Genomic DNA, 288,358 nt, shown 5'->3' with positions numbered 1-288,358 from the left:
TTTCCTTCTTAAATACCTTGTCAGGGGGGTGTTACAACCATCTCTAATCTGCCCAGCCTTGGTCAGTAGCACATGCATCTTGGAGCTGGCTGTCTCTGGCTCTACCAGACATGGGGGAAGTCATTCTGGCAGTTTCTCACAGAAGCCACTCATGTAGCCTGCCAGCTAACAAAACCTGGCTGTGCAAAACCAATACACCGTTTTAGACCAGAACATTTCTTCATTGCTAGCAAAATACCACTGATTTTATATTTACTTGACAGTGTTATGATTGCTTTGTACTAAGATTATTTTCACTTTTTTCAGCTGTGATTAAAATTGTATAGTGGCTAAATAACCACTTTCTTGTGTTATTTATGTTTTTGTTTATAAGAATCACATCATAGTAGAATCAGACTCAATTGTCTGCAGCTCTAGAATAAAAGGGGACCTGGAAGAGTGCAGACAGCATGATACAGTGAAGGCAACCTTGTGAATGAGGTGAAATGGGTTTAGTGATAACGAAGAAAAGCAGAAAATTGAATGACTGTGAACTGGTGAAAAGAAAGAGCAGGTAAGCAAGGTGTGTTAAATTGTACAAAGATAACCCTGGATGGACTCCAAGATCCAAATGGAAGACAAGCTCACTGTTAATATCCAGGAATGTTATTGCAATTACTTAGTTTCGAGGCCTTGTTTCTCTTGATTTGGAGACTTGGTTTTTCCTTGAAATGCTTTGCACCCTGATTTTTCTTTTGGTTAGGAAGGAAATTATGCTGTACAATTATTTTCTCTGGGATAATGGAGAAGTGTATAAAGTGGCACCTTCACCAGCCAGTTATCCAGATCCTCAAAGGTTTTTCTTCTTGCATTGCTTCTGCTCTCTCTACCCCAGCCACACGTAATCCCTATCATCTCTCTTTTTATAAAGAATTTTTGATGGTCAAGAGTTTGTGATAAACTCAGAAAGCTCCTATGTGAAGATGTTTAACTAGAATAGTGACTGTGATATCTTCATTGACTTTAACTGTGATGCTCAGGAAAACATGAACAATCCTGAGGCTCATCTGTAAACTTTTAAACTCAAAATTCTGTTAACTCCTATAAAGACACAAGAAGGAATATCTATATCAAAGGGTAGATAATTTAAACATTCATCAGTTGTAATAAGCCAAAAACACACCTTTCCTATGTCCAGCAAAACATTGCTTCTGAGTTTCTCTGAATATAAACCTAGGGATCACCAGTCACATTCAACTATATAAGAGGTATTTTTTGACCTCTTTTTATTACAGATGTTTAAGCAAAATGGAATGAAATTTTATGTTATATTGTCTCTGCATGATATAGATTTAGCATCTATTAAAGGCTAAATATGTAATTCCATCAGTTCTTTGCCATTAAAATAGTATCATCTTATGGTTTAGGTACTCCAGATGAAATACTGCCATGTTTTAAACATGACTCAAACTTGATTTTCTACTGTTTCCACTTGTCCAGATTAGGTGAACACTACTGGAACAAAAATATTTCTAACATCCAAGCATTCAATGTTCCTGATAGGATGATTTTTTTTTTCCAGAGGAAATATAGCTTTCTTGGAGATATTTACACGAGCAAAACATTGTGGGTTTTCTGAAATAATACCTTGTCATTACTAATACTGGTATGTAAGGCCCTCCTATATCATTGTAAAATATGTTCAGAAGATATCCCTGAGCTGACTGGTAAAATGACTTCAACAAGCATTCTTTTCTAACAAGGATGCATGTTAAAAGAAATAGAAATTATCTTCTGGCTAGCACAATTCCTCTGCCAGTAAATTATCTGTAGCCAAAGCAGAGGCTTCTGACAACTGTAGACCCTAAATGTCCTAATCAGCATGTCATTAATATTAGCTTGCCTTGATCCTGAATTTAAGTGTGTTGAAATAATGCAACTAACAACATATAAACTCTTTGTAACACTGTGATTTTATAGCCTGGCATATATTTACTATATGAATAGTGACCGATGTGACCACCGAAAGATCAGAGGTGTAATTTTATACAGGAGGCTCCAAAGTAAACAAAAATTGCCATACTAAGAACAAGAGAAGTAGAAGGAACTGCAAATAGGCAGGGACATCCTAATGAATGTGCAAGAGGAATGACTACCAAGAAAAAAACAAACATGATAAGCAGTACTGGGAACAGATGAGACATCACCTCCACTCCCCCTTTGGGGATCGAAGACAATAGCATGCAAGCATTTGACATAAACAAGGGGAACTGGAGAAGAAACAAGACAAACCCACCTTGGCTTTGACATCTCTCATCAGTTTTTAAGTCTGAACACTGAGACCTTAATGACTAAAAATCATTAAGAGCTGCAATGATCAGTGCTAACTATATGGTATCAACTTTGTAGTGTTGCATATGAGAAGTAAGTTAGAAAAGTATTCATACAAACTAAGATCCATAATTTTTCATGGCTCCGCACAAGCAAAACAGTGGTGTCAGGTTCTTGGTCTCTTTGTGTCCTATAGTAGACAAGATCTTAAACCTTCCCTAAGGGTATAGAAATTTGGCAGAAAAATAAACTCTCTTACATTTCAGTTGGTGCTTTGAAATCTGAGTCTCTGGGTGCAGCTGGGCTTAATTTCTGATTATAACGAATTCAGCTCTATAAATCTAGTGCTCATTAAGAATTTTCATGAGCACAGATTCACAAATGATTTGATTTGGCAATGCAGTTTTTAAGTTCTGGTTGAATTCAATATGAACTTGCATGACACAGATTAATGAATAGTATGTTTGGGGGTTTTTTTGAAAAATAGGAAAGCAGTTTCAGAACTGATGGTAATAATTGAGCTAACAGAGTGGTAATGTGTGTTGCAACAGTAAGTATAGTTACAGATCTATTAGCATTAAATATGGATCGATACAGACATATAGAGGGTATAGATATCAATGATATAGATGCAGATAAATATTCCTGGGTCCAATGCAGTTGGAGGCACAAAGCTCACCTAAACACTAAATTATAGTACAATTTCTCATCTTCTTCTGCCATATTGTCCATTTCCATCCACCCAGATGTTATGTGTACCTGATAAATCATTACCTGGATTATCACTGAGTGCATGCATAATAATACACCGAGTACAAAAATTAACAACATCCCTCTCTCAGCAAACAAGAAAGTGCAAGACAGTGATTAGAAAAATTTGAAAGAAAGGAGAAATATAGGGGAGGATTTCTTATGAGAGGTAGAAAGATGCAGGGAAGAAAGAAAGTGTTCACTGAAAGTATGTCACATACACTGATTCTCACTCACTGTGAAATTTGCTTATATGATCCCTTCTTCATATTCTCTCAGAATTCTGGCATCATCATTTCTGAGAGTAAGTTGCTTCACAGACCACAAAATGGGAGGTTCCCCAACTAGTGATCAGGTGTATGGTCCCAGGAGCAGCAGAGGCACTGTGAAGTAGTCCCTCTCAGCAAAGCATTGAAAGAGGATTCATGCTAATCCAGAGTACTACAACACTGGGACTCAAGTTCAAGGTAACCTAAGAATAGACCAATGATTATCCATACAGGAGACATGCAAAAAGGCCTATCCCATTACAGGGGTTATCTCATAATATGGTGCATATATAAATTTATATAATATATATATATGACTTTGACAAGACAGGAACTCATATAAGTTGCAGTAAGCAAAACAAATTTCTCGTAATGAACCTTTCATTGAGAGAGGAAGGAAGTAATTTCAGCAGTCTTAAAATATGTTCTATGTTTTAACTAATGACTTGAACTTTTAAACTTGAAAGATGTTAGTTAATGAATCAAATCAGTAAAGGCTCATCTTACATTTAAGCCTTCAACAACATTACAATTGATAAAGAACAATAAAAAGAGTGCAGGTCTAAGTGATGATCAAGACATAATGATTATTTTTTTCCAGTCACAGTTGCAGTAAAGCTGTATCCCACATAAATTAATGAAAATCAAAATTTAAAATAAATAAATGAATAAAGAAATATTTCAGGAAATGACAGACTGGAAGGTGGAAGGCAAAAAAGGGAGCAAATCAACAAAATACTGAGCAATATTGGAAAAAGAGGGTTTAAAATACCAGGAGACAACACATGTTGGTACTTGATCCTCAGTCTGTGTTTCTTTTTTTCCAATAATGTATTTACTCATTCCAAAAGTATTTAAATTTTTGAAGAATAAGGAAGAATATAAAAAAAACCCCATTAGTTAACTTAAGGAAAGAACCCCAAAGTCAGCCTTGCTGTATAGTGCTTCATTATTATTTAACTCTTCCAAAATGGAGAGAAAAATCAGGAATTATAAAGCCTAGTTTACTCTTCATAAGTTGTGATATGCCAGCACATTTTCCACTCATATTCAGAGATGATGTGAGATGTTATGTTGCTCAAAGTTTTAGTGACTCAAGAAAGCATCAACATGATTGCAATGTAGAGATATATTTCCTATTAATGCTGATATATTGTAGCACACAAATCCACTAAAGAAGTCAGATTGACTAATTAAAACTTTATTCTATGTAAAACTTGAACAATTAAATTGCTAGTTAGCCTTTTATGTTATTTTCTGACAGTCAGCAGACAATTTCAGAGACTAGCTTGAACTGTCAAAATAATTTATATATATTAAATGTCAATGCAACTCAGGAAGAAGATAAAATTTGCTTTCAATATGACATTTATATGCCAGAGCTTGATTTAGATATGCAGAGGTAGCAAGACATGTTAGCTAAAAGTAGTTATGCAGCATATTTCTAAACGTGATGTCCCATTTATGTTCAAAATGATGTGGACTGAATCAATTAGGAGAAACAAGTGAGTTCCAAGAAGTACTTTTAAAAAGCTGTGGAGTTGCTTAGTAACCTGGTGTTATACTTCACTTCCCAACAGAACTATAAAGCTGTCAGACTCGTAATGGGGAGCTCCCCAAGATAAATGGTGCCTCATGCGTTTTGCCAAAAAAACATGATTCTATTAAATATGTTATACCTAACTTTTGGGAGTTATGCATATGCATATCAGTAATTTATGCAACGGGGCAGTTATCAAAGAAATTACTTTTAGTTGCACTTTGTCATAAAAATGCAATATTTCCCCTCCTTTAATGCATTATCTTGTCAGACAGGAGGCTCTGGATCCAATACGCCTAAGGGGAAAATTTTAATCCGGCTCTTTCTTAGTGCTATATTTACCTGACATCAGCTTTGTTCTTCACTGACAGTAATCTAGCATAAGTTACTGTATGCATCCAAGACTTGGAAATGTAGCTTTTTCTGCCTGAAACTTCTTTGAGAATCCAGAAGTCATGATGTAGTCTTCTATCATAGGAGTTTGCTTTCACAGTGTATCAGAATAGATGTGTCTTAAATTTCAGTGAAAATTAAATGTTGGAGACTATGTCAAGCCCATTTAATTAATAATAGAAACATTCTGAAGGAAGGATATCAGCCTTGCTTTCTCAATAACAGAGATATCAGTTCCTAAGTCTACTTTCTTTTTAGGAATATAAGCAATTTCTGAAACTGAGAAAATTAAATCAGATAATTAAGGTAAAATCTAATCTAAAAATCAGCCACAAGAATTCTGCCAGAGTCTGATATGAATGTCATTTAGTGATTTCAGAATATTTTATAAATAGGGGCGAAAAAATAGATATATGATAGGGTCAGATCATCAGTTGAGGTGAAATGGACGGATGAACTCAGTACAGCTGTGTTGATAATATTTACTCCACAGTTCAGGCATAAAATATAACAATGACACATTTATAAAGAAAAACTACTAATTTGATCAGAAGGTAGTTTATTTTCTTTTTAAAAAGTACTTTCTTGAATTCAAGCCAAGTAATTTCCACACTGTCTTCTCCAGCAGCTTAAGTGCTCCTGAAAAATCTCCTTTAAGACCACAGTTTGTTGTTCACTTCTCTAAATGGCAGAACCGGGACAAGATAGTTCACAGTGCTGAAAATTGTAACAGCCCTGAAATATGTAGCAAAATGTTCAATGAGTTCTATTTTGTTTGTGGCTTTTTTGGTTTTTTTTTTAAGTGTTTGTAGATAGAAATATCAGGTAAAATAGCAGCAGTCACATTAAGGAGCAAGGAATTTGTGGAATGTTTAAAATTATATTTAGATTCTAATTGAATTAAGCAAATGTGATAGGGTAGAGCACCAGAATTTAATAAAGGCTTTTAACAAACCTGTATAACTCACAAGACCAAAGGAAACTAAGCCCCTAAGAAGAAAACTGATCGGACCCAGAAAGGTTAGAAATATACCCAAAAAACATGATTAAAACCCAACAGGGTTAGATGTTAGAGACAAAAAATGGACATATTTTATTTAATAGGGACAGAAGAGAGAGAGAGAGAAAGAAAGAAAGAAAGAAAGAAAGAAAGAAAGAAAGAAAGAAAGAAAGAAAGAAAGAAAGAAAGAAAGAAAGAAAGAAAAAAGAAAGAAAAAAGAAAAGAAGGAAAGAAGGAAGGAAGGAAGGAAGGAAGGAAGGAAGGAAGGAAGGAAGGAAGGAAGGAAGGAAGGAAGGAAGGAAGGAAGGAAGGAAGGAAGGAAGGAAGGAAGGAAGGAAGGAAGGAAGGAAGGAAGGAAGAGGTGCATGGGCGGTAGGAGGACAGAGAGAGAGTGACAGGGATTAGGCAGAAGCAAAAATCACCCATCCAAGGGTCCTAATGATGTCTTGTTGCTCCCCTCCACCTGGTCTTCGTGGTGGCGAGGGTTCCCCGCTGCCACAGCACATCAGAGTGTGTAGAGTCCAGTGGATTAATAATATCCATGTTGGGCCAGGTGGGAACGCCCAGGTGCCTCCTGAGGGGCCAGGTTTGCACTGTCCCTTGCAGCACTGTGGCTCTGTTGTATCATGGTCTGGTGCAGGGTCTAGGGACCCCCTGGGGGCCTTGGATGGGCCATGTCACCCCCTCTGCTGTCCTTCACGTGCATGTGGCTGTTCCCTGGGAGAAGGGATTTCACAGCTGGGCTCTTCTGGGTGTTCACTGCCTCTGACCAGAGGCTTTTTCACCGCACACCCAAAACCTCTCCTCCCCCACGCTTGGGTGTGAGGCTCTGCTCGAGCCTGAGAGCTGACAGCCCAGGGGCTGTGGTCTCCATCCCAAAGGTGCTAAGCCTGACCCCTCTGTGAGGGTATTTCTGTCCCCCAGCCCAGACCTGAGTCACTGTCTCATCTCCATCAGAGAGCAGTTCAGGGCCTCAGTCAGAAAGCCTGTTCAGGGCATGGTGGTCTTCTCTGCAGCTTTTGTAATACAGTTTTGCTATAACAGGAAAAGGTCCTTCATGAAGATGTTTAAGCCACAAATTACAGCATTCAGTCTTCAACAGGGCTACAGTAAAAAAAGACAATTTCACATCTTCCTATATCTTTACTCACATCAATGAGCTTTTTTAGCAAAACTTTTAAAACAATATTTTTATATTGTTTAGTTTTTAACCAGAAGAAATAAAAGAATAATTAAGAAATTAAGGACTAATTAAAGGATTCAATGAGATTCAAACAGAAAATATTGAAATTATATACATTTATATCTTTTTCCTGAATTCGTTCCTTAATTTTGTCAGCACCCTTAGTCCCATAGATTAAAACTAGATTAAAATTTTCAGAGTACTTGGATTGTTAATGTCACAAAATATTTTTCCTACCAGTTTACTCATGTCTTTGTATAAAAGCAGCAAACTATAAATTTTAAAATATATTATCTTGGCTTGTAGTGAGTTTAGTAGTTGATATGTGTATCTGTAAGATAGATACTTTTAGAATCATTGGCAAATTCCTTTTCATAGTGTAATAAAATTTTCTGACTTATTTTTAAGTACTTTGACAAGACTTTCCATGTCTTATTTTGGAAAGTTTTCTGAGATAAAATGTTTATGCATTATTTGTCAAGTGCAGTAGTTTTCAACAAACCAAAAACATTTAAAAATATTTGTGTCAATGATTTACTATGATATAGGTCTGCTTGATGTATTTTAAGAAAAAGCATGATGGAAATTTCAGAATTTAAAATTAAAATACCAAATAACTACCTATAACACTATATAAGTCTATAACTTTTCCAGATCTTTTTTCATATATGGACATATGGATTCAGAGGGAGATCTATGCAACTCACAGAACAAATTAAGTTTCTATAAATAGAACCATGGACCTATCTGCTAGTGGCATATCATGGTCCTCATACTGATTAGTCCACAGTCCTGCAGTCCATCCGTCCATCTGAGTCCAGGGTCCATTTTGAGTAAGTGATCAATGAGTCAGTGGTCACTATCCCCCACTTCAGGAATTACTTCTCAACCAGACACTGGTGGTGCTCAGTTCTTCCAACTTCACTCCTGGTGACTACTGTCCAGACAGCCCATTTATCTTGGGGTTGTCTTCTCTTTTCCTAAAAAAAAAAGGTTAGTCAAGCATGAAACATTTGCAATGTAATTGCTTAATCATAACTGTCCAGCTCCAGCTGCTTTTTAACATCTAAAAAAACCTGTAGAGTTTGATTCGAATCTTGAAGGTTTAAATCTTGAGGGGCTTGTTATTAAGACTGGTCAAATAAGGAAAGAGAATCTCAAAAAGGTATGAAGGTATAAAAGTTTCCATCCTTGAGGTATTCATACCTTGACTGGTAAAGGTATTGACCACCCTTATTTAATTTAAGTTGAAGCATGGGCTTCAACTAAATGGCCTTCAGAAGTCCTTTCCAACCCAAACTGTTCTGTGATTCTATATTCAGGTATAACTGTTGAGTTTTTCTGAATGCCATTCAAAACTTTAGGCACAAGAATTGTTCTTAAACTATTTGTTTCATTTTCAGAGATTACCATGTACTTTTAATTAAATATTATGCCTTCTGTAAGCACAAAGAGTTGGGTTTTGATAGGAAAAAGCACAACGTTCCTACTTATGCATATTTTGCAATGGGATCCAAGATAATTTTTACGTCACGGCAAATTCTTTGCACAGCTAACTCAGTGTAAGAAGTCATTTTGTCATCTAAAACTGATGGCAGATTTGTATTTGTGAAATATTTGAATTAAGTGAAGGAAATGGTGCCTAAAGTGTGGCAACTGTTTAATCAGTGAGTAATTTACTCTTGATGTGTGAAGTATTTTTTATGGGCTCATTTATGATAACAGACATTCATGGCTCAATCAATGTAAGCAACAGATTTATGGTATATTTAGTCACAACATAATCCGATGTAAGTACTCTTATTTATTACTATTCACACACAGTTTAATTCTCTTTTTTTTTTTCCTTCATGCCACTTACAGCATGCAACCTAAATTATATACAGCACTTATGAGAACTTTTCAAACAACATTTATTCACATCTGTCTTATCATATTTTTACATTAAGATGTTGAACTTCAAAATACAATACAATAATGTCATTTGCATAATTGCATGGATAAAAGGATGTCAATCTTTTCCCATATCTAAGAAACAATAAACAAAAACAGTAAGTGGCAATTGATCATTCCTCTGAAATGTCTTTCTTTTTGTCAAAATATTGGGATCTATTTTTCAGTTTATGTATTTCTGATTTTTCCCTCATAAGCTTATAGTTTCCCTTCTGTTCCTTCAGATGCCATGCCAAAGAATTAGCACTGGAAATTATGATCCTACAACTACTAACAGATTCAAATGATCTATAGATGTTTGGATATACAACTTTACATATTCCAGAATTTTCCACAATTAAGATGTGTAGTCTACAAGAGTGTTTTATAGATGCACAAGGAATGCTATTGTTACCTAACGTGATATATATCTGTCTTGGTTTGAAAGACTGGTGTCTGCTAAGGAAGGCAGGAGCCTTTCTTGAAATGGAAACTGCAAACCCCCTCCCTCCAAATTATTATAATTTTGAAATTAAGGAACTCCCAGGCAAGGATATGGGAATAGGAATAACAATTTTTTACAAGGAAAGTTAAAATAAATATACAGAAATACAAAAAACCAAAACCCTGACAGTCAGAATACAAACCTGACACCCATGAGTCAGGGTGTTGGTAACAGCACCATTAAATGGTGGCTGCAGTCCTCCTGCAGTGACAGATGTGGTTCTGTTGGAGCACTGGTCCTGTAGAAGGGTGCAGTTTTCCTCTGAAGGTCTAAGGGTGATATAGAAAGATCTGGTTTTCCTCTGGAAACCAGTGGAAAAAAAGCTGCTCTGATGTTCCAAATCTCAGTTTTTATCTAGGCAGGAAATTTTGGGCTCCTATCAGTCATGCAGTGGGACTCAATGGCCCATTGACAGAAGATACCCCCCTGGAGGAAGTATGGGTTGTGGAAAAGATAAAGAACACTGCCCCACCTGGTTTTAACAAATGGTGAAAAAAATACATAATTTTGGTTACATCCTGCATTGCAACCCAACACAATATCCTACAGTCTTTATTTGTAATTATGCCACTGTGAACTGGGATTCTTACCAGTGATAAAAAGATTATGATATTTTCTTATATTATTTACTTGAATTTTCTGAATTATCTAGGAAAAATTGCTACAAGAAGTAAGCACAAATTGTTTCATATGACATGTTGTATGATGTCTAAAAGATCTATATTGTAATACATAGAGGTTAAAGACTTCTGCTTCACTAGCAGAGAATTATCAGTTAATCAAATATTGTCTGGATATAAAAGTATTGCTTATTATTCTAGACTGTGAAGTTATTTGTAGCATCTGAAGGATCTGTAAAAGAACAGACAGCCTGACAATCCTCTGAAGCCCTGAAGAGTTTAACTACAAAGACTAGGAAAATTTCTGGGGTGGAATATTTGATGTTGCATGGCTATAAGAATGTGCAGAATTAAAAATTCTACCATCATTATAAAATTCTGTATTTAGGCAATTAACAAAAGATTAAATATACAAAATTACCTGAGTAATTTGATCTGAAAGGTAGAGAAAAAGTTCCAAATTTCATTTGCGATGCTTTCTGCATCGCACTTAAATGAACGTTTAGTAGGGAATTGTGAGGTGTTTTTATTTGAGACTGTGTAGGGACTTCCAAATTCACCTGGTTGGCCATAATTATGAATTATGGTGGATCAGAAACAAAAGTCCCTACCAACTAAAACTGAAAACATGATTTTCCAGTGTTTTGATTTTTAATTTTATTATTTTTTTGTTTTATATTGAGACATTCAAATATAGTCAACAGCCTAGCAGAGGAAAAGCCCTAATATTTTGCTTTATTTAACATACTAAGGCCTCCCCATCCAGACCTGCAAATTTTTAAATCCTTTTTGAACATTCTTTCTTTTCCACTCTTATTCTTATTCTTATTCTTATTCTTATTCTTATTCTTATTCTTATTCTTATTCTTATTCTTATTCTTATTCTTATTCTTATTCTTTCTTATTCTTATTCTTATTCTTATTCTTATTCTTATTCTTATTCTTATTCTTATTCTTATTCTTATTCTTATTCTTATTCTTATTCTTATTCTTCCTTCCTCATTCTCTTGTTTTTATTTATACTTTTCTCACTTATTTGTTCAGTCATTTTATTCGTTCTTTTTCTCTCTTCCTCATTCTGTCGTTCTTTAATTAGTTCTTTTTCTCTCTTATTCGTTCTGTCATTCTTTTAGTCATTCTTTTCCCCTCTTCCTGGTTCTGTCATTCATTTTTTCTTTCTTTTTTGCCTTTACTCATTCAGTCGTTCATTTTTATTCCTCCTTTTTCTCTCTTACTCATTCTGTCATAGCTTTTCTTGTTCTTTTTCTCTCTTACATGTTCTGTCATTCTTTTAGTCGTTCTTTTTCTTTCTTACTTGTTCTGTCAGTCTTTTATTTGTTCTTTTTCTCTCTTATTTCTGCTGTAGTTCTTTTATTCATTCCTTTTTCTCCCTTCCACTTTCTGTCATTCTTTTATTCATTCTTTTTCTCCATTACTTGTTCTGTTGTTTTTTTAATTTGTTCTTTTTCTCTCTCTTTCTGTTGTTCTTTTATTCGATCTTTTTCTTTCCTTCTCATTCTTTCTTTTATTCATTCTTTCTTTTTCTTTTCCTTGTTCTGTCCTTTTATTTGTTCTCTTTCTCCTTTCCTTGTCCTCTTGCTCTTTTATTTGTTCTTTTCTCCCTTACTCATTTTGTCAATCTTTTTATTCGTTATCTTTATATCTTATTTGTTCTGTCATTCTTTTATCCTTTCTTTTCCTCTCTTTCTCATTCTGTTGTTCTTGTCATTCATTCTTTTTCTCTCTTTCTTGTCATTCTACTTATTCCTTCTTTTTCTCTCTTTCTTTTTCTACTGTTCGTTTTTATTCCTCCTTTTTCTCTTTTTCTAATTATGGCATTCATTTTTATTTCTGCTTTTCCTCTCTTTCTCATTCTGTCATTCCACTTTGTTCTTTTTCTCTCTTTCTCATTCTTTCATTTTATTCATTCTTCTTCTCTCTTTCTCCTTCTGTCATTCAATTTTATTCCTCCTTTTTCTATTTTTCTTCTGTCATTCTTTTTATTCCTTCATTTTCATTTTCTTATTCCATTGTACTTTTATTCCTTCTTTTTCTCACTGTCAAGTTATGTTGTTCATTTTCATTCCTCCTTTTCTCTCTCCCTCTCATTCTTTCATTCCTTTTATTCCTCCTTTTTATCTCTTTCTCATTCTGTTGTTTATTTTTATTCCTCCATTTCCCCTCTTTCTCATTCTGCCATTCTTTTCATTCATTCTTTTTCTCTCTTTCTCATTCTGTCATACATTTTTATTCCTCCTTTTCCACACTTACTCATCCTTTTTTTTCTCCATTTCCTCTTATTCATTCTGTCGTTCTTTTTATTCTTTCTATCATTTATTCCGTTCTTTTTTCTTTCTTTTTCTCTTTTGTTCTGTTGTTCTTTTATTCTTTTTTTTTCTCTTTTAGTCATTCTGTCATTCTTTCTATATTTTTCTTTCATTCTGTCCTTCATTTTTTCTGTTCCTTCCGCTCTCTTGTTCCTTCTTTTTCTCTTTCTTTCATTATGTCATACTTTTATTCTTTTTTCTCCGTCATTCTTTCATTCTTTCCTTCTTTCTTTTTCGGTCTGTCATTCTTTCTTTTGCTTTCTTTCTTTTTCTCTTTCTTTCATTCTGTCTTTTTTTCTTTTTCTTTTTCTGTTTTCTTTTTTTTCTTTCTTTTTCTTTTTCTTTTTCTTTTCCTTTTCCTTTTTCTTTTTCTTTTTCTTTTCCTTTTTCTTTTTCTTTTTCTTTTTCTTTTTCTTTTTCTTTTTCTTTTTCTTTTTCTTTTTCTTTTTCTTTTTCTTTTTCTTTTTCTTTCTTTTTCTTTTTCTTTTTCTTTTTCTTTTTCTTTTTCTTTTTCCTGTTCTTTTTCCTGTTCTTTTGTTCTTTCATTCTGTCATTCTATTTCCCTTTCTTTCTCTTTTTCTTTCGCTTTCTGTTTTTTCCTTTTGTTCTGCTGTTCTTTCATTGTGTCATTCTTTTATTGTTTTCTCTTTCTTTCTTTCATTCTTTTATTCTTTTTCTTTTATTCATTCTGTCATTTTTTCCTCTTTTATTTGCTCTCTCATTCAATATTTTTTTCATTTTGTTGTTCTTTCTTTTTCTCTTTCATTCCGTCATTCTTTTAATATTTTTCTCTTTCTGTTATTGTCATTCTTTTTCTCTTTTATTCATTCAGTTGTTTTTTCTTTCTTATTATTTCTGTTGTTATTTTATTATCTTTTTTGTCTTTCTTTTGTTCATTCATTCTTTTTCTCTTTTGTTCTGTTGTTCTTTTATTCTTTCATTCTTTTTTTCTTTAGTTGTCTTTCTTTTTCTTTTTCTTTCTTTCTTTCTTTCTCTCTTTCTTTCTTTCTTTCTCTCTTTTTCTTTCATTCTTTCTCTTTCTCTCTACTCAAGTCTGTGACACATTAAGATTTCTGCGGTTTTGAGTAAAAATGAGCGACACTTATGTTTCATTATTTTTTATTCTAAATGTGTCTTGAAGGGAATTTTGAAACCATGAATATGATCTTGAATAAGAGCATTAGTTTTGTTAGCAGTAAGACAATTGAAAAGTTAGTTGCTGCCAGACAGAAAGATGTGTTAGAATGCCTGTCTAAAACTGGATTTATTTTTTTTACAGATTAGCAGTAAAAAATTCCAGAATCAAAACCTGAATTTTTTTAACTTTTTGAATAGTTAATGTTATCATATGAAACTGTATCCTCCTACATTAGTGCCAGCAGATATCATCTAAACAGTACTTCTTTCTTCCTCTGGAGTTATCCTTAGTCATTTGATGTACAGATTAAATTTGATTTTTTACTATTCAAACCAGTTTTCAGGGAGGAAGTGATACCTAAATGAGTTAGCTGGTCATTCTAATGAGATATCATAATATTCCAGAACACATGAATTCAAGAACTGTCAGTCCGCACATTAAATTGATGTCATAATGAATAAAGACCAGATTTTTTGGTATCACCTAAGTATTCTTTACATCCAAAGGATCATTTTTGTTAATTAATATATTTAAAAGCGCTGAGAAAAAAAATTAATGCTCACCAAGTATATATTAGGATTCCATGGTAAAGTACTTTCATAAAGAGCAAATCTTTACTTGTCTACAACAGTGATGCAATATAATGTCATGTGAGCCTACTTTTGAAGTAACCTATGTAAAACGTGTGCTTCAAAATGTCTTACAGGTCATCCAGGATCCTCGGTTCATAGAAACTCTAACAAATGTATCAAATCTAATATCAGTAATTCCTATCAGAGGATAAAGCTCTTTGGATACTGCTCAGTGTTACAAAGTTTTTAGTCACTTTTGAAGGCATAAATACTTCTCTCCATGTTTTAATATGCTCAAGTACATAGTTTTTTTCCTATTTCCATTGCAAATATTACATGCCTTTATTTACAGTGGATTCAAAATACTGGGTTTAGTATAAACTGAAATAGCTGAAAATCTTTCCATTGATTTCAATTTGTTTAGTCAGGTTTCCATTGAGGAGAGATCAAAAATTTGGGAATGTCTTGGTCATATAGTTAAAATAAAACTCTCTTTATCAATATTATTCGAATCATGTGCATTAAATAATCTGTTTATTTTGCACTTTCCACATAAAGAGAGGACATTTATTGAAAAGTAATAACAACATTTGAATTCTATTTATCAATTCAAAATTGGGAAGTCTAGTCCAAAACTTACTCTCCAAGATAATAAAATTCTTGGTAAAACTTTACAGTTTCTGGATGACAACAGGAAGGGAAAATGTTGTACAATTTTTTTTGAGATAACAGTCAACAAAGTAAACAGGATTTTTTTCTGAAAAATTAAACTATCCAGTAGAAATTATATATATATATATATGGATGCCATGTGTATGAATATACATTTTGTGCATCTAGATGTGCATCTTGATGTTCTTAAAGTTGTAGGGAGCAATTAAAAAAGTGAAATCGTATGATCTAGATGTAACTTTTACTGCTGATGGGGCTTTCTTAAAGGATTTCTTATTTTCCTGCAAATTGTGGTTACCTTTCTGCATTACCTTATCATATTATTACATAATGAAGCAAAGAAAAACAATTTCCTAAAACTATTTTTTAATCAAATATAATAATAATTAGTTATCAGAATTTGAATTGAATTGTATTCAATACAGACGTTTCTCTAATTTTTATATATTTCATCTGTGCTTTATAGCTAGGCAAGAGATGGTGACTATTATGATTGTTAGGTGACAATCATAATACTGCAATCTTCATCATGAAGTTAGGGGATTTACAACTACTCCTATACAGGATCTCCACTTTTCCAAGGAAAACAACTTTTGTTTCCAGATGAACTGTTTTGCTCTGCTGGTGGAAAGATATAGTGTTTATTCTGATAAACCACCAGCCTATGGAACCTCACCATGTTCATTCTGCAAGACTCTGTTAAAGATCAACCAAGAAGAGGATGCAAAATAATGAACCAGTCTAATAATATCAACTCACTTCCACAAGTTGTCAGGTAAAACTTTGGGGCTGACAATCAAGGACTACCTGAGGGACACCCAGGAGAGGGGTTGCATTCATCAATGGGAAGGAAAATATGTTAATGAATTTGGGGGAATGAATATCAACTGTATGTGTTCTCCAGGAAAAAATGTGAATACGTATATAAAATATAATACATGTACACAACCTTTTCTGTACTTGGTATGCACAAAAGGCTTGAAAATATTCCCACGCGTCCATCACAGAATGAGATTGCCTGCTTCTTAATGTTACACTGATGTTAAGGAATTTTATTTTGCCTTGTTTGGTAATATGTGACTGACATTCAAATATCTATGAGGTAAGAAGTTATTCAGAAGACACTTCACACTATTGTTGGTATTGCTAATATTGAACATTAGAATACTTACTGTTAATTTCGCTGAAGTACAATAAATAAAGGGTATTGGTGAGTTTAATTTCTTCAATATAAAGTGCTACAAAACATGTCTTAAAATCTTGCACAGAAGCATATGAAATAAGTATTTTATTCTCTTTTGACATCAGGCAAACCCAACTGCGAAATTCTTTTGAAAGTGTCCTGGTTCTGGCCAGAAGAGGGTTAATTTTTGCAGTAGCTGGAAAGCCACCTTTCAGCATTGCCTGGAGCAGGGGAAGGGAATCCCTTCTCATTTATAGTGGCATAGGGAGCCTTGGGTACTGCTGTTTTTGTGTGAATTATTTGCCTCTTTCTTATAGGCTGTGTCACTGGTATTGATACTGTTACTGTTTGTTTTCTTATCCCACTGCTCTTTCCAGTAAATTGTTCTATCTCACCCTTTGATCTTTGCCTTTTTTCTCCAATTTCTCTTCTCCAGGGAGAGGGAGAGAGGAAGAGGAGGGAGTGAGCAAGCAGCACATGGATTCAGTGAGAGCACTGAACTGGAGAATACCATTCCTAAACCACAATACAGACATCTGTTTTCTTCAGTTAAGTGGCTAAACTCAGTATATTGAAGGGAGTTTTTAATTTCCCTTGCAAAAAAAAAAAAAAAAAAAGCAAAAAAAAGGGATAGATTTTTTTTTTCCCTTCACAACATTATGACAAGCCATTGAGAAAAATTCTTCATTGCTTTTGTTTGGTGGTGTTGTGTTTTGGGGTTTTTTTGAGGAGGGGAACACACTACAGAATTAAAAAACATATTTTTTCTTAGGTCTGAAGCTGAAGTACCAACAGAGTGACAAATGGGAACTTTTTTTGTTTACATATTGTACTTTATTTATAACTAGTATTGAAGCTCTGATATGCATAGATTTTAGAAATCTGGAAGATCTTGACCAGAGTGGGTAATTAGCACTCTAAAAATATTAAATCATTAAATCCAGAACTGATTGCTGCCAGTTATAAGGACATTATTTAGGAGAAAAATTAAAATAGAAAAGTGGAACTGTATATGCTCTTGGGTGGTTGTATTAGCTGGGTCATATAGAGAGAAATATAATGAGTAATCACTGTCAACATTCGAAGTCATTATGGAAATTATTATAAATGAAGACATTTATTCAGCCCATACCAGGCCAAGGAAAGAGATTTCCAGAAGGTAGACCAGATGGTTAAGTATGTTTAACTGCAGATCTATGCTGACCCATTCCCAGTGCTCCAAAAGTCTCCGCCATGTTCTGGGACACTGAAATCAACAGTAATGTCAGCTGAAGTTCACTGTGCAGAAGTACAGATTGTCAGAGGGAACACAAATCTTTGGTACCTAATTCTCAGGATTCTTTACAAGCTTTGAGGAATTTTCTTAGCTCTCTGGGTAAATGTGTGAATTGAGGTCAATCAGAAGCTGTCCATTTCACAAGGTTTGTTTTTATTTTTAAATATTGCACTTCCACATCTTTTAGTGTACTCTATGACTAAAAGATTTTCTCAGCACCCAGAATCATTTGTTTTGATTCTCTTTTTTGAACAGGCAACTTTTTATTTTGATAGCCTTCAACTGTGTTAATAGCTGAACATCTTGTCCTTTTAAAAATATTTATAAACTTTTGAGAAAAAAACAGTTAAAAACTAAGCAATATCAGGTTTGCCAGACATAAAGGAACACTGTAACATGCTGATACTGTAGCAGTGTAATAGCAGACTAAACTAGTACCCACAATAAATTCCATCTCTTTTTTGAAAATTTTTCTTTATGAGTTACTTTCCCCCCGTAGAGAACCATCTTAAGAGTATTATTCCCAGAATATCTCTTCTGATAATGCCCTTAAATATTACCTTGAAGGGTAAGATATCTGTGACCCTAGTCAGAACACTTTTTAATTGAGCCATTTTGTGGGGGCTTTGAAAAATGCCCTTTGAAAAATGAAGAAGCATTTCTTTCACTGATGCTGTATTATCATAATCCTCTTTACTTTAAAAAATAAAAAAATTGTTTACAAGACATTAACCTATATTCTCCAGGGTATTAAGCAGAAAAAAGCTGAGGCAAGAGGAAAGTGAACTAGTCACTTTACTTATGCAGCCAGTTCCCAACAGAAAGGTTTATTTAGAAGAAGACTGACCAGGATTACTCAATTTCCTGCTTCATTGAGGATCATGCCATCTTGGTTCCCTTGGCTCTGTGTATAAGGAGCTTAATGAAGAGAGAAATTAATTCTTAGTGGCAACCAACTGTAGCTACTAACTTATTCACTCATGCTCTCAGTCCTCCCCGGCCCCATCTGACAAATGTGAAAGCATTTGTCACTCATTTTAATCCCATTTTCTGGGCACCTTATGATGCTGCTTGGGTTTCTATTATATGACTGGTGTGTAGTATAAATAAGCTACAGATGCTTGTGTAATCTTTTACATCAGGAATAGATCACAGTTATTTGAATACAGTCCCTCTGGTCAACAAGTCTAGGAATTTTGCTGGCTGTCCTCTCTGGGGACTACTGGACTTCCAGTCACTGCTGGTAACAGATTCTTACTAGAACTTCAAAAACTAAATATTATACTGCAGTCCAAAGAGAAGTTCTGAATTAAGACATGCTTAAACTTAAGCACTTGGCAATCTGATTTTAGATTCTTGTGGTTGTGTTCCATATGGTTCTGGGGGTTGTCCAGTCTGATATTTTGCTCATTACAACTCATACAGGAGTATATCATCAATAAATCTCAGAAGTCTTGATTTTGAAGATAAGATAACTGAATGCATGCTGACATGTTTTCAATCCCTAAGAAATCTAATTTTCCAACATTTAGAAGTTTTTCTTCCAGGTTTTCCTGTTTTGTGTTTGGTTCATTGTCATTTTTGTTGTTGTTGTTGTTTTTTATTTTTGTTTGCTTTTTTCTTTTACCTATTGGGATAGAATAGTTAGTTTGTTGGGTTTGCATGGCACGATTTTGGTAGAGGTGTGTGAAGGGTGGCTACAGGGGTCAGACTTATCCCATGAACAACAAAGCCAGTGCCAGACAATTCCATGATAGAACTACAGCTGGCCTGGGCAAAGCCCGTCAGTGATAGAGGAAGTGCCATCTGGTATAACAATCTTGAGAGGGAAAAAAATTGATTATTTCAGCTGGAGAGTGGAGTGTGAATATGCCAGATAAACAGATGCCAAGGTCAATGAAAAAGGAGGAGGAGTTGCTGCAGGTGTTGAAGGGATTCTCCTGCAGCCTGTGGTGAGGGTCACAGTAGGGCAGGCTGTCCCCCGACCTCCCAAGACAGGTTCACCACAGAGCAAAAAACCACCTGAAGCCTTGGAGGACCCCACAGAGGAACAGGTGGATGCCCAAAGGAGGCTGTGGCCCACTGGGATGCCCATGCTGGAGCAGGTTTGCTAACAGGATTTGTGACCCTGCAGGGGATTCATGCTGGAGCACCCTGTTTCTGAAGGACTGCACCTCATGGGAGGAATCTCACGCTGGAGCAGGGAGGAGAGCAGGGACCCAAGAGTGGCAGAAACCACATGCAATTATCTGACTGGAAGTTCACCTCCCTGAGCCTCTGCAGGGGAATAGGTAGGCAAATCTGGAATGAAGTTGAACCTAGGAGGAAGGGAGGGGTGGTGAAGAAGGTTTAAGTTTTAGTTTTTATTTAACATCACCCTACTTCAATTTCATCCTTAATAAATTGAATTAATTTCACCAAGATGAATTTGTTTTGTCCATGATGGTAATCAGTGAGTGATGTCTCCCTGTCCTTACCTCAACCCACGAGCCTTTCATTATATTTTCTCTCCCACATCCGTCTGGGAAGGGAAGTGATAGAGCAGCTTTGGTGGGCTCCTGGCATACAGCCAGGGTCAACCCCACCCATCATCACACACCGCTGAAGTCTGCATTAAATACTAGCTGCAACCAGAGAACCAGAAGTCTCTAGGTGCTTTGAATCAAACACAGAAATGTACATATGGCTAGTTAACATGTTGCATGAAATAAGAATTTGCATGTTTTTCTCAGAGTAACAGAATCATTAGTATACAGCCTGAAGACAGATGCCTGCAATCATTGCTGGCCATCATATCTCCCACTTACAGACAATTTAGGTTCCTTTGCATGACATTAAGAAGTGAAAAATCACTTCCTTTTTCTTGCCATAAGGTATTTATCTTATTCCATACATAAGTTTTCAGACTACAGGAGGAGTCTTTCTGGATTAAAGCTTCTCTTATCTCCATGCTAAAAGTGAATGCCTGAACTATTTCCATATTTTATAAATAATGTTGATAACAGTGACTGATCTCAGGACTTTTCTCCCTTAACAAGCACACTAACACACTGTTTTATACCTTCCCCTCTCAGTATGACTAGTCAAATAGTTCACTAATTTGTGGGAAGTAGTCTGTAAACTATTTAACTAGATAGTTAGACCAGTATTTTGGGAGATAAATTATGAGCTGGATATTTTTAGACACAGAAAAAAATAACTTGCATTTCCTGAAAGTCTACTAATTAAATAAACTTGTTAAGACAAGCAACTTTTCTTTCATTAAGCACTTTCCCCTCCCCCCCCCCCCCCACCCCCAAATGGAGAAAGGCTTTCATGCTGACTAAATAAGGTTTCTTGGAATGTAGAATGAATGATTCATTTGTTGATAATACTTTACTAGGTAAGAACATGAAGAAGAGAGTTGAAAAAAAACCAGTGTCTTTATTTTTTTTCCTACAGAAAGATATAGTAAACACCTTGCTTTAAAAAGCAGATTATTTTAGATGAACTATAAACAAGTTAGTGTATTGTTATGTTTTCTGAAGCAAGATTTGAGAATTGTTAAATACAAATATTATCCTGACTGTTTAACTCAGAATATCAGTGGAATCCAGCTGCCTGCATTCATTGCAATATTCACTGGACTAACCTTTAGGTGTTCCCTTAGAGAAAGGGAACAAGAAAATAGACTTCTGTTCTGTGGTTGAAACATTTATCTGGGTAAAAATTTGTTCTTTCCTGAGGATTTGGTTTATGAGGAAGTGAGATGATTAGCCCAAAATAACTCATTTTACAGGAAAATTCTAACCATGTTAAAGAACGTGCATACTCCTTGTGGAAAGGTGCTCCCTAGAGCATTTGTAGCCTGCCTCTGAAAGACAAAATACCTTTAAAGAATACTGAAACCATAACTTTTGTAAAGGTGTATAATTGTAAAGATATGCTCATATATATATTTTAGCCATTCAAGCTCAATTCTAGTCTTGTCCACTGTTTGGAAGTATTTTGATGGGAAAATATTCCATTGCGTAAGATGTGCACTGTAAGCTTGTAAAGAAAATTGTGAGGAAGGAGACGATCCTGTGGTTGCCACCTTGCTTACACAAGGAATATTAAAAATCCTATAATCTATATTAATACAAGGTTGCATTTTGAATTAGTTTCTCCCCAAGCTTACTAAGAACTACTGTGATAAAGTAGTTCTTCCTGCTTGTTACGACAGAGTTAAAAGAAACAGGGATCCATGTTACTGTTCCTGAAGTTTCATTGCAAATATGAAGACAAGTATTTTGTATAATCCATTAAAATAAAATAGAAGAAAAGCTGAAAATCCTACCACCCATATCAGTGCCACTACACATTTCAACACCTACCTGATTAAATATAGTATTAATAAGAACAGCCATAGGATCATAGAATATGCTGAGTTGGAAGGAACCCAGTTCAGGATCAGGATTGAGTCCGACTCCTGTGCCTGCACAGGACACCTCAAAGATCACACTTTGTGCCTGAGAGCATTGTCCAAATGCTTTTGGAGCTCTGTGGTCAGGCTGGTACTGTGACCACTGCCCTGAGGAGCCTGTCCCAGTGTTCAGCCACTCTGAGTGAAAAATCCTTTCTTGATATCCATCCTTAACTTGCCCTGATTCAGCTTCAGCCCATTGCCTTGGGTCCTGTCACTGATCATGAGAGTGAAGAGATCAGTGCCTGCCCCTCCACTTCCCCTCATCAGAATGTTGAAGACTGCAATCGGGTCTCGCCTGTCAAATTTATAAATTCATATAAAAAAACCCACAAAGGTGGTTATATGCAGAAATTATATGCAGAAACTACTCTCTTCTGTTTAGAAGAGAGTAAATCAGATTAACTGCCATTAACATTTTCTTTTATTTAATTTCTTCTCTTACAAAGCTTGCAGAATAATTTTAACCACAATACTCTTGAAACAGATCTTAGGTCATTCATTTTCCCTCTAGCATTTGGAATTCTGTAAATATCTGTAAGTATGCCATCAAAAGAAACATTCAAAACAGGAAAAAAATCCATATATATACATATATATATATATATATACATATGTATGTATATAGCAGAGTAACAGTGGTGTCAATGAGATTGCTTCAGCTGGGGTGCAGATGCCCTAATAATTTTCATAAACAATCATTATAAGTTTTTCCAATAAATCTTCTGTTTAAAAACTGCTAATTCCAAGTAGGAAGGAATGTGAATGGACAGGGGTTTGTTTTTTTATTTTTATTTTTATTTTTTTTCTTTTTTTGGTTTTTTTTTTTTTTCATTTTGTGTGTGCTTTTGAAGCGTTGTAATTAACTTTTTAACAGGAACATTTTTTTTTTGTACGCAGATTTTTACTGCAAATGGATGGTGCCAAAGAAAGTTCTGTAGAGTAAAATAGAGAATATGTAGTGATTGAGAAAAACAGATTGTAAAGTATATTCTTCCACACTGTGAAATCCTAATGATGACAGATTGCTGTCATCATTAGAGACCGAGCTCTGCTATTTGCCAAAATGATTACACAGCTCTGACAAATAATCTGGAAACATTTTAGCATAGAATATTTGAGACAGTAATATATTTCACAACAAAAATATTTGTGCGTATATTAGAACGTATAAAGCATGTCAGGCTACATAGCTCCACATAAGTTTTCAGTTGTGCCAATCTGTCAATTTTCTTTAACTCCACAGGAAACTATTAAAATCTCCCTCCAGCAAACTTCCCTTTTCCCACTGATACTGCTTTTACCAAGAATCATGCATCCTGATCTTGTTCAGCATCAGCTCTTCCTTTTCTATTTTCTCACCACCCACTTACCTTCTTACTTTCAGACATCCATCTTATAACTTTGCTACTGTAGGTGTATGGCTGTATCCTATGGAAAAGTGAGTTATTTTTAACCCGTTGTCTACACATTTGTGCCCTGTTTAATTGTGAATCTGTGGTGGTTTAAAAACAGCAATCATCTTTATAAAATTGAAAAAGATAAGGACCACTGCAAGTATTTGTGTTTATTCAACCTTACTGACGAGATCTTAATTTTTCTTCCCTCTGATTTCCTTCTCCCTTCATGCCATCTGTTTTCAGTTTTAAAATATTTTTTCACATGTTTTAATTAGTTATGATTTTATTTCTTTTATTTGAATTTTTCTACCAACACTTGATCCAGTAATACTGGTTCTGTTACGACTTGAAATATTTTTTCTTATTCTTTATTATGAAAAAACTACTGTCACTATTTCGCTGCTATGACTATTTCCTAGATATTATTTCACACAACTTACAAAAGTTAATGAAAAACATTTTTTTAAATGTTCCAAATTTCTAATGACAATAACAATTTTATTTGACGTATTGAATTTTGTAGCATTATTCATCTATCCTTTGTTTTCTCTGAATCAAACCCAGACATTTAGTTTTGCATTTTCTTTGGCACCTTGCAGTAAGAATGGAACTTTCATGGGGTAGTGTAAACTAAATAGGATTTTTTTTTTTTAGTATTTTTCAACTATACACATGTGAATGCAGAAAAAGAGGATCAGAAAATGTCTAACCAAAAATAAAACTCCCTCATCTTATACACTGGGGACAATAATCTGTGTTATGGAATTCCCCTTTGTGGGTCAGCTGTCCTGGCCATGCTCCCTCCCAGCTTTTTGTGCATCTCCTCACTGGCAGACACTAAGCACTGCCTAGCAACAGCTAAACCATCACTGTGTTATCTCCATCATTCTTATACTGAATCCAAAACATGGCCCTGTAACAGCTACTAAGAAGACAATGAAAATTGTCCCATCTGAAAGCAGGATATTTTTATTAGTGTATACAATGTAAGTCTTAAAACTTATGGTTTCATTCTAAATACTAACTTTCTTTTTTTTTTTTCTGGGGTTATTTCAGTAGTTTATATATCATCTAAATATCTGCAATACCTGAAAAAATTAGGTTTATACATAGCTATATGCTTTAAATCAATTCTCTGGTATTCCTAAGAGGAAATTCCTAAATCTGCATTGCCAATATGCATTGTCTCTCATGTTTCAATAGCAATTATATTAATTCTAAAGTGAACATAATAAGGTCTTGAATGTCCTGTTTATGGTTTTATAGAACTAAACCTGTGTTGATACAAATTCTGGTTTTTATCTTCCCAAGCTTTATTTATTCTTTGAGGGTCTTGACTTCCTTAAATTTTAAATTTATTGTTCAATTAATTATTATTTAAAGCAGGACAGTGAAAATTATTGGGATGCTCTAAGTGCAAATTAATAGTTGCAATAGGAAGAATACAATTTTATTGTCATGGCCATCAAAGCTCTGGCTGCGTTGGAAAATCCAGATGTTAGTGTTATTCACATGATAACATTTACAAATGTGATTGTCCACACAAACAAGGATTACAATGACTAAATGACTGTTTAATGAGTTTCATAAGAACAAAAATAAGGACTATGTATTGCCTAGACACAAAACGTATAATTATATAGATACTCATAAAGAATATAAAACAAAAATGTAGATTAGAGACACAGGAATTAAGTAAAAAAAAAAAATTGAACATGTATTAAACAGTGATTGTCTAAGTTTATGCAACAAAATGTTACAAATACAAATTTTTGGGTATTTTTTTATGAGGTCTTCCTTAGATCACTGATAGTTTTATTATTCTGTAAGGATTCAGAAGTTAGAGACAAAATAACGTAAACTGAATAAAAAGTTAAATACATTTGACACAGAAGATTGTAATTACTTAAATAGATATCTGAGACAGCCTTTCTTCAAAAGAATAATAGTAATTGAGAGAATTATCTGTATTTAAAAGTTTTACTGCCTTGTGTGAAATTTCTTTCTTGTGTAAGCAAAAAGTACCGCTAAAATATGTACATCTATATATTCATGCATCTTTCCAAACATTACTAATCAATTGCTTTATTTAGTTTAGTAGTTATGCATTTGAAAATATCAGTGAATGAATGAAAAACAGATTAAACCTATTAAAGAAAAGGGGTGGAAATGAATATTTCACTAAATAGAAACTACAAATTCTTTTGTTATTATTAAAACAAAAGACAGAATAGAATTTAATTGCTAATTCCCAGCTGAGGTCTGTTTGTGTAGGTTACAATGGTCTGTCAGAGACTGTAGTAAAAAGTTTGTTTTTCCTCTCTTTTCTCTGCATTGGATGACAAAATTCCATCTGGCAATTAAAAAATAAAGAGGACACCATGGGTCTGGTTCTTGGAGTGGAACATAAAAAGTCATTTAGTGGCTGTGATTGTTATGGTATTATTCAAATCACTACAACTCAGGATTATGTTTTACTCATTTATCCCAGTATTCCATGCAGTGCTTAAACAATCAAACACCTCAATCAGTCATCACAAAGTTTAAAACATTCACACCTTAGATATTATGTTTCCTGTTTGTTCCTGAGACAGTTGTGCTTCTGGTTAGGCTTCCTTTGGAATTATGGTATTTATACACTCAACAGGACAATCAGGAACAACAAAAGCAGAAACTCATGAGGAAACATAGGATAAGAAGGTATGGGATGCAGTACAAGCACTGAGCAGTCTGCATTGGCTGCTCTGCATGAGACTTTAGAACAATTGATGCACCAGTAACTGCTTGTCTCTGCTATAGTCTGCAGAGACTTGGCATGTTGACTCTTGCTGGCTTCTGCTTATTTTTCTGTCTAAAAAGGGAAAACTGCACAAATAACTGAAGAATAAGAAGTGAGCCTAAAGACCCCAAATCTCTGAACTAAGGAACACTAAGATTTCAGGAGTGCAGTTTGCTCTTCATGCCAAGCATTGTTAGATTTTAAAATATATTTCTCCTGTCAATATGTCTGTGCAATACAATGACTCCCATCAGATTCTGATATAGTATTTATATAGAGCAGTTTATTTTATCTGTTGTTCCAAGTACTAACAAAAGTGTTTCTATGTCATGCATAGTTGTACACAATGTAATCTCACTAAAATCTGCAGTTATACCAGCATCTTGATCTGTAGAAAATGCCACTTGGTCTTCTGGCAAAATAAATCATTCACAGACAATAATACAAACGGTAAGATGATAAAACATGATCACTGAGACAAAATCAGTTTTATTTAGATGAGAAAAGACTGGGAAGAAGACAATAGCTTTGCAATATATCCAGTGTCTTCATAAAGCCAACAGTGAACACTTGCTCTTCTTGTGTGCTGTGTACTCTTCACTGAAGTAGTTTTAATTTGAGAGACATTACTTCTCTGTTTTCAGAAGTCTAAATCAAGTGAATCCTGATGTAGCTGGGCAACAAAATCATGATTTTAACTCTTTCACTATGCCTAGTTACTTGACACCAAAAATGGTTTAAAATTACCATGTGACAAAATAACACCAATAAAATGTTAATGAACATGATTGACAATAACAAAAAACCATCGTACTCATATTTATTCATCCTCAACGTAACTTGGATGACCATCAAACATAAGAATTGTAAACAATTTAGAAATAAGCAAATAGGCCAGGTTCCTCTTATGCAAAAAGAGTAGATAACTACTATGAAGAATAGATAATAATATTAGTCAACTTGATTATACATTTGTAGTTGCTACATCTATCTATCTATCTATCTATCTATCTATCTATCTATCTATCTATATCATCTATATCTAACTCTATCTATAGATATCCATAATATATACATTTCAAGACAATTTTAAAAGCATCAGCCATTTTATATTTGTGATACACATGAAAAATAATGTAAAAAGAATTTAAATGCATTCCAGTAGAGAGCTTGCGTTCATTTCAGGATTTTAATCTTTTTTCTTCTAAACACTATCTCTCACTGTCTCTCAGCTTAAGTTTGATGAGTGTAATTTTATTCCTAACAAATTTAGTAACATACTTTGAAATGAAATATAAATTTAAACACAGGAGTTTTTTCTTTTTCTTTTACCCAAATAATATTATATTTCATATTAACATAGTTTCCCTTTAGTTCTTATTCTGATTGTGTGGTTCCTACCAATTTTATTGTGTGATTACAGTTTTAAGCAGGATATTTACCTCTTAAATTTATAACTGAAATATGTTACTTTGAGATCTAAATTGCTCTGGTTTCTATTGCTTCCCAGCTGAGATCTAGGGAGGCAGACTGTGATGCTTGTAAAATGAAGAGTTTTATCACTGTGCTGCTTTCATATTCCCACTGTTTATGGCACTTCTAGGTCAAAATAAATTTGATGGTAACAATACAAATGCATGTAAGTCCAGTTCTGCTTGATTCACAGGGTTTCATGCCTGGACCTCAGGTATCATTCTGTGTCTACCCTTCTGCAACAGTTTTTAATTAGGAATTATCAACAGTTCAGTATACACATTCTTCTTTTCATTACTATAAACTAAAGTACAACTAAAACAATTTTAGGCAATAGCTACTTGTGTTGGACAAATTAGCACAGCTATCAAAGTCAGGTCAGACCAATAAAAAGTCAACAGCTGTTTGCTAGTATTGACAGAAATAATATTTCGCATGCTGTATGATGCCAGAACAGGAGATTAAATAGAACAAAATTTTCATGCTACATTCCTTGGTATTCACAGTTTTTCAAATTACTCATATATACTTCTTATCTGCATAAATTGGGTGAAGAAAAATATTTGATAAAATTTGGACTTGAGAGCCTTGAAAAACTGAAAGGAGACTGAGAAATGAAAGAATATGATAGAGAAAGATATATCCTTTTTTTTTTTTAAGACAAACACTATAATCAAATCAGAAATTAATTACTAAGCCTTGGCACCAAATTGATGCTGTATTGTTTCTAGGAAGCAGGAATAGCTATATTTTGAATTATCTATAATCCCCAGTTTTGTCCTTTAATATTCTGTATACTTCCAAAAGCCTTAATATTTATCTTTTTTTCTGATTTATTTTGAATTTTCTATTATTAATAATGACAACCAAAGTTTTATAAAATACACTTAAGTTGTTTGCAAAATGTATGTTTAATTTTCCTCTCTCTTAAATATTCAGGTATATCTGTAGAGAATGAATGCAAGCATAACTGAGAGCATGTAATAGGAAAGTAATTATTTTCAGTATTTTAATTATTTTTTAGACAAAAGCTCTAATTGTGAGTTTGTGCTGGGAACAAAATATAATTTGTATGCATTTTGGCAATCAATTTTCCATCTGAAAATCAGTCAATAGCTACTTTAAGTTACTGATTTTTTTATGATGCCATGCAATATCAACGAACATGATGTTTCTTGTTTCACATCAATCACTTTGGAAATTCATAAGCAATTTAGCTATATTTCTATATGGGCTACAGTTTCTTACAGATACTTACAGTTTAATTGTCATTAAACAATTAAAATTACAGAATTTAACATACGAGGGAAGAGAACATCAACATTGTTATGGGCAGTGGTGGCTTCAATAACATTAACAAAGGATCAAAATTAGTAATGTTTCTTCCTTACCCCAAGACAAAATAAACATATTTAGTTTACTTTTATAATGTTTGGTGTCTGAGGTAGACTTGATATTAAGGAAAAGAGAAATGGCATGGAAGAATTATTAAGTTGAATAGCTGCTACATCAAACGCAGAATCAGTAACTTTCCCAGTGACAGAATATCACAAAAGCAAAACTGGGGGAAAAAAATAATCAAGATTCCATTTCCATGCCTTACTTTCTTTTGTGTACCTTCCAAATTCCCTTCTCCCACCACACCTTTTTTTTTTTAATTATTCAATGTGTTAGAAAGAAAGGGATGGAAGAGAATCCTAATCACAAAGTAAAAATTAAACCATACTATTTCACAATGGTGTGTCATAACAGCATAATCATACTATAGCTGTGCACATACTATTATAATTTCAATGCTATGTTTAAGTATTAAGCCCAAAGAACAAATAATAAAACAAGATTTGAACTGATTTATTGAAGTAAATGCATACCCTAGTTCATGAGGTCAACATCAGATATTTTTGCTTCAAATTTGGATGCAATGCTATTCTGATCCTTACTCACCTTTCACTGAGAATGGGAGATTTTCTGACCTGACTCTAGTAAAATTAGATAAGATTCAGTCTGTGATAGAATAGGGAAACAAAAATATATATAATGTTGTAATATGTGTTAAATAAATTGGAAAGATTTAGTTGTATTGAATATTTCTGATTTATTAGGGAAAAATATTTCTTAATTTCTTAAACCTTTAGAACATTTCAGAAAACAATTAGATTTATTTTATTAATCTTATTTGTCTATTTTTCTGTCTTACAAGAACAGATAGTACAGACACAAGTATGTCCCACATGTTTAATTTTCTATATTTTATGCTCTTTAAATGTAGCTACAATACAAGCTGTTCTATAGCACCACCATGTTAAAATCATAGTAATTTACATGGAGCAAGTTATTGAAGGTAATTATTTTCCTGACATTCATCAAGAAAGAAGTAAGCTAGTTACCCGTTGCTACATGTTTGTGGATTATTTAATTTTTGCACCTGAATTTTCAATGGTGAGCTTTTTGAGATGTAGAATGGAATTTCTGCTTACAAGCACTGTAAGACTAATGGCAATAGAAGCACATATTATGTGTCAGCAGTGTCAAATCTTCAACTCCTATGTTCTAAGGAACCTCACCTCTACTGGAGATTGCTCAGTGAAGTGAGATCATTTTATGTTCATAACCATTCCTGTTTAGGGTCTTCTTGTGTTGTTGATCATTGTTCTAAATCATCTCTCTTGTAAAACAGTAGTGCTACACATTAGGAGGGCAGTGGATCACAGCTGCCCATTGAGGAGAATTGTGATCCTTCCTTGAAATGATAAAAACACCATAAAGTTATGAGGCAATTGTATGTGAACTGATAGCATGAATAATAAAAAGAAAAATCATAGCTAATTCTTCTATCCAAACTGTTTAATATGCTGCTTATTAAAACAGAAACTACAGAATTACACAAAGAATTTCATAATATACCTTAGTACCAAATTTAAGATTATACAGTTATATTAACAGAGAAAATATAGGAACTAGAAATAAAGAAATTTTCACTGTATTTTTCTAAAATGTTTCTGGTTTCATATGCAGATGTAGACAGGCATAAACAACTCTAGAATTTCACTGAGTCATACAGAAAATTATATCAGGAAAAGATTTTAAAATTTACTATACTTTGAAGATTTATAGTGTTGATGCTTTAGCCAGCAGCTAGTAGATTGTCAGTATCCCAAACCAAAGTTCTACTACTCTGCTGGCACCAGAAAAGGAGCAGGAATGGTTTAGTTTCTAAAACCAGACAGAGGAAAGAAGCCATAATGAAGAGGTCAAATACACCATTAAATCAATATACACCTGGGCAAATATAAAACTCTTCCCCCTGCTCGCTCCCCCTCCTACTAAATACCCATCTTTTAAGGAAAGGGAAAACAAAAGAAGTAGGTCATTGTTGACTGCCACTTGGTTCAGGTGAGCTAAAATAACCAATTAAATATTCCTGAGTTAAGGTTTAAAGAATAAGGAAAAAGCTTAGCAAAATGCAAAGGTGGTGCAGTAGAATTGGACATATAACTCTGTATGGAATTTTTAAAGAGTCTGTGTAAAGAAGTCTATACAGTTTGATCCACTTCATTAAAAAAAAAAAATCACTGATATTACAGGTTGGTTCATTAGGGAAATAACATAGAATGCGAAGTTTGCCGTAGACACAGAGAGCAGAAGAAGCTTGATTTAATAATGTAGTAAAAACTGGTAAGCAAAAAGCTTAGATGTGTAGAGATGTGTACTGGTTTGAAAAGCAAAACCAGTGAGACTTCAAGTCAGTAATGCAATTTTTAATAGGGAAGAGAAAAAGGAAAAACAAAATACATGCAATAATAAAAAATAAACCCACTGTCAGAGTCAGAATACAACCTGATACCCTGTCAGTCAGGGTGCTGGTGCAGTTTCCCTCCAAAGGGTCCAGCCATGATGTGGATAAAAACCTGGTTCTTCCTCTGGAATCCAGTGGAAAAAGGCTGCCTTTGGCGTTCTAAACCTCAGTTTTTATCTAGGTAGGAAAGGCTTGGCTCATCCTCCTGGCTGGAGCATCTCCCAATGGGATGATGTAATCTTATCAGTTATACAGTAGGACTCAATGGCCCATTAACAGAAGATACTTCCCACAGAGATAAGGATGATCACCCTTCTCAGTGATGGCCCATCAACAGAAGACATTTCCCACAGAGATAAGGATGATCACCCTTCTCAGATGGTAATAGAATATGTATGTTGCATTGTAAACCAGGACAAGATGGCTTATATGTACTTGACGTGTGAAAAGTCTAGGAGGGATAGTAACACTTATGCTTCAATGCATACACTAGTCATTAAGTACTTGGAGAAAGACAGTTCTTCTATTAACAGATTATTTTATGATTATGTTTTTTATAAGGACTGAAAAATGGCAGATATCAGAAAGAAAAAGGAATGATGGATAAAACTGATCTGACATAATGGGACTCTATTTAATCTTTTGATAGGCAATGTTGATAAAATTGAAAGTGCTTTTTGATAAATAAATTACTGTATAAAATTTAGTCATTAAAAAAAAAAAAAAGCATTTTTCGTTCTCTTATTTCACCCTAGAGAGATGCTTTAACATGGTAGTAGCAAGTTTGGTAAATACATTTATCTAATGTTGAAAAAGAGACTGTGCAAGAATCACAGTAATTGTTTTCTAGAATATCCTCTGAGTCAGGTAAAGATATAGAAAATTCCATTCAACTAAGTCTTCTCCAGGTCACAGATGTTAGATCTTAATAGACAAAAAAATCCCTAGAATAGACACAGCATATAAGCAATGGGCTTCTCCTCAGGAAACTGATTTGCAATACTGAAAAGCAGCTATTAAGGAAAAAGACATAGATGTATAATGGAGGAACATGTCTTTGAAAATGTCTTCACTCAGTAACCCACTTCCTGCTCTCATTTGTTAGTAAAATATCCAGGACCACTGAGTAGCTTAATCCATAAGCCTTGAACTCCCCACTGGTATTTAAAAATTCTGATATTTATTGTTAATCTACAGCAAGTTTCATCTAACGCACATAATTTTTAGCAAAACAAGTAAACAAATATGTAATTAAAATCATCAATCAGAAAAATTTCAATCAAAAATATGTCCAATGTGCATCACAGGTTTGTTATAATATCAGACATATGTTCAATTATAAAAAAAATAAATATACATAATATGGTGGAAGTTTTGTAATATTGGCAGAACCGAGTTTCTGTTGAGACAGCTATAGCTTTTTTCCCCTATCAAGCAATCTCCAAAGCGTAACTTCTACTTAAATGAAAACCATAGCAAACTCTCTTGGTTAATGAGATTCCATGTTAATCCCCCATGCTGCAAATCAATTATTTAAAGCCCTTCACAGCTAATGAATCATATAGTACTTTCTGATTAATGCCAACAGGCTAGTTGTAATGCAGTGAAGCAATCAACAGTCTGAACTACTCTGTTTTAAGAATACATCTCTGTGGCTAAAGAAGAAACGATGCAAAATATTTTAAAATAAAATATTTTTGCTTAAGAAAAACACAGAACTCAAACTGAAGCAGAAAATATATTGTCATACTTACTAGTAAAACACTAAGAACTGTTATATGTTAATTGCAAATTTTGCAATGCAATAGTCAAATAATGCTTAGCATTTTTCAGGAAAACTTTTTTTTTTTTTTTTCACAGAAGCATATATTATACTTACTGCTTCTCACTAGATATTGGTGAAATACTGGTACTATATTAGAAACACTAAGTGTTCTGGATATTTTATTAATTTAAGTAATGTAAGTATGTGTTTTTCTCAACTCATCTGTGGTGCATTGTGATCGATTGTCTGCAGTGGCACTGAGTGAGATGTTCTCAATAAATATGTGTAACAATGGTATGTTATAGAGGAAAGAATTTTGGGATAATAAGGAAAAAAGATAACATGGTAAATTACTAGAATCCAGCCAAAAAAAAAAAAAGAAAGAAAAAAAAAAAAAGATAAAATTTGTCATTTACAAGAAAAGTGTTTAACTACTGTGCTGGTTTTGGCTAGGGAAGAAGTTAATTTCTTCAGTGTGTCCTTTATGAGACTATGTTTTGGGTTTGAGACCAAAACAGTGCTTATAACATAGAGTGCAGACCACTTTGTGGGGTGTCTGGTACATCTGGAAGCAGTTGCCCTAGATGTGGTATCAGAACCCCACCAATTGCTATGGACTGATACAGAGCTCATTGGAACAGGATGAAGGTCCTGAACACCTGCAATATATTGTGACATTATTCTGGGGGGTTTCATCCTGAGCCTGAGAAGCTGTTTGCTTGCTTCCCCACCAAAAGGATCAAGGAAAAAAATTGTAAAAGCTAGGGAACTCATGGATTGAGAGAAAGAGTTTATTTAATAGGGAAAACAAAGGCAAACAAAGAAAACCAAGGAATTAATTCACTGCTTCCCATGGGTAGACAGGTGTTCAGCCATCTCCAGGAAAACAGGGCCTCATCACACACAATGGTTATTTGGGAGGACCAATGAAATTTGGACCCTCCAAATTTCCCCCTCTTTGTCCTTCTTCCCCCCACTTTATACACTGAACATGATGTCACATGGTCTGGAATATCCCTTGGGTCAGTTTGGGTCACCTGTCCTGGCTTTGTCTCCTCCCAACATCACATGCACCCCAACTTCCTTGCCAGCACAGCAGTACAGAAAGCAGAAAAGGCTTTGGATCTCTGTACGCCCTGCTCAGCAAGAACAAAATTATCACTATGTTATCAACCCTGTGTTTAGAACAAATAAAAAACACAGCCCCATACCAGCCAACATGAAGAAAATTAACTCCACTCCCATCAAAACCAGAACATAAGGCAATGCAGGTATGTTTGTGAAAAGTAAAAGAATACTTCAGATTTTTCTGCAAGCTAGTTTTGCCATAAAATAATTGCAAGCCAGAGGCCTTGGACTCTAGAAGATCTAACTTTGACCTCCTTATGGACCTACACAGAAGGATCTCATGGGAATGTACCGTAGAGGGAAGAGGGGTCCAGGAGAGTTTGTCAATATTTCAGGACCACTTCCTTCTGGTTCAAGTGCATCCCTCGAGGCACTGATGTGCTTGAGCAGGAAGGTTAAAATAGATGACTTCCACTAATCCACTCCAATATTGCCCAATTGGTGATTCTGTCACCTGTACAGAGATCAGTGTTTATAAATAAAACGACAAGATGAGCATCATTACATTGTAGGGGACGTAATCAGTATAATAACAGCTGTGTCTCTACTAAATTACAAAAAGGAAACACATCACCGGGAACTTGACAGTTCCAGGGTGTCCCTTCCCGCTGTAAAAGGCGAGTCCGTGAGGATTCTTTCTCATAGATTTATTGGGATAAAACAAAGCTCAAGTGCGGCAATATTGTATCTAAGAACGGTTTATTGATAAAGGAAGGTAAGTGTTCCTAAGGAAGGGAGACTAGAGAAAGGAGCAAAGGAGAGAACAGACAGACGGAGAGAGAACAGAACACCAGGACGCCGCTGTCCCGGGGCGCTGTCGGTGCCCGCTCGGTGCCATTTGCGAGCAGCAGCCGCTGTCCCTTGTGCCGGCCAAGAACAGGCTGCCGTGGGCACGGCCACCGCCGGAGCGGCTGCGGCTCCGGGGGAACGGCGGAGCCCCGGGGGGCCCTGGGGTCGAGCTGCCTCGGGGAAGGGCGAAGCAGGGCAGGACGGCGGCGGACAGGGAAGGCGGCCGGGGGAGAAGCGGGAGCGCAGGGAGAGAAAGGCGAGGGGGGAAGGGGGGGAACCGAGCCGAGCCTCCGGGCGAGCCCCCGCTCCCTCCAAGGAACCCCAACAAAACCACCCCGGGCTGCGACGGGCAGGTCGCTGTTTCCACGTGCTAAAGCCCCTCCCGTAGCCCAATTTCCTGGGCGTTTCGTCCCGGGCACGGGGGATCTGTCCCGCCGGCAAGGGGGGCCGCTCGCAGCCCGCTGGCCGCAGCTTTGTCTGCCCTGCTCGGCTGCGGGCGAAGGCTCCCCGGGGAAAGGGCTCCAGCACGGGCACAGCCCCTGGAGCAGCTTCTCACCTCGTGTGCAACACATGATGGGGCGTAAACAAATACCTGATTGGTCCCACTCAAAGGGGTGTGTTAATAAAAGTTCACAAAATCTAAGTGACCAACCAGCATTCACTTGAATTCATTCTTGAAGTATTGATTTTTATCCCCTCCCCCCCCCTCCCCCCCAGGGAATGCGTATTGAAGATGAAGAAACGATATAATAAATCAAAGCAGTTCCTGAAAGTCACATAGAAAAGAAGCTTCATGTGCCCCTTGAATTCAGTGAAACATGATATAACACATAATAGTCTAAGAAAACAAGCTAATTAATTAATTAATTAAAAAAAAAAAAAAAAACGCTAAACCCCAACCAAAATAAAACTACACACACACAAATCAACAAACCAACCAACCAACCAACTAAAAACCAAAACAGAATAAAAGGGAACCGGGAGAAAGTCTAGAGATTCATGTAATGTTGGAGACTTGGAGTTATCAGTGTGTGAATTTTGTCTTTTTTTTTTGGATTTTGGATAAATGAGAAATCAAGTTACTAGACATACATAAATCACAGCATAGGCAGCAATAATGATTTATTTATGATGAATACTCAACTGAGAAAAAGTATGAAGAATATGAAACTATGAAAATAAACTATTGATTGCAAGGCATTTTCATTTTCTAAAAAATATGTTTCTACTTTTGCACGATTATAGGAAATTTTCATTTTTTAATATTAAATACTTTTATATTTTTAAACAAACAAATACAAATATATACAGAAATTGAATATCTTTCAGTGATAATTATGAATAGAGAATCTTGTACCTAATTTAAAAATATTTAAGAGATTTTTTAAATTTTGTGCAACTTTATCTTTGTTTAGAGAAGGACCTAAAAAAAGAAGTATAATACATGAAAACTCTTCCTAAAATGTGTCTCAGGCAGATAGCTAATAAATAGTCAATTAATTCCTTTGAAAGGATCTCCCAGATAGCTCAGTTCTAGATATTCACTAATTCATTATTTCCTGTGACTGTTCAGGAGTAAGGCAAGAAAGATCATTATGCACTTAGAAAATTTGGAGTTGTTTTGTGCATGCATGTCACTAGTAGGTATTTGAACCTTATTGCTTTTTTCCTTAGTAAAGCAGGATTAATAAAACCTGCAGTGGTTCCATCATCTTTTGCACAATTGGTAATGTTGAGGCAAAAGTCAAAGCAGATCTGAGTAAACTTAACCACCAGAGCACAAAGGAATAAATCTCCCATGTCACCTATGAGGATAAGGTCTGTGGGACATTCAGTCTGGGGGTAATTCTGTCTCTGGAGCCAGCAACTCTGTAACTGTGGGGTGCGAAGAATGCTAAGGGAGGTGGAGGAGCATCAGTCTGGTGTCTAGTACCACTCACATATGGAAGTTAACAGCTTGGCTGTGATATCTGCACTAAAGGGTTATTTTTGTCTTTCAACAAATTGTTCTGGAGATTCAAAAAGAGAAACAGTGAAGGAAAATGCAGGAAAGATAGTCTGTAAGAGGTCTACACATTAGCTATGTCACTTACTCTTGAGAAGAGCACAGTACTATCTCCTAGATAGCCTAAAGACTGCAACAGGAAAAAAAAAAGTACAAATAACATATTATGAAAAACATTAAGCATTTTAATTAAAATCAAAAACAAAAACAAAAACAAAAAAAAAAAGGGAAAGCACATTTTTTCAGTGATACTTGTCCTCACTATTTTACTGGTATTTAAAGTTTTTTATCTAAATTATAACAGCCTTTGGGGGAAAAAAAGACTATATTTAATTACTTATTTTGAAAGATATCTCTCTTTTTCATGTAATCAGAAAAATCTTATAAATCAACTATTTTAATATTATCAAAAATTAATCACAGTTATTTTTTGGATTTTTTCACAAAGGGACTTAAAATGAACTGAGTTATAAGTATGCTATAATTGATGAGTTAATGTAAAAAAGAATTCCTTCCATCCCCTTTAAAATCACTTATTGTGCATTTGACCTAAATAAGACTATTATTACAGAACCAATATTAGTGTGAGGATAACGACTGCCAGTGCAGTTGGGGTAGCTCAGCAAGATAGCAAATAATTGAAACTTCAGTAGTGTGTAAAATAAAATGAGATTGATTTATTCTATGACTGTACAAAACCAAGGTGTTTTCTTCTCTGCAGTGAATATGTTATACATAAAACCATACCACAGATGCAACATTTTAGAGGATTCTGACTTTTTTCCCTGACAAATTTTTTATAGCTCTGAAGATCCTAGCATTTTTAAAAATTAGTTTTTCCTATGAGAGAGAACATTTTAACATGTATCTAGATGGCAATGGTGTGGGAGGCTTGACATTTTGAAGTTTTTACTGACCAGGCATAATTTTCAAATACCTTATTAAAAGAATTTGAACTACTAGGTTGAAGGAGTGAGAAGGAACCCACCAAAAACGTTACTGAAAAGTAAGCTCAAATGGGGTGAACATAGGGATAGAAACTCTTCAAGAGCTGTTATCCCCTAGGATTTAACACTGACTTGCCATATGGTATAAAAGATGTGATAGGTCTGCACTTATAAGGAACAGTTCCTACAAGGGTGACTTTTCTGGAACTGTCAAGATCTGTGTTTTGATGAATATAACTGGGACAGCTTCTTAACATCACGTGAAGGTTTAATGTAATCCATGGTTTTGCTTTACTTCCTCTATTTTATTAAATTTATCTGACTGGCAGAAGAGACAGATCATAAAACAAGTGAAATCAAAACAGTCATACGACTACTTTGTGTGAATGATAAATTATTTCCAGACAATTCAAATGTTCTTCCTGCTATTTTTTGCTCAATATTCATTTATGAGCATTCAGATGAAGGAGTGAAATAAACTAAAACTATTCCTTGCATATATGGAATAGTGTACCTCTGTGTGTGTGAGCCATAAAGGAGTGGAAGGCTTAAACAATGCAATTGTTTGCACATTCTTGTGATGCTTTTTAGTAATTAAGTACTGCACTCCTACTAATAGATATGCTAATAAAAATTCTCATTACCTCTAGAAGGTATTGTTACACTCTTTTTTTTTAAGTATGGAATTGATGCCAGTTAGCCTATTTTTGCTCTAAAAAGTCTTGAAACGTTTCTTGAGGTTTGCCCTGAAATAAAAATATTGTCTAGCAGCTTTTAAGAAAATTGGCTTTTGGTGGAAGTTGCCCAACAATGAGCATCAGCGTGTATATTTGCAAGCTAGGTACAACAGTGTTTAATCACATATGTGGTGTGATTAGAGAAACCTATGTTAACTTGATAAACTCTGTTAATTGATCATATTCTGAAGAACTAGTGATTCCATTTTGATTTTATTATGCAAAAATTAGAATATACTCAAGTTCAAATTAAAAGGGGCATTTACAATGCAGGAAAGCCTAGCATACATCTAAAAGTGCAGTCAGGTAGCATCACTTGACAAAGATAAAATACACTAGGGCATATGCACTTGTGACTGAGTGATTGAGACACATTGGAGTAACATATTTGTTAAGATTTGCAGATGGAAAATGAGGCCATAAATAAAACCTCTGAAGAAACATTTGCTGTTAATAAGAGCTAATGTCAATAGCATAGAGGTAGTAGTTAGAGGGTGTGTGTCCATGTCCCTTACCCTGCAACTAAAAGAGCGATTGAACTATCAAATGCATGTCATGAAATTATTTTTAAGGACAGCGTTAGTATTGTAGAGCCCCAAGTACAACTACTATAAAGCCATGTGCACCTTATCAAAAAGAAAAAAATTACCAAGGGAGCTATTGCATATGTATTTGCTGTTTTCATAGAATAATACCCATTTTCATAATTGAATTTGTCTTTTAAAATTCATTTATTCAAAAGAATGCTATGGAAAGTTAAGAATTATTTTAGCACCCCTGCACAATATTTCTTTTGTGAGCTGATCTGTAAAAGCTCCACTGAACTCTGCATACTGTAAGAGTAGGCAGAGTAGACATCCTTGCCTAGAAATGACAGAACTGGTTTTACCAGTACATTCTACATTCTAAGTTTAGATTTCACAATTCAAAATGCCTACCATCTATATCTGCAAGAAAGTTTAGAGGAAATCAAGAAGGAAGAGAGGCTTTCCTGTTGCAATCAGTGCAGAAATCCAGATCTGCTGAAACACTGAGTGGAATTACATGTTCTTATATCAGTACGTAGTTTTGTTTCTTAAAATTAATTGGATTCAACTGTTCAAGTCAGAGTATATCTGAGCATTAAGGATAGAAACTGAAATTCATTATGTTAATGTATGAGTGGTATGTTCACCCTGCTCAGTGCTGTTCCATGCCAGATATGCTGATTGTAAGTAGCAGTATTTTCATGTTTTGACAAAATTATCTTTGTCTAACACACCACTTTCCCACTCATATGCTTTCTTGCTTCTCCTGAGACAGACAGGATACCTTTTTGCAGCCTCACTTTGCACCATAAAGACTTAACAAAAAAAATGGACCTTTAGTATGGTATAAGCCAGCAGTGTTGATCACAGGATAGTTTCTTTTGCTAAAGGACTTTTGTTTTCCTCTGTAAAACAGACTCTATTCTGTAAATCAGAATATGCCAAATATGGATGACTAGATATATACCAGAGATATACCTTTTCACTGAGAGCTTCATTGATTTCAACTGAGTTACTCTCAGATTAATTTGACTCTTTAAATCAAAACTAAGTTCCCACTAAATTAGTTGTAGCCCTCCTGCTTGTCTGAGGATCCTTAAATACCTAAACTACTATTAGATCAGATAAATTAATACTCTTAAAAAAGCATCAGTCAAAACATGAAGAATATTTCATATTTCCAACTTTCTGGCTGATTACAATAGCTCCAGCTGAGCATGATTATCTCTAGATTTAAAAAGCAACAGCTAAACGGAATGACAGAATTACAGAATCACTTAAGTTGGAAAAGACCTTCAAGATCATCAAATCCAACTGTACGTTTAATGACAATGAATATTAAGGACTCCTTGACAAGACGATGCAACAGAATATTTTTCCTCAGTATTTTGTAGAGTGGTACAAACCTAACTGTGTATTGTTGTTTTGTGATCCAAAACTATTTTTCTTTGGGTTTTAAAAGAGGTGAAAAGCATCTAATCAAATTTAATAAAGACAAGAACGTTAAGAGAAGCACAAATCAAAGATGCCTTAAGCACTGAGATAACATGGTTATTATTATTATTATTATTATTATTATTATTATGGCGTTATTTCATTATTAAAGTACTCTGCAGAGCAGTAGAAGACTTAGAAATTATATCCACGTGACCATTGAAGTTAGCATATGAGTAATTTGTGAGGACAGTCTGGATGAGAAATTGGACAGAAAGCAATTCTATAGAGTTCACATGTATTCCAAATTTGTGCTGTCACTTAAATGCACGTTCTTTAAAGCCAACTTATAACACTTCTCCTGAGTATAATAAGTAGATATGTGTTTATTGGCATATACATATATACCTATATACATATATACATACATATAGATGTCTTCATTAGAAATAGGTTTTTAAAGGAAGGCAGTATCTTCTATTGACTAGAAGGATCTAAGCTTTTTGTATCACAGTGTTTTTTTCCTATTATTCATTGCAACAAAATCTGGCTAGCACAAATTTTGTTGATTTGGACCTATTAAATCACAGGCAAGCTGAGGCATTTTCATTAGAATCCCTCTGTGAAATGCAAACTTCTCCTCTCAATTTAAACTTTTAATCCTTTAGATCCTGAGCAGTCATATTGCTTGCTGCAAGTCTTAGTGAGTGAATGTTAGGGAGCATGATGGATATTTATTTGACAGTCATATTTTATTCATGACACGTAACAGAATGTACGTGGCTAATGGCCAGGAAATAATCACTCTTTTCCTGAATGCATGCATTTAGGTGTTTTATGAAGCTGCTTGAAATCAGATAATTCCCAAAAGAAAACTGCTAGCTCTGTTGCTGAAATACATTACCTAGTTCCAGAGGATAATTAAAATTTTTGCCCATTACTAGCTATGATGCTAAGAACTTTGTAAGAAATTTTCATCTGATAGTCTGCTTTTCTGAGTTACCTGGCAAAAAATTTGGAAAGTTTTATAGTTGGTTTAAAAACAACTCACTTGCTTTCAGAAAAGCTTGTTCTGTAGTCACACAAATTATGAATTATAAATTGAGACCAAGTTCTTAACAGTGGATCAAACGATGTGTGAAATTACTGAAACTGTTTATACTCATATATTGTTTCATAAATTAGCATTTGAATAGAGGAAAATACTCATTCATATACCATTAGTAGAGCATTAGACAACGTTTTGTGGTGAGAAGTGTAACTGTATTTGACTGAGTTAAAGAAAATCAAGAGTAAAAATCTTTAATTGGGTTTTACAAAAAAAGTTATTGAAATTTCATAAAACACATTTTCTAGATGTCTGGTTAATATTGCTATTATCCTGTTCTAATAATGAAATAATAATGAGACTAGTTTAATTATTTTATTATACTGATTTAAATTTTAATTAATTTCAAAGTAATCATTGCCTTTATTGTATTTTGCTATTTAAAAAGTGAAGTATTGAAATATTTGTCTTCTTTTTTAGATACTTGTATTTTCTTAATCATATTTCTACAAAAGAAGAACCCTCTGAAAACAAGGTAAATCATCAATAACTGTATTTAAAGCCTTACGTTGTGATTAATCTTTAGGTCTCTAAAACAAGACAGTTCTAACATTCCAGGGGAAAAAGCAAGTACTTTAAATAAATGATACACAAAAGCACACACATAAACAAACAAATGCTTAAGGATTACAAAGTGTACTTTTCAGTAATTACACACTCAAAGCTATTTAGTCGTCTTCCCTTAAGCACTGGGTAATTGGTTTTGAGGAAGGTTAAGACACAGGTTCTGGTAACAGCTAGATAAAGGAAAGTCATATTAGAATATGAAAATTCCTTAAAAAGCTTCTTACAAAAGATTGTCAAGGACCTCGCTGTAAAGGAAATGTCAATGAAGCCCATGCAGCCTGACTCTGAAAGACATAACTTAGAGAGCAAAGCAAAGCAAGGAGCACATTTCTGCAGCTGAAGCAAAAGTAACAAAGGATAAAGAATTTTGAATTAAAAAATTACACTCAAATAGATTTCTTAAATTGAGAGAGTAAGACTGGACAAATACAAGTGTGTGTTACATAAGTGTTTGAGAAAGTAAAAGAGTTATTTGTTTACATATAAATAAATTACTACTATGTGCAACTGTGATCTTCACTTAAGACCATGAAATTGTGGGCCACACATACTAGATGGTCTTTGATTATCAGCCATCTTTCAAACTTATACATTAAAAACTTTTCTTCAAAAATCACAAACACTGTTACAACTGGAAGCAAGAGATTGATTTGGCTACTTCTCAGTTTTATTTTTCTCTGAAAAATAAGGTTGGGAACTTTTTTTCCCCTGATGCTTAAATAGGATATTTTAAAACCAAATAAATAACATTTCAAAATTTTTTTAATCTAAAATTGATCCAGGTAGAAGAGGATATATTAAGAGTTACAGAGAGGTGAAGGAGAATAAAGGAGATGAAAATAAAATGAACAAATTACCAGTAGTTTCAAGTGATATTTTTAGTCACTTTTCTGGGTTTTCTGTAATATTATGAAAAAACCTTCAAAATAAAAGTTAATCCTTACTTTTTTTCCTTCTTCTTTTTTTTTTTTAATTGAAACTGTAATTTTGCAATTAGATATTGTGATCCAAAGTTTTCTATGAGCTTTTACTGAAGATGTGCAGGATCTTTGAATATCAGGGCAAAGTCTGGAACTCATCACTTCACAACTAAGACAGTTGTGTCTTAGTTGTCAAAATCCTTTTTCAAAAATGTGAAACTAGGGTACAAAATTTTCTTGGTAGTCTCAATAGTAATAAAAAGAAACAATTGGCATTTGCAAGATAGTATTCAGAAAAGTTCAAAGTTACCTTGAATTTAGATTTTATTATTTTTTAGGAAGTTCAATAGAGATGCATTTTAAAAAGTAACTTTTCATTTAAAGAAACTCCCATGTTTTGAAAGAAAATTCCAACCTCTTCTATAGAGTTCTCAGAGTGATACTGGAAGAAGACTGCTTTTGTTGCTGTGTATTTTACTTTATTACAAGCTTAATGCTGTAGAGACCAATGAATGTATTGAACATATGAACCTATTTCCTTGATTTTAACGATGTTTGCTACTAGTTCAGTTTTACACTTCCTTTTTATTTTTTTTTTTTCTGTCTGCTATGGTCCTATTTGTCTTTTCTGTCCAAAAATAAGGAAGACATTACTGGACTTTGCTCCTCCATTCACTGAGACTGTGCAAATTTTAATGGATTATACTGTGTCTCCCAATATGTTTTCATCCTTTTCCAATATCTTACTTGCTGGCCTCAGCAACAGGAAATAACACACCAATTAAACAGGACTAGAGTGGGGGAACAGGAAGTACATCATTAAGCAGATGTAAACTAGAGTTTGAATGAATCAAATAAAAAGAGGTAATGAAATTCAACTCTGTATTCCAGGAGGTTCCAGTTATATGCTCCTGGACTCCTGCATCTACAGGAGGAGGGTGTTACAAAATTTGAGTGCAGTTTGAAAACATTTATCAAGTCTGAAGACTCAGTAAATGAAGTGGAGGAATGAAGACTGGAATCCAAATTTCTCAAAACACTTATTTTACATTTCTTGCTTGTTTTTGATATTTCTCATGTTCAAGTTTATCTGAGAACCGGAAGGGTGAAGATCCACGTACTGTCTTTCTGAGTAGTGTGAACGCCACTGACCATTCTATGAAGATCTCTCAGAAGTGTAGATGGCAAATGATTCAAAACCTGCACTAGTAGCAAGGTATGGCAGTGTGAGACACGACTGCATGATTCCTCTGGGGGGGTCAGGGAAGAAGAACTTTTTATTTATATTAACCACATTCCATGGTTGCTAAGATGTCATAAGGACTGTTAGCTGATTTTCTTTGCAGAAAGATATTTGCTATGGCCCACATTTCAGACAGTTGTTAACAAGTAGATTAAATTCTTGAAGTGGTTAATTGTTCTTATTTTAATTTGCTTAAGTATGTTCTTCTTTAGAAATAATGTATTCATATAGATTAACTTCAGTACTCCCTGCTTTTTCACTGTGTTACTGAAAGGAAACTTTCTACAGAACCAGGCTAAACCAGATGATGTAGAATCTTCATCCTGTAATTAGGGATGAATGAAGCTCAGAAAACTTTGGGGTTTGGATAATCTTTCCAAAAGTAAGATGCTTAGCATGTGTTTTTATGAAGTTATCTGGCTGAGGTGATGTTTTTGCAAGGAACATATAGCTTCTATCAGTATTCAAATACTTGGTATACATTAATTTGTTACTCTTTTATAATGAAAAGATTCCTTAAAGTAAAAAAAAAAAATTAAAAAGGTATATGAGGAAAAATTCAAACATCAAAAACAGTTTGGAAAGGAATTCAGCAAGGTAGTATTTCCTGGGGTATGTGTTCCTACCATTTCACTGATTAACATCTGATCTTCTCTTTTCCCCATCTTGAGAACTGAAACAGATATGTATTTGCACTACCCTTCTGCACAAGGTGTACTTTAATATTTGTCCTAAAATGACAAGTCTCTTTCCTTCTTCTTCCAGAAATTGGAAAGATATAAGTGAATGTGAATGTTTTGTGGCAAATAGAAACTTACCTCATCACCTAAGTTATCCAACCATTTTAATCCTTTTAGGTCAGACATATTACTGTGCATATGACTTTGAAGCTCTAGCTATTAACTTCTGGTGTAATAAGACAGGACCCAGTATTTGCAATTTCATCTCGTCTAGAGCTCCTTCTGACAAGAGAAAATAACTGAGGTGCTTAACAGTCCTTCTAATACACTATACCTGCAATTCATGTTACATTGAAACAGAGCTCTCTGACAATCTCTTGAAGGCTTTATTTTGCTTGCCATTTTCTTTAAAGTATATTTCAAGTTCATTGAATTTGCATACATTATAAATTTGAAAAATAATAGTGTCTCCTTGTCCATAGTGTCAAAATTTCGAGTTGTAATAAAACTCAATTGCTTTGAATATAACACTTAGGCTATATCTGATTTATGGACATAAGCACTCTAGCATGAGAAGCACATTTATTGGGTACATTTAGGTCTCATGGGTATTTCTTGTCTCATGCTAATTCATCTGCTTGTACTGCAGCATGCTGTCATGAAAGTCTTTTCTCAGTCTTACAAGAAGATTCAGTGTTATATATATATATTTTTTTTTTTTTCTGCCATACAGTTAGCAAAGTAACAGTATGAATATATATTTTCTCTCATTTTTGTTTCTGGTAAAAATAAATTTTTCAGGGCTATTCATGATTAAAAAACCCAAGTGGACTTTCTCAAAACTGAATCAAAGTGTTTGGTTTGGAGGTTTTTTTGGTGAGGGTTGGAGGTTTTTTTTTTTTTAGGAAAGTCCACATTTTGTTTTTTTTTGCTCTTGAAACATTCTAAGTACTTTGCTTTATGACCATGGTTTCAAAGGACAAAAAAAAATAGTGAAAATTTTGAAAGTCAGGTGTTATGGACAGTATTTCTGTGTGTCTTTGTGTGTCTGTGTGTGTTATGGCTTTCTTTTAATATACTTTATTTTAAGTAGAAGAAAATGTATGCATAAGAAATTGATGTATAATTACTAACTACTAACTACACCTAATATAAACTTGTGATTCATAACATTCTGTACATAATATCTGGACAAACTTCTTAAATTCCACATTGTCTTGTAAGTTCTCAGGTTCTGGTGAACCTGAGAATGAAAAGGACCACCCTCCTGATTCCCATATGATTTCTTTACTATTGTAAATCAGAACCTTCCAGTAAAGTTACAACATTTTACAATATATTGTAAATATAATTTAAAATATTACAATATTTTTTCTACTCTATATTATACTTGTTTTTTTAATCAATTGTGTAACTCAATATATACTTACGCAGATACTTTTGAACTGCTATTTTTTAATTAATAAAGATCTCAATTATATCCAAATGATGGCTCACTTTTACACATTTTTGACAATTTCATTTAAAAATAATTGTAGTTCAACTATAAACATATTGTAAATTTTTATTTAAGAGAATACTTTTCTTATTAAAGATGCCATAACTATTTGATATATATGAAATATCTGAATACTGATAGAAGCTATATGTTTCTCATAATAACATCACCCCAGCCAGATAACTTCATAAAAACACAACTGTAAATAGGCAAAAGAGAAGTTTGATGAATTTGGAATGATAAAATGAAAGCAGGATGTAGTTTAATATCTCAGAGATAGAATATGCTTTAACAATGCCACATGCAGTTAAAAAACATCAATATAAATATCTGCCAACTTAAAGATTCTTTACTGATTAAAAGTGAATATAAAATGTTTGATGGAAATTGGGCAAAGAAGGGTAATCTGTTTTCCTTAGAGAGATTAAAAAATAGTACCAGAGGCAGAATGGAGGAAAAAATATCTGAGACCATGCCCACATGCAATTAGAAAGAAGACAAGTCAGGAGAGACCTGAAAATGAATATTGAATGCAGCACACATGCACATCATCATCATAGTGATAATAGAAAAACAATAAATGAAACAAATAGAAAGAACCAACAAGGTTATTATGATTAGATAGTTACTTAGCTTTATATAAAACTTCTGAATTTAAGACCATTTTTCCTAAGAATTTGTGCCAATATTTTCTTTCCTGTGGAATCTTTGACATTTCACCCAAGAAAAGCAAAGTTTTGAAATAAAATGCACTATAGAATTAAATACTGAAGCAGCCACAGAAAAATTTTAATCAGTGGAAGCTTTAATTTGAGAGCAACTTGATACGAGAGAGTTCGATGTAGATCCTTAAAGATGATTTAAAGTTAAAAAAATGACACAGAAGAAAAACACATATGGCTTTGAAGAAAAATATGTATGACGTTTAAGTTTATAATTTCCTTTGTGATGTTCACAGAATGTTGCGGTATATCTGTTTGCTTATCGAGTGTTTTGTCTTTTCATTCTTATTTTTAATTTAAGGAAAGTTAGTATGAAGTGAGTGGAACTGCAGAAGTAAGGTGAAAGATCAAGAGAACAGGATCATGTATACCATCATGCCTCTTAGATTCTAATTGTGTAATAGCTGAACTATCTCTATGTAACAGTTAAAACATTATGATATTCTATACTTCCTTTGCCTACTTATCCTCATCCTTATTATTTTTTTAATATGTGGCCATATTTTTATAAAAATATTTTCAACCTGCAAATTACATCTTTCTTTTAGAATTTTGTGTGCCCCTGCTTCCTTTGAGATGAAAGGCACAGCCAGCCACAGAAGAATAGCAGTCTCTTTAAGAAAGAATTGAGGAGAGAAGGTCACGGGTCACATTTTATCCTGTGTTATATGATGTAGGATTCAGCACCTGAGCAGTACAGACCTAAATAGACACTAAATAGACAGTCTAAGTAAACTCAGTACTTTTTTATACTTTTCAATATATAAAAATAATTATGTATATAAATTATATGCATGTTCTTTATAGATCTTTCTTTACATATAAATATTTCCTTAATATATTAAAATAACAGACATTTGAAAAAGCATAATTTAATAATACATTATTCATTAATAGCAAAGCATATTTGCCTTATCCATATCTTCTGCTAAAGATTAACACCTGTTTTGTAACACATCACTTTTTAGTTTGCCTGTCAATACTACAGGTTTATTGCACAAGGTAAACTCAGCAGTCAGACCCTGTCTAGAATGTGAGTAATACCAGGAAATCCTTAAAAGCCTCACCTAATCTTTCATACATATTTAAATACTATGTTATGTCTGGGGCTTTAACTTGCATTCACTTCAGTAGATTACAAAGTGTCTGGCCATATAAAAGCCTGAAATCTATTTTAATGTAAAATAAATTATTTTCATTTCAATTAGCAGCTGTAATTCAATTAATTAGTATTAGCAAACTATGTAAAATTATTCTAATTTAGGCATAGACATGTGTAAGCATAAAATATAATTATTTTACTGATTTCTTACCATAATCTTTTTTTTTTTCCTGAGCTGACCAATTTTTTCCTTCAATAACTTTATAGAAGCCCCCTTGAGAGACATTAGATGTTTAAATAGGATATTACCTGACAACCAACCTGAAAAGTAGAAGACATGATTCCTAATCAGCAGAAAGCCTGGTGATTTATTGCTGTTGATTAGTTTGAGATTCTCATTTGTCTTCAAGGACCTGGAAAGCCAGTCAAAGGCTTCTGGGAAGTGATAGACTTTTAAGAACTTCAGTAGCTGCTAATCAAGAGCTTACCAATTGATCACTAAACCACAGATTCATGAGATCATATGTGATATTTCAACTGCTTTACAATTGAAATACTCTGGACAAGTGCAGTAAAATTGTGCTTTAAAAACTGCTATGAAGTACAAAGAATGGACCACCACTCCTATGAGAAAATGATGAAAATTGGGTTTGTTCAGCCTAGAAAAAAGAAGGCTTAAGGGTGACCTAAGTGTGGACTTTCCATACCCGAAGGGAACTTTCAGAAAAGAGGAGGCAGGACTATTTACAAGTACATGTAGTGACAAGACAAGAGGAAATTGGTTCAAATTGAAAGAGAGTAGATTTAGATTAGATATTAGGGAAAAATTTCATTACTGTTGAGTGTGGTGAGGCACTGGAACAGGTTGTTGAGGAAGTGAATGCTCCATCACCAGAAATGTTCAAGGCCAGGTTGGGTGGAGCTCTGAGCAAGTTGGTCTAATGGAGTATGTCCCTGTCCGCATCTGGGGGCTTGGAACTAGATGATCTTTAAGTTCCCTTCCAACCCAAGCCATTCCATGGCTCTATGATTCTATAGACTGTAGTGGGCTCATGTGACAGTACAAAATGTTACCCCTCATCAAATTAATAGGTTACCTCTAAATGAGGGGGAGAAAACAGTGGGGCAGTGACAAGTGCTGAATACTGTAACAGCAACTGCTTATGTGTCTCCCAAAGCAAACTATTTGATTGGAAGATTTGGATGATTTTTGGTTTGTTCCCTGCCCCCCATTCCCCCCTCCTCCCCTGCTTCCCACCCCCACCCCCCCCCCCCCCCCCCAAGGAAAGAACAAAAAAAAATCTATCTCTTTCAGGTATGGAAGTCAAAAAACCCTTAAGTAAAACCGTGGTCATGCAGTTGGGTCATAGGTAGTTCCCACTATATTTCTCATTCTCCCACTATATTTCTCATTTCTAGTTACTTTTGGTATGGCTTTCCAGCTATCCAGAAAACAGCTTTCGTTCTTCATTATAAAATATCCTAGGCCTTAGAACATAGGAGCATCTTTCTTAACCTGAACCTTTTGCATGCATATTTTAAAATAGGAATTATGTATTTCACTTCATGGTTCTTAATTAAAATGCCTATATAATCAGAGACATTGAGTTGGATATGAAATTTAGCCCAATCTATAATAAGGAGACACCTCAAATACCAAAACACTTGGGTCATTTTCAAATAGTACCTTTGGTGTTGTACCCCCAACAGCAATGGCAGGTGTGTAATAGAATATCCACAGATCAGTTCAGTGCCAGATGTAAAGGAGCGTTTTCTATTTCATCTGTGAGAGAATTTCATGTGAGTTTTGGATTCTAGGTTGTGTAGGAGGTTAGCAGTTATTTTAATGTGCATTTGTAAATGAAAATTCACTAAATATGTATGTTATCAGATTTTTTTATTTATTAAACAAGGCAGAGAGAGTTATAGATTAATTGTTATCTTTCAGCTCGAGGTTGAAGTGACAGGGATTGTTGAGTCAGTCTCCTATCAAAGAAGTGGTTTTGATCTCTATGCTATCTTACCTTCTACTCCTCCTCCTTCCTTTCTGTTGCCCTAGTTCTGACAGTACATTTTCTTTCTCTTCTTTATACCGTTATTGGTTAACTCATCATCTCAGAAGAATGATGTTCATTGTGAAGGGAGAGGGAGGAGAAAGGTGTTAGTTTGAACTAGTTCATGGAAGAGATGTTCCAGTTTTACAACGTAAATGATTGTTATAATGGCACAGGAAAGTTAGAGGCATAACATGGAGGAAAAGGCTGATTTGTTCAATGAAAATGTAACATTAGAACAGCATAGCCTAGCATATAACCAGCTTTTCAGATTATACTCCATCAAAAACACTACTTTTAGTTCTAAATACTCACCTTGTGTATATATCCAAAAAAAGGAAATTAATTCTAAAGCACAAATTTGTGAAAAATGCCTGAGTAAGCAGGAGTTCTCTTGCCTGGAGAATAGGAGGCTGAAGGAAAAACCTTATGACGCTCTGCAACTACCTGAAAGGTGGATGTGGTCTCTTCTCCCAAATAACAGTTGATAGTACAAGAGCAAATGGCCTCAAGCAATGTTTGAATTGGATATTGAGAAAAAATCCAATGACTCCTTCCCTCACTGGAAGGGTCATCAGGCATTGGAAGAGCTGCCCAGGGAAGTGGTGGAGTCATGCCTGAGGGTATTTAAAAGATGTGTAGATGTGGTACTTAAGGACATGTTTTAGTGTTGTGGTTGTAGTAGTTAGACTCAATGGTCTTAGAGACCTTTTCCAACCAAAATAATTCTATGTTTCTATTATCAAATGGTGTGTTTGGACAATATTGAATGCAGTGTATTATGGAGTGTATTAGCCAGTGCAAAAATGGAATGACTGCATTGAATTAAATCTTTGCTGACATAGATCTGATGGAATGTAATATGATTAATCAACTTGTTAAATACCTTTTGTCCTAAGGGACAGAGGACAAGTAGTTCCCAGAATATTATTTTATCATTTTTATTGCGAAACAGGTTGCCACATTTGAGGAGAAAAATATTGTCAAGTTATATTTATGCTGCAGAACAACCCAGAACAGGGGAGTAAATTGGTCATGGTTTCCTCCACAGGGGAAAGCTCTGAATGGACTCACCATTTGGTAGATTTTAAAGTTCTGAGTTTTGTGTCGTTATGAAGACGCATTTCACTACTGCAGTTTCTCACTAAACTACTAAGAGAAATATTGTAATGTTATCATTTGTTATTTAATGTCTTAAACATATAGCTTCTCTATAAAGTCTATCAGTTTCACATAATGACAACATGAATGAATAGCTTCAAGAATGAGGGAAATCTAAGGTTGCTTTGAATCTATAATGTGAGATTTTTTTTATTTTTGAGGCTGTATGTGGACTTTATTCAGCCTTAAGTGTTAATTGGTAATACCAGCAATCTGTAAAAGTAAATGGAAATGACTAAAGTAAAACTGAAAGAAATTATATTTATTTATTGAAAAAGAACATGTTTTGCAGCAAACTATTCAGGTTGCTATTATATGGTCTCCTACAGATGCGAAATCTCCATAAGTGAGACAGAATTCTGAGAAAGCATATAGTTTGTCACCAGATGAAAAAGGGCATATAAACAGAGGCTTTGGACAAATATATTACTGGAGACTGGGTGCAAGCAGAAATACATAAACACTGTAAACATAGAAACTGTTTCCTTGTTCCTGTGGTGATACACTTTACAAAGCGCCTTCATTATTGTACTGCAATTCTGTATGACATTTCCTTCTGGAATGCTTTCTCCTGTTCTGCTGATGCTTTTCCCTACCTGTTTATTTTTTCCTTGTAAATAGCAAAATTGAGAATACTGACATAATTCTGGGAACAAAGAATTATGCTTACTTTCAGTTTATGGTCAAAGCTAGTATTGGAAATAAAAATCCCATTTGATAATATGCAGCCTTTTGCTAGACAGATTCATGTTAAATGTCTATTGCTTGAATGCATTGCACTGTGGTGAAACTAAAAAGCTTCTTCCATAAGAAATAGGGTAGTCATTCCCCTTATCATAAGAGGTTCAGTGACTTCAGATTGTGGCTAGAATACATTATATAACCCTGTATGTAAAGAAATCCTGTAAATGTAATACTGCATGTACCAAATTAGTATTAAAACACAACTAATTGGCATATTTCCTGCTCATATTTTATGGAAATCACAACACACCTATGCACACAGATATTAAGAGGTTATGTTGTTCAGTTTATTCCAGAACCGACTATAGATTTGAGCTAATATGCAATATTTATATAAGTTAATTTTATATAAAAATATATGCATTTATACATATATAAATAGATATAATATAAAATATATTTTTATATAAAATATATATATATAGTATATAAAATTTTATATAAGCTAATACGCAATAGTTAAGGTCTATGATTTCAATCAGGACTTTACCAAATCATCAGCAAGTGTGCACTTCTAATAGATCAGGTTTTTGGACATGTGAGTCTAACTACTGTTCAAACACTCTTCTGATTCATGCAGGACCTAGATCTCTAGTTGCTGCAAAGGCATGAGCACCACAAATAATTTCAAGGGTTCAGGGAATTCCCTGGCCAAAAGCTACTGGATTGGATGACTGCAAAACAAATACTTTGAATCACAGCCATGTATTTAAGTATCCAAAGATCTTTTTATTCTGTCCCGTCCCAATCAGGAACTTAGACTGTGCTTCTTAAGTAACTGCCACACACATTGCTATTAGTAAATAGCATTTGGAAAATATAAATATGTGTAGATGTATCAGAGGCCACCTGCACCTGGAAAAATATAATTACTTTAAGAAGCTTTTGACACCAGATTTTTTTTTAACTTAAACATTAGAGCACCAATCTATTATAACTCTCTAAGCATTTTTTTTGCCCAGTGTCCCTGTAAAAATAGAATTTCCACTCTTTGTTTTACATAACAGAGGGTTCATGCTAACTGAATCCTTTGTGCAAGGCCCTACTCATGACCTATTAGACTTGTTGTTAACTGCTTCTGAGAGCTCACAGTGTGAACCAGTTTGATATCTGCTTCCTTTTCTGATGATGCACAATTTTATATTTGGATAAAACCAAAGGTCTTGAAAATATGAGAATAGGTTGAAAGAAGAAGCCCTAGATCAATAAAAATTCACTGGAAGATGATTAGTGATCACTGAAAAAACATGGAGTTGAGAGCTGGCTGAAGACAGGTTTTGCTTTAAGAAAAGGAGCAGCAGCTGAGCAAAGTTTTAAAAGTGCAAAGCAGTCACATGCCATGGGCTGGGAAAACAATCCTGCCTTGGTGCTGCAGAGTACAAAGTCTAGAGGAAGGGGAAGCCATGGGTTAGCAATTCTCTAGGAACATGACTGTCTTACAAAAGGAAAAGACACCAGATTTGAGGACCTGGGTGAGAGAAAAAAAATCCAGCTACTGCATATCTGTCTTCTCTTATCAACAAGCTCTATAAGCTGACTTGCATGATAGCTAAGATTTTATAAAGGACTAGGTCTGCAAATTGTTGCACGCTCAGAGCTAATATAGGATTGTATAAAAGTGGTACCCCCAGAAGAACAAATCTGACACCCCCACCACTGACAAGCTCTGGGTGTAGAAGGAGCAGTGGGCTGCCAGTGGATCCACAGGTGTTTATGATCTTCTGCTCAATATCACTCTCTCCCTGTCCCACCTACCCTTTTTCTACTTGTTTCTATCTCTCTGCTTCACATTTACTGTTAAAAAATATCTGTATTATTGATTTCAGCATATGGTCTCATCTGCAGCACAATTCAGGCAGAAGCATCTCTTACTAATCTGATCACAAAAACATGTCACTTTGAAAAAGTTATCACCTTCATAGCTCTATAGAATTTCATTCCGTTTTCTGAGGTAATTTTCACAAATTAATCTGTTGATTCTAATCCACCAGGAACTGCATATTGTGGACATTATTACCTGCTTAATATCTTAATGTTTGGGTGTAATATCCATATTAACTTTGGCTAACCTTCACTAAATTTGTATTCCTAAATACATTGAACTTCGTAACACCTATCTTTATGTGTGTCACTTCAGTAAGGAACTGGTTTTGCTTTCAGTGATTAGTGAAAACAATATCAAAACCATTAATCATTTTTTTTTTGTTCTAGCTGTCCTTATTCTGTGGCAAACTATGTTATTGTGATAATTTTATAACACATTATATAGTAGACCTCAGTTGAATCTATTCTGAAGGATAAAATGTGAAATAAATAACACAATCACAGATATTTCTTTATATAGTATTACCTAGGATGAATTCAAAAGAAAAAGTTTTAGTGCATTAATTTGCCACCAATTTGTAGTTAAAAGCAAGAAAAATATGCTATCTTGCTAACTTGTATTACCATGTATGCTTTATAATGCACTGAAGGAAAATGTAGTCCAGCTAAATATATTAAAATGAAAATGCCTATTAAAAAAGAAAGCCTATTCTGCATCATGCAAGTTGCAATAACAGCTTCTTTTCAAGTACTTTCTTTGTTAAAAAGGATACATTAACCACTTGCCAAAGTTGAATTTACTCACACAATTCCTGAGTCTTTTTAAAATAAATGTTTTTTAAAATAATTCGGTTGGCAAGAAAACAAACAGATATATGGTGTACCAGGGAAAGAGGACATTGCCAGCTTTTACTGTACTGAAAAACTGTACTAGGTACTTTATATTAACAAAGATAGCCTTTTAGCAATCTAGCAAGTAAGAATAAATTCCCCCCTTTCTTGAGAAATACAGAAACACCATATTAAAAAAGCTTTAATCTTTATTTCTGTGTTCCTTATTTTCTAAAGCTCATTGCCTTTATTGGTAGGAACTTAATTTTTCTTCATTTGTTAAGCAGTTAAATTGTGTTTCTTTTCAGTGCAAGAATAACCTTAAAAAGTTGTCTGAGTTATTCTGGAAATATGTTCTACAGTAAGCTCAAAGTTAGTAATATAAATATATTATTATATAAAACACTCTATAATATACTTTTCACCAGCCCTGTTATATATGAGGCAGATTTACATGTCTTATTTTATCTAATGAACATACTGAATATAGGTAGGTTTCCACCTGGAGTGCTGGACATACAGAAAAGACAAATACATCCAGGTGCAGGGGGTGAGGGTAGATTTTTTTGATCTGTATAATTTTTCCAGCATGGGATTATTCATTCTTTTGGAGGAAAAAAAAACCCAAAACAACAAAACAAAACCAAAGAAGCAAACAAATAAATAAACAAAACAAATAAAACAAAAACCAAAGAGCTCTGATAAAACTCTGGAAAAAGAATGAGGGTTATTTTGAGATGATGGTGGATTGCTGCTATTGAACTGAATCAGAGAAAAAAGCTTCTTTAAGCATATATATAAAATAAACTTAAAGAGTCATCTCTTGAGCTGTATACAATATAGACCCAGCTTGTGCAGAGGGAGGGTACATACTTGGGTCTGTTCATTTCACTCCTAATAATCTTATATTATGACCTTTCCTCTTTATGTACTGCATTAGTATAAAGAAATCTGTCTGGGTGATGGAAACCTAGCATTTTGAAGTCAGCAAGGCAAAATTCAATGGAATTGGTCTTTGGGATGCCTGTCTTGTCTTTTTTTTTCAGTGAGCAACTTCATTAAAACAAGCAGTTGGTGAGGAAAATCTTTATTCATAACTTTTTGTGATCATTCACATAAATTAAGATATGGGCATCTTTTGTTCATTTGGAACAAGATCTGCCCACAAAAAAAAAAAAAAATTCTCAGATCAGGGATTACACATTTGTAGAGACATCTACTATTGCATGTTGGAAAGGAAAAAGTTGATATTAAAAGGGTATGAACTAATAACACTGAAGATGGTTCAGGAAGCTGTGACTTGCTAACCACTGCTGTGTAAGGGTCCACAGCATTTCACAGGAAAGAAGATGCACTGTCACATCACACATCTCCTGTCTTCAGTAAGGCTAGACACAGTCGTGTGGGATTGACAAATGATAGAACTGAGAGATAAAAATAACTAAAATGACTGTCTAAGAGCAGTCAAATAATGGATGAATGCATGAGATATGCTTGTCTAATAGAGTACCTAAATTGCTTAAATTTCTAACAGCAATTATTCCAAAGCACTAGAATAGTAGAGGTGAGGAAGGCTGACTGCTTACAGACTGTAAGCAGACTGCTTACAGGAGATTTCACAGAATAGAGAAGAGTAAGTGAAATAATTCGGTGTTTTTATTTATTTATTGCTGTTCTAAGATGTTATCTGTGCTGCTCTTAAGTGAAAATGCAACCCTAATTACTTTCACTTACTTTTAGTGGCAATCTCACCATGTCTTAATAGCGGGAAATATCACTGTACTAAGTCATAGTAGCCAGTCCGGTAGCAGCTGTACTGAATAAAGTACTTAAAAAGTAATCTGCAATCAATTACTTCCATATAATCAGCATTATATACCTGTAACATTACTTTCCAGATCCGGCAACCAGAAGCTGGTAGTGGATTGGTTTCTTAGGAGAACTTTTGACAACCCTATAGATCAGCTTTTAGTCTCTGTTAAGCCAGTGTGAATTTTTATCTATATTTATTGAGCTGTACAATTCATAAAATCAAGACATATGAGAACCAGATCTGTATTTTAATTATGAATGCTGAAAAATTCTGCTGCTGTTAACAAAGTTTCAAACTTAAAAGAATGTGACAATTCAATATTTAATAATGATTGTAAAATGCTTTGAAAACCACTAGGAACAAATTGTTATAACTGTTGGTTATAAATATTTATGATGAAAAGAAATTTCTCTCAGAAATTTAGTTTAACCTCAATCAAAATAGTTAATGAAAATTCCATATATTAAGGGAAAATGTAAAAACTGATGTAAAATTTAGTAACAAAACAGAATCCACCAAAAATATAAAATATCATCTTATGTCAACTAATTTATGTTCTTCACTTTGATACAATTTCATTTCAAACCACTTTATGTATTGACTTGTCCAGCAATATTGTCTATATCGTCTGTTATTGAGAGAGGTTGTCTGTAGGGCTAATTTGGCTGCTTTGATTATGAGATCACTGATGAGACAGAACTGAGTGATATCAATCTGTATGACTTACCAGAGTCAGAAAGGTTGAAACCAGGGCTGTGATTGCACAGCTGTGAACTGGCCTTATTAGCAAAATGGAACAAAAGAACAATGAAGAAAATTGAGTCACTCTATCTCCTTCTAGCTCTTCTGCATCTGCTAAAATCTGAAGACATTAATATAGATCTCAGAAGCTATCTATAATTACTTTTGTAGTATTCACATAAAAGTAGCACTGCATTATTGCTCACTTCTTCTCTACTGAATATAATCTAGCTTCCCCTTTCTCCAACCCCCCCATATATCTCTCCCTTCCCACAGCAGGCAGAGTCCAGCTGGGTATATGCTCTCTGGAACTATTTGCCCGTGATTCTGTAAGGTAAGAGCAGCAATGTGTTCATCTCATGAGGCAACTACAGCAAAGTTCATACCAAGGCTAAACATGAATTAAATGTATCAATGCAATAAAGCAGATAATGCACTTATTGGTGTAAGGAAAGGGGAAAGGATCCAACGGGTCCTTGGTGGCTTTTTTCCTCACCTGCTTTACTCCCCTCCCATAGTTCAAAATGGGACTAGGTGGCACATATAATAATTGTTATTCCACATCCTTTTAGCACTGGGATGTGTCCACACTGTGGTCTCAAAGTATTGAATGACATGACATTCTGAGCATCACAAAAACACATGTATGTTTTAATAAGACAGACAGTGCAGACATGAAGACATGACGAGCTTGTGTATATGTCCACAGAAAGAAGAAATTGTCATCCAGGTACTGTCTTGATAAAAACAAGGAACACAAAAGCTTGCTGAGCAGTAATGAGATTGTATTTGGACTACAACTACTGACCAAAATCATCTGTCTTTCCTTTTTTAACATAATAATATAATTCAGATTGTTTGGTTGTGTTTGTGACACCGGGGATTATGCTGAACCCTTGCCAATACATTCATAATAACTGGCTGCTCTGATTCAGAAGGGACATAAATTATTCCTGTAACTGTCTATCCCCAAGGATCACCCATTTCAATATATCTTCTTCAAACAGTTTCCTTTTGTTACACAACTTGTAGAAATTTCTTTTATTTAAGACCTTTACCCTCTACATCGTTGAAACACCCTGACAATGAGAGCATATCTTAGACACATAGGGGCAGACTGTTGTCACATTTTCCCAGGAAATATAATTTAAAATAAATATTCTTCTATGGTTTCACCTCTGTCAGTAATTAAAAAAAGAAAAAAAACAGGGTTTTTTAAGCTTTGTTCTTTTTCCAGAAGAAAATTGTCCCACGTGCAATCCCAGCCCCTTTCTAAAGTTACAAACCTGTGAACTATCAGGGTGATGGGGAAAAGCTGTTAGAGGTGGGAAGTCGGGATCATAAAGCAGGTAATGTTACAGAAACACTGTCATTCCTGAGGTGCTGCACTACCATGCGTGCTCCGAGGGTGTTGTAAGTTGATTGAGGCCACGAGATCAAGAACATCTCCATGACAACCTCTGTCCTTAGTGTATGTGAACACTTGTTTCACAGTCATGGAGCCGGGTATGGCTTCAGTCATAAGTACTGGAGTATTTCTTCCTCTTTATTTTTCTTTTTTCTCAGTTCTGTTTATTGCTCCTGCCATTCCTGTCTCATCCATTAATAAAGTACAGTTTATTAACTAACAATTTTTCTTCTGTGTTCTTTACCCTTTTGCACCTATACTGGCTAAAACTCAAAAGTCCTAATACCTTTACTTTTAGATCAAAGTGGAGAGGAAAGCTCTTTACATTTATTAATTGCAAAATCATTCTCCTTTTTGAGATTACTCTGATTATTTTCTAAATCAAAATATTGCTTGGATCAAAAATAAATAGTGAAATTTCATTTTCCAATGAAGAAGTTTTTGGTTTCCAAACAGTTCAAGTTTCAACACAATATATTTTTGTTCTCAGTTACATGCTGAGCAACTTTTTGGAAGCAGAGGCAACATTTTTAAGAGCAGGTTAATTTTTCTAAAATATTGTATGCATCTTATATAGGGTAGACCTTGCCATAAATCCACTGTTTTCAGTGCAACATGGAATTTACAGATTTTGCATTTATTATTTACAGAATAATATACTCTGTAGTCATTTGTTATTCACACATATATGGCTCTTGTTTCCATTTAAAATTATTTTTATAACAAAGTATTTATTATCTACTTGTTTCACATTTCAGTAATTTTTTTAAAGTGAAATTTTAAAAAATGAAATTTCTTCACCTGCTAAGTGTTGTAAGCTAATTAATATTTTCAAATTCACCAAAATAATGTATGTATTGGATAAACTGCAGAGAATGGCATGTTGATATTGCTTTTTGGTTTACAGGCCAAATACCACCTATTTTAACAATGGCAGAACTAAAAAGTAAGTAGAAAACTGCCACTGTGAATTCTCTTTGTAATATCACTTTCATCACTTTTAGGACCATGGTTGGTCTACTGGTTTCTTCCACATATTGTAATCAGTATTACTCCCACCAATAACTTCAGTTACAGACTTTCAGTGCTTTGTACCTTTGGCTGAGGAAGCCTGGTAGTTAAGCAAACTCAAATAGTCAGCTAGACTGCCATGTGAGAATTGTTTCAGTAAAAGCAGTAATTACAGGAGCAAACAGTGCTCTTCATGTAGAATCTCTTATTTTCCCTGACATTGCTGCTGCTGCTGCTATTTTGAGGGAAACTTCCATATTCAAACTTCTTATTGCTATGAGAGAGTTTCCTTGAACAAAAAGAAACATTAAGGTAGTTATAATCAAATATTTGCCTAGTCACCAAATGAATTGCTATTTTTGATTCAAATTTTGTAAATCTATAAAACACTTAAAATGAAACATTTTGCTATACTTTCTTTACACCTTTATATAAAGCCATATTTGAAACTTCACGTATACAAGAATGAGTCTTTCTTTGGACCTACAGTAAAAATTTTAATAAAAACCCACATTTTCTGATGAATATACACAAAAAAGATGCAATCACAGATTAATAGTGTTCCCTCCAAAACTAAAACCAAAACCACCAACTACACAGAAAGTGATGAGTAGTGTTCTGTTTACAGCTGCTCACTGCATTTCTAGTAGCAGTCTATCAGAAACACTCTTATCATTATTATAAACCTGTAGTGTACATAATTAGACTCTTAATCAGTCCTTAGTGATACAATATGCAGTGTCCACCATTTACAGCTCTGTGCTCATATGCCAGAAAGAAATATCTCTGTAACTACTATATGCTCTGATGGAGGCCATAATTGGTTTGGAATCCTCCAACTTCATTTCATTAACAGTCTTTCACTAGATTTTACTTAATCCTAAGGATACTAGAAGCATGCTGAATTTATAACTTCTCTGACATAAAAAAATAACCATTTGTCAGTCTAATATTGGGAATTCAACCATGATTCATTAAAGGTAAATGAGAAAGCTTATTTCTATATTTAAGTTCTTCTGTTATGAATTCTGCAACAGGTAGGGTTGTGAAGAAGATTCAGAGCTGAGCAAATATCAGCTGGTTGCATGTTCTGCATGCCCACTATGCAGTCAGTGCTAAAGGTTCAGTCTGATTAACACTGGCCTGCTGTTTGGCTCCTGACAGTCAAAGAAACAAGGTGGCACAATAAGAAGAAATGGATGTACAAATGTTCCTTTAAAACATTCTAGGTCTTACTCCTCTGAAGTCACTGGGAAATTCTTATCAACTCAGAAAAGTGAAAAATCCTGAGTGCTTCCAGCCTGCACATGTTGTACCGCTTACTACATAAAATTTTCCCAAATCAGCTGAATGTGCACTCCTTAGAGGCTGTGGAGCATCTGCAGAGCAGCACTGTACAGATTTGAATACTAGATGCACAATTTGCCTTGAAGGTCCACATACTTCCCCAGAGCATCTGTGTAATGCAGAATGTGATTAGGCCCTAATTTACATTATTCTCTTCATTTGATGTATTGTATTTCAGGAACTCATTATTCTTTATCCTCTTCCTTTCTTCCCTGAATGCATTCCATTTCATCTTCTGGTGAGACATCTGTGCTTAATTAATTACTGCAGACCTAATAAAAAGAGTCTGTAGACAATTTAATATTTTTCTGTTCAATAGATCCAATGTACACCAAGATAATTTGCCTCAGCGAAAGCAAGACTTTCACTGCTTAGGCCCTAAATATATATTTCAGCATTTTATATTCAGTTGCATAATGTTAATGTGCACTGACATGTGGAGGAACTCCAGAGAAGCAATACTTGGTAGTAACAACTAATGACATTTGGGCTTCAGGGTTTTTTTTGTTTGGTTTCTCCCTTTCCCTTCCTCTGACAAATAGAGTAGTCTTTTTTGATCAATTTGCAATTAGTAACAATATTAACTGCAGTACTCAGGATTTATTAAATGGAGTTTCACAAACATGGACTTTTCAGTGAAATTCGGAAGCAAGTATAAACTATTTTATTTTTACATATTTTTAACTATTTAAATAGGAGCAGTGGTTCCCCCCCCCCCTTGTCTCCTCCAAGTGTAAAATTGCAATAAATAATATATTTATTTATAACATATCCTTTTTTAATATGGCATTTACTTGTTTCTTCTCAGTCAGTTTTGCCATCCAAAAAAAAAAAAAGATTTTTTCTGGCACCCATGCAGCCAAAAAACAAGAAGAAAAAATGAAAAGCAAGAAAACCTAAGAAGTTTTATGCTAAAACTCTTTGACCACCAGTCAAAAAGTGAAGTTTTGATTTTCAACCACTTTTGCATAGGACTTGTGTTTGGCCTCAGACATAAGGGCAGACTGAAAGATAAAATTTAAAAGACAAAGAAAGAATTTGGGATTTAATACATGTATTAGGTATAAATAGACAGTAAATGGCCATGTTAATCAGACAATCTGGAATCCTAAAATCACATAAATGTCCTCTAGATGGGATATCTCATGGTTCCTTTGTCATAGGTTTTGTGGATGTCTCAGATAAAAATAAAATGTAGATGTCTCAGGTAACGACATCTCAAATGTCACTAAGAATTTAAAATTAAGCAACTAAACTTCAGCCCAGACATTTAATCACAAGACTGATACTGAAAAACTTTGTGAAAGATTATAGAACTTGTTTATTACTTAAATGGCTTAATATAATATAAAGCTTTTCCATTTGTGTTATTTACTGTCTGTTTATAATTATTCTCATTTCTAAGCCCATAAAGATTATTGAATAAAGATACTTTTTCACCTAAATTTTGACAAATTTAATCAGATCACATTTATCTAACATGCTGGTATTCAGCCAGATCTATTGTTCTGTGCAAAAATAGAACCATTACCATGGCTATTATTTAAAATACAAGTGGAGAAGATGAAACCTTTTATGTGTGGCTGCAATAAAAGGTTAAATTAATTCCTTTGCATTCAACTCTCCAGAATATTTACATACTCTCCCAATTACCAAGAATTAAAGCACAGGACTCTGTCCTCTGGTATAATTATATTTATTATGAGCTAGCTGTTCTTTCTCTCACGAACATATATTGACATGCACACACATGACAATCCCTTCCTCTAAGAACTCCCTTAAATGTAATCTGTTCTTACATATTGGTAACAGGTTCTGTGTCCATGTTTCAAAATTAAAGACTGCTCCTTTTCAATTTTTGAGTGAAATGAAGAAGTTGTTTGCCTTCGAGGCAAGATTCTCAGATTCTAAGCAGAATAAGGCAGCTTCTTTAAGGACTAATCAAAATACTTCACCAAAGATCTAAAGCACAGACCACTATATTTCCACATTTCTGCCTGTAAGACTTGGAACAAAATGCTTTTCAAAATTTTCTTCTGTTAGTGTGCCTTTCCTGTTTACTTTTTAAGCTGTTTGAATACTGTTTATCAAGAAGGTGCTGTTTATCTAGAAGGTGCAATATACAGCAATTTTGTACTTACTTTGGACTGCGAGGCACTTCTTTAATATAAATGCAAATAATAATATTAGAACTAAGAATCCCAAGAAGGTAGTGTGCAATTCAATGCTTTAAAGTCAAGTAGCGCTTCTCAAAGTCTTTTCTGAACAGAATGCTATTCGATTTTAAATGTGCAGCTTGCCTTTATTGAATTCTAATTTTCATCCAAGAATTCTTTGTAAAAACTGAGAAACCTTAGAATGTACAAGGCAAGAATTAACCACTTCCCAAAGGAAAAAAAAAAAAAAGCCCAAACAACTGCCCACACAAAAAATCAATCAAAAAAAAAAAAAAGAAAACAAAATCATGTAAGCATTTTGAATGATATATTGCTGTCTGTATAGGCAAATACTTTAGAGCAAGCTCAAAAAAAAAAAATTATCACTAAAGAAATTTGAACAAAGGAGCATCCAGCTACTTAGGTAACCACAGTAAGAAAAATCCTTGCCTCAGTCCACAGTACAGTCCACATCCTTGTACAGTCCACAGAAAGAGAACTTCTCTTTCAATACTTATAGGAAGAGAGAAAAAACTATCCAGTTTGATGATGAGACATGAAGAGACATTTTTCTGCACTGCCAAACATTAATCACCTTCAATCACTTCAGACAAGTTGTCTCTTTCTTAGGAAGCTTCAGAGATCTGGAATCTCGTACCTCAATACTTCAAAAGCTTGACCTGCCAATCTGAGAAACTCAACTCACCGCATCTCAGCAGAGGATCCAAAGAGGTAAAGGAAGAAAACTGAGAACTGTATCCAGTGATGGAGTGAGTATTACATGCATTAGAATTGGACAGCTATCATGCTTCTGAAATGAAGGCACTAAAAGAAGTTAGGCACTGGACACAAATAAAAAAAAAAATGTTTGTAGACATTCTCCACACTTCAATAACCACAAAACCCCTGGCAATAAAGATAGGACCCTGTGAATTTTTACATGTGATTATTTTAGTCTTTAAAGTTACTTAAAGTAAAAGTACAGAAAAATTATGGCAAATAATGTAATACAAATTCTATCTATTTAAATAATCTTTTCCTAGTTAACCTGGTGTTTCAACTCCCATTAGCATTCATAACAGACTCAAGCTAATACAATTCCTAAATAATATTACCTGAAGTTCAAAAGCTGATAACCTTGGACATTACTTCAGGACATGATTAATAAAACAGCTGAATTACTCCAAAACTAAGGCATTTTACAATTGATGTTACAAGAGTTAGGCTTAAAATTTGTCATTAGAAATATTGTCCTTTTTGTTAAACATTTCATTAAGAATTCCTTTTTAAATGCCATGACATTGTGACATCCCAAAAACTGCAATAATTTGCTATTTTAAAAAGTCCAAGAGGCAAGAATAAAATATCTTTCAATGTTCCTGCAAGGCAGAGATGATAAGGATCCATTTTTATATGAATTTAAGAAAAGGAGTTTCTTCAGGATCCCTAAAAATATTAATAGGAGAAGAATGAAAATCAGTTGTTCCTGAATTTTCCCTTTACAGTTCATCTGCACAAAACCATTTTCTCAGATGTTATAGGGCAATGCCAAATAACATGGAGATATCACAGTGTCAATACAGCCCCCAGATTTTTTATATACTTGGAAAAAAATATGAAAGTAATATGTACAATTTTACAATTCAATAATTTAACAAGAAAGCACACTATTAATAGAAATCTGCGTTTTGACAGTCAGTAGAAATAAAATACCATAAACTTAAAGACAGAGCTGTTCTTTCCAACCTTACCATCAACAGCTATAACTCATCATTAATCTTATTTTTACTGTACAGAATGAATTGACTTGTTGTTTCAGTTGTTTATCTGAACAGGTATGTAAACCAACAACCTACAGTTCATAACACCATCTGCATATAATCATGGTGCCTTAGATTGCTAGAAACTCTTCTAATGAATCACCTAACCTTCCTCCATCTCATTTAAGCCCTTTAGTCCCCTCAGAAAATGTTTTTCACAAGGAAACAGTAGTTACTAAGAATAATTGCAACATCTCCAGCAAATGCTTTCTGTAGCCTCAGGAAGAAGGGAGTAGCCATGGAAATAAAGGGTCAGTCTTTGCACGCCACTTAAGCTCCTCAGAAGGGGGCATGAAGACAGTAGAAAAATTTTGTTTTTTAGTTGAAGATGAAATTTAGGACTTCTCCACTGTCTCTTCTCTCACTGCCCTCTCTTTCTAACACATGTTCAGGAAGTTTCTATGCTGTCATCTGCAGGATGTAGCATTTGTTGATTTTCTGGCTACTCTCTAAGATGGAAGAAAATTACAAGAGAGAGAACAAGTAACATCGTGGATTTGAGTCAGGATTTTCTTAAAATAGTAATCAAATTCAATCATTTTTTAAATGCAAAATGAAGCAGTTTAGTATATTTTTAAAATTATTTTGTTTTATAATTTTCAAAGTATTGTATTCTTCTCCCATTACCTTATGCAATGTAGTGCAGATAAATAAGATAGATTACTTTAAAGACCATTTCTTATAAGTAATGTGCCTTAAGTGTTTCTTAACTAAATAGTGTGTTTTAATCCAACAAAATCTGTCCAAATGTAATTCCAAATGTAATTCCAAATGCTTCTGTGCCGGAATAAATTTTCCTTAATCAGAAAAATAATCACATATGAAAAGGAGATTAGTGATAAATCTTTAATTTTCTCTGTCCAGTCTTTCTTTATGAACCATATTTTTTAAAGTTGGTTTCCCTACATCCATATTGATATGACTAAGAATTTTTGCATATGCTGTTTCCAAGAATATTTTTCAAACTATGTTACTATATTCTAACCAGTAGAGGCTGGGAATGACCTGGAAACATCATACATATTTTAAGACTGGAATGGGTGAGTATTAGCTTTCAAAATGATCAGAAGTCAGGAATAGTAGAACTCGGTTTTGCCTCTCTCAGTTCTCACCATGTCAGACTGTTTAGGCTAAACTATAAAACAGTGTGATTTAAAATCTTGCTGTCTCACAGGTGGAACCGTCAAACCTGAACTGAATCAATGGTCAGACACAATAGATATTACATGTGATTTTTAAAGCATAACAGGAGAGATTATATTAAAGGTCAAAGAAGAACATCAGAAACCAAGCCAAACAGGGAATAGTGCTCAGAAACAGACATGGAACAGTGTTCTACCAAACAAACTTGCAGCCGTAGGATGGACTGAGATTGTACACACAGGGAGTTGTTGCCTCTAAATTGACAGGCAGAACTAATGTCATGTCTAAATGTTGTGAGACAGTAAATATTTTAAGATTTTAAATTAACTCCATGCCAAAAAGCATTTTCATTGAAAAGAGTGGATAACAAACAGGTTCAAGTTTTAAAAGAATTCTTGTTCTGAATTTCTACTTCTTTGTTGACCATCGTGTAACAATTTAATGAAACTCTGTGGTTTACATTCCAGGTAATTACATTCTGAACTTCATATACCACTACCAATTTTTCGCGTTCACTTAGTAAACAAAGTCAGAATTTTTTTGTGAAGAAAAGGGTGGGCATTTTCCCTAACACTCCTGAAAGTAATACATACATACGTACATACATACGTACATACATACGTAGAGAGAACTATTTTAAACAAAACAAAGCAAAACAAAACAAAACAAAACAAAAACAAAAAACAAACAAACAAAAAAAAAAACAAACAAAAACCAAAACTCCTGAAGAGCTTTTATTCAAAAAATCATTCTAACAAAGTTTACTTTCAAGCAGAAACCAAGTTAAGGATATGCCAGTCACAGGCATGAATATTTGAGGTAGTTATAAGAAAATAAAAGAAGGCCATAATAAGTATTTTTCAGTATTAAGCATATATCTCTAAACAGTTGCAAAAAAGTTAATGATATGTAAAGAGATTTAGTTTCCTTAGATTAAAAGAAGTTTTCTTCCCTTAAGGATTATAAATTTAGAAGTTAAATTATATAATAAACTTCTATAGTTCTTTAATTCTGGACAAGCATGCTCTATTGAGAATTTGTTATTGCATTCTCTGATCAAAATATTTTATTATTGATGCCAAAAAGGGAAAGTCTAATAATGAAATAGGGTTGATGTAAAATGAGCATCATAATTTTAATTTGCTTCATTCATGTGGGAGGTGTTCAAATAGTAGGATGGAGAGATCTGCATAATCATCTTAGTATATCAAAATATGGTATGTTGAAGAACTAGGACAATTATGAAGAACTAGGACAATATCAAGAGGAAAAAAACAAAGCTTTACCAGACCATTTTAATTTTTAAAAGAACATGTTATAGCAAGTCCTGTCTACTTATTGAATTATTTTATGTAAGTTAATAGAATTTTAGTTTCAAAATTTTAAAGTTTCTCTCCTTCTTAGAGAGAATCTGGACAACAAATTCAACAAAAATATTAATATTAATATTCCTTCCACTGTAATGAATTTTTGTTCATTTAGATCTAATGCTTATAAATCTACATCAATATCTCTCAGATGCAAACCTCACTAATATCATACCTTCTTTAACTGGTAGGAAACAGGCCATTTCATGCTTCACCAATTTATGGAAACACCACACACAAATAGAAAATTAATACAGAGGTAACAAAAAATTTCTGGAATATCACATCATAACTCACCACACCGTACCAAAATTCCTCTTATTCCTCTTTCTTTCTTTCTTTCTTTCTTTCTTTCTTTCTTTCTTTCTTTCTTTCTTTCTTTCTTTCTTTCTTTCTTTCTTTCTTTTTTTCTTTCTTTCTTTCTTTCTTTCTTTCTTTCTTTCTTTCTTTCTTTCTTTCTTTCTTTCTTTCTTTCTTTTTCTTTCTTTCTTTCTTTCTTTCTCTCTTTCTCTCTTTCTCTCTTTCTCTCTTTCTTTCTTCTTTCTCTCTTTCTTTCTCTCTTTCTTCCCCCTCAGTTTCAAACTTACTGGCATCTTCAAAACAATTAATTAGGCCTAAGTATCTCAGAACTTAATTTCATGCCATTCATTCAAAAGTGTAGCACTTTTGAGTATTAGGACAAAATCAGTGACATTACCTATTTCTGAATTGGACTCCTTCCTTTAAAATAGACTGACATTAGTGTCAAGATATACTCCCAAGAAAATTTTAAGGAACAGCAGACCCCTTCTAATCTTGCGGAAATAATGATTAAATTTTGCAACTAATTCCAAGAAAGTAATAAAAAATTTCTTTCTGTGACAGTTTTTTTTTCTTTCTTTTTTTTTTTTTGATCAGACAGAAGAAAAGGGTTTTACTTCTCTTCTTCAGACATAAATATTCTTCAGATTGCCTGCAAATGATCTATATGAGCTGTGCCACCAAAGAATGGTTCAGCCTGCAGCATTCTTAATGCATTATTCATATGAAGATTTTAAATTTTTAGGGATACACATCTCCTTCAGCATGTTACACTGCAGCATTACAGTCAGCTTCAGAAAGAAGTGTTACTGAGCTCAATTGCTTTTAGTGTTTTAGGTAATCCAAATTTCTTATCACAATTGACTCTAGGTCTCAATCATACCTTGCAATGAAATGTCAGCATTTAATCTATACAACACAAGAAGTCATTTATTTTCTGTCTTCATGTGTAATATTTTCTGCTTGTTCTTACCTAAGAGTTTTTTCGATTAGAAAAGAACATGGAGTGGCATCCATTCAAGTAACACCCACAGAAGTTACAAAATACTTCTTGCGGGTTTTGGTAATTATGTGATTTGAGAGCATGTGCAAGGACCACTTAAATCTGAACTGAAAGAAAACTTGACAAATTGTGCAGAATTATGTATATTTTTCATAGGAAAAATTACTCTTAAGTAGCCACTGATAATTTTGATCTGCTTTGCTAGCAATTTTAAATGTACATTTCTGTATGCTTTCTACAAAATAAAGTAGATCTTGAACTAGTAATGGAGAGATTTGACTAAATCACAGTGATATTTGCAAACCCCCACTAAGATCAAGACTATTCTGTTAGGTCCTTGTACAAAAGCACCTTTTAAAAGACTAAGCTAGAAGGATAAGAAGGGTGAAAAATGTGAATAAATGCAATGACTTGTCCAAAAACACACTTACAAAGCTTAAAATGGGTATACAGCCTTAATACTACACCCCACAGTTAGATTTTCCTAATCTGTTCTTTGCCTCAGGCAAAGAAGCAGTACTACACAAGGCACATTCTAAGCTTGTTCTCTTTCACACCCTTTTTGCAAATGCCTAACACTCCTAGCCACAGATCACTTAGCTAAATGGACCTTTGATCTGGCCCATTATGGCCATTTGATGATTAATGATACATAGTTAATTTTCTTCAAAAGGCAAACTATGAAATTGACCAAGTTTCTGCAGTTTGCACCAAAATCTATTTTCTACTTGTTTCTTACTGTGGAGACTTGGCCTGTGGTAGGTAGAGAATCCCTTTCCCTATGGACTGCTAATCTCTCCATACAGTATCAATATTGATTAATTTAATTTAAAGTGTGATACATGCTTACCTTACAGAAACAGCAACAATTATGTGTGAAAATATCATCTGTATTTGCTAGTCTCACAGTCATAATGAAAAAATAAGCAAAAGAAATATATACTAGAGGCTTTGTTACGTACAGAAACCTCTCCAGCGGCAAATCTTGCCGTGAAGTTTTCCTAGCAATACTATATACCAGCTAGTCCGGTTTGGGAGGCATTTGCCACAGACACTGTTCACTCATGGTGTAGTTCATCTGACTGGAAATCTATGCTGCACACAGTTTCAGTTTTTAACCTAGACTACGGTACTTCCTAGATATACATAACCAACCCCACAGAGCTTAAATATTCAGCATGGATAGCTGAGAGATCCCTAGGAATGTCAGATAAAACTAGAGACTAGCCAAGATTTTTCTCCTTATCAGAGCAGAGGGATATTCACCAGTATTCATATCCCAAATACAAACTCAGCAACTTGCTAATGCTTTCTGCCTCTTTGTGTCTGAAACCTCACAAGTTTGTGTCTCAAACCTCACTCTGAGACAATAGTCACAAAGCCAGTGAAGTCAAACCTGGGTTAATTATGCAATGGTTTTCCTATTCCTCATCTCTTGGAGAATTATGTTGCCTAATATAGAAATCATTTTCATGTTATCTTGCATACTTTAACTTAACGCCTCTCTAGTGTAGAGATATGAATCTGCATCACCTCTTATTTAAAGCTATGAGCAAACCCTACCATCTGTCTCAATGAAGGAATATAGCAGTCACTCTCCAAATGTTAGTATAGAAAACAAAAAATACAAAAATACAAAAAAAGGCTCAATATTGATGATTAATAATTCTTCCTACAGTGAGAGCAGGAATATTTAGTTAAAGTTGTATCAACCTAGAAAGCATTCCTGTTATTTTTTGTTAACTGCTTCTTTAACACCATGTAGCCAATAAACATGAGATTTTAAAAAACTTGCACAATTCAATAAATGCTGAACTTCTAAACAGTGAAAAGATCAAACACCAGTAACCAAAATAATTGCATATTATATCTTTTGGTGATAGTTCATTAGGTGCTCTGTAGCTTTCAGCATACTCCTGTAAAGTGTCTGACAGACTCAATGAGAACTTTTGAACTAAAGAAACACCACATTTTAACAAAATAATGAGCTCAGTTATGTAAGATTTTTTTCTTCTTTTTTTTCTGGAAAGAGTTGGCTCAATGGATACACTACGTATGACACCACTGGGGAAAAATGTTGCTAAAATGTAGGCAGCTCTCTTTGTGTTCAGACCTTAATCTAAACACCTGGAACAAATGTGAAATATTTGAATGTCTGAATCAATTAGGATCCAGTCTAAACAGATAATATGGCAACTTTTATTTATTCTATTGCAATGACAAACTCTATGAGTTCAACCAGATTCCTCTGAGGTAAAGTTTGCCTGTCTTTCTGAATGATGCTCTTTCATTGGATAGAGTTTTTTATTACATATACATTTTACAGATCATCTCGAATCCAAACTGTTATTAGTTTCTGGTATTTTTGACAACAGCTTTCCTTCTTTCATACGATCTTCTCACACACTTATTAATTTTTTCTTGCATTAGTTTGGTATATGGAGAAGTTCCATTTCTGTCATGAAAAGTTTTATCTACCAAGAAAAACGAGGAGGTATGTCAGCTCTTTTTTATATGTCCCATTATTTGTATTGAGATGAAATGTAATTTAAACCATCAGTGAAGATAACATTTAAAATGGCTTCCACAGATGACATGACTACTCAGCTAACTGGTTTTAATTAGTAAATTCCTTTAAGAGGAAGAAAAATCCCTCAGGTGAATTTTCAGAATTAATTTTAATCCATTTAAAGATATAGCACAGATTTTCACATATCCCCTTCTGTGTATAAACTAGTAACTATTGAGTCATATGCTAAACATGAAGTTTGATGATTCTGCTAAAAAATAATTAGAGGAAAAGGGATAAGTAAGATTATTAGACTGAACTCATCCCCTGCACATCCTCATGATCATTAATGCTGGCATGAAGGGAAGACAATTAATTTTGTGGGTGAGAAGGGAACAAAAGGTCAGTAGCATCCTTTTTGATATCCAGGAATCAAATTCTGACAGTTCCTTGTAGTCACTTCTATATCTGTTGCAGTTCCTTGTTTCTGCTTTTCCATTCCCTGATTCTTTTTGCTTAATACTTGACACTTCTGGGTTTAAAAAGCAAGCAAACAAGTAACCTTTCTACATCAATGGATATTTCAGCATCTTAGCTGCTACATGAACTGAGGATGTGCAAATTTTGAAATAATGGTTTCTGGTGTTCAAGAAAATTCAGATAAATTTACTAGTATAAAGTAGCTTTTAATAAACTACTTGTGCCTGTAGAATCTCTCTAGTGTGGAAGAGCTTCCATAGGACTGCTTTGTAACAGCACCTATGGTATCATCTTTGGGTGGTTGTTATAGAAAAACTGATGGAGAAAATAACGTGGAACTGGATGTATATTGGATTTCATTCACATAGCATTGATTTTTGCCAGAAGGTTAACACTACTGTCTGCATAACAATAACTTTAAACATTAGTTTGTAGTTTTAAGATGCTAGAGACACTATTAGAAACTAAAAGGTATATCACCCAACCTCGGTGATTCTATTTGTAGTACCTTGCACAGGAACGAAATACGTAGTGTGACTTTTAGATTATTCTTCTCAACTATGTATCAGTCACATAAGTCTACAATACAGCTTTAAAATTTTAATTTTGATCTGCAGTTTTATGATTAAATAAAAAATTCCGTTAAAAGCTTTTACAATATCAGCTGCTGTTCCAATGCATTACTCCTGGTATAACTACCACATCTATGAAAGTTGCACTGCAGTAGTCACACTGTAAGCACGATCTTTTTGGCATGTGAGTTTTCATTGATGTGTATGTGTATCTGTGCAACCATATCAAAATCCTTGTTCCAAAAATTTCCCTCTAATTCATATCAATTATTTTCTACATTTGAGGCCAATGCAGTATTCCCTTTTTGACAAACCCATTTATTTTGCCCTTCTCAAATTTCATGAGAAAATAACTTGCATTAATAAAAATGTCTACTATTTTCCCTGCTATGCATTATATATATGTGAAAATATCTTTATATGAAATTGCACTATGGTCTTTCCTGAAGTTTATCCAAATCATATTTTGATCAATTTGGATATACTGAAAAAAAAATAGTGTGGGTTTTTTTTTGTTGTTGTTTTCTTTTCTTTTTTTTTTTTTAATTTACAGGTTCAGAGAAAAAAAAATAAATCATATAAGATAAAAATAATAAATATGTCTTGTCTAAATCTCCTTTTACTTCTTTAGATTAAAACATATGGTTTATTAAATTTTTATGAGTGCCTTGCTTAGCCTTTTAGAAAATATGTACTGTTCCATACAACTGCTTCTTTTTCAAAATTTTGTAATAAACTAGAATAGCTTCCAACATCACAATGCATTTGTAGAAAATCAACCTTTTTAATAAAGAAATATGACTTTTCACACTAATCTGATAATCAGTGAAGCAGAGTACATAACTACTGAAATAAAGGAAGTAAAACAAAAATCTAATTTGATGTTCCCTCTTACAGTAAAATCAGAGTTAATTCTCTCATTTTAGCAAACATTTTATCTTCCTACAATATATCAGATCTTATTAAAGACCTCATTATTATACTTAAATGTACAAATACATGAAACAAAAATTCAGTAGTTAAAAAAATAGTTTTTATCTCTTCCAGAATAATTCTGTTTGTAAGAACTGCATTTTGACACACTTGAATTAGTATGACCAATCTTTCTTCATCAATAGTCCTTACCTCTTGTTAACTAGGCTGGAAAAGAGGTAAAATGCCAGCTTTCAGCTCCGAAAAATGGAAGACCTTGCTGAGCTATTGGGAATTCATTCATTGTAAAGGTGAGGGTCAGACTTTTCTTTTTGATAATCTTTGTTTCTATTTAATTGCATAAGGAAAGTCTCTGTATTGTCTCCAAAAAATGGAAAGACATTAATGCAAAAATACACATCTTTTTTTTCTCAACTATTGTTAAAAAATACTTAAATAAGTAGAAAGGACAGATGTGATTCAAGTCCTTGAAATAAATCAGGTATTTTGTTCCTATTCTTGGTATTTTGAATGGGTTAATACATACAGGAACATTAATTCACATTTAATGACAACAAACAATGAAATAAATATAATTGTTGAATAATAATGAACACAAATGTGAGCAAGCTTGTCTTTAAACAAGCTATTCAACTGACAAAAGAGTCAATGAAGGTGCACAAGAAAGCTCTACACAACTACCATATTGTGCTTGTGCTTTAACAGAAAATTTTAACACATTTTAGATCAATGGAACATACAGCATCACAGTATTCTAAGTTTCCAAGACGCAGAATTTTGAAATGTATTATTGACAACAAAAGTATTTTGTGGCTTCCCCTTTTTTTGGTGATGCAGCAATTGAACAGTGCCATTCATGGCACCACCTCAGCCATGGCCAAAGGATTTATTTACAGCCCCATGTTTTAACGTTTTTCATTTTCCATGTACTCTGTTTTCTGCTTTGCCACTGAAACAGTTAACTACCATTTCAAAAGTAGTACAGAGTAATTTGGCTCTTGCCAACCCCAGCTGGTGACTAAGCACCACGTAGCTACTCAGTCACTCCACCACCCTTTCACTTAGAGTATTTCTCTTGGATCTTCCCAGGAATATGTACAACTCTGCTTCTGTTCCCTTGTCTCCAGCAGGTACTTGTGGCTGCCAAACAGGTTACATTTCAGTCAGAGCAGGACATTCATTTGTGTGACTTAAATGTTGCTGGAGATGCCTCTACATAGCAGAAAATATATTTACATATGATCATGTAAGGACCAGTAATTTTCCAGTCACTCGAATTTTTACCAAGTTTCTGCAGCTACTGCCATTTGTATTAAGAAAGGGAGTCTGACTGTCTCACTGATTATTGGTTTTTTTAACCATAAAAGGCCTTTGTACTTTTTACCATAATACAAATATTCTTCAACATTTTTGCATTAATGTCCTTAATTTTCACTCTCTATATCCTGTAGGCAATAAAACAATTTTTCCTTGTGCTGCAAAACAAAAACAGCTCAGAGAATAATCTAATGTTTACCCTTCTGAGCATGAGACCTTCACATCTGCTGTCAATCTGGAAGATCTTTTAACATTTATATGTTGGGTTATCAATTTATTATGGAAAGAAAATATTTATTTTTAAATATCCATGTTGTTTATTGACATAGTTAGGATTAAAAGTTCATGAGTATAATAAATGTGGTCCACACACTGAGAAACTTCCACATCTGCTTTAATATACTTTACTGCCAAAATAATAAAAATATCTTTTCATACAGGACTGTTCATGATGTCTGATACTAGCACTATTCAGTCATTTTTCTATAGTATGAACTGGGCTTTTTGTCCCTTATTTCAGTTATTGTGCTTAGTGGGCAAAATCTGTAGCATCACAAAAAAACCAAACAACATTCATGTACATGTTTTTAATCAGTATTTTAATTATGAGTAATGGAATTTTTCTTTCTTACTATACAGGTGTTTTATAGACTCCAGACTAAATTCAGCTGTCTTACCTCATACTAAGCAAGAGAAGAAAGAAAAAAATACTTAGTCTTTCAATATGAGATTCATCTGGAAATAAAATTATCCTGTTCTTTATGAAGAAACATTGACTGATTTATATGCAGTTTCTAGTGCATATGGGCTATGAAGTGGTATGAACCCTCAAAGGTTCATGTAAGATGAATGGGCCAACAGAGTTTCTATCTGTAGAACAAAAGTTCATTTAGAGCTGTCACTGATTCATATCTAATGCAGCAAGTGAAGACCATCAGAAGAGTCTCCTATCATTATCACTGAAGTGTCATAGGGATGGGTCCATTTTTCTCTTCTGATGGCAGGTGAATCAAATGCAGATAAATGCAGATAAATCAAACTTTTTCTGCTCACATGCTCCAAAACCACTTTTAAGCAGCGTATTTAAATGTGCTTCTGACCTGCATATTGTTCAGCTAATCCTAAGAGAAAAGACTGATATGTAGCACTTGATCTTAAGTTTAAACTCGAGTAGTGTGTTTCAAATTATATTCCAAACAAAACTTTTCTTGGAGTCTGTCACTACTTTTTTCATTTGTCTGTGGTGTTAATTTGTGATTTAGAGTGTGTTAGTTCCACTGTAGAAAGATATTTCTTGGATATTACTGATCTTTTGCATGTATTATCATGTTCATTGTAACCTGGAAATCACTATTTTACTAAAACAATACACGTTATTCTTTGAAGTGCAGGGAGACCCTGTCAGTTTCAGCTAAGCTTGGGAAAAAATCCAATCAAGGAAATGCAAAAATTTAAACTCCATTCATTCGTACTGATCCAAAATAAAGTACTCTGCAGCCTGACCCTGAGGCCTCTGGAGAACTTCAGACCTGGGATTACAGGACTCCTTGCTTTGGTTCAAGGATTTTATTGAAGTGATTTTCTGAATCAGACTTGAGCCAGAGTGTAAATGGATCTATACGCATCCCTGGAATCAACCCAACACCATAATAATGGAAAGTAAACTGGCTCAAAATGTGGACATTTTACATGCATTCTTACAATTACTATCTCCCAGTAGGTACATTTTGATTTCTTTGCTATTATTTTCTCAATCAGATAAATGACCTTCACATTTTTATGCACATATAACCATATTTTCTGCTTTGTTCTTGAAGTAGTTTAACTTCCTTAGTAGAGGGGGAAAAAAAAAAGCGTGATGTAGAGAAATACAGTGATATTTAAGCCAGCACAGCCTGTGCTAACTCCAGCATCAGGTGCAACACGGTTCATCAGAGTTGGCATAGCATTAAATTAACTATACTGGTTGTAGGAACAAATGTGGAAAATGCTATATTCTAGTATATAATCATACTAATTCCATTTTACTGTATCTTAGAGAAATTAATTTTCACTATCGTGCTGAAGCACATGTCTTCTAGATGTCTTTAAGTGTAGCTTTGACTTGTTTATTCATAATGCAGACAATTAAGGATTCTTGCTTCTCCTGCTTTGTTCTGAATTTCACTAATTTCTAGTCTATTTTTTAGAATTATTTTATTTTTAGTGAATGTGTGTTGCACTCAACACAATAAAAAATATTTCCATATTTCTTTTAATTTTTCCCTTTTTATGTTTTTTTAATTTAAATAACTTCAGTCAGGTGTTCAGGAAACTGTTTCCATTAAGAAAGAAGGTGGCAAAAAGATTTATTTAATAACTGTGTATTAATTAATAAAATAAATAAATAAATAAATTAATAATGTCACAATTTTCAGTGTTCTAAATGATTCAAGTAATTTTTTCAAAATTAGTAAATTCTTTATCTTTTGTAGTAATGAGAGATTTTAAGCTGTGCAATGTCTGCCTAAATTAAAAACAAGAAAACAAACAAATAATTAGTTGTAAGTGGGATACCAGTTACTTTGTTTTCAAAAGAAGCCTGACCAGGTTCTCCTGGAAGTAAACACATAAAGACATGTTAAAAAGAAATACAGAAAATGAGAGAAGTGCAGCAACAGCATAACAATCTTCTGCCAGTGGTACTAGTTCTCGCTTGCACCTTTGCTCCTGGAAACAAGAGCAGTGTGCATTGTAATAGCAGTCACTCCAAGACATGGAATGGGTGTAGTAATGTCAGGCTCTTAAATACTTTTTTCCCTCTGCACTTTTAGATACAGAATCACAACAGTGTATGTAGTGAGCTGACCTTGACAGGCTGCCAGTTACCCACACAGTTGTTTCTCCTTTTCTTCAACTGCACAGGATAGAAACAAGATAGAGAAGATTGTGCGTCAAGCTGAAGACTAAACTATGGTGAGATTGGTCTAATTTATTGCCAATTAAAATCAGATTTGATTGGTGAGAGGGAAAAGACAAAGCCAAAAACCTACTTCCCCCTCCCTGCCTTCTTCCCAGACTGAACTTCACTCCTGTGTCTTCTACCTCCTTCCTCTTAAATGGTGTAGGGGGATGGGGAATTCGGTTTGTAGCCACTTTTAAAAATGAATCTTTGTTACTGCTGCTCATCCTTCTCACATTTTTTTCCTGTTGCATTACAGGGTCTCTCGCATGGGATACAGTCCTTCCAGAACTGCTCCAGTGTGGGTTTTTTCCACAGTCTATCAGAAACAGACTGATTTATCTCAGGTCCTCTACAGGCTCCAGTGCCTGCAAAAGCATGTGAGCTATCCATTGCCTGCAGCTTCCTTCAGGGCACATCTATCTGTCCCACTGTGGCTCCCTCCATAGCATGAGTATCTGCTCCAGCGTAGTCCTTCTTGGACTGCAGCAGCAGCATCTTCCCTTACCATGATCTTCATCGAGGACTTTGGGGAGAATACCTGCTCAGGCGTCTGGAGCACCTCCTCCCCCTCCTTCCTCTCTGATTGAGGTGTTTGTTACCTCTGCTGCATTTCCTTCTTTCTCTTTCACCTGGTTCTGGCATTATTTTTTGCCCCTTTTTAAACCTGTGTTTACCTAGGTGCCACCAGTTCAACTGAGGGGCTCAGCTGCATCTTGCAGTGGGTTTTCTGGAGCTGGCTGGAAGATGCCTGGGACCAGGGCAATCTCTGGCCTCTCCTCAAGGAGGCTGCCCTGAAGCACAATGCACACCAACAGCCTCTTCCCCACCACCCACCCCTTACACCCAATACAGAAATAGTGAGCAGTAAAAAGAACTCTGGGACAACTAACACTAACACTTCTGAAGTCACCAGAAAATAGACAAAGAGAGAAAAATAGCAAAGAGAAAAAAAAAAAGAAGCATGGAAAAAGAAAGGAAACACTAGGAAAGTTTTGTTTTTCAGTTATTTTTGAAAACTTCAGAAAACTGCTAAGGGTAGCAGTTAGAAGTGAAATTAAAAATTAAATTGAAATATAACAGCAGGCTGTGTTGAGATATATTGCAGAAGAAAAGGCAAAGAGAAAGATTTTCCTACCCTTGGGCTAAGGCTACAGCATGTGCTGGGCATGCTGGCTCCAGCCATGTTACTGCTGCTTACAAGAGCTGGGATTTGGTGCTGCAGCAAGAAGTCGTGCAGAAAGGAGAAAGGGAAGGTGAAAAATCTCACATCTCAGGAAGCCATTTAGCAAAATGACAATTGTCACGGTTTAATTTAGGTTTTTATCTTTTTTTCCTAAGTGTCTTATATGGAAGCTGTTATACGGTCGTTTAGGCAGAGATGGGAAAGGCAGCTGTGATAGCAGAGCTGCTGTTACTACGTGTATTGGTTCTGTTCTTCTGAAGGGTGAAAAAGACATATTCTGTTGCTGAATTGGGCTTGCTTTCAAAATGATTTCAGTTCCTCATTCCTGATTATTACAATCTATTTTAGATACAACATGACGCAAAGCAATGGGGGAAGTTTCTTTCTTCCCCCACAAGTGTCACAAATGTGGGACTGAGAGACCCACACATACATATGACTACACTTTCACATTGTTTCAACTTTTTGAACATCTACCAAATACCTTAGAAGAATTTGTGCATCCAATTAAAATGAAATGGAAATAAAGAATAAGAAAAGCCAGAATTTTGGCACATGCAGTTTGGAGGGTAGACTTCCATTCCCTGCCTTCAGTTCAGTGAGGCAGGGTTGCTGCAGGGTGGCATAAAGGCAAATTATTTGTTAGCTTTCCTGAGAAAATGTTTATTAAGACATGTTTGGCTCACACTGGCTGAATGATGCTTAGATATATATAATTATAAAAAAGTTAATGAGGCTGCGATATAATTAAACTACAATAAGATAAAATAATCCTTCTATGCTGGGTTTGGATGAATGGGGTTTTGATTAGAAAAATCGTCTGGTTTTAGACTGTCATGCTTCAATTCTGTTTTCATTGTGTGTCTTAAGTTACTTAACAGACTCTCAAAATAGATTTCAGATTTTAGCTACAAGTGATTTCTCATGACTTTATTGCTGGGTTCCCAGAACTCTAAGGATATGTCAGGTGAAAGTGGAGTAACAAGAGTTTCAGTATCCTTTTTTAGTACTTATCTGTATTTAGCTACAACACAGTGACTTGGGTCACTCACATCACAAGCAAGACTGGATGTTCCATTGGACTGCAATAGGCTTAAGGTTAACAAATGTGATAAAAATCCTCAGCAGCATATAACTCTAATTGGATTGTTGGTGTTGTGGTACAAACGCAATATAAACAAAACAATTTTGCTTGGAAACAATGCAGGGAAATTCAATCTCTTTTTGAAGATTATGATAATTTTTCAATCCAGACATCTAATTAAAATATGATTGATATTTCATAGGAAGGAAAAAAGAAAGGGAATTATCACCTAAGTGATCTAACTTTTTTTTTCCCCCTTTACTCTAGCACCTAAACCTTTTTTTTCAAAACAAAATTGAACCAGAATGCTGATTTAAATTTGGGTAATAATTTTCCTTTTTAATAAATAAAACATTGTCCGCAGAATACAATGATGCTGGCTCTTTTGCATCTCATAGGTTAAAAGAATAATATAGCAGAACATAATTTTTAAGAAAAAGAAACAAGCTACTTTTTGCGAAAATTATAAGAAAGGAATGGACATTCTCAGGATCCTCATTATTAATAGAGACATATTTATGATGTGACAGTTGGTCTTTTTTTAATACAGGCCAACACACTACAGTGGCAGATAATACCATGTTTAGCAGCTTTGCCTCTGGTTTGCTTTTGGAACAATGCTTGACAATTCCATTGGAGACAATAAAATAGTTGTTGGCACATTTTAATTACTATATAAGGGCACACTCATTTCATGGCACTTCAGGGGGTAAAGAAGCCATCAATTACTCTGCTCAGCTTGAGTTTGTTTAAACGAATGATTTTCTATTTCTGGCTATATAAACTATACACTTTCAGTACTTTGTGCTATTTGTTTCTGAGAGCTTTTCATTTGGGTTATAAAATATCCTGACCTAGTCATATATATTAAAAATCAATGTTACAAAGGACAAGGTGATTATAGGCACCCTACAAGTGCTTTGGAAACAAACTCACATTTGTAGATATCTCTGTGCCACTATTCATTGAGCAGAGCAATATGTTTAACACTGAAGCCCTCAGGCATGTTAAGTGTTTAGTGGCCGAACAAAAATACAATTTTGGCTCGCGGGTCTTAAAGCTCCCCCTACTGATTCAGTTCAGTTTCAATATGGTACAATGATAAATAAATATATAAGCTAACAATGAAAATAATGAAAATAGAAGATGCACATACCAGGATGTAAGTATGACACAGAGTTCTTCAAACTGACTATTTGCAACACCACACTTTTAATTTTTTTCCAGATTCATGAAACTCAGAGATTATGCTTAACTAAGTCACAAATGTTGCACAGATCTCTTACTCATGCTGAAAATACAGTTTGTCAGTTATGACAGAATAATGAGGAAGAAGTTGCCTGGTATTAAGAAGCAGTTCACTGGTAGATATTTTTTGCAACTTCTTTAGAATCTCCCTCTCTAGTTTAGATTAATGGTTTAAAATTAATATCGACTGTACTATTAACATGTATATATGAAATTATTTATAATCAGTGCTTGTGAAGATTAAATTATATCATCTTTTGTGGCCAGAATTATTTGTTCTGGATATTGCAATGCTCACCTTACATTTATGATTATGTGTTTCATTGAAAGAACTCCATCATGTGTTTTATGGAATGCTACTTTGATCTTTAGAAGGGACAATATTGCTCACTTGACAACTACTCTACTTGTGAATATTAAATGTATAGGCCCTAGAAAATTCAAGGCTTGTAAAGAAAGTACTTTAATTACTTTGTATCCGTACACCATCCTGCCCCAACACCCCACCCTACATCCCCCCCCCCCAAAAAAAAAAAAGAAGAAAAAAAAAAGAAAACCCATAATCTAAATGTAAAATGCACATAAAACTTCTGGGCTAATAGACTGAGATATGAAAAGTCTTAATATGAAGTGGAGGAGTTAAGAGTAAATTCATACCAAAGTAAAGGTATGTAATGTTCACTAGGAGTAATTAATTAAACACTCAACATAATGACAGTGCTTGACTGAATTGTTTCTCTAGCTTTCCACTCAGCTCCTAGTCTACCTGCTAAACAGACATCATATTTTAATAAAATTTAAATATACTAGAAGATTAATCATGGAAGGCCCAATTTTCTGTTGAGAAAAGAATGGTTGAATTTGACTTTTCTCTTTGGCTGTTCAAATACAAGAATGATGGATACAGAAATATTATTGTCAGAATACATTGAGTTCCTGTCTGGGATCAAGTAGATCACAACATGGGACTATGTTTGGTCTGTACACACAAACCCCCTTTCATCATGATTGTTTCATCTCTGCTGGTACTCACTGGGACATGTCAATTCTTCTTCACTTATTCTAATTCCCCAATCTGTGCAGATTTTTTGCTGACTAACCCTTGATTATTTTTCTGCCATGACTTCTATATCTGTTCATACTATCTATTTTCCTTTTTTTTTTTATTCATTCACTTTCCTTTGTCTCTTAAATGCACTTCTCATACATAGCTGATTATTTCAATCACATATTGATTAGTATTCAACACAGAGTGATTGTTGTATCTCTCAGGCACTGCTAACTCTAGGGTGCCATTCTGGGAAAAAACTGCAAAACAAAACACCACAAAAAAACTGGTGACTTTAATGGGCATAAAGCCCCTAAAATATTATTAAAATAGTGCAAATAGATTGTAGTAAGGAATCAGACATGGTCTGCAGGTGGAAACTGGCTTTTTCTTGTAATGAGCAGAAGAATTACAGAACTTGTTTTGAATTATTTTCAGCAAAAGAAAACAGTTGCAGTTCATGTGGGGGAAGGACAGTATCATATACTGGCTAAATAACTAGGCAAATTTGTTGTTTGATAAACTCCTGAATAATTTCAGATGTCTTTGCTGGTATTTCTGAATTTAATTGTTCTTTCTGGAATATTTATTATGCTTCTTACAATATTTTATGATGCTGTTGGTGAGAAGTGCTATATAATAGTGTAAAAGTGCCTGATTTACAGAATATGAGCTGAGGCCTACAGACCATGGTCTTGTTCAGAATCCCTAGGGAGACTGGTAGCAATGACAGGAAATTGTAAATTGTATATCCTTTTCTACGTTCTATTCCCAGGACTTAAACATAGAAAAAATAGGGGGTGATAAATATGTCCAGAGTTAGTAAAAATCTGAATTGACTCATGAGGCCCCTGACCTCTGTCACATCTCTATCCAGTGTAGTTACTTTTATCATTTTCTGGTGTTAGTCCCGCTGTATTTGCTGTCTTGTTCAGTCTCTCTATGATCCTGTCCTTTCTTTATGTATTCATTCTTTACCAAAAACTCTCAAAACTCCAAGCTAAAAAAACCTCACATCTAATTTTGTTTAAATTCTTCATTTTCTGTTCTTATTTACAAATAGAATTTGAAACCATTTTTTTCATCCTTGAAAAATTTTGAGGAGACAATCAGTCATTTTTAATCATGCAGACATTTACACTCTTTGCTCCTGTACACTTTAAAGGTTTTAGGTTCTTCAGAATTTCTTTTATTCCTAAAATGATCTCAAAAAATATTGCATATATGTTGAGACAAGATTTACCTATATGCTAAAACAGGCAAGATAAAAGGCTCACAAAAAGATCCCAACACCCGTAATAGTTCAGACATTACAGCCTTGAGAGATGAGCCTGAGCATCAAAAAGATCCAGTCAACAAGACTGATGACTAAATTTCTAACTCTAGTTACTAAATCTAGCAGAGGATCAAGCTGTCAATAAATATTCTGTTGGATCCTTGGATACAAGTCCTGGATTGTATTTTTGTCTTTTCATTCTGCCTTAAGGAAGGATTGAAATTAAATTAATAAAATCTCTGTAAGGCAAGTGTTTTGCTTTGATTTCTCTCTACAAGTGAACTGTATGCTTTGTGCTGTATGCAGTACCCTTAAAAGAAAGGCAGTAAATGATCAGTCACAACAAGCACATTGACAACTTTAAATGGTTTAAATCTCAAATAAGGCTTATTAGAGATCAAAACGTATTTTATTCAGCTTTTTATTAGACATTTAGGAAATGTACAAACTAATAGAGAAAGCAAGATTTAGTAGAGGACGTGTTTCATACTGACAGACACATTATGAGGATAAGCTTTAACATCTTCAGCCAAACCTAATCAGAGTTCCCTTGGTCCTGCTTCAACACTGACATTTGTTCCAGTTACAGTGACTACATTTGTCCCTCCCTTACACCAGCATTTCTACACATGTGTAGCAGTTTAGTTCAGAGACAGCTGAGCTGCCTGAAAACAGACCTATAAGGAAAGGGATTAGTTTTCAGCCAGAAGAGCTGAACAAAACATCCCTCTGAATGTTTATATGAGTGTCACAGCTAGCACTAATAACAGAACTATGCAGCCTTCAGCTCAAAAGGGTCGAACAGCTAGAGTGTGTAATTGTGTCTGAGCCACTAAAGACAGACTTTGTTTTTTTCCTTGAGTCAAATAGTTATTAATTGGACAGTCAAGTCCAAGGATTGATATTTAGTATTAAAAAAGAGACAAATCCATCTTCACAGACATTAAGACGCGCATACTTCAGTGAAAAATAGTGACCATCTAGTAAAAAATAATCATGTTCAGTAGGATTTTAACTGTCCAGACCCTCTGAAGGACTTCAAAAGCAATATATGTAAAATCTAAATGCTAAAATAAAAGCGTTCTCACATGAGATGTAAGCTCAGAAACAAGGAATGTATAAAGACAAAGAATCCTGTCATAATAATATCAAATATACAAAAGTGGTCTGATGGACAAAGGAATTGGGGACTTTTGACAATTCTATCTTAATACTACTTTACTTTTATTTCTTAAACTGTAACTTTTATTAAAACAAGCAAACAACAGTGATTTGTGTTGGCTGCTCTGAATAAACACTTATTTTTACTAAATTCTAAGCTATCTTTAGCTCAGGATGACTTTTCAAATGCCAACAAGGTTTTCCTAACTAAAGACACTAAAAAATGCACACAGTGAGAAATTGGATACATCAGCCAATGACAGCTGTCACAAGAGAGAATAACGTGTTTCCTAGACAGAGACTGTCTGGACCAAGTGAAGGGCTGCAGTGACAAAAGTCAGAAAACTAAAAACTCCATTATAGTAATCAGAAGTGACCAGGGTGAATTTCTGCATGCAACAAGAGAAACAGAAACGTACTTAAACTCAGAGGTTTCTCTGATATTCTTGCAAAACTTTGGTAATTTACTGTATCTTTTCTTTAAGCAGTGGCAGTTTTGCATAACCATCCACAAAAATTTTCTGGAATGCGTGAGTTTACGTAGTATACATGTGATTGTGACGGATTGCACTACATGTATATTAGCTTATGGGCTTGGTCTGTGTATTCGCTTATGGCTTTAGAGAATTTTTTTAATATTAATGAAATAAATCCAACATGAATTATCAGCTTTTCAGAACTGCATGGTGGCAGCTTAAAAAATTAAGTTATCTTCTTCAGAGGTAGTATACAATTTGTTAACCACTATGTGTTCTAAAAGTTATTAATGGAATAACTACTTATCGTCAGTCTTGAATTAAAATTTTATTGTGTTTCAGTGCTGAAAATAGTGTTCCATAGCTGCTAGGAGTTTACACATTTTAACCCATCAACTGTAAAACGTATATAAATGAGACATGATTTATGAGATTGTGCCAGCCCAGTGTCCTATACCTTGATCTGACTTAAATTATAGGAAAGAAGCCCAGGGTTGGTAATATAAAACTGTAAACAGAAAATCCTAAATCTTCCTTTCAGGCAATATTTTTTTCTCTCCTTAGACCATTTATTTTGAGAAGAAAAACAAGCACAGAACATGGATTAACTACAGAATTATATGGGTAAAATAATTTATTTTGCTATACATTTCAAAATTTTCCCGCTTTCTTCAACTGAATGTATTCTGGCAGCAAACTTAAATAAAGGGATCCTGCTGTTTACCACCATTTGTAAAAAGTTACACCTGGGGTAGTTTAAGTTAGATTTACTTAAGGTCCATGACAAACATACATAATCCTAAAACTTGTGAGATATAAAATGTAACATTTTATTACATCAGAGAAAGGGAAGTATCTACTACTATCTCCACAAGGAATTAGTAATTAAGAATATTTAGTAATTAATTCAACAGTGTCTTCTTAGGACTCCAAGTCAGAAGAAGTAAAAAGAGGAAAATCACTTACAGCTGATAGTGAAGTCTAAAGATGTCAAATTTTTATATAGAAGCAAAAAATCTGCTAAGCTTTACAGGTATCTTCCACTAAGCTTTACAGGTATTTTCTGTTAACTATGATGGGCTAAACTGTTTCAATTTCATGGTGTTGAAACCCCGCATCCTAACTCCTTGAGTCTGGAATTTTGGCCCTGCAGAAATCTCAAGTTTTTAATATCCCTTAGAATCAATTATTTACTGTTTCTTGGAAAAAGGAAAAAAAAATCAAAACAAAAAGAAAAAAAAATCAAAACAAAAATCAAAACAAATCAAAACAAAAGAAAGAAACAATAAACATACAAAAAACCCACATCAAATTAAAATCAAATCAGAATATTCCCCACTCCCCCCAAAAAAAACCAAAACATCACAACAAAGAGACTCAAAAAAACACCAAAGAAACGAAGTGCAGTTGTTTAGGCTGCAAAGTAGTAAGCTTATAAACATTCACATTTAATCCCATTGACTTTAATTATATGAAGAATATTAAGTTAGAATTATTTTTATTGCTGTCAGTGATTTAAGGAGTAGACATACAGTTGAGGGTCTTCAAAGGAGCAGAGGTACATCTTGTTTGTGACAAAACTGCCTTTTTTAAGAGCTGCAAAAGAAATGCACTGGGAGAGGCAACTTGCAATTGAATGGGAGAAGTATGAGGAAAAGTCTGGAGGCAAGGGGAACAGGTATGAAAATTGTATGGCACTTACATAAGGGGGTCAGAATTCTCTGCACATCTGAGAATCACATAACCAAGTGAGATGTCAGTACTTGTCTCACATGTCTCCTCTGTAGTATCCTAAGGGTAAACCCTGTGGTCCACACAAACAATTGCTAGTGTACATCTCCATCACCACTAAGTTTCTAAGGGGGAAAACTCTACTCCCAGGGGATCTTAGCTGTCGTGTTTTAAATTCTAGGAGAACACTGCCAGCCTATCAAAGTGAAAAATTTTGTTCTTGCGCATTTTAAACACCTTTTAAAATCTTTAAATTAGAGTGAAGGGGCTTAGGGGGTAGTAACAAAGCTAATCTCTGCATTTATACTCTTGTTCTGTGTTTCAAAGGTATCTGTAATGAACTGCTTCAAGCAAACATTACAGGTTGTTTTTCTGCTGAGAGAAGTCAAATGAAATGACCTTTTTTTATCTGCTATTCTTTTCAGCTTTTGAAGTTACTTCTTTTTGAAGATCCATTTATCAGTCATATCTGTGAAAAAGTCATAAATTTATCTAATAAAACTTTCAGTAATTTGCTTTGAGGTGAACTATGCAGGCCGCAGCCACAGTTTGTTTTTAAATAAATTAATGAACACCTCAAAAAGTAAAAGGCTTAGAAAAGTTATACAAATTAGTATATATAGCCAAAAGCAGATTTTAAGAGAGGGTATATTTTAAAATTTATATGTTTTTCCCCAACATTGGTTATTGTTCTTGACTAGATTGCTCTAATTTATGTTAAATGTAAATCATTAAACTGAATTGCTGGGCAATCCAGAGCAAGACAGAAAAGGTGATGGCAACTGCTGAAGCAAGATTATTGCCTAAAGGTTTTTCTAGCAATAAGAGTCATATGCATGTGAGCATGTGTAAGCATATCATATCAATAGTGGAGCTGATAAAGTCCATCTATTTTTAAATATATACATAATAGGAATTAATGCAACCCACTAGTATGAATTATATGCTCTTCTTCCTGTAGAAGAACTGTTGCTTAATATGTAATTCAAAATTAATAATGCAGCAGGAATGGATTCATTATCTCTTGTGTCAAAATCATTCGTAATAAGTAAGATAAGGGGAGAGAAAAAGCCTGAATAAAAAAGAAGAGTTTCAGTGACCAAATTACTCCTGCCCTCATCAATCTCAGAGAATAAAATTTTTATCTTCTTTAGCAACTGATTTGTAAGGTAGCTTAGGAAGAATATGTGGAAAAGTACCTAAATCTGCCTCATCAGTATATTCTTAAAGTAGATATGTAGTGGAGGAAGAAATATTGTGTAAGATTAAATAAAGCAAATTCTAATATACCTTTTTTTTTTGCATTGGCATTAGGAACATGTTAGAAAAATTTTATTCTTCAGTTACTCGTATTATCAGTGTATCATAGAATAATTTGGGTTAAAAGGAACAAGCTCACATTGCTGTGCTATGTCAACCCCCAAGTCCTTTTCCTCAGGTCTGCTCTCAATCTATTCTCTGCCCAGCTCATATTTGTGCTTGGGTTTGCTCTGACTCAGCTGCAGGACCTTGAACTTGGCTTTGTGGAACTTCCTGAGGTTTGCACAGACCCACCTCCCAAGCTTGTCAAGGACCCTTTGGATGTCACCCTTTCCCTTCAGCATGTCGACTGCACCACACAGTTTGGTGTTGGCAAAATTGCTGAAGGTGCACTCAATCCCACAATTCATGTTGCTGACAAAGATGTTAAGGAACACAAGTCCCAATACCAACCCCTAAGGAATGCCACTCATCACTCATCTTCATTGACCACAACTCAACCATCCAGCCAATTCCTTGCCTACCAAATCATCCATCCATAAAATCTATGTCACTCCAGTCTAAGGACAAGGATGTCATGCAGAATCATGTCAATGGCTTTGCACAATCCAGGTAGATAGTGTCAGCTGTGCTTGCCCTATCCACCACTGGTGTAACCACATAGTAGAAGGCCACAACATGTGAGGTACAACTTGCCTGAAAGACTGAAGTTCTTTTGACAATCACTAATCACTTCCTTATTTTCCGTATCTCTTAGCATAGTTTTTAGGAGGATCTGCTCCATAATCTTGGTGGCCACTGAGGTGAAGCTGACTGGCCTCTAGTTCTTCTCATCATTCTTTTCCCCATTTTAAAATTTTAAATTAACTGTTCCTATCCAGCCTACCTTTTATTAAAAACAAACAAAAAATTACTCTGAAATCAAAAGAAAATATATTTTATAATGACTACAACAAAGATCAATTTCAGGATGTTGATCTAAAGAAAAATTATTGTTAATTTATAGATAGCTGACACAGGCATCTATTTGATTTTGAAATTACTTCTGAATAGACTTTGATACTAGAAGTAAATATGTGAAGATTTTTACATTTCCAATGAACATTAAATTTGGAAATGTGTTAAAGACGAGAAAGAGTTACCCTGTTTCTGTGCATAAAAATAATACAATTCATTGTTAGTATTATTGCTGCTATTATCATACTTTATTTGTATCACAATATAATTTGGAGATTTCATGTAATTACTTTGGCAGAATGTATCACTAAACTTGTATGAGATCAATTTTCCCATTTGACAAATACCTGTAATTAAAGTGGAAAAAATCCTTACTGCCATCTGTATCAAACCAAGACATTTCAAAGATACTTACAGTCTTTATAATGGAGACAGAGGTTCAGGAATTAGGGATCATCAACATTAGAGATCTCACTTAAGATGCTATAATTTAGTTTTGATTTAATGTTCAGTCTTATTTAGATCACTGTTATGATTTCAGCATTCTGTGTCCTTCACAAGTATCTTAGTCCTTGGTCCAAAAACTCCTGGGTTATGATCCTGTCTGATCTTCAACAAAAATTATGTCCCTGTGGAACCAATACTCCTTTTCTTTAGAACTGGTGAGGCTAGTTAGTTTTAGACTGTGGCATAAAGATAGCATAATGATCATGGAAATCAGCAGCAGTATCAGGCAGAGAAACCTTGAATGTTGGCCCAATTTACTTCTGACTGCCTCTTGCTCCTCAGATAGCTGAGCTTGTTGGGTCCTTGTTTTGGTTTGTTGTTTGATGGACAGATGTTTTCAGTTTTTTGGCTAAGAGTTCATTAATATGTAAGAATACCGATGTACGGAAGGCATGTAAGTGCTGTAAAAACTGTAGCAACGCGTGAAATATAAGTTTAATTGAATATTGTCCAACACATATTTTTTAATATCTCAAACTGTTGGAGAGGTCAGGTGCATCTGAAAATAATTGCTCAAAGTGGCAGTAAATCTTCAATGCAGAGCTAGGGGTTGGCCTGACTGGTGTACATGTAAATAATAACTATTATTTGTGACAAACTACACAGAGGACATCTAGGATAATATCTGCCTAAATATTAGAAACTGAAGCAGTTTACTGCCTTTGAAATGCAAAAGTGAAAAATGAAAATGGGAAAAACCTGCAGCATGAAAATCTAAAACAAGATCAGTCATTACTTTTGTCTTACTGTTTTGATGCTGAAAGATACTGAACAAAGAACACTCAGTTTTTTTAGCTGAGATGAACTGGGCAATCCAGGTCACAGAACACATTTAGCTGCTTTATGTTTTCTTTTAGTGGCAGTAACTTGTTACCTTGCTTGCAATCTTGGCAGCGCTATCACAGATTTGTAAACTACACTGACATCCAGGACCATTTCCAAATCACCCCTTCTCATTGGAGCCACAGATGACAGGATGGATTTGCTGTTTATAAGACTATCAGTCCAAAATGTGTTAAAGTTTTTCAGTGAAGTAGCAAAAAGGAAACCAAGAACAGGTAAAATACAGCATAAAGGACAAATAAGTGCTTTGATTATTTGTGTTTTAAGTTCTGCAGTAATTTTTAATATTAAAAAAATAATATTAAACCCCACAAAAGAATAATAAAAAACACTCCGATAATACAATAAGCTTCTAGACAATGTGCTTGTGGATGCTCAAAACTGAAGTATAACTCAATGAGACAAAAAATATTAAAAACACGTGATTTTGTCTTATAATCACACACACACACACACACACACACACACCTAGAAATACTGCCATTCCTGCTAGTTAATATTACTATGTTATTAGCCGAAATAACATCTCATTCAAAAGTCATGCTTTAAAAACTGTAAAACTTTGAAAAATAATTGATATAGGTACAGGTAGTAAAATTCTGCCCTGAAAGTTGACTCTACATATTTGTTTTACCATCCTGTCAAGACTTTTCCTCTCATCTCCTGTTTTCTCCACTGTGCCAAAAGTACCATAAGGAAAAAGTATTATTTAAATAGAACTCTTGAAATAATCTTTCATTATACACTTACTAAAGTATTAGAAAACCAATCATTAGAAAAGATCTCTGCCTATATATCAACATCTATATAACAATATATTAAAGGTATGTGATTATTGTTTACCTTATTGCATATCATTTGTTAAAAAGACTGTGTAATTTGAACCTTTAAGTGGTTTGTTCATACCATATAAACATTTGAATGTCCAATAAAGGCTGGCTGGCACAAGTACACATAAATAGAGTATTTGAAGCACACACATGTGACATAATAACATATGGAATTTTTCCTGCACATTTTTTTACTGCTCTTAGCTATAGATGTGTGTGCTTTACAAAAAAGACTGTTTTATACAAAGGACTTTGGCATATGCAAATCGAATACTGAAATGCATAACTTCTAGGTACCTCACCTCTAGAGCAGAATGCAGAACCATTTGTCAGATATAGAAAATCCTAATATTAGCATACACATGTTGATTGATACAGTGTACTGAGACAATATCCTAATTTTGAGATTTAAATGCCTTTCACCTTAGGAACTCCAGACAGTAAACTCCTCAAAAAGAAATTAAATAATTTTGGGTCATGCTGAATTAAAGAATCATAATATAAACTACTCTCTCCAGATTATCTCACTGACTTCTGATATGACATCTCTATCAAACACTACTTTGCCACAAGTAGGTTTATATAAAAATAGTTGTCTTGTCCAGACTCCTGTGTTCAAGTCAGGGTTGAGAACTTTAATAAAAATAACATTTATAGTCAGAACATGAGTTTGACTTACACATCTAAAATCAGTTTAAACATTTTTAGAGTTTTTAATTCAGCTTAGATTTGTATTTAAAAGTAAATATTCAAGAGAGTCAATTAACTAAAAATTATTCTTATGCTCTGGTTTCAAATCATTAAATTACAGAGTAGAGCAACATCCTTTCCACCACCACCCTACCACCTACTCCTGCTTTGAATACCTCATCAAGTTCTATGGATAATTCTCCTGTAAATAATTTCTTAGATTTCAGGCTCTTCTGACTAGGAAAATTCTTTGCCTGAATTGTTTTATAAAGAAGAAATGCAGTATTTCTGTAACTGACTAGCATCTTTAAAACAGAGCACTTTGTCGAACAAAAGAGACCAACAGATGGAACACTATATTTAGAAGTTATTTTTCAGCCTTCTAAACTTTTATACAAGGCACTTGAAATTATTATTATTAAGACATTGTGACTGTGAAAGTTAAAACTTCTTATTACAAGATATCTTTTTAAAAACATTTGAAGCAGCATGACAGTCTTCTACATGGTGATTTATGTCTAAGAAGGCAGTGATGGGAATGTTATATGCAGTAGGATAATACAAAATTGACTATAAAATATTTGAGTGAGGTAAATTTTGTTTTTTAGCTTGTATAAGAAATTGGCAAGAATAAAAAAAGGTTAATCATTATTATCTTTGATGTCAGAAAATTTTATAAATTTAAGTGCTGTAATATGTTTTTGCACTGTAGAATGAAAATTACTGATGTTCAATTTACTGATAGTTTAAGGCTTTTATGATGAGTGGCTGAAGTAGCATGCTGGTGTTTGCATTGCACTGTTTCCAATGTCACAATGTCAGTCACCATCACTTCAGATGTTTGTGTGATGTGCTTCTCCTGAGTCCATGCAGCTGAAGCTATCCGACTCACATACTCAGCAAGACAAGGCTGATGAATTTTGATTTTCAGTGGTAAAGTGTTAAATAATCTGAAAGATATTCTTAAATCTTTTGCTATCTTCCTTGTTTTCAATAAAATTTTTGTAAACCATCTGCAATATGGAGAAAAAGATTTAGCACGTTTGTATGCAAATATATTTTTTATTTTTTTAATCTGGAAACATACTTTTCCCAAATAATCAGTCTAGTTAAAAGTTTCATTAAGATAATACATGACATAGAAGAGCTGTGCATTTTTAGTAGAAGATGCCTTCATCCAGTTATGCCACTCAACCAGAAGCTGCTGCTCTTCCTTATTTTAGTAGAAGTTCAGTTACTGGTGCTTTTACTGACAGCACAAAATGAGAAATCCAAAAGGTATTGTTTTGAGATTTTCTTTCTTCTATCTACCCAAATAAAGGTATTTTAGCTCCCTGAAGTAAAGATAACAGTTCCAACAAAGTTTGGAGAATATTTTTACTAAACATGACAATATCTCATTGTACATAGGCAGTTTTTAGATTCTGAGTTGTCATCTTTATAAAGAAATTTAAAAAGTAACTTTCAGTATGTTTGATTTTTTTTCTCAGTACGGAGGTGTGTATTTAGGTACAGGTATATTGCTTCCTGCTGGGGTGTGGGATCAGCCCTGGCTGCTGGAGGAATCCCCATGCTCATAGCTCCACTGTCTCCAGGGAGATGTCCTGTTGAACCAGAATTTAAATTAACTCCCTTTTAATTCTGCTTTTTGTTTTTGAACGGGGTATGAGAAATTAAGTTTGGGGTTTTTTTCTGGATTTTTTTGGTTTTTCAGGATTCACTCATCCAGAAGGATAAAATCATGAACCGGATTAGGAAATTCCAGGGGAAAAGAGAACAGAAAATACATTAACATATTGATGAGGAGAAACAGAAAGTGACCTGTGAGGTTAGAGAAAACTAGTATTTTCCTTAAAAACATTGGGTGTTTGGAGATGGTTAATACCAATGATGTATCAAACTAAATATAGTAAATTTTAATATGCCTCAATTTTTTTTGACCTGTCAAGATTTTTGGCAAATTTTAGGTTTTGGGAAATATTTACTGTTTAATCCTTTCTATTTTAGCTCTATAATGTGTTTTGCCTTGGTCACGTGGTGGATAGATTTCATCCTGCTTTTCATCACATTCTCCCATCCCATTTAAGCAATCCTCACTTCACACTTCTATCTAGAGAGACAGAGCTGGATGCACATAAAAACGCTATTCTTCATTTTCATTTCCCTCTTCCACATTTTTCAGTATGCTTAAAAGGGGATTAGTAAATCCCTGGCTATTTAGAATTTCTCAGATGTCACTGTGTCTTATACCATTTCTCTTCAGTACAGCCATCTGACAAAGTGAAAAGAGCACAAATCTTTCTGAAAAAATAATTTAGCTTTTCTGTTCATGCCTAGGATGAGCCATATTTCCATGTTGTATTTTTAAAATCACAGCTTGAGTTAACTAAATGGGAATAAAATCATTTACAAAAATTTAAGAGCTGACTCGTGGAGTTACTTTTTCACATGCTATGTGAATCTTTATTTAAAACGTGATTTCAAAAACCTCCTAAAAAGTATATATTTAGTGGATTTTATGGTTTTTAATAAAAACCTTCACTGTAATAAAAAACACCCAAAAAATAACATACTCAGACCCTAAATGCTTAGAATAACAAATCTTCATATTGTTATCCAATTTTATATCAAATTTACTTTTATTTACCTTCAATTTATGGATAGAAGATTTTCTCTCTTTTTTTTTTTTTTTTTTAAATAAGTATATGCCCTTAACAGAACAGAAAGTAGTCTGCCAAAAATTCCCCAAATCTGTGTAAATTCCATCTTGGGATCTACACCACTAATGCTGCAATTGTGATGATACATATGCTGTGGATTGGAGTGGGTTCTAAAATAAGTATTATAAAAGACTGCACCAATAAGTAAAGGTACATGAAAGAGGTATTTGACTATGAATGTGTAATTTATTGTGTTCCTGGATGTAATAGTGTGCTTTCTGTTGATATGAACCATCTTATGATAACACTTATGACTACATAACTTTATTGGTTTCTGATATTGCTTATAGCTACAATATTTAAAAGGCTGATTTTCAAGAGAACACTTATTTAATTTGTTTAATAATGTATTTAACAGTACTAAAATAATCTAAGGATTTGAGATAATCTCAGTTGATTAGACCATAGTGCAATAGCCCAGGTCACTGGTTCAATGCCTGTACAGGCCACTCACTGAAGAGCTGGAGTCAGTGATCCTTGTGGGTCCCTTCCAACTCAGAATATTCTGTGATTATTTCACTCAATCATATGCATGATGTGTTTACAGGTATTGATTTAAAATACTAACTTTAGGAAAGAATGTTACCTGTGGACAGATTGGCCTAAAAATTATGTCATATAAAAGTGCTTTAACTTGCTTGGAAGATATAGTCTCCTTTTGAAATAGTGTATGTAATTGGACAAGAGATATTCTTGCAAAAGATATTACCAGTACCTGGCCTTTGCTTAGTGTGGCTTTTTTTTTTTTTTTAAATAAGGGCCAATAAAGAGAATGGTTTTATTACTTCCTATTTCCAGAAGATATCTTAGAAACTGGGTCATGATTTTAAAGTATTTCAACAATAATACCTATCTGAAAGCTCAAGTACAATTAAATGGAAAGAAAGATTTAAATTCCAGTGTGTAAGTAAGAAAGAGTAAGTTTTCACATAGATTATACATCTAATCCCTTAGTAAAGTCACTTTAATTCAGCTCAGTCAACTGATAGAAGTGAATGAAAACAACTTGAAACAAATCTCAAAGCAAACTGGATACAAAGCATACCAAATTTGATTTTTTTTTTCTTTTTAGTCCTAGAAAGGACCAATCTAAGAATGAGAAAATTTTGTAGCAATATGGAATTCAAACTATTCAATTAATTAAAACTGAAAATATATTGAAAAAGAACCTCAATTAAAGTTTGCTTCTAAGCTTAGTAGTAGAGCTATTCATATTTTATCTTCCTTGATTTTAAATTTTTTTAAATTGAGATATTTCAAAATATTTCTATTCTGGTTCTCAGACAAGAATTTCTCGTCTTCTCAAGAACAGATACAACAGGAAAGTGGAAAGACTCCACAAAAAATTAAACATCTCTATTTAATGCTTATAATGTTCTCGATAAGCTGATTGATAGTTCAGAGCACAGACTATAATCATAACATTATATGGTAGGCAGGATTATTCTCACAGCTGGTGTAACAATGCTGGTTTGTGCAGAGTAGGAAAAAAAGAAAGGAAAGAGATTGCAAAGTAAGACTAAATAACAAAAGCAACTAAATATCATAGTGATAACATCTAATCTTGATGGAGGGTAGTAAGTGATGCGGCGGACGGGTGCTGCAGTTTTGTAGGATATACTTGTGGTTATCCCAAAATGCTCTAAGTCAGCTGATTTAGATTCTACACTGTCACATTGCCAAGATGCGAGCACAAAAAAAAGACATGGTTTGATGATGTCTTTAGGCTGTATTTATGCTGCTTAGTTATCCTTTATTTACAGAGTTCTGATGAGGTATGTTTCCATAGCAATTCAGTAATTCTTAGTAATATTGACTTACGTCTTCATCTGCTTGTGAAGTGTGCAGCCAATATTAAATCTATTTCCCTGAACAAGGAAAAATGTGCGAAAATATTCAAGGGCCCATATATAATCTGCCACTCTTAAAAGCATAAATAAGAAAGAAAAATTGAAAGTGGAAAAAAACTATGTTACTACAGTGCACTAAAACCAGGGGGTCAATATAGAATCGACAGTTTATTACCTATCACAGGAATTCGGAGAAATACTCATGTCACAACATAGATGGGTTAATACAATGAACCTAGGTTGAAACCAGGGGACTTAGTAACCCGTTTGTAGGATGGTGTTAAAGCAGCTCTATTTTCTCTAGAATCAAATGAAGTCTAATAATGGTTTATGCAAAATCATACAGGTCCCAGGCCCACAAATTCTACCATGTGAAATTGCCTTTGCGGGTTATTAGCCTGGATACTTCAGAGCTATGTCTCCTGGTATGGAGACTACAGGTTTGTATTTACAATAAATAAATAAAACATTTTCATATCTTATGAAAAACTATTCACCCTAATTCCATGGATTACAGCAAAACCTCCTGTGCACTGATGATAGCTTATTGCGCATAACTTTTTAACAATACCTCTCACAGCTAGTGAAAGGACATAAATAATGCTATTACTAACTTTCACTTGTTCTGCATTTTTTTACTATGTATCAGTTTATCATTGTCATGTGTGAGACAATGCATGGAGATACTCATCAGAAAATGGAACCTCTGCAATAGAGATTGCCACAAGGGGCATATTGAAAGTAGTTGTGATGAGTCAAAAAGCATAACAGGATAAGTCATGAAGTTGGGTAATACAAGGTAACCAGGTTGTGTTTGGTTTAACAGGAAAAAAAAAAAAAAGAGAAAAGAGGAGAAGAGGAGATGGTGAATGCAGAGACCAAGAAAAAGGATATTTTACATGAAAATATCCCAAGCGTTTGCATTAACCAAAGCAAAAGTACAATATGATGTGCTGAGGTGCGAGACAGTGGGAAATTGAACAAGAGCTGATTTGTACACACAAACACACATTTTTCTCTGAAGCCTTCCTTGCATGTCTGTATAAATATAAAATAAAAATGCAAACCTTTACCATATGGTAGATCATTATATGCTTGCTCTGCTATGTTTAACACAAGCCTAGTCCTTAGCTTGTAAGTAGCAATTTTCATCTCAATCTAAGGTTTCTTCAAATGCTTTGCAATGTTTTATTTTGTGGGCTAAATTTGTGTTCCAGCTTTGTCTAAATGCTGACACTATCCAAGTGACATCCAAAATAGCCAAAGGACACACTTTGTTAAGATTAAGAACAAAGTTAATTTTGATTGCAAACTGCGGTCTCTCAGATAGCTAGACATTTTTTGGCATTTATCTAATCAGGATGAGAAGGCATGAGAGTTACTGAATATCATTATCTTAAAAAAGAATCTGCTCAAGGAAAAAATGTCATAGATCGTGTACAGGTTAACAGGTAAAATAATTAGTGTAGGAGGAATCTGTTGCTATCAGAAACTGCAAAATTATGTCTTTTAATAATGATGAATTTTATTTCTATAGTGTTAGATTCCAAATTCTGCCTAACATTAGAAAGCTCTTTCAGGTTGGAAGCCTTGTTAAAAGATACTTTAAGTCACTAAAGTAAAGTTGAGCAGTTTAGTTTGCATTGTATCTACAGCATATCTATGGTGAAGGAGAGCATGGAATGAAATTTTACCAGGCTAAAAAAATAACTTCAATTAGTCTGCAACATTTTAGGTTCCTGGTATTGAAGAAAAAGGCATTTTTGCTCCTTCAGTTTCTCCTGATTGCAAGTCTATCCTTACTCTTTTTTTTTTTTTTAATTGTTTTTCCCCTCAAATGACTGTTAGTAGAAATAATTTTTTTCTCAGGTTGTCACCATCTGGTGGAAAAAAAAATTCATATGAAAACTGCAGAATGTGTAGTGACAAGCTCTACTTGGGAACAAGCTACTTTGTTCTGAATAGATAAAGTTTTGTTAAAATGAAATTATTTGTGCATACACCTGTTAAAAGCACAAGAGGCAAAAAAGCCCAGGGATTTGCATCATGCAATATAGACACTTCTGTGAATATGGGCTGATAAGCAAATATAAATGCTGATATGCAATCAACATAACTAAAATCTGCTTGTCTGTGATAGCCAACCAAGTGAGTTGCCAGAAACTAGCAGGTGAGCGGGCAGAAAACTATTTTTTTGTTCAAAAAGACGATTTTAGGACTTTTTCTAAACTGCATTATAAATATCTCAAGAACCATACAACCCCTTGTGCATAAAGTCACGTTAGCAAAAAAAGTGAGTGAATTTATAGAAAGGAATAGGTCCATAATGTTCTGATGTACAGTTTGTTGAGCATATCTGGGCTATCAGTTTCAGAAAACCAAACACCTTCTTCTTTAAGTAATCAGAAAACTACTAATTCTGTGTTTATACATGTTTTTCCTAAGGATATTAACAGATACCAGGCTAAATACCAGGCTATTTCAAAAAATTTAGACTTGAGAGCACAACAAATATGTTACTGATGTTGAAATATGTAGAACACTGTTCATGATATGTAGCTCCTTCTAGTGACAAGTGTCTGCCTGTAGCAGAGGGATTGGGACTACATGACAGGTCTTTTCCAACCTACCCCAACCCAACCCAAATTCTATGATCCTATGATACTGTGATTTTTATGTCTTTATATGTATGTATGTGTGTCTTTATATTTATATATAGCTTATCAGTATGATTTAAAAATTATTTATGAAATATTAGAATCTATATCCTCATTTCAAGAAATAATAAATGAAGCCTACATGGCTTAATTAACCTTTTAACCAAACTGTCAGATCAGGAAACATTATTGAGCAAAGGTAGATAAAATTAATTGAAAGAGCTAAATGAATTAAAAGAGAACTATTCCATAAATTCTAGCATGACTCTTCATTAATTTGTAAGTAAATCAGTTGGTATGTCATTATTTCCTTCTTTACAGGAAGATGTTTTACATGAAATAGAGAAACATCATAAAAATAAAGAAAATCTAAACAGTAACCAGTAAAGATCTGTAAACAGTAAACAGTATAGATTTGTTTCTTACTTATGACACAGACATGCTGAGCAACATTAGCATAGACACTATCAAAATATTTATGATACCAAGCTGCTGTGAAAAACTTTTTGAAAGAAAAAAAATCCAAGAAAAATAAATATGGAAAAAGAATAGGCAGATACATAAGCATGAGACATGGTTTTTATGGAAAAAAAAACAACAAAATATTATCTCCTTTGTTTTAAACAGAGAAAAAAAACCTCCTAAAATTACATTACTGGGTTCAAACAAAATTTTAAACTGCTATCTTTGGTCTCTATTTAAAATGGTTAGGGATTTGGCAGCAGTTTTAACATCAGGAATTTGAGGAAAGGTTATAAACCTATGAATATGAGTCACTTCCATATACAGAATTACCTACATTTTTAGGTCCTAAGAATAGGAGAAATTGACATAAATTATCCCTTGTGCTAAGTTGTCTACAAAATCTTGTTTGGTGAGACTGAAAATACTAATCAAGTAAGCTTTGTAAGACATGAGAGAACTAAAACACCTTAAAAAAATTTTGGAACCCTTTTTATTCCCGTTGAAATTTGCTTAGAGTGGGAGACTGGCTATCTTGTAAAACTGTGCATTTTCTTAAAGCTTTCCTGTATTGTAGAGGATGACCTAAGGATAAACTTAAACTTTGTGGGAATTGTTGATGAAGCACTGCCATCTTTTGGTTGTACAAATATGGAATATGGAGGAAGGATACAATTGTCACTGAAATAAGGACATAGGCTGAAATAATAAAATTATTACTTTATTCTAGCACTGGCCTACTTTGCTTTTGTAGATAATTGTCTGCAATTGTTCCCTTATATTCTTCAGTATATTCTAATTTCACCATCCTATCAGTCACAGTAATACAACAAAATGGCATAAAGTTATTGTTGGCTTTAACAAAAAATTGACAGCCTAGGTCAAAGGGGTTTCCTGTAATTTTTTTTTAATTGCTCTTGTCTTTACCTTTTCCCAAAACAGATTAACAAGTTAAATTTTATTATAAAATGGACACATTTTGAAATGATGGAATATAATAAATACTAATGTAGATGACAATTATTGTTTGTAAGAGTTATTTAAGAACTAGTTGGTGGCACTAAAATCAGCTGTGTTTTATATTAAAAGCAATACAAATTGCTCTCAATTCCTTAAGTAATAAATCTTTTGCTGATACTCTAAGATTCAGTGCTATGGTAGCATTATGTTTCTTGGAAAAGGATTTTTGCCACTTACCTATTTAACAATTTGCAGAGGACACACAGTTTTATTTAAACAGTATAGCAATACAACAGAATACTTTTCCTGCATGTGGAAGTAGTTGACATATTTATTAATTTAGTAGAAATGTGAAAATATGCAGTATATGCTTTGAATATGTAAGGTCAGTATGATCCTGTTTTAAAGCATATATTTTATATTCAATCTTATTGTCATATCAGATGTTAGCTCTTTTAAAATCAAATTTTAATCTCACAAGCTAATATAAACAGATTTCTTGAATAATAAATATGATTTTCATGAGAATATTAATATTTTACCTGCCAAAAAAAAAAAAAGTTTAAAAATGTGTGTCCCAATAAAGTACTGCTAAATTAACAATTCAAGGTCTAAAGTTATCAACTGTCTCACCTCAAATGCAAATGAATTAAAATTTCTGCTTGTAAGAAATCATATCTTTATGCAGTATTTTCAAGCTTGATTTGAACAGAAAGGGATGGGAATTCTGTCATATGCTTAAGACTTATGATGTGACATTTCTCCTGTTAATTCAAATACGGGCAAAAGTGTGAAGTGCAAAATATGCTTGCACTGCTAAGGACTGACTATCAGCACATTTGTCTGAAAATTCAGTCAACATTTGGAAGGTCAGAGGCCTGTGATATGGAAATCAAATAATTATCTAATACTGAATGAAAGATGAGAGGCTTTGAAGATTTGAAGGATTTTGTTTTGTTTTGTTTTGTTTTTTAGCTAAGACAAGAAGCTTCTGCACATCTGCTGCCTGAGATAGTGATAAAAAAGCCAATATCAACATTTGGCATGTTAGAAGAATTGCTACCTCATTTCAGATAGACTGGCACCACTGGCACAGAAATTTGCAGGTGAGACCAGTAGTACCTGATAGAGCAGTCTCAGAAAGGGTGTTCTGAGCAGACCAGGCAGTTCTAGGCATGTCTCATTCTCCCTTCTTGTGGTCGAGCACATTTCTGGGCGTACCATCCTGGGTCATAGCTCCATCCTCCAGCCTGGCTCAAGCCGTCCCCTTCATTCTTGCTCTTCAGTCTGCTCACATTGACACCGTGGGATTCCTGGGTGAGGCACTGCAGGTGCTCCAGACCAGGGAGCCAGCTGCACTCGTGCTGCCACTGCACAGGAGCAGAGCTTGCAGATAACCCTGGCTCAGAAGAAACTCCCTGTGCAGAGTCATTTGACACAACACTTGGCATCTACTATGAGGAGGCACAGATTCCTTCTGCAAACCAGGTTGAAGCAGGTCATGTCCCCCACTGGTAAAACTATAGAATGTGGAAGTCTTTGAATTAAAAAAAAAATCATTTTCAGAATATAAACAGGAAAATATTATATTTATGAAAGAGACAGTCTTTCTGAAACAAACTAATTAGACCGTCTTCTATATTTCCTGTATGTGGCAGGAAAAATATGAGATGGTATGAATGTGTTGTCATTGCACAGAGGGATTGGAAGGTTCAAGTTGCTAAAAACGTCATGCAGAAAAAAATCTGAAAAATGTAGACCTAATTTCAGGGATTAAATGAAGGCTGAGAAATATTAAATATTCTGAACAAATGAATAACAGACAAGTCACTTTTCAGTTTCTAGATCTTATTGTCAGAGTACAGAAATTAGGTAGTCTATATACACAGAGGATACTTTGCCATTAAGTGTTGAAGATTGTAACACTGAAATTGCTAAGATCTATCATTTGTTCTTTAAATTGCTCCACATTGTTGTCTTTACATTTTTTTCCCCATTCTTCTTTTACTGAAGGGATACAGATGATTTACCAGAGAATCATTTTATAAATGTTTGTGAGGATTTAGTGTGGAAAAATGTTCAGCTGAGAGTTCTAGGGGATATGAATACATGAGGAAATTACAAATGAGCAGTTTAATGAGGAAAAAAAATAAAAGTGGGAACACCTGCACACTTTCAGTACTTTGCAGGCTGATTTATTTCCTTCTCTATATGCGCACATAATTCTCAGTAACATGTAACACCCATATATTTAGTAACAAAATAACCATGATTGTTTCTGTCACTTCCCTAGGCATCGTCACCATTTCAATCAGTTTTTGTATGACAGGGACATAATGAGATGGTTAATAAATCTTCTCTTTTTCATGAATACTTGAGTTTATAAATGAGCAGTCACTTAGCAATACACTTCTAGGTCCTGGTTTCCAGTGGGGAGTTGACCTAAGTTTGCACATACAAACACGTGCAGGAATATTTCCAAATGCTAGTATCTGCACACTAGTATTGAAATTGATTCGTTGTATGAATCAGGGCATCGCTGGTTTATTATGAAAGAAGTTTATAACAGGAAAAATAATTTTAATTTTTATATAAGGTTTCAGAAGACAGCACTGAGGGGGGGAGGGGGAAGGATATTAAATACACTTCTAAAACCTCTAGCTTCCAGAATATGAGAATCCATACTTGCCAATTTTGAATAGTTTTTCCCTAAGCTTTTTTTTTTTTTTTTTTTTGGCCACTTCACGGACAGGTTGCTGTGTGAGATAAATCTTTAGCTTGTCTCAGCACGATCATCTTTTATGTATGCATAGGAAGTTGCCTGTAGTTACACTTGAAGGGACAGCAGAGAGACAAGATCTTAAAAATTTGCTTCCTAAGTCTTAGGAGTTGGATTTAACTCTAGTGTGTTGGTCTTCTTCAGTAAGAACATTTTCTTTAATAAAACTGCTCGAAGTTTCCAATTATATGGATGAGCTACTTCTCAGTACAGAATGGCCAGTACACTCTTCTATAAAGGCATTGAAATTCGTATATGAAAGCAAAAACCTTATGAAACTGAGTACTGAAACTGCCATGGCACTATTAAAGAGTGCACAAGGAACCATGCAAATGTCAGTGGTTTGCTCACTACCATAAGGGAATAATTTTCTTCCCTTATTTTTCTCTCATGCATTTTTACATTTGCAGAGTATCTCTGAGAAATTTTAACTTAACTATTATGTACCTTATTTTCTTCTTTCAAATCCTTATCCTAGACAGGTTAAAGTCAAATAGAAGACCATTGGCCCCAGAAGGCTTGCAGAATAGTTTAAAATGAAAAACAATGTCACCTAACAGGAAAGTTAATGAAAAATTTCAGACATTAAGCTTGCTCATTTAAAATATAGCGGTAATTTGATGACTTCTCCTTATGATTCTTAACTTATGATGTTGGAAAAAGTTTCCATTCTCTTCCCAAAGTGATAGATTGGCATTTCAGAAAAGCCCACAGAACAAGGACTATGGTAATATGTAGTAAAAAAAATTATTTGACTGTTATGAAAAGATGAAAATGCCACAAAAACCCCAAATACAAAGGTCTCTGTTCTGCAAAATATGAGAGGATAAGTAAGCTCACAAATAAATAGGTAACGTTTTTTGTGCAGTATGTTATAAACAAGAGAGAAGAAGGATTTTAAAGCCTGACATGGAATAAGAAAGATAATATTAATTACTTAAATGAGACTGGCTAAATAAAAGAACTTTAATATGTATAGACAAAAGCATAATTTCTCTGTAAGAAAACTGTGTCAGGAATATATTAGTTGGAGAAGTGTGGTAATTTTGCTTTTACAATTAATTTTGATTATTAAAAAAATGTTTCATTATTTACTATTATTTTCATTATTATTATTTTCATTATAAATATTATCAAGGGGTTCTGGGCTTAGTTAAAGCCTCTGTAATTCTACATTGAAAGAAAAATGAGATGTTTTTATTTATTTAAATAAATATTTATGTATTTAATGAAAAGTAAACAACCACCAACCTTACTTTTAAACAGAATGAAACAATTTGTAAAGGCACATATTTCTCTGAAAAGCTTTGTGGTAGAAGTAAAGCCCAGAAAGAGAAACTCCAGATAGGATGCTCCAGAGACTGGAAAATGCACTTTCCTTGTTTTCAGTAATCCAGATGTCTGAGATGTTGTTCTATTTAGTCAACCTTAAAAAAAAAAAATACCCACAACAACAACAAGTTTCCAAACATGTGAGAATGCAAAAAGAGGATTTAGATACTAATGAGTGATGTGCAGAATAATCTGGAGAAAGATCTTCCTTGTAGCTGGTATCTTATGTGAACTGGCACTTCAAAATCCTTTTGCAAACTTCTCTAAGGTTACTTCTCTGAAGTAGAAGCAATTTCTAGAGTTTCTGTAGTAACCCTTTGCAACTGTAAAAAGTAAGCATTCAACCACTTTATTATGTTTGAAATATTCAACCCAATTCAGGAACTGCTTGTGTGTTGGGAATTGTATAAAGTAGCTCTGGGTTTGTTTTGTTTTCATTCTCAGTAAAAGAAAACAACTCATCAGCACTTAGGCACTTTTTGTTTATTGGAAATGTGACAGGTTTGGGAAGAAATAATTGAGTAAAATAAAGTTAATGGTATTGTATGCATCTAATACTTGCACTTTTTGGAAACACAGTTTTGCTGCTTCTTCACAAAAAATCTGTGAAAATAATGTTCTGTATAATTACTGGCATTGATTACATATTCACACCTTTGAAAACCTTAAGGGAAAATAAGTTAAAAGAAAAGCATTCTGAAGTGGATATGTAGTCAACAGTGAAAATAAAATTGAAGCAGACATTTGACTAGTAGGTAGTTTTCAGAAAAAAAAATCTACTTAGCCTTCTATGAAGCAGATGGGATATTTGTCTCTCTCTAAAGTAAGAAAATGCACTGGTTTATTCATCCCTTCTTCTTCTAGGCTTATAAAACATGCCTGTGTGATAGGGAAGCTGTGAAATAGAAGGTGAATAAGTTCAGAAATACAGAGTAAGAAATACACAGTCAAATTGGAATAGCCCTTTTGATTTCCACACAGATTTATGCATTAAAAGTTTGTGGGTGGCTTAACCTTTCACACTCTGCTCTGGTTGCCGGTGTCATGTACTTTCTGTAATCTTACAACTGCCATTACACAGCTACCTCACTTGTGCATCTTGGGAAGGAAGTTAAGTTTTCAAAAAATCTTTGGTTGATTTAAACATCTATGTTCAAAAAGGCAGGAAATTACCAACCTCTCCACTGAATAAAGTATTCATGTTCAGAATGAATGACAGACTGCTTTTACAACTCCCTGTGGGATTTACAGCTTTGCTGTTGGAAAAGTGATTCTTCACAGTGAGATATCAGAGGTCTCTTGTGTATGAGTATTGTAGGGTACTGCTCATGTCATGAAGGATTCAGACCTTAGCACTTCATGCAACACCAGAACAAATTAAACGAGGTGTCTTAAATTCTGTTTTCCAGGGCCTTTAAATGAAGATTGACATTTTTTCTGGAAGTTGTGCTTTGCTGAAACACAAATTCTTGAAATCATTTTAGGGATAGCATATTAAATATAAAAAAGGCTGTAGTATGAAGGAAAGAAGTGACTTTATTTATGCATATATATGTATATATATATATATATATATGATCAGAAGATTTCTGACTTCAGGGAACCTTTCAATCTGCTTAAGTGTATAAACCATAAATTGACAAATTAACATTTGCCAAACTATTTTAAGAATTCTGTAGTAATTACTTTTTATTATGTTTGATGCTATTTCTATATATATCTCTGCTAAGATATTTATTAAAGTGATTGAAGCATTATCTGATCAATAAGATTCTAGAACCATGGAGGCTTTTGTGAAATTACTGCATCTAAATCTGAGACCTTCCCTCTGAAACAAGATACAACCATCCTCACAATGACTGTGGGCAAGAAAAAAAAAATTGCAGTCTGCACTCATTTTTGGAGTAAACTTGTCCTAGGAAGACATCTAATATTTGGAAATATTTTGGTACCTTTCAGAACCAACTTTATTTTTCAGCTCAAGAGGATTTTTTTTTTACATAGAGAAAAAATGTTGGTATTTTATAGTCTTTGTAAACAACCACAAATAATTTTATTAGAACTGCATTACAACACAGCTACACTGTTTTTATTGTGACACAGAGTTGAGTCACAATCAGATGCTAGTTAAAAGAAACTGTATTGCACAAATACACGAAAACCAAGCACAAGCAAACCAAATCAGAAAACACAACTGTTTCATAAGTTTCTTGCTTTCCCCTGCAGCTGGTTCATTTTGAAAAATTTTATCAACATCTATTAAAACCAGAAAAATTCACAGGAATTGGAAGGAAATTATTAACTTATAAATGTTTTTCTATGTGAGTTGTTTTTGCCTGTATGACATGGAAATTATGTTAGAAAACTATTAGTTTAAGATACATTTTTAAATACATTTTATGTTACATTTTATGTATTTGTGATAAGTTAAATTCAGAGGGCAGATACTGGAGAATATATGAAATATTAATCCTAAAAAACCTAGAACACTTTTTAAAAGTAAATGTTATTATAAAGAGAAACTGAAATCTCTACAATTGTAAACTCATTAATGCATATCAGAACTATGGAACAAGAAACTTTATCTGACAGATATGGAAAAATTGAATAACAATACAACAGAACAAAACAAACCTCTTACAAATGGCTGTTCAATTAAACCTAAAAACCATCTGAATTATATTGTTTTCCTTGTAGACTTTTCATGGCAAGTTATAAACAGCTTAAACCTTAAAAATTATTTATTCTGTGATGGTTACAGCTCTGACTTAGATTTTTTTAAAGGAGCAGATTATAGAAATAATAAAACTACAAGCCTGTACTTTATCTACATAAGATTAGCTATGCAAATTGTTGTATCCAAACACATACACAACAGAGCAGTCATTAACATTAAGCCGACTATATATTTATGTGAGTTCACTAGTGGCTATGTCCTGCATTCCTTGCTTACATTATATATATTCATATATACAAAATTCTACAAATTAAAGTTCAAGGAAGGGCATCTTCATACATTTTATGACAAGTGGGAAAACAATCTAAGATAAAACTGCACTTGAATGCTCTGCTTTTTTTGTTCTTTTGAAAAATATCAGTCACTCCAAATAACACTTTTGCGAATATGCATTGCTTTCATTTCATGTCTCCTTAGATTCTGGGGATTTATTAACAGAAGTCTGCAGGTCTTCCTATACCAAAATAAGAATATCAGTGTGTTCTAAGAATATTATTTTTCCCCTGTGGCACATTGAATGAAAAACTGTTTAAGTAAATGGAAAAATGAAAAGTTGCATCTTCTACTTGAATGTTAGGGCGCTAATAGGAAATATGGATAATCATGCTTCTTTCCAAAAAAAAAAATGGGTCTTTGAATGAGAGAAATCAGCAGCGTTCAATCTGGATTGCTAAAATATTAACTATTGAGCTATTGGCTGCATGGGCCTTTCCTCTTTTGATGGGAAAAGCTTTGATAGTGAGAAATCACATTCTGTGATGTAATGTAGAGCTCTAACAAAGAGTAAATTACAGAAGGTATTGAATTTGCTCAGTAAAGATAGGCCAATAATTTTTCATAGAAGTACATTTCCAGCCCAGAGGCTAGTATTGTTACCATCAATGCTAGCTCTCTGAAGAGCATCAGAAAAGCACCAGAAAGGCAGAGGACATCCCAAAAAGTACCAGGACTGTAGCTTTGGTAGAAAACCAAGAGACTTTTCATTTTTTTTTTTTAAGTGGGGGATGTATGCAGAGACTGAAATCATGTTTCAGTTTTTGAATGAGAAAACTGAATCTCATTGTTTGCCCTTTCCATGGTCAGAAAAAACCCCAACTTTTTTAGCTCCTTTTTAAATGGATAGAACTGCAGCCAAAATTTGTGGATGCATATGATTAAACTCTTGAAAGAAATAATTCAGGAAGACCATTAGTATTGATAGGAAAACTGGTCTCAGGCAGAAAACACAAAAAGAATATAGTTGGAAGCAAACCATAGTAAAATTATAAGCAGAAAATAATAAAATGACAGGGAATATCTCTTTTCTAATGAGTCAACAATCAGTATTTGTAGTAGTCAGACCAGAGATAATGTACAATTTTCTTTATTTTCATCTCTGCAATTTTTTTGGCTATTATAAATATATATGCAATTTTGGATGATTTACATCTACATCTAGTTTCATTCAAACTTGCTCATCATAAGCTCCAGTATTTGCCATCATAGGAAAGACACTAGAGGGTGAAGCTGAGAAAGTTAAAATGGGAGAACTGCAAAATACCTACTCCAACAACAATCAGTCAAAAAGAAAAGAGAGTTCTAGTTTCTGTGTGAGTATAATGTTACGTAAACTAGTTAAAATTTAGCAATGATCCCTTCAACATATTTTCAAAGCATTCATCATAGACTGAGAAGTCTCTTTTAGAGGCACTTGTAGAGAATTTGTTAAATCAGCCGACAGAATGTCCAACAGAAGCAAGGCTGCCACAGTTGCAGGCATTCCAAGTCCAGCCCACGGTGAGGCTGTGATGCATTGCAAATAATACATTCTCTGGCAGGGAACTAGAGCCAACATCTCCACAAAAAGTAGCACAGACCCCATGGGCAGGGCTTTGGCCCTGGCTGTGGTGGCCACTGCAGATTGGCTGGGAGCCTCTGCCAGCGGCTTCTAGCAGCACAGGGATGCCCTCAGCCATGCTGGTCCCCAGCTTCAGCAGCCAAGACACACAGAGTAACAGGCACTGAGATGTTGGCCCAGCAGCAAACAGTGACACATTTTGGGAAACTTCTCATGGGCATAGTTGTCTTCACAATGTGGAACTTAAAAGCTGTTGCTGCAGTGACAAAGAGAATTTTCTAAGTAGTGACAAAATACATGCAAACAGAAAAAAAGTCCAGCAGTGATTTTTTTTGTACAAGATTTTGTACTTCTGTGCTGTGAAAATCTTTAGGTGGCCTTTTAGCAGCTTCAGAGTTAGAACTGCAGAAAAATAGGAGTCTAAGCTAATTCAGCATGCTGGTGTTAGGAGGAGCTGAGCAGAAGAATTAACGAAGCAAGAGACATGATGCGCTCTTAAAGTAAAATTTCAGCTCATCTTAACAGAATTAAATGATTATTCTGATGTTGTTCATGACAGGTCCTGGGGATCTTGTCATGACAAGAGAATGAAGGCTGAATTAAATTTAATGATTTGATTAATATTAATTATATCTGGCTGCCATGAGTAGGCAGAAGTTCATAGTGTAGGCCAGAGCTCTTACTGATATTGCCCATACGGCTGCACCTACTATGTTTTTCTTCACTGGTATCTTAAAAATGAATAGTTCTTTATGAAAGGAAGTTACTAAGCTAAAAGGATAGGAAAAATCAGAAGACTAAAGGAAAAATTGCTAAACGTGCTTCCTTTACAAAACTAATACATACATTTAAGAAAAAATTCTTCCAGAAAAATGTTATCAGTCACAAGAACTTTGAAGACTAAGAAACTTGAAATTTATAAATTGCTGATGGCAAAAATAGATGTATAAAGGGCCAAAAATAATAAATTGTTGACTCTTTATCGACATAAGGTAACTAGGAGTAACTGGGAAATGGCCCCAGTCAGTCTTCCCTGGTCCATTTCCAGGATGAACACTCCCCCCTCCTTACACATCCCCCATTCCCTGTGTTCAGAGGCTCGAGTGAAGCTCAGATCTGAATGTCACATCCCTGCCTGAGGCCTGCCATGGGTGTCCCCCAGCTCAGTCCTGCTCCTGCCCATCCTGATGTGCTGACTCTGCTCCCCAGACTGGTCCTCTCCTCACTCATCCCCTCCCATTGCCTGGTGCTGGTGGTGCTTGGCAGGATGTGCTGCTGTGGCCGTCCTGCTCTGCTCTGCTTCTCTCTTAGGGTGGCACAGCCCTGCCTGCCTTGGGCCACCCCCCTATCCTTGCACTCCTCCCTGTCTTTTATAACTTTCCTAGATGAGTCCAGCCCCCTAATGCTTAATATTATTTCATATAGTGGATGTGGCTGGTGAAATCATTTCTGAACAAAGCTATTTTTATTCTGAAAGGAAAAAGTCTCCATTAAGTGTCAATAGTAAGTAATAACCAAATACTCTCTTGCAGCTGTGCAATAAGCTTTGCATACTTATGTGACAAAAATTGCCTTGATGTCTAATTTTGTGATTAGGGAGAACTTGACAATACTCATTAAAACAGAAGTCCCTCCTGCTCAGATGCCATCACTGCTGTTATAGGGAGCACCTGTTTCTTAGAAAGCTTATTTGGATGATGTCATGTGTTTCAACCACGTGCTGAAATTGAAATAATATATATATATATAAAAAAACAAACCTGTTTCATTCTGCAGATTACATTAGTTTGCGTGAATTCAAATAAACTATCTGGAACTCATTTATACTTCTGGTCTATATAACATCCAGTGACAGACTTCTACAATTCATGAGCATATGAAGAAGTGCTTGTTTTGCAAGCCTTGAAGCTTCTTGTTAAATATTTTACTGAATACGCTCTAATTCAACTACTGCAGAAAATTACAAATAGTCAAAATCTATTCACTTATGGTAGATTACTCTTTTTTCCTCACTTCTGCAGCAGCCTTCATCTACTACTTTGTCCTACTTTTTCAGTCTCATTTGCTTCAAAACAATTCCATATTTCTTATCACACTTCCTTAACTTTCTCAGAATCCTATTATGAGATCCATTGTAATGCATCCATTACATGAAGTAGTAGTAACTTCAAGAGATATTTTCAGATGGTTGCCTACTGTAATTTCAATATTTCCTTTCTGAGTGATAATAACTCATTTAGATCTCCTCATCTTGTACAAGTGGCTTTCATATATTTTAGCTCTACAGTTCAGATTCTTTCAAGGTCTCCCATCATGTTGTTTCTTTAGTCTCTTGATAATTATGTCCCTACTTTGTGTACCCTACTATCAAAGTCAAAATTAATTTGTAGAGTTGGCCTGGGAAACTACAATTTCTAGGAGAGATGAAGAGTTGTGAGTCAGGTTTGCAGGTATATCACATTTTTCTCAAGTAATTTAACCTATTACAAAAGATTAATTTATATTGTTCAATTTTATATTGTTCACTAGTTTCATCAAACCCATGTTGAAATTTAACCAATAAAATGTAAACCTGGAAAGTCTTAACATTTCACAAAACTCATTCTGCTGAAACAAGTAAGTTTTATTCCTTTGGTATATTTTGGTGAATTTAAATATCAGTATGACAGGTTCTAGGAGTATCATAAGCACCTGTTAATATTTGTCACACCTTTATAGCATTAAAATAATCCCGTGGTATTTTGTAAGTAAAATTATTTTTTTTTTTAGTAATGTCTAGGGATAAATATAACAAATATAATAGGCATAACTGCTGAATGCATTTATTGATTTTCTACAGCAACAATAATACAAAAGACAATGGTTTGGTGCAGAAGTGGTTTGAAATCAAAGCTAACCTAAGTAAGTTAAATCTCTTTTATCTTCAAAAGCTCTGTACTAGAATCTAGTTTCTGCAAAGCAAATGAGATGAAAATGTCCTTAGAAAAACCTCACGCTCTCACACTTACAGGTTGTGTTGCTTATATTAGACCAAAAAATAGCTGATATTGATCCTAGAAAAGCAACAAGGCATTTTTCAATACCACAAAAGCCCACCCAGCATTTGTCAGGTTAATTTAGATGCAAACATGGGAACTATGTATTGTGTTTTAAACATAATATAGTGGTATTACATGTGAATTTCAGCCTTTTTTATCAAATAACATCTGATAAATTCTATTTTATTGTTCTCACTCCTTTCCACTCTCTCAGGATAGTCATGATGGAAATATTTTAGTATTTTTTCCCTGTAAGACCCTCAGCTCCAACTTTTACTTTAGCACTGCCTAGCCATCCACTAAATATCGTCCCTAAGTGCCACACCTGCACATATTTTAAATACCGTCAGGACTCAACCAGTTTCCTGGACAGCCTGTTCCAATGCCTTACTGCCCCCTTTGATAAGGAAATACTCCCTCCCCTGGTGCTACTTGAGGCCACTCTCTCTTGTCCTATCTCTTGCTACTAGGGAGAAGACCCCAATCGCCACCTCACTAGAATTCACTTCTCGGTGTTGTAGAGGAGATAAAATCCCCCCTGAGCCTGCTTTTCTCCAGGCAGCTCCCACAGCTGCTCCTTCCAAGATTTGTGCTCTGACCTTCCCCCAGCTCCATGGCCCTTCTCTGGATGTACTCCAGCACCTCAATGTCTTTCTTGTGCTGAGACAGTGCTGAGTACAGGGGGACAATCACTGCCCTGGTCCTGCTGGTCACACTGTTTTTGATTTAGGCCAGGTGCCATTAGCCTTCTTGGCCACCTGGACACACACTGTCTCACATTCAGCAGGCTGTTGATCAGCAGCCCAGCTCCTTTTCCAACAGACAACTTTCTAGCTGCTCTGATAATTTTAGTTAATTTTATTTGTATGTATCTTGTGGACAGCTATAAATTCAGAAGTTAATTGAGTTATATTGATTAATATTGTTTTCAAAATCCCATATAATTGTCCAAAAAGAGTCAAATAATTCAAGGAAATTCATATATTTAAAAACATGATTACTCCTACATTGTTAGCAATGATAGCATAAGATATTTATAATCAGCAAAATTTTATAAAATATCTTAGGTGAGTTTCTTCTGATTAATGAATTTGTGCATAGAATTATTCTGTTTTGTTCATGCATTTTACCAGATTTTTGAACACTGGGGCAATGTTTAATTTTCTAAGTATAAAAAATTATCCCACTAAATATTTCAGGCTTTTTATCATTTGTATTTGTAAACTAGATACAGCATGTTTGTCTATCACAATTCCTATAAACAATAAGGTGCAATAATATTTTTTTTCTGTTCAAAATCATTATCTTTTTTGCATAATATTTGTGTGCAGTGTGTGTGCAGAAGAGAAAAAGCAGGCAGAGAAATTCCATTACAGAAGCTATCCCTGAAAAAGGAAGACTGATGATTTCAACTATCCTTGTCTTTTAAGAATAACGTTAAAATGTGGAGTGTTTTGTTTGGAAATTTAGTATAGTAATAAAAGTTATTCAGGACATATTTCTCCTAGAAATTGTTAATTAGTACTCTCACTTTGAATAACTGAATTTCTGCAATGCTTTACTAACCTCAAAGAAAATGAATATATTTAATATTTTGAGAAAAGTTAAGAAGAGACGCAATTTTAACTTCATATTCAAATTACACATCATTGCTTTCACTGTGCATGTTAGATTTGCTTAAATTCCTGATGCACTTTTCTAAAGGGTGTTACCTCTTGTAGGTCTCAGAATATCAGGTAATCCTGATTATTAAAGTGAAGGGAATTTTAACGACTGAACAGATGGCAACTTCAGTCCTTTTCTTCCTGAAATCAATTTATGACTGCCATCTCATTTGCAACTTAGGTGCCAGAAGTGATGTGCTTTGCTCTGTAGTTTTCTCAACCTTGCTACTCACAAGATGATACTCTTATAGTATAAGCTGTTTTAATGTATAATTCAAGAAAGTATGTGGTTGGCAAGAGTTCTTATCCTGGATTTTTAGCATCCTCTTTCCTATGTTTACACTCTTAGTGACAGTTCAGTACCTACTTGCTTTGGGTTTTGAAGTCATGAGGTTAAAGTCTTAAGTTGACATTTCCAAAGTCAGGTGTTCTAGGATTACATTAAAAAGTTTTTCTTTAAAGTGATGCTTTTTACCTCCTTAACCAAGACTGAGAACACAAATTGGCCTTAGAGAAGTCCCTGAAACTTTCTCTAAATAAAAAAAAAACAAAACAAACTATCCTTACACTATGCAGGATGAAGTACCACATTCTTTGTTACAAAAGCACAAAGAATTCTGTGGGTTTTCATCTGTACAGTTTTGAAAAAGCGGATGGATTCAGAATCATGTTTATATTGGGGTTTTTCTGCACTATTTCCCTTCAGTCCTTTCATAACTTACCACCTGAATGTTTTATATAACATAAAACATGCTTTCTGATTATGTGCATCAGAGAAGACAGGAAAAAAGAATTTTATGGAATCATACAAGAATGTTGTTTTTTAGAATCCTACTATAATCTCAGTAGTAAATTTACTGCATGAGATTCTCAGTAAACATGCAGTCTCCAGCTGTGTGTTCTAATCTGCTCACTCAAAACTCATGATTGTTTTACACTTACTTACAGAGAAAGGATCGATTTTCATCCTTTCCTGGGCTTGAAATCATGAGCGAAGTTAAAATTCAAATAGGTCTGGCAGAATCAGAGAATACCCATGGCACTGCTTTCCAGCATCTCATTCGCCTACATCCAGCGTTGTCCCACCCCAGGTGCAGAATCCAGCACTTTCAGTTGTTGATCTTCACATGGTTGGTGATTGCTCAGCCCTCTGATTTGTCCAGGTCTCTCTGCAGGGCCTCCCTGACTTTGAGGGAGCCAACACCTCCTCCCATATTCGTATCATCTGCAAACTTGCTCAGTATCCTTTCCAGTCCTGTGTCCAAGTCATTTATGAAGATGTTGAAGAGCTCAGGGCTGAGGACGGAGCCCTGTGGCACCCCACTAGTGACAGGTCACCACTCTGATGTCACCCCATTCACTGTAACCCTTTGTGCCTGATCTGTGATCCATTTGTTCACTCATCACACGATGTCTTTATCCAGCTGTGTACTGGACATTTTGTCCAGAAGAATTCCATGAGAGATAATAATGATTGTTAAGTATTGACTTTTCAATAGTATAAATATTTCTCTAAAAACATTGCGGCTATGAAATGTGGTTTGAATTTTCTAAAATTTGTAAAATTTAAGTTGCAAACCCACAAAATTCTCACTGTTTCACTATTGCAATATAGTGCACAAGTCTTGACAACAGCTCATTTACCCTATAGTTATAGTGGTTGAGAGAAAAACATAACTACAGTCTAGTATGTGTAATGAGAAAAAGAAATACTAAGAAAATGTTACTTGTAATAAAATATTTATGCCTTCTTGTTCTGTAAACAATTAAATAGATTTTTGTCTTATATGGACAAATTAATTGAAATTTCAGTTGGATGTTTGTTATGTGGATCTGTATGTACACATTAGTAACAAGTACAAAATAATCAGTATTTTCATCTTTCATCAATATGTAAAACGAAAGGAAATCTTGCACATGCAATCTACTAATGTCATGCATATTGACTATATGATTAGACTGGGTAATCTAGATAGAATGCCTCTGGAGTCTGTATTTCAGAAAAGATAAAGAAATTTTGGACATTGTACAGAAAACTAATGAATGTGAGAATGGGAGAGGGGATGATTTCTAGATATTAAAAGTTTAGATCACAAAAACCCGATGCACTAATATTCTTCCATTGTGGTGAAATTAAGTCCTGATTATACTAGGGTGAGGAAAACATTCTAAGAAATTACAGAATTACCAATTGATTAATGAGAGAAAATACTTGGCAGTCTTCACAATGTCTTGGAAGTACCTAGGGAGGTTTTTTTATAATTCTTTCAATAACAGATTCCACCAACAGGTCTTTGCTGTATGCCTTCTCATCCATCCACTCATCATCTGGTCTTATGTTGAGAGTCAGAAACAAGTTTGTTTTAGGAACTGACACTTTGAAATTTAAGGATCTTTGACAGTAGGGTTTTTATTACTAAATAACTTTATTCTTTTTATCCCAATTTCACAGTACCAGAGGAAGAACCTAAAGTCTCCTCTAGGAAGCCCACGGCAATTGAGTATAGAGACTTCTCACTGATAGAATTGTACCTATCTTTTAAAAAAACTTAAGAATCCGCTTCTGTTTCAGAACAAAACAAAAAAGCACTTTTTTTTTTCATTGCTATACTTCCATGAACAGAAATATCTCTCTGCTCATAACTAAAACAAAGGTTTTGATTTATTTTAAAGGTCAGCATCCAGAAATATTGTTTTCAAATGAAAACTTGAAGCATTTGACAAGATTGAACAAATTCTGAAATTACAGTAAAATCAAATATCAGGGATTGATCTCAAATCAATAGAAAGGTTTGGCAGATGAAATTAGTGACAAACCACATGATTTATATATCAAAATCAATTAGTTAATGTTTTGTTACAAAAGTATTAATAAAATCAAAAAGTGCTGTAAAAGGAACTTCATATTTTATTCTTAGACACCACTTAAAATATCTTCTGAACATCAGGAAATGCTAAATTATCTGAAGTGGCTGCCAACAGCATAAAATCAAAGTCTGTTACTCTAAAAGTAAAAACAAAAAATATTCTGTCTTTCATATTCCTAGCTCTATAGCATATAGGCAGTAATTGCCTTATTTCCAGCTAACTAACCCTGATTTTATCTTCCTTAAATTCCAAAAATATTAATCAAATAATCAAATATTAATCATTTTAATAAAAAAATCAGACAATTTTTAAAGAGCTGCCTTTATTTTATTATGATCTGATTAATCTGAATAGAACACAGAATACTGGTGAAGCATACCTGTCAAAATTGAGACATCCACCTTCAAAACTGCCACAGTTTAATTTACTTATTGATCTTTCCATCATTTTTTATGCAAAGAGAATTTAGGAAAACACTGAGAATCAGCCATTCTGGAATTTTCCATCTGTTAAAGTCAATATCTTTTTGCAGCCAGGCACAAAGTAGATTATATGTGTTTTTCAGAAACACAGGGAAAACATTATTATAATATAGTAACTATATATTTACAATGCAAAATGGTTTAACACAAATTATATTAGAACTGAAGAGCAACAATATTAACATCAGAGTGTACTATACAATGGCTGTGAAAAATCTCTCAAGAATTCAAGTCATTGTTCTTTCACTGTGTTTTGTACCAAGAATATATTCAACCAAAGTATCAGTTAATTTTAAAAATAATCATCGTTATTTTCATGTGTATATATAATAATAAAAAAGGTGACTTTTATCTGTTAAGGAAAGCTAGGCCTGTGTATTTTGTCTGTCTCTTCAAGCATTCTTGGCTGTTACAAAGCATGTTGACAAGCTATAATTTAGCAAAACAAGACATGTCATTCTTTGTATAAAGAGAAGAAGAAGATAAAAAAGAAGGATGGGGACTTAATTGCCTGTAAAAGTTACAAGAAGCATATGGCTGCTATGAAAATTGTGACAGTCCTCTCAATGTAAGACCCGGAGCATATTTCCACAAGAACATCTATCTATAAGAGAATTTGGGGGAGGAGGGCTATAATAACTCTATAAAAGAAAGTTTTGAGAAAAGAAGGTGAATGAGTCCATTTGTTCTTCTAATACAACAAATATGCTTTATTAAGTTTGAATTGGTTTGTGTAATTTAATGAAGAGTAATTTAATGATTCAGACTATCTTTGAATTAGGGTGTAATAAAGTGTTATTTTCTTGGGGCTTTTTTTGGGTTTTCTTTTTTTTTTTTTTTTTGAAAATGCATTTTAACTCCATCTGGGAGTCAAGAAGGGATAAATATTTTCACTTGTTCTCTATTGCTCTTACTTTATTTAAAAGTGGTTGCTGTTATTGCAGTGTCCTGAAAAATATCCTTCATTCTTTTATGTCTGATTCTCTGTTTCAGTTTTACCTGGACTGACTTATTTATTGAATTCCCTTTGCCATCATGAATGGTTTAGTTAGGTTTTTTCATCTAGTAGTTTGTTTTCTTTTTTTTTAGTTGTGATTCATAAGAGACACTGCTTCAATTTTACATCTTAGCATAAGTTTGTCCTTTTCATTGATTTTGCATTTCTATGTTTGCAATTTCAAAGCCACTTAATAAAAATCTTAACTCAAAGTTTAAACTTTAAAAAGTAGTGAGTCATTTCAGTAAAAAAAAAAAAAAAAGAGAGAGAGAGAGAGAGAGAGAAAGGCATGCAAACACAGTTTTTCTGAGTATGGAGAAGCAAAAGAAATTGAATGGAAAATATTCGCAATGACTGCAGATGAGAGAAATAGCGCCCAAAAAGGATGATCTGAGGTGGTGTGGCCCAAACAGTAATGGAGTCTGACAATACATTATAGATCAAAGTTTTATTGAGGCAGTAGGAGACTAGAGCAGCAACATTCCCATGTGGCAACTCAGTCTCTGATAGCTGAGGGTCATAATTGATACCATATGTCCAGTGGACTGCCAGAGCACTTGGTGTTTGCATTATCTGGCCAAAACAGCCAAAAAATGAGCAACAGTATTGAAAACACACAGTTATGTGAGCATTTAGAGATGAAAATGGTAGATGGAAGAGTGATTTTACTTTTTCTTGACTGATATGGTTGCTCCTGTATTTCTCACTCGGAAGTCTTTGAATTCTCCCTATATCCATCCAACTGAAGATGTCACTGCAATGCCTCAGTGTTTTACTGATAATTATAGGACATTGGGCATTGCCCAGGATTCATTCATATCCTTCTGTTTGACATTAACTCTAGAAAACATGCTACTATGTCAAGTCCGTTGGTACAGATGTTTAGTCAATCAATCCGTAAAAGCCTTGAAATGATGGTAAAATTGGGATAAAAGATGTTCAAAACCAATAATGTCTGGATCAGAACTCTTTGAGACAGAACATTTTGATGTATTTCTCCAGTACTTAGATCAGTGAGTCTGAGTCTATGTGTTATTGTAATAAGAATAAAAGAGTCACCTGGCCATGGTCCCTTACGGTTTCCAAAATATGGTCCTTTACATGGTTTTATTTTCAATCCATACTGTGTGAATGCAAGGATTTTTTTTTTTTCAAGTTCTGTTCCTAAAGTGGTATTTTTGACATACTTCAACATTACAAGTCCATTCCGAATGAAGTGCTGCTGTTTTTTTCTACTAATAACAAAAATTTATAAAAAAAAGTTTAAATAATGATAATATTGATATCTAATTGATTTTTTTCCTGGAAAGTAAAAATGCTGAAAAGGGTTTCAGGTGAACATTACTTCTAATGATTTTGGTGTTGTAGAAGATTGGTGAAATATCCTGGTCATTAAAAAAAAAACAAAAAAACATTCTGCTCATTAGTCAGCTCCAAGTATCAGATCTTTCCTTGAACACTACTCAAGAAAGGTGTTTTTCTTGGGGGTAAGCCACATGTCATCAGCTTAGCATTAGGGATGACATTTTGTTTCAGACATCAGTCATATCAGTGTCAACATGTGTGAGATCTCCTTGGGAAACATTGCAGATCAAAATATTAGCATTCGTTAGTTTTACACATCAAACAGCTGTTCTCAAAGTAGAAAAAAACGAACGAAGTGAAGGAAAATAAAAAAAGAACAAAACAAATATATAAAATGATGTATTGCTGATATGAAAATGTTACCAGAACCCAAAATTTGTTATAATGACTGTTAATGAGATCATGTACTGTGAGAGAATATGAAAAGAGGCTGAGACAAGACTCTAACAATAATTATAAAGGGATTAAAACAGAACGTGTTTAAACAATGGAAGGAATGATCAATGAATTAAGTATCATTCAAGACAAGTAAGATCAGCAAAGGCAACTCCCAAATGATAGCACAGACTATCTGACAAGATCTGATAATTAATAATGGCAACTGTGGCAGAAGTTTATACTTTTAATAAATTAATCCTATCTGAGACCTAGTCAAGAGGTTGTTTGCAGAGCAATTTCTCTGTCTTTCTGTGTCAAGACTGTTACAAGACACGGTATTGATGAAAAACTAATTACAGCAGATGCATTAAAACTTGAGTTATTAATAAATTGCTTCATAGGTCAGTAATCATAAAACAGGTAAAGAAAAATTTGTTAAATGTTAATACACTTTTATGTAATCATATGTTCCTTATTGGATTCTCACTGGAATATGAGGTCAGCAATGAAATTCCTTAGACCAGCTTTCTGAAAGAAGGTCAAAAAATATAAATAAAATAAAGTTTAAAAAATCCTGCTGTGGCTTTTGGTTTTGATCCTTGTTTTATCTTCTTTGAATAAAGTTTTAAGTACTTACTACAATTCTAACTCTTCCCATCTCATATTTTACTCTCAACAAATTTTACAACTTATGTATAGATCAACTTTTATCTGCCTTACTATATTGAGAAACTATTGTTAAATAAGCTTTATTGGCTCTTCATCTAGTGTACCAATATTTGAAGATAGGTTTTTCCTGACCAAGATGACAAAACACTGTTTTCTTACTGCTCTTCCAGATAATAAACTGTTCTCAACTAACCTGTTCACTGCTAAGAAACCCTGAAGCATATGCATTTATAGACACTAGAAGGGAAATAACCATGTTAATCTGTATTTTAGCTTGGGCACAAGAGTATGCAGCAGCTGATACTCATGATAAGAACATGTACTGAATAGGAAATTTCAATTTTCTTGGTAACAAACTGCAGATGACAGGTCAACTCTGCACAAAGGGAAAGATTCCTGCTTTTTCAAATCAGGACTCTTAAGCATTTTATTTTAGCAAATATTAGATCATATTTTTTCACTGTAATATTTTTTTGCCAGAACCCTCAGACTCATTAAACGCTATTTACATACTTGTTTCAACTTACAGAAGCCAGTACTGAATCACCAACTGGCTTGGTTATTCTTTCCTGGTGGTGAGGTTGCTATGATACTTCACTACCTGTGCTAGTGTTGTTCTTGCACTTGTTCTAGTACTTGTTCTTGCACTGTCTAGCATTTTGAACAACGTTAATCACACATTGACATTGACTATCTTAATCTACATTTTTTGTATTATATTCCACCTGGCTCAGTAAAATAGTCCTAGAAAACATTCATTACTGAGAATGGAGATTTTCCTCTCTTCAATCCACATAGCAGTTATTACTTTGGTCTTTTAGAACAACACTGACACCTGATTATGTGAGACCAATGTATACATGTTCCATTTCCAGGTTGCTTGCACTGGGTTTTGTTTGATAATAGATGACAAAAGTAGGTAGAGGGACTTATTTGTGATCGGTTTTGATAAAGCAAATTCTGGCCCTGCAGTTGAAATCGTTATTTCTTTAGATTCAGAGAAAAGATTCAACAGTTTCAGTAGAGAACTCTTTTCCATATGTATTTAGTGTGGAAGACATTTGACTGACATTGTCTGCATTAGCTTCTTTCAGCCTTATCAAATGCCTGTAACTGTAGAACTTTCTCTGCTTACCAGACCTGAGAGAGACATATTCTGACAGAGGTTCAATGTCTTCAGCTTCAAACTCTACTCAAGCTGAAGGGATTTATGAACACTCAGCATAGGATCAGCTCTGCAACAATTAAAAGAAAAAGATAAAAATAAATCTTTGAAGGCATTGAAGAATGTTGACAAAATATACAGTGAACTATTTTTGATTTGTACCCACTTCAGGCCTAAATGTGTCATATAACTTCTTAAACACAACTTGAATTTGCCTAATTCCCATTTTTTTTTTAATTTCTGAATAACAAAGTAGCAATGAGTATGAATCATAGAAAAATTAAATTTATTCCCTTAACTTCTGCTTTGCAGTTAAAGGAATCTTGAGCTACCTTTTTCAGAATATGACACTGACAAACTGGAAGATAGCCAAAGGACTTTTCAACTCATCAAGTGCAATGGACAAGAAAATAAATTTATTTACAGTACTCACACTTCTTTTCAGGCACAGTGGTGGTAGACTGGACTACGGTCCTTTTGTAGAGTTAGGAATTAGGTTTCAATTTGAAATCAATAGCATGTCATATGAGGTCACTGCTTAGTAATCCCTAGACAGTCTTTCTGATAGATCTGAGTACAAGAGAGCTGTATAAACTTTATCTGGTGATAATGAATTGACTTAAAACTGAAGAACTGATGAGGTATTGTGAACTATAGCATTTAAAAAACTATCTTTAATAGATATTCCTGTAGCCTCTGAGAGGCCTTTGTCACACCTTCATGGTTTCCATACAGTGCTTATGGTTATTTGATTTGCCACTTAAAAAATGGTGATCTGGTTTTACTAGAATAAATAAGAGTAAACAAAATAAGGAAATAGAACAAATAAAATATAGCTCGAATTCCTGCTGGCTGTGCACTAAACTATCACAAATTATTTTAATATTAATTTATTGTAATTAAGCTTTATTTAAATATTAAATTCATAATTTTAATGTGATTTTGTTCTTAGAGTCATTCTGAGACTTTCCTCCTGTTACTATGCAACAACCTGAAAATATGGGATGAAATGTTCTTCTAGTATACACAATATAGTTTAATAATTTTATTATGTAGAATATCTCAAAAAATGCTGGCCTATTCTCCTTTTTAGTATTACCATCTACTTTTCCTTGCCCTTTGACAGAGTTTAATGCTCTCTGACTAGATTCCTTTAAGATATTCCATTCATGCAGTAGATAATACTTAACATCAAATTTACTTGTAAAAGTTGATTTTACAGAAGATTTCTGATTTAGCAGAGTAATACAAAATATGCTACATAATGCAATACAAATGTAAGGGTTTGTTTTGTAAAATACAGCAATTGCAATACAGCAAGTTCAATCACATTACCAGCATGGTTCATATTAGCTGTCTCTATAATATGCTCAGTGTAGTGATCTTGGGTGTGTCCTGTGCTGGTTTTGAACGGCATAGAGTTAATTTTTTAAATGCTTCAATCTCCACTCCTAGTCTCTTTGGTCAGGTAAGGGGTTCCTGCTATAGTCATTCATAAAATATGCAGCTCAAATCTCAGCTTGCATGATCAAGGAATTTCCATAATAATCTGCATCACTGGTCCTTTTTAATCAGAACTTAGAGTTAAACATTATAATTAACTCCTCCCCTTGTCCCTGCTCTGGATTGGATTTATTTTACAATGTACCAGCTCCATACGGAGACTTACATATGAGTCAGTCATTCCAGGGCTATATCTGCTCTAGTATAGACTAGTCCACAGCCACAGTTTCACTGACATGCCCGTGCTCCAGTGTGGCCTTACTCATGGGCCACAACTCCTTCAGAGGTACACCTGCTCCTGTGTAGTCTTAAGCCACAGTCCCTTTTATGCTGTGACCCTGTTCCAATACATCCATGGCCATGGCTGGAATCCCTCTGCAGGTGTTCCTGCCGTCTTGGGCTTATTCATGATCACACACATGCTCCAGCATGACTTCATGCACAACCACTGGTGCTTCAAGGTGAACTTGCTTCATTGTGGAGACTTCTACAAAGTCACAGATGTTTTGTGGTGTACCTTCTTCTGCTGCAGTATGGACTTACCCTTGGGCCACAGGCCCTTCAGACATGTACCCGCTGTGGCACATAGCCACTGCACAGGTACTTTTAGATATACCTGCTCTGGCATGGACTCATCCATGGCCGCAGATGCTTTGGGGCGTCCTGCATTCATATGAAGCCACTGATAGGTCACAGCCCCTTCAACTTGAATTCACACTGAAGATTCAGCCTGTTCTCTACAGTCACACAGGAATAGCAGCAGAGGTTTTAAAGAAGCACTACACTAACAGCATGGCAAGCAAGCTCAATGTCAAGCCTAGAAGCCAAGTAATTCATAGCTGAAAAGCAGTAACAGCTAAATTTGATCTAGAATTTTCTAATCAAATCTGTCATTATCTCAAATACTTTGAGTCCCACATTAGGTGTCAAAAGGAATGTCATGGTTTAATCCCAGCCAGCAACCAAGTAGCATGCAACTGCTCGCTCTCTCTTCACCAAAGATATGGGAGGAAATCTGAAAAGTAAAGAGAGATCTTATGCATAGAGATAAAAACAGTTTAATAGGCAAAGTTGCAAGTATAATCAAAGCAAAATATGGAATTCATTCACCACTTCCTGTGGGCAGGAAGATGTTCAGTCCTCTCCATTATGTTTAGTGATGCCTTGAGAAGAAAACATAATCACTCTAAACAACTACAAAACATTCTTCCTCTCCCAGCTCTTCAGTGTTGATCATGATGCCATGGAATTTCCCTATGGTCAGTTTGAATCAGCTGTTTTGATTGTGTCATCTCCCAGCTTCTTATGCATCCCCAGCCTCTTTGATGCTGAGGTGGGGTGAGAAGCAGAAGCCTTGACTCTGTGTCAGCACTGCTCAAGAGTAACAAAAACATCCTTGTGTTATCAGCACTGTTTTCAGAACAAACACAAAACACAGTTGTGCACTAACTACTTGAGCAAAATTACTCAAGACTAAACCAGCACACACAGACTTTCCCATTTTCACATCTTCTAATCTTTGTCACTAATCTCCAATTATGCAACCTCTAGAAAACCTAATGAAATATTTTGCAAATAATTGAACAAATTAAGATGCATCTGAAGCACTAAGCAGTTATATCTCATATGAGAACAAGTTTGATCAAATAAAATCAACTAAAGTTTGATCCATATTACTTTTAAACATTCAAATAAATGTGTACTTTAAAAAATAACATTATATGGCTGAAGTGTTTAAAACTGCTTACCAAATCATCAGTAGGTATTAATGAGATAGTGACAGTTGCTGTATAAATCTATGAGATTATCAGCTTCAGGTGAAACAGATAAATTTTAATAATAAAAAATTTAACTTATTTAACTGTATACAAACTCTATACAAAACAACAAGTAATTAGGAACATATTCAATATATTTCTCAACTATATATTATAAAAGAAAAATGTTACAGAAAAATGTTCCCAGAAAAATGTTCACAGATGAAACTGAGAAGGAAGCTGTATTTTTCAGTCATAATTCCGAAAATCCCTGAGAGAAATAGCACCCATTCTGCATATTTCAAAGGAAGTTGCTTTGTGCCACCAATTGATTTGAGTCTCATGGGCTCTGGGCATAAATTAAATGTTCTAAATAGGCAGACAATTACAGAAAGCATTTTGAAAAAGTGACTAAAATATTAATATTATTTGTAGGAATAACAATTATGTTTTGCTTAATACTGAAAAAAATGATACATACCAATATTTTCACTTTATAAAATGCTAACAATAAATAATTGGGCCTAGATCAAAGGTCTTTCCTTACATAGTATCAGGTGTGCCCACATAACATGTTGCTAGCATGAAACATCAACAAACATGAGAATAATGTTAAAGCTGGTTAGTTATAGTTTCTCATGTGGAAGACAACTTATCTTCAATGTGCAGTTTCAGTAAATTGTTCTTTCTTAATACTCAGCAGCTTCCAATTTATTTTCTTTTTTCTTTTTTCTTCTTTTTTCTTTTCTTTTTGCATGTTTTCTAGGTTTGGGGGGTTTTTTGGTGCTCATTTTGTTAACAAAGCCATATGTGCATGATTACTTTTCTTGACATTTAATACCATTAAGGCCAGAAAAGCTTAAAAGTGTGATTTTCATTAAGATATTTGGCTTACCCACATTGCTGCTTTTTATCTTCTGATCTTAGAAGGTATATTGCTATGTTAAGATATGTTTTGGTTAATGATACATTATATATTACCTTGCTCATCTTTTTCACAGATCTAACAAAAATTTATGCATATCTAAAGATACATCATCTTAATGAGACAATCTGATAACTACTAAAATTTCTCATTGTTCTGATGCCACTAATTACTAAAACGCTACTAAGCAAAACTAAATGTTATATATGGATTATAGTGAAACAATAGTACTAGACATTGTGTGCAATAAATTATGAAGTTTAGAAAATGAAGAATATGATGAGACCTAAATTGAACATGAACAATATCTAATATACTTTTCCTTCTCATATATTCTTTACAATTACAGTGGGTGATTTAGACATTGCTACAACACTAATTTGCTGAAGGCATTGCATAAACTTGCATAGCTTTAGCTAATGAAAAATATAAAACTGAGAATCTAGTCATTAAACCAAAACTAAAAAGGAAGGCTTTCAGAAGGACTAATTGTCTTTAATATAAAGTCGAAATAATCAGCTAAATCATCCTAACCTTAAAAAAAAATAAAGAAACAAAAATACTCAACCTTATAAAAAAGCATCTGCTGGTAGTTCTGGGTCACCATGGCCCTCGTACTCTAGAGAATATAATATTTATGTAAGGTTTCTTTCTCTGAGTTTGGCAATAATATTAATTCTTATGCTTTTGTTCTTGTACCATGTCAAAGTTATTTTTATGTGCATTGTGAAGACTTCCTGCTTTAGCAGCTTGCTTTTGAGTTCTTTGTTAATGAGAAAGAATAAACAATCAAACAAATCTCTTACACAAAAATCTTTAATGTTTGTACTGAATTTATTCTCTTCTGGAGGTCAGGGCATTAAAACTACAAGGTGTTAAAGTTACTACATGCTTTTGAAAAACAGTACAATGAGGAAATTACCACAGGTTGTCCAATATCACTATATCTATGTATTTGCATACAGATACCTATGTGTATTAGATTTTGAGTGGTCAATAACCTGTTTTCCATTTACATTATAGAATACATGACAGACTGGAAATTATAATCTGAATTCCCATCTTCAGAAAGAAGACTGCAAAGCTAAACATCTACAAATCACTTGCACATACTTGTTTGATAATGAAGCTTAATTTTTTTTTCTTTGTAACATGTCATGAATGGAACTGCAGCTGCAGTCCTCCACCTGTTCATGATTTTGACAGACACACAGTATGTTTCAGGGACATTTAATTATATTAGTCACACAATTCATATACTTAAAAAGATTGACACCACATTTTAAAGTGGATAATGTTTTTTAAACAATTATTAGGGAAGAGCTAAAAATTGGGAATATAACTACAGTTTGAAACAGAATTGAAACATCAAAAAGGCCAATAATGTATAAAAATAATATGTTTTCCAGTTTGTTTAATTGGTTACAAATATGCAGTATGGTTATATTTAAATTTGGGGTGTTGTTTTATTTTAACACCACAAAATTATTTCATTGTTCTTATTAACAGCAATTTACTTTTCAAAGTTTTCTTATTTCTGAAAACTAACTGGCATTGCACAATAGGTGGAGGCGAAAGAGTGAAATAGCAAACTGAGCTGACAGCACAGATGATCTTGGACTCACCTTTCTGAGTACTGGAGACCTGAGGTCTATCACCAGTATTTTCCCAGAAATGCTGTTCAAAGTTCAGATGGATAATAGACCATGTTAAATTGTTACAGCTATATAAAAACATTGACTGTAACTATAGTCTTTTCCATTAACTTTAATATGTGCTTCAGTAGATTCCTTAAAAAAAAATAGCACACAAATAAAATTTTCATTATAAAAGTGCAATGTTTTTCAATATCCCCAGAATATTAGTCTGTTTAAATTGTGAGCAATTAATTGAGAAATACAGAATTAATTAATGGTACTAACAGTAACCATAGAGAAGAACTATGGACATGTCTAAAGCATGAACCATAGCTTGGTTAAAAACTAGGTTAATGAGGAAATCAGCATTGAATAGCATAGCATGACCTTTTGTGGGAAAGGTGCATCTTGCTCTTTGTGCTGCATACTCGTCAGGAAGCACATATGTTATTCCACCTTATGTGAGCTTTGAGGAAAGAATGTGGAAAGACGATAGCACAGGGGCTGAGTTCCTGGACTACATTTCTTCTGTAATCTTTTGCCTTGTTAAAAGTTCTTAGTTTTACAAGGTCAGCAAATATACTCAAGTTCAGGAAAAAATCCATGTTACAATATACATCAGTAAAAATATGAAATTTTAATATTAAATATATAGGAATTTTGTGAATATATTATGAACTTTCTCAAACTGATACACCGTGTAATTAAAAACTGGAATTGTGTCTTTATTTGAAACTGCAAATTGAACAACTCCTGACACTACTGTTTATGATAACCATTTACAAAATAGTCAATTTTATCTCACTCTGGGGTAAAAAAAAAAAAATTGCTGCCTTATTAAATTGTAAAATGTGTAAGTACCCTGACTACACTTTGCCTAAAGGTTCAAATATTTACAGAAAGTTCTGTATGTGTATGCAAGCACACATACACACATTTCCAGAATTTGTATTTTGACTTTAAATGAGCAGATATTTTAAATTCAGTATTTCTGCTAAAACAGAAGTATTTCAGTAAGAATACACAGGTGTCTTGCAAAAAAAAACCCCTTTCAAATATTATTGTAATACATTCTGTATGAGCCTGCAATTCTGTTTTTGTTAGCTGAATTGTTTTCATAAAGAAATATTTTTCAGTAGTTATCAGTTATATATATTTCCTAATCATATTGAAGTAATATGAAAAGGGTAGTGGTCCATTGTGTTTTATCTGTAATTGAATATATCTGTTCTGGGATAACAAAAATTTACATAGATTAATCTAAACTTTTTTGCTGTTTAGTAGGACTATATATATTTATTAAAATATTTGCCTGTGGTTCTTAACGCTTTCTTTATAACTAGCTTGGAATAGTAATGTAGTGGGTTGAGCACTGGCAATTGTGTTAAACTTGTTGATGAAACTATTATGATTATTATGCATAATTTCTTATACACATATATAATTTGACCTATTTTATAAGTGAATACTTTACACTGGTGTAAAGTATAGGTGCTCAAACCTAGAATTCAAAAAATAGAATTATAACATACCTATCTTCTGTAGTCTACTAAAATCCTCCAACTGAATTTAAGTCTATTGTGGAGAGTCTAATAATGTTCAAGCAATATGGTACTGTATAATACAATTACAGAATGTACATTCATTAATATTAGTACTTTTGCGACATCAGACTTTCAATTTTCTGTGACAATGATCTCTTTTATCATTAAATGAAAAATTAACCTCCCCCCAACAAAAACCAATCCAACAAAAAAATAAAATAAAACCAATCAACCGGACAAAAACCACTCAAAAATCCCCACACAAAATACACTCTTTTGTTCCTTTAGAAGCCAATACCATTTAAACATTCATTTACCTTTTTTGATGTATATATTTATTGCTATTTTCAGAGAAAGAGAATACCAATATTTGTCTAGACCAACATTAGAATAATAGGCTCTTGACACTTGAATAAGAGGTACTTGACTTCTATAACTTCTGGCAGAATATAAAACAGATTTAGACCTTGATCTTTTATGTATTTAAGCACATACTTATAGTCCATTAATTTCATTTGGGCTACGTCTGCAAGACAACACCATAAAATTTAATTGCTCTTCATCCAGCTTTAAGAACTGTAATTTTTCTTCTGTCCTTTGCATTCTTTAAGTCTATTAGTCTATACTTAAGGAAAGTGATTCTTGCAGTTGACATGGATAATGCTACATCAAAGAATACTACCCAAAATGTAAATAGTAGGATTTATTTTTTTTCCCATGAGAAGCATTGAATTGAGATACACTGTCTTTGAACAAAGTTTCATCCAGTTATGTTGCCTCCCATGTCAGGGATATTGGACTAAATGATTTTTTAGATGTCCCTTCCAACCCAAACCTTTCTATGATTCTATCGTAAATAGTATAAGCAGTTAGAAAAATAAACAGATTTCTTTTTCTTGTAGCTACAGAGGAAAACCAGCAAAATTCCTGGATGCAGAATCCTGATGCAAAAACTTACCAGGGTAATTAGTGATGCTGCCAACAAAATACCTGTCCTGGTTAAAAAGCACCTCCTGTTCCTCATTAACTAAATGATTTTTAGGTTATGCATCACATCTCTGACAGTAAAGCCACTTTCATGGTTAATTGCTTAAATACATATGTAATTAATAGCTGCTAATGAGTTTATGAATCTACACAAAAATAATACTGTAGCAACATAGATTGTCTTGTTAGGCAGAAAGTAGTTAGTATGTGAAATACATGTTGTTTGGTCTTTGTTTTTGTTGTTCCTTTTAACTATACTAAATAAATTATTATTTCCTTCATATATTAATGAATTTAGCCCTTCTAGGAACTACAAGAATGCTTTAAACAGCCTTAAAAATGTTCCTTCTGAACACAAAGATTTAAGGCATGACCACCACAAGAAATAAACAAAACAAGCATGGCATTGAATTGTTGCAAAGCGTTGTCATTATGGCATATAGTATCATTTATTGTTTCATGAGTCCTGAATGTTGCACAAATATTGACTGGGAAAAAGTATTATAGCACTAGCATAACATTTTCTTTATTTATTTCCCTTTCAATTTTATTTGGAATTTAGTTCCTTCTTCCTTTTTTAACTCTTATTTTTAAGGAAGGATTACTGAAGGAGTTAAAAATGGGATGAAATCCAGAGTTTCTTGAATTAAGCAAGTTTTGCAATGGGTTTAATGGGATTTATGCAAGGTAAAATGTGTGCCAAAATTTGGCCTGTTGCTATTATTTAAGATCTGTGTGTTACAGTTGGTTGAAGACAGGAGAAATATGGTTATGTGTCTAATTATATTTTACCTTAAAACCTTCTTCGTTGGTTGGGCACATTAACTGATATCAGCTAGCCTTTTACTTCTAGAAAGAGTTTAATATGAAATTCTGATAAATTAATATCTGTCTTTTATAAACATATAAACCAATACGTTCCTTAATGAAAACCTCAAGTTTACTGAAAGCTGAAATACCAAATGAGGTTATATAAAACACCTCGTATTCTTATACTGAAATAATATATATTAATGCTGAACATTAAATGAAATATTAACATTTTAGGGTGATGGGAAACGTACCATTAAGTTAGAGAGATTAAAGTATCAGATTTAATTAGATAGAAGGTCTAAATTGAGACAAATTTCAAATACTAGAATTAGCATTCATGATTTCTTATTCATGGTTTAGCACTTTTAGCTACCAACGTGAGAAGGAATAATCTGGTCTGATCTTTGGTATAAAATTCTTTTAAAAAAGTTTTTTAACATATATTTTCTTCAAGATTAGAATTTTTGGTGGAATTAAAATAATTCTCTCAAGGTACACTTGGTCTGAAATTGAAGATTAACAATTGTGGAAAATATGACATTATTACTCAGATTGTTTGAATGTTTAGTTATGCTAATTTTAACAGCATGTTTATTTTGAATTTTAATTTGTCCAATTTCTATATCCTAAAAAAAAAATCCTCGATCAATAAAAGAGGCCACAAACTGAACTATATAAAATTGACTGACATCAAGTCACCCTTCAGTCCCTTCTTGGTAAATAGAGATCAGACTTTTAAAGTTATTACAAGTAGTGTGATCTTTTCAGAATTTGAGTATTTACTGGTAGTTATTTCTGGACATTTTTTAAGTGTTTGGGTTTTTTTTTGTTGTTGTTGTTTTTCTTTGTTGTTTTGGGGTTTTTTTAAGATTAGTCAAAAGAATTGAGAGTTGTCAATACTAAGTCACATCTAAGTTATCTAATACTATAATATAGTAAAATAAGATCTGTTACAGCTTTTGAAGGCAAAAATAAAGCAGAGAAAAGGCTGTATTAACAGAGAGAAAACAAAGTTCCAGATTTAATAGGTCAGAGAGCTTTAACTTGAAGGACTTTCAAATGATTTTGAGCAAAGGAGATGTGAGATGATGCTATTAATGGAAAAGGCTAACAGCTAGAAATTGAGAATCTAATAGATGGCTCTAGGTGAGATAACGGTTAGAACAAGCACACTCTGGCTATAGATTAGACATGGCAACAACCTTACTGGCTCAAGAATACCAAGGGTACCAGATAAATTTATAAGCAATCAGGTAACTAAAATCAATGATCTCCACTAAAACTTCCATGTTATTTTGTAGTTTGTCAAAGGACCAGCTGTAATAGTGTTTGTATTAGAGCCATCCCATGGAATTTCACTTATGGCTTTTTGATGGTCCCTACTCCTTCCTCTGTCAAAGTAATGCACCATATCTGAGCCTCCAAGAGGGGGAGTCATATGAGGAACAGCTGAGGTCTCTTGGTCAGTTCAGACTGGAGAAGAGACTGAAAGGAGACTTCAATGGAGTTACAACTTCCTCATGAGGGGAAGAGGAGGGGCAGCCACTGATGCCTTTTCTGTGGTGACCAGTGACAGAAATGGGAGTGGCCTGAAGGTGTGTCAGGGGAGGTTCAGGTTGGATGTAAGAAAAAGGTCTTCAACCAGAGGAAGGTTGGGCATTGGAACAGGCTCCCCAAGGAGGTGGTCACAGCACCAGCCTGACAGAGATTGTGTTTGGACGATGCTCTTGAGCACAGGGTGTGACTCTAGGGGCTCTCCTGTGCAGGGCTAGATGATCCTTGTGGCTCTCTTTCAACTGAGGATATTTTGTGATACTGTGAATTCCGTTCATTCAAGGAGTTATTGATCTTGGGCAAGACTTGGTCCATTGGACCCTGTACTTACATCTTGAAAAGCCTATATGTCAGCATGAGCGTATGCAGTAATAACTCCATCTATATAATAATACTGTATGAGAAACATCCTGGGATACCAAGGATATGTACTACACCTGAATACAGTTCCCAGATATGCTGAGCTGGATATGAGCTGGATATGAGTGGACATCAGGAAAAAGATAACAGTATTGGGATATTCTGAAGGCATTATTATAACTTTCTTATAGTTTCTAACTTCCTGGAAGTAGTTGCACACAACCTTATCACTTACCAATAAAATTAAAGTCAACACTTAGAAGATGCAGTGTGTTCTAGCAAATAGTTTTGCCAGTACTAAAACAAGCCTTAAATTTTATTATGTCATGACAGAACAGGGTCTCTGTTTCACCCAGGCTTGCCTTGGTCTGAGCTGATTTTCACCTGTTTTCAGAACTGGCTGGTGTCCAGGTGATCACTGCCACACTTCAGCTGTGAGTTCTGTGAATGTCTCCTGTGGTCAAGCCTGACCAAGTGACTACACAGCAAAGAATTGTCCTTTTGTTTAATTCTCTTATGGTGAGCTGTTGTTCAACTACCAAAAAATCTGGGAACCAGTAGGAAAGTAACAGGCTTTCAGTCCACTTGGGACATAAAAATATACACAAGTGGACTCTATTGTTGAGAAAGAAAACACAGACATCACAATTTTCTCACCAAACAGCTCAGGTCATTGAATACTTCTTATAATATGTCGACTCTTTTCATGAGAAAAATCACTACCTTTGTCATCCAGAGGAGCTTTGGAAGCCATAGCATAATACCATAGAAGGTGGATAGAATAACTTCTTTTATAGGTATTCTAGGTGGCAATTAACAAGGATTTTCTTGTTATTTGTTTGGGCAATGAGTATTAGTATTGTAACTAGACAATATATCTGCTGTGGTTTGATTAGATTGTTAAGAGTAGGCCAATTGTAAATCTTTCCCTTCATACATATGTCATGTTCCTTTTGCCCATAATAAGAATCTGAGAGTGATATAGTAGAAATGTTCATTTTGTGGCATATGACACAATTAAATCTCATTGGAGATATACAGAAACAGACTTTTTCTAGGCTGAAATAGTACAGTTCTGCAACATTTTCAATATGCTGCTCGTTTTAGTTCTCATGAACCAAGTCACCCTGTGGAACTTGCAGTCAGTCAATGTATCTGGCAGTGCAGCAGGTACTGTTAGGAAATTCTATTAAAATGACTGACAACAAAAGTATTATATCCAAGCTAAAGGCAGACTGCTGACATATGAGCTTAATGAATGTTAAAGCAAAAATATAGTTTATTCCTAGAATTCTTATGCTAAATCCAAAATATCATCTATAAAATTCTAATTATCACTGCTACATCTGTGTAAATAGAAGGCTACTGACAAACAAACCAGATACAGCTGCTTTCTGTGAAAATTATTTAGCTTGAAAGCAGAATGCAGGAGCAGCAGGGATCTTCAACCCAAATTCTAGTTTTCCACTAATTCCTACCAGTAGCATCAGGAAAAGCAAACAGCTATCTAAAAGCCTACTGGAATACAGAGTTACATCTGCAAGGTCCATGCATACATCGAGTGTTTGATATACAATCCTGCTAAGCCAGCAGTGATTCTGGTAAACTGGGCATGTAACTGTACTTTGAATGACTTTCATGGATCAGCACATATAGACATGATCTCCAGGCAGAAGTGTTGTCATAGTGGTTTCACCAGGTGATCTAGATATCCAGAGACTAACCTCAGCAACATAAAACTATTACTTTATTTTGTATTCTGTAAGATGAAGGGATACAGGCACTGAGGAATTAAGAAAATAACTTAGAACTTTAAGAGAAAAAGTGTGAAGATAAAGTGTCTCTCAATAAATGGAAGCAACTCTCCATGAGAATATAAGGTCTGCTTTGCATTGAAAGACATTAGTGATTTAACGAAATGTGTCTTAAATAGTGGGTGTGCTGGAGATAGAGAGACCCTACATACTTACATTGGCAAAAGCAGGAGATGGCAAATGTCTCAAAATGAAAAAAAATAGTAAAAAGGTGTCTACATCTAGTGTAGATACCATCAGAAGAAAACTTCAGCCTCAAGCAAGCAACATATGATTAAATGCAGGTGATTGAGAGGTTAACCAGAATGTTATCTGTAAAAAAAAAAAAGACACTGGGACAGGCTTGAGGCATTTGCTTTAAGAAATTAAATTATGTAGAAATTATCAAAAAGAAAATCCCCAAAAAACATTAATTAGTCCCATCAGGTCCTCACTTAGAGGAAATAATGGGAAAATCTGAATTTCTAATAATGAACCACTCTATATATGAAATGCTATGAAAAATGCTATTCTATTCTTATTTATTTTCACCCCTTGCTGTATCATAGATTCACAGAATGGTTGAGGGTGGTGAGGCACTAGAACAGGTTGACTAGAGAAACTGTGTCTGCCCCAGTCATTGAAGTGTTCAAGACCAGGTTGGATGGGGCTTTGAATGAACTGGTCTAGTAGAGAATGTCCCTGTCCAAGGCAGGGGTTTGGAACTCGATGATTTTTTAATCTACTTTCCAACCCAAACCATTCTATGATTCTGTGAAAATATTTTCCTCAGAATACTTTACTTTATAAGAGTGGAGAACATTTCTTGCTTAACCACAGGTTCAACATTTTAATGAACTGCTATTCTTTGCTATTATGCATGCAGGCAGTATTCAAAATAGTTCTGTGTGTAAAAGCTCTGCTCCAATTTTAGATAGAAATGTACATATTGATTTATACTTAATGAAATACTAAACATAGAAAATACTATGAGAACAGTAAATTATTCCAAGTAAATTTTACAAACTTGTATAAAATAAATAATGTGTTGTAATTTATGGAAACAAAGTTCAACTTAATTTATTCAGAAAATGACTGAGTAATCTTTTATGAATGCTAATATTTTCTACATTGCTATCACATGTAAATTGCAGATACTATGAACATTGTAATATTTGGTAATGGCCATTCTTAATATTATTAAACAATCTTAGATTGACAGCTTTAATGAAAGGCATGGGAACAAAATAATTCCTGAGAGATATATTTTACATGAAACAGGATTCAAAGTACCCTGACATCATTAAAAAGTGCCAAGGCCATGTGTTAGACCACATGTTGAGACAGTTATCATTTATGAGGATCTTTTACTAGAATGGGGGGTGGCAAGTGCCCAGATAAGGTCAGTAGAATGATCAGTGAGGTGTGTGTGTGTGTGTGTGTGTGTGCGTGTGTGTGTGTGTGTGTGGAAGTGAATGCTCTGAATGAATGGTCATGCTACAGCAGTGGCCGGACCTCAAGAAAGAATGAAAAAATCTCTGCTGTAAACAAAAACAGCCACTAGACCTTCATTCCCCCTCCCACCCCATTTTTTCTCAGTTTTTTGGCATTTGTGTTAAGCTTAAGAGAGGAGAAAATATTTTTAACTGCTCTAAACAGACCAAAAGAGAAATAAATCTTATCTTAAATATCTGTTATATGAAGGTGTCCTATTCTGGATTAAAAGCCGGTTTCCACATATTAGCTTTCGGATAGGAACTAAACTGTGGAGAGATTAAATAGAGTCATATTTGTATCATTGTGGTCTACAGTGATAAAAATCCCGTTACTGAATTTACTTAAGAATTTGTTTATTTATTATTTAATTCTGGGGATAAAGCAGACAAATGAATATTTTTAACAAGTAATAAGAAAGAGTCAGTTAAAAATAGGATTGAAAGAGAGGTTAATATTCATCAAACATGCCAGATGTTTGCTTAGAGTTAAAATTCTACATAAGATTATTATAAGAGTAGGAAAACAAATGGAAGGAAGTTACTGAAAATAACGAAATAATTTTATCTCAGGTAGATCCCGCACTGAATAATTGGTCAGCAAGATATCATTAAGTGAAGCAGTATCGTGAAAAATTCCACTATTCTTGTTCTGCTGTGGATGTGCACTTTTGACCATTCTGGTCTCAGTAGGTCCTTGGTATCACCTGCTAGAGCTAGTCCATGAGTTTATTCCACAATGCTTATTATTCTACCTAGGCAAGTAGGTGAGAATTAATTGTAATATATAACACACAAGTAGGTCTAGAAACTTGATACCATAATGCCTAAATTAGAACCTGAAATTCACAATACAGTACAAGATACAAAACAATAGTTCTCTATGTAAAGAACACTTTAATATCTCAGTTCAATTATCATAACTGAGTATTCATCCATAAATCAGCTCTGTAGTCTATTATCAATTGGCTTTCAGACTGTGATGGAAGCTCAGTGCTATGTATTTTATGGCACTCTATTAATTGAATTATTTTTTTAAGTAGATATTAAAGCCAGAGACGTCTCAAATGTACGTCCCCATGAACAGTAGCATACTCTACAGCACTTAAACAGCCATCAGTATGTCAGTTTTAAATGTGGGCATGGCTGAATATAGATGCTTGCAATTGTCTAAGCTTAGGAAAAAAGTAGGAGTCTAGGATTTTAAACACTTCCACAGCTTGTCTGTTTATAGGTATGCTTTTGTTTATGCTTGCTTCAGATTTTTATCTGTGAGTCTGAAGTTCAAACATAAAAAGCTCTGTGCCCATAACAGAGCTGTTTGAAAAAAATGTCTGTTTCATGTTAACTGATGCAATTTTGCTGACATCAAAGGGTCACGAATTTACTGATTAAATTTCATGTAAGTATTAGAGTTCAGATGAGTACCAATTTTTAACAGTTGAAAGTTTGGCTCACCAATCTCTTTCTAGTTGGTGTAGAACATTGGGGTTTCATGAAAGCAAAAAGACTCTCAGCAGAGTTGTCTTTTCTCCAAGTGGTCTTACACTCAGACAATGTAATATGTCAGAACATCTTTTTTTCATTTAGTAATTAAAGAATTGTTTTTTTATATGACCTTGTCCTATTCTGTTAGCAAAATTATCTCCATTTTACAGTAATTTCTACAATCTAATAAGCAACCTAAACATACTGTGTCAAGTAGCTTGCCTACATACTTGACATTAAACAGATGCTAAAGTGTTTTGCTGGCTCTTGCCAAAAATGACGACATAAGGTACAGTCAGGGGAAAACTATTTGTTTCTCAGATACATTTTCTGAAAGATTTCCCTGAGACACGCTCTCCGTGCAACATGATTTGAGTTTGAAAGATGATCAAACCACAAACCAAGGTATACTACTTTGCTAACATGCAGTGCAAGCTTTCTTTAAACTCGCATTACCAGGCTACCGAAAGAAGATCCTTGCTGGTACCTGGCTTAGAGCCTTGTGTTGATTTGCAATGTCTTCTGAGTCTCTGGCACTAAATCTGCCTTACTGTTAAGATGCCTAGTCATTTAATGCAACCTCTTTTATGTCCTTGCACATATGCTTGGCTTCTGATGAATTATATTTTTTAATATATATTTATTTTCCAAGACACCTTCCACTTGAAAGATTTGGCAGCTGCCTATGTCATTTGGAGGTGCAACAATTGACTTAATTTTAGCATATTTATGGGAGTGAAAGAGTAGTTTTTACTTCCTGTGTCTTAGAGTGATATCAGCAATACAGTGTTTTCAGAAACATAATTTTCATTTTAAAATCCTGATATTCAGCTTTTTAATCTGCTTCTGACCCTTTCTTAGTATTCCAAGATTTCCTTGATTTACTAAAACAAATTTGATGCATAAGTTACATACATTCTTATTTTATTTTTCTGACAATCCTGTAAATAAAAGTTTGTAATGCTGTAGAAGATCAAAGAATCTGGTCATACAACAATGTTTCAACAAAAATTGCATTTGGTCAAATGTTCTTGCAGGGAATATTAAAAGAAAATTGATCAAGATAAAAAGCTTCAAAATATGGCAAAAGGAAAAGTACTAGTTCATTTAAAGTTTGCATACCTCAATAAATCTTATTCAGAATTTACTTACTGCAAATAAAGACCATTTATTGTTGTAGCCAAATGACTATTGTCAAACAAACCAATAGCTTTTCTTACATGAAGTGAAATATTTTATTCTAAAACAGGTAAAGGCAATTAAGCATATGGAAAAACAACAAAAAAATCATAACTTTCAGAAAAATGCTAACTATCTAGATGTAACTCTAATTCACTTCAGAGGTAAGTTGAAAGTATGAAGGAATTTGTTAGTACAGAACTCATCAATATCAGAGTAATATTTGCTTTGGCTATACCAGACACGACATGCTAATAGAAATAAATTATTGTAAAACAGACATTGCAGAAAAGACTTCAGGAGATCTTAATTTAAGAACAAAACTTTCCTAACCCAAACAATTCACACTCACATGAGTTGTTAGATAAGAGTTCACGCTTTGTCATATTTTATTAATTAAACTTTATGAACCATCTGTGCAATGTTCTTTGTGAACATAAAGTATAATAAACAATTATATGTTGGTTCAGAGTGTTTGTGTGTATTTATAGTATGAAAGGGAAGCATTAATATATTATATAGGAATAGAGAAACTGTAGCAATCAAGATCAAATAGGCAAGCTAAAATTTTTTAATAGATGCATAGAGGAATAGAAATGCACTGTTGAAAAAAGCAGTCCAAAAATTCTCATCAATTTTCAGTACTTTAACTCCAACTTCCCAATTCTTAATATTTTTCCTAAAAAGTTTAAATATTATGTAATTCAGTTGCATGTAGTGTACCTGCATATTCCTCATGCCTTTTAGATTGTCTATCACTAAATATAAAGGGAGGAAAAAATTTTATTGAGAAAATTAAGCCTTATTTCAAATTTTCCTCTGAGAAACAAAAGAAACTTTGATAAAATCTTCATACTTACCCTAATTTAGCTACAGAATTATATCAATAGACACTTTTCTACAGTTAGAACTACTTTTAAAAACTTATTTTTCATGAATCTTTGTGATGTTCAGATGGTGGATTTTTTTCATATGCTTAAAAAATTTAGGACCAGGAAAAGTTATTGACATTTGGCTCATATTAAATCTAGACTTTATACAACACTTAGCAATGGAAAAACTGATATTTTCTTAAGTCATATTCTGTGACAGCCATTTTGAAGAAATAACAAAGACTCCTTATCAAAATTAAAATATGTGGAAGACAACTGATGAAAATACTGAATATTGATAAATACAGCTAAAATTATCTGCACAGAGAGAATAAATTAATTGTAGTAATTTTTCTTGCCTTAAAAGGTATTCAGTGTACAATGAAATATCTCACAATTTTTGCCTATATGTCAAGTTCGTTATTTATTAAAAGTTTGGGTGATGATTACAGCTATTAAATTAAAACTGTGTTAGTGGAGTCTCCACCTGGTGTTGCATGAGAGATTTGAGCTTCAGTGGTTCCATCAGCACTTGGACTGTTGGAGCTCTCTCCTTAGTCTGTTCTCAGTATCCTTGAGAGATCCTTGCCTGTAGAACAGCCTGTAGCTGGATGCTCACACAGTTTGGGCTGCTCCCAGAGAACATCCAGTCCCAAATTTCCAGTATTTTCTTCTAATGTTAACACTTCCACATGTTGCTCTGTCTGTTTCAGAAAATATCAGTTTGGGTAATAGTTCAGCCACAGTCCAAACCAGTATTAATTTTCAGCAATATTGTTCTACCACTGTAAGGCACAATATTCAAAATTTTATCAATTTACATTTAGGCAGACAGAAAGGCTAATGGCATGGAGCTGGCTAAGGGGTGTGTGGATGGGCTGGAAGTTGTGCAAGTTTCACACCCAGAAAGAGGAGTGGTAAATGTCAGGTGCACAACATTTACTCTTGTGCTTGGAGTAAGATACTTCCTTCATTCTGGACATTCTGCTTTCACCTCCCAGTCTGAGTCCACCTTGGCTGTTCTCTGCATGGCTTTGTCCTCAGTACTATGAGAGAATGTGATGACAAAGTGGCAGATTTTTTCTGATTATATTATTCTTGCCTTTTCAGAAGTCACGATTAACTCAGCATGTTTACCACCAAGGGAGGAATGAACTTTCTTTTAAACATAATTGGCAATATCGATGAAATAACACACAAAATAAAAATAAAACCCAGAAACACTCAGTACAAGAGTGCCTTAAGAATACCATGTATCACTGAGGATTATATAACTTTTGCCTTCTGATTCAGTAACAGCTCTTGTCAAATCTCCAATAATACCGACAGTGTTTGGTTTTGTTTTTTTTCAATTAAAGAAGTCAAGTGTTTTTCAGCTTCTAATTTTTGCAATTAATACACCAATATTAAATTCAACAGAAAATCAAACATATTCTTGCCAAGCAACTAACCGCAGTCTATTTTGTGTTTTATATGCTTTAGAGAACAAAACTATATTTTGAATTCCATAAAAAAATATATTTATAATGTTCATTATAAAAACTGAATATTTCTTGCTGGACTATTTTTCTATAGTTACCTACATTTTCACATTATCTCAGCTTCAGGTGGGAAATACCCCTGAACAAGACTTGAAAATCATTTCCAGTTTTGTCCTAAGTCCAGGGTCACTGAAATTATTGCATTTTTGTTAACTGATCAGCTTTGGAAAAACACTGCTGCTTCCCAAAACATTCCTTCAGAAATATTTTTAAAAATAAAGTGTGGGAAAACCACAAAATTAAGGAAAAAAATCAAAACCCATTAAGCAGTATTTTCTTAATTTCTCAGAAAAAACAAGATCAGAATTCTCTGACAATTACCAAAGGGATTAATTATTTTAGAGATCACTTTAACTTTTGAGTCTGCCCAGAAGACCGATTGACTGCTTTGCCATTTTAACCTGCCCCATGATAATTTTTCTTATTTATTTCCAAATGAAAACACATCTTTTTGCAGAAAACAACAGTACCATTCTCTGCATCTTCTTCAGAAACATAGGTAAGATTCAATGCTGAATGAATATTTTAGGTAGGTTTTCTGAGCTGTAGCATACGTTTCCTGTAGAGCAGCTGAATTTTAATCTACTGGTTAAAAAATGCAGGACATTGCATAAGAAAATTGTCAGTAATATTTCTACCTCATGCTTGAATAAAATTTGTTTAGGAATCATCCTCAAATATAAAGCAGACCTTAAAGAAGTAACTTATTTAAAAAAGCTTCAATTAATATACTAATGAAATAAAAGCACTTGCAAGAGTTTTACCTGAGCATTGATATCTGTTGAAGTTTCCTTGACAAAGATAAATTAAATGGCTGGGTATTTCTTTCTACTGTTTTATTTATTTAACTTCAATATGGGTACTCTAAAACATCTGGTATGTCATGTTCCTTAGCAGTAGAAGGAACTTCCTTCTACATAAGAAAAAGTTGTACTCATTGCAAAACATTAATTATGACCCAACTTAATATTGAATTTGCATTCTAAGAACATTCTCTTTTTTTTCTCAGTAAACTTCATAGTTTTAATTTTTAGTAGAAAATTATAATATAATATTATATAATATAATTTTTATTTATTATAATTTATCATTTATTTATTTATAATCTGTTGATTGCTATGATGCTACTATCTCAAAGATATTAAAAATATCAGTAGAATTCAACTAATCTTACAGTTTTGCAAGTAATTTTTGTAATTTTCAATTGAAGTTAAGGAAATAATGTCCCTGAATCTTTGTTTCAAGATGACATACTGCATATTTTCTGTGAGTTGCAGAGAGTGATCAAAGACAGAAGATTTCGACAGATTCAGTAGCAATCTTAACAGAGTTCATACCAAAATACAATGAAGAAGAAAACCAACCTTTGGCCAAACAGCACCATGTCTACTGAGGCATAGCAGAGAGTAGCATATGCAGTCATTTCTTGAACATTCCCAGGGATGGGTATTCCACCACTTGTCTGAGCAGCCTGTTCCAATGCCATTCCAATTTCAGTAAATAAATTTTTCTTAATGTCAAACTTGAAACTCTCCTGGTGCAGCTTAAGGCCATTTCCTCCTGTCCTGATGCTGTGCAGCCTTTCACCAAAGGTAGCATTTCCGCCTTTAAATCTGGTTAAGGATTTGAAGTGAAACAAACTCAAAGCACCTAAGGTGTGGATTTATATAAAAATTTGAAGACTCAGTATTTTTTTCATTTTACTTAAATATCACTGTAACTTTTTTGTCTGTATAGAAGCTCTTCACACCTGCCTCTGTTTTCCATGTCTTTGGCTAACTGCAACTTGTCAGCCTTAATAAGATTTTTCTCTGTTCTATTGCTGCCTGGTTTAAAGAGGAAGAATACATAAGTGGCAGCTTGTTTTACACTAATATGCATATTCTAATGACTGTAAATGTTGATCTTGTGCTACATGTGAAGAGAGTAGATGGCATTTGCTGGATGTAGTTATTTTTGCTTAAAACATGACATTGACATATCATTTCAGCAATACATGCTTGAAGCATAAACCTACAGTCACAAGAATTTAATGAACTGCAAGTTAGTTTCTTACAGTAAATTTAAGTCAGACATTGCTCCTTATCTTAATGGTATCTCACAAACAGGGTATTTGCATCATACTCTTTTTTTTCCTGGACTAAACTTTGAATTTATTGCTCAGAAAAATAAACTAATAAATGATCATTTACAAAGGTATTTTGTAAAACCATAGATTTGTGTTCTCTCTCATGTAGAAAGCAATAGTGTATATAAAATCCTCCAATATATTATCTTTTAATTACTGGGTTTTCATACCAACTATTTAATTTAGATATTCTGCTTTTATATTTGAAATAAAAATAACTATTATCGTTTTCAGGAAATCAGTGATCGTTTAATAAATTAATAGTAATTATTATTAGGACAAAAAAAAGAAAATATAAATCAATCCAAAATAGCTTTATTCTGATTTTCATAATAAAACCATCCTCAGTCACAAGGCTACAGCTTTAAAACAATTCAAAGATTTATGAAATAATTAATCTTCATTTGAATAAATTCATTTGAGGTTTATATCTAGTCAGGAGGGGGAGAAGTAAAATAAGGGAATAAACATTGTGGAGAAAAAAAAAGTCTTGCCCAAGCAAGTGATTATTCTATCTATTGCATATTGAGAAACTCAACCTGTATTATCTTTTGTGAAGTGTTTGCTACAGTGCGTTTTTAGGGAACTGAACCTTTGGAGATGAGGTGGAAGCTGTGGGTTGGACAGCCATTCTGTGATGAAGGTACATGGAACGAGTTTCTATGCTTCCTTTTTTCAATACTAATGGGTTTTTCACTGCTTAACTGTTACATATGAACACCTTCTCCTGAATATTTTAAAGTTGCCCTAAGCATCAGAATGGAAATGCTTTCAATCATTTTTCACAGATTTTATGAAAGAAGTATCATGTGCCAGCTACCTGGGAGAGTCTTTGGTTTGGAAGGTCAAATTGTTTTCAGACACTAGACATTCAAACAGTGAAACATATTCATCTCACTTTGTTTCTCATTTCTACCTGTCCTTTTCTGAACATTTATATTCTTGTAATTATTTCCAGGTTTGGTTATTTTAATTATGTGCTTTTAAGAATTTAAATATTTACTCTGATGGCAGATGTTGTACGTGATAGGAATGGCTTCAAACATATAAATGACTACTGCTTATTGTATGGCCATCCAATTGTTTTCAGAAAATCTCTATGTTAATATCTTTCTAAAATTGTGCTGGTTTTCATGTCCCAAAATGCCTTCATGCTTTGACCTAAATTGTTTTAAGATATAATCTTGTTATTTTTCTGTCCCATCACAGAAGTTAAAATTGTTGACTATGAATAGAGAATTTTTATAAGAAGGCAAAGGAGAAAATCCTGAGCCATTATGGTTTTTTTCCATTTTGTCACTTTTTTCATATGCACCTGAACACACTCCAAACAGGATAAAAATAGTTTTGTGGAACATACCAACATTTGGTGATGTTTGTCTTGTACCTTGACTTAGCCTACTATATGGTAAATATGATTCTGGTTTTTTTCTAAAACATCTTAGATATTCTTTTTCCTATTTGCATTTTTTACCTGTTTGTATCAGTAATGAATACTGGTGCACAATCTGTAACTGAGAAAATGGTTTATTGCAGACAAGGTTTTTGCATGACATATTACCTTTTGTTAAGCATGAGTGCCACCAGGATCTTCTGTAAAAATCTCTATGCAATTCATTGCTGAGTAAGAGTAAAATGGCATGCAATTTCACCTGGCTTATGGAAATACAAAATACCTCAAAGCTAAAAACTTTGCAATATATATGTTTGTTCATCATCACAGGACTAGAGCAGTTCTTGTTTTTCATAAATGTTATTCCCAATGCCATGTTTAGAATAAAGCAAGGGTTTGGAAATTACAGCAACTAAAAATCTTAACACTTTTATATGTTTACACACTTTTTTCAATTATTCCAAGACACTAATTGGATATTATTCTAATATTGTAATAGAGTTAAAATGTGCTACTCATAAATTATCCACTACATTGATCTAACACATTTGCTGGTTTGTATCAGTGATAGTATTTTGCATCTTATTTGCATATGTACATGAAAATGCCAATCACCATACCTGTTTGTTACACAAGCTAAATCTTTTCATAAATGTACATATTTATGTTTTCCAATTTACTACGAGAAAAGTCTTACTAAGTCAGACATAATTTCTTAGTAGATTTCACATCTTGCACTTTCTTTAGGGCAATTAATCTGATTGAAATACTTCTGGTTTCATGGTTCTTCTTTGGAGGGAGATAGATTGCATCAAATATTTTCTATGATTTTGGCATGTAGATGGCCTGCTGGAGTGATCAGTCTATAAAGTAGAACAGAACCATGAAATTTCTAAGCCTCACTAACGTGTCTGTAGCTGTATTTAGTTGACATTTTGGTTGGTTTTGGTTTTGTTCCAGCAGGCTGTAAAGCAGGGTTGAGTTTAATGATTTTTTGCTTTAGTACTGATTGTATTAACCAACACCAAAAGCCCTAATTTTTGGGGAAGTTTTCAATGGCACTGGCATTTTACTTGCAAGCGTTGATTAAGGTCAAATTCGTGTAAAGTTTTATAACTGTATAGAAAGTGGGTGAGATTCATTATGAGCTGATACAAAATACCGAAACAATGTGCTAAATGAATATATATAGTTACAAAAGACCAATAAATTCCACCTGCTCTATATGCTTTGCTGATCTTTTCTCTTAATTTCTGCTTGGCAAATGACTGTTTGCTTGAATTCAGCATTATTTATCAATCTCCCGTTTTTTAGTAATCTCTTTTCTCTAATACTACATGGAATCACAGGAAACCAGGAAACGTAGTATTTTGTGTTGAAATGTTAACTGCACATTGCTGTTGACTTCATTAATGCTGTGTCTAAGAAATAACTAAAATATCATATTCACTGATATCTAACTAAATATATCATCTATGGAACATGAATAATTATCCACATATCCATTTTCAAATATATTTTAAAAGATGCTGCTCTTTTTGTTTTTATAGTTTAGTTTGCTGATTCAGAGATATTGAAGTGCCTACAGTAAAATCTTAATAAGCTACTGTCAAATTTGGAATTCAGTTCAGGTCTGTCAGATCAAAGGTCACAAGTCATTTTAGATTTTCTGTTCCTCTTTGTTTTTTCATTTCCAGTTCCTTTTTAAAACTTTCCATATTTTTGCCTCAAGTACTTTTAGTCTTTTGACTTATAAAACACATATGAGAAGCTGTTTACTACAATACATGGAGATGGAGATGTTTATTCTTACTCTTTGATATTTTAGTTAAGTCTAGCCACACTGCAATTCCCTTATTCTTTACTCCTTCTGTTCTGAAAGAGCTAATGATGACACACTTCTAAAAGTCTAGAGCTAGAGAATGTGAAAACAACAGGGAAACAAGTTACATTACACAGGGAATATGGTCCAGATATCATTAGCATTTTTAAATACTCAAAACTTCAGAGGATTAGGTTTTCATATTTACTAACAATTAGTGACTTGTGCCCATTAAAAAAAATTATCTTCAGACACAGATACTCTATACAAGTTAAAATTCAGCTGCAATGTTTTTTCCTCCAAATATGCAACATACATTTTTAGATTTCTCACTAGGGAATTAGTAGAAATTTTAATAACAATGAAAGGAAAATATCTGGGTATCAAGAATTCATTTAAAAGTGTCTTTGGTTACTGCAAGTTACATGATAAAATTTCACATATGCTGATGCTGTTCACTTTATAATATAACACTTTCATTAACCCAGTGCATAGTTTTAAACCAATCAGAAAAGTAAGCCCTATACAATAATTTTAACATTTGAGGAGAGGACAGCCAGTGCTTGAGAAGTGTCATCATACTTTTAAAAATTTTAACCCTTTGTTGTTGTTACATCTAGGAATTTCAAATATGATTGCATTTTTTTATTAATATTACATGGAAGGTGATCATAGCTATCTTTCAGAAATCCTATTATTTCTTCTTAAATTCAGTCTTGGATTAAGATGCCAGATCCACTCTTCAGTGGCAGTTACTGAAGCACAGTTGTTGCACTTAAAGGGAGAGAGGCCATGTCTACCAGTTCTGGACAGCCGCAGAAGCTTTGAGATTTGGTAACATATAAAATAAAATCATATTTTTCCCTTAGCTATCTGAAATAAGTTAAATAGTATGTGAGTAGAGCTAATTTTTGGCTTTTAAGAGTGAAGATTATTTTAGAAAGCTTAAAGAAAGAAGCTGGTCTCAGTTTTATCTATTTGTCACTAGGCCAGGAAAATGCACTTGGTAGTAAATCGGTAGCTGAGGAAGTCCCATTCTGTCAGGAAAGCAAGGCACCCTTTATAAAAATTTTGGAAAGAATTTTGACTTACAAAATTATTAGAATATGTAAAGCAAACTATATTTCAACGCTTCCAGCTAGAGAAATGAACATTTTCTTTTTTACTATTTGATGTCAGTTCTTATTAGTTCTAAACATAATGAACAGTGATTTAGTATTTGGTGTGTTTATCCAGATTATGCTGTTATCTCTGTTTGGTGCTTTGCATAAGTGTTTTTACTTTAATCTCTGGTATAAAGATTGTGTGGTGTTTCAGATGCCAGTAGAGGCTAAATGCCATTCTTGGAAAGATATGCTTTTGAACTGGCAAGAAAACCATAACTGGCACTGAGAGTAAGTAGTTTTTATGTCAAGGTTGTCAAACCTATTTTGCTGCTAGTTCTTGGCTTGAATTCTACTTAATGCCAGATGGTATTGTTTTTTAAATGTTCTTGAATAGAGCAGATCATTAATTCCCCCTGGATTTTCTCAGACACCTTATATGATGAATTTTCCTGCCCACATGCCTCTGCAGTCTGTGGTAGTCTATGTTATTTCTTCCTCTTTATTGTGAAGAAATAATGATTTATTCACATACTCTATATAAGCTGTGCAACATAAATATATGGGGTTTTTATTTTTTTCTTTTTTTTTTTTTATTTGAATGTTGCGTTTTTCAACATACAATTATTTGCAGGCAGAGTTGGCATATTGAGAAACCCAAAAGTGCACTTAACTGCCTCAATTGTTCCTATAAATCAGCTAGAAAATACCTTTACTGATATAAAATATTCTTGGTTTTGTGCATAGGCAGTTATCTTGCAGTGTGAGAGAGCTGGCACACACTGGGTGGCTGTTCTCAGGTCCCTTCAACCCAGGCCACTTGAGACTGATTCTCCAGTGCTCCATGTATTGTACACTTGCACACTGTGTGCTTGATACCAGATTGCACTAGCAAATTCCCAGGTTTGGGCCTGTGAAAGATCTTTGTTAGAAATGGTAGAAATCAGTAGCAATGTTTCCTTTGCCAAGAAAGCATGCAGTTCATATTAATAAGAGGGTCCTGTGACGTTGCCAAGTAGGCACTGAATTACTTGTCACTGCTGGAGGAGTTTTTAATGATTAAAACCTGCTTTCTCTTTTCCACTAAAAATTTGTGAAGTAGTAATGGAAATTACTCTGTCCTCTTATGGGGGAACCAATCAAAGAAGCTGTTTCATTGCACCTAGTTAAAATAATATACCTGGCACCAACATATCTTAATTTTTAGTCCAGTTTCTGTTAAAGGTGCTATATTTTATTAAAGTTAAGGAAACCAAAGGTGCCAGGTACAAAATTAAGACAGTGTGTTGGGAACGGGTTTGGGAATCAAGAGATAACTCATTATGAGTTAGCAACTTGTTTTGTTTATTAGCCAAATACTGTACTTCTTTATAGTGTTAATTATCTGACACACAACAATCACGCGTAGCAGCTAAATTTATTATTGGACAAAACTGTCTTAACACTTGACAACATGGTATATTTCATTAGTGGATATAACTGCATCAAGCTTCTGCTTGGTCGGCCTTGCAGTTTTTCAACATCCTGTTAAGGCAACCTGTGTATCAGTCTCCAGTATATGGCTTTCCTCTTTTGCTGCTATCAAGGTTATTCACAGACTTATTCAAGCTCAATGTTAGGATAGTGCAGAACTGTAAGAGACCCATGGCCATGGCATCTTGCTTCTAACTAATCTCCTACAACAGGGGATATCACTGAGTTTGTGTAGACATCACTTTCTGGCTTTTGAATTATGACTTCTGTTAAATACCTCATTATTTATGTTTGAAATCTCAAAAACTCTACCAAAGATACTTGTCAACAGTCTTAAGAACACAGTGACTTGAAAACAGCTGTTTATTAGGAGTTTTCGTCAAGTGAGATTTTGTAGAAAGAATATGAACATCTTGTGAAAGATATAAAGGTCTTGTAGAATTTGGGGGTTTAATTTTTTTAGGATTAAAAGAAACATTTAAGCAGCACCTCAGAGTTTGGCTAGATTTTACCCCAAGAAGGCAGAATCTGTGAACAGCTCAGAACCTGCAAGAGTATGCTCTGCCATAACAATACTGTCACACACTCAGTAAACAGATTTTTTTTTTTTTTTTGAGAGAGACAGAGTTAGAGAGCAGCTTCTTCTTCATTCAATTTTCTCCTTCAGATTTTTGTGTCAGGTAGGCAGCCATAGCCTTCAGAAAGGTTTTTCTCAGTTGTCCTTCAGAAATAAAACTATGATTCATTTCTTCCTGTAAATTTAACCTTTCTGAGCTGAACATTTTAAAATACACTTAAAATTTTAAATATGGCATCATGTATGCGGCAAGATCAATGATTATTGTGAAGTAAAAGGTTAAAACTTTGTCCCTTTGAAGTGATTGATGCTGAAGTGGAAAAAAGCCTGTTTGCTCTGAAGCATGGGTGGTATCAGCTTTGGAGTGTTGCCATACTGAGTTCCTCTATGTTGGTTCCAATTTAGAAGACAGATAAATTCCTCTCATTTTTTTAACCTCTCAGAGTCTGTATTGATTATCTCACATGAAATTGGCAGCATGACACAATTGACACAATTTTATTTGTGCTTCTACAGGCTGATTTTAGTTTGGTCATATCATTAAAGTCATAAAGAAACATCCAAGGTTCTTTTCAATATAGTTTCATAACAAAGGACATTGATATTTTAGTTTAAAATATCATGGTATTTTGACAGGCAACTGTAAGGAAATCATACCTGTGGGTATTTTGCTACTATCTAGCTAAGTTTATTATTTCAATATTCCATTTCATCACATCCCACTGTGCTTGGTATACCAGAGAGAATCCTATGGTTTACAGTGGATATAAATTTAGTATCTATTATTCCTGGAGGATTTTTTGTTTGTTTATTAAATTCTTTATGGATGACATTAGAACTTAAACAAAACAGTATTCATTTGCTAGTATTAAGCTGGGACTGCATTTACAAGCAAATATATTTTGATTTCTGACTCTTGCATTTGAACCATCTTGCATTTGAATTCTATTAATTAAAAACAAATAAACACAAATCTGAAGTCCCTGAAGGAGTTAGAAAAGTTTTCTTTGATGGAAAAAAAAAAAAAACCCTTTACTGAAGCAGAAGCAGAATAGTCATACATTTAAATTGTAAATTAAAAATCATATTAGAGTGTTTCTTGTGGACATCCATTTCAATCTCTCTAATAACATAAGCAGATGAAATAGCCAACTGTCATCCCAGCATTTCCAGTTACTCAGTCATGAGCCATTTTGCATGCAGATACAGAGAATCTCTCACACAAATTTTCCTAGAATTTCCAAAGTTGCTAGTCTTATTTGCTCTTTCTTGAGACTATATTTTAGAAATTGTTGCTGTTGATTTCTCTTTATTACACAAAAGCATAATGATCCAAAAAGAGTAAATAGTTTTGTCATGATAAATTTATTTTTCTCTCAGTCAAGTAAAAAGTACTTTGAAATAAGAAAAAATTGATTTGGAAAATACTGTCACAAATTTAGAGTGTTTCTAAGATTTGTTATGCATGGTAACAGTTTTTGTACACTACACCATCAACCCAAAAGATTACTACTGTTCATAAAAGCTTCACAACTGGGGCCTTGTTTGATATCCTAGCAATGCAGCTGAGGGGAGGGTGGAAATGACAGGGTTGCTGCTGAGAGACAGCACTCTTTAACTGTCTGGGAACTAAAAAGGCACAAAATGTGTGGTTTACTACTGTCTTCTGGAGGGTAACTCATTATATCCTTTTAGGCAGCTGGGGCTGATGTTTGCCTTCGACTTTCACTGCGTGTGCACCATTACTAGCTCATCTTTAGCATTAACCCTAACATTCATATTTTAAGATCGCTGGTCCAGAACAGTACCCTACAATTATGTGTCCAAGCTCTGCATTGAAATGTAAAGGTAACATAGCGCCTACTTTCTTTTGAAACTTTCCTTGAAATAACTGTATCTAGGAAAATCAGCTGTTGAGTAATGTGCAAGTTACTGCTGTTACAGGAGTACAAGAATGTGAAGAAAGAGTGACAAATTTTAACATGAAAGAGTAATGAAAGTAAGCCCTGAGATAGATGCCATTAGGACTTGAGATCACCAATGCTTTTAAATAGTTGCAGTTTGCTTGCCTTGGAATACTTCATTCCTTAGTTATGTATTATTTCACACAAACCTGGAAAGTCATCCCCTTTTTCATATACTTGAAAAATATTTGGGTTTTATTAATTCTGATGTAGGAAAATATATTCTTCTGGTAGGAATCTAGTCTTTATTCCACTAGCACTGACCAACAAGCTAACTTAGATGAAGTATATTTATTTCAATATAATAAAATACAAAACATCTTTAAAAATATATAATTATTGTTTTTAATTTTAATACTTTAGGTGAAATATGTAGAACAGATTCAATAAATCATTCTGAATAAAACTTTCATATTCTAATGTTGATAAATGATACAAAACATCAAAAAGATTTGGTAATACATTAGTTTAACGTATTCTTGTAATGGAAGCTCTTATTCACAAGCATTATTTTTGTAGCACATCTTGTTCTTTCAATAGCTGTCATGTAAACATGAAAGGTTCTTGTACTGCATTGACTTAGGATATGGTTTTCTAAATAAATTATATCTATTCTAGAGTGGTGAAGTATTGGGCCAATGGGGGAAAAATGCTTACGGAATACTGCCAGATTAAAATGGCAATGACTAGATAAAATCATTGTTAGTACAGGATGAATTTAAAATATAGTAAGACTGTTCATAATTTAAAAGTTAGATTTGAAATTCAGAATTTTGGATATTAAAACTATTTTTTGTCTAGTTCAATGTTTTTCAGTAGCCTTCTTTACCCCTTTTTTGGGAGAACTGATGTTATTCCAAACCCACTTCTGCAAGGTTAAGCTTTGTGTGCTGGTTTTGGAGCAGAAGTCTCTGTGTTATGGATTTGGGCTGAACACAGGGTTGACAGTATGGAGATGTTTATGTTATTGCTGAGCAGTTCTTACACAGAGCTGAGGTGTTTTCTGCTTTTCATGCTGTCACACTGGTGAGGGGACTGGAGGTGCATGGGAGGGTGGGAGGAGACACAGCCAGAAAAGGTGACCCAAACTGACCCAAGGGATATTCCAAACCATGTTACATCACTCTCAGTCTCTAAAGTGGGGGGAAGCAGGAGGAAGGGAGGGGCATTTGGAGTGATGGCACTGGTCTTCCCAAGGAACTGTTACATGTGCAGGAGCCCTGCCTCCTGGGGTTGGCTGAACACCTTCCTGTCCATGGAAGTGGAGAATGAATTCCTTGTTTTGTCTTGTTTGTGTGTGTGGTGTTTGCTTTTCCTATTAAACTGTCTATATCTTAGCCCAGGAGTTTGCCAGCTCTCTCATACTCAAGAAAGTTACTATTTTTCCTAACCTTTTTCATTTTATGGGCAGTCATGAAAAGACATAAAAGTCAGGTCCAGTTAGAGTGAAGGTCCATCAGGATACAATTTTTTCATCTCTTCTCAGATAAACTGCTAAAGCATATTTGGTGGAAAAATAAAAAGAAAATATACAATACTGAATTAAAAAAGAAACATGATGACAACTGGGCTTTTTTAAAATGTTTAAATAACCCCCAGATTACTTATTTGAGGAAAACTTTCTAATGAAAACAAAGGTTAATAATGGAAATTGCACACCAGCTTAAACCATAACAAAACAAATCACTGGGAAGAGCTGCCTTATAGCCTGAAGAGTTTTAGTTAGGTCTCCTCTGGGATATATCAGATATCAGACCCAGATTTACATTGCTTTCTTAAATAATTAAAAAAATAAGAATGGGAACTTGAACTACCAGGTAAAATTAATTATTTTTAGAATTAGTAAAATATTCAAGTGTTGGGGGTTGGTTCTTTCCCTTTTTTCCCCTCTGTGGAATTTTCCCCATTGTCATGCTAAGATACCTGTTGACTGGGAACTGGTGGCAAGGGGGAGGGAAGAGAAGAGGGAAACCCCTCGATATCCAAACATCCAGAAGAGCAGAGGGAAAGCTCTGGCTCTCCCCATTTTTTTCCCCCGCGGAGTTCGGACGAGAAGGACGATCGGTGCCTGTGTCCCATCCCTGCCATCCCAGCGCTGGGAGCCATCCTCACTGCTGTCAGACCCTGCCCTGCTGCCTTCTCGCTGTAACCTGCCACCATCCAGCACTCTGCTGAGCACCAGGACCCACACCGTGAGCAGAGAGCTCTCTCTCCATCTCTCTCTCCCCCTGGGACAGCTCTGCCATCACCCCCAGCCCTCCTGCGGCTCTGCGGGACCCGCCCGCCCCCAGCACCGGGAACTGCAGCTCAGGGAAAAGGTGCCTGCAGCCAAAAAACACTGGGACTGAGTTACTGTTCTGTTTGTGGGTAATTTCATAGCTGTTGTTGTTCTTGTTTGTCTTGTTAGATGTACTAGTAAAGAACTGTTATTCCTACCCCCATATCTTTGCCTAAGAGCTCCCTTAATTTCAAAATCATAATAATCTGTAGGAAGGAAGGATCACATTTTTCAGTTCAAAGGGAGGATTCTGCCTTTCTTAGCAAACACCTGTCTTTCCAACCAGAACATCAAGAAATAATATTAGGGCCTGAGGATCACTATATAGAGTCATAGGTGTCCCATGACTGTGGTCTATGTAAATGTAGACATGAACTGCCTTTTAAAGGACAGTAACAGCACAGAGAAAATTAACTTGAGCTTTTAAATTTAATAGCATAGACACAAAGAACGAATTAGGATGATATAGCAAGGTCTCCTCACAGTTCTTGAGAGAGTTTTTATACATATACTGGCAGGTAAGCTGTAAGTTAACAACAAATCCATGTATTTTCTGCTGTTTTTTTCATATGCACATTTACCAGTGGTCTATATATAGTATAAATACTTACTGCAAATTTAAAAAGAAAACATCTTCTTTGACAAAAAAAATCATTTTTTTGATGAAGAACCTGAAGCACCATAGACCATTCATTTTCAATTCAGAAATGAAAATTTGCCTGCTTGCTAATATTATTTAATTCAGATCAGCAGAATTTAGGAAGTAAGAGGTTATTAATACCAAAGAAATTACTTATTCATTTCTCAAGGCTTTCAGCAACTTCCTAGTTTGTCTATCTTTTAATTTTGAATTGTCACTTTTCTCCTCTTGAAAGGTCTAAGATGGTCACCATAATATTTGACAAAAATATTTGTCATATTTGTCTCAATATTTGTCTCAAAACTGTTTATACAGAAACTTTTCTGAGATGATTATTGACTCTTATTGTTAAATATTTAGGCTTATTCCATGATGCTTCTTTACAAATCACTATGGCACTTTATTTCTTCTGCAGACTTTATTCTTCCGTCTTATTTTGTTTATGTTCACATTTTAGCTCTTTTTCAGTATGGATTTGTATTTCTCTGTCTTCTGACAGATAACACGAATTAGTTAGGACTAGCTCTTCAGATGCTAATTAACCACTTGTCCTGTTGATTGCATGATTGACAGCTCCTTATTTGCCTGTATTCATCAATCACTCATACTCTATTCTTCTATTTTCTTCAAGTTGGTTGTTTTATAAAGTTTGCACTCTAGACAAAATGCATAGTGATTTGTATAAAACCAACATGCCACTGCAAAAACATAATATTATCCTGATTATAAGACAGCAGTTAAACCTGAAAGCCTGTGACTCACCCAACTAGGTATGTTTGTATGGGAAAAACAAGAAATTAATTTTAGAAGGATACACTGTGTGTAGAGACTATCTGGTCTGGAGTAGTACTGTAAAATTTTGGATTATAATAGGTGTAAACATGGTACAAGCCACATACTGTTGATGATATAAAAGAAAGAAGTAATGGCAATTATTCATGCCATGTACAAATATGAAAAAATGAATATTTCATATAAACCTACAGAGAAGCATATTTGTAAATATGAATAGACTGAGGAGAAGTTGGCAGCTTTTCAAATACTAGTGATTAATATAAATTCACTGGTGTATTTATTGGAATTTCTTTTGTTTTAAGGAAAATGAGCCATTAGAAAGAAAGAAATAATTTTGTAAATAGGTACACCTGAGGAAGGGCAAAGGAGAAATTACAGGCTCAAATTCTTCTTGGGACATTTAGCAAGAACTTCACAAGATTTATGTTCATGACACACAGGAGTACCTCCTTATGTGATAGCAACATAAAGGAGACTTTCATTTTTGACCACAATTAATACTAACTGCAAGAAGCATGTAAGTAAAAAAAAATAAAATTATCTAAAAGTCATATCATATTCTACCTGGTTTTTTTGCAATTGTATTGAATTAATCTACTGAAACTAATGTTTCCTTGCATGTTTTTATTTTCACTTTGAATCAGAAGACTGAGTTGTTATTAACCTTTTTGACACAAGTCTATTTTTTCCGTTTTCCATTTGTTTTTGCCATTTTAGTTATTGTGAATATCTGTTGAATTAATGAAATGAAGTACTTAAAATATAATACCATATAAAAATGTGGACGCATTTTACATGCGCTTCAATTGTTACACTTTTTATTTTTGCTTTCCCCTTGTTCTTGTTACATAGAAATTAATGAACAAAATCTAATTATCCTTCTATTTCTCTGATTCTCTCTCCAATGCATAAGTAACAAATTATAAATGCCATGCTGTTTACTTATTACTACAACATAATAAATCCACTTACAATCCTCTCAAACTCCAGTGATTTTAGCATTTGTGACAGTAATGATGTTAGTCATTGACTAATAATTTAATCTTAGTATTTCAGTGAGAGATGGTAGACCATAGAAAACCAAAGAGTAATTTCTGGATCTTACCTATTTTTAGAACTGCTATCGAGCTGTCCAGAACTTGAAGTCATATTTATCTAATTAACTGTGAAGCAATTTCCAGTGCTTATTCTCAGATTCTGTTTTAATGAGAGACTTCAAATGTTGTTTATGTAGCATAGGAGAACTGCTGGAGAGGACAATACTGCTCCTATCAAAGATTATGCATTTAAACATTAATTGTTTTACAAAGACTTATATAACAAAAATTTTAAAAGTCTGTACAGCAGACTCTGCATGTCACTAACAAATTCAGTCATCCTTTAGGAATAGCTGATTTTTAAAAAGCTAATTTTCTTTTCATTTTGAAAAAGTTCAATTATTTTTCCAGCTCCAGAAAACATTTCTTTTTCTTCTGGCCTGCTTAGTCATCTTGGTCTATCTAGTAATAACTAGTATTAATTGAATGCTAAGAAAACCTGTATTTAATGAAGACTAAATGTATTCATATTTAGAAACAGCAGTACTAATGCTAGTTAGGTCATATATGGTTATAGACTTAAAAGTCAAATTAGACAATTTATCTGAAGAAAAATAAAAGTGGAAAATTTTTTTCAGTCTTTTGTAAGATTTTTAGGTAACTCTGTGATGCCTGGGAACATATTTCTGTTTTGAAAGAGATATTGAGTTCTAAAAAAACCCTCAGCTAAACAAACAAACAATCCCACCCCCCAATATTTCAATGAGAGATATCAGCTGGCTTTATTTTGGCAAGAAATACATGGAAGACTAAGATATTTAAAGACATGCCTCGGACAAAGGTGAAAATCAAAGTTGAAGAGTTAGCATCTCAATTGTACTTTAATATGAGAAGACACTGTATTCTAGGTTACTTGAAAAGAAATAATGGATAAAAGTACAGAGAATTCAGAGACTACAAAGAATTCATCATAACTGTATGTCCTCTCATTGCCAAATACTTGTGCAGGAATTCTACCATGTGAATGAACTACAGCTTAATATTCCAACAGCAATATGTCACCTATGCTCTTAGCCTGTCTTTTTCACAAATATGAAGTAATCATATCTTAAACATATCAATGGCTTAAAAATTGTTATAATTTTTGGTTTTAATGTATACCCACCAAAATGCGATCCCACAGAGGTTTAATGCACTGTTACAGTTTAGCTGGTTCATCCTCTTACCTTGATTTTAGACATTTTTAGAAGTCCTGGACAATTTAAAAGTGCTGAGTGAGTTGCATATTATGCTGTATTAAATATTTCATCAGTTGATTTCAGAGAAAGTTACAGTACTTAAAATATCTAATTAAACAGTAACTACTACCACAGATATTTCTGTGATCTTTGCATTGCAAATACTTTTTATCCTCTTGCAATTATGATTTCTTAGTCTCTATAAGTAAAGTGAACACAGGATAGAATATTTTGCAATTCTTTTCATGAAGATTAATTTGCTGCTTCATAACCTGTTTTTAGTGCAATGTAGCTGACCCTGAAAAATATTTAATAATAATATAACATTTATAGCAACGTATAACATATAAAATGTGTATTCCATAATTGTTATAACTGCTGATTACACTCTTTTTCTCAAAAAGTACATCTCAGTGTATGTGTTGCATTATTTACTAATTACACTTTAAGTAGCAGATACTTTCACACCTGTCAGGACCTGAGAATGGGGTAGATTATGATGGTAATTATAAACTACAGTGTTTGCAAAGATGTTTAAATCTTGCATAGTACATATATATATATATATATTACTATGGTAACTTTTATATCTGGCTATAAATAGTGGAAAAGAAAATGTGTTGCTCACTTTAGAGACAGAAGAACTGTGTACTTTTGTTAGTTTCTTACTGAAAACTTCTCTAAGTGAGGACAGATTACAGAAATTGGTAACTTAAAAAAACTCAGAAGATACAGTCAGAATAGAAGAGGGAGCAGTAATAGCTGGAGGGCAGCCAATAGGGAAAAGGAAAGTAGGTATGTAATTTCATAAAATGCCATATACAGACAGACATGGCTGGACAGAAAAAGATAATACAAGCACAAAGGTATCCCTTACTAAATATATATTCACTTGCTTGTATTCCTTGCTTTTCCCTATACATCTTTATTTGCAACCTCTCACTCAGATTCCATGTCTATTGCTATATTCTCTGCTGCTATGTCGCATTCATACTTTTCCTTACTTTACTGTTCTGTTTCTTACCTGTCATGTATTCTCCTGAATTCATTAACTTCATCATTTTAGCTGAGCTTTCAACAGATATTTCTTCACTCTCAGAATTATCCCAGAATCTAATGCCACTCTACTCCTCATCTTGTTATCAAACTTTGTTACACCGTGTCATGGAAAAGGTTGTTGTGCTGGTTGTACCTTGAAGGCACCTGAGGAGAGGGCACACTAGGAAAGTTTATCTCCATGAGAACTTCCTCTGTGAATTGATGGGACCAGTGGGAGCCTCGTTTAGTTGTTGACAGCCTGAGAAACTAATTGGAAAAAAAAATAGGTTCGTTCTGTGAATCACATTTGAATCAAGTAAACCCCGGGAAGGCTCCTCTTGCATTTCCAGCCTCTCACAAGGTAACACCGACCCGGCCCGGGCCAGGCAGGGCTGGGCTCTGGAGGCTGCCGGGCCCCGTTTCCAACCAGGAGCCCCGATAACCAAAAGAAGCCGAGCCCATTGCTGGGATCCTGGCCCTTTTCCCGGTGTGTCCGTGGCTCGGGGGGCCCTGCCCTGCCCTGCCCCGGCTCGGAGCAGCCCTGGGGTGGCCGAGCCCGCCCGGCCGCCCTCACGGGCTGGGGGGAGGCAGCCGGGCCCGGTTCGGGGGGGGGGTTGAGCATCGGCCAATACTGCTCCTTTGTAAGAGAAAGTCTAGGGCTTTCCTGGGCTGTATTAGGAGTGTGCCAGTAGCTCATGGAAAGTGATTCCTCCTTTTCTGTTCAGTGAGATCCATCTGGAGTGCTGGGTCTAGTTCTTGACTTTCCACTACAAGAAAGATACGGAGGTACTGGTGGGATTTCCACAAAGGGCCACAAAGATGTCCAAGCAGAGAATTTTTGATTGGAACTCATATGCTTAATTCTTCACTACAAATAAAGATTCTCCTGTTATTTCTTCTACATGAATTATATCTACATATGATGATTGGTAATAATTATACTAAAAACTAAGTCATAATTTCAAGATGGGGGAGGAGTGTAGATGCAGGATGAAGGCCGATGTCACAAAGAAGGCATTGTGTTGCTTAGCAGCAGTTTGTAGTAGGTCCTAGCACTGAAAGCACAAAGTTTTGCATTTCATTGGGGCAAGAGTATGGGCATGTAGTCTGTTGCAAGTCTTTCATACTCCTCAGAAAATAGAAATCACAAGAATCAGAATATTTTTATAGCCACCAGTTTCCTTAAAAGTGTAAAACCAATCATTTGTTCTGCAGGTGGCAGCAACATGGACTGAGCTATTTAAAGTATTGGGCCATTCAAGGAATCATTTGCTAAGGAGTTTTTGGATAGACTGAAAATCTTGGGGAAAAATGTTCACATGAACAATTTTGATACTGATGAATTTGTTGGAAAAGATCTTGTCAGAAAATTTTCAACAAATTTAAATTCCTTTAAGCACTGGAACTATGTCTAGAGTATTCATAAGTGTTTTTATAGTTTGGGTGGAATCCAAGACATGAGCTTGGTTCCAAGAGAGACCAAGAAATCCAATTCAAACCAACAAAAAAAATTAAAAAATATGTCATATTAGATTGGAATAGAGCAAATAAAAATAATTATTATTCCACTCACAATTAATTATATCACTTACATATAATACAAGAGAATGTAATACATATATATATACAAAATATATAGATAATGTCTCTTAATTATGAGAATTTGAATTAATTTAAAGCCACTCTGGAAGTGTGAAAGATGCCAATAAAAAAATTATTTGTGTAGCTTATTAAAGATTTTTTCCCCCCAGACATCATATCATAATAGCAAAGGTCTCATCACAGCCTCAGTACTGAACAGGAACATCAGAATTAACAAGTTTATTATTAACTAAGCACTAGTACAAGCTGTGCTATTACAAATCCAACATATAGATAGGCTTAATTGACAGCCAGGTGCCCATCAAGCCTGTTTTTCACTCCTCCTCCTCAAGAGAACATGGAGAAAAAATATAACAAAAAGCTCATGGATTAAGATAAAAAGTGGGAGATCACTTATCTAATACCATCACAGGCAAAACAGATTTGACTTAAAGAAATTAATTTCCTTTATTTTCAATTAACAGCGGTATAGGATATGGAGAAATAGAAACAAAACTATAAGCACCTTCACCCCTGTATTTACTCCTTTCCAGGCTCAACTTCATTCCCAACTCTTCTACACTCCCTCTCCAAGCATTGTGGGGGATGGGGAATGGGGTTTGCAGTCAGGTCATTAAAATTTGTCCATACCACTCCTTCTTCCCCATGCTCTTCCCCTGCACCACGGGAAGTGTGGTCCCTTCTTAGATATATCATTGTGGAGGTGCCACCAGTGTCACTAATGGGTTCAGCACTGGCCAGCAGAAGGTCTGTCTTGGAGTTGAGTGGAACTGGCTCTGTCTGACTCAGGGGCAGCTCCTGATTTCTCCTATCACAAGCCATCCCTGCAGCCCCTGCCATCAAAATTTTGCCGTGTAAACCCAATAGATGTTCTCACTCAGGACAACACCTAGCATAGTGTTTTGAGCTATAACAAAAGCTCATAGGTACTGCTGGAAGATTTGAGCTGGAATATTTATAAATATTGTGTTCTCATTATTTTCACTGGAAGCAAGCTGGATAGGACATGTTTGTTACCTTTGCTTTTATCTTATCCAGAAAGTTCTGAAAATTGTTGGTAAGAGGTGAATGAAGTGCAAGAATGAGGTGCAAGATTTTTATTCGATAAATTAACTACATATGTTGCATTCATATGCAGAGGGTTTTTTACCAAATATAGCTGTTTGTAGTTCTAACTTTTCTGAATTTTTGACTACAAATGGAAATTATATATGTGCAGCATTCAGAACATTATCAACTGCAGTTTAAATAGTTCTGTGAATATAAATAGTACCTGGAAGATGTCCAAATTTAGAGCAGTAGCGGGTAATTCTCCTGCTTATAATTGAAGGTATGTAAATTATAAAGGGGGAAAATGTTTGCAAACATATCTTGATTTTTTATAATGAATTTTGCTCTCCCTGCACACTCTATCATCATACGTGCCATATGTGAAAAATACCAGAATAGAAAGCGGTTTCTTTTGCCAAATTTATTTGTGAAACAAGATTCTCTAGTTTGGTAGCCTCTATATGCCATACAAATAGTTCTCTCTTTTCTTTATTTTTTTTTCCCCTACTTTGTATAGAGCACAATGAATAGCTATAATGAGAGGGGAAAAACCTTTTTTTACTTGAAGGCTGTGACCACAATTTCTATAGCTGAAATTTTCCAAATGGAATTTCAAAAGAAGCTTTCAATTGCTGTTTTTTGTTATATGTGTAAGAGAGTACCTTGGTATAGTTTTACTTGCAGCCAGTAATTAGTAGGTTAATAAAAATGAAAATAATTAATGACTTGTGATAAGTCAAGCTAGACTCTGTCAATAGAATTGATTCTATCAATAGCTGGTGAATATTTAAAGAATTTTTATAAATGACGTATGTTTGTTTGGATTTTTCTTGGTTATGTTAATACCTCTTCTCTTTCTTCCTTATTTTCTTTCTAAAAATGTTTGTATTTTATTTCAAAGAGTAACTATGTCACTTACTAGTAATTTACACAACTTGATAATAAATTAATAATACATTAGCAATAATTTATAATTATTAAAATGATTATAATAATATTTTATTGTTATAATAACTAATAAATTAGTTACTTCATATTTCCTATGGGGTTTTTTAATAGTATTTCTAAAATACACTCAATTTGTGCTTAACATTTCAGGCATTTAAATACTCTGATACTTGACAAAGATTGACACCTGTTAAACTTATTTTCTTAACACTAAGTCTCTGACCCTGCATGATCTTTTAAAATTATTTGAAAGAGTCGGTTTTATGATGTGATTAAAGGCAAGCAAATTGTCTGTAGCTTACAGCCTTTACCATTTTAATAAATTGGTCTTTTGCCAATGGCCAAAAATGGCCACATAGGAGTATTAAGGCTGAGTCAGTCTTGCTGAGCAGTCCCTGAGTCTACAGTTCACAAATCATCTTCCATAGGGGAATCATGAATTCTCAGTTTGTGCTGCGCTGCTAACAATGCAGAGCTGTGGTAGGGATTGTACCTGCCTCTTCCACCCTCTGCACTCCTTCTGCAGAAGGATCTCCTGAGATGCCAGGCAAGGTATTCAGCCCTCTAACGTCCTCTGTCTTCACAGCAGCTGTCCCAAAACATAACGATGCCCTTTTGTGTCCTTGAAAAGCCTTGTCCTGAGGTATTTCCTGAGATACAATCGATGCCAAGGGGAGGCAGGACCTGTGGACCAGTCACCAGCCAGGGGTGTTTTTGCCATTCGTTCCCAGTCAGGCTCACTTCAGCTTCTGTACAGTCAGCTGTTGGAATGTCCTTGTCACTCCAGAAATTGAGATTGATTTTGCCCCTAGATATCTTGATGAAATCAGAGTATATTGTGCACTGGTGTCAGCTAAAATTTTATAGTCCTTTGTATCTGATGTGCCAGGCAATTGGATGCATACAAGCTTACAAGATTCTTACCTATCTTTTCATATTTGCTTATGAACTGAGTAATATTAATTGTAGAAACTTAAGATTATTATGAATGTATTGAATGTTTGGTTTTGTTAATACATTGAAAAATTGTATATTTCTTGATTAAAACCCTTTTTTTTCTCTTTCTCAGACCAGAACAGAATGTGTATCTACTTTCATTTCTGTTTCTCAGAAGAATTGTTGATAAAAGATGCAGTTAGATCAATTTCACTGGGCTTTGTATAAATTGCACTTAGATGAGGGGAATGGTTTAGAGACTCTTAGGTTTTGAAAAAATACAATTTGAATGTATGTGAGAAAATTATTTCTGTTATCCTTTTGCTATGTGCATGTCAGTGCTTTGCAGATCAGAACACTGGAGGAGTAACATTTTTCTCTTAGGTTCTATAAATTGGTACAAAAGAATTGCAAAGCTGAGAATTATGCTTAGACTTTTTTGCATTGTGTTTAATAATACATGGTAATAATGTGCTTCAATATGCATAGACTGCAGTAGGCATAAACTTCACAACACAGTTAGTGACACTTCATGCTATCTTTTACATTCATAAGCAACATATTTCTGAAGTTATTATATATCAATAATTTCAAAAATAAAGAAGTATTTTGCACACATCAGATAAAAGGTTATTGCAAACAGGCATCTAAATATACTACCCTCTATTCCATGTTCTTGTTATCAAGGATTTTACACATCTGACTGTGCAAATCCATGAGAACCAAACGTATGAACTCCTACACTTCAAAATACATTATCCTAAGGAGGTGAAGACTTGATTTGGCATTATCCTTTGATTCAAAATGGAGCTAAAATCTACCGTTATTTTTTTCTCTTTCAGGCATATTTAAGAGATTACTAAACTCAAATTTTATCTTTTTAAAAACAATCCTAATTCGAATTGGTTTTGCTACCAAATAAGCCACAGTATCTTAAGAAGTTTATTAATGTGAGTAATGATAGTCCAAATTTACTTGGTGAACAGAAATATTATTTTGCCTTTTCTGTTGCTGATGTTTCAGTGGAGGACTGAGAAAGGATAAATGCTGCAAAATTTAATAGAAAATTTTAATGGAAATTGATAATCTTGTACTATTGTAAATGGATAGAATGGAGTATTCAGCAGTAACCCAAAATGTTAAGTGTCATTAAAAATATATTTATGAAATTTTCTGCTTTCAAGAGGTTTTGAAACAGGCAACTACTGCACCTCTTGCCATTTCTGGGCTCATTAAACTGACAGAATTTTCTGTCATAGCGTTAGATACATTGCCTTCTTTATGCTTCAAATGCAATATTTTTTAGCACCATATATGAGTATATTTCTGGACTGATGTGGTGAAAATGGTGGAAACTACAGTTGATACAGACCTCAAAAATAGATTTCTATCCAAGGGTGAAAATTCATCCTCAAAACCCATAGAGACTCATAATGAAATTTGAATTTTTTCAAATCTGATAGTTTGTTCTAGCCTATTCTAAAACCTGGAGACACTTTTGAGGTGAAGAATGTTATTTTGAATAAAAATCAAGGTTTCATTGGCTTAATTTGTGATTTTGTAACATCTGTTTAAAAAAATCATACCAGCACTTTAATATTTTAAAGTATTATAAGTTTTTCATTCTTTCTCAAGCTCCATCAGGACTCAGTTTAGTCATAGATTAAGAGGAAGTGAACCCTTGGATTTGTTTATGGAAAATTTATTTTGACATAACACATTTCATTTATAATGGAGGAAAAGTTTCTGCCTGGTCCCCTAAAAAGGGGGGGGGGGGGGTGGGAATGTGTAATTGTAATCTTGTATGTAAATCAATTTAAGAAGAGTCTTACAAACATGCATAGGAATTATTTGATTTTATAATAATGAAACATGTTTCTTGATTAAAATAAAAATTGTATATTTGTATTTTGTGCAGCTGTAGCTGCAGCCTCCTCCTGACCATGCCTAAGACTTTTGGCCTTCAGTCTGCAGTAAAAATATGATTGGTAAGTGATTATTGCAAACTTAGTGCTAGAGACAGTGTTGAAATGGAGAGATATTCTCTATTCCTGTTAAAATAGTGCTGTGGAGAGCAAAAATAAATTGAGAGGAAATGTTTGTTGGAAAAGAAGAGAGCACATAGGTAATGGCCAGATAAGGAGACTTTTATGACACTGTATCTAGGTCATAGCCCCAGACCTACCTTTTTATTCAAAAATATTTAATACAAATGCAGGAAGATTATTTGAAGAACTGTAATTGGAAAACTTCCTCCAGGTACAACATCTCAACCAACTCACTGCATTAATTTTTTGGCTTTATCTTTTGCCTTTTTGGTTATCAAGTCTTGATTGTCTTCTATGCAATCATGCAGCTTTGATAGTGAAAAAAAAATAAAGATGGGCTAGATGAGAAAAATGGGATCATTAAGAAAAACAAATAACTAGACATAAAAAAAGTCTATTTTAAACATCAGAGGCTGAGAACAACTTTATATTTGTCTTTCTGTCTTACTGTTTGCTAACAAATTTCTAATCACTAGACAATCATCTGTTAGTGACTAAAACATTACACAGAAATTTTAAAAGAGAAAATATGATCTCTGCCTCTATAAAAGGTATTATTATTAGCCTGTGGATACTTTTGGGACAGTTTCCCACTACTTCCAGAGGTGTTGTGAAGTTTTAGAACTGATTCTCTCTCAAAACCAAAACTGTCTCTAGCCATCCTTCTAGATTGCTCAAAACTACAAGACATCACTTTAAGATGTGTCCTGTACAGGTTACATAAGACTCCCTTCTGAAGCACTGATTCTACTTGCCTTTTTACCCCAAGCTGATAGCCCTTCATTTGACTGACTTTCAGTGACACCTAGAATTTGCCTACATGGACTTGAGAAGACAGAACTGAACTTAAGCATCAAATTTAGCCTTGAAAGCTGCACAATCACAGATGTGATTTGTTCGTGACGCTATGTGCAAGGCTTTTCTGTTGCGTTATTTACTTACAGAAGGCCTGTTTGCAGCCACTGTCTGTTCCGTAAATCATACAGGTAATTTCTTGTTTCCCACTTGCCCTCTTAAATGACATTGCAGAATTACAGAACCAGCAGGGCTATTTAAAATTCCAAATAATCCTTGGTGCCCAATGTTTTCCTCAGATCATTGAACTATAACGATATTATGGCTTTTTTTTTTCTTTATATAAGCAAAAGCAAAATGGTGGGATTGATAAAATCTATTCAAAATGTGAACCCAATTTGCAATTTCAAATATCTTGACAAAATACGTTGCCTATAGATCTGAATTATTAGGTTATTACTGAAGAAAGTTCTTACCTTTAATAAAACACTATTTACTCTACCAAGAAATAGAAGTATATAGAAGTATACCTCTGTATAGAGCTGTGCTGCCATGAGAAAATACAATATTTTTTACATACCAAGGTAACTATAAAATTGAAATTTCTGAAATTCGAGTTAAGAAAAAAAGTAAATATGGGAGAACACAGACAGCATGTGAAAGCTTTAAGCTCAAACCCTGTTGAAAATTGTTTGTGTTTACCATCTTGATTTTTTGCTGTCTTGGCCTCGTTTCAGTAACCCAACAGTCATTTCACACAATCTAAATAAAATGTATTATGGAGCCATCCTTTTGAGCTCTAAGTTTATGTCCTTTCTATGCAAATTTTTTTCCATACAAATATTGTATGCGATTATGTATAGTATACCCCAATAAACAAGACTTTTTCCATTGTTGGTAAAAGGGAATGCCTTGGCCCACACTTCTTTTAATCTGTTTAAACAGCTGACTGGTGGCCAACTAAGCACTTCTTTAACTGTTTCTGGTGGAGCATTGTCAGTGCCACCCATGACCCATCCAAGCTGTCATTAAACAGCATGTGACATTATTTTATATTGTGTCTCAGGATGCTATTGTGCAATTGCAGCTTGTAGCTGGGAAGAATGCAAAGGAGACAGACTATGATCTGAGAAGATATAAAACCATTAAAAAATGGATTCCAGTACTGGAGAGGTAGAAAACTTCACCATGAGCAGCACTCTTCTCTGCAGATCTGGCCAATGCTTCTTGTTGTCTGCTTTTTCCCCATTCCCCATGGGAAGACTGGTACCACTGATTTTAGGACCCAAAACCACACCGGTAAGAATGAATAATGCCAAGAGAAAGGGATAAATGTTAAAAAATTTTCTTGTTTGACTGCCATAAATGTGTTATTAATGCAGCTCTTCTTTTACAAAGGATGCTGAGTGCAAATATTACCTTAGCTGGACTAGACATAAATGTGGAATGTTCTGTTCAGTCTCCTAAAGTTTTAATTAAGCTGAAAATTGTAATTCAATTTATATATTGTCTTTTATCCACATTAATATTCTGCATATGTATATGAATTTTATTGATATGTATATGCATACGTAATTGTAATATTTATCTATCTTATCTTTCTTTAGGAATCCATTATTGGTTTACCTTTAAATATGGTTCTAGGAGCTCAAGTTCTTCCCTATAGTTCTGCCTCTACCACACCCCTCATCCATCATAATTTTTAATGTGTTTCCTCTGCTTTCACAAATCCTTCTATGGCAGGTGTTCATAAAGCTGTTTGCTCCCAGGATATATTCTTACCCTCTAAGCTTATTAACTCATAGTCCCTATTTCCTAAACTTACGAGCTAACAGATTTTCCTTCCCTCCCAGAAATCCGTTTGCTTCAGCAATACATGCTTTTTTTCTCCTGTGCTGAGGTAAAAATTCCCTGTTTCAGACAGATAATCTTCTAAATGTCTCTCAGGGAGCAACAAAAAAGGAAAGCAAACCTTTATTTCCACAGTTGTGGATAGCAAGAATGGGGAATAATAATGAAGCTGTTCTTGAAATTACTTGAAATTTAAGTCAATTGATCAGCTGGGTTTGAAATATGTTAGAAAAAAATATACAGTGTTTCAAAACTATCCAATCCTATCCATAAAAATAAAGGAAAATTCTTCTTGCTTCTGTAAAACCAGCCCACAGTTTTCAATATAGAATATATGTAAAAGGAAAGGAAGAGGTAGTGGTCTTAATCTGTGTTCTTTGAAAGTAAACCAGTGATTGCAAGGGTGGCTCAGGCAATATCTTGGAGAACAATTTAAGATTTTCTGAAGTGAAATTTTTCTAATGACAGTTTTCTTCCTAAAGGTGTGATTTTTACAATGCTTTTCAAGGAGTAAGAAGAATATAAGAATGTTAGTTCTCTAACTGGGGGAAGGCAGGACAAGAAAAAAACAAAAGGAACAGAAGTTAGCTTGAGATGGTCCAAGGATCTAGGAATCTGTATTCAGGTGATATCATATGCTCATGATTATTCTGCTAGACCTTGGTTTGGGGCATAACAGTGCAGCAGCTATACCTTGCAATATATAGAATGCTTGCAACGTTGTTGGACACTTGAAAGGATATTTGAATAAAAAGAGAAAAATAAGAAAATAGAAAGCTAAAATTGAATAATCACTCTACTCCCTCCATCAAAGGGGTTTGTGTGTGGTGTGTTCTTGAATCTCATTCACCTTACACTGTCACTGAAAGAGAGATTTGTCTGCAGATATTTTTAATATAAAGAGCAATGATACTACAGGAGGGAGAATGGAATAGAAGTGACAGAGATTTGTATTGCAGTATGCCATCCTTGTGTGCTATGAAACAAGTTATTTTAGTTTCTTACTTGTTTCAGAATGTAGGCCTATTAGATACTAAAAATGGTGAGATTACCCTTTAAAAATCATTCATTATATGGTATGAAGTCGTGGAAGGGAGTCTAGGAAGAAAGAAGTATACATTCCAATTTAAATGAGGTACTGCATTGTGATACAAGAAAAAACACCGACAAATCCAGTTTTAATGAGCCCTTATACTATACAAAGAGAAGAAAGCAGACAGATATATTCTTGAAATGAACTGTTAAACCAATGAAAAGCAGCAAAGAAAAGACAGATTCGTTTCCTAAAATGATCTCTGCAAGGCATAGGAAAAAAAGTTTCATCTTGCTAACCTCTTTACTGTTGTCTTTTCCAAAAATTCAAATGTTCATTGCAGATGCATGGCATTGCTGTGGGTGATAAATAATATTAAAATTCATACAGTTGTCCTTTGCACCTATTATTATTAATTTGTTTTACAAAGAAAACCAGAAGATAGTATTAAGTATTTGGCCTTAACGGAGCTGGAAACAGTATTGTATGATGACAGGTAGCAGAGAAAAGGGAAAACATGAGGAAGTAATGGAAGGCAAGATAAAAGTAAAGTAATTTTGACTGGAATGCCATTTGTACATGCAACATAAATTTCATTCAATTAAAGGAATTCAAAATTTTAACACCTATTGTATCTGACTTGCAGCAGGATTCAAAATGACCATCAATTTCCTTCTCCAGCTAAAACATCTTGGATACTTTTTAAATTTTTCATTTTAACATTATAAAATCTGTATTACCATGAATATATGGATGATTATTTCAAAGTGAGATAATTTAGCTCTGATTTCAAAGTCATAAACATTAGATGTATTTTTCTGTCATTAGATTTGTTTTCTTCTAAAACTTAATAGCAAAATCGGTAGAGTTCTGTGAAGCATTTAGATTTTACCAGAATTTCATTTACAAGAGCAAAATGTATCTGACAGGATTTTTCAATGCACTTCTGTGAACATACATTTTCTAGAAGCATTATCTTGAAAGACTCAAAGAAATAGTTTGGCACTTCACCTTACTAGTAGAACCATAGCTAACCTGCTTTAAAAAAGCTCATCTTCTAATAGATAATAAAAGGGAAAATAGAAATCAGTTAAGCTTCCTCACAGAATAGCACCAAATTATGAACAGTCAGCAGTAAAAAAGGTATAAAGGATCTGTGAATATAAAATGCAACACTCATAACAAGGTCAGAAATAACCCGGAGTTAAATTTAAGAGGTAAACAACTCCCTAGGCTTGTATTAAAAGCAAAAATGCTGTCATTCTGCATAGCTAGTAGCAGTGATCTACAGTTATAGGGTAAATCTGAAGTTTTCTAATCAGACATATCAGTTTCTGACCTTGAAATTGAGTACCTGAATGCATCAAACAAATAAAAGTGAGGTTAAATGAAGACAGGTTACTAAAATAGATTATTTTAGCAAAGCTAGTAATTCTAGCTAGTAATTGTGCACGTAGCAGTCATAACTTGCCCAGCCTGGAATTTTCTGCCCATCCTGTAGCCAAACTCTTAATCTGAAGTGTTTTTGGTCCCTCATTTTGACTTTTAGAAGAGGTAAAATATTTCTTTCCATGCATAGCTGTGAATTTTGGAACCTGCTATTAAGGAAACTTCCCGGTTTGACCATTCACAGGACTCAGGCAGTCACACTCGCAGTGCCAGAGACTTCAACTCCAAAGCACCTTCACAGCAGGCAGCTTCAATGAGCCAATGAGTGCCTCTCTTGTATCCCTACATACTTCACTCACATGCACTCAGACCAGATTTCCTGCATGTTTGACCCCAGTTTTCCTTTGGCACAATCTTACGTATCTTCTTCACAAAGCAATTTATTCACAGTATAGTAACACAGAGATGGCTTAAGCTGGTGCCACCAAGGAGGGACTCTGGCTGGGCCACAGCTCTCCGTGCCCTTTTCTATGTAAAGGGTCATCAGCTCAAGGCCCCTTCCCCTGGGATGCCAGCACCCAGAGCCCCACGTACAGCTCCCACTGCAGCAGCCCACCGAGCTACTGGCACTGGTTGTACTCCTCAGCACCTGTTTCCATCCCAGCTCACAAATGCAAAGGTTATCCACAGGTTCAGAAAAACTAAACTAATTGGTGGACAAATCCATTGGCTGGCAATAAAAAAGATTAGGTATAGGAAATAACTTCCAAAGAACCTTGATCCAACATCTTGAGGATTCCATGAAGAATGGTCTGCAGAAGAAGGCTGGATTTAACTACTCTTCCTAAATACAACCTCTTGCCGTTGTCTGAAATACATACAATATCGTTCTCTCTGCAGGACGGAGTAAGACTGATATAGACCATTGATCTGACCAAATTAGGGTAGCCAACTTTCAAAACTCTTAAGCACTGGTAAAACTGGAAAACATATAAGGAAGTATCATCTATTATTCACAACAGGAAATCATAGAGGTTTCTCACTTACTAGTGTTTAAATTCAAAGCACAATTAAAGAAACTAAGTTCCAAATAAAATCAATTTCCCAAATAATAATTCAAGCAGTATTGAAAATCAGGTGTAGACCACAAATATTAAAAGCTAAATGCAAAACTAATATATTTAATGTTTCAAACAGCAGTTTTACTAAGACTGACATTTAATACCATTATTGTGTAAAACCAAGGCAAATGTTTGGGTTTAAAAAGCTGCTTTTCTCTGTGCCCAAGCTGTGGTTTCAGAGCTCCTCATATCTGACATGAGAGTTTAAGTACAGTATGTCAGCAGAGATTCTCCTGCTGGCCCAATCTCTCCCTTGGAAAAATATTTTTTGCATAAACAAAATACAGTATTCAGTCTCAGCTGATGCATAGAGTACCAAATAAGAACACATTTGCTTGTTTCTATTGTAGTGCAACTTTTGGATTTCTATTACTCACTGTCACTCTTCTTTTGTGGCATTTGCAGAAGATTCCAGTATCCAAGGCACTTGGCAGTTAAAGCAAGTCTTTTTCTCCATACTTAGACCATGACCTAGGCTGCCAGGTTGGTTCCAGTAGAAATCCTGTGGCACAATTCATTTGTGCACAATGTCAGTGTTTAAGTCCTGGCTGGAGGCAAGATGAGGACAGCAGTCTTCTCACTTGCTCCAGTGGGAACTGAATCATATTTTTGACCTGCAGAAAACTTCAGTTATTTTTTAAGATAAAATTTTTAAAGTTATGTGTATTTTCTAAAAAGTTCAAAAAGCCATAGCCACACTAAGGGGAAAGAATTGAAGGTTAAAGACTTACCTATGATTTTTTTACTTCTTATTTCTGTTATTTAAATCTAATCATATTCATAAATTTAGGAGCCTAGTTTACTCAGCTTTTTAACTTTCCTCGCCTTACACATCCATATTTCTAAACTCATACCATGCTATAAAGACCATTATCTAGCAACTAACAGGATTTTCTCTTGTTCTACCTCAGCACTTTGGCAATGACATATTTTCATTGCAGGTATGTGTTTCTGATTGAGAAAAAGAGTATTTGTCACGATGTAAAAAAGAGAATCACATAAAGCAGGTATATTTATGCTTACGGTATCTTGATATGAGATATATACTTAATATTTGTATTTTTGGACTAAAATAATAATTTAGAATGGCTATATTGAGGATTTGACTTCTGTGTTTCAGTCCTTGAAATGCTGTCATTTCCATATGAAAATTCCTCAAGACAAATTTCATTGTAACTCATATGAAAGAACACATTGCAGTGGCATATTCCATGATACTCACTTTTTGAAAGCACTTCTGATGAATGAGGGCTACAATGAATATTTTTTCACACTTTTTTTGAAGGACCTTAAGTAATTGCAATCTCATTTAAGTTACTATGATTCTATTGATCCTAGGTATTTTTATACTTCTTACATATAGTGTTTGAAACCTTTAGAACACTTGCAGTATTCTTGAAGAACTTGTGAGATAGAGAAGTGCTACAGATCTCATTTTAAAAATGAGAAGAGCAAGACACAAAGGTGACGCTGTGTGGAACATGAAAGTTATGTAAGTGGTGTTGAAAATCTCTATATAAATTATTCAGTCATGTATGCAGTACAATCCTGGAGGAACAAAAAAATTGTTTCAGAGTTGGAAAGCTGGATCTTATACACAAACTGCTGAAGTATTTTTTTCTAAATAAAATATTAAATATACAGGAGTAATCTTTTAAAGAATCATAACTTCTTCTGAACATCTGTCCTAGTTTGAAAGACAGGTATTTGCTAAGAAAGGCAGAAACTTCCCTTTGAAAATGAAAGTATGATCCCTCCTCCCTACAAATTATTATAATTTTGGAATTAAGGGAGCTCTCAGGCAGAGATATGGGGATAGGAATAACAGTTCTTTACTAGTACATCTAACAAGACAAACAAGAACAACAGCTATGAAATTACCCACAAACAGAACAGTAACTCAGTCCCAGTGTTTTTTGGCTGCAGGCACCTTTTCCCTGAGCTGCAGTTCCCGGTGCTGGGGGCGGGCGGGTCCCGCAGAGCCGCAGGAGGGCTGGGGGTGATGGCAGAGCTGTCCCAGGGGGAGAGAGAGATGGAGAGAGAGCTCTCCGCTCACGGTGTGGGTCCTGGTGCTCAGCAGAGTGCTGGATGGTGGCAGGTTACAGCGAGAAGGCAGCAGGGCAGGGTCTGACAGCAGTGAGGATGGCTCCCAGCGCTGGGATGGCAGGAATGGGACACAGGCAGTGATCGTCCTTCTCGTCCGAACTCCGCGGGGGGAAATGGGGCCGAGCCAGAGCCTTCCATCTGCTCTTCTGGATGTTTGGATATCGAGGGGTTTCCCTCTTCTCTTCCCTCCCCCTTGCCACCAGTGCCCAGTCAACAGGTATCTTAGCATGGCAAGGGGGAAAATTCCACAGAGGGGAAAAGGGAAAGAACCAACCCCCAACAACATCTTTCACAAGCAAAAAGGAACAGGTGTCATTCAGCTAAGTATGTGAATAAATTCATTGTGCTGAATGAACACATATTTTGTACATGAATAATGGTCAGGCTGTACAGCATACTTTAGATAAAACAAATGTCGAAATAGTAGTCTTTGTCAACCTTAGATCTACTGTTACCATATTATCTTTGTAGAGTTGATCAATCACTTAAGACGTAATACATACACTTAATGATTCAAAATCTTTTCCATCGGCTTATTTTGCTCCCGCTGAGTTTTCGGCTTTGAAAAATACAAGGTTAAACTTTTTAGGAAAATCATAATGATAATTTTCTAATTATGTCATTTTAACAGGGAAAGGATATCCCCTTGGAAATTATTTAAGTTTGTATCATTTATCTTATGCTCCAAAAGACTGAACTCCTCTTTATAGTTCAGTAAGCAGAAAGCCATTCCTTACTTACAGTTTTCTATATAATCCCATTGAAATATACTTGTTAAAATATTAACTGTGAAGTATTTAGGCCAGATTTAAATGCAGTATTAAGTAAGGAGATTTGCATAATACTGGGCAGTGATGGCAGCTTTGAAATGCCAGCATCATTTTTCAAAATTGAAACCCTAGTGCCTTTGCAAAGAATCATTTATTAATACCAAACCACTGTTTCAATAAAGCATTAGAATTTCCTGCATAGAATAGCCCTTGGGCAGCATTCTGAAGTAGTAGTGGATTGCTATTCTAATCCACAATGGAACATTTTAATAAGTGTGATAAATGACTCGCAAAGGCTTCAGATTTCAACATCAGTAGAATTAAAATCATGTAAAGGTTGAGTCTGGGTGATAGATGTAGAGGATTTTGTGGTAAACAGTTTGCAGTGTCAGGACAATACCAGCTTATTGAACTTCCAGATACTAAATTCTTGTCCATTTGTCATCTTGTTCCTAGCAGACATATATATACATAGAGTAATAGACTTAGATTCTTTATCAGCTGATACTACCTTGTAACTCTTGGACCACTTTAAAAAGATCACAGAATGAAACATTCAACTAGAAAGTAGTGGAAAAAAAATCCAAAGACTAAATAAAACCAGGATTTTTTTTTTATTCCTGCAAATATTTTATATGGTAAGCACAAAGTTAGAACAATTCTAGGTACAGATAATACTCGCACTCTGTCACTCTGCTTTTTACAATATTTTCAAACTTCTCTGAAATTGGTCTCTTTTGTTTGTTTTCAAACCTAAAGGAGAAATTATATTGTTACATTACAATACTTTAATTGGTTTTAGAGTTAGAAAAAGTTTTAATATTTTATGTGGAAGAAAAATCAGAAATAATTTTGCTGTTTTTCTGTAGTTTTCCAACTCACATCATACTGAATGTTATTACTCATTACTGGGTGTAATAATAATATTAGGACAAAAACCCATAAAAGTCAAGAGAACGAAGAACAAGAAGATGCTAATCTATGACTAGAACAGTGTTGTGATTGAATTCTACTAAGCCAGGTCATACACTGAAAGTAGATCCATCTTGCATAACTTTCCCTATCTAATATTTTATTGCTGAATGTATATTGGTTGTTCAGGCTCCCTCAGTCATTATGAAAAAGAGCAAGAACAGCAGTTCATCTTATGTGTGTGATACTTCCTTGGAAAGTGCCTTTTTCTCTCTGCACTATGCAGGAAGCCTATCATAGTCTTGGTGGTTAAACTAATGGGGTAAATATTGGTGAGATGAATCCCATTAGTAGAAAAAATCTCTTGTACTGTCTGGTTACGACATTATCTTTCCTTAATAACAAGCTAATAGGAGGATAAACTACTATAATTTTTTTCCTAACACAATGACAGAACAAATAATCTTTTAACTGACCATTAAAATGCTCACTGACTTCAGTGATGGTGATTCAGTTCTACTGCAAATCAATTTTATTTATTTAATCTTTTGTTTAACAAGCCTTAAAATATTTAGAATCAAATCCTCCAGTATTTAATATTATTGAACTGCTTCTTTATTGCCTTACTTATCATGCTGTACTTTAAAGTGTGCAGAGAACATCAAGGAAGCATGAGCCTTGGCTACAATGTTAGTAGTGAAAGGCTAAGTAGGCAGTATTCTAAGCCAGTTCCTAGATGGGATGAGTCATTTAGTGACAGTGGATGAAGAAGGCTGATGTACTCAATGCTTTTTTTGTTAGTCTTCAACGAACACTCTTAGGCTCTGTGCCTGGCATCTGTGAGAACACATTTAGAGTACAGTATCCAGTTTTGGACAAATGAGTCCAGGAAAGATTCTGATAAATTGGAGTTATTTCAGCAGAGAGCCCTGAACTGGGTAGGAACTGGAACACCCTCAGCCAAGGAGAGACTGAAGGACCTGTGTTTGTTCAGCCTGGAGAAGAGATGGCTTTGTGGAGACCCAACATCTATGGATAGGTGATTGGCACCAGGAAGTACTGGTTCATCATTATTCAAGTAAGAAATGCCCTCAGACTCTAAAGTATCATTTGAAATGCAATTTATTAGAGCTAATGTTATACAAAAAAATCATAGATCTTTTTATTTCCTTTTAGATGTTGAAACAATGTAAAATTCTTGTGCCACTGAACAGGACTCCAACCCATGTTCACCATGTCATACGGAACCCATCCATAGTAGAGATCCTCCCTTCCATCATTCTGGCATTTAAAGGATGTTTTCACAAAGAAACACCCCTGTCAATAGTTTTTACAGTCAAAGCAGAAACTGTGCACCTATGGAGCTTCTTGCTGCACTTTCAGATAAAGCTGAGGGTGTGCTAGTGGTGTGAAAAAAAACAAGAGTGATAATTCTATCTTTGAGTTTATCTTTCTACCTTGCATAAATAGAAATTACTCTAAAAAGCAAAGTGGATTTCAATTACTAACACTGAAAAAGCAGAAAAATTAAATGGAAATGTAATCTATTTATAAAATACTTGCAGGTTTTTGGCTTCTTAATCCCAAAAAAATTCTACTAATCTGCAACTAGTGAGTTGAAGAATACTTGGTAGGAAAAAGTGGAAGTTTAATTGACATTTAACTTCACTTAAAAAGGCAGTTGAAAGAAATGCAAATTCTAACTCTAACCTATAAAATGATAAGCACGTTTTGTGTTAAAATGGACTTTTGATATGTATACATCTACTTATACATCTGTTGGTGCTCATCAAAACAAATGGGCTCATGAAAAGAATTAAGATTGGAAGCAGGATGAGCTGTTGTGACCATGGCCTGTTTGTGTTTGGGATCTTGAGGAACATATGCCTGGCGAAAAACAAAGCCAGGGTCCTGAACTTTAGAAGAGTGCAATTCCAGCTGTTTAAAAAAATAAATGGATGAGTTACCCTGGGAAACTCTCCTTAGGGGTAGTGGACTTCAGCTCAATCCCTGAGCCTATACGTGGTGGCTGGGAGAGCAAAGTCCCTCCCACTGTAATTAAGGAGGTTTGAGACCTGAAGGAACTGAATAGCCACCAACACATACAGGAAAGCAAGAAATGCCACTCCTGTTTTAAAAAGTGGAGAAAGGAATGTCTGGGGATCTATGGGCTGGTGAACCTCATCTTTGTGCCTGGAAAGATCACAGAACAGATCCTTACATAAGCAATGATCAGGAAAATGCAATTGAGACATTTAGTGCAACTTTACCAAGGGCAAGTAATTTCTCACTAATTTGGTCTCCTTCTACGATGGAGGGACTGTAATGGTTCATGAGGGAAGACCAGCCAGTGTTATCTACATGGACTTTTGTAAGGTCTTTGGCATGGTCTCATCTGACATCCTTATCTCCAAATTGTGAAGACGGATTTGAAGGGTGAACCATTCAGTGGATAAGGAACTGGATGGAGGGAGATAGCCAGAGAGCAGTGGTCAATGGCTCTTTCCAGATGGAGGCCAATGATGAGTGGTACCTATCAGGGCTCCCCTAGGGGCTGGTGCTCTTTGATATCTTTATCAATGATATAGATACCCACATTTACGAACCCCTCAGCAAATTTGCAGATGACACAAAACTGAGCAGTGCAGTTGACACCAGCCCAACTTAAGCTCTTCCAGAAGTAAGCTGATGTTATTCTGTTATGTCATGCAAGTATAATTATGACAAATGAGATTGTATAAACTTTGAAATTCTACAATACAAAAACTGATCCTATGCATCTATTAAAATAATATAATACACAGTTTTTGTTACTTGGGATTTTTATTTATATATTATTGAAAACAGAATAAATAGGTGTAAAGTGAAGACATTATTATTAAAGATAAAAATACATGTCCTCCTTGCATTATAGCAAATGCAAATTCAAGTCCAGTTCTAAATGAGAAATGGTAAAACCAGAAAGATCTAATATAAATTTCAATACAACAGCATCCTCAGCAGTACATCAGAACAGTTCTTCCCTTCTGTGTGAGAATCAGAAGATGACTGATACCTGATTTTGTTTCTTGTCTATGTTTGCAAGGTACCCTTTCAAATGCAGAGCCTAAAGTTTTTAAAGAAAAGAGTAAATGTAAATCTGAAAGGACATATGTAATATAGCAAGGAAAGTACTTTTGTTGTAGTGTCATCCTCTAAGCTCAGAGACACAATGTCAAATTTCAGTGCGTGATATTGGCTGCGTTGGTGCCTTTGCACTGTGATTGACAGAGATTACCCTCAGCAGCATACACTTGACTATGTAATTATAAAATGTATGTTTTGTTACTCCAAATCACATCATTAGAATTGTTCTAACAAATGAAATTATTTGAAATTTGGCTTTTTTCCTAGCTGTACTTTCTGCTGATCAAAAATACTTCTGGATTTTTATTTTTTTAATCCTGCTCACATGACATTTTCAGCTAAATGTGTTTCATCTAGACCTGCTTATCTGTACCTCATGTACTGACATGCATTTATTACTTGACTGAAGAGATCTGATCCTCAGATTTTCAAGCTGTTTTTTCTGATATTTAAATGTCTGCATCCAAGAGATATTTTTAAAGGTGCAGACTTCTGCTGGCAAAGTTCTATGCCCTTGGCAAACAGATTTCTGTTAAAATGCTTACATTCTCCATGGGGTTTTTAATAATGCCTTCCATCTTTCAGTATTTACTGAAAAATTGTACTCAACATGATTTTTCTTACGTAAAAATTGATAAATGGTGTCCTATGCCTCGAACAAGTGTGGCAGGGATTTTTATAGCCTCTGGGAAGGTACACTTTTCAAAATCATAGACCAGGTTGCTCAGAAACCCATTCAGCCTGTTCTTGAACACTTCCAGGAAGGGGGCAACCACAACATCTCTGGGCAATGTTTTTCTGTGTCATATCCATCACAATAAATAATTTATTTCTGATATCTAATCTAAACCTTTCTGAGTTTAAATGTCCTATCAGTACATGCCATTGAAGTCCCTCTCCAGCTTTCTTACAGGTCCCTGCTAAGTACCAGAAGGCTGCTATGAGATCTTGCTGAGGTCTTCTCTTCTCCAGGTTGAACAATCCCTACTCCCTCAGTTCATCTTCACAGGGGAGATGCTCCAGCCCTCTGATCATCTTCATACCCTTCTTCAGGACTTGCTCAAATGTGTCCATGTGCTAATGTTGGGAGTCACAGAACTGAACACAGTACTCCACATGGGATCTCTTGACAACAGAGTAGTAGGGCAGAATCACTTCCCTTGAATTTCTGGTCACGAGTCTTTGGATGTTGCTCAGGGAACAGCTGGCTTTCTGGGCTGAAAAACACATTGCCAGGAAGTGTTGAGTTTCTTGTCAACCAGCTGTTGTGGTTACAGAAGGAAGAGTGCCAATATGGGTGTAACCAAACTACATATCCTACAACCATCTACATTATTCCTCAGGAACTATTAGCGGTGGGTCATTTGCAACAGCTGCCCAGTGCACACCACAACCCTCAGGCAGGCTCAGTGTTAAATGAGATACGGAAAAAGAGGGAACACTGTGAGGCAGGATAATGTTTATTTTATTTCCCACCAGGATAATGTTTATTTTTCTTCCCACCAATGACTCAGCCCTCATAACTCCCTTCAGGTAAGCAGCAGCACACTCCCACCTATCCTGAGGGAGTCATCTCTGCTAATGAACCATAATGACCTGAATAGGTACTAGCAGGATAGATGGCTGCAATGACCATCGAAGACCCCAAAAACATCCTATGACTGGTAAGACTACATCATCCCACTTTGAAACTCCCCATCCAAGAGGAAGTATTGAACATTCCTGCCTCTATATTTGGGATTTGGGATCAAGGCATCACCACTATCACAACTGGACGTCTGGAAGAGGACCAGATGGACCTTCCACAGGACCACTGCTTTTGATTGCAGCCATCACTTCAACAGCACTGCAACCACTGCTAATTTAGACTTTGACCATCATCTTGACCATCAGGGTCAGGTTTTTCTCTGACTTTGTGGTTTCAAGCTAGTTTTTCTGTATCATTCCATATATTGTAATTTTTCTATTAAATTGTAGCTCCAACTTGAAGTCTCTTGCAATTAGCTAATTTCTCTCACTTGTTCACTTTCAAACCAGTACATCAACATTCCCAAGTCCTTTTCTTCAGGGTTGATTTCAATCCATTCTACAACCATCTCATTTATGATTGGGATTGCTTCAAATCAGGTGTAGAACCTTGCACTTGGCCTTGCTTGGATCTTCAGGACATTTACACAGGCCCAGCCCTCAAGCCCATCAAGGTACCTCTGAATGACATCTCTTGTTTCTATGACACCACACAGCTTGGTGTTGTCAGCACACCAGCTAACTGTGCATTCAATCCCACTGTCCATGTTTCTGAAAAAGTGTTGCACAGTGCTGGTTGATCCCAGTAGTGTTGCCTCATCACTGATCTCTATTTGGATATCACGTAGTTGACCACAACTCTTTAAGTGTGACCATCCAGCCAATTCCTTATCCACCAAGTCCTTCAAACCCACATCTCTCCATTTTTGAGACAAGGATGCAATGCAGGACAGTGTCAAATGCTTTGCTCAAGCCCAGGAAAATGACATCTCTGTTCTACATGTGTTTGCATAAACACATTTCAGTTGCTTCCCCAGAGAAGACAACTTCCTGGCTGGAGAGGCAGAAACCCCTTTGTGCTGCCCTTCAGTTGGTCCCCTGTTGTCCTGCAATCCCCTTCCAGGCTCTGGAATCTCTTACTGGAATTGGCATTAAATTATTTGGAGTGGGATGCAAGTTTAGTTTCAAATTCACATGGTCTAAACTGATGATGAAACACACATAGTTTAAATCAATATCACCAAATATCTTAATAAACTCAAAGTCTACAATATTTGGAATTTTTTTTAACTTATGGACCTTCAATGAAAATTGCAGTGATACTGTTAAATATATTATTTTAGACTTGTCAAAAATCTATCCTTTTTATTATTTCTAAATGGCGTGATTTTTAAGTTTGCTAATGAAATATTCCTTCGATGACAAAACCAACAGTTCCTAATATAGTGTCAGCAGATGTTTATTCAATGAGAAAAGAATAAATGGCATTACATTTTCAGTTTTTTACAACCACAGACTGGTTATTGGTGAGAAATTATTTATAATAACTTAAGGGAATTAGAGACTGTACAAAATAATAGGTAGACAGAAATGGATTTCACATTGGCAGTGCATCCATGATCTATTCAGTGTAATTCTGCTGTGGAAAGGTATAACAAAAATAGAACTTACTTCTGCTGTTTACATGGTTTATTTGATTTATTTTTCTTTATGAAGAAAATTAGTTTCTTACTACTCTCTTGGCATGTGAGATTAATTGATAGTAATTTATAGTTCAAATATGTAATGGTCAGAATGGACAGGAAAACAATTAATAGAAAACTTCAAGTGGACAGCATTAGTAATTTCTTTCTTTTTAATAATGCCTCAAATATGTTTTTCATGTTTCTTCTGTTCCTTGAGATAAGGAACACATACAAATATCCTAAGGGTGGGTATCAAGAGGATGGGGCCAGCACCTTTTCAGTGGTGCCCAGCCATAGGACAATGGGCAAGGGACAAAAACTGAAATACAGGAAGTTCCATCTGAACATGACAAAAAATTTCTTTATATTGTGAATGACAGAGCACTGAACAGGTTACCCAGGAAGATTGGGGAGTCTCCTTCTCTGGAGATATTCAAAACACGCCTGGCTTCAATCATTTGCAACCTGCTCTAGGTGAACTTCTTTACCAGGGGAGTTGGACTAGATGATCTTCAGAGGTCCCAATCCCAACAGTTCTGTGATTTTCTTAATTTATCAGCCTAAGTGTTTATTCCAAGAGGCTAGTATATGTTGATTAATTTGTTAACGTACTGCCAAGCAAAAAATTAATGAAACAATGTAAAGCCCAAAACAGTTCTGAGGCAGTGACATTTTTTGATCATATACTGTTTGTTCTTTTTTGTATTGTAGTTTATCCCGAAACTTGCCACCATCACATGGACACTTGGAGTTTAAATCATTATAGAATAACAGATGTTCATCAGTTCTCTTTTTTTCTCTCTCTTTTTTTAAAAATTCTTCCCCTAATTTCTGTTGTCCTCATAAGATGACAAAAAAATACAGTTAAAGATCTATAAAGGTTGAAGTTTATCTTGTCTAGCACGGAATCCAAACATAATAGTTCTGTAATCATAGAAACATAGAAGTGTTTGGTTTAGCCTGAACCTTTAAAGATTATCCAGTTCCAACTCCTCTGCTGTGGGTAGGGACACTTTCCACTGGACCAGGTTGCTCAGAGCCTTGTCCAGTCTGATTCTGAACACTTAAAAGGACTTAAACACACAACTTCTCTGGGCAACCTATTACAGTGTCTTGTCACAGCAAATAACAGTCGAAATCTCCCCTCTTTTAGTTTAAAGCCATTGCTCCTTTTCATATCACTACAGGCCCTTGTAAAATGTGTCACTCCATCTTTCTTGTAACCAACAAGTTTCCCCAGAGCTTTCTCCATGATGAACAACACCACATCTCTCAACCTATCTTCATAGGATGGGTGTTACAGCCTTCTGATACTTTCTGCAGCTGTTCTCCATATTTACTGTAAGAGGTCCATGCATTTCCTGTACTAAGGACTGCAGAGCTGGAAATGGCACTCTCATTGGAGTATCACAAGAGCAAGGGAGAGTGGGGAGAATAAACTCCCTCAATCTGATGGTCACAATTCTTTATGCACAGCCTGGGATGCTACTAACCTTTTGGGCAACAAGTGCAGATTACTGGGTCATATCTAATTATTTTACTTTGCTAAATTGATCATAAATTTTGAAGTGATTATATGAACTTATAGTTAATACAGTTTCTTGGATTATTGACTTTCATTGGTCTTTGATACAGAATTCATAGTTTTACCATGTTTCTTGCTAGAACAGTGGAAAGGAAGTTTTTTAACATACAAGTTGATTTGACTTACTAAAGTATTTGAGTTCAATTGACAATTTGAAATCTGCAGAATATCACCTAAATTTAGTTTTGAGACCTCTTTCTGTTCAATCTTCAAACCATTTAAAAATTACACAATTAATATACAATAAGGCTGGAAGCAATATATCCAAGTGAAATAGCATAAATTGAAAGACATGGCTGAGAAAAACAATGAAAATGCATTTTTAAAATTCTGAATCTAGTATATTCTTAGACATGTTCAGGTGAGCATAAAGTAGCTGCAATGATGTTGAATTGGGTACTTTACAGTCATTCTCTGAAAGTAAAGATTACGACTTTGTGAATGTGAGTATAATGTTTTGTTCTATATATCTTTCTTCCCTACTGCAATGTACATTCCTCTTTAAAGATATTCAGGTTGCCAGTAAATGGATTTGAAAGTAATTGGTATCAGTTACCAGCAGTCTGAATTCCCAATATATTTATGTTTTCCTTGGCTTTCTCCTTGGTGACATGACTCCCTAGAGTATTGTCTGACTTCTTCCTTTTACGTACTCCTTTCTCCCAAAAGACACATTCTGAAGCTAAGGAAGGAAAGTCAGGCTGGCTACAGAAGCATCAGGTCTTTTGGGATTCATCCCTGAAGTAACATGCTCCCACAAGACTCATGCAGCAGACCATGTCTGGTTCCTAATTCCATCCTTCACCCTCCATCAATCTCTGAAGAAATAATACTGCAAATACTAGATATAACATGGAAAGACAGCATCGCAGTAGTCAAAGAAATACAATAACATTCCAGGCAAAGTAAGAATTGGAACTGTTTCCTAGGGCATTGTTCAGGCCCTTTAAGAATCTGTTTCACCTCACCTGAGTACCAAGTTTAGAAAAATGGCTTGAAATTAGGTATTCCCACAAGCAAACATTTTAAAGTGTCTTTTAGCTAGATCTTTTTCTTCCTCTCTTGCAGACAGAATTCAACTCTGTAAGTAGTCCAATTATTGAAATAAGACTTTTCAAACACATTTTTATGAATGCTAATGACAAAATCTTGACCTTTGAGAGGACTTGAATGAAACTATTATTTGTATCATTAACATCCAGATATTCATTTCCTTGCCTGTAATTATCAAAGAGCCTGTGTCTGCATAAGGCTTTGTACCTACAGAGAGAACTTTTGTATTTTATGTAATATCTGTCTGTCTATAGGTGCATACAAACCATTAGGAAATCAAAGACATTTGAGAAAAAAAGGCAAATGTCTTGCTATCTCTATCAGCTCTCATAAGTAATTTTATAATTTTTTGTTTTTATTTACATGTATATTTTTATTATTCTGACAAAAATAGATGCCTGAAAATATATTATATAATTAAAAAATGAGGGATTAAATTAATTAATAATAAGCTACCCTACATTTCCCTCTACTGTGTTCCTTGAAAATATGAAGTGCAAGGATCCCATATTGTTAATGTAAATTTTAGAAGCAAGCTTCAGCTTTTCTTATTTTCAGCAACTGTATTATCTGTTGTCTCAAAAAAATTTAATAGAAAAAAAATATAGTGTGCATACATGCAACTGCCACAATGCTGGGGCCTCTGAACAGCTTTAACTATCTGAAGTGAATGAAAGTGCAGTAGGTACCTAAAGGATTATACTATATAGAAAGTCATACTCTGTAATTTTATTAAAAACAGATTTAGGTGACTAGTTTGTATTTCAAATTCAAACTCTGAAATAGAAAGGCAGTATCCATCTATTTGGACATAAAAATTCAAAAGGACACTTTTTATTAAAAAAAAATCACGAGAAAGAAATCTAAAGTAGAGTGTACAGCAGCTGTTAATTCAGGAAGTTCTTGCTGCTGATATGAGTCTAACCCAGGTGAATATTAAATGAAAACATGAAATAATGGAAAGGATGAGCATGTTAAAAGGGCTGTGACAGAAGGCAAGAGAGACTGATGATGCAATTACCCTTCTTCTAGGCCATGCAATACTAATGTGATAAGAACCTGCATAAGTTCAACTGTATGGATGAAGAGGCTAATAGTAATTCTCAATTAAAGTAAGTTTTCTTCCTCCTGGTAAAATACACTGCCTCTCATTGATTAGAATGCCAAGAAAGCTCTACTTTGTACCATGCTGATTGCAAAAGAAAATGTTAAGAGAGGTATTGAAATACTACTTAATGAGAAGTGAGAAAGCTGAAGAATTGAGGAAAAAAGAATTGAGCAAATGTTAAGTTTAGCACCACCTATACATTACTATCAACTAGAATGTACTGAATATTTATGGAAGCAGTATATGAGTAAGCCTCCTTGAAAATCCCACCATTGTTCCTCACAAAAAAAAAAAAATCACATTTAGTTTAGCACCTGCCTCCTTCTCTAAAAATATTTGACTTAGTGGGTATTTTTCAATAAAGAGGTAATGTTTCTCAGTTGACCATTCACTTCCTGTGCCCTTTACAATCTGTTATGATTTCTAAAACGGAAGACTCTCTTTGAGCTGATCCAGAATGAACAGTGATGGCTGACTAGAGAAATTCATGTAGCTTGAATTGTATTTTTCTTGATTTATTTTGATGAAACTGAGTACAAGGTTAAATCTGTAGTCCTTGATACAGAGTAAACTTGGCCCTATGTCATATAAGGTTTTCACTGTTATTGTAAAACAGGTGCAGTTTTAAGCTGCACCAAGGGAAGTTTAGGTTAGATGTCAGGAGAAAATTCTTCACTGAAAGAGTGACTCGGCACTGGGATCATCTGCCCAGGGAGGTGATAGAGTCACTGTCCTCGGACGTGTTTAAAAAAGGCTGTATATGGCACTCAGTGCCATGGTTTAGTTGATGAGGAGATATTATGTTAGGTCATAGGTTGGATATGATGATCCCAAAGATATTTTCCAACCTAGTTAATTCTGTGATTCCATGAATCAGAATTAGTTTTATTTTTCATGAAAAGCAACATTGCACCATAAGGAGCTATCATGGTTTCACTCCAACCAGTAACCAAGCTGCAACTAAGAGTTTTCACATACCAGATCTAAGGCCCAGGCAGTCACTTACTCACTCCACCCATACTGACATCAGGGAAAGAATTGGAAGGCTAAAGGTGAGAGAATTCATGGTCTGAGATTGAGACAGTTTAATAGGTAAAGAAAAACCCATGCACATTAGCAAAGCAAAACAAGGAATTAATTCACCACTTCCATGGGTAGGCAGGTGTTCAGCCATCTCCAGGAAAGCAGGGTTGTGTCATGCAAAATAGTGACATGTGAGGACAGGTGCTATCACTGAACATTCCCATCTTTTTACTTCATTTCCCAACTTTACATACAAATACAGTGTCATATGGTGTAGCATATCCCTCCGGTCAGCTGGGGTCAGCTGTGCTGGCTGTGTCCCCTCCCAGATTCCTGCACATCCTTAGTCTACTCCTGAGTGGGATGGGGTGAAAAGCAAAAAGTCCTTGAATCTGTGCAAGCACAGCTCAGCAATAGCTAAAACATCCCTGAGTTGTCTACAGTTTACAGTACAAATCCAAAATACAGTTCCTTATCAATAATTTTGAAGAAAATTATTTCTATCCCAGCCAAAACTGCCACAGAAGCAATACTCTGCTATCCTTACAATAAACTTTGGAGAGGTTTTCATTATTTGAAGCAAAGCTTAATGAATAGAGTGGGGTTTTCTTTCTACAGGTGGTGCTACCATGCCTTGATTTATCAATGTGTCAGTCTTCAAATTCAACATTGGTTAGGGTTTGTTTGTTTGTTTGTTTGTTTGTTTGTTTGTTTGTTTTTTGCTTTGTTTTGCTTTTGGTTTTTTGTTTTTTTGTTTGTTTGTTTTTGTTTTTGTTTTTTTTTTACACTGTTGTCGCGACCTTCTGATAAAACAAGAATCTCCCAGTTTTGGACAAGTACTTTTGAATGACCTGCAGTTCATCTTTTAGTGAGAAGAGAGTTTGTTATTCAAAAGGATCAAGACCAGAACTCTGAAGATTATAATGATTTCCTTTTAGCACTTGTATTCACTATTAAGTATAATTGTCTTGGTTATGTCGCTATAATGACTTCTGGTTTCTTTTATTTATTGTGTTTTATGGAAAAGAATATTTTTGTGCTGAGAAAACCCAATATTTAATAATGTGTAGTACTGGAATTGAATACTGTAATGCGGTATCAAAATGCACAATGCAAAAGACATCTCAATCTTGCATGCTAATGTAGCTTACTGTAAAGTAGATTTACAGTTTTAATTGACTGAAGATTATTACCTTCTAATATTTCTTTGGCAGTCTAGGAGTGAGTTTGGTCTTATTCCGGTTTTAATATTTGTTTACACTTATTTCTTCAAAGCTGGGAATTGATATGAGACTTTAGGTACTTTCCCCATAAATTAAAACAGAGTCATGAACAAATAATTTTTTGCCTATAAATGTAGCAGAATCTACCCACATCGCCAACGATCTGAAAAAATAGGGAAATAATTGGCAGGGGAGGTTGGGGTGGGATTGAGAAGTGTGTCCAGAACATTAATAAAACCAACCTTCTGTAGATCAAAGCTGTCTAATGATACTCTTCACTGGCCTACCTGAAATTAAGTCTATGAAAAACTGTCATGATTAGTGACAGTCAATGTATTTGCAGCTTCAGTAAGCACAAATTGTGAGATGATGAAGACTGTACAGCTTGTCTTTCACTCAGTTACGATAAAGACACATGCTTTGGAAATGTGCACACATTTTACTGTACTGCACTTCTAAATATCGACACAGATGTATTCAATTTCCAGCATCAGCTGCCATTGTTGCAAACATTTTTTTTTACAGATAATGAGAATAATTGTTTGGGTTGTTGCCTTTTTCCTCATATCATTATCCAATCAGCTGAGCTCCATTGTCTTGAGTTGTCCTTGAAAAATAATTCAATTACCTTGCTTTTTCAGAATCAGCTGTTTTGAGGGCACACTGACAATCTTTGTTATGACTCTAGAGAATCGTTTGATTGAGGGAAAGAAGGATCTGTTCATTTTGTCTTAAGTCAAGCAGAAGGGGATTCTCAGCTGGTGATATACAAAAAAAAATTATGGAAGATGATTAACTACTCACACTTTGGATCAGTATCCTCAAATCTAGCTTTTAACCATATTATTTAATTCCTGTGTTTCACTCAAAGGCAAACTGATTTTTTTCCTCAGTAAAAACAAGGAACTAGGGGGAGTTTACACCTGTGAAAGAAATGAAGAAAAAATCTGTGCGGGATTTCCCCTCATCTCAAATTGTTTTCCACAAGGCATAACCTTAAATGTTGTGTCTAAAGCCCATAGTTTATTTTAGTCACTGCAAGTATCTCTAAAGTTAAATTTGGTGGTCTGAGGATCTGTGAGTGGAGTAAACCTTGGATCTGGTAAATATCTATGCAAAATGTGTGCTTTACTGACAAGCTTTGTAGATTTTTAGGAAGCAGAAGGTGTAATGGCAAGGAATGGGATGTAGATTTCAAACAAAATAGCAAGAAAATAAATCAAGTCACAGGCAATTGATTGGAAGATAGAAGCCAACCCACAGCTACTGTTTGCCGTTGCTGTGTGTTCTAGGCGAAGCTGCACAAAACCTTTGAGATGGTGTTCCGCTGTAAGATCAGGGCTGACATTGTGTGTAAGTATTCTTGGATTACTCAGGCAAATACTTAGAAGCATGAAACGTCAGATACTGGAAAGCTATTAAAAAAAAAAAATCCCAAAGGACTTAATATTAGAGTGTGCCTCCAGCATGGTACTGGGACATAGCTTATGTTGTTGGGAGAGATCTGGGAAAGAAAAAAGGAAAGATTTAAGCCTGTACATGTTGACTAATGCACCAAGGAGTTTCTCTTTTTCAAGCAATGAACATTAGGACATGCCAAAATAAAGGAATCCTGCTTGCACAGACTCCTTACTTGTCCATATTCTCCACAAAGAAAGGTATGTATAGGTTCCTTCAGAGGAGCATACTGGTTTTTTGGGGTTGCATAGCTGATGGGATTTTTCTCAATTTTCAGCAGAATGACAATGAATTTAAAAAAATAAAAAATTAAATTAATTTTTTAAGTAATTTAATACCAAAGAGTAACATAATTCCTGATTAGTGTCTTTGTATGGTAGTTTCTGCTGCCTAGAGGGAATACTATAGTTATAGACCATGGAAGACCAGAGCACTTAGAGGATGGTATTGCTCACCTCAGCGACATTCAATCCTGAAAGGTCCATGTTTTCCATGATCATCATTTTAGATCACGTTTATAAACTCCTCTCCAAAGTCCCAAAGAAGCTTCTGAAGGTCATTTTTCAGGCACCAGTTATTTACACAGGCCTTTAAATGCAAGCCTGCAAATGTTTAATTTCCTGGGTTTTCAGGGTGCCAGCAGATGACTACGAATGTTCATTCAGTTAGGAATTTCGGTGCTTAGGAAGACTAGTTCAAGCCATATTTCAGGGTTTATAGCCATTTATAGCCACAAAATAATTATGAAATCTAAACAATACATGATAAAACTATCCAAATCATTACTCTCTTTATGTGCAGCCACTATGATCAGCTGGATTCCCTGTCCATGATCATGGCCTGAAGTCATAAGCTTTTTTTATTAAAAACTCTATGCAGAACTTAGATGAAGGCCTTTTGCTTCTTCAATTACAATAATTATTGCAGACCTGAACATATGCATTAAACTCTATTTTTCTCTAAATAAATTATTAAACATAAATTGTTGCTATTTAATGACTAAATTCATATGAGACAGAAAAAAAAAATGTAGAAAGCTTATATTTTTGTCTCTATGTCACATTCTTCCCAATTTTCATATATAGGGCCCTTCCAAAAACATTCTCAAAATCAGGCTGAAACAGAAGCATTTATGCCAAGCAGGCCAAGATCTGCACCTGCAGGGATGGAACTTCCCACCAGCAGGTGCTCCTCTCCTGTCAAGTCAATTATTCAAAGAGGAGAAAGAGGACTACAGTCTCAGTGTTGGACAGTTCACTCTTGGGAGAAGTAGGATAAGTCACTGCTACCACATCAGCTTGACCACTTCCATTCTGACTGGCGTGAAGTTCAATGCATCCAAGTACTGCAGAGCTTATTGTAGATCTCCTTGCTTTACCAGATAAGGTAAATATCTGCATTTTGGTCATTGCAGCAACACTCACTGGATGAAATGAGGTTTTTTCATTTTAGGAAGAGCAAAAAGGAGTGGGGAAATTGTGCCAACGTGGTGACTGTTTAAACTTGAAACAGAACAATTGGACTGAGAGGACTGTGGTAAAAAAGTTAATTGTTTATTCCTGATGGACAATGTTTTATGAAAAAAAAAATGTTTCAAATATCTTTTGAAATAGCAGACTATAGGAATATGGGCAAGAGTCAATCATGTGTGAGTTTACACAAGAACAAAAGAAAATCCCTGATGTAAACTCAAGAATGTGCTTTTGGAATAAACTGCTTTTTGGATACAGAAGTATTCCAGGAGGATGTAAGGATGTAGAAAGTAAGGATTATTGTACAGCTACAACTTTTCACTTTTTTTCCCCCTGTGTAGATATTACTCATTATTGAAATTGTTCACACATATTTATCTACAAGATCTGTGATATAAATTGTAGCAGCTAATTTATCTTATGAATTACATTTTCCTTGTGCAGCCTGTTTTAGTGTAACCTAAGCAAATCTAGGACAGAACAAAGCAACTAGTGCAATGCCTTATTTCAGCATAAGTACTCCATTTAAAAAAAAAAAAAACAAAAAACAAACAAACAACCTGGAATAATATATTACCAAATAAGCTATTTAAGGATGAATCCATCCATTCCTTAAGTTGCTTTTTTTTTTTAATGGTTACACTAGATTAATATCCTGAGACAATTTTCCAATAGTTTTTTGTTCTGAATTCAAAGAAATTGGACACCCTTGAAACAGATGTTGTTCTATATCTTGCACCCTCACCACACAGAAGTGGTGTGACTTTGTCTTCTCAGTTTCGCGACCTGGAAAAATTATTATACTAATACCAATAGCAACAATAAAATAATAATAATAATAATAATTATTAATAACAGTATTTTATATCTAGATGTAGCTATTAGTGCCACAATGCACAACATGGATGGTAGATCTCTTTTCACATAATTTGATTTTCCACATAATTTAAAAGAACCTTAAATGATTTTTGTGTTATAATCCATTATTTGTTATAATCCATTTAATGATGGAGTAACTAGTAAATAATATTTTTAAGCATTCAGTACTTTACAAGAAAAACCTCGTTAATTACAATATTGCTTTTCTTAGGAAGATTAAAAATAGCATAGATCGGAATAGATCAGAACAGGAATTCTGGCTTCACCAGCAGAACAAATTCCAGAGACTGCAGTGAGTGCTGTGGGCTGAGGTGACTGTAGCACAGCTAGTAAACTGTCACTGTCTGGAGAAGTCACATTTAGGGCCCTGCCAGACAAAGTCATAGCCTGCCCACGTAACTGAACCAAACATTTCTAACCCGAGGATCCAAGCGTGACTCATTTGTATGTAAACACATTTGTATGTCAAACATCAAGTTTGATGTGTTCAAGGAAAGACCATTTTCCTTTTTTACTGGCTATGGCAGAGAACGAAAACATAAGAACTTTTCTGTCATGCTCCCAAACTCAAATGACAGTTGCTATCAGCATCAAAAAATATCTACTACAAACTTCAGAACATTGCAATACCTTCACACTTATCTCACTTATCATTTGAGGCTTTTTTATTTATTGTTTGTAAGCTGATAGGCCCTAGGCAGTACACAAGTTGTGTCTTCCCTAACTCATAAGCATACCCAGAAAGTCTGATATATTATTTTTTTCAAAATAAAATCAACAATGCCAGAAGAAACAATAAAACAAGAGCCAGAGTTACAGGGAAAGTGAAGACAGAAAAAAAAAAAAAAAAGAAACTAAATTCCAGAACTGGAATGGGAGAATCAAATAGGTTTGAATAATGGTCAGCAAACATTGGAAAATATTTGATAGAACAAAAATGTAATTACTAATTTTTGTAAACAATTGGACTAATTCCTTTCTCAAGAATACCTACATGATCAGGTGTTTAATTTCCATGGTGACAATCCAATATGATATATATAGTGTTCACCCAGGCCTGAGACACTGTAGAAGGGTAACAAAAAATGTGCTGGATGATGTATTGCAGAGGTCAGTTTCTGATGTTAAAAACAGGTTCCAATTCTTATTGATTTAGTGTAACTGCTCTAGGAATAAATTGCTGTTCCACATCAGAACCTTAATCTTTATGGCAAACTCATCTATTTATTTAGATAAACATGAATTACTCAGAATACCTCCCATTGGAGTTCATGGCATAGTTCTGGTCATCGATGGAAGTAACATTCATTTCAACTAGATGTCTGCAATTAACCCCCAGAGTTGACCTGTAAAGCTATTTGTTTGACAAGTTGAATTGGCACTGACATTTCCTTGGCATTTTTAGAGGCCCTTAACAATTAGAAAGGGTAGGTTTGTTATGAAGCTAGATGGACACAGCCAGAAAGTCGTGGTCAGTGGCTCTATGTCTGGGTGAGGGCCAGTAATTTGTGGTGTGGGACTGGTGCTCTTCAATATCTTCATCAATGACATAGAGAGTGAGATGGTGCAGACCCTCAGCAAGATTGCAGGTGCCACAAGCTGAGCAGTGCTGTTGTCACAACAGCAGGAAGGGCTGTCATCCAGAGGGGCCTGGACAAATCTGAGAAGTGTGTCTATGGGAACCACATGAAGTTTAACAAGTTGAAGTGCAGGATGCTGCATCTTCATTGGGGCAATCCCAGACATAACAATAGACTGTGAGAAGAAGTCACTGAGAGCAGCACTGCTGAGAAGGACTTGAAGGTGTGATAAATATCTGAAAATTTGACATCTTTCATGGAAATAGACATAGCTGTACATTCTTTCTCCTGTCAAGCCTTTCTGAACATTCTGCAATTTGGTATTTCCTTCTGGTTTGAAAAAGTCCTCCAATTATCTTAAACAGTCTTATTCTTTTCTACTTGTAAATGCCATCATCTCCATCTGGGACATGAAGTCACTTAGCCATTTACCTGATAACATTATATATTTGTAGATATATTTGAATTCAATTTTCAGTGAAAATAAATTACTAACTACTAAGAAATGGATTCAATATATTCAGTAATATTTTTCCACTGAAGCTCTTCCTCAGATTACTTACTGGGTTCAAATTCGTTATTGGATCTTGACAGTGTTGTTTAAAGAAACAATCTTGGAAAATTCAAAGTCCATTTTTAAGTTGTTTTCATATTAAAGACTAGTAAATTATGATAGCTAGCAGGATACCCTTAACAGAATAGGAGGTTGTGAGTACAGAAATATTATTCTACTAATCATTACTACTGATAATTATTCAGAAGCAGGAAAAAATAGATTACCTGTATAGTTCTGGGTTTAATTTGCAGCGAAAAAAATAAATAAAAAGTATTTAATGAAACAGGTAAAAAAATTACATTCACAAAAATAAATTTTCTACTTGCAAATGTTTTTCAGTCATTTGAAGTTTACTGTATTCTATTGTAAAATATTCTGGATGGTGATACATTTGAAAGTCTGTAAAACTTTTCTTATAACATGGAAAAAAAAATAATTCCAAATGTAAAAAGGACCATCTTTGCTTCATTTTTCATGAGTTCATATTGTGAAATTTGAACTGTCAGATAACATAAGTAAACAATGAATACTAAAGAGTTTATTTCTCTAAACATTTTAGAAGATTTTCTGCATGAAGAGCTTTACATTATAATCAGATTGTTTTTAGCAGGGTTTATCTGGAAATTATAGATGAGTTGTGTAGAACTGTAGATGCTATCACTTTTGTCAATAAATCTAGTTCACAACTTCTATCAAGAACCAGAAAAAGTCTTGGAAGTAGAAAAGGTCCCCTAGCTGACCTCACACTTTGTTATAAAAAAAATGGGAAATCCTTTTAAAACTGTTTATATCCCTAGGAAATATAAATAAATAAATATACACATACTTATGTAAATAAAATAATAAGAGCAGACTTTATCTCCTCTCCTCAGCTCTACAGGCAATTCCCAACCCAGCAAGTTTAATGAAGTAGATAATTAGTAGATAGAGAAAACTTTTCTCTATCACACTTTCTTTCTGTGTTAGAAAATAAATTTCTATTGCCAAACTTATTTACAGTTATTCAATTGTTTTCACTTTGGTTGAACTCTGACCTATTTCCTAATCACAAAGCAAATACAATTATAATTTATGTATTATTTTGCAAACATACAGTTTTATGTTCAAGATAAATAATTTCTGCAAAATTCAGTCTTATTGTTTTCTGTTTAACTAAAACCAGTTACTAGATGGGATTAATTTTTTTTCTTTAATATCATAAGATAATCAATCTATCCATTAATTTTACAGTAATGCTTCCAGTTTTATCACAATACATGTCAATAAATATATGGAAAGAGAAAATTTGCATATTTATATAAAGAAGAAAAATGTCTTTTTGTTTTCTTTAAAAAAAAAAAAACATGAAAAGTGTTTCCTAATTACTCAATTTCCAAATTTATTAATTTCAATATTTTCTTTATTTCTCACTGAATACAATGACAGATACACTGTCATGACTTTTTAACATTTCTACCTGTCCTTCAGCATTTTTCTACCCAAAAAGTTGAATTTCAATGATTTGCACTGTATTTCTGTAAAAGATACCTCCTGTCTTCAATACAAGTTGATTTATAATCCTGTAATACTATAAGAAATACTGTTATGTGTGAAATGCACAGTATCACAGATGACTCAGAAAAGCGAAATTTAAATAGAAAAGATACTGCTTCCAAGTGGAACATGAAATAATAAAAAGTGTTGTCCAATACAAATAAGTTATCATCTACCACTAGAAATTATAGCTAAATTAATTATTTTCAGTCAATCTGATAATCAATCTATTTTCTAGGTACAGGTACTTCTTCCTCAAATGAAAGAATAGGAATATAGAGACACCTTGACAAAAGTGTGATAGGTGATTTATTTGGGGATTAACAAAAGTGAAAAAAAAAAAAAAGAAAACAAAAAGAAAGGAAAGGATGTGCACTTTAGCTGTTGTTACCTTCTACAGCCATTCCTGGAATTGTTTAGTCAAAATGCTAAATGTTGGTAAGCTACCACCTGCACTAATTGACTACTTCATTAGGACATAATGGTTATGAAGCATTTCTGCAATCAAGGATTTATAAAATTGGATCAATGTGCTCTTGTGACAACTGAATATTTGATTTATGCTGGCAGACTTTAATAATTGTTGTTAAAATATGCAGTGAACACTAATGGAGATAGTGAGAAAGAAAGAAAGTCTTTCACTCATAAACCAGCTAAACTTTTTCTTTCAAAAGGTCAAAGAATGACAGCATGAACTTTTTCTTTTTTGATACTGAGAAACAGCAATGAATTCCTATCACCATATATGGTGGATCAGGTACACTGCTGGAGGAGGTTTATGACCAAAAATCATAAGTTACTTTCTTTTTAAAATCACTGTTGTTTATCTTGGCAGAAATCAAGTTTATATGTCAGTCTATTAAAATCTACAAACTAAAATATTTCTTCTTAAACCTCAATCAGAAATAATTTTTATTAAAATCCTTCATTCTTCAAAACTGTTCTGACATAGAAGTTCAAATATTGTTCATAGTGAGGAGATTTCTAAAGTCTAAGCCACACTATGTACTGTAAGATCAATTTTTAATCAAGATAAGTAAACCTTTGGAGAAAAGAATCAAACCAACTTACATTATTGCACATTTGGCCAAGTCCTAGAGTGATTGTGAACCTACAGGAGATTCACTAAGTAAAGGATGAGGGAAAACTGAGTAAGAATTTATAACAAATATAGACATATTTTTATTATTGTTCTAGATTATCATGGGCAAGTGCTAAACTTATTTCATTTGTTGGCAGATATGGTGGCTGAATTTACATTGAGGTTAATCCTGATGTAAAGGATGATGAAACTCCAGAAGGGAAAGGAAACAGGGAAAGAGACAAGGACTCTTGAGGTATATTGTAACTATGGAGACTGCTAAATCTAAAGCTAGTGCTTTGGGAACAAAAAAATTCACAGCAATCACTGTCCTGAGAGGTAAATCTCCTGTCTGTACATCACATAGACAAGCTACTCAGTCAAGATAATAAGGATTTTTAATTACTGAAGCTAATTAGAGTTAACTTCCACCTGTCCTTAAAACTAAATCTAAAATACTTAAATTTATTAATTCTTGTTCTGATTGATGGAATGAGTTATAATGTAATTAGTGTAAATGCTAAGCCAGAGAGTATTTTTATTAAAGCTGATATTGAATTTGGATGCTTATGTTAGCTGATTCTTGGTTCTAAAACTCTTCCGTTTTCAAAAATACAACAATGGGGAATTCTTTATATTGGATTACATCATAATGGATTATCATAAAACAGGCTTAAATGTGGCACAGTGAATAAAAAAAAACTTGCATAATGTCAGAAAGTTGAAGAATTTTTTAGTTATTAAATTGAATGAGAAAAAAACAACTCTTAACATGGTGGAAAAAATAGAATAATACATTTGTGGGGTAATATTCTAGCTAATTATGCTGCCACTTATAATTAGAAGAATTAACATGGCAATTAAAAGTTTATGGCTGGTGCTCTGTATTTTTTACACAACACCAGACAGGTAATTTGCTTGTCAGTTACAATTAAGGTATTAACACAATGTTTTAAGGTCACAAATGCTTTAGCACAGTAGAATAAGATAGACACATGGTTATAATGTTAAGATGCTACTTAATGTTTGGATATAGGTTATTTACAATTTTAACTGCTTGTAAATTGAACTGAGTTTGTGACCAACAGGATGTTTTGATTAAATGACATTACATATATCATGAGATCCATGTTAGTGAAAAGAGGTATACGAAGAATGACAGCTAGTTCACATCTTCTTATTTCACCTAAATGAAATTGACTCCCAAGAGAGGACCCATGCTGGCACAGGTACCTTAGGTTATGCCCTACTTTAGATGAATGAAAATGGGAACTGAAACATCCTACAGCCCCTCTACTTACGTAAAATCGCAATTTAGATTCCACGCTGCTGCCTTCTCACTTTCATGACATTCACTTTCACACAAAAACACAGGGAGTCAATGTCTTCTTGACCCTTGATGATGGAATATTAACTCAGTCTCAGTTTTAATATTTTTTGTGTAAGCTGCTTGCCAACTTCTACTAAACAAAATAGGGCTTATGTTTGAAGTCATGGTACAAATGTAGCAAGTGTGTATGCACGAAAGGAAAGGGTACACCAAACGTTGCCTGAATATCATTCAACAAGGGATATGTAATCTGCCTTCTGATGACTCATTTTCTGCACTCGTTTTGAGATTTGGATTTGTTTGTTTTTTTCACCGTGCTTACAGAAAAGCCACATCCAATTCCTTGATTATTTAGACTACTAAACATAGTTACTAAACTATGTAAGCTATTATATAAACTATTTTCTGGGAGTAGTAAAAAGATTCAAGGACCTTGGGGATATCCTCCCTCCAGGAAGTAAGATATGGAATTCAGCTGGATGAAGACAAGGTCAGCTTCTTCACTGACAAGAGCTGCTGTGAAGGGAGCTGGAAGCCAGGGCCAACTTTCCTTTGAGTTGCATTCAAAGTGGGATAGTACTCCTGGTCCCCACCTGTGCTACAGTGGAACAATTATTCCAGGTTTGGCTCGCTGACTGTGACTCTCTGGTTTGACTTCCTGGCTTGCCTTCAGATTTGCCTCTTCACTGCAGTTTTATTGGGTGAGCATGTGTCTGCTCTGATGTGCTCTGCTTCTGAACTTGGTCCTAACCCAGACTTGCTGCTCAGCATCCCTGCTTCTTGTTGGTGCAGCCATTGCTCCTTCCTACCCTGCTACCATGCTCAGTTTACCTTCTTATATTATATTACCACACAACCCTCACTTCTTTTGGTCATTCTGTCCTGTGCCCTCATCCTCTAAATAGGTGCATCCATTTGTCAAATGGCTTTGCATCATTAAAGTACCCTGAGAAGATCTGTAATTTACATATATCTGTGGGAGGTTCATAATGTGTGGGAATAATTTTAATTTCTCACTGGGGTAAGTGATCTCCCCTCCATTTCTAGGTGCTTATATCACCATTGTGCTGTTCTTGTTCATGCTCACTTCCTCTGTTCTGTCATCTGTCCTTTTTGTCCCCTCAAGTTCCAGGACCTAGTACTTGCCTGTTCTTACAGTTCAATTTCTGATTTATAGCTTCTTTTTCTTGTGCATAGAGTTATGTAGGGAATGAAGATTTGAATTCCAGATTCTGAGTGCCGCAAAGGAACAAAATTGCTTCTTGAATTTATCCCAAATAACCTCCACGTTAACACAGAGCCTCTAGAAATATCTCAGTTTTAAAAAGTGAATTCCATCTCTTTGTAAATTAATTTTCTCTAGTAATTCTGTAGAGTCTTAGGACAATTTAATTGATCTTAAGATAAAGAACAATAAATTGGGAGTGCTTTCTTGCTTTTAGAACATTTGCTTGAATTTCTGTACTTTAATTACTAAAGGAAGAATTTGTGAAGAAATATGAAATACTGAATAGAAACAATTCACATTAATTTAGTAAAAAGGAAAGAGGAACTTCTCAGCCCAGTCACCTGTTTAATATTTTTCATAACTTGTCCAAAAGGCCATCAGAACTAGGCCTTGAGCTCTGGTGTATATAATAGTGTAACATACGTATATTTCTTAATGTCTTTTTCTTTCCCTACCAGCAAGAGGAACCTCATATGATGTAACTAGTTATTATCCAGTTTTACCAGTTGTATCTGAAAGCAGAGAACATTTGTCCTCAGATCACAGAATTTCTTCAAATAAAGGAACAAAGAAGACCAAGTGCCAGCAATACAGCAAACTCAAGAATATCTATGTGTTTCCCAGATCCTTTGAGCACTGTGGGTCTTTCATTCAGCCGAGGACAGTAAAGCTTATTATTGTTCTCTTAGGTTCAATCAAAATATTTCAAAGATGATAATTCAGTGGGAGTGAAGCAAAAGGACCTGTCTGAAAACCTATTTATTATGCAGAACTGTGGTGTCATGACTGCTTTATTTGATCAGCTGTATCTTCCAGTGAAAACTTGAAGATAAATCCCAAAAATTGCTTAGGAAAGAGGGACTGAGAATCTTCACTTTTACATCTAGTTCTTAAGGAATTGTGATAGGTTTTCATATCCACTTGATGAAGAGATATAGATGCTTCAGAATTGGGTTCAAAAGAGCCAACATCTGACCCAACTTCAAAGAATGCACAGGCTGTAATATTGCCCAATGGTAGCTGACAGCATCAGTGAAGCAAAATTAATTGAAATGTAAAAGCTTTCATCACCTAAAAATCTATTTTGCTGAAGGTGTTTTTTTGTTTGTTTTTTTTTTTTTTCCTTTTCTTTTTCATGAGGTAGAACTGATTCTGAAACTGAAATATCTGATCAGGATCAGATGGAATTGAGCCAAATATTTATTTTCAGCTATCACTTCTAAAGATAAATATAGCTCAAAGTTTCTGAAGTTGCATAATTGATAATGTTAACCCTAAAATCTTTCTCTGACTAAAAACAAGCATTTTAGGATTCTTCTTGTCTCTCCTAGTACATTAGTTTTTCATCCCTCATAGGGGAAATAATTAATCTCTCCATTTTTTGGCTTTCATTCCTTTTTCTTTCAGTGTGTTAGGATTAAGAAGACAAGAAATTTACGGAAGAATAAAGGAACATGTCAAAATGCAAGAAGTCATATGATGAGATACAAAAGAAATTCATACTGGGACCAGAGATGTTTTTTTTTCTCTAAGTCTTTAAAAGTTTACATTTTGTTTTATTAATTGCAATGGGAGGGTTGAATTTCTCTTCAGTCCTGTCAGATTCCTAATCCATTTAAAAACTCTAATTCTTTAAAGTTATATTAATCAATTGCTTATGCAGAATTTAAAGTAAAATCATTATCTCTACTTAATTTTCTGAAATTTGAAGAGAAATTTGCAATTTACATAAATAAATTGAAAACACACTATACTATGGCTGCTATATAAAAATTTCTCTAGTTTTCACCATGTAGTACTCAAAATGCACTTTTTATGTCAGGAGATTAATTTGCAAAAATAATTGTCATGGAGAAAAACAAAAGAATATTATATATTACTGTAAGTCTCTGGAGCAAGACAGAAATAAAATCTCCATTAAAATATCTAAATATTTCCCTAGTATTTACTTTATATGATTTAGCTGATCTTCTAATTCTCATAATCAAGATTAAAATTACACTAAAAATAAAAAGTATGTAAATCTCCCCAACTAATGATATTCTATGATTTTATGATGATATGAGGCTGATCAGTTTACTTTGAAGACTGGAGGCTAATTTTCTTATATCTATAGGGTTTATATTATCTACAGAGTCCATTTTGTCCACTTATTTTTAAAAAAATATTTTTCAGAATCATTTCTGTCTCAATTAAAAGGAAGTTAATCTTCATTATCTAATCATTGATGTTAATTGTGCCTCTCGTTAGAATATATTTCAATTGTTTCACATTTTCCTTTTTTCCCTCTAAATAATTTATCAGAAGAGTGAAAAACTAACATTTTCATGTAATTTAGCATCTAAACCTGTACCTATTGCTACATTAGTATTCCTTATTCTAAATTTTTTGAGAATGTTGTCCCTAGCTAAACGAATGATGAAGTTTTAAAATTATAATGTAACACGTAATAAGACTCCTATGTATTATACAACAGTAAAGCTATGATGAAAATTGAAAAGACTCTGATTTTCAAGCTTGTAGAATTATAACTAATTAAAGAAACTGATTAAACTGCCATGCCGGATGAATAAGAACAGTGTATTTAAAGTGACTACCTAAGAATGTCAAATATAATTCTTGGCAATTATGTTTTATTAGTTTTTTTGTATACATGAAACTATCACTCTAATTCATTGGTATTTTTGCATGACATAGAAAAACTAAAGAAACAGTTTAACATTCTGAATATTATATTAAACAGCATATTAGAGAATGTTTCCAAAGGTATTTTGTTATATTCTGCTATTAAAACATTAAGAGTTTGTAAGCAATTTTACACCTTAGAATTCTAGCTCTGCAACTGCTTGCATGAGTTTAGCTTTACTTATTTTGCACTAGGAGCATAGGCCTCTGAGGTTAATCAAAGGAAGAGATTTGTAGCTATAAACCCACACCGTGTACAGGTGGGATTATAATTTATTCCATTGTAAGAATGTAAAAGATAAAAAGGAAAAACAAAGTTTCAAGTGAGTTTGGACATTGCATTTTAAATTTTATTTCATCATCATGGTTGTTGAGGAAATGACAGACTCACTAGTACTTAGATCTTTATATTACTTCACCAAATCAAATAAAATAAAATCTTATATTTGTATTTATAATACAAACATTACACACTCAGCAAGCTTGTGATGAATGATCTATGAAATTACATTTTCAACAGTGCAACTACTGCTGCTGGTAACTGTAGTAATTATAGGTAACTGCATAAAGTAACTCTATAAATCATTTTAAAACCCCCAAATTTCCAATAAATAAAATCTATTAAATTATTAAAAAGTAAAGATGTATTTAAAAGAGGCATGAAAATTGACTGCAAGCATAAAAACCATTGAGAAGCTTCACAGATCACATTCTTTGGCAGACACATTTAGACACAAGGTATGTAGCATATCAAATGGATATTGCTAAAATAAAAATGTTCTTAAATCATGTAGTTATTGTTCTTTATTCTTTATATGTAAGTGTAACTCTGTAAGAGTTTCATACTACTGTGTCTTTTGATTGGATTGACTGGATACTGGATTTCTAAATCAACTTTTCTCAAATGTGTCAGCAACTTGAAAAAAACAGCATTACTGAAATATTTTCTCCAGAAGAAGTTAACCAAAAAGTAACTCTCTACCATTTCTTTTGAGTTTGATTTCTCTTCTATCAGGAGACAAGCTACAGGAATGAGTTTGCTGGCATAAGAGTCACATAATTATTCTGCAATAGATTACTTAGATGAAAATAAAACTATGTTATTAGCAGAAAACACGAGATCATCCAGTACAAGAGCAAAAACATGTGTAATTCACCTTTTTGTACATTTACCTCAGTAATGTGTAGAAGCTGTATGATGGTGAGAATATAGGATAAATTTTAAGTGTTTCTTACCTTCATTATATTCTTTCATTGGTAATAAAATAAAGCTGGAGATTTTTGGAAGACCGACACTCCATAGCAGGTCCATAGTATAGGTAATGGTGCCACATTGCCTGAGCCATGTGCACACTTTATTGATTTTACCTGGCTTGTTTCTCCTGCTTTATCAAATTTAGAATATCAAATGAATAACAAATTTAGAATAAGGTCTTAAGCAGCAGATATGCAAATATCCTAAATTATTTTCTTATTTTCTATCCTTATTTCTTTGTTTAAAGATCCTATTTTCCGTTACCAAAGACAATGCTACAACATGTATATAATTGTAGTATAATATAATACAATCAGATAACTCTGCTCCAGAGTAATTCAATGTCCTTAGTCTCCATGATCTGTTTTGGGAAGAGTTCCTATTAATTATTAGAACAAGATTAAAAAGTCTACAGATTCATTTGTATTATGCAGCTGATTTTCAAACGGGGTATTGTTTAGGTAGATGCTCAATGAGGAGCTCATATTAGGAAGCTTAAAACTGGTGTGTCAGATGATAAAGGCCTTAATATACGAAGGACTTAAGACTGTAGTGTAAATGACTTGTGCTGTGTAATACTTGCGGTAATGTTGCTTTATACCTCTGGGGGGAAAAGGGTGAGAGATGTGAACTAGAAATGTTACTAAAATTAAATTACAATTTTCTGTCAGTTTTTAACCTATCCAATACAGGTATTAAAAGATTCAGCATAAATAGGCCATAGACACACATGTGCAAAGAAGTTGTTACTGCTACAGCTTCTTATTTACAGCGTTAATAAGACAGCAACAAAAATGGCAATGTATCTTACAACTAAACTCAAACAGACATTCTGATGAAGACTGAAGCTGCCAACACTCCTGATTGTCAGTGAAATTTCATACTAATTTCCTGCGTAAATCTGGAGAGAGATAGGAAAGTAGATTTCATATGGAATTTTACTGTGACTCTCTGACACTACTTTCAGAATTTAAGCAATTTTTTTTAAAAAAACCATGAAATTTATATTTAATGTTTGGTTTCCAGCAAGCTTAGACCTCACTTAGAGGCATGAAATTTTGCAGATAAATCTGGGGAAAATTTGTTTCCCAAAGTACACTGGTTATTTGATTCCACTGAACTTTGTATGAGCTCATACTGCAGCTCTGATCAGTATTTGTAGCTAAGTGCTTAACACCTAATAATTGGTTATGTACCATACAGGGAGCACTGTAGGAGTAGTAGCACTGGAGCTGCTAAGATCAATCAGCAGAAGCTCCATGCAGGAGATACTCCTTTTGAGACTTTTGCAAATATGAATACTCAAGAAGTGTATTGGCCCCAGTAGAATCAGGAGGGCAAAGACAGAGATGAATGTCATCAAAATAATAGTGATGAAGTAGTCTATTTCATTGGAAGATTGAAGTCAGTGATAGATGGATGATAGGAATCAGTTTTGTGAGAAGCCAATCTCTCATGGAAAGCAGATCTGTAAGACAGGCTATAATTTATAGGTAATTTTAGGCCTAAAGTCTCCTATATATTCACTGAGACCTAAAATAAGACCTACATGAATAAAATTAAAGAAAAAAATATTTGAGTATAGAAAAAAATATAGTTTCTAGAAGATTTTGAATATATCATTGCCTAATAAATTCACAGAAAAAAATAATATTTGCATGCTTACAACCCACAATCAAGTATGTGCTATTCCTTATTGGTGAATAAGACTTAACCCTCTTGGTTAAAGAGGGTGCATATTTGTCCATCTAATTTTGCACAAGCAGTGACCTATGAATAGATACTTATATGAGAGGAAGCTTTTATCTCCTTCTTTTGACAACATAGCACACTGGCAACTATATCTAAATGCTGTACTCCATTTTATCCTAAAGGGTTATTATTAAACATATCTGCAAGACATGATAAAAATTAAATTTAAAATATTCCTTATCCATTACATGAAAACATATCTGATTCTAACCATCCATGGGATCTCTTTGCTATCATCATTTCCATACAGTATAATTGAGACAATTTCACTATTTAAAAATAATACATGTGCTTACAATATATCTTTATCATAAATGAACTAAACCTACTAAATAACCTTCTGTATAAAATTATAGATTATCTAAATTGCATAGAAGGATTTCTGGGATTTATAGCAACATTTATATAAGTGTATTTAAAGTTACAAAAATAAGATCAGCTTATGTGTGCAGTGCTTTTAGATAGTGACAATATGAATTCAGGTGTCTATCAATACATAACAGTGATATTTTTAACTACTTTCACTATTACAATTACTGTCAACTATTAATGCATGACTATCAACGCATGACTGTGAGAACTCCACGTGAATTCAGGGACACCAAAAAATTGTTTTCCAGTCCTTCATGGCATGAACTAGGACTTAGCTTGTGGGAATGTCTGCACAATAATATAAAGTCAATCAGTCTACAAAACCTCTCAACAAGCTATTTTGTGTTTAAAAAATACTTTAGCCATGATGATGCATGGTATGAGCCTATGGTTATAGGCTTAATGTGGTGTAAAGATTATGAGTATCTTCATTCAGTATGTGGTATGGATGATATATATAAGGAAGAAGTTTTCTAAGCTGAACACAAGAATCTGATAAGACCGAGGACATCACCTTGCTTTGGCTGTGCATAGGCTACAAAGCTTGCTATGTTTTGTTGGGAATACTACAGTCCTGGAGATATGGTCAGAGTGCACATCAGTAACATGATCAGAGTACTGCCTTTCTGTCAGCTTCTCTCTCTTTCTACCCATTAAATTGAGGTAAAAGCTAGGACACAGCTTCTTCTATGTGAAACAAACTATTTCACATTTCCTTTCTTTAGTACTTCTTAGTTCCACTTCAAAATAAAGATATCTTATTTACCTATTTTGCCAACTTGGAGAAATGTGAGGAATGCCTCTCTACTTCTTGGATAAATTTGAGCATTTAAAGAAAAACACTGAAGTCTTTTGAAGTCAGGTTGAAATTATTGCTGTCTGCTGTACAGTAGCATATGTAGTATATGGGCATGAAGTGTGTGCTAGATTTGTGCTCTCCTGCCAAAGAGCACAAATCATCCCATTAATAGGCATTGTTGCACATTGTTAAATGTATGTTGGCGAATATCATAAATCAAAACTACATCTTTACAGAACCAGAAACTCAGTCTATCACTTTTTGTTAATTTGGTTTTTGTGGTTTTTTTGTTAATGTAATATGTTCCTTTTATTAATTCTGAAAAAGGTAGTTTAGTTAAAATCTTTTTTTCCCACTAAAGTTCTTTAAAAAAAACCAAAACAAAATTTATCAATGTTCATATTAACAATTATACTGTTTAAATATATCTTCAGTTACTCCAGATTTCTCTATAAGAGATTGACTGTGAGATCACTGGAACTATACAAATTCTGACTATGCCTTCTAGTTTTTGAAAGAATTATCCTAAAAGGTTTTATTTATACTTGTCCAGGGAAAGACAAGAGAACAATTCACTGTTTTGTTCACCCTGTAATGAATAGACTTAGGTGAAGTACCCATCTGTAAAACATGATTAATTGATTGGAAAATCTCTATAAAAAGAAACTGAAAACTTCCAGCCATCATCTTACATTTAGTATATACATTATAGTCCTGTATCCTGTGACTTTGCAGTTCTTGGTGAATTTCGGCTTGGATATACTGATAGAATGTAGGATTAATTATACTGAATAACCAAAATAATGAAGAAGGAAATCAAGAAAAATATTTCATTTTAAAACAGTTTAGTAATCTGTTTTCTGCTATGTAGAGTCTAAAAGACAAGGACAGGTAATATGTTAATTGCCTGGAGGATGAGCAAGTCTCTTGTGCCATTCACCTGTGACCTTTCTGGCTGAGAGATAATAGATCTCCAGACTAAAAGAGCAACTTTCAGCTAAAAAAATATAAGTTGGATAATCTTCAGGGTTAAAAATGGGTTACCATTTCTTTTGTTTCACCTATTGTCTTTATAAATCATTTTAATAACAAATGGGACAGTTAACAATAAGAAGTGCTGTTAGTTAAGCTATTTTCATAGTGTAAGAAATATCGGGGAAATAAATCTCCAAGAGGACTGATATATAATTAAGACAACGCACATTCTTCCAACTTCACTTTTCCCCTATAGCTATGACACCTACTGTTGTTGTTCACTTGTTGTGAAGTGGATAAAGATAATATCACTCATTACAGAATTATTGTTTTAAAAATCTGTCCCAAAGGTAATGTTTTACTTTCCCATATCCAACATTAAGCATACACAGGAATGGTGTACTGTACAAACTCTTATCAATGATTCATTTTAATATTGTCCTGTCATGTGAAAAGGAAGAGTTTTATCGGAGCCATATTTATTTGAAAGCTCAGCTAAAGCTGGCTTCTTTTAAATCCTATTGTTTGATTCAAGATGTATTTTTTTAGTTCTAGATCATGGGATAGATTCAACATGCAATTAGTTTGTAAATTTGAACCTCCTTATTTTCTGGTATATTTTTACTTTTTTACTTACCTTATTTGCCATATTGAAGGAAAAAATCCTAATGTAGAAATATATAATAACTTCAATATTTCAGGGAATTATATCAGAAGATATTCATAGTAGGTTTTAATAACTGAAATTAAAAATTTAAACATTCCTAAATATGAATCACCTAAATATAAATTTCCAAAGGGTAGTTATCTACTAAATGCCACATCCAGTTGTTTCTTGAACACTTTCAGAGGTGGTGATCCCAACACCTCCCTGAACAGTCTATTCCAATTCTTAACCATACTTTAAGTGAAAAAAGAGTTTTCTGGTGTCCAGTCTGAACCTTCCCTGGGACAGCTTTAGGCCATTTCATCTTGCTCTGTCACTAGTGACCTGGGAGAAGAGTCTGCTCCCCACCTGACTACAATCTCCTTTCAGAGAGTTTTAGAGTGCAATAAAAAGTCTGAGCCTCCTTTTTCCCAGGATAAACAACCCCAGCTTCATGGCCCTTCTTTGGACTTGCTCCAGCACCCCAATGTCTGTTTTGAATTGTGGGGCCCAGACCTGGACGCAGGACTTGAGTGCAGCCCCACCAGTGCTGAGCATGGAAGGACGATGACTTTCCTGGTCCTGCTGGCCAAACTATACAAGCCAGGATGCCATTGGCCTTCCTGTCCAACAGTGGCAGCTCACGTACAATCATCTGTCAACCAACAACACCAGGTTCTTTTTTGTTGGGCTGCTTTCCAGCCACTCTTCTCTCTTCAAGAGAATGTCAGAATGATGAACCTTTTCCTGGTGTCCTATTCACAGTAAATTTGTGACACTTTTGTGAATTATCAGAAGTTTATGGAAATTTGTCTTCGCTTTATCTTATCTTCTGCAAGGCTCTAATGCAGGAACAAGTTTAGTGCAGCTTTCTCTGTACAAGCTAGATGTAAAGCCAGATTAGATATTGTTTCAAAAGGCTATTTTTAACTATGATCCAAAGCACCCATTCATAATTCAAATATTAACACTTCTGAAATGCTCTAACACTTGAATAACAAATATTTCTACATGACTCCCATGGTCACAAATTTAAAGTCTGGGTCAAATGCCCTTGTCAATGGGTTGTGTGTGTCTGTGATGCACAAAAATCTCATCTGCATCTTCAGTGTAATTTAGTTTTATTCTGGCCTGGACCAGGAAAACATAAAATATTAACCAGCTCCCTGTAAGATCAGAAGACTATTTCCCCAATAGCTGAAATCAAGAACAAACTCAAGCAAAAACCAACTCAACAAAAAGTTTGAGTTTATTTGTTTTTTGTGAGTTTTTTTGCTGGTAAGAATATGTTTCCCAGTCTACTTTATTGATAAAAGTTTTTGCACAGTCTTAGCATCTTTCCATACACAACAATTTGCTGGAACCAATACTGCATGAGATAATTCATTAGGGACGATGATGCATATTTACTAGTTCAGCATATCCTCAGTGAAGATGTTAGACTATTAGATGTATACAATTCTTTTGTTCTTCTTTCTCAGCAGTTATCCTTACTGATACAGTCAGTGTTTCATCTCAGCATGAACTAACATTAGATAACATTGCATTTTGAGGAAGCAGAGAAAAACAAGGGCTCCACAAATGGGAATGAATTAGAAATGCTCTTGCAGTAGAGGCCCTGGAGTTATAAATGAGAAACTGATGCACGCACTTAGGAAGAGACTTTATATAAATCTTTCTCCTGCTGTACATTTCTTATTCTTTAGCATATTCTCCTGAAAATAATTTTTGACAAGTGCTGAAGCAGAATTTCCACACATTATCTAGTCTTTCTTAATTGGGTTACTTTTGTTGTTGTTGTTGTTGTATATTTTTGAGTTTTTTTTATCAAAAAAGTGCCTGGCCACAGGACATTTCAGTACCATTATATTCTGAAAAATGGATAGCATCTTTGCAGTGTTTTTCCTGTAGAAATACATACAGGAAAGTTAATGTGATTAAGATTTAAAGCAAAACAGACCAAAGGGACAGGATTAATCTCACGTAACTTTAAACCTCTGGTAAAGTAATATCGCAGCTAACTAATCAGGAGATTTTTTATAATTGATCAAGGTTTTTAGTTTTGGATTAATTTAATCTATTTTTGACACTTATAGTACAGTATGCTAAACTGCATCACCAGCCATACCTGTGGTACTCTATTTTCTTTAAAAGCAAATTTCATGATAAAATTGTGTCAAATTTTTTGCTAGGTCAGATGAAGTCAATCCATATATTTTATCAATAACTGCTCCAAAACTGAAAACTATTTCCTAAAAAAAAAAAAAAAAAATTCCAGACAGTTATCATTTCTGACTTAGTTGCATTCTCTCTATGGCTACAGATGTCCAGTGGAATTATTTTTTCACCTAGCTAAAATTCTTGGTGTTACTGATAGTGCACATGAGAGACTATAGATACACTATATGCACCCACACTTTGCATCTGTGACTAAGCCCTGATAAATAGATACTGATATTGCTTAATCACAACAAAGTAAAAATATTTATTTACTCTTTTCATTAGATTACACTGTTCTGTATAAATATATAAAATCATATATAGAATCACAGAATCATTAAGGTTGGAAAAGACTCTTAGGAATCCAACCACTTAGCTAGCACCACCATGCTCACCATAAAACTATGAGTAACACATGCCTTTTACACACTTCCAAGAATGGTAATTTCACATTTTCTAAATTACATTTTTATATATTACATTTTCAAGTATAATATGGAAAATCTAACCAGAAAACTTCATGCAAGAGGAAATAGTTCCTTAGCAATCGTGAATAAGCATCATGCCCTAAATAGCATGGAATCAGAGGATCATAGAATATCTCAGGTTTGACAGGACCTACAAGGATCATCAAATCCAAATCCTTGCTATGCCTAAAACCATGTGACTAAGAGAATTCTCCAGATACTCCTTGAACTCTCTCAGTCTCGGTGCTGTGACCACTTCCCTATATAGCTTCTTCCAGTGACCAACCAAACTCGCAGTGAAAAACCTTTTCTTAATGTGCAACTTAAATTTCCTCTAACACAAATTCATTCCATTTTCTCATGTACTGTCACTGGCCACCAAGAGAGGAGATCAACACCTGCCACCTGCTAATCAGCTGATCACTCAAGGAAGTTGTAGACTGTGATGAGGTCACTGCAGCAGCTGTATAACATTTGTGAGCACAGCATTTTTTCCTTCTTAGACACTGCAGATATTACATTTTAAAGTAACGACACTTTTTGGGCACTTTCGTACTTATAGAAGTAGTCAGTAAATTGTTTTCCAATGTGTCTAATAGCAGGTTTGATAGGTACTGATTGTACAGAAAGAATTTTAATTACATTTAAAAATATAACAGGAATAAAAAAATCTACCATGCATTAAATCTTTCTTCTGTCTCACATTATACACTGCTAAAAACTTTTTTATTAGTATTAAGGATCAGATTAATTCTTCATTTGCACTCATGTATTACATATGCCTGCATATAGTCAAGCAGCAGGTAAATTTCTATACCCAGGTTTTATTTTATATATTAATGACAACTTGAATTTTTTCACAGTTATCAGACTTATTTTAGGAATGACACTGTCTACTATCTTCTGAATACTTCTGAACACATTCTTCCACAAAATTCCCTCATTTTTCCTGTATAAGCAGTCCCCATCCCTCAAACAATCATGCAGAGATGCAGCAATACTCTCAACAGATTGATAAATAAATAAATTTACTTTGCCCATCTTCAGCTTGCATAACATTAACATAAGTGTGAAACAACTAAAATTCATTAATTTTTTTTTTTTTGGGGATGGGGAACATAACAGCTGAAATCTCTGCTCTTGTGATTCTTATCCTAATGAATTTTGACTGTGACTTCAGCAGAGTGAAGGTTCTGTTACGCTGTATTTTGTTAATGTAGGTTATGGAATATACATGCCTACAGAATACAGTGCTCTATTAACAAAAATTCATCCTTATCTTTGCTTCCTGATGCCAAGTGGGTTGCAGGAAAACTGGAAAAAAGGTATTTTGGTTTTGCAATAGATCTATGTAAGAGCATGGAGAGGTGCAATCAGATTCATAACTACTTTTCAACTGGCATAGGACTCCAAAGGATGATTTCAGAGACTGTTGAAGCCCTAAATTGCCACAGAGTGACCTGATTATTCTTATTTTTTTCTCTCTCAGAACAAACAAGGATGTGATTCTTTTACAAAAAATTGTTCTGGTCCCACAGTTTCAGTGATACTTTGAAAAGAGAAGTATCTGATGATGCTTTGCAGTTTCATAATATCTTTTACTAAGTGTCACATATTTTTTCAGTCATGGTAACAATAGTTTTAGATTACATTTAATCATTTTACAATTGGAATCTTTGAACATTGAATAAACATTTTATAATGCAAAGTATAATGTTATATTATGAAAATTAAATTATTAAACCAGCAGATTCAAACAGTAAAATTATTAAAATAACAAAGAAACCACATTCTCATTCCTTTGTTTCAAAATGTTCTATTAACTCACAAATGTGTTATAAGAATTGGATTATTTTCTCATGTAGATGACTTTTTGTTGCTTAAATACATCTGTGTGGCTCATTGTTTGATATTGTTCCTGGAGGATAATTCATTGTCTCAAAGTATGCTTTTAGCAATCAATACTAAGAGTGACAGAACCTTGAAGAATGTAACACAGAATAATTACTTTTATGAGACGTTTAATAGTAATGCTTTGCAGAATTCAGATGACTCATTGAGCTTAAGTCACACCCTTCAATTATGATAAGGAATTATTTTTCAGTAAAAGCTTTCAAGAATGCCAGTATCTGTAATTCTGTGACTCTAAACTTAGACAAGACACACTATGAAAACAAATAAAGATCCTAGAACTAGTGGGCTTTGTGAGGCCTTTTCTGCTGGCCTCTTCATAAAAAAGCTGTCTCCTGAGGACTGTTTCCATTTGTCTTCCAACCCTGTTTTATGATTTGCAAGATAAGGCAAGAAAGCTATGTAGACCAGAGATACTTAAACAACAGTTTCTCCTACATCCTGACAAAAATATGCTGTAATTTACTGTAGATCATGCTTGCTTTGGACTAACAGGCAGTTTAAAACAATGTCCCTTGTTTGTAGATGTGTTGTGACTTTTCATATACACAGAGCACTGCTGGTACAGCATCAATACCTAGAAAGTTACCTTGCATATTTTTCTGTAGTTGATATTTCCCCCCCCCCCCAGACTTTAACATCCAATAATTCCTCTGCTCCCTATTTCTCTAAACATCAATTAACTAGCATAAAACAAAACAAAACCCACAGAATTCCTTTTATTTCTGGTCTTTAGAAAGATCCTAAACATCTCTAGTATCGAAATATAAATGAATATTGTTTTCTAGCTATCTAAATCCTGTCGTTGCAATTATAAAGACAGTTCTTTTATAGTTCTGCTTACTGCATTACACACAAATTCTAAAATTGGAGGCAGAAGTTCTGATTTCACAATTTCCTCAGAAGTTTGGGATTTTAATCATTATGAGGTTAGTTAAGATATTGCAAGATTTTTCAGATCTTAGATTAAGATTTAGTAACTGTCCTGGAGGCCATTTTGGTTAGTGTAATTTTTTAGGGTAATCTGCATTTGTGTTCTAAATCTACTTCTACAGTACAAAAATGTATGTTTTATGAAGACTTTTGTTGCAAGGTTTTCTCTAAAATAATGTATATACATTGAATAGTTTTATGCAATAAATTCTGAAATATTACTTGTCTAAATACTATGTCTCTATATTAGGAAAACCCTTGACAAAAGGTTTTTAAACTAAATTGAATGCTTAACAGAAAGGCGAATTTTCATTCTTGCCCATGGAAGTAAAAGTCAAGAAAACAGTCTTGCCAAAGAACCACATTCCAACTACAGAATTTGTAAAAGCTTTCTGGAAGCATTTTTGAATGAGAGAGAAGACCTCTTGGGAGTTAATTTAACCTTCAGTAGTAAAAAGCAGGGCTTAATTTCATTCTCTTGAGTTTCTAAACTTCATAATAATATTTGGACTGTAGCATATAAATGAATCTTTAATAATTACCGGATTCTCAGAGTTGTTACCAAATAAAAAAGTTGATTCCAGTAACATTACACTCCCCTCATACCATGGAACAGAGGAATTCACGATTAAAGGATAGAAAATGCTGAAGTGTTGGTCAACAAGCTGCATTAGTAATCCACTATAGTGATTTGGGAGAAACAGATTCTACTAATATAATCAAACAAAAGCATACCTGAACTTTGTAGATTTGCAATTTGTAAACTGCTGTGTACTTCTTATATGATCAGTCTTTGCTAAACTAGTTATTTTTTTTTTTAAATCAAAATTTTCTGCTCAATTAAGTAAATGGTTCTCCAATAAATCATTATATTATATATACATGTAAAAAATTATACAAGATTACAATTCTCAATCTGGTCCACTCTGTGAACTCTGTGATTGGCAGAGATGTTCCAAAGGAGTTCTAACAGAGTGGTACTGGTATTCTCAGCAAATGTTTCATTTCTATTCACAAGGCAAAGAGAAATGAGCCCATCTTCAAGTAGAAAAGACTTACCTGTAGAGCCCAAAAAACTACAATATGCCCCCATTCATAGAAGCAAGAAATTCTTATTCCTTGGCCACTCCAAAGTATTTTTTTTCTTTTTGTGGGACCATGTAAATTCATTTATTACCAGTAACATAGCAAGGCTAGATGATCAGAGATTTTTCTGGTCTTGGAGGACTTCAATGAATTTTGCTGCCTAGAAAGCTAAAATACATAATGATTATATTATTTATAATTACATTATCAATGTACTCTCACTTTAATTGTATATATCACTCCATGACACCATGAAGATAACTGTATAAATTTGTAACTTAGAGAACCAGTTAAAATACAAAGATGCTGAATTAAAAAAAAATAAAAGTCTACCAACTCTTTTACCAATTATTTTAAGTTTCTGTTCTAATTTATGTGTGAATCAATTAACTATATAATTTTCAAAGTATGGCCTACAGACCTGCTAGTGTGAGAAAGTACAAATCTTAGATAAGTGAGGTTTTCTGGAATGAAGTGCTGCATAAGATCAATACTGTAGCAAGGTTAGGAGACTATAGATTATTGAAAGCAACTACTTAATGTAGTGTACCAAATGCAATTGACAATAAAAAGTAAATTAGTAAAAATTGATTTGACTTTTGAGTATTAAAGAAATTGGATTTTGAAAGAACCATAAATGAAAAAGAAAATAAGAAGCTTTTTAATATAATGCAAAGTAAAGCTTAGAAGAATCATTCATTGGGAGTTATTTGCAATTTGTTAGGAGTAATTTGCATCAGTTTATTGATCAAGCAAGCTGTAGACAATAGGGGAATTAAACTTCTGTCTAGTGAATAATATTTAAAATATCTAAAACATTGAAATAACTTTAAAAATTCTAAAGTAGGTCAAAGATTTGATGCAGAAAGTCCTATATTAGCAACAAACTGGTCTCTTTCATGCCCATCAAGTCAATTTACTGGTTGATCGACTGAGAAAAAAATCTTACATTACATTTTACTTCTTGAAAAGACATCTGAAAATTGCTCATATTTAATTGCCGTATTTTATAGTGTAATGTAGCAAAGCAAGAACTTGTGGAACAACACAGTAAATGTGATTGCTTTCCTCCCTTGTAAACAAGTGTTCAAATCATATGTGAATTCAAGCAAATTCTGTGGCTTTATCCTAACTTCTGGTACTCGTTTGTTCTAATTACATAATTATGGCAATCTGGCTTGATTAACAAGTTTCGTTCTTGAAAAACTTGAGCCCAGAAGAACAAAGGCATTGAAAGCCAAGCCTGCAAACTCAGAGTGGGAAGCATAGGGAAGTAGGCTGCACAGCACATGGAAGTCAGCTTTATCAAAGCAGGGTGCCTCATTTAGAATCCAGATTGTCATATATCCAAAACAAGTCTGAAAATCTAAGCCATATGATTTCTGGGGGCTGGCTTTAGGCAATGGCCATACCAAATACTATTACTAGCACTCATGTCATTCTATCAGCAGAAATGCAATCATAGAGCTTAACTGACCAAAAAAAAAAAAATATTTTTCACGTGCTTTGATAAATGCTTTTTCAATATAAAACCAAAATACCTAGTAACTGTTACGGGGATGGAGAATCCTGATAATTGTTTTTGTTTGTTTTTAGGCATCAATTAAAATGAAGATACTGTTCCTGAGTGATAAAATACATGTGTTATGCTAAAGATATGCCAGTATAATCATGGATCAAACATTACTCTGTTTAAAGACATTAGCTCCACATCATTCCTGATAAATAGACAAAGGTGGAAGTGTTCATTAGAATTGAAGGTTGAATTTCTCTGGTGGAAAGTCAGATATAAAGGTTTAATGAAAATAGTTCATCTCCTGCAGCAACACTTAAAAAGTTTAGATGGACCATTTTTAAGAGAAGATTTTGATTTAAAAAAATGTTTTCCTCATAATGGAGTCATGACTTACTTTGAAATATGAACATACTTGTAATAACAAAAGCTCAGTAACAGGCTTTCTCAAAAAATCTTTTAACTAAATAATAAAACTCATGTGAAAACAAAAAGAAACATAATGTTTTATGGTAGGAGATTGTTCAGTGAATCTTATACAAAAAATATAGATGGAATTTTGATGCAATTTCACTTTAGCTGATCTGAAAAAGTAACAAAGTCCAACTTCATTTGAAAACTCATGATGATGCCTGGAAAGGCTGACCTGGAACAGAGACTAAACAGAGGAAAAGGAATAAAATAGGTATTTATTGAAAGGATACACCTTGGGCAGTGCAAGAGCCTGACCAGGGATACACCCAAATCAAATCCCAGTCATCCATCCCAAGATGGATCCCAGTCATGAGTTTTACACTTTTATAAGTTTTGGTTCATCTACATATTGGGGTCAGTTGTCCAACCACAGCCCCAGGCTATGAAGTCTCAGCCCCCTGGCTTGCCCCCTTCCCTTTGTCATTTTTTTGTGCTTTTTTGGGTACCAGTTATCCTTGATTCTCTAGCTAGGAAAGGATAGTTTTGTCTAACTACCCTGTGAAGAGAACTTACTTACACCTAACATGAAGTTTCAGAGTTACACAGTAAACAGCAGAGAATCTGAAAAATGTAAAATCTGAAACCCAAGGCATCACTTAACATACATGATATAAATATATAAATAACATTTATACACCACTAATTCACAGCTTGTTTTGACAATGAGTTGTATCTTTTATAATATTTTTAAATGTCATAATGTTCTGCCTAAAAACAAAGATTAAGGAAAACGTTTATGTTTTATACAGGTCTTTAACTGAAGTGCCAGTAATGGTTAGGCCCATATTTAACTGGAAGCAGTGGTCTACATCAAAGTACTTTACCACATCAGATAGCTCCTGCAGACCTGCCTCCCATGTATAGGGGACTCTACACTTCCAGCAGGAACACTGTCTGTCAAAACCTGATTCATCATTTCTCCATGACATTTCAAACTTTCACTGAGACATTTCCAGAATTAATTCCATGAAGAGTTTCAATAACCAGAGGTTAGATATTTAAACCTTTCTGATCACCGTATTTGCCAACAAAATAAAAAGTTTTAGAAGTTGCTTAAGATGTCTTTTATATTCAGAACATCATAGTTCTTTTCAGTTGTGCAGGTCATTTGCATAAACAAAGGGTAGGTGACAAAGCAATGCCAAATATGTGCAATAAAGCTTCCTCTTAAAAATTCACTTTTAAACATGATATATACAAATACAATTGTAAGTGCAAATCCTGTGTAAAAGAGGTTTATTTTTTCAGTTTCTCAGACTTGTCATCATTTGAACTTTAAGGATGTGATTTATATATGTGATCTTAGTGTCACTGTATATGCTCAGAGTAAAATCTCTAAGTAGTTCATGCGCCATTTGATTCAATTTTCTTATCAGGCATGTACCCAGAGGAAAAAAACCATGAAAAGCACAAGATACAAAATGGTAAAAGATCTTTGGCCTCCTCTTCTTTATATTTTTCCTTTTGTTGTACACTAAGTCAAAAGCTCCATGTGTTACAATTTGACTTATTTTCTTTGTGATCACAGAAAAACTGTTGCCTCTTCAAGTAATTAAAATTTCACTTTATTGTGCTGCTATCAAAATTTAAACTTTTATGCAGCTGCAAATATTTCTGCTCTCTCAAGGAAACAACACCTTGTATATTGTATGATCCCATTCTGTCACTTAAAAGGATTAAAAGATTCAGATTACATGCAAATAAGATTATAATACAATTTCATTTCTTATAGTATTTGCTTTGGTATTAGAATCAGAGAACAAAGGCCGCTAAAAGGAATAGTTAGAGTGATATAAATTCAACCTGTAACAATAGGAGGGGCTGCTAATTAGAGATTATGGCCTTTGAGCCTTTCTGGATATCCAGATTTTAAACCAGTGATACAAAAGAAAGGGTCTATTCAAATTCCCAATAACATTTAGAAAGTTTTGCAGTCTCTCTTTGTTGATGCCTGTATAATATATATACTTGAAAAATTTAAATACTTGAAAATCCACTTCCACGTTAAGAATCCACTTTTAGTTCATTTTTATTTTAATATTATTAAAGTAGGTAAACAATATATATGTTCAAAATATTTGTATTAGCATATTTCAAAGTACTGTAATTTTCTTGCAGATGTGTGTAGTCTCTGGACCTGGAACTAGCTGGGAAAAAGGGGACATATCCAAGATCATTATAACTGCTATGGCTGGTGGGATTGTCTTGTGATCTTCTGGCAGACACAGGCAATACTGCAAACCTACAGAGATGTTTTCTATAGGATTCTTGGCATGCACTCACTCCACCAAAAATATAGATGTAAAGAACAGAGTAGTGGCTGGAACTGATAAAGCTAACGTTCACCTTCCCACTGATTCCTAGATGCTTTCCTTAAGGCTGAGATAGGATTTATCTATCTCCTTGAAACACTACATCAGTCTTTCACCTTCAAAATAAAAATAATGATTTCACATTTTCAAACAATGACTTTGACAGCTGGAGGAAAAAAAGTTGATCTGTAATTTGTGTATTTACAGTTGCGAGCAGATGCATAAGGGAGGCTGTCCAACTGAATAAAGGGGAACAGCAGGGTTTTTAAGCATTGTGATTATTGGTTAAGAATTTTAAATCAGAACAGCAATAAAAGTATTTTTACAATAGATATGTAATTGATTTTTTCTCCTCTTTTGTAACTAAAAAAACGTGATTTTTTTTTGTGCAAGAATGGATTTTCATCATTAGCAGTTTTGTGGAGACCATACTTTGGTTTCTGTAACTACATACAATAGCTACATGTTGAATGCAGGATAGCATAAGGAGCGACAAAGAATTTTCATAGTCCTACTCAGGGCAATATTTTCCAATCTCACTGTCTACACATTATGCTACAGTTTGGTTATAAATTTGTGGTGTTAAAATTACTCCAACAAAACCTAACTCATCTCTGTGTAAGGCAATGTATTTTGTTTGCGGATCTCCTGGATAACATCTCCCTGGCACAGAAATTTCAGCCTTGTACATTCAACTGAAGTGAATGCTGACAATACTTCAATAATTTTGATGCTTTGTCTTAGGGGTTTTTTTAAATCTCTTTTCCAAGTGAATGGACATGTTCCTGTTCACTTTCAAACATGCCATCTCTTATCATCACTGATCATGAATACCTTAAAATCAGTAATCCTTGTAGAAGAATAGCATTTAAGCATTTCCTTCACGCATTCAGTCAGGACAAGCCATAACTGAAAAATATTGGTTTCATAGAAAACATTGTTGAAAAGTAGAAAAAAAAAGAGTTTATAAAGGATGATAGAAAAGAGCTTGAAAACTGTGTTTAATGAAAAAAATTCACAAAACATATAATTTCATCTGTATCTCTAGTTTTTGGAAAACGGTAAAGAAAAAAATTTAAAATGTAAATAAATAATTTTAAAATAATATGTGCTTGGTTGACACTGTTTCTGCTGTTTCTACTTTGTCTTTTCAGTCTCACACCTGACAGCTATTACAGACTAATTTTCAGATTGGAAGAAAATTTAAAAAATAGAAATAAAAATATTATTTTGATTTTAAAACCCTCAATGAATTGAGGTGTCAGAAGCGTAGTTAAGAAAATCTAGGTTTCTAGGAAGACCTAGAAGCAAGACTACGTAGTATTTCAGAAAAGACAGCTAAATTTAAATTATTCTGTAGCTTCTGCTTACTTACCAATATCCTTCTCAGTCACAGGCTGCTTTCAGGTACTCAGTCTATAGATGACACTTGCATTTTCATGGATGGCTGGAAATATAGCTTTTGCTGTCTTCATGACACACAGAAAGATGGAGGTTTTAAAAGCTATTTTTAGGAGAGAAAAAATTGTCATTTTCTATTGTTATTCACTTCACTGTTGATGATGCAGACGTTATATCTGTCCATGTGTTTGTCCTTTAGAGATAACTGGTACTACTGATTGACACTTTGGTATGATATATTTACATGTCATATGGTAAACATGTGGTTGGTAGTAGAGTACCTGAGCAAGCTCTGTCTTTATTGGATGCCTTCTTCAAAATAATTTAAGTAATGAGACTCAAAAAAAAAAAGTGTTTACCTAATGAGTCAGAAAGTAGAAATTACTGAAAGTCTCCAATCTTGTTTCTGAAGCAAAAGAACCCAACCAACCAAACAAGCAAAAAAGATACTTTTTAAATTTTAATTACAGCTCCACAATGTTGAGTATTAAGATCTGCAGCTTCTGGAGAAAAATGTCGTTCCTTTGAGAAGAGAGATGCAGAGGAACAAAACTGCCACAGTAAAAAACTCAGAGAAAAGAAATATTAGAAAAATTGCAATTTAGTCCTGACTAGAGTAAATGAAGCAAGTCATTTTTGTTTATTAAAAACAAAAAAACCACACACAACAAAAAAGCCAACTAACCAACCATCCAACCAAAACACACACACACCCCAACCGAAAAAATCCACAACTGAACAAACAAACAAAACCAAAAAAAGCACTTTTGAAAAAATCTAATGTTTTCATTTAAGGAAAAAATATGATTTAGCCTTTTTTGAAGTGATTTGCAGGTAAACTGAATCAATATGATTAATCTCTTCTAGACACCTTTAAAATATAATCTGTGTGTATAACTTGTATACTATTTCATTATCAAAATGTCAATATGTGTCTGTAAAATCTGGAAAAAATTTATATGAAAGTAAAAATTAAATCATGACACCCAATTTTGCAAATATACCTGGAAATCCTGGTATTATGAAACTTAGGAACTGCAGACATACCTGTCCTTCAGTTGTTGCTTTATTTTCCTATTCACCTCTAAAAGGGTCCTAAGAACATGTTTTTCTTTCAGAAGACATTCTCATACCCTCTGTGCCTACATTTGAGGAGTGAGAACAACTTTTAATACATGTCTCTGACTGTTCTTTAACTCTGCTGGCATATCCAAAAGCAGGCATATCCTCATCCTTTTCTCCTGTCTCCCTATCTGTTCCTCTTGCACTGAAATGCATAAATAATGGTAATGGGGTGAGAAACAGCAACAAAAGGAGAATTTACAGTGTGAAAAAAAGTATCCTCTTGCTATGCCCTAAATAATAACATAATCTGCAATTAATATATATGACTCCCTGGAGGTCTGCTAAAAAGAGTAATTGTTCTGCAGTACCATGAGGTCAAATTCACTGCTCATCTGCATTTCTTTCTCTTGATGTCAAAGTTGCACCATTCTATCCTCTCTTAATCTCTTACATATAGTGAGAAAGGGCTTACAGACTATGATTTACCTCATAATGGCAAACACATTGAAGCATAAATATACTGGAATCAAAATTCTCTGTATCCCTTTTGTCAATGCCATATTGCATTTTTAGGTGTATGATATGAGGATATACTTTTTCTATCCTCAAAATCCCTACCTCATTCAGTCTAGAAGCAGTCCTTGTTAATGAGAAGTTTTCCCTCTTTTAGTCTTCATTTTGTTTAATAGTTTGCACCCAGATTTATTCACTAAAGATTATTCAAATCCTGCCCTGAAGACAGAATTATTTACTTCTTTGTATCTTTTTTTTTTTCTTTCTTTACAAAATATGATGATCAAAGTTATGGAATGCCTTCCATACTGGGAATGATAGATAAGCTGGGAACCATGAGCTGTAAAGAGGAAAACCAAGGACAATAAGCTAAAAATTTGCAAATCATGAATGCTTTGGCAAAAATCAATGGGGAAAGATAGTTTACTGTCGCTTCATGTACAGGAACTAAAGTATAAAAATAAAACTGATAAAAGTTAAGTTCAAAAAACCAACGGCTTTTTTAAAATAAAAGAAAAGAATTTGTACCTGGAGGAAGTTGCAGAGACATTTATTTAAGATATATTCATAGAAATTCCTGAACTTAAGCTAGTAGGGCTCTGGGGAAAAGTTAAAGTGGATCATGTATATTTTCCACATTCATACTTTTTCATAGAATCACAGAATGGTGTGGGTTTGAAAGGACCTTAAAGATCATCTAGTTCCAACCCCACTGCAATGGACAATTTTCACTAAAGCAAGTTGCTCAGAGCTCCATCCATCCTGGTCTTGAACATCTCCTTTTAATTAAACATTGAATTGATTTTGAATTGAATTTGATTGAATTTGATTGAATTTGATTGAATTACTATCTGGGGCTAGGTGTGCCTTCAGTGTAACCTCTTCAGGCCATTCTTATGTTCTTATTAACAATCATTTGAGTGGGTATTATTCTTCTTATTACTTTGTTGTTGTTGCTGCTGCTGTTGTAAGGAAATTAGATACAAAAGAACATAAATCTGTAGTCAAGGAATTAATACAAAAAATTGATACTGATTAGTTCAGAGAGCTGAACTAGATGATCACATGGAGATCTTTAAGTTTTATGCCTAAAGTATTAATGACAGGGAGGTTAATTTTCTTTTTTTTTAATATGTGATACACTGATGCTGGAGGAAACTGTTCCAACCATATACAAGGTCTTAACAACCTTGAATATTTTAGTCAGCAGAGATACTTAAAATATTTCAAATGTGATATTACCTCACTCAGAATGTTCGTCTGGATATTTGTGTGCTTTCTCTAGATCAACACATATTTCTCTTCTCCAGTTTGGAAAAAGGGTGAGCTTTCTTTTTTATATAATCTGCCATCCAAACTGGTGTTTGTTCAAACAGTTTCAAAATCCACCCATCTCAACCCAGCTCTTGTATGCAAGACACCTGCTGAAAGCACAAGGAGGACATTGCAATGCCTTCTCTATAAAAAAGAATTCTATTTAGAAATCAGGTATTTGTACAAACATTCTCAAGTTTCCATTTTATTTTCAGTTGTACTTTCAAGTCCTTTTCTTTATAAATCTGGCATTTGCTGAGCCTAAGTGAGACTTCATTCATGTCAGAGAATCTGTCTTTCCATCGCAAGTACAAAGTATTACATTTCTTACAGAATTTACAAGAATTTATAATTTAATATGTTAATTATGAATATCAGTTCCTCTTTACCTTCTGGACATTGACTCAGTTCCTTATTTCTCTTAAACAGTTACGAGTTTCCTTACTCTGTGAGGCACTCATGCATATACTCATGCATATTAGATTGTGGGGCAAATGCTACACCAATAGGTTTTTTTTTTTATTAAGTCTTTAGCTATAAGATTTCCTTTTAAGCCACCTGAAAAATGTGTATGAAATATTATTGTTTCTTGATGCTTCAGCAATCACAGAATAACTTGGATTTCTCACGGTAAAAATCAAAGCTCCTGGACATTCATCATTGAGCAACATAGATCAGAGGCCAATAGAAGCAAATCCAATATTATTATGAGATTATTTTGCAGAGAGAAGAAATAGGTTAATGTGAGAATATCTGTGTGTGACAATTGGAGTTTTCAATGTTAATTCCATTAACATCTATAAGAGAGGGAGACACTTAATTCTACCAGTGTCTAGTACAGTAGTTTGTTCAATATTTTTATCATTGTTTCATTGTTAACACTCTGAGCATTTTCATTTTATGGGCAAGTGTTACTAAACAAAGCAGCTAAAAAATGTTATCATGTCAAAAGAAAAGTAATTTGAAAGAAAATATAGTTGTATTATCTAGGGCATAGACAAATACAATTTACTACAGACAGTGCCACTCACTGTTTTGAGGTCTTAAGGCATTTTAGAAGTGCTAATAGCATACAGAAGAACTGTGCATTGCCTGTAAACTTCTATGATAAGTTTTTAAATTCATCATTATTTTTACTCTTTTAATATGATTTAGACTTTTAGGGGGCCATTTCATTGGCAGTAATTTTGTACCTGCTCTCTTTGTGTGTTTCACAAATTCTTTAGATTTAACTTTAATGCTTTCCTTTTGTTATGCAACATTTAATTATTACATGTTTTCCATTTGACAAATTTCACCGATTGCTGCCAGGCAGATTTCAAGCCTTCTTTGACCCTCTTTTGACTCACAGTGCTGTAAATTTCTCATCTAGTTTATATCCTCTCACTGTGGCTTAATAACAGTAGTTAAGTACCATGAGTTGGCTAAAAACACTGTTCTTAAAAATGCAAGCTTATCAATAATGTTAAGAGCAAAATTTGGACAAAAACTACAGGATGCAATGGTGCTGCCTTAATTCTTAGCTTTCATATATTCCAGATTCTGTACGGCATTAGTTTATACCTCTGAACTTCATATGAAGTGTCAGCAAGTTCTCTTCACAGTTTAGTTAGACAAAACAATCCTTTTCTAGCCTGAGAACCAAGGACACCATTGAAGCTTCAGGCCCAAAAAGTATAAACAACAGCAGTGAATTGAGGAGAGCAAACTGGAGGATGTGACTTCATAACCTGGAGCTGTAACCGGACAATTTACCCCAATATGCAAATGTACCAAAACATAAAAGTGTGAGAATGTGTCATCTGTCATCCATCTTGGCTGTAGCCATGGCCAGTCTCTTGTATGGCCCAAGGTGTACCCTTTGAAGGCCTTTTTAACAAATGCCTACTTTATTCCTTTAACGCTGTCTAGCCTCTGTTCTAGGTAGCCCTCAAAGCATCAATGGTAAAGATGATGTCTTGTTATCAGCTTTATCAGAACTAGAAAATGAATTCATCTGGTTAGATCAAAGAAGATTCTTGTAACAGTGTGATGAACTTGCTTTATTTCTCTCCTCACCGCTTAATAAAATATGCCTAATAATCAGCCTACAAAGTCAAGCTGCACTTGCTGTTTTTCAGTCCAAAATCTACCACTTCTTTCAGGTTTTCTCATGAGGCCAAAAAACCCCACCAAAGGATGTGAAAGCTCTTCCTCAACCAAATTAAAATAGTATATTGTTTTCCTTCATTAAGTTCTCATAATTAGACATCAGTTAACAGAAAGGACATAGACTCTTATTTCTATACATATGCTATATTCTATTTTTCTAATTTGTTTCTTCTCCTTTGGGGTGAACTGCTCCTTTTTAAGGTAATGAAGTCCACTATCAATCTATATTCACACTATAAAATGTCCTTAAAAAGGAACTTTTTTTGAGAAATAGTATTGTTCCAGACTGCAAAGGCAAATTAAATATTAAGTATTAATATTATCATTCCTAATAAAATGATACATAACTGGAAAATAAAATTGTTTATTGACTATGATAAGAAGGCTAGGAAATATTAAAACTGAGGGGAGGAGAAGGGGAAGAAGTCTAGAGAAAAATATTTAAAGTTTATTGGTGTATGTTTTCTTTCTGAACCCAGGTAAGAGCTGGGAGCCAAGTAGGTATCTGCTCCCATAACAGATGTCCTAAACACTTCTGTTAGTCTCATGGTTCACTGTTACTTCAGGGCTCCTTGAATATTCATATATAAATCATCAGCACACCATTTTACACTCAAAAGTGACACTGCTAATGGCATAGCTTTAAAAGAAAAAAAGCTCTGAGGGGAAAAATTACCGTATTTTGCAATAGTTAGCATGACACTCAGGAACTTAATTTTACTGGCATTTACTGATCCAACTATAGACAGCTAAATCAGCACCGATCTTAGAGAGAGTAGAGACAGTACTGCTGAGGTAATGTAAAAGTCAACTTTCTGCTTTGTTAACCATTTTTAAGACAATAACCACGTAAATAAAAAATACTTTGGAAATAAATGCCCACTAGAAGACAAGAGTTTTGTCAGGAAAAGGCCAATGGAAAATTATCTAAAGGGACCAATAATATACCAAGGTTGTTGGGAGACGACTGCTTATGCAGAAGATGTTTTGTACATATGTCCTTGTTCAGAGATATGACATTAGTATCTATCTAATATGAATTTCTTCTCACAAGATGTTGATTTTTCTATGTACTTTGGCATATTTTGCCAGCCAACAATTTTATGAATTATTACACATTTAAATTGGAAAAATAACATACAGATATATCATGCTACTATTTGGTTTGTTGTTTTTGTTTAGTTTTTGTTTTGTTATTTTTTAACTGTTGTGTATATCTTGGGTGTTTTCTCAGCTTTTCAAGAATATTTTTTATTTTTTTAAGTCTTTAAAATGGGATTTTTGAAGAAAACATTTATACAAAAGTGTGTGATCTTACTGATACTTGCTATCTTACAAATATTCTATAACACTTCTCGTCATTCTTTTATTCCCCTAGTCATCCAGCTTTGGCCTCCCTCACCTTCTACACAATCTGCTGCAAAAACCTTCTCTTCGGATGCTTTCTTGGCATCTGAAACAACATACCTCTATGTCTCCTTTTAATTTAATTTGAAATCTCATCTGAAATCTTTCTTCCCATGTTAACGCCTCCAATTTTCACTCCCCTGCTGGTGTAGTTTCATTTGTAGTTTTACAACATGAAAAGCATAATTGCTTATTTTAAACTGAAGAAGCTAGAAAGAACAATTTAATATATTTTTCTTTTTAGAAGAGCTTTCATTTATTTGATAACACTTCCTTTTAACAAGGAAACCCATTTATCTCATACTGTTGATTTATTGCATGTGTATGCTACAAAAAAGTCAAATATGTGTCTTTCAGACATATAGTAATTATGCTTGAATGAGGGTAGTAGGAAATCAACTTAGTCTCAGAAAAAAAATAAAGTTTACTTTCACAGAGTTTTTTTCAGTCATAGTTTTGCTAATCTGTGTCAATTTAAATCTCATCTTTGAACATGAAAATGCACAATGGCTAACATTGAGGAGAAATTCCTCATCTGAATTCTTTTCTTTTAACTGCAGGATAAAGTATTCTCATCCTCAATTTTCTCATGCCCTTGACATCTGTGACAGCATTGCAGAGAAAGGGAGATAATTTCAATGTGGTATTTAGACCACCAATCTTCTGTGATAAAGTGATTTTGCTGCTACAGTTGTTGGTTTTCTCTGTGACTGCCTTTTTTCAGAAAAACAGTTTCCTTTGTTGACTTTTTTATCTCAGGAAACTCTTTGTCAGACTCACTTTACTAGAGACAACAAACATCTCTACATTCTTTGGTTAAACTCTATACTGTTGGTTTAAATAATTAACTGAGTTTCCTGGTTTTCTGAATTTTTTCGAGATAATCTCTGGCTAAAGAAGAAAACATCCATTATGCTCATGAAATTCACAGACATTTATGCATGGGTTTCAAAGCTCCATCTGTGTGATTCAGGGCTAAATATAATATTTTTTTATGGCAGCTTTTAATTGAGTAATGGTGTCTGAAACTCATGTGGTACAGTGGGAAACATACAAAAATAATATGAAAGAGCATAAAGACCACAGAATGTGGTGCATTATTAACCACATTTTTTGCATAATCCCATTACTTCATGTTATGTGACTGACAAGACTTAGATTTTTCTTACATCTTCCTCACTGTATGGTCTATCAAGCAAAGTATGTTCTATTTCCTTCATCTTGGACTTCTTTAGTGACCATCAGGTTACATATATTTGTGTAAACTGTCAGCTGGATTCAACTCCCTCTTTCCCTTCAGAAAGCTGAAGTCTGAAAACTGTTCACAATTGTTTATTTGCTCCCAGGTTTTGGTCCAGGTAAGCTGGAAGTGGAGATGTGTATAGTTCTATACTAGCACATTTAGTCTGAAGACTTTCTGGATATAGGCATAATCTATTTCTTTATTTACTTACATTCTCACCTTGCAATCTGTGAATAATATTCCATGAGTATAACACTTAGTTTCCTAAATCTCACAGTTCTGAATATTGTATGTATAATAACAAATTATTTCCTGTGCAGTCTACCTTGTCAAGATGCCCTTTTATTGCAGGAGGTCACTGCTGCAATAGCAGGTCCTTCCTTGAAGAGATATCACTTCAGTATTCTGCCTTGCAGGTCTATTTCTAAATAAAGATTATTCATGAATGAATCACCAGCTAGTCAAGGAAGGTGATTGTTCCACACTGCTCTGCACTGGTACAGCCTCACCCTGAATACTGTGTGCAGTCTGGGGCAATGCATTATAAAAAAAGACATAAAACTATTAGAGATCATCTAAAAGAGGGCTATGGAGACAGTGAAGAGTCCAGAGGTGAAGCCCTATGAGGAGTGGCTGAGGTCACTTGTTCTGTTCAGCCTGGAGGAGACTGAGGCAGGACCTCATTGCAGGCTTCAATTTTTCTCACGAGGGGAAGCGGAGGGACAAGCACTGATCTCTTTGGTGATCACTGACAGGACCTGATGGAATAGTATGAAGCTGTGTCAGAGGAGATTTAAGTTGGATAACAGAGAAAGGTTTTTCACCCAGAAGGAGGTTGGGCACTAGAATAGGCTCTCCAGGGAAGTGGTCACAACAGCAAGCCTGACAGAGCTCAAGAAACATTTGGACAACAGTCCCAGGCACACAGTGTGACTCTTGGGGCTGCCCTGTTCCAGACCAGAAGCTGAAGTTTTCTGACCCTTGTGGGTCCCTTCCAACTCAGAATATTCTATGATTCTATGAAAACTGGAGGAAAAGTGAGAAAGAATGTCACTGAAGCAGCTCTCAGTAAGTGCTTCTAATAGGAACAACTTATGTGGAAAAATGATAAGGCTGAGGTTATATAGTTCACAAGATAATATAACCCACAGAGGATGCTTTCTCAGAGGCTTATAAAACTGAGAGAAACTGTATATTGCGGTGAGAATTATTTTATAAACCAGTTAAACCAGACAGACCAATTAGCCACTTGAATACTAATTTGTAATGTCGTATGGAAATGGTCCTACAAAACTGATACAAGTCTCCTTAACATTTTAGAAAGGGTAACCCAGAAAATTTAATCTCTAATCCAAAGAGGTGAGGGCTCTCAAACCCAATAATTCAACCTGGGAGTCACCCAATTTAAGGTGGATAAACCATCCCTAACTGCAGATCCTCTTCAGTGTTGCATCCAGGTCCCCAGAATAGGAAGACATAAACCTGTTGGAGCAAGTCCAGAGGATGCCAACAAGTTGATTAGAGGGATGGAGCTCCTCTCCTGTGAGGAACGGCTGAGAGAATTGGGTCTGTTCAGGCTGGAAAACGGGTTTCTTGGTGCCCTAACTGTGGCCTTTCAGTATACCTGAAAGGAGGTTACTAAAAAGATGAAGAGAAACTATTTACAAGAGCATGTAGGACAAGGGGGAATGGCTTTTAATACAAAGAGGTTTAGGTTTAGGTATTGGAACAGTTCGTCCAGAGAAATTGTGGATGCCCTATCCCTGGAAGCATATAAGGCCAACTTGAATTGGGCTCTGGTCTACTGGAAGACGTTCCTGTCCAGTGCAGGGATTTTGGAACTAGATGGTCCTTAAGATGTGTTCTGTGGTCAAATGTTCACACTGAACCTCTTGGGCCGGGGGATCTGAACTTCTGCCACACAATAACCACCACGCAGATGTGATGCACACATGGAGTCTGGTCAGCACTGCAGGGCTGAATCTGGCCATGACTTGGCTGAGGTCAGGTGCAGGTCAACCACTGAAGGGGTTCATTCCCTCCTTGGGCAAATATGCCTGCTTTTCTTGAGAAGAGGATCATAGCTGATGTAAAAACTAGAAAAGTAAAAAGGGATACTAAAACACAGACTGTGACACAGAAGCCCCTGATTTTGCGGAGATTTGTCATGGAGAAAATAGTGTTATAACAAACTGGTATACATCACAGAAAATTAATTTTAATTGAAACATGTCTTTGTACAACCTGGGGAAATAGTTATAGTTCTCATCATGCCCCCATCTCTATTAGGTGATACTGGCATGGCAGCAAAAGTGATTGGTTTGGACATACCCTCAACAGATATTGCATGATTTGTATATCCTTCAGTTATAATAGAAAATAGAAAGGAAAAGGATTTGTCTCTAAATGTCGATTATTTCAGTGAAGAAAATGTCGGAATATTCCATAACTATAGCAATGCAAGAAAATAAAGCAGTCAGAGAAGATAAGGAGTAATTTCAACCAGCATAAACTGTCTCTGGTAGTGCTAGACATGGGGGAGTAAATGAGATAAATTACCTGTATGGCTTACTGTCTTGCCTACAAAGGTACATTATGTGTGGGGATATACTGAAGTATAACAGGAGAAAAAAATATCTAGTGTTTGATAAAATTTTAACTGCTTTTTCAAATCTTCTATATGAGCTTTGCCCAGCTCAAATAAGCTAATTCAGCAATGTGGTCCCCTGTTTATAATGAGCTAGAGTAGACTGTAATTTTGGGCAGTAAGTCTCTAGGAAATAACACTGAAAAGTGCAAAAGCATATAACATATATAGGGGAAAAAAAGTCAAGTTTTAAACAACAGATGCAGAATTTAAGATAAGGTATTGAGCTACAAAACCCAATATGAAATCTTTGAAGTTTTTATATTCCAATTTAATGAAGAAGCAAAATTAGGTTCTTTTTCTTCACAAGCCGTTTCTAACATTTCTTGTCCTTGTAATATTTAATTCATGTGTTTGTGCTAAAAATTTCAGTAACTTCACCTTCAATTGTCTGTCCTCCTTCTACCCTTTAGATGAATGCCGTACTTGTAGTTATGAGCTTTCTCCTGAGGTTTGTCATAAAAGGTCTCCCAAGATGAAAAAGGCATTTCTTGCTTGGTAATTTTATCTGAAAAGTTGTGTAATTGCAAAAATGAAACTTTTCAACAGGATCAGGCAAACAAACATAAAGTTTTGCATTGAAATGAGACCTAAAGAAGTTTAGATCTCTTCTTGAAAAAAATAGCTGTATACCAGCTGAATTTTATGAAACAAGAGTCAGGTAATAAAAATCCTATTTTTTTTTTTTACTGTTTTTACTATAAAAATGAAAATTGAACTAATGTTTCACTTTACTATTCAGGTAAGTATAAAATACAATGATATACAAATTTTTATTCTGAATATACAAAAGAGAGACAGGAAAGAAAAACTCCATGGAATATTTTGCTCATTTTATCAGTAATAAATTGAGATGCAATTATTCTAAGTGCATAATGTGGTCATACAGAAAGGCTGGTTTAGAAGAAATAGTTATATTTAGTGAGACCACCAACACCAGGCTTTTGCATTCCTCATGAAAAAAACAAAACAAAAAAAAAGAATAAGAAAAAGAAAGGTACTGTAAAATATTATCTATCTTTTGAAAACATGAAAGATACAGGCAACAACAGAAATACAGAAACACAGAAACTCAAAATGTTTCAGCTTCTCTCCAAAAACCCCCAAGAGTCTGAAGCATCTTAGAAATAATAATGGTCTTCCAGGTTGTTTAGGATTTATGAGACACTAAAGTTGCCTCTAGGTAGTTTACTCGACTGACTACATCTAAAATTCTCAATGATTGCTGAAAAAACAGACAACGTATGCTGTTCACCCACACAGATGACCAAAGGCATTCTGCAATTCATTTTCTTTTTCTTTTGCTTTGTGCCGTACTTAGGTTACATCTCCCCCAAAAACAAAATTTATTTTATGGGCATCATCATCTCTGTTTCCCAAGCATGGAATATTTCATTTCAAGGCACCATGAAAGACATAGCATTTCAATTTATCCTCATTTTATAAATATAATAACAGAATACTCTGTTTCTGATTAACATGAATAAAATATCAGCTTCAGACTCTGAAGGTTTCTAAATTAAATCTTCACTCTGTTAAGGGACCCTGACAGTACTACTTCTTCTTCTTCTTCTTCTTCTTCTTCTTCTTCTTCTTCTTCTTCTTCTTCTTCTTCTTCTTCTTCTTCTTCTTCTTCTTCTTCTCCTTCTTCTTCTCCTTCTTCTTCTCCTTCTTCTTCTTTTTGGCAGTTCTTCAATATGCTAGGGAAGTAAAAGAGACACTCCCTATCTCAGATAAGTCCTGTTTCCCACTAGTTCCTTCTCCTCTGTGTCTCTTAAATGAAGAAGCCTTACTGAGTTCTCAGTAATCTCCCTCTATCTCCTTTGTACATACTCCAATCCTGAACCAACTGGGCTGAATGGCTATTTTTGAAGCTTCTCTGAACCCTGACATAACATGAAAAATATGACAAAAAGAGAGGGAGAAAAAGAGACTGGCATGTGTAACTAGAATGGAGAAACAAAGATACCAAAGGGCACACTTGAGAAGAATAAGAGGGCTAGTTAAAGTTAGAACTCTTGAGTGGCAACAAAAACTTGTAAAAGACTTATGTCAGGCATAACCTCTGAGAAAGACACTATTTCATCCTTCTCACAAGTTTTCTCTTTCATCCTCCTAATTCTTTTATGTAGACTATGGTCTGTAATGTAGATGTCTGAGCGGATTAGAGTTTTTTAAGGGAAAACTAAAATCTGAAAAAATCTGGTATTGCAGGGTGTTCTGTCATGCAATTTGTGATGGTTGTGATTGACAGCTAGCAAGAGGCAGTTTTTGAGACTGCTACCTAATGTTTTTACCTTCCTTTTTCATCCTGTCATATTGGTATTCTTCTAGGCTTTTCACAAATGGTATTTTACGTGTAGTTCATGAATTTTAGGTACTTCAGTTCAAACACCAAAGATCAACAGCCTATGTTTACACTGGAGTGCTAAGTATTTGAGATCCACCTTTATACTTTGCTTCTTCTATTAATGAGTACCCTCAATTTTGGTGTATAAAATATAGGAATCACAGACCCAGCCTTCTGAAATGCATAAATAAATCAATGGACGCAGGCAATAGGATGGGTCTTAAAAGACCCTTAGGTCCATTAAGAGTCCTAAGGATCTTTTCTTTATGTCCAAAATGCCTTTCTTTCATGGTTCAAATAGATACTATTTCCAGATGGAATGTACAAACACAAACCGTTTTTCTCCATGTTAAATATGTGAGGTGTTTCATTCATAAAATGTAGCGACCATATTTCAAACTAGCATTTATCCAGGATATGAAATGCCAAAATGCAACTGTGTTTGCCAAAACAAATCCAAATATTAGACCTTGCCCCCTCCAGCAAGACATTGCTTATTTCTGTCATGAGAGAAATATAACACAGACCTGCCTTTGTCATTACCCACTGTTCACGTTACATTCTTTTGCTCTCTGTATGGCAAGAATACACATTTTGACTTCTATCTACCAATTCTAGCAGGTACTTTAAATCCATATGGGCTAAATAAAAATCCAAAGATGTTTGAGAATACCATGAAAGGCAGGCCCTAATCTAATTACAGCTATTCTAATCCACTCTTCAAAGTAGAAAAAAGTTTAAAATAAAATGTCAAAGCATAAATTTTTGCAGTTTCCCATTCTTATGTTATTGTGAACACTGATTCTGAGAAACAGCCAAGCATGCATGTAATTGTATGCCAGCTCAATTTAGTTCCTCCAGTAACTTTCAAAACATATTTTCTTGTGCTTAGTGCTGTAGAGTATGTTTTAAATAAGGAGAATGTGTACAAACCCTTTTGAAAAAGGAAAAAACAGAAATATATGTACGTGAAATCTCAAAAAATATATCCCTGAAAACTTTCTCCATGTCAATGAAACATTATATTGTGCATCTCTTTCTAGCTGTGCTGGATGAGCCTGGCTCGTTTAACAGATTTTATAAGAACTTTTCCAGCTAAGGGCCCTTCCCGGAATTTTCCTGGTCTCATGATATTGGAAGGAATTTTAAAATAATTTATTTAAAGAAGATATTACTTATAATTGTACTCATTTGTCTTTTCTAAAAGATTCTGATTTTTCCATTCTGATTTTATACTACCCAATCACAAGATTTCCAATGGAGAACACGAGAACATTGCTTAACTATCGAGAAGAAACAGCAATATTTAAAAACTGCAAATATCACTCCAACACAATGTTTTTGTACTTTGTTTCACAGGAAAAGTGAAGTAACTGAGGATTTCTCGCATGAAAGCCTAATTTCCTTAAAACTAATAATTTGATTCATGTGGTAGGATAGGTTGAGCAGTCTTTCAACTTTTACATGCCAGAAGATGCCTTAAGAAAGAAACGTACAGAACTTAATTTTTGTAAAGACTGAGTCTTTGAAACTTAGAAATGTTCCTTGTGAGATTAGGTGGAGAAGTTACTGAAAAAATTAGGACAAATCCTACTTACATCCACTTGACAGTAGGAATTTTCTCTTTAAGGTGACACTAGGCTTCAGTTCTCAAGGAACAAGAAGGCACTGCTCTAGACCTTTTCACAATTCAACAAAATTAAAAATCAAAAAACAAAAAACTCCACAGCCTCTAAGGGAAATCACAGCTGAGAATCTTTGGGTTTCAGGGAAGTTTTATTCCTGATATATACTGCAGATTTAGGAGGGCTTACACTGGGAAGTATTTATCTAGTCTCAGTCATAGAGACATAGCTGCTGTAGACACCAGTCTCTAGGTCTGATTAGCAATGAGGCCAAGCAAAAATTAACATATACAGATACATATCACAGAACAAGAGCCACATAGACCACCATGGAGAAAGAACAATGCCTTTATCAACATCTATGTACACAGAATCAGCATTCACATGAGCTGCAGGGCAGGATCATCTTGTTTCTTCCGTTAGCTAGTCTGTAGTCTGCTGGTGGTTGCACACATGTACACATACACCCACCTCTTTTGGGAATAGACCTCAGTAGGAGGTAGGAAACTTTGCAGTGATCAGGTGTAGAGCTCAGTCGTGTAAGTGTGCTGACTACCATCTTGCTTACATTAAAACGGTCCCTTTTAACCCCCTTTCTCCATTTTCCCATGCTTCTTCCCCATTTACCTGTGTCTCTCTGTCCTTATCTTCTCCCAGAAAATAAAACACAAAACAGCCCTAATACTTGCTTCTTATTGGTTACAGTTTTGTTCCCTCATTTCATATATAGATGGTATTTCTGGTGTGTTTACCTGAGTGCTGTGTGAATCTAAAATGAAGTCCTCTAACTACCTGTAATCCAGCCATGCCTCACCCTCATGGTATTACTCTAATATTGAAAACCTTTTTTTTTTTTTTTTTAGTTTCTCATTCTTATTTGTTTTCTTCAGAAATACCTCATCCCATGTTCAGTAATTGCTTAGCTTCCAGTCTGTCATCTGTCTTCAGAACATGGGCATAACCTGTCTCCATACCTTAACAACACAAAACTCTCCTTGCACCATCTTTCTTCTCTCATATATGTAGAATTCCAGACACAATGTAACTTGTGATTTACCCCAAATACTATGAGAATAATTTCGCTCTTTTACACATTCAACTTTTTCAAGTGCCCTATTTCTAACATTTTCTGAGAAAAAATACAGCTCTATTTCTACAATTACCGCCATTAAAAAAAGAAGATACTTTTTCTTCTTTTGAAAAAAGTTTAAATAAAAAGCTGTCAATCAGATATATCTACCACTAAATCACTACCATTATAAATAATTTAAAAAATCTTTCTCAGATTTTTAAGACTGATGGCTGTCACAGCCAGACTTCAAATAGGAGTTAAAATTAGACTTAATCCTCTAACACATTTCTTATTCCATGCCACATCATATTACCTCTAACAACAATGTCCTTTTCCTTTGCTGTTCTGTGAAACATAACTCATGACAGTGGAGTCAGCTACCCCAGTTGTTTCCTGCATATATATTGCATGCATTAGCATTTCAGTCTTGTGAGTTACACTGTAACTGTCTTAAAGTGCTGAAAGAAATCTGGTTGGAATTCAAAAGTGTAAGATTTATAGATCTAGATTCCGAGAGCATAATACAGCTTGTCCAGTTGTCACACTGCAAACTGGAGAAGGAAGCACCTTTTGAACTACTACTGTAATGAGGTTAAACTAAAAAACGGCTGATGTCAATGAAGAATGATGTTCTGAGCATATTTTTGCTCTTTCTAAGGAAGACATGCAAAAGGAGGCTGTAGGCAAAAATAGGTTGAGGGCAAATGGGACCTGTATTGAACATCTGTGCTTGCTTTTTTCCCCCGTTACTAAAAGGAGTGTTAAGCTGGTGATTTTAAATGATTTAAGCTTGACAGTGTTAGGTCTAATAATAGCAAGCCAAACAACATCTGGTGTGGAGCAAATGAAATTATTTGGTGTAACACATAAAAATATGCATCTGCAAGTAAGGAACTTTTTTGATCCTTCTAAAGGACATGTTGAGCCATCATTTTTAATGAATAATCTGACAAGATGGGGTGTGGATTTCTCATGAAATTTCTATTACATAACTAATCAAGTTTTCTTTTTTTTTTTTTTCATTAGAAAGCTTATCATAAAAACAGGTATTATGCCTCCTCAAATATTCTCACTCTTTTCTGGAGATAATTGTTCTCTTAATGTTATGCTTATTTTTGTTTTACCTCCTTTTCTGTTACTTTTCTGCATGCTCAATGTGAATGCCATATTGAAAAATGATGAAGATACACCTGGGAGTATCAGAAAAATTAAGATTTGGCCACAAGCCACAAATTCCCTAGCAGGAGCTGCAGAAAACTCGAATCAAGTATGAGGGTAAAGTGCTGAAAGTAATTGGTAATGTTAAAAGCACACTTCACTGGGTTTTTTTTATGTTACCTATCTCAGCTACTTGCTCAAAGACCTTTTTATAATCTTAATTGTTCTACTGCAAATTTAATCTATTTTAAAAAATATTCTTAACATATATTTTTCTATATAGAATTTATGATAATTGTCCAAATTCTATATAGTCATGGAGTTCCAATAAATCTAGAGAAAAGCAAAAGTAGAGCAAATATGCATGTACATATAACATTTCAAGCATTTTTGTACAAAATTCTTAATCTGTACAAACTCTTCTAGACACCCAATTTTTCTCCCCAGGCAGAAGCCCAACTTAAAAATATACCATTTAAAAGTTACTCATGGTATTTAAACCAGAACAAAAAAAGTTTTCAGGACATTCTTCCATACATGAATACTTAATGCACTGCTCTGACAGGATCTTAAAACAAAATTCTTTATCAAAGATAGCTTAAACACTTTTCCTAACTATCTCCTCCATTTCATCATATTGAGATGAGTTTTTTTTTTTAATTGGTTGATTCTGTATGCATGTATGTATATGCCTGTGTGTGTATGCATATATTTACTTTAATTGGTATGTAAAGACACTAGAGGTGAACACAGAATCTGAGCTTGAAAAACATAAAAATACATTATTGTTTTTATGAAACAAAAACATTGTGGTTCTGAATATGACAGATCCTAAAGATTGCTTGAAATAATTTTTGTATTTTGCACACATCATTACACTTAGCAAGCATAGCTAATTGGCATAACTAAAGTACATGAATAACAATGTAAAAACTACAAAAGAAAAGGAAATTATGTTTATTTCTTATAAATAAATTATTAGCTACTATGTATTATTTATATTACACAAATTTAAAAAATGTATAATACATGAGGATAAATTTACTATATTTGGAACAAAATTAACTGAGCTGTCTCTTAGGACTTTTATTAATACTGCAAAATTGGTATTATACTCCTGTATAATTGATTTTTAAAGACTATTTTGCATATGTTTTCCTAAATCACATCACTTAAGCTAGAAAATGTTACATATCATGTGCTCAGCGGAGAGTGCCAAGACAAAGGTGAGTAGTGAAGCATGAGACAAAGTTTCTTAAAATCCTTGTATATTGGGTTAATTTTACACAAAATATGAAACACCAACTCTTCCTGTGAAAAAAAATCATAAATAATTTAAATCTTCTTTTAAAAAAACACTTTCTTAGCTTTCTTAGCTGTCTTTCTTCTATCTCTTCTTTAATATTTTAAAATGGTAAGGAATCAATTATTGGAAGGTACCTCTGTTGAAAGTGAGATAATAATGGAACTTCCCTCTCATCATAAGAGGGAAAATATTTTTCATTAATAAAGAAAACTGTTGATCATTTAGTCTTCTTTAGTCTAAATACTAATCCAAAGCTATATAAATAAATGTTAAAGATACATTTTGATAAAATTTTGTACATTCCAGTTTGAGTACTCTTTTATTACAGTTTCATATGGTGAAGGAATAAATATTTACAGTTCAGGAATTTTATGGTTTCAGATTAATTTTCACATAAAAGCTCCTTTTGCTCTGGAAAAAAGCCACCTCTGGATTCATGTCAATTTAGTTTCACAGTAAGTTTTGGAGCAAAGTGTGTCTCCTGTATCACATCAGTCCATCTCATGGAAATTCTAGACATTATAATCCTCTAACACTGGGAAAATATACTATTGTTTTCCTCAGATGCGTTAGTTCTATTTAGGGCAAACTAATTAAAAATTTTCATGATCATTTAGTGGTGTAGACATAAAGAGCAAAGAAGAAAAAATATTGCTAGACCATAATCCTAGCTATTGCATTTTACCTCCTTATGAATAAATTCCATCAGAAAACGCATTTTACCTCACACCAGCCCCTGCAATATTCGGCACCAGAATGTGTATCAGCTATGGAATGGAAGTACAGTCTCATAGGTTCTTGGCTGCCATAGTGTTAAAGCTTAGTGCCTTTTCTTTTAATTGAAACTACTTGTGTGTTTTGTGTTCAGTATTGTAACCAGCTGAGGATCTTTAAGTGAGTGGGCTTTTTAAAGCATCTCTTGTCTACTGGGAAATGATTAAAGCCCTGTGATTTCTGCACTTGCTTTTGTTATCTCAAATGTCACAGTGACTGATGGCAAGACATCTTTTCTTCTGTAATGTTTTGGAATTTGTTGCTTGCCTTAGAGCAGATAATGTAGCCACAGCAAAATGTGAAATGACAGCTAAATAATTTGCCTTGTTTCCTCTCCCAAGTTCCAGTGAGAATAGCCAGGATACACCTGTTCACCTACCTCACAGTTGCTTTTGATAACATTCTGGTGACTGACACCAGACGTGTGCAACACAAAATCAAAAAATTGGAGGAGAAATCTACATTCCTCCTGGAAATGCAAGGTATTTTGTTGCCTGACTAGTATGGCAGCTAGTTTCTTACTAAATTTTCTGTAAATTTAATGAAAATAAAAGCAAGTTTAAAAACTCAAACTAAAGGAAATAAAGCACACTGAAAAAAAAGATTTAACTTTTTTATTTGAAATCTTCTTACTCAAGAATCTTGATTTATCTAAAATATTCTGTCCTACCAGTAACAGGATTTTTTATGATTTATGGTTTATTTTCTTTTATTCTAAGAAAAAATATCTGAGGTGACAATGTGGCACTACCTTGCTTTACAACAGACAAAGGTGCTCAGGTGACAAGTGTTAAACCTCTAAGTTTGGTGTAGACAGGCAGTTAATGACTGCCAGATATGATGAACTTTATTTTCCCAATATATCTATAGCCCAATATTGATCCCTTAATCTTAGACAGGAAACAGTAAGAACTAGAGAAGATTGTGAGAAGGGTAATGGGAAAAATAAAAGCTTTGATTGTCTTCAGGACAGGAAATAATTAAATAGACAAGAATATTTTAGACTGATAAACACATGACTGTAAAGTGATATGTGTAAATGTATAAAATCATGTTGCAGGAATAAAGATGAATGCAGAACAATTTTTCATTGTTTCATCAAAATAAAGAATAAAATAACAAAAGTATACTAGTAGGTGTCACACTCGAAACATATACAGACAGATGAATAGTTTAACTGTGGAACTTTGTTGCATCATGCAAAGAACTATGAATTGCAAAGAAATTGGGAAAAAAGTGCACCAAGACCTATAAAACATAGCAGTACAAATTTAAACATCTACATTTGAATTAGTTGGAATATCTTTACAGTCAGAAAGAAGAAAAAGGTATTATTGGGATATAAATGGCATAATTCTGAAACATCCCAACTCCATTGACCCTTTACCTAGAAGCATCCAGTCCCTACCTGGGGTCTTCTGCATCTCAGCCCTGTGCTTAGCTCTACCTTCTGCAGATCCTGAATAGACTGGATTTTCCTAAGTGAACCTCCAACTGTCCCTGCTATCTTGCATTTTCTGTGATGAAATTAACTGTCAACAGGACCAGCAGCTACCACCATCCCTGTTGTGCTTATCCCACCGAGAGGCTGTAGGATCATGCTCAGGTGGGGTGGGTGGGCACTGCCCTGCCCTGCTCTTGCTGCTCCCAACAGAAGGTTAAAATAGAGCTTAAGAGTATAGTCTTTCTTTTTTTTTTTTTTTTTCTTCCTAGATTTAGATGGCAATGCCATACATTGGGAAAATACAGTGTTTTCTTTAACCTCATCAAACAAGTTAGACTGGCAGTCCGATGATGTTCCTCACCAGACACAGGCAAGGTATCAGTCTAAACAGACTCGGTCTGAACTGGTGTGTTCTTGTGCTCTTCAGTAAGCAGAATCTCCCTGGTGTAATAGTCTGTGGTGCTTTCTTCAACAATGTCTACCTCAAATGTAAATAATTTTGTTTCTGTAATATGAGAACTGACATAAGAGCAAAAATACTATTGGAGAGAACAATTCATATTCTGTGCCTACTAAACAAAATATGATTTGGCCACTTAAAAATAACGTTTTTTAATCCTTTAATTTCACTCTAAATATTACATTTGGTCTCTTCTCTACTATGAGGAAATGGTAGGGTGTCTATTTAAAAATAAAAAATAACAGTCTAGGATACAAAACCATCTGTTGACCAAAATTTCTCCTCCTTTTAATGACCTATTCAGAAATCCCAATTTCTGTATCAATCAATGACATGAGGTTAACTAGCAGGAAGAATTGTCCTTGTGAAACAGAATACTAAGTGATAAGATGCAGGCACTTTCCAGTTGAGTGGGAGAATAAGTGTAGAGAGGGTGTCAGTCTTTGTAAAGAAAAGAATAAAATCTCATGTCTTAGACTGATGGGATAAAAGACCTTGTATAACAGAGAAACAAAGTTCTCTATGTAAAACCAAAGTTACTTATAGACTATGTGTCAATCAGACCATTCTTCATAGCTGACAGTTCCTAAAGGAATTAGGGAAAAAAATTCTAATGTCACAGGCAGAGGCTCCAAGAGCAAAATGTTTCTCTTCAGATTTTTCAGTCTCAATAGAATTCTGATAGGCTTGACTGATTCTTCTGAACATAGAAGTTTGACTTGGTCACCTAAAAACAGAAAAATCCTTTGATTCATATTATATGACTTTAATTGCAAAACTCATACTATTGAACAAAAATTTCTATGGTTCCATTATAAGAAAAGATCTGAAGAAAGGATTAATGATCTGGACAAAAAGAGCGAGAAAAATTCCATATTGGATTGAAAAAAAAAATCCCTTGTAAGGTTAAGGTACATAAATGCATTTTGGATAAATTTATGTTGGTAAGAGAAAGGATTAAATTAGAATTGGTGCCTCTATTTCTGTGGATAGAGACACTTCATATTACCAGATTTAATGAACAGTTTTGTAGAATTTTATTTAAAACTTGTTGAGTATGACAATGAAATATCAGGTTAAGCATGACACCATGAGCCCAGCAGTATAGGAAGTATTATCTTCTGGATTATCTAGGAGTGTGGAAATATTTGTATAATACTAGTTATTACATTATTGTTTTTCTCAGTAGGTATATATAAAAAAGACTTTCAGGTACTCATTTTTGCTAATAATCATAAGAATGGTTGATATAATGCAATTTTCCATTGAAATAATCTTGTAAAAATAAATTTATTCTATTAAGAAGTATATGACAGGCATATTTCTCCAATATGTGAGTATTCACTGATATAAAAGAATTAGTTAACTATCAAGTATCATAATGGAGATGCAATTAATAATGTGGTCGTTTTTCCCTTTAAAATCCATGCCTTCTTGATTCCTGTGGAATTTTTTGCATATATCATTTTGACACAGCCTTCTACATAGCAAATCTTCAGGGAGAAAAATCCTTTGATTTGTGCCTTTTGAATGGCAACTTCAAGTGGGGGAAATGCTCAAAATACCATGTATGTCTCTCTGCATTCCTTAGAGGTCAAAGAGCTTTGCTTCCTTTGGAGAAGGTTTGCAACTTCAGAATAGCTGAAATAATTTCTGTTGACCCCAGGCTTGTATTGCGTCCAAAAAAAGTGATTTTAAAAGGACATAAAATATAATAAAAGCATGCAACTAAATAAAAAAAAAAAAAAAAACCAACAAGCACATGGTATAGTGAATAAGTCTCAGTCTTTATTCCTTGTATTTTGTACTTCTTTAGCTTACTGATTCTGTTTTCTAATGTTGTTATGCCACTTTTTCTCTGAGTGGTTTTCTAATATTAACTTCCTTCTTTTGACATAGTAAGACATCTATATGTACAATTTAAATAACACCGGAATATTTAAGTTTTCATTTGGTTCCTATGGAAACCTTTCTTGTTCATGCTTTCCAGAAAGAAAGTGTAAGGGTAAACTAGTCCTTGAAAAATATTTGCACTGAAAAATTCTCACTTCTGCTTTTTCAGACTGCATATTATTGAAACCTGAGTAAACTCCCAGCCAAAGTCAACCCCTAATGCCTCTTCCATTCTAAGATCCTTCTGCCACTGCACAATGTTTTCTATTTTTTTTTCTGTATGTAAAATTATCTTACAGATAATTATTGAGTTTTTCTTTCCCATCCATCTTCAGGTTCAGCTAGACTCTTAGGGTCTCGATCATGATTTCAAAATAGATTTCAGTGAATTGAGATTTGCAAACCTATTGTGCTGCATTTCATAATGTAAACAATAGATTTTCATACTTAATTTTAATTTATCTATTCAGTTTATATTATTAGTTTAAAGATACCAGGGTCATTGTAACAAAATTAGCAACTTTTCAAGTTAAACTATTTTTCCCATACATTCCTTTAGTAGTCTCATAGAAATTTGTTCAGAGAACTTCCAGCATATCTTTAGTGTCCTATAATAGTAAGAATTTTGTCATTTACTTCAACAAATAAATAAAATAAATAAATAAATCCCTGTTGTTTTATTGCAGCCATGTTTAAACAGACTTACCAAGAGTTGCAAATGCACATGACTTCCAATTTCTGGCTCTCTTTTTTTCAGCTGGTGTGCTTATTACAAGACTAAATGAGTTGCTCTGTGAGCTGCAATTTCTAATTCTTTGTGCAGAATGTTTTAAAATGTCCAGTACTTAAAAGAATGCTGAGGAAATTTTCAGGCATAGGGAGAACACTTAGAGAAGCAGGTAAGAACAATACCTGCAGATACATAATTCATATCTAACATGGTTTTTCATCAGTCAGAAAGGGATAGAGGGTAGGATGATTCCTTTTGTACTGCACTGGACAAGCAATTGTCATCAACTTTAACTTCACTAGAAGCATTGAATGCTCAATACTTCTGTTTGGAAATAATTGAATTCCTATTATTCATAATTTGGCTTTTTGTCACAATAAGAAAAAAAAAAGATAGTAATTTTTATGAAACAGAATTTCTCTTTTATAAGGAAAAAATCATTTTGTCTGTTAATAAGTAATCACTGGGAAAAGGAGTATGGAGTCGCAAATAAACAGAAATAAGGTCTTCCAAATAATAAATGTAAAACAACAAAAGAAGAAACAAGAAGGCAACTTAGAAGATATGTAAAATAGAGAAAATGATGAATTGTCAAAAAAAAATAAAAATATAACAGCTAGTTAAAAATGCACAATTGAAATCAGCTCAATAAACAGCCATATATATATACAATATAAATTTATAATTTTTTTACAAATTGTGACGCATGTAGATTAATAACTCAGAGCACCATTCTTGGCAAGATGTGAGATAATGTGCTCCTTGTCCTTTAAGAAGATAAACCTAGTTATTAAGATGATTTCTTAACTCATTTGCTTGAACTGGTACTATATGTATCTTTGTCTTGTGCATCTAAATGAAGACAGCATCCTGTAATTCAGCTAATAAGGAATGAAAATAATTCCGAGGAAGTATGAGTTCCATATTTTCCTAATCAGGAAACACATGAAAATGTCATGCAATGCAAAATACAGGATTTTTAAAAATCCTACATAACTTTCAGTAAGGACAAACCTATATGATGTCCTTTCAGTAAGGACAAAACTATAACTCGTTTATAATATTTTACATTAGATTTGATAACTTAAAATTTTGATTTGGGATGTTTTATATAAAATATATGAAATTTATGACAAGTGTCAGGAACAATATTGATAGGGTCTGTCAAATGTATTTGTAAGTTGAATAATAGTACACCAGAAGAAAAAGTATTATAATAGGTAAGATGCTTACTTACCTGTAATTAAACCTCCCCTAGTACTAACCGATATATATTTCTGTGATTTGATTGTATCTAACATAAGTATCTGACATAATTTTAGGTTTAATGGAAATTTCCAATAGAATAACTGAAAATTTCTGCCTGTCAAGGTGTTATCTAGAAGTAGTCCACATATTTGACATTAATAGGATCCAGAATACTTAGATATAAATCTGGTAAAATATAGCTAAATCACACACATTGAACTTCCTTCAAAACCACAGAAATTTGCACTGAGCTCCACTCAAATTTCACAAAATTCATGAATAATGTCAAATACAGGAACTAATGATCTAGTACTGGAACTGTTTGACCTAAAAAAGATATTGTTGTGCAGTACAAGGAAATATTTGCTTTCCAAATTAAAAATGATTAAATATGTTATGGAGACAAAATACTTAAAAATAGACCCGTTTTATTATTACAACTTAATTTTCCTATAGATACTATAAATGTGCTTTTTGATAAACTGTTTTCAGCCATATAATATAATTAAGACAGGACTAATAACTAAAGACAGATGTGTGAGATGGTAATGACATATGTCTCCAGTGAGAAACCAACTAAGACACATTTGAAGAGAGGAACTCTGAGCTCAAATAGTGTTTAAAGTGAATGCCTAACTAATTATTCCCTCACCACTCAAAGGTACAGGGTCTACATGTGTTTGCACAGAAGTATAATGAGCAGTGAAAACGATAACATATTGTGAATCCACAGCACTGAAGCATTGATTTATAAAGGCAATAAAACACACACACCACAAAAAGTGCTATTGTTTGCTTATTCTTTTTTTATGGTTACCAACAAATTCATAACTGAGTGCAAATGAACATGATGTTTCTTCCATTAGAAGAGTAAAGTTCAGCTAATGTCTCGCAGGACTCCCTGACCTGAGGGAAGAAGTTGTTATCTCAGTTAATTGAATTCTTTGGTGGGGATCCAACTAATTAGTCTTCTATTTCCTCAGCAAAAGAAAAACAGCTCTTCTATCGGTGGAGGAGGATGGGACACATAAAAGTGGTAGGACGATCTGGAAGTCTTAATTTTTCCCTCAAAAAGCCAAACCAAACAAACAAAAAAACCCACACTAAAACAAACAAAAAACAAACCAAACCAAACAAACAAAAAAAAAAGACAACAAAAGAACAAACAAAACCAAACCACACCAAAACCAAACCAACCAAAAAGCCCTGACTAATCTGAGTTTCCCAAGTTAACTGAAATTTGCAGCTTGTTTTAACAATCACATACAGACCTGCAAATGAAAATATATTTATAGAACTATAACTTTGGTTCAAATGTCTAATAGCATTCATAACCTAAGATGAATGTTGTGCACAACTGTCAAGTTAGACTCCTTCATGGATAATTGGGGAGGCTCTTTGTGCTATCATTTCCTTATACATGAAATGTTGATAAAATAGAGATTGGTTGTCTTGGAATAGAGTACACTGAATGAAAGAAGATCCTGTGCAGAGTAATCTGACCACCAGTCCACTTAACAGAAGCTTAGCATGCTGAAGAACATCTTGCATTGTTTGGATTCAATCCATCATTAAACATAAATGAGAGGAAGACTGAGATACACAAATGTGCAAATGACACATGGATGGATATATTAAGGAATCTGTAACCATCTGGACTCAATATGGAACCTAAAATATTCCCATTTATCAAATTATAATTCTCATGCAACATATCACATCAGTATTTCAGAGCTCATTAAAAGCAGTGTTTAGAATTTATCAAACTAAGTTCAGAAGCAATGTGTATACTTTTGTTATCTACCATATATTCTTTAGAGTTTATTTTATTCTCCACTAGAAATATGCAGCAATTAATGCCCTAGTCCTGCAGAGTCTTGTACATGTGTTTTAATGGATTCAGGCATTACTCTTAATAACATTAATAAGATTGTTCAATCAATGAAATAAAACTTGTGCATGAATATTTACAACACATAAGTTTGAAAAATAAGCATTTTAACACCAAACTCTGTCTGAAAGGATAACTCTCAAGGAACATGGGGATATCAGAGGACAACACAGAAATTGTCAGTGACTGAATTTTAAGATATGTAACATAATGAGATAACATTGCCGTACTTTTGAAACTAGGGAACTGGAATGAGCCATCTATGTACCTATTCCTCATGTTTCCACCTCCTCATTGTGCTTGATTTTACAGGTTTAAATTAGTCTTATTTAAAATAAGTGAATTAGTTAATTAATTAATTGATTAGATTATATTCAAGACAATTGTCTTGTAATTTGTGCTTTACCAAATAGGTACCAAATAATGGCTTTAACCCAGTCTAGATAAAAATCTAGATAAATTCTATAATGGAAGCATGCTATCAAACTTGCAATAAAAGTCCTGTTGTACAACATGAGCCTATGGGACAAATCTCAAAAATTACACTTTGAAAGAAGAGTACCATAAGCAAAAACAAAATTTGAGAAGAAGAGAGTGAAAAACTCAAATAGTTTATAAAGTATTAAAATGGAAACAGAATTCTAGCAATCTGCATATCAGAGTTCCATACAGAGGAATTTGTGTATCATCATTATATATAGAAATATAAATGTCAAAGTACAAACTAAAATTTAAAAAAATTAAAATAATTTCTTTTCAAAATGATTTTAGGCAATGAAGCTCTCAGACATCACACAGTTTAAAAAGGTGAAGTGAAGGGTATAATAGAAGTTGAAACAACTTGGACAGTTGTTTAAAGTAAATGATTAACAACATTATGATTAACAAATGATTAACAACAGGGGATAATGTAAAAACTTCCTAGAGGTAAAAGGATATCTAATGACAGCAGGATTGTATAAGTCATAGTTTCATCTACACAGTAATGATGTAAGGATGAAATTCATTCCAGGAAACATGTAATGGCAGGAAAGGACAATCAGCTGTTATTCTGAAGCAAGCTTTGATTCATATGATGTGAAAGACACATTAGCTAGATTTTCTTCTGTGGAGCTTTATATTGACAGAGATTTTCATTACAATTTTGAACAAGGCTACAATTTTTCTCTAGTAATACAAAATCCTTGGTGTCAGTCAAGTACTGTACTTCGAGAGTATCTATTGACTGACACCTTTTAAACCAATAGTAACTTGCCCAAGGAACTATGAAGACATAAAACCTCATTGGAATGCACCAATTCTCACCATTAAGAATGGAGTCTGGAACTCCAAAGGGTTGACTTGTTCTTACTGTTTAACAAGAATAAGTAAGCACTGCCACAGCACTATTATACAAATTATTTTTTTCTGAATTTATTTAATTCTTCCTTCTTTTCAGCTTTTCAGCTCTTTTTTTTTTTTTTTTCCAGCTCTTTTCAGGTCACTTCTCCCTTAGAAAGTTTTTCATGCCTTTACTCATTGTAAGCAGTAATTAATAATCCTCCAACAGAATAAGTAGCAGCGCAAGTGATTTAGATGAATATTTTCTCTGAATAATCAAAGACCTGGCAATGAAATGGAGTATATTTTACTCCCGAATACAACAATATGAACCAAAGTTAAGTCCTTGCACTTAAGTTATCATTGGTAACCTGTCGCTAGTGGGGTTTCACAGGACTCCATCCTTGGCCCTGTGCTCTTCAACATCTTTGTAAATGATCTGGATGTAGATCTTCCAGGACTGGAAGGGATATTAAGCAAATTTTCTGATAATACTAAATTGGGAGTAGCTGTTGACTCTCTTTAAAGCTGAGAGATCCTGTAGAGAGACCTTGACAAATTGGAGGTCTGGGCGATCAGCAGCTGTATGACCTTTAACAAAGACAAGTGCCAGATCCTGTACCTGGAATGAGACATTCCTGGGTGTCTGTATTGATTGGGTGGTGATGTGCTGGAAAGCAGTGCCGTGGAAAGGTACCTGAGGTCCTTTTTGATGGCAAATTGAATGTGTCCTGTCAAGCAGGAGGACCAGCTGTGTCCTGGGGGTCATCAGGCATAGCATTGCCTGCTGGGCAAGAGGGCATAGTGTTCCACTCTGCTCTGCACTGGAGCAGCCTCACCTCAAGTGCTGCGGAACAGTTTTGAGCCCTACAGTGTAAGAAGGATATAAATTTATTAGAGTGCATCCAAAAGAGAGATATGAAGACAGTGAAGGGTCCTGAGGGGAAATAATATGAGGAGCACCTAGTTGGTTCAGTCTGGAGGAAACTGAAGCAAGATCCTATTCAGTCTAAAGCTTCCTCACAGAGGGAGGTGGAGATATTGATCTCTTTTCAATCGTGACCAGTGACAGCACCTGAGGGAACTGCATGAAGTTCTGTCAGGTGAAGTTTAGGTTGGATATTAAGTTCTTCACCTGGAGAGTGGTCGAGCACTGGAACAGGTTCCCCAGGGAAGTGGCTACAGCACCAACCTTGACAGAGTTCAAGAAACATTTGGGAAATGCGCTCAGGCACATGCTGTGATTTTTGTCCTGTGCTGAGCCAGGAATAGGACTTGATGATCCTTGTGGTTCCTTTCCAGTTCAGGATATTCTATGATCCTATGAGTCTATGGTTTTTTTGCCATTGATTACCATAACTGGCATGCTGGTGTTCTATGGTGCCTACAGAGTAAAGATAATAAACTATTATGTACAAAATTCTGAGCTGAAATTTTGTCAGATTTCTCCAGCCATGAACAACAAAGAACATATTTTGACCATTTGTTTTATGAAGCCTATCACTATTAATGTTTTCCATGAAAATCATATTATTAACTTAGGTTCTATAGAGAGGCATATTCAGGTTGGAGTGGGATCCAATATACTGAGAAAGGAGTTGATGGATCTACTCTTGAGGAAACAACAGTAGAAGTGAAAACATCAGTCTTAGGTAGAGGTAGTAGTAGTGCACCTCTGATCTTTTGGGCCCTACAAGACACATAACCCTTTTCCAGATTTCAGTTAACTAACTTTCTTCTTTCAAAACTGATGGACATATCTTATGAATTCTGTCCGAAGAGGAGTGGGTATAATTTTCTTCCTAATCCCCTCATATCCTCTTTCATCAGTTCCTTTGCATTTCAGTGATTACACTGCTTGTCTAAAGAGACAGGTTCAATTACCTTCTTTATCTCAGAGGATCAGGGTCTTTATCTTCCATTATAATGACTTATCCATAATGTAATTCAAAATATTTTTTTTTTGGTTTTGTTTTGTTTTGGGTTGTTTTTTTTGTTTGTTTGTTTGTTTGCTTGTTTTTATTGGTCAGAACTCACTTCATTTTTTTATGGAATAGCTAAATATTAAGTGACCCCTAAAGAAGAAGAAGAAATGAGATTTTATACCTCTGAAATGAGCACCCACTCATGGGTTGAGGTGTGCTTCACCTCATTTTCTTTATTTTACAATTACAGAACATTTTGTATTCAGCATATACTTACCTATATTACCTTCCATAAATTCAATTTGTGAGCTCAACCACAACATTTCTCAAATGTGCAAATAATATGCCACTGACAGTTTTTGATCGAAATGTGTTTCTTCCCTATTTTTTCCTTTTTTTTTTTCCCTGCAATAAATATTCTGTGATACAACCCTAATGACCAAATTATCATATCAAAGAAAACCACTGTGGCAAAAGGAACTGATAGGTATCTTTTTCAATTGCATGGGAGAAGTCAGACTTTAAAGTATACACCCTCATCCCAAATTACTTTTTTTCCCCTAAGGGATTTGAAAATTCACAATATAGAAGAATGTAGAAAACTTGACATAATTTTTAAAGATACAAGAGATTTTTTGTTTGATGACCAGACTGTTCAGAAATAATTAATTTTTTTTTGTTCTCTCTAAAAACAGTACTATTAAAATATTGACTTAATCTGGGAAACAAAGTATCTCCAAAATTGATTTGGCAAGGCTGTCTTTTGACACAGATAAGACAATGAAATAGGTGCTTTCAAGTCCTAGACAGAGAACGGAAGGCAGTTCTGAAATACTTATGGATGAATCTAACCTGTTCAATGTGTTCTTTTGCCACAAATTACCCTGACATTTTCCTTCATTTATTATTGTAAAGGATGTGGCATATTCATTAAATGTCAGAGGGCAATGGGATATTTTGAGGAACATAGTGAATACTTTGTTGGAGTTTCATGGCAGTTTCCTCTGCTTGCTCACTGACTTTCCATTCTCTTCATTAGCTTTCTATTCTCTTAAAATTTTGGGTACTTTTATGTCCTCTTTGCTGCGCTGTTGCAAGGTATTGTCATGCCTAGCAACATGGGGAAAACATGAAATTGTGCAGCCTGAGGACTTGGGCTTGTCAAGTTTGCTTTCTCTTAGATTTTCTTGACCAACCTTGGTGACTTGGTTTAGATGTAAGACCAATTTTATAACTAACTGGGAGACTATGGCTAATTTGTTAGCTTGCAATTAGCATGATTTTTAAAATCTACAGGGAAAAATAGACCTGTTGTGACAGCACAGGCCTTGAGAAGTGGAGAAAGAGAATGGTCCTAGAGGAGCACAACCTCATGAGGATGGAACACAGGCCCTGGAATACAGGATGGAACACAAGCCCTGACATGAGACACTTGCAGATATCAACAATTCAGCACACGTCAGTTAAAGAATATCAAACATAGAGCTAAACTAGTCCTTGGATAAACACCAGTAAAAGCCAACTTATAAAGTAAAACTGGGTGCAGTGTGAAGCTGTAGACCAACACAAGGTGTACAAGTATGTCAGCTGACCTGTAAAAATGAGCATGAGTACATAAAGGAGGAAGAAATTATCAGCTATATATACTAACACTGTATTAGCTCCAGTGAAGAACACCAAAGGCTTAAACCCAACCATAACATCCCTACCACAATGGGAATGAGAGCACCAGTGTTAAAACCTGGAAAGAGAAGGTGAAGAGGAAGCCCCCCTGCAGGCAATAGAGTAGAAGCTAGGAATTGCACAAATAACAGTTCTACCTCTGTTAGCACTGAAAGATTTTCTGCATAAAAATGTTGTTTCTTTTCTTGTTGACATGCTTTGGGAAGGGTATTCTCCCATTTAGTGCTTCCACTGAGACTCTTAACCATGTGCTGCTTGCTCACTTCCCCCTCACCTTCTTCATCCCTGCTGTGTTGGGAGGCAAGGAAGGTAAAGATCCCAGGTCAAGATAAAAGCAATTTACTGGAAACAGCAATGAGACAAGAAAACAAACAAGTAATAGCAACAATACTAATGACGGAGTGTCCAAGAAAGAGGCAAATGATTCCCACGGAAACACCACAAGAATAGGCAATACCTGACCTCTCCTTCAGCCATCCTACACCAATCTAAAAGCTAGTTGTTCCTGTATCTTTAAAAAATTATGTGAGTTCATATAGAATGACCTCTGGGTCCTAGTCATGGCCCTCATGACTACTGCAAAAAAATTAACCGTGTCCTGGCCAGAATCAGAACACCTGCAATAATTAGATCCAGACTAAGTTGGTAAGACTGATAAGCTTTCTATTGTACCATCAATAAATTCCTGGCTTTAAATACATATCCTTTGATTATTCCTTAAAACTATGAGTTTAGAGGTTTTGGATCTAGACATAGGTAAGGAAACAAAATTTCTTAGTTATTGCCACACATGTAGGTTTTGACTCCCCTGCACTGGAAGAGGATATGCACAAAGAGGCTGCATTGGCTTAAATCTGCAGTGAATTTGTCCCATAAGATATGTTTAAATTAATTCTGCTGGATTTTTTTTTAATGAACTATTCATAAAATATTATGAACAACTTTCATAATTACCTAGAATTTCTGTTGAAAAAATGTACATGAGTAGATTCAAAGCACTGCACAGACTTTCCCAGTCTGCTAATATCTGTAAGAATTATTGCCTAGAGTGATACTGAAAAGAAAGAGAAGCTAGATAGAGGATGTAAAAACCTGTCTACAGGGTGGGGAAGAATTTATATTATTATTCTGTATTTTTCTTTGTCTTTTTCCTTACTGTATATGTTTGTCTGCCTGTGTTTTTTTTTTTTTTGCAATAAGTGCTGCAGCAATAAAAACTAGGTAATGCACATGAGGGCTTAGTCCAATAAAACTGTGAAGAGATCATATTTTGTTCTACTCATTTCTGTTTCCTACTAAGAGAAGCAAGGTATTAATGTCAAAATGAATGCTATTCCATTTAATAGACTAGAAGTCCAAACACTTCTCTTAAATTTCAGCAGCTCAGAATACTGGCTGTTAGCACAAAATAAAGATAAAAGTAATCAGAATAATTATCAAAATCTTCATGGTGTTCCCTGAGGTACTGGTATGCAATAAGATTTAGGTTGCTAGAGTTCCACCCACTCTACTTACCTACCTACTCTGTGGCAATAACAGATAAATGAAAGCCTGATCAAGACTGCATTGAAATAATTATTTTAGGTAAATGTTTAAATCTTTCAGAGTAAAGTATAGTTTGTTGAAGACTGTACATGTTTATATGTGCAATAAGACATAAATCATAAGTACTGACCTTCCTCTGAAATTCCATCAACTGATAAGTAGAATTCCATTATGGGTATTTGGAGAAGTAAATTGATCATTACATTCTGATCTCAATCTCTCTCTCTCTCTCCCTCCCTCTCTCTTTTTCTCTTCCCCTCTCTCCCCCTTCCCCCTCTCCCCATTTGTATTCTTTAGTATCTCTTAGACATTAAGGCAAAACAAAAGGCAGCATTATATTACTTATTGTCTGACTGATGGTCTACAAGCTAGATCTTTACATCAGAAAATAAAATTTCCAACATTTTTTTCTATAGTTTTTTAAGGACCAAACCCTCGCACCTGAACACTAGCATTCACACTTACATGTGAACATAAATGTATTTTTACCACTATACTTAAGGATCCCTAAAATTTACCCTATTGTAATGTCAACCTAAAACTGAAGAGCATCAAATTAAACACTGCGGTTGGTTAGGCTTAGTTCCAGTTGTCATCAGATTATGAAAACAAAATGAAAATTACTCAAGCCAAAGAAGTAGAGACTGCATTCTCTTTCTTGATTTTGATGTTGAGAAAATGGTCTGATTGCAGTTATTCTCCTGCCTGATATCACACATAAATATCTGTACAGTCAGCAAAGGCATCATGGAACTACATTTGAAAGCAATGTTAGAAACAATCTTAAAAGCATGGTTACAGGGGCCTCCTAGTGCTACACAAAACTATAAAAGATTTTTTTTGAACATCTAATTAATGAGAAAATCAAACTATTAACATCATCATAATGATACATGCCTGTATATACTTTGAAGGAAAAAATACTTACTGTAGGATTAAATTAAAAATAAAATTTTTCTTATATCCATGTTTCCAAAATGTGTTTTCAAATGTATGTTCCCTCATGGGACGTGAGTAGTAGCAAAAGAGATTCCAAGAGGGATCTCTGATGTTCTTCACAGCTGAATCTTTTACTATAAAAATAAAGGCAAACCCAAAGGATGATGTGCTTGCAAAAGAAACTTTTGAAATTCAAATGATAAAGTGCTACCTAGAGAGACATTTGCCTGAGAATGTAAATGGCCAGATGCCACAGTTCTGAGCCATGAAATGTCCAGATTATTTCATGTGATGCAGAAACTGAGAAAAAGATTTTACAGTTTAACCTTATTAACTATTTCATTCATTTGCAAAGCATGTAATAAAAGCAGAAGGCTTCTATGATGTCTTGCAAAGATTATTTCTGACGATGTTTGTTTTGGTAGGGAGGAGGCATGCAAAAGTTGAGGAGGAACATGTGAACATGTACAAATTAAGATACATAAGCTTAAAACACAGCAAGATGGGGTTGCACTGAGAGATTTACTACCTCCCCTAACTGTAAGCAGAGATAACAATACTTCTTTTTTTGGTAAAACTTTAAGATATGTAGATGGATTTCAACAAGAATGAAGTATAAGATAAGAGGAAATAAAACCTGATTAAATATCTTTCTACTCCAATAATGATGGAAATATTTGGAAAAAACATGAAAACTTTTAAAATTGTCTAAATTCAAATTAAAGCAATGAAAACCCCACAGGCTTTTCAATTAAAAATATGAACACATTAATGAGCCATCTAAATAACAGCTGAGCAGTGACCTCAGTGCCAGCTCCAGGCTTTCTGTAGAAAGAGAACTTTTGCTGTCTGTGCCATTAAACACAGGCACCAACATATAGCTGTGATATTCTCTTTCAGTGCAAAGTGCTATAAAAGTGATAGAGATAATCGAGCTGCCAAACAAACAGCCAAGATGCTTTCATCTACATACAAGTTAAATATTCAAATAGAGGTACATTTGCATAATTACTTAGTTATGAACATTATGTCTTCATCCATTTCTGTCAAATATCCTGGATTTCAAAACTGATCATTTTGCCTGTTGTACAGTATTTTTTTCATCTACTTAACTGGATTTACTTGTTTCCCTCAGTCTCACTATTCCTTATTTTAGGCACTGAAAACAAATATTAGATCTGCAACTCAAAGAATATTGATACATAGTTTCAAAGAAAACAAACAATTTCAGGCTAACAAAGCAGTCAGAGTTGGAGGTAGTCAGTTATAGGCAGCTAAAACCAGGATGAAGAGTCAGATGAAGAGTTCTGTAGGTGGCTGACTGAAATTTTATGATTGCTAGCTCTTGCTCTTGTGAGAGGCTTTAACGTGCCTGATGCCTGATGACCTCCTGACACAGCAGAGAGTAGACAGTCTAAGAGGTTCCTGAAGTGTGTGGAAGATAACTTCCTGACGCTGCTGCTGAGGGAGCTTACCAGGGGCAGTGTCCAGGTAGGCTTGCTGGTTTGAGTAGAAAAAGGCTGGTGGAAGATGTTTTGGTGAGATGCCAACTTGGGCACAGTGACCAAGAAATGATACATTTTGATTCTTGATGGAGTAAGGAACTAAACTTTTACACTGAACTTTCAGAGGGCACACTTTGGCCTGTTCAGGAGAATCCCTTGGGAAACTGTACTTAATTAAAGAAGGAGTCCAAAAAATTTGGACAGACTTTAAGAAGAAAATCTTAAAGGTGCAGGAACAGACCTTCCTTATGTGTGAAAAGACAAGCTGTCAGGGAAGAAGATCAAGCTGGTTGAACAGAGAGGTTTTGCTGGAACTCGGGGAAAAAGAAGAGAGTTTATGACGTTTGAAGAAAGGGGCAGTCAACTCAGGAACAATAAAAATATGTTGCTAGGTCATGTAGAGAGAAAATTAAGAAAGCGAAAGCACAGATAGAATTCTATCTTGGCACTACTACAAAATATGATAAAATATGTCGTTATAGATACATTAACAACAAAAGGAAGGCCAAGGAAAATCTTCATTCTTTATTGGCCTCAGGGGGAAGAATTGTATCAACCAAGGATGTTGAAAAGACTTAGGCACTTAGTGCCTTCTTTATCTTAGTCTTTAACAGAAAGATCAGCTATCCTCAGGGCAACCAGCTGCCTGAGCTAGTAGACAGGGACAGAGAACAGACCAGACCCACTGCAATCCAGGTGAAAGTAGTTAATGACCTGATGTTTCATTTAGACACTCACAAGTCTGGGGAGCCAAATAGGAATCACTTGAGGCTACTGAGGGACCTGGTGGAAGTATTGCCAAGACACAATTCATTACTTATCACCCAGCACCTATAGGACAGCCAGGGGACCAGGCCCAGACATCATGGATTTAGGAAAGCCAGATCATAATTGACCAACCTGATATCTTTCTATGACCAGGTGACCCATATATTTCCAGATGATACAAAGTTGTGTGGGATTGTTGACCTGCTGGAGGGTAGAAGAGCTCTGCAGAGGGACCTGAAGAGGTCCATAGGGATCTTGTGAAGAAAATTCAGAATAACGTGAAAAAGATGATTGGAAGGGCATGGGGGGAGAGGGCTATTTTAGAACAGAAGGGTGGCAGGCTCACTGTTTAAGATAGATGGTTTCATTTTAATATGGAATTTACTTCTTTCAAATTATTTAACATTACACAGTATTTTCATTTATAACAGTGATACAGTTATGTACTGAAATCAGACTGAATGTAAAAATTACACTTGGCAGAGCATACCAGTTTAAATATAAATGTGATTCTTAGTACAGATCTCTATAATATGCTCACTGTCATGATGCTGGATGTCCCCTGTCTCAAGGAGGAAATACATGCCTTGAAGCAGGCTCAAGTCTATTGCTCTCTTCCATTTCTTTTTCTTGATTTTATTTATTGAAACAATTTAGAATAAAAAATTTACACAACCAGGTGTTCCCATTAACTAATGTAGCTATCCATATGTAGTAAAGGGCACCCTGTAGTTCCCTTTCTGTTAGTCTGCCTTTCTTTGCAGCAGGAGTAGTCAGTTCACTCATTCTTCCCTAAGCTTCATAAGCATGCTGCCCTTGCCCATCATCTCTGAATTTTCTCTCATTGTGGTTCATTGGTCTCAAATAGCCATAGAATCCTATAGGAAACAGATGAAATTAATGAATTGCTGGTCTTCCTTTTTTATGGATGGTGACACCAGTCTTCACTCTTTATTATATAATATTTCTTTAAAGTAGTAACTCATTATATTAGAGCTTTGAATACTATAGAATATATTTTGATGAAAGCTGTGAGACTTGCAAAAGAGGAGGTGCTTAAGCAGCTAAGTGATTTTTCTTCAGACATTCTGTTTGAGTAAAATACCTACAGACTGCCTGAAGCGTGCTTATGCACTTTAATCACTTAGTGAAAATCAGTCTTACAGGCTTTTCTGAGAATGTCACAAATTAGCAGGTTTCTAAGTCAGCCAGACACAAGAAGTGAAACATCTGAATCTGCAAGTCTTCTACAATTTCTAGAAAGGTTAGCAAGCTCTTATATTAGTGGTTTTTGGAAAATGAGCTTCAAGAAGGTAATGTCTGACATAGAGTAAACTCAGATTTTCTAAGTAAGGAATATAACTAAAAAAGAGTCTTAAAACACTCTTTGTTTTCCCTCTGTTTTCTTGGAGTAATCCCATTTTACTCCAGCAAACTTCAGTGATTAATAGTGCCCAAGAACACCAGTTTGGTTCCTGTCTTTAAAGGAAGGAAATGAAGTGAAATGGGGGTTACATTTATTGGATGGAGAATTTTACTAGTACAGATAATTTAAACAGTAAAAATATAAATTAGAAACTAATTTAATTTCCATGTATGCAGTTATGAGCACATACTACACTTTAAAATTTCTGTAGTATATATCATACAAAATTTAGTTTTTAAAACAGAGCATATGTAACTGTCATCTAAAATTTATTTCTGTGAAAGAGGGTGTTATTACTAATGCAGCAGAGATCAAAACAGGGTTATCGATTGACTTTCAACATATGTGCCTACTGGTTTCTACTCCCAGCTCCTCTAAGAAACATCATAATCTGATATACATATTTAGGAATCATATAATGACATTACTCTGACTAAAAAGCTTTATTTCAAAGTAATCATCTTAAGTAATTTAGTGAATAATAGCCATTATTCATTAAGCAGATGAGGAAATACTACTAGAACAATACTTTTGTGTAAAAAAATAATAACTTTTGAAATAAATTACAAAGATTTATACAGGACAGGAGTAAGTTGCAGATTTAGTCCTTTTTCCCCTTTCGTTTTTTAAAGCACTATCACTTGTCAGAAAGATTCATCAAAAAGAATTAAGGATTTAGTTCACTCACTCCTGGCCCCAAAAAAGGAAAGATTTTTTTTTTGTAACCAGCCCTAGAACATTCACTGTCAGCAGCTTGTTCCTATGTATTGCACAGAAGATTTGCAAGCTTAAAATGGGATTCCCTACTCAAACAGGCACTGAACCAAGTTAGATGGTACAGAAATGTCAAGTGACACAAATGGCTGGCTCACTGAGACAGGCACTAGTATGTGGTCAGCTGCACCTCTTTATTCATTTTGGATTCCCAGTGGGCTAATTGTTTAATATTTTGCTGAGGAATGAAGCAACTTATTTTAAATTTTTTACTCTGATGCTGTGCAGGATTTTACTGCAGACTGAGTGCTGTATTTTCCATATAGAGTACCCCTCTTGTGGTATTTTCCCAGTGTTTCTTTTATTAGCATAAATAATTAAAAACTTACAGCAAAAAAAAAAAAAAAAGAAAGAAATTCATCATCTCACTGCTTAGGGAATCTATAGGAAATGTGAGTCTTTCCTTCAATAACTTTTATAACATCATGTATGCATGCATTTTTCTTCTCCCAAAACCCCACAGTATTTTTGTGACTAAAGCTAAGCAGTCTTCAGGCACTTTATTTTCAGAATTCATTTTAGTTGTATTTTAGCTTTAGGAAGAATTTTACCCTCTTTATTAGATTAGCCTTGTGGAGGAAAGGTATTTCAATTTTTGTTCATCAGTGAAGGGAGACTGTGATGATGGGTTTAAAAACTTTATTTTACCAACTTAACAATTACTCAGTGTACTTAATCATCCAAAAGTGTTACAGCTGTAGTGACATTCTCAAAACGTGGTGTACAGAAATGACATCCGCTGTTTGGGACAAGTAAACTCCTCTTCCAGTTCTGGCCATTTGGCCATTACTCATGGGGATGGGATGGGATCAGGAACTGCAGAGTAAATGTGCCAGCCACAGACCTGGAAGTACACTATATTTCCACAGTAAATATTCTTCACAGAAAATGAGAGAAAACCTGAGGAAACAACAGCAGTCAAAGGGGAAAAGGACTTGTGCTTTTCTTGTATTTGATGGCCAAAAAATGAAGAGTAAGGAGATGGTATGTTTGTATCAAATAGCATGATTAAAAAGCATATATTCTGTTCTGGATAAATGACTGCCAGAAAAAAAAAAATCATGTCTACTTAAGATAGTGAGAGTTTAATTAACTTACTAACTATCACTACTCTCTTATCTTTCATTTTGTGGTATTCACAATGACTACGTTGTCAATGCACAAGGAAAAAAAATAAAATCCAACCATATGGTTTAGAAATAAAATCCATATTAAATTTTCACCCTCTAACTCTGCAATTCTGACAGAAATAAAAGAGTTGAGGTTATTTTATAGTCATTAAAATTATCAGATTTTCTTCTTGGTATGCTTAGTAGGGAGTTTTTAATAGAGTTGAGTAAGGTGTCATTAAAACACATTTATTCTGAAAGAAATGACCCTGAATAAGAAATTTGTGTGGAGACCCTTGAACAACCATCCTGAAGTATTTTTTAAAATCTGTCTAAAAATTACAATGCCAGAAGATGATAAATAATATACTACATAAACATTTTGCTGCCAAAACATATATGGTTAAAAGCCTTATACCAAACTATTTCCTAATAGGATAATCAGCCCACACATCTGTGATCTTCGTTCTTGAAAACTCTTCATCCAACCACCAGTACAATTGAGAAACATACAATCACAGAATCATTTAGTTTGGGAAAAATCTTTAAAATTCTTGAGGCCCTCTGTAAACCTAACATGGACAAGTCCACCACTAAACCATGTCTCTAAGTGCTGCATCTCTGAGACTTTTCAAAATCTCCAGCGATGGTGGCTTGACCACTTTCCTTGGCAGTCTGTCTTAATGCTTGATTACACTTTCAGTAAATATTTTTCCTAAAGTCCAATTGAAAACTCTCCTAGATAAATTTGAGGACATTTCTTCTCATCCTAGACACTTCGTGCCTATCCAGTATTGACATTCATAAACCAGAGTGGTATAAGGTACATATCCCCTTAAATTTTTATCAAAATTACAACTATCTTGATCTCTTTCTCTGTCAAAGAAAACGAAATCAGAGAAAATTAAAAAAAATATTTAAAGAAAAAAGAAAGTGAAGTACATGCTATCCAGTGAAGTTTCACTCCAAAGTAATCATCAATGTGGCGCCCAAGAGAATAAATTGACTGGCTAGGGAGAGACTATTTACAAGAACATTGTCTCAATTTAGGGACAGATTTAGGAGAAAACACTCTGGAATTAGTTGTCTTCTCTATAACAGTTCCAAGAATCTCTTTCCACCATTAGGAAGTGAATACTAGTGGATGAAAGTGAAAAAAATCTGAACAGTGTATTGACAAGCAGAATGGCCACAAGGCATGGGAAAAATGAAAATAAATGCTAGATATTAAATTGTCAGACCTTACCCCCCCTCACACACACTGGAATAAAAACCCAAAGTACCAGGGAAGAAAAATAACTCTAGCTCACACTACATAGTAGAAGATGGTGTGGGCTTTTCTCTCAGGGAAAAACAAACAAACAGGAGATTAATGCAGCAGCTCAGGGAAAGAGATGAAAACCTGCGGCCTCTCTGACTTCAATTCACTCTCCACAACAGATGAAGCAGATGGGCCAGAGCCATTGGAGTGCCCTCTCTCCTTTGCTCAGCCTTCCTGGGATGAAGGGCCATGCCGCCCATCCTGACCAACCCTTCGCCCACAGATCCTGTTTTCTCTGATCTTGGACTAAACAAGCTGTCCAGTTAACCTCAAAAAGTTGTCAAAGGATCGCTGCTTCAGATTCTCCAAGGCCAGGGGAGAGAAAACTTCCTGTCTGGGCTAACAAAAACCAAGCTAGCCAAGCAAAAAACCCCAGAGCATGCTGTCCCCCAGACACCTGGAGAGTGATGCCTTGAAAAAGCCCACCAGTGAGCCCAAGGCTGCCCACTCCCCTGGACACGCCTTAAAGATACAGCAACCATTTTGGGCATAAAGCAGAGGATCAGGGAATAGACTACCACTGTAAATTACCCCAAGACAAACATGCAAGACAAGGGTGAATGAGGAAATGGCTTTAAACTGACAGAGAGTAGGCTTAGATCAGATATTAGGAAGAAAATCTCCACTTCTGTGGGTGGTGATGCACTCAAACATGCTGCCCAGAAATGCTGTGGATTCCCTGTCCCTGATAATGTTCAAGGCTAGGTTGGATGGGCCTCTGAGCAACCTGGTGTAGTAGAAGGTGTCCCTGCCCATGGCAGGGGAGTTTGCATTTGATGATCTGTAAGGTCCCTTCCAATGCAGGCCCTTCCATGATTATTTGATTACAAGAAGATCTTTCATCTTCCAGCTGTGGGACTACAGTTGTTAGCAGACACCTCTTCAAAGGTACTTCATCCAACGGCAACCATCTCATAGTATAAAACTTTTGTTCACTTGGATGTCATCGTTTATACAAAGATTCAAGACATTTAACACTAAGTAAAAGAGAATAGGTCATAAAATCTGAGGCAACAAAATCATAACAATTGAGTAAGAACAAATTTTAACACATTACAGTGAAACAATGACTAAGGAAGAAAAGCTTAGAGGCAGAACCAGAACGAAAGAGGTATAAAGTGATCGGATATTTGCAGTAGCTCTATTTCAAGCATTATGTTCTTGCTACAACAGAGACGTTGTTCAACAATGTTGGAAATGAGGAAGCACATGAATGTTGGATACACTAAAATCAAAAGTACTTTAGAAGTTGCATTCCATCTTCACTGCATGGGCAGTGATGTAGAAGACAATTTACTGACTAAAAATAAGTGGCAGAGATTAAGATGTCCTTGAAAAGGTCCTTAGTATTCTAACTGACTTTTTCTTTCTAGGAAGTAATATGGTTTATGAAACATTTGTTTACAGCCAGGGAAGACAAAAGGAAATGAAAAGCTGACCAGCTCTCCTGTCAGATCATACCAATTGGCATGCATATGGAGTGTATTGAGCTGGATCTTTCAATCAAAATGTAAATCATGTGTCATTACTTATTATCCAGGCTCTGAGCAAGCTTTCTGCAAGCCAAAACTCATGGCTGACAGATTTTTGAACACTAAATGAGTAGTGATACCGGTAGAGAGACAGATTCAACATAGGAAAACCGATGTGCAATTTATTAGCATACCAAAAGGAAATAAGACCATATTCCAAGAAAGCCAAGCCTCATAAAATTGTTTGGCTATTGAGAAATTTACAGAAGCTGAAGCAGATAACTTACACTGGAAGAGACATTCAGCTTATAAAGCTTTGATAGTAGCAAACACAGAAAAAGAAACCCAAAGAAACAATCTAACAAACCTTTATGGAAATCATACTATCGGTAATCCAAATCGGAATCATGTAAGACTATAGAAGAAATGCCATAGTGAATTTGAAAAAGTTGAAGTAATTTAATCAAGAAGTATGGTAGCAAATTATACAGATTCAATGGAAGCAAAATAGAAAATATATAAAAGTCGGAAGTAAGAGATAAAAACAAGGAGAAATACTCAAGAAATATATCATTTGAGATACACTTTTTCAGTGGAAGACTCCACAGAAATTGACTGAAAAAAGGAAAATGTAAAAGCCAGAATATGGCATATGAATGCAGATTTAAATTTTCAGGAAACTGGAGGTTGGAAACACACAGGATGCACAGGAGAAAATGGAATGATTTTCATAAAAACAGGGAACATAAAGGACTGGCAGACTAGAGTGTAAGAAAGGATACATTTTCAAAAATAGCTCAGAAAATGAAACATACTGCTGGTAAAAAACTGAATACACTTTGATAGTAAAGACAAGGAAATACATACATACTAACCTGCTATTCTGAATATTTCAAGGATCTCAGAAAATAAACAGACAAGGTGACTTGTAAGGAAGAGAGAAAATAGAAAAGAAGTTGACAGAATTCAGGAAAGTTCAAAGAGACAAATTAGTTTGCTAGAATTATTAAAATTATTTCAGCAAACAGAGGAAGCTGGGAAGCTGGAAGATGACACGGTTCCTTTCCATGAAAAGTACCTCAGTGCAGAGTAACAAAGATACCCACATAATACTTTTTAGAAATAAAATTCACAAGTTTATGACACAGTCATAGTAATATAATAATATGATCTTATAAGTCAAGCATTCACATCAGAAGTAAGGCATGTTGCATTTACATCATCTCATTTTCCATGGCAGAGCCCATCAGACCCTGGGATCCCTCTCAGACTACTAATGTCTCTCCATGGCTGCCCCAAAACCCCAGGGCCACATCTCTGCCCCCAGCGCTGTGAGTCCCTCTACCCGCACTGCTGCAGCCAGGCTGCCCCAGCCATGGGCCCTGCTGCACTGGGACTACCCACAGGTCCACGGCCCAGCCCAGCCCCGGCCTGGCTGCAGCCCAGGGAGGTGCCTAAGGATGGGGCTGAGTGCCCAGCTGGCACCGGCTGTGGCAGCAGGATGGACTGTGCAGTGAGGCCCAATGTGGCTGTGGGACAGGCCGGGCAGTGAGGCCCGGCTGTGGCTGTGGGACAGGCCGGGCAGTGAGGCCCGGCTGTGGCTGTGGGACAGGCCGGGCAGTGAGGCCCGATGTGGCAGTGGGACAGGCCGGGCAGTGAGGCCCGATGTGGCAGTGGGACAGGCCGGGCAGTGAGGCCCGATGTGGCTGTGGGACAGGCCGGGCAGTGAGGCCCGATGTGGCAGTGGGACAGGCTGGGCAGTGAGGCCCGGCTGTGGCAGTGGGACAGGCTGGGCAGTGAGGCCCGATGTGGCAGTGGGACAGGCCGGGCAGTGAGGCCCGATGTGGCAGTGGGACAGGCCGGGCAGTGAGGCCCGATGTGGCAGTGGGACAGGCCGGGCAGTGAGGCCCGATGTGGCAGTGGGACAGGCTGGGCAGTGAGGCCCGATGTGGCAGTGGGACAGGCTGGGCAGTGAGGCCCGGCTGTGGCTGTGGGACAGGCCGGGCAGTGAGGCCCGATGTGGCTGTGGGACAGGCTGGGCACTGACATCTAATTAAGGTCAGCCAAGGTGACACTGTCACCCAGCCTGGCAGGTCTACAGAAGTGGCAGATATGTTTCAGTCACTTGTATTCTGCAGAGGTACTCCTGTGCAAAAACAAACAGCCAGTTTTGTGGTCTTAACAATGGAAGTGATTTTAGCTAGGTATTCTGTAAGACCAGCTTGTTTTGAAGTGGTGAGCAAGGAGCATTTAGTCATAGCTGCTTTGAGACAAAGTACTTAATTCATATTAACAAAGATGACCAATAGCATTTTCCTGTCATACAGCAAACCAAAAGTAGCTGTGTTGAAAAATACCTGAACAGAGTCCTCATTGAAACAAGACAGCAACTTCCTCTGAAAACACAGACAAACCAAAATCAAAGCCTTAGAAAAAGGCAGAGATAATGGAATATGAGTATAGGGAAATGCCTAAATTTGGAACATGCTGTTATTTTCTCTAATCTTCCTAAAATGCTTTGTGATTCAACACTGACAATTCTGGGGGTTAATTTGGGCTGATTTTATTTAAAAATCAAGTTAGTACATTTTCAAAATACTTGTTCTATTTGCATAAATAATCAAAATGTATTTTGCTTTAAAAGGGCATTTGGCTAGACTTAAATCATAGAAATTGGGCAATTTATTCAGTGAAAAAGTTTGGAAAGCCTTGTTTGTGGTTTGCCTGTAGTTTCAGAGAACATCTGCAGAAAACATATCTTCTGTAGTGTCATGCTGTTCATCAGAATTGTCTTAGTATAACAATCTTAGAAACTATATTTGGTAAGTTTTATAACATCAGTTGGTGTGATTTTTGGTTTGAAATAAATGTTCAGGTATGTAACAAGGGTGAATGTCTCTGTGATGTGATGAATAAGAACAAAACTACCTACCATTGCTTAAGGCAGGGAACTGTAATACTCAGTCTCCTCAGTTTTTTTACAACCTGAATTATCCTATGATCTTATGGCATGCAATAAGAAGTTGAGATTAGGGTGACAAAGGAAAGCTGAAGATACTGAAGATAAAGGCAAAATGTGGCTCAGTCATGAAAATATCTAATCTGAGCTCTGAATTTCTTATTAGCATGGGGAGAGATGTGGTGAATATGCACAAACTCTTATGTTCTGCTTTACACTTGCCTGTAATTTCAGGATGCGGTATACCTTAATAATAACACTTAAAACCGACACTGTCTGTATGGTTGCTTAGTATCGTATTTAGAGTGAGCTGCAATTTTTTGTTCTTTCCTGTTAAAAGAGGCAGATTCTGAACACTGAAATTTAGTCTCCAGGCAACCATCCAGCTCTTGGGTGGCTGGCTAGACACCACTTGAATCATCTCTCTGTATGTAGCAGTTAACAAACAACTGTCTGATGTAAGTCATGGATTGAAATTACAGCAATGAAAGAGGCATAGATTTTCTGGTTGAAAGTAAATGTTTCCATCTTGGCCTGTGTTAACATTATCCAGGACAACATGTTCTGACGAAAAAACACGATGGAAGGAGTCTTGCATGGTATGGTGTTTAAAAATTCACATGCAAAACTTACTAAGTTCTAAAAATGGAAACTGTTTAGAAGTGCACGTTCACATGTGTATGCATATCATCTGCATAGGATATAAATGTACGTGTATGTGTATACATTTATGCATAGCTACAAATATAGTTCTGTGGGTAAATATATCTAAATAGTAGAATATAACTTATGGCAGCAAGGTTCTAAGGTATAACTCTGGCATTTATTTTTCATATGCTGCATCATAAAGACTGTGAAACTAGTTCAGGAGTTAATAAATTCATATTACCATTTAAAAAATACCTATTATAAAGCTTTCAAAGCCTGACATATTTAATACCCCTAATCCCTACTTATTCATCTTGGGTTTTCTGTTTTCATGTATAAATTAACACTGAATGTCAAGTAAAGAAATACTAATGGAGTAGTCCTAGGTTCAAGTAAAAAATATGTGAATATAAGCATATCTAAGTTTAATTTTGTATATGTCAGAGCTTTATTTTTCAGAGCAAGTCTGTTTGCTACATTTTTTCTGGTTTTATGTATTTACTTCCATTAATTTTTGTGTCCACAATATAATTTAAGTATTTTTAAAATCTGAAATTCAGATAGCAATAGTTAAAAAGCATCATATTCCCAGTATGGTACTTATGTACTGTTACAGCAATGATGTCACACAAAATTGTGTTTTCTTTCTTAAGAACTGTTTGTTTTCACTGTTCACTTTCCCAATTTGTTTCAAAGGAAGAAATCTAAAGAAAAAAAATGTAGCTTCTCTTAGTTTTTTTGCTTCATATTTTGTACCTTAAGACTAAGATATCTAAGAATCCTTTTGGACTAATTTCTATAACAAATGATAAACTTTATTATAGAAATAAATTTTTGCAGACCTAGTTGTAAAAACAATAAAAATTAAAAAAAAAAATAAAAGCAAAATACATCTGGGAGAAGTGACTTACTTAGTCATCTGTTTTTCCTAAAATAGAGTATAGGTACTCTGCTTTCACATCATAGTTCAGAAAAAATATGTGTTAAAGTTACTGAACTACAGTTCAGTGTGTTTCTCATGAAGATGCCATTAAAATGTAGAGGAAAGGTTTAAAGGTTACTAAGACCTTAAAAATGGCTGAGGATTCAAGACAAGCTCCAACAGAAAGTAACAAGACCACAGTAGTTCTGCTGTTCAGAGCAGCAAGAAACAGAAATTATCTTACTCAGGTATCAAGCACTCACAGAGGAACTGCCTAAGTCATGGGGAAAAAGTGTAAAGCTGAGTCTTTGGAGTTGCTGGTTCACTTTCTCCTGGTACATGTTATGAAGGAAAAAAATTCCATATAGATCATAGTATGCTGATCCTGTGAAAACTTCTGGTTGCTAAAAGATTCTCCAAGCCCTATACCTATTATATCTTCTGATCTCTTGGATTTGATGTCATGTGAAAGTAGTCTCCCTCCAAAATAATGACTACACATGTTCCCCTACACTGAAGTAACTTAGTGTTAGACTGTAGTTTTTTGCTGTCAAAACATGTGTGTGTCAGCAGATGCCAGATTTCCACAGAGTTGATGCACAAAGGGAAAGTGCTAGAGCTCCAACTGTCAACACCTCTATTTGTGAGCAGATGCCAGGTCTCGGCAGAGTTACAACACAATGGAAAAATGCTTCAACTGTCAACACCCTATATGGGAGCAGATGCTGGGTTTTGGCAGAGTTAAATGTAAGAGAGAAATGCAGCATTAGCACCAAGCTTGCAAGGGAAGTCTGGGCTTTGCCAGAATTTCTATCAAAGAATGAAATTGCCTGGGATCTCTCCACTGACCGCTGCCTCAGCTCATACATTGAGAATAGATGCCAGAAGTGTTTATATATTTGTTACCCACTTTCAACATTTTAAATTAATGTAAATTGGTAGAACAACTAAATCAAATCAAAACAAACAGATCCAAATAGTTGTCTGTTTTCCTACTCTTGAATTTAATTTGTGATAGCAAGGTGTTTTTAAACAATCAACATCTATCATTGCAGCTTGTAATAGTAAGACAGAATATGCTTCATTAGAAAGGCTAAAAGATAAAAAACTCTACAGTCATGTAGACGGTTTCACAAATGAGTGATTTAGATGGCTCAAAGAAACATCAAAAAGTATCAGAAAAACAACTTATATTGAAATATATTATAAAAGTGTGACTTAACAGTTTGATTACAATGTTCACTGTATTACTTCACAGATAATGTAAAAATTATTCAAAACTACCAAGTGAGAATCAAAGTTATCAGGACAAAATCAAAGTTATCAATACAGAATCTTAGCACACTATAATATATAGGTCTATGTGATGTCAGTCACTGACCAAAGATCCACAGTTTACAAGAGGTGTTTCCATCAATGAGCAGCCTTGAGAGGTGTCCCAGCTCAGGAGACAGCAGCCACCTCAGACACATCTCCCAGCTCAGATGCAGCCAGCTCCTGAGCAGGAGGAGTTCAAAGAAAGCTTGCTTAGGCTGTTGTATTCATGGAATAAAGTGGTTAGCTTGTAGTTAGATTGCATGCAATGAGAAAGATAGCATGAGACTCATTTTTTTTTCCTTGATAAATGAGCCTTGGAAAACCATTCATGTCAGTCACATGGATGGTGCTCCAAACTCACTGTGTGGGTGTTTCTTCACAGGTTTTCAGAGAACAGATTGGAACTAGATATGCGCTTTGCACAATACTTGCTTAGGCCTCTATCTCTTCAGAGATGGTACAGAATTACTGCTAGATTGATTAATGTCTTGAGTACACCCATCACAGAGGGACAGTGTTTTCAATACTTGCTTCTCTAAGTACCTTTATATCCTTGTGTATAGCTGCAACCACAGGTTTTGGGAATACCAGTACTGCTAAGCAACAGAAAGATCTTTGTACACTTTGATTCAGATGGAATATAAAGAAATATTAGAATAATATTCTTAGGTTCATTCCAAGTGATGATAAACTGAGGAGAATTTCAATGTGCTGTTAGAGACCTCTGTAACTTAGCTCTACTGAGAATCTATAGAACTGAAGAATCAATAAAATAGTTTGGGTTAGAATGAACCTTGAAAGGTCATCTGGTCCAACTACCTGCCATAGGCAGGTTCAAATAGAGAATGTTTCTTAGAGCTCCATCCAATCTGACCTTGAACATTTGCAGGGATGAAGCATCTACCACTTCTCTGGGCAACTTCTCTGTTCTAGTGTTTCATCACCCTTATTATGAAAAAACTAGATGTTAACATATATTACATATTTAAATGAGTTTTCTAAAAGAGTATTACAAATTTTTTTTTCTATCTTGGGATGTTCAAAGAAGTGCTTGGGGACATGATAGTGTTTAACACCTAATGTGGATTGTTTCTCTATATGTCTAAACTCAGTGCTATCTTAGGTTTTGAGCTATTATTAGCATCTTCCATCATTATAATTCATCATATAATTATTATATAATTATAATAATTCTTCTTTCTCTCTTGTTAGTGTAGATAAGGAGTTGTAAATTATTTGACTAAGAATGAAGAATAACACTTCTGGAGGTGCATTCCAAGAACTTGTTCAGGAGAACCAGATTTTTCCATTTTTACTATACAGTTAAGGTGTGCTAGAAATAAGGGGTAACTCTGGATGGTGTCTCTGGAACAGTTTGTTGAATGCCTACTAGTCACTGACATTATTAAGAATAGTCAGTGACTTAGGAAATTGAAGAATGAGTAACCTATTGTTCAGTGTATGTAGGAAGCAGATGAACATGGCATTGTTCAAATGCAAAGTGAATAAACCTACATTTATTCTGAAGTACACCAGTTATGTCAATATGTCTTATGCCAGAGTCTGGTCAGAGCACAATGAGGAAACTCTAACTGGATGCATACTGTATAAACACTGCTTATTAATTGCTGACTTTAAGAAACTGGAGCCAACACAGACTAATTCTTCAGTCACTCATAATTTTCTGAAAATGTCATCTGTCACTCTGATGGTGTCTAAATTTATGTCCATTCATAAGTAAATAAGCAGTTATATTTTTCATTTTACTAAAGAATAATGAAAAGCGAAATGTGAATTTGCTGTGTCTTTTCAGGTAGCAGCTAATTAATATAATCAAGCCATTTAGGATGGGAATGCCAAAGGTAAAAGATAGGAAAAAAGTATTGTAAAAAAGATAGAAAACTCTGTTAGAGATGTAATAATAGATCAAATTTATTAAAAATTATATACTGGTTTATTTCCTATATTCAACCTAGAACTCTCAAAGGTCACCTAGAGAAACTTTCTTCTAATGTATAATCTAAGTTTTACCAAAGTTATAGACTTATTTAAAATAGATTAGGCATGTCTAAAGCTTGGTTTTATGCAAGAGAGTTTTTTTCATAAAATTTGTTATTAATAGAACATCTTGGACCTTAATTTCCAGAAAGCTTTAGAGTAATTTTTGGGTAACTCACAAATGAAAGTATGAAGAAATTACTAAATACTTCAATTAAATAACATGTATTTTACTGACAAAGGTTGACTGTTCTGACTTCTGGAAAAAAAACAGGTCCTAGCCTGATTGGAGATATTCAACAAATGAATAATTACTTGCTGTTATTACACCTGTTATAGTACATCTGTTACTTCATCTAACAATCCTATTACTAAAACTGGGGAACTTGATAACTCTACCTGCACAGGGCACCAGATGTACTCCAGTTTAATTATATGCTTTTAGCTGTGCAGTTGAGAAGCTGTCTCCTAGTTTAATTGTCATTGCTAGGTGCAGTTCTACTACACAAAAAATAAATGAATGAATAAATAAATAAATAGGTTATATTTAAAGTATTCCAGATACTAAAACATCCCAATATGAAAATATTCGGACGCTTAACAATACTTCACATTATACCAGTTTTCCTTTGCATACAGCAATATGCTTGTCCAAACTCCCAGCATAATTTTGTAATTAACCATGCTATAAACATTTGAACTATTATTGACACACTCATAGAACTCTGTAAATCAATCTCTGTTGAATCACCTACATGAAATTTATAAATGTTTAATGTATTACATGTAAAGATTATTAAGGTACAACATAGCTGCCAGGTCAATATCTAATCTAATTAAAGGTTAATCTCAAATTATGTAAAAATGCAAGGTTAGCGTTACAAACTGTCTTGCTTTACAGTACTTCTGTAAAGAGGAAGAAGAGAAAAGAGAAAAAGAATTGCAAAAAAACTAACATAAGCTTTTCTACAAAATTTCAGGTCAAATATTTGCCTAGCAGTTTTGCACATAATTAACAGTCTGTGTTAAAGGAAAAAAAAAAAATCTGTATTGTATGCAGATGATAGTTCATATTTCATAGGTACTTGCTTTCTGAGGTATCTAATTAATCATCACTGCATTCCTGGTAAATAAATCAGTGCTATTATCAACATATTACAGATTAAAAAAGGGATGGATGGCAAGCCATGTGTCACCAGATGACAGGTGATTTCACCAGCATCATAGAGGAATTTTTGCAGCAAACCAGCAACTAAAACCGTGTAAGTGCTGAGCTTTGTGCTTTTGAATTCTAAACAGCTCTCTATGGCAAACCAAGTTGGTTTCAAGACTGTGGAGACTATTTCTGCTGCATTTCTCAGAATATTAGTAATCTTTTTTCAATTCTATTAAATTTAATTCTCTCTTCTCTATGCTTACGACACAGGTAAATGTCAATAATAAATATGTTTTTTCCACCATGAAAAAAAAAATTATGAGGCAGATGGGAAACAGATTGACATAACAGGTACAGTTTTAGGTCAGCCATTTTCATGATCCTGACTGCATACAGAGAATTCTGCTGTTCACCTTCAGTCTTCTTTGCTGCAATTAATTTTTCTAGGATATGTTGTTACATGATATTGATACATAAACTATATAAACCTAAGCAAGGTTGATATTAAATGAATTTGTAAAGATAAATTGGTGTGGAGACTGATGCAAAAAGTCCTACTGAAAGCATATTTGTATAACCAGATCAGACAGGATATTAATTCTTTTAAAGCCATAAAGGTTCCCTTGTTAAAGAACAAAATACATTGGACCCTCCCATTTTTATTTCATCAGTCCTGTGATTTATAAGAAAATCTCACATCACCTCAGAACTTGAGAAGTCTGCTGGAAAATCAGTTTTCTTGGCCACACAGTCATGTTCTTAAACCAGCCCTAACAGTCAATGGGATATGCATGTGAACCACTGTACTGGATTTATCTTAAAATGTTTGCAATTCTGTAATGGTTTTTGGTAGTTTTTTTTCCCACTGTCCTTTAGACAATACCAGGTAGAAAACAGTACATGAATTTTCTTGCTTATTTCTGATTTTCTATCATGATTTTTTTATCAGCTAAATAATGACCTGTGCAGGTCAATGTTCTGGAAACACACTGCAAGTGGAAGATAAAAGGTTTTCACCAGATTCAACCCTACTAAGTTGCGATAATCCTTATGAAGGTAATTCTCCATTTTCTTGCAGTAAATTGGAAAAAAAAAATCTTCTAGCCTTCTATCAGTGAAAAAAACCCACAAAACCCAAAAAACCCCCTGAGAACATAATAAAATGCCAACTTTTTATTAGTATTATCTCGTGATACTTTCAGCTGAAAAATATTTTCAGCTGTTTACCAAAATCTGTATTTTTACCTTATCTCTCTTTTTTATCAAGTCAAGCGTTGTACTATTGCTTGGCCACCAGGACTTTAGATAATCAGGTTTTAGGCTCAGCTGTGAAGGTTCTCCCTACCAAAGCTAGACTAGATTTAAAGGAATCTTCCCCCTCCCCCAGCCCCCAATTAGTTCTTCACTGGTATCAGCCATTGTTCTCAATAGAATTATTACTAACATCTATATTCCCACAACAGAATGAAGAGTGTTTCAAGAAACTAGGATCTCTTCAATGAAATGGACTGTCTCTTGTTCATGTTTGTCTAATTGATGCTTTTCTCACATGAGGACAAGCATGTTCCTGTATAAATTCACATATAATACAGTAAACATAAACAAAAGAAGGGTGGGGTTTTTTGTTGTTAGTGCTATGGGTTTTTCCCCAAAATATTGTATAAATTGTGTCAAACTTAAGCATAAAGGTATTTCAAAGCTTTTCAAGAAAGTCAGGGAGGATAGATACATCCCTGAAATATGAAAGCCTGAATGCAATTTATAGATAAAGGGGATCTAAATTTGCCATTTACTAGGCAGTAATAGAGATGGCTCAGAACAAGGCTTGAGATGGCTGGAAGCCTTGTTCTTTTTCCTCAATTCTCACCACTAATGTCTTTCAGAAGAGGAATATTTGATTCACACTTTGGAATGACTCATAAGTTTGAATCTTGCTTCCATTTCACATTCTTAAAGACACTCAAATACTGATTTGTTGATCCCTATGTAGGCCTATAACATGACAAGGAATGTAAGAGAAGTTATTAAAAAGTTATATCTGCATATTAATGTAGAAAATATATGAATAACATGGTAATGAAATGAAAAAAATGGATTTGTGTTCAGTTATTGAATAAACTGTAGACAATTTATGCATTCATGCATGTCTCTATGAGATTGAGGAAACAGAGAAAGTGTAACATGAAAGAAACATGTGGATCTGTATTAGCTATAAAAGGCAAGGTTTAGTGACAGGGGCTGAGGGTGCCATGAACCTCCCTGTGGCAGACAGAGGGTTCTAGATGACTCTAAAAAGGATGGAGACAACCCATCATGGCTCAAACCTCTCGTCAGCCAGGAGAGCACACTCTGCTTCTGATCAGATGTGCTTGAGGAAGGGTGTCAGCTGCCAGGGGTAGGAGACAACAGAAAAGAAGAAAGGTGAGAGGAGGTTGGGGAGGAATCTCCAAAAAGGACCTCTGAGGAAGTAAGTAAAGAGGCAGGTTTGGAAGCATGTACAAGGGGATATTGATGGGGACACAACTGCAAATGGCCTGAAGGAAGAACTCTTGAATGAAAGAGGGATGCTCTGAGAAGCTGCTGCCCATGGAGGACCCATGTGAGATCAAAGACACCCCAAAAAGGACTGTGGCTTGTGAAGGACACATGCTGAGGCAGGAGAACAGTAAGAAGCAAGGAACAGAAGTAAACTAGTGTATACTGACCACTGCATCACCAAAGGTCTTGGAAGGAACTGGGTGTCATGTGTGATGAAAAGAAAGGGAATTAAGTTGAGCAAGTAGGAGAGAATTGCTGGACTGAAGCAGAGCCTGGGGAACAAGTAGAAAAGTATTTTTTCTAAGTGTTAGTTTAATTAACTTCCCTTGTTAATACCTGAATCAATAATTGAAATTACGTGTTAATTTATGGTGAATTAAACTGCATGAAATTCCTCAAGTCAAGGCTGCTTTGCTCATGAAAAGTTTGTATGTGTATATTTTCATTTTCAGTGTATCTAATATACAAATAAACTAAAGCACACTTTAAAATTAATGTACACATAACATAGCTATCATCTCTTTCCCATTAATGCATATCAGTTACTGCTGTGGTTTAACCCCAGACAGCAACTGAGCCCCACACAGCCACTTGCTCACTTCCCCAACAGTGGGAGTGGAGAGAGAAGCAGAAAAGTCACAGAACTCGTGGATTGAGGTGGAGTTTAAAAGTTAAAGCAAAAACTACATGCAGGTAAAGTAAAACAAGAAATTAATGATTTCCTATGGACAGACAGGTGTTCAACCATCCCTATCACACACAGTGTTGATTTGGGAAGGCAAATGCCATCACTCTGAATGCCTCTTTCCTTCTACCCCCAGATTTATATGCTGAGCATGAGGTCATATGGCATGGAATATCCCTTAGGTCAATGGGAATCAGGTATCCTAGCTGCGTCCCAACAAAGTTCTTGTGCACCTGAAACCTGCCTGCTGGTGGGGTGAGGTGAGAAGCAAAGGCCTTGGCTCTGTGTCAGCCCTGCTCAACACCAGTTAAAACATCTCTGTGTTATCAGCAGTTTTCAGCACAAATCCAAAGCACATCCTTATACCAGCTATGTGAAGGAAGTTATCCCAGCATAACCAGCATACTAACCTTAGTATTTCCTTCTTCTATCAGGTCTCATAATCAGGTCTTTTTATCCTTCTCTTGCAGGTTTTTCCTGATGAGCAGGAGGAATGTTGAGTCCCTTGACATTTACAGGTTCACACGTAAGCACTTTCTGGCTGGATACCTTAGATATTCCTTTTTAAAAAATAAACTCATAACACTTTGTCATTGAAATTAAATGGAAATATGACCCCTAAAGGTTTAATTTTTTCAGACTTCAGAGTAGCTGAAAAAAATACCAGGAAGAAAAAAATGTGAAGGGCAGATTTTACTATATAATGTCATCTCATTCCAGTTCTCTGAGAAAGGAAAGGTAAAATAATTATCCCACTCATAGAACTTACTGTCTCCTCTGCTTGTACATGTTATTCTAAAACATTATATTGTCACAATGATATTTATTGTTTTTTTGATTAAATGTTGACTAAATGTTAAATATAGGAGCTGCATTTTGATACTTGGAAGTGTTTTTATTGTGTGCAATGAATGTGCATTCCAGAGTGTGATTAGGTAATTAAAGTAAGTGAGGTGGAAGTTGAAATCAAAGTCTCACATGAGCTATTGGGTTTGCTTGTATACAAATACAGTTTTTGAAGTTGAGAGAGCCTGAAGAACTGTGCTTGAGAACAATGAAACTGCATAATTTCTGTTAATGTCACATTTGACACAACTTCTTAATATTTGTACATATAAAAATTTTTCTAACAGTCTAAAAAAAATAATTCTCATTCAGTGTTCATCTTGTAGTTCTTATAAAATGTTGATTCTTTTTCCTTAAAAATATTGAAAATGCTTATAATATAGTGAGATTCATCTTCTATAGCTTTCATACACCTGAAATTTAGAAGTAAAAAACTGAACAAGTGTGTTAGGCTTCCTTTTTAATTGGTTGTGATAAATAAATATGTATCAGGTTTTTTTTAACTCTGCACCAGATAAAGTCAGATGATCAATTTATAGGATTCCATTGATCTTTGTGACTGCAGATGAAATCTAGAGTATTAGTATGATGAAGGCACATGGATTACATCTTGTTTTGCAATATTGGCTTAATAATTTCTTCAGAAGACTAGAAAAAGGTATTCACTTTCCAGATTCACTGCCAGTTCAGACACCTCTAAATACAGAACATTTTGTAACAAAACTAGTATAAAAACTATTTTTTTTCTGTTCTGATAATCATCCAACAGCATAGAGTAAATGTTTTTCTTTCTTTCATATGTTTAACAGTTCAACAGCTGAGGAATAAAAAAAAACCCTTTGAATATTTTTTATTAATTTTTCTGTATTTCACATAAAGCTTAATTAAGATGTTTTATTATATTTTAGTAAAACAACATTTGACACTTAGGTTCTTTTGGGTGTTTGTTTTTTTTTTTTTCTTATTAATCAGGTAGGATTAAAACTACTTTGAAGAATATTAATGCAGGATCAGGAAAGTGAAATGTCTTCTGAGCTGTTAGTGAATTACAGATTGCCAGACCTCTTCTAGCCATAAACAGAAATAATTTCACATCTGCTTTCACTTTATTGCTAGTTAAAAACAAGTCATTGTTATTTTGAAGTACAGTATCAATATTTAATATAGCATTTCCCATCAAGAAACATCCCCAAATGGGGCAGGGAATAGTGCAGAACTGTATAACAGAGTCAGCAAGTACAGCCTCATTTCCTCAGTGTGAAAGTTATCACCATAAGCCTTTTGCCAGCTTTCTTCTTCCTCTATTATATCTACTCTCTGGTGAATGTCATACTAGAGACTGCAGCCAAAACTCCCTCCATTCTTCACCTATTGGTGCATGAAGGAATCTGTGACAGATGCTGCTGCATCATGCAGTATTCAGAGACCAATGTATTAATTTAATAAATGTTTTTGCAGCCTTATGGCCTTGCCAAGCATTTCATTCTCAGTTAAATAGAAAGTTAAAGATTGCCTCCTACAGGAACTAAAGCTGGCGCTTAATACAGTGATGTCAGGTTGTTTTTATGGCACATATACAATGAAACAACAACTGAAAAGAAAAACATAGATAAGAAATTTCCATCTTAATGGGATTAACAGTATTTTTAAAATCAGTACAGCAATTCTACCTAACATGGTATTTAGTAACTGTGGGGAAAAAAATATTTCAGGCTTATAGAATGATCCCTCTTATCTTACAGAATGAAGTGTAATCTGAAAACTGAAAATTTTGAACCAATGATCAACTTTAAAACATAAAATTTGATAATTCTTTTAAGATTTTTAGAATTTTTTTATGTGAAAAATTAGTTATAATTTCATAAGATAGACTTGTTTATCTTTGTTCCAAATCAATAACTGTGGGTTTTTGTAGCGACTTGATTTATTGGAATTTGTTTTCATGCTTTTATGATCAAGATTCGAGTGCTCACACTTGTTGGGATGATCACTGTGAATGACCAGATAATCACAGAAAAAGCTTAGTAGATGTCACTTGTCTATAGAAAGGCAGAAAGAGCACTTGAGATCCTGAGGTGAACTAAGAAACAATAGCTTTGAAAACTGTAGGAGTGTACACATAAAACACTGAAGAATATTTTCCTAACAATTTAAGTGGCTAGAACTTTGTGATAGGTGTTTTGTTACACAAACAGAGGCAGGAAAATGTAATTTCACCAGCTTTTTTGAGCAACAGTGAAGCTGTATACTTGGTATCCTTTAGTGATGTTCTTTTTAACACATAGATTTACTTGCAAATGCATGCTATATATAATGTTGGATCAGCTGGGGCTATTTATGGAAAAGGAAAAGAAGTTACAAGCATGAATGCTTTACCTTATTCTATAGAACTCAGAAAATGAGAACTTTTCTTTTTAGTCAGTATTGTTGTCTTGTACTGAATGTGCTTCAAATTGGAACAAATAAGAGGATCTTTGATAAATGACTCAACACAAAGACAAGACTAAGTCTATGGATAAGCAACCTGCAATTTGGAATTTACAGTGTTATGTGTGTTTTTTTTAATTATAGGAATTCATGAGTTAATTTTGAATGAATTTATTTATTTAATTAAACGAGATGATTACAAGATATCGATGACCTTATTTATTTTATTTATTTGGCCTTACAAATTGAAGTGATGACAATTTTAGGTTTTCCAAGTAATAAAATCACATCAGTAACAAATATTTATAAGCTACTCTATAGATATTATACTATAAGTCATAAAGATAAAAAACTTTAATTAATGAAGCAGAACATAAATTGATTTAAATTTAAATTATAGAAATTTAAACAAAAGCTATACTATTTGTATAATCAAAACACAAAAGCAGGTGTAATTCTTATTTACCACAACACAATTTTTATTCCACCACATGTAAATTCCCTGGGGAAAGCAAATTTTCTTTTTATATTAAATACATTTTCTGCAAAGAATTGGGCAAATCTTTTAAAATCTATCAGAATTTGTATGATGTTTTGTACTTGAAAATTAAAGAAACTTCTTTCTCATATAATGGTGGGGAAAAAAATTGAAAGATATTTTAAAAGCCAACAGCATGACAACCAAACAAAACTAATTTTTTTAGAACATTTATAGAACTGAATCTTCCACTTCATTCTAGTTCACTATCAAAATGCAGGACTGGTACAGCAGAATTAAGGTTTATTATGTTCTCTGGACCTACTTCACTTTATTTATAACCAGACTGACTGCATTAACATTTTGTCCAGGTTTCTTAACCCTATACAATCTTCTCTACTTACTCTGGAATTTACAGGTGTAGGCACAGAGATGCACTAAGTGGAGTCAAATCCCTCCTTAGACCCCAACAAAACGAGTGATAAAACCAAGAATAGAACAGAGGCTACTGAAATCTTTATCATTGGTGTAATCAACAACAGATTTTTTTTTCTCCTACTTTACACTTTCTCTCAGGTTATATTTTCTGGCCTTTCTTTTATATATGAACAAAATAAAAACACATAATGATGAACAAAGAAACAAGAAACCAAAACAAACAAACAAACAAACAAACAAAAAAGATGTTCCAAAGTCTTTTTCCTTGGAATTTTATGGTGATGACAGTTCAGTGTGAACATACACAGAGTATAAAAACTGTAACTTATTATTTACAGATCACTGAAAGTAAATACCATACTCTTCCTTTTCATAGATACATGCACTTTCTACTTGAACATTTAACTGTGCTACAAGTCATAGTTCTTTTAGAAAGAAAGTCTCCAGACAGTTTTATATCAAAATAAATAGTCTGTATTGATATACTTGGTGTCAGTTCAATGACTAATTGTGAATTTAAAAGGCTCAGAATCATGTTAAAATTCAAGCATCCTGTCTCTACATCTGATTAGTCCATGCCAAGGGGCAATGAGCAGTCAGTGGGAAAAATACTGCTCCATTAAACAGTATTTCTGGGCTTCCAAAGCCCATTTTTCTTGACAGGTAATCTTTTTCTCAGAATCGGAATAATTTCATTCTTGAGAAAATATGTTTTGATTATTGTAAATGATCAGGTGTTCTTTTTTTCCACTCTTCTCACATCAAGGTTCAACACAGTCCAAAGGCACACTCTGATACACTGAGCTGGACAATAAAAAGCTGTCTAAAATAAGGAGTTTTCAGACTTGGGTTTTGAATAAATCATGTTTCAAATTTGTAAGCCTGACAGTCATATGCTTATGTCTGTTGCTCTCTCTGTCTAGCCTCCTAGATGATAAGATTTTAGAGACCTGAATAATATCAGAAGCAGAGTCTTTGCAAACCAGTGAAATACACAGATAGTTAAATAATGTTATTTGTCTCTTTTTACCATATATGCTAACCTCAGATGTTTAGTTTGGTTTCTGGTTTGGTTTTTTTTTTTTGGTTTTTTATTTATTTTAGTGTTTTTCATTTTAACCTAGGAGTAACACCAAAACTGTAATTTTAGTTCAACAACTCTTAAGTGTGAAAAGATAAATTGATTCTGATTGATACAGAACATGAATATGTGTCATGTCATGATGTGTCAATCCCAGAGAGTCAAAAACCTGTGTCTTCTGTGTTTAGAGATGAACAGCCACTATAATAGCTCACTCTGAGATTTCTTAACAGACTTCTTACATTCAGGTATAGATATTTGCCAAACCAGCTGAAGACAGCTACCTTTGATGATGCTTCAAGAGGGATATGCAAAGATTTGAGTCAGTCAGAACACTCTTTCTGAACAGTTAGATCACTGCCCGCTCTTTTCACACTCTGGACATTTCTGATTCTTGCTTTAATGTTCACACAGTTCAGTTTTTCTCAATTTCCCACCAACCACAACTTTCCACCAGACTCTCATGGTCAATTGTTACTCTAATTTTATATACACTATATTTAGTGTCTTTATATGTATTTTCAAAGAAGAAAAAAAAGAAGTTACCAGGATGAGCATCATCTTACAAAACTGTGGTGGGTTGACTCTGGCTGTATTACTGGGTACCCACCAAACCTACTCTATCAGTCCTTCTCAGCTGGAAAGGTAAGAGAAAATACAGTGCAAGCCTCAGAGGTTGAGACAATGACAGGCTGAGATAGCTCACTAAGTACCATCACAAGCAAAATCAGCTTGATCCAAATTTAATTTACTACCAGTTAAGGTCAGAGTAGGGTAATGATAAACAAAAACTCAATTTTAAAAACAATCAGTGATCCTAGGAATAGAAATAGGATCCTTTTTAGGATCCTTTAATAGGATCCACATTATCTTTTATAGGTCCTTCTTCAACACCTGTCTTCATGCATCTTCCAAATTAAGTTTTATTATGGTTTCTGAAATTCTGTAAAAAAAATTGATTCACTTGGTTATGATTTGGTTTATATAAGTGATCAGATATTGAAGGCAGTGGGCAGACTATGTGATACTACATAGACAGTTTAAAAGATTTAACAGACTTTTTAAACACGTCAATCTTTTCACTTTGATGAATATTAGAAGACTCAAAAAATTCTCCTCATCCTGTGCAATCTATTCTTGTTACTGGCTTAAATGTAGTTCTATAAGTAGAAGTCTTCATACTGGTTTAGGTTGAGAAAGTCTGATTCTTGGATTATATATTTTTGAGAGATTAATTTATGTGTTTATAATTTTAAACTTTTTCTGACAGAGACAGTTGCCATATACCTATGTACAAAATTTTGTGTAACAGAACTAAATTTTTGTTTAGTTTGCAGAGCAATGCATTTTGTACTGTACTTTTAATAAATGTCATGTCTAAGATGTATTACCTGTGTGATTTTTTCCTACTTAATCTAAGCCAAAGTAATTTTTAAGTGATTAAGCAGGAATGTCAGAAAACCTGTGAGTTATTCATAAAAGAAATATGAAGATTCTGTTTATATAACAACATACCCTACCCTACCTGGTTTTATTCCAGCTAATAATAATGAAGATAGAAGTCAGATACCAAGTCCTTCTGTTGCTGGATCAGAAAGAGACAGATGCAAGAGCTGGTCCATAAATCATGCTGAGAGTTGATATGTATGCATGCAAGCTTGCAGAGACCAAAATACATGCATTAAAAAGACACTTTCCAGAGGCAGAAATTAATAAGATTATTAAAGGCCTAAAAAGTGTAAAGAAATAATAAGATGGAGGTTTGAAGAACCTAAACATAAGAGATCATGCTATTTGAATTCACCTCTTTTCCCAAGATATCTTAAAATTAAAGAATAATGCTTATTACAAAGACCACCAACAACAAAAGCCTCTAGGAAAAAAGGAAACACAAAGGTATGCCCTCATTCATATACTTTTGAATGGCCAAAAAAATAACCAAAATTTGTTGCAATCATAGCCAGTATAATTGTACCAGTAACAATATAGATGCTGAGATTTACCAATAAAATGCATTTTTTCATTCCTTAAAGTTCTTAAAAGATTAGATAATGCATTAAAAGGTTGATATGTTACTCAGGACTTACAAAATATTTGTCAGAAAAATATGTTGGAAACATTCCTAATTTTATAGAACAAGTGTAGTATAGAGAGAGAAAATTAGAACTTATATAACATTTTCAGGGTATGTTCTGTAGATAATTTCTGAATGCTTTGAAGTAGGTTAATATATTTGTCTTTGGAAACTTAGTTTAAGTAAGCAAAAAAAATGTTAGAACTAGCAACGGAACTTAAAAATCATATATATTCTTTAAATAGTTAATTTAATTGTAGTCTATGATAGGCAGCTTCAGCAAAAATGGAAAAGAGTAGCTACTGATGCTGCAATGTGTGCTTCTTTAGAAGCTTGTTAAGTAGGAACACATAGTAGAGAAAAGGAATTGTAAATCTATGCAAAAATAATTTTTAGGTAGTAGAAATTTTATAAAATTTCAGAGAAATCAATGTTTGCATAATTATAATGAAGGATTGCAATTTCTTGTCTTGCATAAAAGGAGAGGATTTCAAAAGCGAATTTCCATTTCCATAGAGATATGAGTTTAACAATTTAACAATATGTTTAGTGTAATAGTCTTACTTTGAAGTATATTTTTTTTACTTTTCCTTTTTGCTTTATAACATCTGTATTGCATAACTATGCCTAAAAGGTTAACCTATACCTATCTTCATTGTAAAATAATAATTTCTTTTGTCAGAACTCATGTTTACCTGTAGTAATTGCTTCCTTGTTTGAAGATTATGCTAATTGAAAATGCTAATATGTGTGCATTTAATACACATTTAAAATATATTGAAGTAAATTACTCTTTTATAGTGTTTAAATACATAGCTTTGAACACCCTTAACAGTTTTTTATCTTGTCAGGTCACTTTAAGTTTTCTGGGTTTTTTTTGCTTCCCCTCAGTATTGCTAAGCAAGTCCTTTCTTCCATTTCTCCCCTATTACCTCAGGGAAGCAACACGCAGGGTTATTGACTGCATCTTGGAGCAGGGCAAATACATAAAACCCAATTAATTCCTAATAAATAAAACATAAAATGTCTCTTCACAGTTCACACTTTAAAGACCTGACCAGAAAAAAGGTAAAATCCAATATATAACATAACAGAAGCAAAGCAATGAGTTGTCACTCCAGCTACTGATAGAATCTGTAGTCCTTCTCCACTACACTAGCCAAGATACAGGTCAATCTTAGAATGAACACAGGAGGTACAATTTCCTCTATTTATTTAACTTCAACTGTACAAATCCTAGGCTCTGCTTCCACTTCTCATTATTTTCTTAATTACAACCAACCATATTACAACAACAAATAACTTCCCAACTATATTTTTGGTTTCTGAGTTTGGGATTTTTTGTGCAATAATTTGTGTTTAAAAATGTAAGAGGAGTAAAGAGACAAAAGAATTCCATCACACTAATCAGGTATAGTTCAGCACAGACTATTCAGCTCTAAACACTGACCTGCTGCAAAGGCATAACTTCAGAAACCTATTGATGAGACTGGAAGCCTGACTGGACAAGTCTCCTTGGAAAAAGAAAAAGAAACGGCAATGAAAGTATATTTTCTTCTCCCAAATTTTAAGTGAAGATTTTTTTTTCCTTTATCCTGCTTTAGTGAACTGTGAAGAAGCATGATTTTTAAATCTAGTAGACTAATGGATCACCAAAGGCTACAAAATATCAAATTACATTTCTTTTATAGGTGGATGTGTTTACCTTCCCTATTAGAATCACTGCAACCATTGTTACAGACTGAGATGAGAAACTTTTGACTGGATTTACCTATTTGTCATTTCTTGGGTATGTAGAAATTATAGGGAGTCTGGAAATAGATGGATTTCATTACTGACACATAAAGACTCTTTGAAGGGTATAGTCACCATAGGACTGAATTTATACTGTAGGCCAAAATAACAACTTCCCAGTCCAAGATGTGGTAGAGAGTAAAAACCCTTGGGCATCGAGATTAATTATGTCGGAAGTGTGGCAACAACTTCTTTAAAATAAAGAACTACATATATCTAGTCTTAAAATCCATCCATAAATTCTGATGCACCCCATAGATGATTCACAGCCTCTTTTATGTTCAAGGCTGTTCAACTCTCATGCGTTTGCAAAGCATTTATACCGAAAAAATCATACAAATTATTCAAGATTAGCATTCTAGTATGCTCCTTTTTCAAATTTATTTCCACTTTTTGAGACTTTTTTTGAGACGTGGATGTGTGCGTGTCCCCATTTTCTAGTGTAGAAGAAAATTGAATATATTGAATATACTATATTCAGTATCTTATCACAGCTACTTCAGTGGCATGTCTTTTGCACTGAAAATATACCAAAATATATTTTGTTTGTAGCACAGCCTTCACATCATTGGATAGTTCCTCTAAGTTCCAGTAAGACTTATGAAAATACATGTTGTGGTTTAACCCCAACCAGCAACTAAGTACGACATAACCACTCTGTCACTTCCTTCTGGTGAGAAGAGGGAAGGGAATCAGAAGAATAAAAATGAGGAAACTTTTGGGTTGAGATGAAAACAGTTTAAAAGGTAAAGCAAAAGCTGCACATGGAAGCAAAGCAAAACAAGGAATCAATTTACCACTTCTCATGGTCAGACAGGTGTTCAGCCATTTCTGGGAAAGCAGAGCTCCATCACACATAATGGTCACCTGGGAAGACAAACACCATCATTTTGAGCCTTAATTCTTTTGCGCCCAGCATTATGTACGGAGCACATCATATGGTACAGAATATTGCATTTGGCATTAGTTGTGTCCTGTCTGTGTCCCCTCCTAATTTCTTTGCATCCCCTGTCTCCTCACTGGTGTCATGGCATGAGAAACAGAAAATGGCTTGACTCTGTGCCAGTGCAGTCATTATTCAGAAATAATGAAAACATCCCTGGGTAACCAGCACTGTTTTCAGCACAAATCCAAAACACAACCCCATACCAGCTACTGTGAAGAACATTAATAATATCCCAGCCAAAGCCAACACAGTACAACGCTTGCACAACCTGTCAGGAATTGCACAGAGATACATGTTTTTGAATGCCAAAGCAAAGATTATAGGAATGTGAATTTCTTGTGAGTTTTTGATTTTAAACACATGGAAGAAAAATCACTTTTAAAGCAATATTGAACTTGCTAACCAGAAAAACAAACACCCAAACAAACAAACAAACAAAACAAAAAAAATCCTCCACCCACAACTCGTAATCTGTAAGCCATGATTTGACTTACATAAAATGTAAAGCATTTTCTGAGGTAAAAGAAAAGAAAGTAGTTTGAAAGCTTTGTGAGATTTTTCTTTCTCTCTTTTTTTTTTTTTTTTAACGAATGTATTTTTCTGGCTCAACCACTATAATTTTTAAATATTCATACTATATCTTTTAAAAAAATAGCTAGTCATTAAGAACTCTTCTTCTTGAAGCACAGTAGTTTCTTCAAGAAAATATTAAAATAGATAAATATAGATTAATATATTACCAGAAAAGAGTAAAAATTAAACCTGGTGTTCTTTCCAAGCTGATAAATAATGAGACTGCTCAATTCTTCTACTCAAGGTACATCTGATATGTTGGAATCTGCTGTCTGATCTTGTTAACACAAAAAGGAGATATTTTGAAATCGGCTCACAGTATGTGGAAAAGGCAAAGTTATGTGTGCCAATGGGAAAGGAACAAGGCAAGTTCATATTTTCTACGGCAAAACACAATTTCATTATGATTATTTAAATTGGTTTCATCTTTATTATTTATGTTGTGCCTTTTAACACTTCAGAACTCCATAAATTTTATGAGAGGATTCAGAAATATATTTCTTCATTAAATTCTCACATTGTAGACAATTTTTTTAATAGTTCTAAAAAACTATTATTTAGGGGTTTTAACTTGGAAATAAAATGTCTGCTGCAGATCTGAAGTCTCAGCTACCTGACTACCATCACAAAGCTGAATGAGTCTATGCCCAAAGAAATCTTGTTCAAACTGCTGCCAGAACATCATAAATGAAAAGCTCACTGCCAACTCAGCTTCAAGATTCAGATTCCCTGCATTTCCTAAAAAGAAACCCTCTCTCCATGGAGAATCCTGGCTAAAGATAGACCTAGCAGGTGATGAGGTATCCAGCTTCATGGCAGATAGCTGACATTTTCAGACTGACAGAGAGATAGTCTTGCTGGCAAGAAAACCTTATCTTGGGAAATCTGCCTGGTTTCTGACAACCATTCAAAAAAATCAACACCTTCCAGCAAAATTTCACAATTCTATTCATAAGTATTCAAATTAAAATATATCTGAAAAAAGCCCCACAAAGGTATATGTTCTTTTAGAAAGCTTCCTAAATATGACTTTGTCAAGGCTGCCACTCTGAACTGTATCCTTAACATTGACTCAATTAGTCAACTCATTAACTCTAAAGTCATTAACATTAATGAGATTATCTTACTTCACAGATATATCTCAAATTTTGCATTACCAAGTATAATATTATTTAATCAGCACTGTCCTTTAACCAGGTCTGTGATAGCAACTTGCAATTTTTTGGGGGTTTTATCGGAGGTTGACAGTTCAGGCTTTTTGTGTTTTTCTTACTACTTCTTTGGAAAATTACATGGGACTGTTCAATTGGTATAGGTATGTAATCAAGCCATCAACGTAATAAAATACCTATTCAATTAATTAAGCTTTCCCAATACTTTACGTATTAGACTATCTAGATACCATTGATTTCCCTCCTAACATATATCTCTCAGTTTTTGGTGGAGAAATGTATCCAGTTTTAATGTCTCAATTTGAATAACAGGTTTTTGGGGAGTAAAACAAAACAGAACCAAAACCAGCCAGCATAGTCCATCTGGAATTATTAAAATAAATTTGATTAACACTGTATAGATTTCACACTTCTCTCAAAGTAACAGGCAAAATAATACTACAGCACTGTCTAGATTTTTCAGACATGATAAAACTCAAAACTGAAGTTCTTCCCATGTTGGAAGAAAATGCTTCCCAGTTTTACAGTGGATTTATTTACAATAAGTAGAATTGGGTGAACTTTTGAATTGGAAAAGTCTGAAACCAAGAAAACTACTTACAAATACTTTTTTTTTTAAAAAATGGCTGTGCCGATCCTGGTAATTACTTGTTCATCTCTGATTTTGTGAGCCTTTAAGGCTTGATCCCTTCCTAGTGATAGATGAATTTAACATTATTTTAAGAAAATATATTGGCATTGGCATGTTTCAAATGCTCCTAGACCATCAGATAAAATGAAATTCTCACAATTTTATTAATCCCTCAAACTTTTAAGATCAAAGACTAAAAACCATATATAAACCATATATCTAGCTCTAAAGAGAAAATAAAATGTTTGTCATGTCATGTTAGAGGTAACATACTTTTAGATGATTTATGTGTCCTTACATTGAAGAAATTAATTTGAAGTTATGACTTTATACTGCATATATGGTATAGGAAACTTAGCAGTGTGACATTTCTATAGTGTGGAAAATCTATGATTTTTATCAGGACCTTTAAGTGCACTAATTATTTTATTTTATCTAAAGCTTTGTTTTTGCCTTGCCGCTAGTTGAGCAGAGACTGTATTTAAATTATAGAGTAAATTATTCCTCTGATGATCTGTCCTCTTTGAAACACTGTATTCAATGCTGTTTCCAAAATAGGTTGCTGAAATAAGCACCATGATAACTTATAATGTTACTGCTTGTTTTCCTCACTCTGGCCTTCAGCTTCATCTGACTTTGTCAATTCCATCTTGAGTTACAAAAGACATTTCTGATACATTTTCTGTCAATGGTAAGTAACAGATAAAAAACAATAATTGCAACTTGACCCCTTATTCTTTTTTCCTCCATAGGCCGCAGGGGCACAGCAGGGGAATCTCAGCTACAGTTTTTTCTCTGGCACTCTTTCATGAACTCTGTTACTATATGTTTCTCTTGGATGCAATTTAGTCTTCATTTAAAGTGACCATTAGGATTAAATGGTAAAAAAAAAACTTTCCAAGTATATTATAATAATTCTGTGTATTCATACAGTCAAGTATTTCAGTGAACATAGACATTGCATACTTCTGCATGTAAAAAAAGGACCTTTGAATTTTATTTGTGCTCGGGGAGGTGATCCTTACCAGTTAAAGACAAATAAACAAACAAACAAAATGGCTTATGTCTGCTATCAATAAGAAATTGGGTATCTTTGATTATGCTGAATTTTATTATAAACTATGTTTGTAATTCTGCAGGCTTTCCATTTAACACTTGGCTGAAATATTATCACTATATTACGTATATTCTTATTTTAAAATCTGAATTCTGAATTTTTATTTGGAATCCAATGGTCTCATGCTGAGGCAGAGTGAAAGAAACAGACATCAGAGTTAACAACTTGTACTGTCTTTCCTTCCTCAAGTGCCCTGGATACAAAATCAAAGAGTCAGAGAATGGTTTGTGTTGGAAGGGGCATTAAAGATCATCTAGTTCCAAGCCTCATGAG

This window comes from Cinclus cinclus, chromosome 5 (assembly GCF_963662255.1).
Source record: "Cinclus cinclus chromosome 5, bCinCin1.1, whole genome shotgun sequence".
NCBI lineage: Eukaryota > Metazoa > Chordata > Aves > Passeriformes > Cinclidae > Cinclus > Cinclus cinclus.
The sequence above is the reverse complement of the archived record's forward strand: the minus strand, read 5'-3'. Positions refer to the sequence as shown.